The sequence below is a fragment of the Podarcis bocagei genome (assembly GCF_964188305.1).
Source record: "Podarcis bocagei genome assembly, chromosome: 11".
Taxonomy (NCBI): Eukaryota; Metazoa; Chordata; class Lepidosauria; order Squamata; family Lacertidae; genus Podarcis; species Podarcis bocagei.
This window is the reverse complement of record NC_138136.1, coordinates 46,969,675-47,258,032: the sequence shown is the minus strand read 5'-3', so window position 1 is coordinate 47,258,032 and position 288,358 is coordinate 46,969,675. Positions and strand designations below refer to the sequence as shown.

At 43.8% G+C, this 288,358-nt stretch overlaps 5 protein-coding genes and 1 long non-coding RNA gene across 17 annotated transcripts; 2 read left to right on the top strand and 4 right to left on the bottom strand.

Annotated features, from left to right (window-relative positions):
- The first annotated feature begins 42,423 nt into the window (after positions 1-42,423).
- On the top strand, positions 42,424-43,807 carry LOC308597939. The gene is made up of 2 exons (XR_014013296.1): positions 42,424-42,812; positions 43,071-43,807. It is a non-coding gene; the product is annotated as an uncharacterized lncRNA (long non-coding RNA).
- Positions 43,808-50,789: 6,982 nt separating this feature from the next.
- OSMR (oncostatin M receptor) lies at positions 50,790-97,109 on the top strand. 6 transcript variants are annotated; one of them, XM_081212728.1, is made up of 21 exons: positions 50,790-51,178; positions 56,444-56,561; positions 58,162-58,223; positions 64,661-64,703; positions 66,467-66,545; positions 67,437-67,642; positions 70,884-71,043; positions 73,193-73,447; positions 74,333-74,465; positions 75,620-75,768; positions 78,713-78,852; positions 81,036-81,201; positions 82,301-82,377; positions 84,047-84,269; positions 85,890-86,075; positions 87,567-87,668; positions 89,142-89,303; positions 91,130-91,297; positions 91,891-91,975; positions 94,009-94,057; positions 95,446-97,109. In XM_081212728.1, exons 5-21 carry the CDS (start codon positions 66,476-66,478, stop codon positions 95,878-95,880), a joined length of 2,766 nt encoding a protein of 921 aa, XP_081068854.1. In that variant the 5' UTR covers positions 50,790-51,178; positions 56,444-56,561; positions 58,162-58,223; positions 64,661-64,703; positions 66,467-66,475; the 3' UTR covers positions 95,881-97,109. The 6 variants fall into 6 exon arrangements, with proteins under 6 accessions (XP_081068854.1, XP_081068855.1, XP_081068856.1 ...); XM_081212729.1 differs by lacking the exon at positions 58,162-58,223; XM_081212730.1 differs by lacking the exon at positions 64,661-64,703.
- A 1,778-nt stretch (positions 97,110-98,887) lies between these two features.
- RICTOR (RPTOR independent companion of MTOR complex 2) lies at positions 98,888-161,751 on the bottom strand. 3 transcript variants are annotated; one of them, XM_081212619.1, is made up of 39 exons: positions 161,643-161,751; positions 161,369-161,416; positions 151,886-151,983; positions 147,498-147,562; positions 145,102-145,233; positions 144,282-144,345; positions 141,705-141,831; positions 141,144-141,313; positions 140,560-140,627; positions 140,081-140,148; positions 138,231-138,313; positions 137,197-137,284; positions 134,702-134,792; positions 134,530-134,596; positions 134,336-134,416; positions 132,475-132,575; positions 126,871-127,033; positions 126,425-126,526; positions 126,278-126,324; positions 124,793-124,928; positions 123,335-123,382; positions 122,571-122,773; positions 121,433-121,559; positions 120,705-120,869; positions 120,196-120,272; positions 120,013-120,091; positions 118,443-118,552; positions 117,766-117,853; positions 116,204-116,296; positions 115,135-115,241; positions 114,218-114,447; positions 111,124-112,153; positions 109,628-109,808; positions 108,678-108,762; positions 108,208-108,447; positions 107,749-107,907; positions 107,059-107,182; positions 105,064-105,202; positions 98,888-104,966 (listed from the first exon to the last, which is right to left on the bottom strand). In XM_081212619.1, the coding sequence occupies exons 1-39, from the start codon at positions 161,689-161,691 to the stop codon at positions 104,898-104,900; spliced, it is 5,202 nt and encodes a 1,733-aa protein (XP_081068745.1). In that variant the 5' UTR covers positions 161,692-161,751; the 3' UTR covers positions 98,888-104,897. The 3 variants fall into 3 exon arrangements, with proteins under 3 accessions (XP_081068745.1, XP_081068746.1, XP_081068747.1); XM_081212620.1 differs by having other exon boundaries at positions 122,571-122,770; XM_081212621.1 differs by lacking the exon at positions 123,335-123,382 and having other exon boundaries at positions 122,571-122,770.
- Positions 161,752-169,646: 7,895 nt separating this feature from the next.
- On the bottom strand, positions 169,647-219,109 carry FYB1 (FYN binding protein 1). Of its 3 annotated transcripts, none has more exons than XM_081212763.1 (19): positions 219,010-219,109; positions 205,645-206,776; positions 201,126-201,282; positions 197,124-197,161; positions 195,505-195,524; positions 194,054-194,100; positions 192,881-192,992; positions 191,534-191,690; positions 190,998-191,142; positions 190,307-190,329; positions 189,454-189,526; positions 187,485-187,628; positions 186,666-186,697; positions 185,030-185,099; positions 183,345-183,450; positions 179,360-179,522; positions 174,248-174,281; positions 172,868-172,902; positions 169,647-172,716 (listed from the first exon to the last, which is right to left on the bottom strand). In XM_081212763.1, exons 1-19 carry the CDS (start codon positions 219,010-219,012, stop codon positions 172,694-172,696), a joined length of 2,514 nt encoding a protein of 837 aa, XP_081068889.1. In that variant the 5' UTR covers positions 219,013-219,109; the 3' UTR covers positions 169,647-172,693. The 3 variants fall into 3 exon arrangements, with proteins under 3 accessions (XP_081068889.1, XP_081068890.1, XP_081068891.1); XM_081212764.1 differs by having other exon boundaries at positions 186,666-186,694; XM_081212765.1 differs by lacking the exon at positions 187,485-187,628.
- Positions 219,110-227,601: 8,492 nt separating this feature from the next.
- C9 (complement C9) lies at positions 227,602-245,869 on the bottom strand. The gene is made up of 12 exons (XM_081212939.1): positions 245,718-245,869; positions 244,324-244,414; positions 242,012-242,156; positions 241,026-241,173; positions 240,299-240,437; positions 235,575-235,799; positions 233,797-234,037; positions 232,723-232,848; positions 231,791-231,972; positions 230,446-230,674; positions 229,077-229,265; positions 227,602-227,761 (listed from the first exon to the last, which is right to left on the bottom strand). Exons 1-11 carry the CDS (start codon positions 245,792-245,794, stop codon positions 229,099-229,101), a joined length of 1,770 nt encoding a protein of 589 aa, XP_081069065.1. The 5' UTR covers positions 245,795-245,869; the 3' UTR covers positions 227,602-227,761; positions 229,077-229,098.
- Positions 245,870-250,302: 4,433 nt separating this feature from the next.
- DAB2 (DAB adaptor protein 2) lies at positions 250,303-287,482 on the bottom strand. Of its 3 annotated transcripts, none has more exons than XM_081212787.1 (15): positions 287,286-287,482; positions 268,466-268,656; positions 267,129-267,268; positions 266,080-266,178; positions 264,900-265,031; positions 263,614-263,697; positions 262,376-262,402; positions 262,159-262,206; positions 261,754-261,816; positions 259,940-260,590; positions 259,022-259,172; positions 255,571-256,221; positions 254,724-254,836; positions 253,677-253,751; positions 250,303-251,586 (listed from the first exon to the last, which is right to left on the bottom strand). In XM_081212787.1, the coding sequence occupies exons 2-14, from the start codon at positions 268,560-268,562 to the stop codon at positions 253,686-253,688; spliced, it is 2,322 nt and encodes a 773-aa protein (XP_081068913.1). In that variant the 5' UTR covers positions 268,563-268,656; positions 287,286-287,482; the 3' UTR covers positions 250,303-251,586; positions 253,677-253,685. The 3 variants fall into 3 exon arrangements, with proteins under 3 accessions (XP_081068913.1, XP_081068914.1, XP_081068915.1); XM_081212788.1 differs by having other exon boundaries at positions 255,688-256,221; positions 287,286-287,481; XM_081212789.1 differs by lacking the exon at positions 259,940-260,590 and having other exon boundaries at positions 287,286-287,476.
- Positions 287,483-288,358: the final 876 nt, after the last annotated feature.

The window sequence follows — 288,358 nt, the reverse complement described above, 5'->3', positions numbered from 1 at the left end:
GCTAACCTATTGGCCTCCAGATGATGTTGGAACCTGATAAAATCTCCTATCCATCCTGGCCATCATAGGAAATGCTGTAGTTTGTAGTCCATCACTGAGGCCCACAGGTGAGCCATGTTGGTCCACATGGGCAGGTAGCTGTTCTCCAGGGTTTGAGACAGGTGATGCTTGGATGTTGCTAGTCTTCCTTGCCTTGCCTCTTCTTCCCAACTCATCACGGGTAGCAGCATCCTTAGGGAATGCCCCTGAAAGAAGGAGCAGGCAGAGAGGCAGCCAACACAGCCAACACATTCCGGCAAGCATCGAAAATGTGTCTAGCTGTTCTATTAAATGTCGCAGCATTGAGTTGAGTGGGCAACAAGAGGCTGGAGTGGTGAGGACATGGTAACAAAGTGATGGGTATAGTGTGAGTTTGTGTGTCTTATGCCCTGCATCCCGGTAGCTTAGCCTGCTGCCCTCAAGTACAACAGAGGATGGTCTCCTGTTGCTAGTGTTGAAGCTTCAAGTGCCGCACATTGATATTTGAGGTAAGGGGGGTGGGAAAAAGAGAGAATCTTGCCCATTGCCAAAATGTCTTGAGCTGGCTTTGCACACTGAAAAGGTCAAAATAAAACTGGAGTTGTTATTAGGAATGTTGACATGCCCAACACACACAAATCTTGCCAACGTGCCAGCACAAAATCTTAAGGTGGCTGCTTTCTCTGCCAACTCCCACATTTGGCTATTTTCATACAACATTAAATCAGTGCCAAATTATCCTGTTTATACCCTAATAAGGACTTTGAAGGGAGGGCAGGCAAGCACCCCTTGGGAAAGTGCTGGTATTTTAAACAATATCAGTGCCTCCCCCCAGCAAACCGCCTGCTTTTGGAGCACCTCCAAGGCACCTTCTTGGCATTCAGCGACAAAACCTGGGCACCACCTTTGCTGGCTGGCTATAGTCCAGCTTTCCAAACCGTTCTTCCCTACTGAAAAAGAACAATCTTTAACTATTTGTGAAAACAGATTATAGCAAGCAGAAGAGCATAGAAGTTGCATGACTGGGTTCTACGAGTGTTCTTGCAACTTGGTGGCATTGATGGAATTAAACTGTGGAACTTGCTAGCACAAGATGTAGTGATGTAGAGAGATATCTGTGCCAAATGAGAGGTGACAATTTCCCTTTAAAAAGGGTCATGCTGAATAAACAGAAAATGTTTAGAGAGCTAAATTAAGGAATTATACATGTTTTCATTTGAAGACAGAGGCCAAGTTCTTCCTTATTTGATGGTAGATCTGTCTGTTGTATAACCCATTCAAAGGGCAAAGGGCAGGGGGATGATGAGGTTCTTGGAAGAATGGACCAGTATTCTCCAATGAAAATAGGGACACTGTATTCCATAACAACAACAACAACAATTTTATTATTTTTACCCTGCCCATCTGACTGGGTTGCCCCAGTCATTCTGGGGTGCTTCCTGCATATCTAAAAACATAACATATAAAAGCTATACATGGCTGCCTTCAGATTTCTTCTAAAGGTTGTATAGTTACTTATCTCCTTAGTTTGGGGGTTGCATAACTCCATACCCTCCAACATTTCTTTGATGAAAATAGGCACGTCTTAATGACACGGGTGGCTTGCTGATCAGAAGGTTGGTGGTTCGAATCCCTGCTATGGGGTAAGCTCCCGTTGTTCAGTCCTAGCTCCTGCCCACCTAGCAGTTTGAAAGCACATCAGTGCAAGTAGATAAATAGGTACCGCTCCGACGGGAAGGTAAATGGCATTTCTGTGCGCTTCTCTGGTTCGCCAGAAGTGGCTTAGTCATGCTGGCCACATGACCTGGAAGCAGTCTGCGGACAAATGCTGGCTCCCTCGGCCTATAGAGAGAGATGAGCGAGCAACCCCAGAGTCGTCCGCGACTGGACCTAATATCTTTACCTTTAAGGAAAAGCAGGATATTCTGGGATCAAATCAAAAACCAGGATGGCTTCTGTAAATCTGGGACTTTCCCTGGGAAAAAGGGACATGTGGAGGGTCTGAGTTTGGCAGTTATTTTCTGGGAATGGTTTAGACATGCTGTGTAGCCTTTAACTGTAGCACACAGAAATTAAGTGCATGAAAGGTTTCCTACCCAGCATAGGCAAAACTTGCTAAATGTTTGTGTTGGGCAGATATCAAAGGCAGCCCTAAAAACAATGGTTATCTGGAATGCTACAATTGTGTAAAGGGATTTGCATCAGCAGAAAACAATTCACATGTCTCCTCAAGAGTAAGGGCTGTTTTTAAGTTAATAACTAACTATGAAAGAATTGGCTTTGTGTTTAGCTGTTAATTTTTAATTAATCTCTTTTTCTTTGCCTCTCCAGGTTCTCTTCCGGCACTTTGGCTAATTATTAATAGACTTGGAAATGGTATTCTATCCATTAGGTGAATTCAGAGCCCTAACAAGAATTGTTAGCCTCATTGAATTTTGGGGTACACTCTTATTGCTTCCCCCCCTTCGGTATCTTAGCTCACTATTGCTGCTTTTGTGCATGATTTATTATTTTATCTGCTGCATTCTATTAGTTTTATTATTGGAAAACTTCATTGTGAACTGCTCTGGGAGTTATTTTGCTGAAGTGTGGTACACAAATAAACAAACCAATTTCCAGACTTGAGACAACTTGCTGTAATGGTAGTAGAAATCAAAGTTTTTGGGAGCACAGCACAGCGTGCAGCTTCGGCATCGCTCTGGGAGCTTGTGGGGCTGTGGGCGGGGAAAGCGGAGCTTCCCCCTCCCCCAGCCCTCAGAACGGGACCCAGAGCGATGCCGAAGCTGCGTGAAGCTTTGGCATCACTCTGGGAGCTTGCGGGGCTGGAGGAGGGGGAAGCCCCCTGCCAGCCTTCTAACCAAGTCAGGGGACAGCGGGAAAGGCGCGCTGCGCCACCTGCTGTCCCCCGAGTTTGCGGGGCTGGCGACGGGGAGGAGCAGGCTTCTCCCCCCCCCCGCCAGCCTTCTAACCAAGTCGGGGGACAGCGGGAAAGGCGCGCTGCCCCCTCGCCCCCTCCAGGGGGCACCTGGAGTTGAGGAGGTTCCCAACGTTGGAGAGACCCTGGAATATGCTTTTAAATACTTTTTGGACTATATTGAGGATTGTGGGGAGTGGGACTGTGGGGAATGGGCGGGTTTGATGAAGGGAGATGGAGACAATTTTGGCTTGGAATCCCCCAGAGGCCTACCCCTCAATGAGAAAGGAAAGAAACTAAGAAAGAGACCAACAAAAGACAAGGAAAAGGGCAAGTATAAACAAGAAGAAGAAGAATTGCAGAAGGGACATGGCAGAGACTTAAGGGCCTTGGACATAAGGCTTCCAGGTTGATGGACTAGATGGAATGGACAGTAAGGACTGACACGATCAAGACCAGGAAGAAGGGACGTTGGATGAAGATTGGAACAAAAATTATAAAGAAAATTTTCTATTTGGGGAATTGGCTAAAAATTAATGAATACTAGGGAAAATGTTGGAATGGAACTATATGACTTTAGCAGAAATGATATTAGGAGTAATGTATATTTGATAACTAAGATTCAAGCTTTAAGGTGTTTTAGGGTAAGATAAGGTTAAATTAATTAAGGTAATGTGAATAATAGAATATGGGGAAGGATGGAAAGGATTGGTTGAGTTAATTATTAGATTAAATTAGGTTAGGATAAATTTTTTAACAAAAATTGAGAAAGATGGAAAGAATTTGCTGAAATAACTAATTAAACTAGAATACAAAAAGGGAGGTGTGAGGAAGTCAATGAAACAAGCAAATGGAAGTTTTAGATATGTAATCTGGGATTTGTGTTGTTTTCTTTTTTCTTTTTATCTTTTTGCTGTATTGTTGTATTGGTTTTTGTGTTTTTTCCTTTTTTTCTTGTCTATTATAGTGTTGCTTTTTAATGTTTTTTTTCTTTTTATAATTCTGAAAACTACTAATAAATATTATTTTAAAAAAGAAAAAAGAAAGGCGCGCTGCTCCTCCCCGCTGTCCCCCGAGCTTGTGGGGCTGGCGGTGGGGCTCTCCTGAAGCCTGGAGAGCGAGAGGGGTCGGTGCGCACCGACTCCTCTCGCTCTCCAGGCTTCAGCGAAAGCCTGCATTCGCACCATAGGATGCACACACATTTCCCCTTCATTTTTGGAGGGGGAAAAGTGTGTCCTATAGGGCGAAAAATACGGTAATTCTCCTTCAATAGGGAACAATCTGTAAATTTTAAGTCAGTTTCCCAGTTTTCCTGGGAAGCATTAATGAGCACTCTTTGGGTTCAGTCAGTCAACCAGCTACAAATCCACTAACAGTTTCCTCATCCAGCCCAGATTTTACCAGCCTCTCCATTTTTACTCCTCTCTTTGCCTGAAAAATCAGGCCTATTCCATCACCTCTGCCAGACGCCTCCCCCAATGGTAATCTACTTGCATCCATTTCATCATGCTACCATCCCACGTAGTCACTGTAAAACTGTAAGGCATGGGACCTGACCTTGCTTTCTTTCCTCCTCCTCCTCCTCCCTCCCCATCCTTTTTTCCTTGTATGCCATGTCTTTTAGATGGTATCACGGGGCAAGCCTTACGACTAATGACTTTTATAGGTCGCTATGGGAGCCTTTTCAGCCAAAGAAAGCAATAAAAATGCTTTAAATGAATCTATCAGCAGTGTCACTGGAAAAGAGCATGAAGCAGATGAACGGAGTATGGAAAACAAGGCCTGTGAGGGAAAATTGAAGCATGTTTAGCTTCAATCTTCCCTGAGGAAAGAAGCCTGGGATGGGGTGAACATGACAACACTCTTCACATACCTGAAGGGCTGACACACTGAAGAGGATAAAGACTTAGGCTGTGTACACGCCATACATTTAAAACAAATGACTTCTCCAGAAGAATATTGAGAGCTGTCATGCCAGACAAGTCTCATCTTTCTTTTTTTGTTAAAGTCACAAGTTTGGTGGATCGGGGGAATGCTGTGGACATAGTGTATCTTGATTTCAGTCAGGCTTTTGACAAAGACACCCCTGATATTCTCTGTGCTCTGTAGCCCGATGGAATGTCTGCCATTAGGTGACAATTGTGCTTTGGCATGTTATTAATTAATGGCATATTGACTTCATTAAGTTGACTCCTCTGCCTCTGTAGTCAGAGGCAGGCCAAATTGCTCCTGAATACCAGCTGTTGGAAATGGCGGGAGAGGAGGGTGCTCCTGAGTTCAGATTCTGCTTGTAGATTTTCCAAAGGCATCAGGTTAACCACTGTGAGAACAGGACTAGATGGCTCTTATGCTCCTATGTCTGCAGTGATGTGTGTTTTATCTGTGGGTACTGGCTGGTTTTGCTATCCATTTTATGCTTTTATGTCCATATGCAACTTTATTGCTTTTACATTTTCGCTGATTCGAAGTGTGTCTGTTGCGGTGTGCATTTGACCTGCCACTCACCTATTAAACTAAGGCATACAGCTCTACACCCAAGCAAATATTATACTTGTATTTGCAGAAGCAAACCCTGAGCAAACTCGAGATGCACATGCCTGGATCTGAATATTCAACCTCCAGTGAACTCAGTTTCCTTAATGGCTGAATGATAACTTGGAAGTCAGAAGGTAAAAAAGACAGGGCTTTTAAAAAGAAAAAAAAAGCACATAACAAAAACTCATTTTTATTATCTTAGCAACAAAATCATGAACACATTGCAAACTGGATGTAAAAAGAACTTTAATCTCTAAAAGGAGTTTGTTTTTTTAAAAAACTGACACAATAACACCAATGGCTTCTCTTCTTGTACCGAAACCTTAATTGAACAATTTCATTCATCCTGAAAACTTACTTAAATATATATATATACAGTATATTGGTCGCAGTCCAAGTTGGAAGAAACCAGGCACAGATAATCCCTTTGATTTCAATGGGCTTAAGCGTGCTCAGTTCTGCATTGGATCGTGGCCACCATTCTCAACTGCACTTTGCCAGCTGCACTGTGCCAGAATCTCGTTCCTGACTTTGTTTTTGAAGGGAAGCTGCTGTTCATCAGCATGCCAGCTTGGCTGCATCTCATGTTTTGGAACAGAGAGCTGTTAACTGGGAGCACGTAATTTCAAGGGCACTCTTTTTTTCCAGAAAACTGGATCTGTAAAAAAAGATGTCTTTTATTCCCACTTACTGTGACTTAATAAAAAACCCCACCCCAAGCCATATTGCTATTTTTCTTAGTTTCGAACACAGAAAGAGTCCTGCTTGGTCAGATCAAATTGTTGTTGTTTTTTTAAAATATATTTATTAAATTTTCAAAAATTATACAACAAAGACAAAAAACAAAAAATACAAAAATTAACAACACGTATAATTTCATTCACTTATTTTCTTTTAACTTATTTCTCGGACCTCCTCATACCTCCCCTTTTTGTATTCCAATTCAAATTATTCAGTCAGCAAATCCTCACCCTTAATTTTCACTTAATTTTATACCTTTCTTTCTCCCCCCCCCCATTATCTTAATCATTACAGCTGATAACCACTTAAATTCTATCCAACATCAATTTAACATTCACTAATTTTGTAGTATTTCCCAAGATAGTCCTTAAATTTCTTCCAATCTTCTTCCGCCATCTCTCTTCCCTGGTTTCAGATTCTGCCAGCCATTTCTGCCAGTCCCATGTAGTCTATCACCTTCATCTGCCATTCTTCCAAGGTGGGTAGATCTTGTGTCTTCCAATACTTTGCAATAAGTATTCTTGCTGCCGTTGTTGCGTACATGAAAAATGTTCTGTCTTTCTTTGGCACCAATTGGCCAACCATGCCCAAGAGAAAGGCCTCTGGTTTCTTCAGAAAGGTATATTTAAATACCTTTTTCAGTTCATTATATATCTGTCAGGGGTTCAGGAGCAGAGACGCAGAGAAGGGAGGAGACAGAGAGCGAGGGGGAGGAATACGAAGGAAAGATGAGTGGGGATGACGAACCGAGATCGCCGAGCTTATCCAGTGAGTCCGAGGATTCCCAGAAGGGAGCGCCAGCGGTCAGAGCAAGGGGGGAAAGCAGGGGGACACCCCAGGAAGAAGGGTCCAGAGAGGAATCAGAGAGCAGCAGTTGGAGATCGGGACCCACGTACCCAGCCGGGAGCAGCGGGGAGAAAGGGGACCAGATATCGGGTTCCGGAGGCTTTCAGAAGGAGGGAGGGCATGAGTCAGGAGTAGTCACGCCCACCTCGGGGAGCGACGAAACGATCAAGAGGAAGGTTGAGAGTTGGGCGCGCGCGCCAAGTTCAAATATAGCGGAAGCTGGCGCAGTAAGCAGCCCAGAGAGTGAACCAGGTCCCAAAGCCCGCCGCAAGGAGGCGGAAGGGTCAGGGGGGTCCGCGTCAGAAGAGAGTAGGAAAAAGGAGACCCCGGGGGGCAGAAGGACCCAGAGACGGAGGGAAAGGCGCAGGAGGTGGAGCAAGGCTAGGGTATTAAGCTGGTGTGCTAGAGGCGGAGACTCAGACGGGTCTTCGCCGGTCTGACCTAGAAGAAGTAGGGCTGCATATTGCAGTTTGGAAATGGAAGCTGTAATCCAATAAAGACTCTTTTAACCTGAACGCTGGCTAACGTGGTCCTATGTGAGCTGGGACTGAGTGGCAGCCCTGACAGTAAGACCCGTCTCATTTAAGCTTCGGACACCTGATACCTCGCAGCGGAGGCAGAAGCAGCTAGAGGAGGAAATTGGTGTTTGGGAGCGAGCTCACAACGGTTGGCAGAGATGACGGAAGCAGAGAAAATTTCAGCGCTGCAACAGGCAGTGACCCAATTGAACGCGGAGGTACAGGCATCCAAGAAAAGGGAGGAGGATGCGGCAGCCGCCTACAGAGATCTCCACGCCAGGTTTGAAGCATTGGTTAAGCATGGGCAGCCAGGACCCAGACCGGAGGGGGTTGGGTTGGCACGGAGAGCAGGAGGGCTTGTGGCTCACTTCGATGGGAATTTACAACAGTACCCCAATTTTCGAGCAGACGTAATGTGCGCACTGCAACTGCTGGCGAAAGACTTTAGGGATGAGGAAGAGAAAGTGGGGTTTATACTATCCCATTTGCATGGGGATGCTAAAGCGTGGCTACGCAATTTGTGGAGGGATAAAGATCCGGCACTTCAGAATGCAGATGCCTTTATCAAAGCGATGGATGCGTGCTTTTTATCTACCATTGACGTGGATCTTGCCCGACGGGAGATTCATGGACTGAAACAAGGGAGGGCGAGCGTACGCCAGTATCACGCCCGCTTTTTTGCGCTAGTCAGTGCCTTGGAATGGGACCGGGATTCGCCCCCAGTCAGAGACCTATTCTGGGAGGGTTTGAGCAGTGCTGTTAAAGACGAAATTGCGAGGGGGGAGAGGCCCCGGAGCACGCAGGAGGTGGTCCAAAGGGCGCTGACTGTGGGGGTGAGGCTGGAAGAACGTCCATGGTGCAGAGACGAAGGACGTGGAGGGCGCGAAGCAGCGAGAAGTTTCTCTTTCGTTCCCAAGGACGCTACGCGTGCGCAATCTACACCTCCGCCAGGAGGGGGAGTGGAACCTATGGAGGTGGGAGGAGCCAGGGCTCAGTCAGCTACCAGAGCCCCTGCACCGGCAGCAGTCAAGACTAAACCTCCTAGAGGGACCAGGAAGTGTTATATATGCGACAGCTCTCAACACTTGGAGAAAGAGTGTCCCCAGAGGAGCTCCAAGCACACTGCAGCCTCCGCAACGGTGAAAGCGGCCACGCAACACAGCGAACACCAGCAGGGAAACGACGATGTCTGGCTGGAGACAGAGGCACTGGGGCCCAGCCAGACGCATCACTGAAGCAGTCCCCAGCGATCTTGCAACCCACAGACCCCCTCCCACCCAAACCAGTAGTGCAACTCACAGCATCTCTCCAGCTGCCCGATGGCGTCACTATCGAAGTCCCGCTTTCTGTGGATTCTGGAAGCAACGCAGACTTTATAGCACAGGATTTTGTGGAGCAGCACGCTATACAGCTATTACCGGCCACTCTGCCCCTGCAAGTCGTCACAGTGGATGGCAGAGAGTTGCTGGGGGGGCAGGTGGTGAAGCAAACGCCGCCAATGGTGATGCGCCTTGGCAACCACAGGGAAGTCATCAGTTTTAACGTCACACGACTGTCGGACACACCAATTGTGTTGGGCATGAGTTGGCTGGACAGGCACAGTCCGACACTGGCTTGGTACCAGCGACAGCTGATCTTCGGCTCCTCTTACTGCGCAGAACACTGCATCCTGCCCGGACAGGAGGGAGAAGAGGAGGAATCACAACTGCAGTTGGGAACGTTGCAAGCAGTCCCCCACAAATACGCAGACTTTCTGGAGGTCTTCTGCGAGAAGGAGGCAGACAAGTTACCACCGCACAGGCAATATGACTGCAAGATTGACCTCCTACCAGGGGCGACGCTACCGAAGGGGAGGCTGTATTCCATGTCTGAGGATGAACTACAGGAACTCAAACAGTTCATAGATCACAATTTGGAGCGCGGTTTCATCCGGGAGTCCAGGGCAGTAGGGGGCAGTCCTGTTTTCTTTGTGAAGAAGAAGGACACGCCCCAAAAGAGGCTGGTGGTGGATTTTCGCCTCTTGAACAAGATGACCAAGCCCTCTGATTTCCCCATGCCCAGGATTGACGACCTACTGGCGACGGTGCGCAAGGGACGCGTGTTTACCAAGTTGGACCTGCGAGGGGCGTACAATCTCATCCGCATGAGGGAGGGCGATGAGTGGAAGACAGCCATGTTCACGCCTCTGGGCACCTACGAGTACAGAGTGATGCCGTTCGGATTGCAAAACGGTTCTCACTGTTTTCAAGCTTTCATGCATCATGTGTTGGCGGGACTCCTCTACAAGAAGTGCGTCTGCTTTCTGGATGACATCCTGATATTCTCCGAGTCGCAGCAAGCGCATGACCAAGACGTTCGGGAGGTGCTGGAGAGGTTGCAGCAGCATAGACTGTACGCCAAACTGGAGAAGTGCCAGTTCGACACGACGGAGGTGGATTTCTTGGGTTACAAGTTGTCGGACAAGGGGCTAGCCATGGACAGCGCCAAGGTGCGAGCGGTGTTGGATTGGAAGAGCCCGCGCAACCGGAAGGAGGTCCAGCGGTTTGTCGGCTTCGCCAACTTCTATCGCAAGTTTATCAAAGGGTTCGCGATGCAGACGGCGGCTATTACGGACACGCTAAGCTCCAAGAAAAAGAAATTCGTCTGGACGGAGCAGGCAGAGCAGTCCTTTCAGGCACTCAAGCGTCTCTTCGCGTCAGAGGAGCAACTGCTGCATATCGACCCCAGCAGACCGATGCGGGTAGAGACAGACGCGTCCGATAGAGCAGTGGGAGCTGTCCTGCTGCAGAGGGACCCACAGGGGGTCTGGAGACCGGGAGCGTTCTACTCCAGAAAGCTCAGCAAGTCGGAGCAGAACTACACCATCTGGGACAGGGAGTTGCTTGCCATTCATGCAGCCTTCAAGGCGTGGAGGCACTTCCTGATCGGCGCCAAGCACACGGTGCAGGTCTGCACGGACCACAAGAATCTGGAGCACTGGCGCACGGCGAAGTTCCTGAACCAGAGGCAGATACGTTGGGCGGAGTTCTTTGCTGACTTCGATTTCCGAATAGAGTACGTCCCAGGCGACACCAACATCATGGCGGATGCACTGTCCCGAAAACCGCAATACCTCGAAGAGGCGACGCCAGCGGCAGCCATGCACATCTTCGCGCCAACAGCGTGGGCGTGCGCTTCAGCCACAGTTGACCTGGATGCGGTGCGGCGGGCGTTGCAGGACGACTCATTCGCGCAGGCGAAGATGGCCGAGGTGCACAAGGGCACGGCGAAGAGAGACGAGTTCCAGATACGGGACGGCTTGCTCTTACGTAAAGGGGCCATCTACGTGCCGGGAGATGAACTTCGCGCCAAGGTACTGCAGCAGTTGCACGACGCACCCACGGCCGGGCACTTTGGCACGGAAAAAACGGTGGAATTAGTCGCAAGGGACTTTTGGTGGCCCAGACTGAGAGGGGAAGTCGCGGACTACGTCGCGAGGTGCGACACCTGCCAGAGGGCCAAGCCGGTGCACAAACCACCAGCGGGACTGCTCGAACCGCTGCAAACGCCGTTTGAACCGTGGGAGAGGGTGGCCCTGGACTTTGTCACGGATCTACCCAGCTCGAGAGGCAAGACGGCTGTACTAGTGGTAGTGGACTTGTTCACCAAGATGGCACACTTCATACCGTGTGCGAAGGTGGCCACGGCAGAACAAACAGCCAAACTGTTCATAGATCACGTGTTCAAAGTGCACGGGCTGCCGCGGTCTATACTGTCCGACCGCGGTCGCCAGTTCATCTCGAATTTCTGGCAGAAGCTGATGGGCTTCCTGAACGTCAAAATCAACCTGACATCAGCGAGACACCCGCAGACCAACGGGCAAGCGGAGAGGGTCAATGCCATCATGCAGCAGTACCTGAGATGCTATGCCAATCAACAGCCTGCGACGTGGGTGGATTACCTGCCGCTCGCCGAGTTCGCCTACAACAACACGAAGCACGTGTCCACGGGGGTGACACCGTTCTTCGCCAACAATGGGAGGAATCCCAGAACCTTCCCGGGACTGGACAGAGTGGGGGAAGGGGAACCGCAGACGGCGGACGCTTTCGCGTCTGAGTTGCAGGAGGTCCACGATCAACTCCGACGGCAGCTGGAGCTAGCGAAGCGCGCATACAAGGTGCAAGCGGACAAGCACAGGCGGGTTGGCGAAGAGATCCGAGTGGGAGACTGGGTCTGGTTGGCAGCCCACGCAGTGCCGACCAGATCGTTAGCCAAAAAGAAGTTGGGGCACAAGCAACTCGGTCCATACCAAGTCGAAGCGCAGATCAACCCAGTAGCTTTCAGGCTGGTGCTCCCGGAGGGTTCCAGGATGCATCCGGTGTTCCACAGGTCGGTGCTCACTCCCTACAGGACACCTCACAGGTTCCAGGAACCAGGAACAGCACCGAGTCCGTCTCAGGAGCGGTCGGAGGCGGGAAGATTGCCACAGCAGGACCCCATCAACGAAGTCACGGAGATTTTGGACTCCAGATGGGGGGAAGACGGAGTGGAATACCTCCTAGCCAGAGAGGGCACCCGGGCTAGTGCTAATAGCTGGGTGCCAGACTACGCTTTGGAGGAACCCCTGCTCAAGGACGAGTTTCATGCCCTTTTCCCACACAGACCCATGCCAGCAGGCTTCTTCGACGACTGGTTGTTCACGCCCACACTTTCCTCCAGCACGTTCCATGGCTTCGACTCGGACGGGGAGCCCGCACAGCGCACACATTCCCCAGAGGGGTCACCGGAGGGTTCGGCGTCCGACACCTCGTATTGGTGGGACGATCGGCCAGAGGAGCAGTGGCGCCGGAGGTGGCTGGAGATGCCAGGTCAAGCGACCGACGCAGAGACTGACATGGACGTGTGCGGGGAGGATCTCGGTTTCGAGCACGGCGGCACTGAAATGGAGGCGGAGCAGCTCACCGTTGACGAACGCGAGGAGGAAGACTCGGAGGTCTTCAGTTGGCGGCCAGCAACGAGGAGCGAACTGTATCCGGCATTCACTCCTGTGATGATGGAGCACCCTGCAACCACCCTTGAAAGTGGGGAGGGGGGAAGGGGGGGCTTCGAGGGGGGGATGGATGTCAGGGGTTCAGGAGCAGAGACGCAGAGAAGGGAGGAGACAGAGAGCGAGGGGGAGGAATACGAAGGAAAGATGAGTGGGGATGACGAACCGAGATCGCCGAGCTTATCCAGTGAGTCCGAGGATTCCCAGAAGGGAGCGCCAGCGGTCAGAGCAAGGGGGGAAAGCAGGGGGACACCCCAGGAAGAAGGGTCCAGAGAGGAATCAGAGAGCAGCAGTTGGAGATCGGGACCCACGTACCCAGCCGGGAGCAGCGGGGAGAAAGGGGACCAGATATCGGGTTCCGGAGGCTTTCAGAAGGAGGGAGGGCATGAGTCAGGAGTAGTCACGCCCACCTCGGGGAGCGACGAAACGATCAAGAGGAAGGTTGAGAGTTGGGCGTGCGCGCCAAGTTCAAATATAGCGGAAGCTGGCGCAGTAAGCAGCCCAGAGAGTGAACCAGGTCCCAAAGCCCGCCGCAAGGAGGCGGAAGGGTCAGGGGGGTCCGCGTCAGAAGAGAGTAGGAAAAAGGAGACCCCGGGGGGCAGAAGGACCCAGAGACGGAGGGAAAGGCGCAGGAGGTGGAGCAAGGCTAGGGTATTAAGCTGGTGTGCTAGAGGCGGAGACTCAGACGGGTCTTCGCCGGTCTGACCTAGAAGAAGTAGGGCTGCATATTGCAGTTTGGAAATGGAAGCTGTAATCCAATAAAGACTCTTTTAACCTGAACGCTGGCTAACGTGGTCCTATGTGAGCTGGGACTGAGTGGCAGCCCTGACAATATCATTTCCCAGAAAGCCTTAATGGTCAGATCAAATTGAGCCTTCTCTTCTCACGATGGTCAAGCATATGCCTCTTGGAAACCCACGAGCAATAGCATTGACGATTGCCAGCTTTCTTACTTACCTTGGTGCTCTGCCTGATTTTCCCCCTGAGAAGCTCAGGAGTACTGTTGTAAATAAAAATTGCCCTTTTCCCTTATGGGGTATCCAAGAGCCCATATAGAGTCCTTACACAGGTTCCCTATTGGTAGGAGAAAATAACAGAGGCCAACCAGAGAATATTGAGAAGCAAAGCAGCTAGTAAGCTTGATCTTTATTGATCTGTTGCAATAGGGTGCTTCCCTCACCTGTAGGAGAGAGGAGGAACCCAGAAAAATGGCGCGCAAGGCCTTATAAAGACTTTTGAAATTGCCACCCTGTAGATCAAGACCACCCCCAGAAACATCATACATACATCACAGAAGGGGTGTAACCTAAGACCACCCCTCAGATACATCACACCTACATCACAGAAAAGGCGGTCTAAAACAGAAATTTGAATGTTGTTTTTCTCGTGTCGTTGTTTATCTCCTGTCTGGCAGGTTACTTGATTGGATTGCCTGTGGAGCCTGGCCATTTTTTTGTAGTGATAAATACTTAGTTCCTGGGCTAGGTCACAGGCTCACACCTTATTCATATCTTAATGTGCCCTTAAGACAGGATTTGTGAGGAAAGAGACAATGGGGAGGTTTCCCACTTTGACCTTGCAGAGAAAACATTGGCTCAGTTTAGGAATCAAAATGGTTCCAGGTTGGTCTTCCTGTGCTGATCTATGTACTTGCTTGGTTGGAACACTTATGAACATTACCATATATCTAAGACCATAAAATTCCTATCACAGTACCTAGGTAGTCCTACCACTTATGCTCACAGTACTCTTGGGAGGTAGGTCAGGTGGAGAAATAGCAAATGGTCCAAGATCACTGGATAAACTATGGCTGAACATGGGGTTGTACCCACATCTCTCTATTCTGAGCCCACCATTCCAGCCCAGGGAAAGGAATTTGTTTCAGTCGAAGGGCCAGTTCCTTTCTGGCCAACCTTTGGAGGTCCATGTGCCAGTGGCAGAGCAGGTGGAGCCAGAAGCGAAAGCGGACAGGGCAACAAACATAGATTTTACCAATGTACAATGTGTACAACAGACATCTCTCTCTACCCTCCATCGAAACAAGAGGCATTATCAGAGTTCAAGAACACATGCCAGCCAGGCAAAAACATTGTGTGTGTGTGGAAAGCGGAGCCAATGAGGGCATGGCCTAGGAAGAGTTCAAAGGGCCACATAGAAATGCCCAGAGGGCCATATTTCACCTCCATGCCCAAAGTTTCCCACCCTGGATCTAACCATTACACAACACTGGATATGGTATTCGGTGACAATGTTAACCTTATTCAGAGAAGACCCGTTGATCTCAGAGGTTCAGCTCTGTGACTAATGCTAAATATCAGTTTGAAGGTAAAGGACCCCTGGACAGTTAAATCCAGTCAAAGGGGACTATGGGGTTGTGGCGCTCATCTTGCTTCCAGGCTGAGGGAGCCGACATTTGTCCACAGACAGTTTTCTGGGTCATGTGGGCAGCATGACTAAATCGCTACTGGTGCACAGAGGACCATGACGAGTGCCAGAGCGCACAGAAACGCTGTTTACCTTCCCACCACAGCGGTGCCTATTTATCTACTTGCGCTGGTGTGCTTTCAAACTTCTAGGTTGCCAGGAGCTGGGACAGAGCAACGGGAGCTCACCCTGTTGAGGGGATTTGAACTGCCAACCTTCTGATCGGCAAGCACAAGAGGCTCAGTGGTTTAGACCACAGCGCCACCCACAATTTAACTGCAGCCTGGCACATATATATTTGCAGGTCAGACGCAGTTCCTGAAGCTTCCCCGTTTTTCCGTCCCATCAGAGTTCTGTCCCTCCTTATTTGTGCTGGCCTTGAAAATCCTCCTCCCCTCCCCTTTTTCTCTCCCATATGTGGAAGCTGACTACATGTGTGCCTTGGTGCTCAAGCAAATCTCCGTCTGATGTAGGTAGGACTTGTGGATGTTGGGGGAGTGTGGCGTCCCCACATAGCACAGAGAGCATTGTGTGAAACCGCATCCCCAAGCAGCACACTAGCTCTTAAAGAGGCTGCCCAATGATGATGACGTTGATAAATTTATTATCCACCCTTCAGCAGGTCCCATGGCTGGCTACAACAATGTAACATTCAGAATTAAGAGGGGCTTACAGTCACAGGAATTAGGTGTGCCCTCAAAGCACGCATCTCAGGTGTCAAAGGCCAGGGAAAATAGGTGTGAAAGCTGAAAGCTATATCGTAAAGAAGCCAGACAGAATCATACAGCAGCTGGGAATATAACTTTTACCTCTGTGATTTCTACCACCCATTCTGCTGTGCTCTGTTCCATGGCCACCCTGAAGCTTTCTTTTCACTTGGACAATCCATTCCACATCATCAAGAGATAACAACTTTTATTTCTTTTATTATTATTTGAGGAGGGTGTGTGTGTGTGTCATGCCCTGCTGATGATCTTTGCACAGGGCTTTGCTGACGCTCACAGACCTTGAAATCCATCTGGTTTTGCTTGATCAGCCAAGTCCTAAAGGGAGAAGATACTTTTTAAGTCCTCCACGCCACAAATATGCTGGTGACCGCTCAGAGAAGTGAAGACCAAAGGCTGTCCTTTGAAATGGAGTGGCTGAAAACCAGCTATGCAGCAGTCCTGTGATGGGTTCTCTGTGCCTTTTGAAAACAATGGGATTTAAGGATTTTAACTCGCTTGGCTAGAATTGAGAGAGGTTTATCTGAGATGATTGCAACTCTGGACAAAACTATATCACGGGGCAATGGAGAAGAACTGATGTAAAGAAAGACACTGTTGGGGCTTGGATTGCGTCCCCCTCTCCCTGAAAAAAGTTTCACAGAGCTCAACACCAATTCGAGAGCTGCCACATAACTCTCAAAAGGCACCAGAGGTGAGGCTGGGCTATCCACTTAGATGGGGCTAGGGGTGAGGCTGAGGAGGCTGCTGTTTCCTTCTCTCCACTGTATTCCAGTGCCACCACAGCAGGTACAAAAGGGGTGTGGCATTGAGGGAGTCAGGTGATGCCAGAGACCAATGGTGATTTGTGTAGTCTTATAAAGCTGCAAACTCTGGCCCACCTCTTCAGTTTGAGCAGCTTGTTCTTCGGATGTTGGCTGGCCTATCCACTTAGATGGGGCATTTAGCCATCGTGAATCTGGGTAGTGTTTTTAGATTGACTTTGAAGTTCTGCTAATATTATAAATTGTAAAGCTTGGGTGTCATGGCAGAAAGGTGGTTTACAAAAGCAACCAACCAAGCAACCAACAAATAATAGCAGTTGCTTCCAGATGACCTGTTTTTCAATCATTCATACTGATCTGCAGGGCCAGATTTAGGTTTGATGAGGCCCTAAGCTACTGAAGGTAATGGGGCCCTTTATATGTTCAGCTGTCCTTTGTCAGCAACAAATTGTCTCTGTTTTTTGTGTTGAATATATGCTATATGGTAATTTATGGACCTAATAGGTATCTAAAGCCATTTGCACATAACAAAATAGGAGCCTACACAACACAAAACACTGTTGCTGTATGTAAGTTTTATTTTATTTGTTTTTTATGTTATATTTTGGAAATGTACATCCAGGTTTTTTTCCCTTTAAATTTTTTTGGGGCCCCCAAGAGAGTGGTGTGCTAAGCTATAGCTTGTTTAGCTTATATGTAAATCCGGCACTGCTGATCTGTCTGCAGAAAGATAAGACAATTCTGCCTATTTTTTTTAGTGTTCATACCAATTTGTTTCCAGGGCAGTTAGGTGACACTGCATGAAGCATTATCACCCACTTCATACGGGAAGTAGAAGCCCTTAAAGATACCATACAATGGCTTTGTCTCATACTTTGGACTTGATTTGTGACCCACTTAAGAGATGGAGGAGAAATTCAATTCATTTTGCATTTAAAGGCAAGCCCTACCTAATTCGTACTTTACAAACAACATGTGAACTGAAACAGAGCCAGCTTTTGAATCTGGCACTCCTCCAAATCTTGCAATGTAGCTCTTCAACCACGTGCAAAAACACTGCATCTATAAAAGCATATATTAATGAAGATAACAAACATCATTATATATGGGGAAATTGCTTTGCAAGAATGTGCGTATTAGATAAAATTGCATATCAAAAATGTGTCTTATTAGGAGAAATTTGCACTTGAAAGGCTGGTGAATTTTGAGAAAGACTTTAAAAATTAAATAAAATTGCAAACTGATGTGGAAATAGGATTATAAAAATGAGAAACTGAGAGAAACCAAAAACTAACAAATTTTCCCATCCTTGGAAACTCTTTGAGACCATCAGGTCTAACAACATGGAATAGAGAAGCAAGCAAACTGGGATAGCTCAGTTGGCAGAGCATGAGACTCTTACTGTCAAGGTCATGGGCTTGAGCCCCATATTGGGCAAAAATGTTTCTGCATTGCAGGGGGTTGGACTAGATGACCCTTTTGGTTTCCCCAACTCTACAATTCTATGATACTACAGGAATGTTGGTTTAATTTGTACACTGCCATATTTCTACACTTACTCAGCTGGTAGTTAGAAGGATTCACCTGGAGGACTGTGGTTTTCTCTGTTGAGTTCCGCATGGCTTATATCTAATCTGTTTTTCTACTTTTTTATGTTTGCATTTTAAACAGCTGACTCCTTATACAGAGCCATTAGTCATTGGTGACATTGGCTTACCCACCTTCTAGTGTGTCAGGGTTATGACAATGATCTTCACCGAGACCTTAATCAGCACAGTGGCAGTGTAAAGAAAACAGAGGATAAGTCGTTGAGGCATTGCCACAGACATAAACAGCCAAGCTGTCTGGTAAAAACCTCATGTACTATGTTTGCTGAAAGAAACAAGGTCAAGCTCTCAAACCCAAGGGCAGGCGGGCATATTGAAGGCCAAAAATGGGCAATCTGGCAGTACATGAAAAAAGAACTGTGTAACCTTCTAGTTAGTTAGTTAGTTAGTTTATCTGAAGGAAAGGATTTATAACACACTCTTCATTGAGTATTTTGCATTCTGAAGCAGGGAACACTAAGTAATAATGAAAATATGCAGGAAAAGAGATGACAAGATGGAGAAGTTACCCAAAAAAATATATCAATAAAAAACAGGTCCAGTAAATAAGGAACAAATTAAGAGCTGCATTATAAAGATAACAAAGCTAAACTATGAGGAGAACAAATAGAATTATTGGTTTAACCAAATATGTGAGTAAAGAAAGTAGGATATTCAACCAACCAAACAACCAGATGGTCTTAGCAACAGTTCCCGCCCACGTGGACAGGATTTCTGCATTGCAGGGGGTTGGACTAGATGACCCTCGCGGTCCCTTCCAACCCTACAATTCTATGATTCTATCTCCCACCTTGGAGCAACTGGACACCACTCAGGCTCTTGCCGCAAATCTTTGCCTTACGCAACAAGCTACTTCAGCTGAGGGAAGGTAGCACACCTGGTAGCTGGACGTGACATGGGATTGGCCCTCTGGCATCATGTGACTCAGTCAGCCAAGAGGATTGTGGGTTGTTTGTGTCAGTGAGCCAACCCAATCCTTGTGTGGATCCTGCCACCAACCTTCACCCTTTGGGATGCGGGAAGCAAGGCTCCTGTACTTGATTGACAGCATCCCTGGATCAAGCACTCTGCAACATGTGCCATATTATAGTTTACAATGTTTCCTGTTAGGAAAGGAGAAGTGGAACGCGAGTGCTTGTAATAGGGCTGTGTATATATACTTTGCCGCTCCCCCCTCCCCCAATGAGCAGAACAATCAGATTTCTGCACCAAGGTAACCTAAACCTCTTAGCCATTGGCTGAGAAAATTTGATTTTTTTTAAAAAAAAACAGAAGCATTTTTACTTGGTATTGTAAGTGAGGATATTAATAGACAGGATAAAAACTATTTTTATATGCAATAACAGCAGCAAGAGTATTATTGGCCTAGAAATGGAAACAAGAAGAATTACCGACGAAAGAAGAATGGCAGATGAAATTAATGGACTATGCAGAAATAGATAAGATGACAGGAAAGATTCGAAACCTGCTGGACCAGAGATTCTCAGAGGACTAGAATAAATATGTGAATTATTTGAAAAGCAATTGTAATCAATAGATTACACTAGTAGGATTATAAGGAATATATGAAATATTGAAGGTTATGAAGAGAGTTATTAGTTAAGATAATTAAAAGTAATAGTGAAATTAAATGTAAATTAAGTGAAACAGATTGGGAAATTTTCAGATGTGATTGATGGAAGTCAAAAAAATTGTATAAGATATGAAATTGTGATAAATGATTGTTGAAAAGGATATGGTAAAAATTATATATGTGTGTGTGTGTGTGTGTGTGTGTGTGTGTGTGTGTGTGTGTACTAGAAAATTTGATTTTTTAAAAGAACAATTTAGCTATATGCAGAGCTTTTTTCCAGTTGGAACTCACAGGAGCTCAATTCTGGCACTTCTTGGGAGAACAAGGGAGGCGTTCAGTTTATGGTGAGTTTTGGCACCTCTTTTTCTAGAAATACAGCACTGTCTATATATTATTACGATGCGTTTTCAGCCTTGGGCTCCTGTGGAAGGAAGAGCAGGACAGGAGGAGCTTAATTTCTCAGGTGAATTGTACTTGAGGAAAGGTATCTCTGAGCATCCTGGCTTAGGCTAAGGTATGCAGGTCCACGACCATCATCTTCAAGGTCAGCAGCAGGAATCTGGTTCAGTTCCAATTAATCTAACTGATTATTTCATTTAGTTGCAGCTCTAATCTCAAGGAATGTAAATTCAGAACCTGTTAAACATTTTTGCTTAGGCTGCACAATTTATTTCACTTCAGAATACATAGAAGACCCCTCCAGACTGGTGTTTTATTGCAGGTATATTCTGCAACATGTCCCTAACACGATAATATTGCATTGGTGATGGATTTATTCCACTTTGTTAGTTTTCTGTGATGCTTCCTTTATGCTGCCACATGTTTGCTGTCCAGAGGGACTATAGCACAACAAAAGCCAGAGAAATAAAAGCCTGAACACTGGTGGTATAGAAAATTATGGGATTTCAGCATGAAGCTATGGGATAGGCACTGAAGCAGCATGACCAAAAACTTTAGCAGGTGCACAAAGTATTGAAAGTGGGCTTGTGTGTGACTGCCCCAATAGCATTAAGGGTGCAAATCATCATGAATGTTCAATAAAAGGGATGTCTACAAGTGCTACAGGTGCTATAGGGATGCGGGTGGCGCTGTGGGTTAAACCACAGAGCCTAGAACTTGCCGATCAGAAGGTTGGCGGTTCGAATCCCCACGACGGAGTGAGCTCCCGTTGCTTGGTCCCAGCTCCTGCCAACCTAGCAGTTTGAAAGCACGTCAAAGTGCAAGTAGATAAATAGGTACCACTCCAGCGGGAAGGTAAACAGCATTTCCGTGTGCTGCTCTGGTTCGCCAGAAGCGGCCTAGTCATGCTGGCCACATGACCCAGAAGCTGTACACCAGCTCCCTCGGCCAATAAAGCGAGATGAGCACCGCAACCCCAGAGTCAGCCATGACTGGACCTAATGTTCAGGGGTTCCTTTACCTTTACAGGTGCTAAAGATGGCAGGGAGCTATCAGTACACTGAAACTCTGCCCTATAACCCTCTTGGGAACTTGAATTTTAACACACACACACACACACACACACACACACACACACACACACACACTGCTCTCATAGACAAATATCCTTTGCAGCAAATTTAGATCCCTGGAACAATGAGAGGAAAGCAGGATGCTCTCAGGTACTCTCCACTAAGTACCAAGGGAGGGATTTGAAAGCTGAATCATATGGAAATACTCAGGTTCACTATCGTCTGGAATCCCCCCTCACCTCTGTTTACGTTGCATCTGCTATGTAATTGGCTGGCAGGCTGACTACTTAATTGTCTACTTTGTTATTGTTGGAATTAGCGCTGTGCCAAAATCTGTCATCCAGTTTCTCGGTAGGTTTCATCCTCAGTCTAAGACTCTTCCATTTTTCTGCCTCCTTCTTTGATGAATTTCTTTATAATTTCAGTGTGTGTGGGATTTCCTTTCATTTCATTTCTGATCTTAATCATAGCGAGGTGGCCATGGGTGGGGTTTCTTTCCCTGGAAATGTTTTTCCAGCTCTCTGTCCTGGTTCTGGTTCTGGTTCTGGGTCTAGGTCTGGGTCTCTCTCTCTCTCTCTCTCTCTCTCTGTGAAATCATAGGGGCAGAACTGAACCCCCACCGCACATCTTAACAAACCAGAGCTACAGCATTCTTTTCTCATTTCTTGCCCTGCTTAAGAACCTTCTTTATTATCTCTTTTTTAAAAAAGCCACCATTCCCTGAAAATTGCAAGAAGCATGTCCCTTTTTAAAAGGAGGAAATGGAAATGAGCTTCTCGTGAACTGGCCCTCGCAATGATCTCATTAATTTGCCTCCCCTCCTCCAAAGAAGCAGGAGGTCACGCAAGCAACAGCCGCCTTTAAAGGCTAATAACTTTGCTCCTTCTGGAACGTGAAATATGGGAAGTGCAGAATTGTTACTGGAAAGAGCAGTGAGACCTATTCCCATCGGTCACTGCTTCAGTGTGTGACATGCGAAATGTGTTTTTTTATTATTTAAAAAAGTCCCTAGTATAATAGATGTATGTATGGCTATTTCTCAGGCTTTTATAAAAAAAAAAAACTCTCAAGAATTTAGGGGTTTTCTTCTTCTTTAAAAAAATCTATTTCCAGGAAAACTTAGAAGAATCTGGCCAGAACATTATCCAAACATTTGCTGTTGTTTCTCTGCTTCCGTGCAGCTTGGGAAGGGAAGGAGTAGTGGGTTGAAGGAGATCTTAACCTCTGCCTCTGCTTTCTCCATGGAATTCCCCCCTTCTGGCTTTTACTCTATTGGCCTTTCTTAACAGTTCCAAAGCTTGCCTTTGTCATGTATCTGAAATCTGGATGCGGGGGGGGGGGGGGCTACTGGAAGATGGGTATTTGCAAGGAGAAAGTGTCAGATTTCTGAGCATGAGTTTCCTTTAAGAGTGTGTATCCCAAGAAATGGGATGCGGGTGGTGCTGTGGGTTAAACCACAGAGCCTAGGGCTTGCTGATTAGAAGGTTGGCAGTTTGAATCCCCGTGACGGGGTGAGCTCCCGTTGCTGGGTCTCTGCTCTTGCCAACCCAGCAGTTTGAAAGCAAGTACAAGTAGATAAATAGGTACCACTCCAGCGGGAAGGTAAACAGTGTTTCCATGCACTGCTCTGGTTCGCCAGAAGCAGCTTAGTTGTGCTGGCCATATGACCCGGAAGCTGTATGCCGGCTCCCTCGGCCAATAAAGTGAGATGAGCGCCACAACCCCAGAGTCGTCCACGACTGGACCTAATGGTCAGGGGTCCCTTTAACCTTTACTATCTCAAGAGATAAACAACTATACAATTTCTAGAACACACCTGAAGGCAGTCCTGTATTGGGAGTTTTTTAATGTTTGGTTTATTGTGTTTTTATGTTTTGGTGGAAGCATATAAATAATAAAAATATCATCAGCATCAGCATCATTTTTCTGCAGGGGTTGATCTCGACAGTTTTATGTTCTGGGTGTTGAATTTTGCACATTCATGGATGCTACACAGTGGAGACAACTATGCTTTGTATCCAGTGCTAGTCTAACTCAGAGTAGACCCATTTAAATTAACGCATCTAAGTTAGTCATGTTGGTTAATCTTAATGTGTTTATTTCTTTAAAAAAGTAAAATGTATCTTAATGGGTCTACCCTGAGTAGGACTAGCCCTGATTTATTTATTTCTTTCTTTCTTTCTTTCTTTCTTTCTTTCTTTCTTTCTTTCTTTCTTTCTTTCTTTCTTTCTTAACTGTTATAAATTGCCATTATGATTTTGCCCAAGCTGGCACACAATTAAAGTGCATAAGGCCAGTTTGCCTTTTTCTCTTCACATATATGTGATGGTTTTTCTTACCAAGTGTAATTATTTTGTTTGTCTCCTTTGCATTTTATTTTAAATAAAAAAAGATTTTGAAGACGTGCTTCCAACTATTCCAGAAGAAGTAGCTTTTTATGACATGAAAGCATTAGGATGTCTCCAAGGTACTGCAAATAAAATAATTTATGGTAAATGAAATTACCGCTGCTGGGAAAAAGACTTGCCTAATGTCAGTGTGCAGTGGGGGAAACCAAAGCAAGCCGGCTGATGGGGATGTGCTTATGGGTCAAACACACAGAAATGTGTATGAAGAATGCCAGGCCAAGGAATGGGGAATGTTTGCTGAAACAAGAGTGCTCTGTGTTGAGACATCAGTCTCTTTATTGGAGGTTGGTAAAAGGTCTTGGAATGTGTCTTTTCAGTTCACCACTGGGCTGTCCCATTTTTTAATGGCACATTGCTCAAAGTTGCTATGAATACGTAAAGTGTGTAAGTCACACAAAGAATATTACAGGGGTAATGTGCATTACTCCTAGACGTACTACCTGTTCCTTATCAGTGAACCTTATTTATTTGTGAGATGCACTCTAAAGGAAGGAGGAAGAAACTTGGGTGATCTTTCAGCTAAATTATACTCAGAGCAGACACACTGAAATCAATGGATCTACTTGATGACTTGCATTGGCTACTACCCCTTAAATTTAATACATTATAGGGACAGTAGATTCTAATAACTCACTGACAATGTTCTGAAGCATGCAATATAATCTTCTGACACATGCATTGTTGTCTTGCTGCAGCCTCCCTCAACTTAATTTAAGTCCCTCCTAGCACCAAAGCATGGGACATGGGTGGCGCTGTGGGTTAAACCACAGAGCCTAGGACTTGCCGATCAGAAGGTCGGCGGTTCGAATCACCGTGACGGGGTGAGCTCCTGTTGCTCGGTCCCTGCTCCTGCCAACCTAGCAGTTCGAAAGCATGTCAAAGTGCAAGTAGATAAATAGGTACTGCTCCGGCGGGAAGGTAAACGGCGTTTCCGTGCACTGCTCTGGTTCACCAGAAGCAGCTTAGTCATGCTAGCCACATGACCTGGAAGCTGTACGCCGGCTCCCTCGGCCAATAAAGCGAGATGAGCGCTGCAACCCCAGAGTCGGTCATGACTGGACCTAATGGTCAGGGGTCCCTTAACCTTTACCTAGCACCAAAGCAACATTTGCAGAATAACCAAAAGGGAGATTAGAATGCAGAAAGATAATAGTCTTGTTCAGGCATGCATAAAGGGGTGGCTGAGAATACCGTATTTTTCGCTCTATAACACGCAACCGACCATAACACGCAAGTAGTTTTTAGAGGAGGAAAATCCGTAGGCATGCCACCCATAGGCATTCCCTCCATAACACGCACAGACATTTCCCCTTACTTTCTAGGAGGAAAAAAGTGAGTGTTATGGTGCAAAAAATACGGTATGTGGCTAGATGCCAGCATGTGTGCTGACCATAGGCGCCTTCCCTTGAGGAACCAAATGCCCCCCACTGAACACCACAGTTTAGCAGCACATGGAGCACACTAGAAGAGGGGTTATGGAATGGAGTGCCCATCCACAGGCCAGAGGGTTGGTCTTTTAAGGCCCTGAAGTTCTCTATAAATTGGTGGAGCCTGCAAGTGGTAGCCGGGAGAAAGAGGCTTAAAGGTTTTATTTTTTTATTTATTTTACTTCATAAAATTTATATGCTGCTTGACCGCACCAAACAAGAAATTAAAATGATCAATAAACACAGTTATAAACAAGTTTATGCTGCGAACTCTAACCTCGCTGTTCTTGCAAACATGTGTTTTACTACTGAACTGTCATCTCTCCCCAATAAGCAACAGATAACAATGATTTTCATCATGACATTCTTGCTCACTTTCCTAGGGCATCTGGCTTTTCATAGTGGAAAGTTGGTTGGTGAGTAAGAGACAACTTTCCTCTCTTCTGGGAAGCCATTTCTCAACATTCATATTCCAAGAGTTGTCCCTATTGGTGCAAAAGGCCATCTTGAGATTGGCCTTTAAAAAGGATGATTGGGAGTCCATCCAGTACCCAAATTTGCACACAGTGTATGGGGGAGCCTGTTATTCTGTGTAATATAAATATTTGTAGAATTATACTTAAGTAATTATCCATGCAAGAGGGAAGATGTTTATGCACGCTGAAGCAAAGTTTGATAGCAGAGGCTGAGATTTCACCACTCCCAAGGGGACTTCATAGGAATGGAGATTTTATTCTAACCTCTGGCCCGCTCGCCCTGACATATGACTTTAATTTTCGAGGGAAATTGGCACTGCGGCATCTTGGTACTGGTAAGCAATCCATCATCCTCCGTAAATGTGGGTGTGACAGTTGAAAATGCTAGCCTTCTTAAAGCCATGGTACAAGACATCTTGGATCCAGCCCACAGGAACCACAAGCCTTGGAGAAAGTTTCACACAGGAACCTGCAGTGGGAAGATAGCTCCTGGGTCATTGCTCTCTCTAAATATCTCAAAACAGAACTCTTTGGAACGATAGTCTAGACTAAAGGACAGCATTGGCAGAAGATCAAACATGTGGCTTCGCTTCATGTCCCTGTTTAATGAAGTGAGTTCACAAAGGGCTTTCTCTCAGCCCCCTATTCTCTATCTCGCAATCTCATGACATTCTGTTTACTAGCTGCTATTTTCTTGTACCCATTCTCGATCAATAATGCCTGTTTGATCTTTCACACTATCTGAGCAATGGCTTAAAAAAAAAAAAATGTTAGCGTGAGTTCTGAAGATGCTAATTGCCATGTCCCAATTGCTTCTCCTAAGTCTTTAAAAGTGAAATGTGGGGTGTAGATTACCCTGGCTTAATGGTATATGAACGTGAATGTGCACACACACACACAGGGGCGCGGACTTATAAAAAATATTGGGGGGCCCCAGGAAAGCTCATGAATAATAAATAAGCTCATGAATATGCAGATAAAGTGGCGCCGCCTCCTTGTGAGCGAATAGGGGAGAGCGTGCTGCACCTATTAATCAGCTCCGAAGGAAATTGGGTGGAGCTTTTGCTTGGGAGGGAGGGCAGGAGGCATGCAGCCCGACCCTGTGCATTTTGGGCTGGGGGAGGGGCGGCGGTGGCGCTCTGCTGGAGGGGCGCCCGAGATTATTGGGGGGGCAGAGCCCCCCCAAACGAATTTTTGAGGGGGCTCGGGCCCCCTTAGGCCCCATGGAGTCGGCGCCTATGCACACACACACTCCAAAATGCTAGGACTCTGCTTTCCCTGCATTCAGTATTCAGATGTCATTCACCTTCCCAGGTGTTGGACCATCATCTGGAGGTAGCAATGGCCCAGATGAAGAGACTGAGACTGGATATTGAGAAGATGGAGTTGCTGAGGGTAGATGGGGCCATGTCCAGGAACTGAGGGGGGCGGTACTCCCCCTAAAGGAACAGATAGAAAACTTGGGAGTGTTCATGGATCCAATGTTGTTTCTTGAGGTCCTTTCACAGCTGATTTGCCAGCTGTGGTGCTTCCTGTTCACAGTAATCAATACTCTAGTACCATATTGGCCTGAATATAAGCCTCACTTTTCCCCCAAATTCTGATTGTTTAAAGTTAAAGTGTGGCTTATATCTGCCACCTTACAGTATGCAGCCAGAAGTACAGGGCAAACAGTACCAGGAGCGTGGCAAAGCGGCCCCTGCCTCATGTGCAGTCCCCCATAGCTGTGAGGAATGGAGGGGCTTATATTCAGGTATTTTTTCTTTTTTTCTCCCCCCCCCTCCAATTTTAAGGGTGCTGCTTATACTCGGGTGCAGCTTATATTCGGGCCAATACAGTAACTGCCCTGTTAGACTACTACATTACCCTACTGCAGCTTTTGCAGAATACAGCCACCAGAATGTTGTCTGATGCCTCACTGTAGAAACATGCAACATAAATTCTTCAGAAGCTGCACTGGCTACCAGGCATAACCCAAGGTACATTAGTGTAAGCCCTGAACTATTATCTATCAATTATTTATAAAGTAGTTATAAATGTAGACAGTGAATCTGAGTAACCGCTGACCAGAAATTATATATATACAGTATGTCTTAACAATTTTCTCAATCACATCGCACTACACCTTCTGTAAAATAATCACGCTTCGTCTCCAAATAAGTGAGATTTGTTACCAAGACACTCCTTCTGGCAACCTATTCAAGGCTTCCATTCCCCTAAAAGGTAAAGGAATTCTAAATTTCCAGTCTAAATTTACTCATTTCCTGTTTATCTGCATTTGCCCTCATGCCAACAATTGTCCTTTAATATAAGGAGGTTTTTTCCTCACTCTACTTGATGTTCCTACCATAGCTCTATTTAAGGAGACTGTGAGTGTCCACCTTCGGCTTACATTTTGCCAGACTAAACAATATTAAGTCTCCTCTTTTTATTCCGTCTGGACACTTTAAATGGTTTTCTGTGAGCCAGTTCGTTTGCCATCACCTTCCTGAAAATGGTTGACCACAGTTGTACACCCTGTCCCAATGTGGTCTTCCTAGTGTCTTTTACAAAACTTCCAGTGTTTACACTCCCTCTGCTTGGGCTGTTGTTCTTAATTCTCCACATATCATATGTCAAAATGTGCCATATTTGGTCTATATGAGGGGTAGCTAACCTCGTGCCCTTCAGATATTGAAATATCATCAGCTCCAACCAGCATAGCCTATGGTTAGGAATGAGGGAGATGTAGTTCAGTTCCATGTTGGCTATTCCTGGTCTATATATTCTAGGACTGAGGTAAAAAAAATGACTGAAATTAGAATTCCAGCTTATGGCGGGGTGTGGGCAAAAAGTCAGGACTCAAAACAGGAGGCCATTTTGGAATGAATTCACCACATGCTGTGTGTGTGTGTGTGTGTGTGTGTGTGTGTGTGTGTGACCATTGAAAAATGGCAATGGCCAGCGTGGTGTAGTGGTTAAGAGCGATAGATTCGTAATCTGGTGAACCGGGTTCGATTCCCTGCTCCTCCACATGCAGCTGCTGGGTGACCTTGGGCTAGTCACACTTCTTTGAAGTCTCTCAGCCCCATTCATCTCGCAGAGTGTTTGTTGTGGGGGAGGAAGGGAAAGGAGAATGTTAGCCACTTTGAGACTCCTGGAGTAGTGATAAAGCAGGATATCAAATCCAAACTCTTCTTCTTTGTCTTTGCTGCTGCTGCAGGCAGCTTTCCCTTCTCAGAGGCCCAATCACCATTTTCTTTCCTCACAAACCCTAGTAGACACAGCACAATTCCAGGCTATTAGGGCTATCCCCACTGGCGGCTACCATTGAAGACTAACACATTGGTATTGTGTTAAAGAGCTTTGAAAAGCAAGCACGTTCTCCATTAGATGCACGAATCTCATATGCGAACCTTTAAGCTGACCACATTTGTTATGAAGATTTTCTTCAACCTTCTCTACGTACAGCAAATTCATTTTCAAGTTCCAGTCATTTTGCAGCTTCTGTGGGAGTTACATTCTGGGGATTGTGCCTAAACCTGACATCACATGTAGTCAGAACAAATCCGGATTCACCCTGCATGAGCATCCCTACATTTCCAAAGCCAGCACACCAAGAAGGCCTTGCCCCCAATTATAGGAGCCAACTCCTAGGTACTGAGGTCTTTTTACCCCCCCCCCTTTAGCCCCCCCCCAGTGGATTGGCATTGTCATTCAAATGGTGTGTGGGTGCCATGTCTTGTGACTGATTATGTAGGGCAGGGCTTAGCTGCCCCTCTTCCACTATTTTATTCAAGTTGGCCCCCCTGCCCCCAATGCAAGGCAGATAGCTTTTAAGCTCTCCACCTTGCTTACCAGGCTTTGAGAGGGTCTTGAGAAATCTTGGAGAGCTCCACAAGGTCTTGCAAGAGCTTCCCAGAGCCCTAGAGACTCTCAAAACCCAATAAGCAATATGGAGAGCTTAAAAGCTCTCACCTCAAAGAGCTCTGAAGCTCTCCGCCTTGTGTGTGTTTAATGTGTGTGGTTGTAGCTGCACGTAATGTTGCGATTGTCAAGTTAATTGCATGAGAGTTGCAAGTCGACTGTCTTTACAAGGTGAGCTTCCCCAGCTTGATTTGGAATGAGCCTCACTCAACTATTCAAACTGATAGGATCTCAGTTGACTCCTTTAAGCTCAGCCTCATTCCTAGCTAAGCCTTTCCACACCCTCCCACAACACTGCCTTTTACCTATCTGCTGCCAGCAACACCTTCCAGCAGGGCATGTGTAGGGTTTGCAAGATTACAAATGATTCACAGAGACCGGATTAGAAGGAACAACCTTTGCTTGGCACTGTGCAGCTACCAACTGTATACAAAACTGAAACTGGTCAGATCTCCTTCGTTTCCTTCCCTTGCTTGGGACTCATTCCCTCATTTCCTCCATACAACCATTTCTAAATCACTTTAGTTTCTGCTCACATTACAGGGCATCTCTTGGGCTCCAAGAGATGATATATATCTCCATGGAAGATATAGTTTCATGGCTCCTAATATCTATATATGCAAGGGCTGCCAAAAACAATATCAAATGATTTCTAGTGTGTCTGCTAGGGATATCAGGAATAGTGGAAGCTACCTTTTCCAAGGTTCCTGGAGCTCAGGATGGTTGAAATAGTTGAAATAGTTTCTAGTGCCTAAGAGAAGCTTCAATAGGAATCCTCTTCCTCATAATTTCCACTACTATTTGGGTACAAAACAGTAGATGTGGGGAAAGTTCAGAGTGAGGTGAGCCCATTGCTACCTGGGACCTAAACGATCCCCCAAAGCCTTAAGGACCCCCCAAAGCCTTAAGGAGCAAACCCTTGAATTTGCCTTTCCAAAATCCACCCCCTCCCCTGCCTGATATATAATAGATGATTCATCATCTCCAACTGAAGTCAGGCATATTGCTGAAGTAAATTTATTATTTATCAATTACCAAAAAGAAAGAAGCAACTATTTACATGCCTTCTTTTGATATATCATGTGCAATTTAGTCTTCCACTGCCAACAGCCTGTGTGTGATAAATGGGTCCTCTTCCTTAGTATTAACAAGCCTCAATTATGTTTACACGATACAATTTGTCATGAGGCCATAAATGGTAAGGCTGGACTTAAGATTGATATTATTTGAGAAGCACACCAGGCAGTTTCCCCACCACCACATAATTCCACTTCAGTACAGCTCCACTCACACTTTCTCCACACACGTAACAATTCCTACATTAATTCCTCTATCCTGACTTTGAACTAAACATGTCCCTTGCGACACCTCAGCTGCATACAGAAGGCGTTTCCCCTCTCTGCCATTTTCCTTTTCTTTTATCACATTGTGGAGAATTCAGGACAGAGGCCTAAGAAAGGGAGCAAACGAGTGGCTAGGCCTGCAGCCCTCCAGATGTTGCTGGGTTGGCCAGCGGTCAGGGATGTTGGGAGTTGTTCAGAGATACCTGGAGGACCACAGGTTGGCCAATAGAGTGGACTTACATTGCTGCAGGCCAGTGAAGTCATTCCATATCTAGGTGACTGGTCTCACATTGCTTTGTTGGTGTATTTTTATTATATTTTATTATGTTTATTTTATTAGACTTATTTACCGCCCTTCATCATAAGCTCTCAGGGCAGCTCACGGAATAGTGTAATGCGAATAATGGATTAAATTGCACAGTGCTTGGTCTCATGCCTTGAGGAGCACAACCATCACATCTGGATGTTCTGAGAGAAAGGTGCCAGGATGGCGGAGTTCCTCTGATCGGGAGGAACTTGCCCCGTGGGAATTTGGGTCTGTACCGCCGCGGCGAAGGCGGAGACCCGTAAAAATCACAGGCGGGAGAAGCCTGTGAACGTGGGATTCGGCGGGCACCTTTTGCGCCTCCCCTACTCGCGGGGGATCCCGATTTCGGGGACCCGGAGCAACGTGGGGTGAGTAGCGCGGTGCTTCGAATCGTCTGCTTCTTCCACGGAGTGAAGCCGCATAGCTGTTGCCGGAGAGCACTGACCTTTTCCTGTGGACAATTTGACTCCAAAGTAATTACCCGTGAGTAGTGCTGATACGGGAGAATCGGATTTTAAACGTTTAATTTGGCATCGAAACGGGGAGGTTCAAAACAGGAAGTCCGCCTTCCCTATTTGTAAATAGACTGAGGCAAGGAGTCTGTAAGCTGAAGTCTTGGAAAGCCTTTTGTAAAAGATTAAAGTTCCATCGGTAAAGAGTATAAAACCCCCCTTGGAGGCAGGAGAAGAGGGGGGGGGGAGCTGTGGACTGAGTATGCCTGCAGGAGAGAGTAAAGAGAGTTAAAATACTGCCGCTCTGACCTTGGAAACGGGCTGCTAGTGGGCTGACGTTTTGGAATGTCCATTGACAGCACTTAGAACGTTCCTTGACAGCTAGCAGAATAAGAGAGATATATTGTTTCTACTGTCTTCGGCTGCTTCTAAAAAGGAGTAATAAAGTAACTGAAAACTGAAACTAACTTTGGATTGTACGAATTACGCTTCAAGTTGACATTCTTGACTATTATAAATAGAAACTGTTTCCCCCTAGTGGAAGTTTCTGAAATTGGTTACTTTATAAGAGCTGGGCTAGGGGAGTTTCCAGCTGCAAGATAAAAACTGTGTCACTGTGGGATTGACCTTAAGTGTTATGGCAAATGAAAAGGAAAGAGCAGATGAAATGTCAACAGAAGAGGCCTTAGTGGTAACATTATTGAAAATAAATGATTTGCTGGAACAGCTTCACAAGAAAACAGAAGTGATGAATGTGAAAGCGGATGCTGCAAATAATAAAATTGATTTAATTGTAGAAAGCTTAAATAATTTGGGACAAAAGGTGAACACCAACACAAAAACCACCCAGAAATTGACATAGGAATCTACTTTAATACGGCAAACTGCAGATGAAGTCAGGGAGAAAACCTTTGCTCCTGAATGTAAAACAACACAATTGGAGTGTGAGAGAGCCCCATACATTCAAAAGCAACTTGACGAATATAAGCTGACATTTGCTATGATGGAGCTGAAAGAAAAACAGATGAATTTGAGGATCAGAACCCCACCAGAACTGGGAAAGGAAAGTTTGATAGAGCTTCAGGAGGAGACAGGATCAACATCGGCTGAGAAAGAGAGACTTTTGGGGGTCAGTAGGACCGCCAAAAATGTGAATTTACTTAAGGGTAACTGTGAAGGACGTTGGTTTGAAGAGAAGGGGGATTGGGAAATATGGACAAATCTGAAGTTGTTATGGTTGGGCCGAGCTGTTGTGGTGGGGATGAGGGTTGCTGTGTTGCCAGGGATGTTGCTTTTGTGTCAAAAGGTGCAAGTTTTGGATGGGAGGGACTGTTTCAGGAGGTGGCAGAGGGATGTTCCTGGATTGGTCTGGCAGGGCAGGAAGCCTCGAGTAAAACTTAAGATATTGACAGATGCTAAAGAAGGAGGTGGACCTGCCCTGCCAGACACCTAAACTTTGTTGTGAATCATCTGCTTTTTGCTGGCTGAGAGAATGGCTGTCCTTTAAAAGCACTGAAGTGTTGGATAATGGCAGATGAAGTTGATGGACTAGACGGAATTGGCGGAAAAGACTGGCAAGATCCGAGACCAGGGAGAAGAGTCGGTGGAAGAAGACTGGGAAAAGTTTAAAGACTATTTATAGAAATATTGTAAAACTAATGAATGTTAAAGGATGTATTAAAGGAAAATAAGGTTAAAAGGTGTTAAGATAATTATAGGATAGATAACAGGGGAAGATGGTAAGGAATTGCTGAAATAATTAATAGAAGTGGAATACAAAAAGGGAGGTGTGAGGAGGCCATGGAAATATGGGAAAGAAAGATAAGATATTGGAAGCTTTTTCTTTTTTCTCTTCTTCTTTCTTTTGATGTGTTTTTAAAGTGTTTTTGTTTTGTTTTGTTAATTTTTATGTAGTGTTTTTGTATTATAATGTATTGTTTTTTTCTTTGTTTTCTTCTTTTGTAAGTGTTTAAATTGTTGTAAAAGTAATAAATATTATTATAAAAAAGAGAGAGAAAGGTGCCAGGTACACTGTGTTGCCATAGCAACACCCACAAGATTGAGTGTATCACTTGCTGAGTCATTCACCCTTCTATGTAGAGATGGGCACAATGATCTCTAGGACATCGCTTTCATTAAGTCCTGTTGCAAATCCTGATGCTGTTTGACTCTGAATCTGTGAAAGACAGGGGAAGAGGCTGTGGGTTTCATACAGCGGCATTAGCAAGCATGGTGATAGTCTTAGTGGATCTGTACATACGTATCTTCACTTCAAAGGCCAGAACTGTGAATAGCGGGTAGCGTTTAGCTTTCTCTCTTGTCTGGAGACAATAAACACTTTGTTACGTTGAACCGTGTGGGAGAAGAGTTTTACCCTTAACTGGGGACTCTGGAAGAAGCTGCCTGCTGGGAGTAGGAAACCTCTGAAAACTCTGCTGGGGCTCTGCTTACTCTGGTGATATATCACATTTCCACAAGTCACCAACATCCCCGTCCAAATATCTGAATTTAGGCCCCATCTACACTGCCCTCTGCAGTAGACTAGGTTAAGTTAATAACAGATACACAAAGAAGCTCTTGTCAATAAATTGTAGGGAGTGGGGTACATGGGGCCTATGAAGTTGTGCTGGTCTGAAGTGCATGATTACAGTGGTACCTCAGGTCAAGAACTTAATTCGTTCTGGAGGTCTGTTCTTAACCTGAAACTGTTCTTAACCTGAGGTTCCATTTAAATGGGGCCTCCCACTGCTGCCAAGCCGCCGCCATGCGATTTCTGTTCTCATCCTAAAGCAAAGTTCTTAACCCGAAGTTAATATTTCTGAGTTAGCGGAGTCTGTAACCTGAAGCATCTGTGTGTAACCTGAAGCGTCTGTAACCACTGTATACTGCTCCAGCCTCCTCCTCTCTCATTACACTAGAACTCATATGGAAATCCAACAAAGCTGAACGTTAGAAGATTCAAGATAGACAAAAGAAAGTACTTTTAATGCTGTGCATTAACTGTGGAGCTTGCTCTCACAGTTGGCCAGCAACTTGGATGGTTTTAAAAGAGGATGAGACAAATTGATGGAGGGCAAGGTTATAAATGGCTACTAGCCATGAATGGCTATGTTCTGTATCCACTGTCGGAGACAGGATGGTATTGCCCTTATGTCCCGCTAACAGGCTTCCCACATCTGGCTGGCCAGTGTGAGAACAGGATGTTGGACCAGATGGGCTACTGGCCTCATCTAGCAGAATTGTCTTAAGTTCTTACCAATGGGCTGTCTGGGAAAACACTGAATAGCTGGCCTGCTCCCATGTTAAACCTCTCTTGGCAACTCAGTACCTTACCCAAGCACTTTTGCTGGTTAGGCTGTATTTAGTTGAGGTTCTCCATGACAGGAAATGACAGTGCCCTTGTTTTTAAGATTATACTGTTTTGTACTTAAGATTATACCCTGCCATTTCGAGTTATAATTTAATTTGCATTAGGGTTCATGCCCTCCTTTTTAGGTTATGTTTAACCGTAAACTTCTAAGACAAGGTTGGCGCAGCATCTCTGAGTGATCAGCAAGGATTCTGACTCTTGTCTTTTCTTTTAAAAAAAGCAAAACAATGAGAAGGCTCCCCTTTTTTTTCTAAATTAGGCTACTGAGATTAACACAGCTGCTGGTGGTACTGAGAATTAGGAGTGCGTTTTTGTGTAAGTGAAAACAAATTCCTGGGCTCAGCATAGGCTCAAAGTCACGCTGTTAGTTAATTCTCCACAATCAATTTCATCGTCTTGCAATTTTTGCAATGAAAATAGAGAAGCTTTCTGTACGAAGAAAAGGAGACAAAAATTAAAATGAGCATAGAAATGCTCCATAAGGTTGAATATTGCCCCACTAATTGTCATTCCAGAGCATTATAAAAGTGACCATTTTTTCCATGAACTTATTCAAATTTCCAACACTGGCCCTTTTTTAATACGTTAATTGGATCATTATTACTGTGGTCCAAAGTCTGCCAAATCTGGAGTGTTGTTCTTTTTCCAGCTTCTGGCAAGGAAGATCATTGCAGCTGTTGGCAAATGTGCTATTGTTGCTAGATCTACACCTTAATATTCTTTGTTTCAGGTAGCATTAAACTTATTGTATCTTTGGTTCTGAAGGCCCCTCTCCTGATCTATGGACATATCTGTGAGGCTTTTATTTTGGGGACTGGCATAATGCAGTGTTCGCTTTCACACAGTGCCTTCAGGGCAAAGGGTCTCCATTGGGCTTACAAGCCCCCTCCTCAGGGACTTACTGGGTGGTCCAACAGTTATGACAGTGGACAGACTGGGAGGAATGCCAGCAGGACTTGCAAAGGTAGACTTGCGGCTGGTATCTTCTGTCCCCCACAATGCAGTGCTGTGTATACGACTGTACCAAATACCCACAAGATTAAAGGGTAGGCAACGTACTGATTTTCTAAGTCAGGATGAAAGGAGAACAAAAAGGAAGGAACCGTGGCAAGTTCTATTTATAAAAAAGGCAAGCAGATAAACAGAAACCATCTTCTGAAGACTATGACAGCCAGCAGGGTATAGTCTGAAGACGGTGGGTGTCAACTCCTTGCTGAAGCTAAGCAGGTCTGGGTCTGGTTAGGGATAAAGTCGCAAACAACAGCCATACCACAGAGGTGTATCAGACAACATTTCAGAGTTGTCTGTGTTCCACCTGGATATTGGTGGTCATTCTATGACCGGAATTTCAGCCTTTGCTTCCCTGCACAGGCTATCCATATAAAAATAATAAGCTGACCTCATAATATCATACATCTGAGGAAATAGGCTCTAGTCTATGAAAGGTATATGGCACTATACATTTAAAGCAGCTTCAACAGCCATGGTGTCTCCCTGGGAAGTAGTTTCTTAGGGGTGATGAGAGTTGCTAGGAAGACCCTATTTCCCTTAGCAGAGCTACAATTCTCAGAACTGTTTAAAGGTCAGTCCTTCTTCCCAGGGACCACTGGAAACTGTAGCTTTGTGGGGCAGGAATACCAGGAACTTGTAACAACTTTGGCACCCTTAACAAACAAAGCCGATTTCATTAAATGTATACTACAGGCGGTGCCCTAGTTGCAAACTGACTAATATGCCTCTGAAAATTCCTTCTAGAGCAGAACCTTGGATTTCAGTAAGGATTAATCAACTTTCTTTTTGCTTGAGCAGAGCAAAGCTAATAGCTAGAGAACCAGTTTTCCACTTGTGTACAGCTTGAATTTTGACTCCATATAGTCCCAAACATCATTTTAGACTCTTTGTAATAATCAAATATTATTATTATTGCCCCTCATACTTTTCTTGGCAGCCAGCTTCTTTCTATTTTTAAACATATCCCCTTTTAAAACATTTTGATTGCTGTTGAGTTCCATCAGGGCACACAGTATGGTTCAATACTTTTTGACCTCGTTGTTTTCTCAGCTTTACCTTTTTCCTTATGGCTTTGATGCTGAGAGTTCCTCTAGGGTCCTCTCTCTGTGTGTTTTTTAAGCACACAGAAAATGAGTTTATACGTTGTACATTTTGTCTCTTCTTTCATCTTTCCCTCTTTATCGGTCACTTCCCTTTTAAAACTGGCCTTTGACAAACCAGATTTTCATCGACATTGCACAGTTGTATGTGTGTACCTTCAAGACAGTGCCTTACAAGAGAACTTGTAAAACAACAACACCACACACCACACACACACATCTATTAAGCAACATATACTCCTTTCTCTCTTTCTGAAGAATCCAGAGTGGCATGAAGAGTTTCTTCCCTTCCTTCCATATTTATTCAGCAGAGCTAGTGCTCTGCTGAAGAAATATGCTAAAAAGCTAAAAAGCTAAAAAAGCCAATGCAATTCTGGGCTGCATCAATAGGAGTATAGCATCTAGATCAAGGGAAGTAATAGTGCCACTGTATTCTGCTCTGGTCAGACCTCACCTGGAGTACTGTGTCCAGTTCTGGGCACCACAGTTCAAGAAGGACACTGACAAACTGGAACGTGTCCAGAGGAGGGCAACCAAAATGGTCAAAGGCCTGGAAACGATGCCTTATGAGGAACGGCTAAGGGAGCTGGGCATGTTTAGCCTGGAGAAGAGGAGGTTAAGGGGTGATATGATAGCCATGTTCAAATATATAAAAGGATGGCATATAGAGGAGGGAGAAAGGTTGTTTTCTGCTGCTCCAGAGAAGCGGACATGGAGCAGTGGATCCAAACTACAAGAAAGAAGATTCCACCTAAACATTAGGAAGAACTTCCTGACAGTAAGAGCTGTTCGACAGTGGAATTTGCTGCCAAGGAGTGTGGTGGAGTCTCCTACTTTGGAGGTCTTTAAGCAGAGGCTTGACAACCATATGTCAGGAGTGCTCTGATGGTGTTTCCTGCTTGGCAGGGGGTTGGACTCGATGGCCCTTGTGGTCTATTTCAACTCTATGATTCTATGATTCTATGATTCTTATTCTTCCAACATTTGGCCGGTGAAAGAAGAATGCTGAAACTGATAATTACATTCCACATGCCTTTGTGAAACAATTTCATTAAAATGTCTTACTTATTTATTTTTTAAAAAATATTTCTATGACTGCTAAATCATAAAAATATATATCAAAGTGGTTTACAAGATTAAAAAAGATTAAAAACCACACAATAGCAAAGCGTTCAAAAGTTTAAAACAATTCAAAAGCTGAAAAGTTAAACACAAACATCAATAAACCACTGTTGGAAGGACGAGCTCTTAATTGCCTGCATAGGCCTGGCAGAACAGAAAAGTTTCCAGCATTTGAAAGTTGGCACAGAAGGCAGTACGATTAGTAGTAGAACAGCAGTAGAACAGATCAGCAGAAGAACAGATGGTTTGCATGCAAAGAGTTCAAAGGTCAGCCCTTGGCATCTCTGGATAGGGCTGACCCAAGGCATTTTGCTGCCTGAGGCAGACATGAAAATGGTGAACTCCCTGTGGGAATTGTAGTTTGTTAGGAGTGCTGTGTTAATAATAATAATAATAATAATAATAATAATAATAATAATAATAATAATAAATTATTTATATCGCACCCTCCCCAGCCGAAGCCAGGCTCAGAGCAGCTAACAACAGTAAAATGATACAACATTCTAAAATCAGTTCATTATAAAATCAGTTCAAATCAAATTAATGGCAACCATTGGGCTAGAGTTCTGTGAGGATTGCCAAAGGAGGGGGTCAGGCTGTGCCCTGGCCAAAGGCCTGGTGGAACAGCTCCGTCTTGCAGGCCCTGCGGAAAGATGTCAAGTCCCACAGGGCCCTAGTCTCTTGTGACAGAGTGTTCCACCAGATTGGAGCCACAGCCAAAAAAGCCCTGGCTCTGGTTGAGGCCAGCCTAACCTCTCTGTGGCCTGGGACCTCCAAGATGTTTTTGCTTGAAGACTGTAAGGTCCTCCGTGGGACATACCAGGAGAGGCGGTCCCGTAGGTATGAGGGTCCTAGGCCATATAGGGCTTTAAAGGTTAAAACCAGCACCTTAAACCTGATCCTGTACTCCACTGGGAGCCAGTGCAGCTGGTATAGCACTGGGTGAATGTGATCCCGCAGTGAGGATCCAGTAAGGAGTCTCACCACGGCATTCTGCACCCGCTGGAGTTTCTGGGTCAGTCTCAAGGGCAGCCCATGTACAGCCAGTTACAATAATCCAGTCTGGAGGTGACCGTCGCGTGGATCACAGTGGCTAGGTCAGGGCGAGAGAGGTAAGGAGCCAACTGCTTAGCTTAGCGGAGGTGTTGGTGCATGGATAGGCAATATCAGACTCAGGAACCAAATGCAGCCCTCAAGGGACTCAGACCAACCACCCTGTCTCCAGCCCTGCTTTGTACCCTCCTTGAGTGCCTTTGACTGAAAGATGTCTTTGGATGGTCTGAGACCTCAGGGAACTGTTGCCAGTCTTGGTAGATAGTATCAGGTTGGAAGGATTGATGATCTGACTGAGTAAAAAGCAGCTATTCTTGCAATGTAACATTCCCCTGTATCTATTTCCCCCACCCGATCAAGGAAACAATTTGACACAATATGGTTTCCGTTCCTGACTTTCATAAGTACTTTTCTTGAGAGTTCATGACCTCCCACTACCCACAGTGGGTTTTGGAGGGCCATATCAGACAGCTGTTTTACTTATTCTTTATCTGATCTCAATGCTTATCACTTCTTTCCAATCATATACTGTCACAATACATGAGAGATCTGTACCTGTTTGTTCTGTTATTGCTGTTCTTTATTATAGTGCAATTTGCAAATATTATTATTATTATTAATGCTGAAGTGAAATTAATATTTATTATGTTATTTGCTGTAGTGAATGATGGGTGAAATTTCTTTGTCTTCTTCTTGTTTAATTGGTGTAAAACTAATCTGTTTAAAAAAAACAAGAAGAAATTTAGCACAACATGGACAACTCTCCATAGCTCCTTCTTCTAAAGTGAACAATTAAGCACATCATTCACCAAGATGCACATTCTTGAACCAAGAAAATCCATTAGGGAAAGATCTTGTGTTGACTTTGCTAATAGAAATAAATTCAGGGGAAATATGTAAGGTTGGTGCATTGCCAACGCAAAGAAAAACCACCTTAAAACACTGCTAGATTACCCACCCCCAAATGCTTTGAGAAATCTCAAGTTTCATTTCCTCACAAATGAGCTCTGCCTTGTCCTGTTGAAGAGAAATCATGTGATCTGGGTGCAAGAGCGAAAATCTGCAAACAATTCCAAAGAATACAAGCTTTTCCCAAAATAGGACGTGCTGAAATGAAAAGCTTCCCCCCCAAATAATTCTTAAGGTATGTTACCTGTATGATATGACTCCAAATTTAGCAGGATTCAACGGCAGTTTTAAGGTCTGCAACCTTCCCATTCTCCTGAAGAATGTCACCAATCTTCCTTTAGTTTATCTGCAAAAATCTAGGGAAATTTTGACCGAGCAGAAAAAAAACTCCAAGTTCATCACATTTTTTTCTTTTAATTAAATTCAGCAGGTTTTCTGCATGTCCTCCATCCTCCAACAGTCCCCAGAGCTTCAACTCTAGTTGAAGAGAGAGTTGCATGGAGAGAGAGTGGAAGAGAGAGCTGGAGAGCAAGAAAAAACAGGCTTTTTAGAGGGTGCGCCTCACTTGCGCAATTTTTGCTTATGGTTGTGGGGTTCCAGAAATATAGCCTCCGTGTAATGGGGGACGACGACTCCTGTATATGAAGGGTATTGACAGCCAAGCATGTGGTGAGCATATGGGGTGGATGGCTGCCACAGGAACTGGCGTTCCAATTCATGTACTCATGGCAGGGTGTGGCCAAAGTTATGGATGGCTTAAAGGGGAAGGATGAGAAGATGGCATGAGTTGCGAGTGCAACTGTGTCAAGTCATGCAGACTGATCTTATTCACACTTAGGAATATAGGGACCTGTCTTGTATTGACCCAGGGCATTCGTCCATTTAGGGACGCGGGTGGCACTGTGGGTTAAACTGCAGAGCCTAAGGCTTGCTGATCAGAAGGTTGGCGGTTCGAATCCCCGCAACGGGGTGAGCTCCCGTTGCTCGGTCTCTGCTCCTGCCAACCTAGCAGTTCGAAAGCACGTCAAAGTGCAAGTAGATAAATAGGTACCGCTCTGGTGGCAAGGTAAACGGCGTTCCCGTGCGCTGCTCTAGTTCGCAAGAAGCGGCTTAGTCATGCTGGCCACATGACCTGGAAGTTGCACGCCGGCTCCCTCGGCCAATAAAGCGAGATGAGTGCTGCAACCCCAGAGTCGGTCACGACTGGACCTAATGGTCAGGGGTCCCTTTACCTTTACCTATGTTTGGGGTGGCAAGAAAGCTGATGTAGTGTACCTGAGATTTGTGAACTACACAATGAGCCCGGTTTGTCCAAACAAAGTTTTATTGGGCAAGTAGTTTTACAGCTCTAGCTGCCGTCCAAGACATTTTGCTACCTGAGGCAAAGGATGTTTCCCGCTTGCAAAGGCACTAACCACTCTGGCAGCTGAATTATATTCCAACACTTGAGAAAGGCCAGCTTGTTCCACCAAATCTGAAATCTAGGTGACACAGGACAGGTCATGTGACATGGACAGTTCAACAGAGGTGAATGGGCTGGGAAGCTTAGGAAGAACAACTGGGGTGAAGAGTTTTCTCCTCTGTTGCCTCCCCCCCCCCACACACACACCCAGCACCTGCCAGCTCAGCTGGCTGCCTCACTCTTCCTAATGCAGCAGTAGGAACATGTGGTCCTTCAGATGCTGTTGGACTCCAGTTCCCATCAGCCCCAGCCGTCATAGCCAGTGGTCAGGGATGGTGGAAGTTTTAGTCTAGCAACCAACAGAGCTCCACAGGTTCCCCATCCCTGCCCTGTTTTGCACTAAATCATGCAGCGGGCAGTGGTGGAAGCCAACCAACTGCCCCCTTCAAGTTCATCCTGAATAAGCAACAGGCTCTTCTTGTGGTGATAGGAAAGGGACTTGATTTCCTGGTTCCAGTCAACCAGTCTGGAAAAAAGCAAAAACACCCAGCTGCTGCTTTTCTAAATAACTTATAATTAGACTGCAAACTGTAGTCATTTGTTAGGTCCGGATTCAACAGATATGATTCATAGGGTTGTAGGGTTGTTCACAAAAGCAAAACAAACAAGGCAGGATGAAACCAGCATGACTGACAAAATACGTGGAGACTAGCCAACCCCATTTAGCTTGTGCACATTCACACTTAGCGTCTCCAGCTTAGTCAACTGGAAGCCAAATACTCCTTCATGGTACAGCAAGCAGCTCCAGTCCCACAAGCAGGGTGCACCATGGCTTGAAACTTGATGTGATGTGCCACAAGAGGAAGAGGGGACTCCCATTCTTCCAGGAGCAGGATTGCTGCCAGCCTAACCTGAGCCCATTGAAGGCTCTTTGAGAAACTCCAGAAGCAGCTGGAAAGAAACACTAGAGAGAGAGAAAGACTAGATCAGTGTTTCCCAACCTTTTTTGGGCAAAGGCACACTTGTTTCATGAAAAAAATCTCGAGGCACACCACCATTAGAAAATGTTTAAAAAATTAACTCTGTGCCTATATTGACTATATATAAAGTAACTCTCTTTAATAGGAATCAAATAAACACAAAGAAAGTATTTTATAATTACTTTATTATGAAATAGTAAGTAAACAGAAATATGAAAAATTATAAAATACTTTATTCAGTGCGCAACCTGGGCCTGTTTGGCTGAACACAAAGCTGATATTCTGGCTGGAATCGAAGAAAGACACACACGTAGCTCTTCGTCAACAGCTCTCAGTCTCTCTCTGTATTTAGTTTTTATAGCAAATGAAGGAAGAGTAAGCAGGCTGGGGTGGTTCCAGTTGTAGATAGGTAGCCGTGTTGGTCTGCCATAGTCAAAATAAAAAAAAATCCTTCCAGTAGCACCTTAAAGACCAACTAAGTTAGTTCTTGGTATGAGCTTTCGTGTGCATGCACACTTCTTCAGATACATGTGTATCTGAAGAAGTGTATCTGAAGAAGTGTGCATGCACATGAAAGCTCATACCAAGAACTAACTTAGTTGGTCTTTAAGGTGCTACTGGAAGGAATTTTTTTTATTCAGGCTGGGGTGGGTTAAGTAAGGGCTGAAAGTGCCTAGATGAAGTGGGGGAAGCTAGAGAGGAGGTACATTCTGATGTTTGAGGATAGACTAGGTTCTTTATGTGAATGATAGATGAGTTATTTGACAGATCGAACTGAGAGCAAGGTGTGGCTTGTGTAGCTGGGGTGGACATGAATGTTTGGGGTGCAAACCCCAGGCCGGCCAGGTCCGAGGGGGGGCAGGGAGAGACGGGCCTGCCTGCCTCTGCCTGCGCTGTGGTGTGTTTTGCCCCGACCGACGGATGGACCGACCTGCCAGCTGTCTCCGCAGTAGCAGCGCGGACTGGAGCTCCGTCATTCTCCCCGCCGGTGCCCGGGGAGGGGAGTGTGGGGCGGCCGCTGTGGAAGCGACGGCGTGCTCCTCCTCCTCCTCCTCCACTTGCCGGGCTAGAGCCAGCCGGCTAGCGCTCGCCCCTCCTTGCTCGAGCCGACCCCGCCGCCGGGGGCCTTCCCGTCCTCTCAGTGGCGCCGCCTCGCGTCCCTCGTCCGGGGGTTGGGAGGGGGCTGGGGGGGAGGAAGGGGGCGAGGGGGAGCAGCCGCCGCCACTCCTGAGGAGATTCTGAGGCGGTGGCGGGCGACGCGTGGCGGAAGAGGAGGGGTCCCGCCAGCCCCGCGTTTCTCTCTCTCTCTCCCTCACGGAAACCTTCCCCTCAGCTTCTGCCGCTTTTTCTCTTCTTTCCCTCTTCCTTTTTTTTTTTTTTTAAAAAAATGAAAAATCTTTCCTTTCTCTCTTTTCCAGCCCCCCCTCCCCTCTTCACGGAATTTCACTGCACTCGGGCGCCGCGGCGCGCAGGCGCACTGCTCGCTCCTCTTTCCGCGCAGGCGCCTTCTCTCGCTCTTTCGCCTCCTTTTCTTTCTGTCTCGATGGTCCGCCTACAAAGGAGCGAGGGAGGCGCCCGCCATGTTTGGATTTGCATCCAGCAGGAGATACCGCCGCCGCCCCGCCTCTCGCCGCCCGACTCGCCCGCCTCCCTCCCACGGCACACCAGGCAACGTCTCGCGGCACACTAGTGTGCCGCGGAACACCGGTTGGGAAACACTGGACTAGATCACATACATGCTGCATTCTCTAATCTCCTGCTTCATTGGTTTAAAATGGGTACTTTGTGGTGCTAACAAGTTTCCTAATGTGCCCCCAAGCCCAAAAAGATTGGGAACCCCAGATGCAGTTTCCAGCTTTTGGTTTTCTTCTTTTTTTCTCAGCCCAGAGGAGAGGGAGTTTCCTAACAGAGTTAGGCATCCTCAGAGCCCCACAGCTACCTCTTGACTTCAGAGGAAACATGGCGAGTCCCTAATCCCTGAGCAGGAGGCCTGAGCATTCTGCTCAGTGTGATGTAGTGGTTAAGAGCGGTGGACTCGTAATCTGGGGAACCGGGTTTGCTTCCCCGTTCCTCCACATGCAGCTGCTGGGTGACCTTGGGCTAGTCACACTTCTTTGAAGTCTCTCAGCCCCACTCACCTCACAGAGTGTTTGTTGTGGGGGAGGAAGGGAAAGGAGATTGTTAGCCGCTTCGAGACTCCTAGGGTAGTGATAAAGCAGGATATCAAATCCAAACTCTTCTTCTTCATCATCACATACCTTGTTTCCTGGCACTTTCCCCTACTCCCTGAAAACCTCTCACCCCAGGACTCCTCCAATTAGTTCCTCCTGCCTTTCTGGCTTCCCACCCGGTAATTAGATGAGGGCAACTCACAGTTTAGAGTGGCTTTTGCTTGGCTAGTTCCTTTCCTGTTTTGCTCCTCATTGTGGGAGGAGCTTCCAAGTTCCAGCCTTTCTAACAGAACTTCAACTCACCAGCTCTTTATGTTGCTGCAGGGGAGACCAGAATGCTACCTGCTGCTGACCATCACTTCCTGCCTGACCATGTTTAGTTCTGGCCAGGCTGGTCACAAGATGATGTGATGGCAGGCACCAGCTGGTACCACCTGGTAGTTTTATAATTATCTTATAATTATTAGCTGTTGGTGGAGTTGGTGGGTGTGCAAAACAGGAATATATAAATATTTTAAATGAATGAACAAATGCATGCATGCATTCTTGTATGTGATGTGTTAAAACCAAAAGATGTAAGTATTTTAAATGAATAAATGGATTCTTCTTTGGCATCTGCTTGAGGTTCACCTTACTTTTTCACTTTTTTGGGTGTTGACCCTCTCCCTTTTTTTACTGTCTCTGAATGGGAGCTAATAGTACATGTTGCATGAAACTGATATTCTAAAGTACTGAAGCTACCTATCTGTAAGAGGCCTTCAAATATTGTGGGTGAAGGGAAGTTCCCTTTAGGTTCACAGTTTGTTCCAAAATAGGATTTGTTATATGTAATTTGTAATAGTCCTGAAACAAGTTTGCTATTTCACTGGGAGTCAGCCCTAATTTATAGCATATGCTTCAATGTTGTTTGCACTCATGCCCTGCTAACAGGCTTCCCATAGGCACCTGTCTTGTTAGCTGCTGCAAAAACAGGCTAGGTAGGGCTGTGGTCTGATCTAGCAAGACTCTTCTTATGCTATTAAGTTTAATAATTAGATCCTGAAAAGGGATTGTAGCATTTAAGGAAAGTGAACCAGATAAGTACACCATAATGCTTTTCAACCATGAGAATTAATGGATTTGGGAAAGAAATGGACAGGTATGAGCTGCTGAAAGCCCATTTAAGTTGGACCAAACAGGCCGTGGTCGGATCCAGCAAAGCACTTTGTATATGGAGACTGAGCTTGTCAAAGTTCCTTTTGCTCTCCGCAGGAGCCATCTGAAAGAGGCCCATATAATTTCTTAAGTATCAGTTTATCACAGACTCTTCATTTGAAAAGGTCAGAACAGCTTATGTATCATTTCCAGATAAGCCCCCCTGCCTCCTGCCCAATACCCCTTCCTTCTGCGGGTACAAATAATATTGCCATGCTCAGCTTTCAACATATAGCAAGGGACTATGGTGTTGGAGGAGACTCTTGAGAGTCCCATGGACTGCAAGAAGATCAAACCTATCCATTCTGAAGGAAATCAGCCCTGAGTGCTCACTGGAAGGACAGATCGTGAAGCTGAGGCTCCAATACTTTGGCCACCTCATGAGAAGAGAAGACTCCCTGGAAAAGACCCTGATGTTGGGAAAGATGGAGGGCACAAGAAGAAGGGGACGACAGAGGACAAGATGGTTGGATAGTGTTCTCGAAACTACCAGCATGAGTTTGACCAAACTGCGGGAGGCAGTGGAAGACAGGAGTGCCTGGGGTGCTCTGGTCCATGGGGTCACGAAGAGTCGGACACGACTAAACGACTAAACAACAACATGAGACTCTGGGCTGGGAGCTGAAGAATCTTGGGGGCACAGGTGGTCGTTTCATCACTCCTTCCTGTTGAAGGTTGTGGCCCAGGGAGAGAGAGGAAAATCCTGGAGGTAATCCACTGGCTGCGCAGGTGGTGCCATCAGGAATTGGACACAGTACTCCAGGTGTGGTCTGACCAAGGCAGAATAGAGTGGTACCATGACTTCTCTTGAACTGGACACTATACTTCTGTTGATGCAGCCTAGAATAGCATAAGCTTTTTTTGCTGCTGCATCACACTGTTGACTCATGTTAAGCTTGTGGTCCACCAAGACCCCTAGATCCTTTTCACTTGTACTGCTAGTAAGCCATGTGCCCCAGCTCCAGCCCCACCCCATCTATGTGAATATGTTGCTGCACACGTAGGGTTCCTCCTCATGCTTGCCAAACACAGGGGTGTGTGGTCACAGGGGCTAGCAGGTGGAGCCTCGTTCCCCCTCTCAGTGCATAAACTTTGAACACTGCTAAGGAGAAAAGGGCTTGCCCAGTGCACAAAATGACGCAGAGAGATCGGTACTATTTACCTAATGATTTCATAAGGAATCTGGGAATGTGGAAAGGAGTGGAGATTAGTATATAGTATATAGTTGCAGTGGATAATAAAGGAGCAGTCCTATGCCAAACATACGTTCTGCCCACAGAATTCCTCCTCCGAAAATGCCACTGAAATCCTAGTTCCTCTCTTTCAAGAACATCTGGGTTTGGGCTCTTGTTGTTTACATGTTTGCCAGCCTTGCACTCTTATTCAAAACAAAACAAAACCAATATCTCCCCGTCCAAAACATTTCTCATTCCAACTTCTCTCCCCGCCCTCCCCTGTTAAATATCCTGTCTGGATTAATATCTGCGTGTGTTCTGAAAATATCCAGAAATCTTTCTGGGGTCATATGTGTTTTGTTCTTAAAGACTTCGGACTGCAACAGACACTTTAAACTCTTGCAGTTTGCAGGAGTACAGTACGGAATATGCATGTGAAGGTCGGCACTTTTAATATTGTTGAATGTTGGTGGAACGCCCATTTCATTGGAATCACAAAACCTTAATTGCTCCATCATGTTGCTGGATAGGAAGAGTCTATGGAAATTTACAGGAACGCGAATGGGACCAGTGACTGGGAAGGTTTAATGCATTGACCTACTGCGCCATCTAGCAGGAACTCAACAGACTTTTTTCCCTCCACTGGCCCTTGAGCAGATAACTCTGAACAAATCTGTGTGGTCTTGGCAGCAGCATCACAGCACAAGTATGTGAGTGCATTAAAGACTAAAGGCATGGAAATGATTCTCCTTGAGAGATACAAAGCAGAGCTCTTTTTGATGGAGACAAATACGGCAAAACATGCATGCATAAGCACCAACACCTCTTTTTCAACTAAAGCTTTTTTTCAGCCAAATCTGTACCACTTCAGAAGCTATGAGTATTGTAACCATCCTGGCATTGACAATCTCATTCCCTGTTAATTTCTCTGGTGCCTTTTTAACGCTTACGAACACCAGTTGCTGGGATCACAAGTGGGAGAGTGAGCAGGAGATGCTATTGTGTTCCTGTCCGGCTTTGTAGACTTCCTAGAGGATTGGGGTGGCGATAGAATGCTGGACTAGATGGGCTTGAGGTCTAATCTAGGATTAAGCCCCATTGCGCTTGAAACAATTGAACTCACAAGATATGGCAATGGCTACATGATTGCATTGCTTTACAATGAGAGTGGACAAATTCATACAGGAAAGGTTTACTGGATATGTTTAGCTGAGACATCCATGCTCAGAGGTAATGTACAGTGGTACCTCGGGTTAAGTACTTAATTCGTTCCGGAGGTCCGTTCTTAACCTGAAACTGTTCTTAACCTGAAGCACCACTTTAGCTAATGGGGCCTCCCGCTGCTGCCGCGCCGCCAGAGCACGATCATCCTGAAGCAAAGTTCTTAACCTGAAGCACTATTTCTGGGTTAGCGGAGTCTGTAACCTGAAGCATATGTAACCCGAGGTACCACTGTACTTCAGAATAACAAATTCAGGGGAGGAAACAATGAGTGAGGGCTCTTCTTTTTAAGCCCTCTTTCTGGACTTCCTGGAGGTATCCAGTTAGCCACTGTTGAGTAGAGGATGCTGGAGCAAACAAAGACACCTTGGTTTCATCCAGCAGGAGTCATGTTAGGTTCTCTGGGTCACCTGCTACTCTAGAATGCAACATCTGCTTAATATCCATGCTGTAAAATGGGGTTGGACTTCAGCCTTGTTGGATCATCGTTGTTGTCATTGTTGTTTACTAAAACCCCAAAATCTACCAATCTGAGCTCGCCGCAAGAGACATAACCGGGTGCACTCTGAGCACATTCTGAGCCCAGGGATTTATTTCCAAAACTGAACAGAATCCTTTTGCACAAAAATCCTAGTTAACTTTCTTCATTTCAGCAGCATGATTTTGGTGGGGAAAGTCATTTGTTTATTAAGCAATTGGCAGCCAGAAATGCTAGAAACAGGGTAGCCAACTTGGCGTCCTGCAGATGTAAAAGTTAAAGGGACCCCTGACCATTAGGTCCAGTCATGACCGACTCTGGGGTTGCGGCGCTCATCTCGCTTTATTGGCAATGGGAGCTGGGGTACAGCTTCCGGATCATGTGGCCAGCATGACTAAGCTGCTTCTGGCGAACCAGAGCAGTGCACGGAAACGCCGTTTACCTTCCCACCGGAGCGGTCCCTATTGATCTATTTGCACTTTGACGTGCTTTCGAACTGCTAGGTTGGCCGGAGCTGGGATGGAGCAATGGGAGCTCACCCTGTTGCGGGGATTCGAACCTCTGACCTTCTGATCGGCAAGCCCTAGGCTCTGTGGTTTAACCCACAGCACCACCCGCGTCCCGTCCTGCAGATGTAGTTGGATTATAACAACTGGAGGGCACGGCATTGGCTATCCTTGCCCAAGCTGATCATACCATAAATAATCCAAAGATTTCCCAGCAGATCACAATCTACTTTCTGCCTTCCCCTGCATTAATACACAGTAGAGAAGTGACTGTCTGTAAAACATTTGAAAGAGGACTGGGGGGATCTAATAACAGCAACAATTTTTCCTCCCCTGGATATCTGAGTCAACTCAGGCGGTGAAACAAGACTCTTAAAAATGACATCACTGTGTCAATTTCCCCCTCTCTTCCTAGGGACATGTAGAAACTCATACCCTATCCTATGACGTTATCCTGTTACGTGCTTTCCTGCCCATATTCTACTCTTAGTGTTTGGTTCTGCCCCTCCTCAATGGGTCAGGAGGAGAGCTGTCCACCACTGTAAGTGTTTAAAGTGCTCCTGATACATTTATCCACTTAAACATTCATTTGGAGCCAGAAACACAATCTGTTATTATTTTTTTAAGGAGAAGAAACTGTTCCCAGAAGCAGAAAGGAGTTAGCTTCAGGATATAGTGCTTAAACGTTTTCGGTATGTTGCTATGGTTCCTATTGTGTTGTTGTATTGTTATGAAATTATTCTTGTGATGGTTGATCTTGTGATGTATTCCTGTTTTCTTCGCTGTAAGCCACTTTTGAGCACCATCCTTTTTGTGGAAATGCAGCATACAAAGAAGACGCTGTAGACAAGGGAATGCCTTACCCCATGTGCTCTTGCTGCCCACTCCAAGGTCACATGTACAATATGTCATATGTGTGTGTATGCTCACTGGGTGACCTTGGGCCAGTCACCATCTCTTAGCCTAACCAGAATTACAAGGTTGTTGTGAGGATGAGAACCTCCTTGGAAGCTAAAAGTAGTACATAAATGTAATAAATAAACCACACACACGTGTATGTGTGTATATAGGTATATGTATATAGATATATGAATGTAAGGTAGTAAAAATATACCCAACTTTTAGAAAACATCTGAAGGAAGCCCTGTATGGGAAGTTTTATTGTTTGATGTTTTATTACGTTTTTATATATGCTGGAAGCCATCCAGAGTGGCTGGGGCAACCCAGCCAGATGGGCGGGTTATTGTTGTTGTTGTTGTTGTTGTTGTTGTTGTTGTTGCTGCTGTTGCTGTTAAGTTTATTTATATTGCACGTGTGAATGTGCCCAAACCAGACGTAGTTCTTGGGTTTCCCGTGCAATTTCTTGTTAGAAAAGCCGGCGGACGTCTGGGGGCGCAGAACAGGAGCGCGGCGCCCAGCCTTCCTTGTCACTTCCTGAAGGTGCCACATTCCTCCGTACTCGGTGTACGAGGGAACAGAAAAATCTCCCCAAAACCCACAGCAGCGGCGGCGAGCGAGGCTTTCGCAAGAGCGCAGAGTGCCAGACGCCGGTCAGCTTCCGTGGAAAAGACGTGCTTTCCCCGCAACTCGAGGATGATTGATTCACGCCAGGAAGGGCGGAGGAGGTCGGGCCAGGCTGCCCCCGCCGCGAGCGAAAGCGAACTCGGCGCAACTTCCCTCGCGATGCCGCTCTTTGCCTTAAAAGTACCCGAAAGCGAACTCTCTTGGCCGGCACCACAAAAACACCAGCTGCTACCTAACTTTGGTCGGGTCGCACCGTCCCGGTCGCTGTGCCATTTTCCTGATGGGAATTCTCCCTCCCCCCATCCCAGTTAAAGGTTTCGGGACGGGGGTGGGGCGCTGACTCCCACACCCTTTTCTCCCCGCCCCCTCCAAAGTTCCCCCGTGCGCATTGAAAGGGAGCGACACGCGGCGGCGGCAGCAGCGAAATCTCCTGGTTCCCCCATCTCTTCTCGACCCTCTAGCGGGGGTCCCACGGGCGACGTGAGTATCCCCACCTCCATTGCTGGGCCTCTTCGCGCCCTTCGTTTCTCTCCCCCCCCCCAACCCGGAATCTTGAAAACAAGAGTGTGTCACTCTCCTCCCCCCCCCCCCTCTCCCTGTCTGGCGATGCTCGTGAGCCAGGAGGGACAAAAATCGAGCGGGTCGTAGTTCTGAATGGTCACACAGCGTCAGGTTTATAGCTCAGAGCAGGTTATTGCGACGACCAACCAACACAGACAGCTTGGGGGGAAAGGATTAGACAAACTGTTGCTTGGACAAGATTTTGGCTTCACCCAGTTCTGTTGCCATGACCAGTGCCAACCTTACTGTATGCTTGTGAAACATGGACCACTTCTAAGCACCATCTCTAACTCCTCGAAAGATTCCATCAATGTCTCCGAAAATTTTTACACATGACTTGGGAAGACAGGCGAACTAATACCAGTGTACTGGAAGAAGCAAAGATCACCAGTATTAAAGCAATGATTCTTCAACATCAGCTTCGTTGGACTGGTTATGTTGTGCGGATGCCTGATTATCGTCTTCCAAAGCAATTACTCTATTCCGAACCTAAAAATGGAAAGCGTAATGCTGGTGGTCAACAGAAGAGGTTTAAAGACTGTCTCAAGGCAAATCTAAAAGTAGTATAAAGGTGAAGGTACCCCTGACCATTAGATCCAGTCGTGGCCGACTCTGGGGTTGTGCGCTCATCTCACTCTATAGGCTGAGGGAGCCGGCGTTTGTCCGCAGACAGCTTCCGGGTCATGTGGCCAGCATGACATAAACACCAACAATTGGGAAACACTGGCCTGTGAGCACTCCAATTGGAGAACAGCCTTTACCAAAGGTGTCATGGGCTTTGAAGACACTCGGACTCAGGAGGCAAGGGAGGAACATGCTAAGAGGAAGGCACGCTTGGCAAATCTACACCGTGATCAACTCCTGCCTGGAAACCAATGTCCTCACTGTGGAAGGACGTGTGGATCCAGAATTGGCCTCCACAGTCACTTACGGACTCATTGTTAAAACCATGTTTAAGGAAGACAATCTTACTCGTCTATGAGTGATCGCCAAAGAAAGAAGAAGACAACTTGAATAAAATATTTGGGGGGGAGGTAAGCCCCACCCTGCATAATCAATCACATGACCTGGCTTACACACGCCATTTGAATGGGAATTCCCCTCAACTTGGGAGGCATTCCCTCAAATATTTTATTGGGGACTGAAGGGACCTCTGCCTCTGAACTCTGAAGGAGTTAGCTTCATCAGAAGGTGGCGATTTTGGGTTGCTCTCTGTTCTTTAAAGCCTTGAAGGCAGGTACCTAACAGGTGGGAACCTTCCTAAGTCTTGTGCTGAGACAAAGTTGTCGTTGTTGCAGCAGGTTGTGTTATACTGAGTCCGGCCGTCGGTCTATGGTGTTTCAGTGGCCATATGTTTCCTGGAAGAGCACAGTAGGCCTCTTGTGGTCCTACGCCTCAGTGGCTGATGCTCAGGATGCAGGCTGCCTCTGAACCCACAGGTGATGCATAGCCATGATGATGATGCTTTTGTTTATGCCCCAGCCCACTTTGCGTTCTGAAGCCATCTGAGGTGGCAGCAGTTGAGGCAACTTGTGGTTAACAAATTCCAGAGTTTTAACTGTCCTATGCTTTTTCTTGCCAGCCTCTCGCCATTTGCCGAATGTGCTTTGTCAGAAATCTCACGTCAAGCAAGGCAGCAAAGTAGGGTGGCCTTTACTGGCGAAATAAGAGGCAGAAAAATGCAAGAAAATTCAGTTTTAATAGCTCGGATATCAAGAAACCATTTTCATGATTTCAAGTTACAAGAAAGGAGATTCTGAGGAAGAACTTTTCTTCCTCAGAGCTGTTCAATGGTCTCCCTCAGGAGGTTGTGGACTCCCCTTCCCTGGAAGTTTTAAAACAGAGGTTGGATGGCCATCTGTCATGGATGATCTAGCTGAGATTCCTGCATTTGACTAGATAGATGACTCTCATGGTCCCTTCCAACTCTACAGTTCTATGATTCTATATGAAGATTCGCTTGTCTCTATCCTCTTTCTCCACACCATGCAAATCGGCCATTTCCCATCTCCCTCTCCCCCTTACTTTCCTTTTCTCAACACTATAAAGCCAACAATGTAATGACATTTCCACTCAATAATCTTTTTTGTCATTTTCTGCACTTTCCCCCAGCACTACAGTGTCCTTTTTGAACGCACAGTGACCAGAACTGCCTGGCTTTCTGGGGGAATCCTCAACTCTTTCCCCCCAAAAAAACTTAAAAGTAGCTGAGGTGTCAGGTGTGTGTCTGGGGGCGGGGCGGGGATCCGATTTCATTAGAGTAATAAGTGCTGTGACTTTTTCTAGAATTCCCTACCCCCCAAAAGCTGCTATTTGTTCCAGTGGCAGAAAAAGATGGCTGCCTGTTCTGTTACTGTATTGTTCCCTCTTCCCCAGCCACCACCACCCAAAAGGCTAATAGCACTTTCAGAGAGAGGGCAAGATTCAGAACAAGTGGAATTGGTGGGAGTTGGTTACACATTCCTCCTGCAGTGCCAGTCAAAGCTTCCCTGCCCCAGCACAGCAGCTTTATTATTATTATTATTATTATTATTATTATTATTATTATTATTATTATACGGGACCGCCTCTCCTGGTATGTCCCACAGAGAAATTTACGGTCTGCAAATAAAAACACCCTAAAGATCCCAGGCCACAGAGAGGTTAGGTTGGCCTCAACTAGAGCCAGGGCTTTCTCAGCCGCGGCTCCAATCTGGTGGAACGCTCTGTCACAAGAGACTAGGGCCCTGCAGGACCTGACATCCTTCCGCAGGGCCTGCAAGACAGAGCTGTTCCACCAGGCCTTTTGTCAGGGCGCAGCCTGACCCCCTCCTCTGGCAATCTGCACAAAATTTTGCTTGATGGTTGCCATTAATTTGATTTTAATTTGGTTGCCATTAATTTGATTTTAATTTGATTTAATTGATTTTATAATGAATGTTTTAGAATGTTGGACTATTTTGATTGTTGTTAGCCACCCTGAGCCCAGCTTCGGCTGGGGAGGGCGGGATATAAATAAAATTTATTATTATTTATTATTAAAACTCAGGGGTCTAGGGTCTGATCATGTACCTCCTACGCCACATGACATGACTTAAATGTCCCAGAAGCCTCTGCTTCCAAACCTAGAATCACCACTGCACAAAATAGATCTGATTCAGCAGGGATCTTCTGCGTGAAGAGTGGGGACTCCCATTCTGCTGGATGGCGTTTGTAACCTACGGCTGAACTGCGATTTCTCAGAAGAGATTTCTCTGAGCCTTTGCCGATAATGCTCTGTTGATTTGGTTTTCTGCTGTCATGCAAAAGCTAACAGTTCCACAGAAGATTATGTGAACGGTCTCTGCCTTTTCGTGTGTGCCTTCGCTGCAGTTCAAGGTCCGACCACAACCCCCAACAATATGGGCTAGACCCAGCTAAGCTTTACTGGAGAGGAGACCCGTTGACCTTTTCTACCTTGGCTGTTGGAGGCGGTACGCCTCTGAATACCAGTTGCTAGGAGTCACAAGTGGGGAAGAGGTCTTTTTGGCAAGGAGGTTATATGATGTTTGTCAAGCAATCGGTACCCCATGCTTTCCAGTTCATTTTCTCATCGTTTTCCTTGTTGCAAAAAGACTGATTTTGAGGGGAAGTGGGATTGTGTTGCAAGAGCACCAAATCAACTTTAATTATGCAACCGAAATTTGCTGCTGCTGCTGTTTTATATACACCACCCTTTATCCAAAGATCACAGGACATTTCACAGTATAAAAACACAAAATGCATGACATAATAACAAGAGATGCACACACAAAACAATATTCCCCCAAGGCACATTTAAAAGGCCATAGATTGCTTGATCAGCCTAGGGCCTGGGTGAATGTTTTTGCTTGTGCCTAATGATATGTTTTGAAGGTGTCAGGCTAGCCTCACTGAGAGAATTCCACAAACAACATGACTGAATGCCATCCATGACTGCTGACTGACTGATGGAAGATGAACTTCCAACAATATGAGGAGCCACAGGTTCCTATCCTGAACTAGGGACACCTGGATTAAAAACTTGCATACAAGAAGCCTTTTGGTCCTGTTCCCTTCTCCAAATCTTTCCGTGTTATGTCAGTTATGATGCTTTCTGGGTGACCGGGAGCCATTTTGGTCTTCCTCAGATTGCCTACCTCACAAGGTTGTTGTGAGGATCAAATGAGGGTAGAGAAAGGCCATGGGCTCCTTGAAGAAAGGAAGGTGTAATGATGTACTGTATTTTTTGGCGTAGCGGTTATGTTCTGAAGCTATACATATTCGTACTCCGGGTCAAATTAGCTCAGTGATAGAGCACATGCTTTACATGCCAAAGGTTGCAAATTCAATCCCATACATCTCCAGGTAGTGTGGTGGAGTCTCCTACTTTGGAGGTCTTTAAGCAGAGGCTTGACAACCATATGTCAGGAGTGCTCTGATGGTGTTTCCTGCTTGGCAGGGGGTTGGACTCGATGGCCCTTGTGGTCTCTTCCAACTCTATGATTCTATGATCCTATGATTCTATGGATTAACAGAAAATTCCAGTCTGTGTCTGAAGCTCTAGAGACTCACTACCAGCCACTGTAGGCTAGGAGGCCTCAGCCTTTCTGTGCCTGGAAACACATTTGGAAATCTAAGAAACCGCTGTGGGGTACCCCAAAATATCCACTTCACAAAGCGACAAGTGGTGATGCTCAGATCTCTCCCCCAATTAAACAACAAAGGAAAACACCTATGCACCACACACAAAACAAATTAAGACAGAAAAAAAGCAGGGAGCCCCACCCAAAACAAGGTAACCCCTTTCAGCCAAAACACTCTATCCTTATTAAAATAAATAAATAAAATTCAGAGGAGTTTTGGGCAGGTGCCAAGAAGGACGTCTGAAAGCACCATAGTGACCACACTGTAGATAAGAGCGGTGGTCTGACTCCGTATAAGGCACCTCCCTACGTTACATCCCTCGGATCAAAGGAAGTACTGTGAAAAGGAAAAAGACATGCAAATAATCGATGGGCACTTTCGTTTGTGAAACGTCACATTTTCTTCCTCAGCAACTGCTTCTCTTTGCTGGGATCTCGCCGGCCCATTTACTCACTCCTTTGGCACCGTGCATACAATCTTCACGATAACAATAACTTGCAAGAACAACAAGAAAACATGAAGGATTTTAAAAAAACAAAAAAATTTTTTTACCCTGAATAGGAAGGAAAAGAAGAATGAAAAAACAGGAAGCTCAAAGCACGTTATGACCAGATAAGACAAAAAGATCATTTGAGAGAGTTATGCAAGACCGCTGCACAGAGAAAACCACGGGGACGAGGTATGTTGCCTTTTTGGTTTTTAATGTGCTTCTTTTCATTGTTTCAAGCAATGTTTTACTTTTGCAGCAAGGCCCTCACAGCAGGAGGGGTGTCAGCTTTCTTTCCATCCCATTTCCTTGACCTAAAGCCAGGGGTGGTCAGAAAGTAGTTCTGAATCTCCTGGCCTGTCTCCGAGTTGTTTACTTTAGATGGGGGAAGGATTTCTACCTCCCAGCAGCAAAAAAATGACTCCTCTCCCCTCTTGAATTAAGTTTGGGATATCCTAACATGATCTAAATGGCCCCTCTGGGGAAGGTGGGGAATATACTTGTGCCCCCAACGGTCTTTTTCTCTACCACTCCCTACCCTGTGGGGAGTAATAGCATGCTTGGGGAGGGAGACTTGGATCAGAATAACTGTTTGGGGAGAAGGGGCACCATCCTGATCAAAACAGAGTCCCACAGTTTGGGGGGGAGTTTGGGAGATCTGATCCCCTGCTTCACATCTGTATTGGACCTTGAGCTGTCCCTTGTATTCCTGCATTTATCTGATTGACTACTAAATCATCCTTGCTTTCCCTCTGCCACGCACCTGCTTTCTATTAAACAGCAAACAGAAATGCAGTATTAGTATACATTTTTCCCGGAGCTGGTATAAAATTGAAGGGAGAAGCCTTACCTGCTTGATTCCTGAATGTTTCCTGAATGTTTGATTCCTGAATGTTTGATTCCTGAATGTTTTCCCTGCTTCGAAATGCCCAGTGGGGAACCCAGGGGGAAAAAATTGCAGCTCTATCAGTCAGAGCTCAGAGAAGGAAGGAAGGAAGGAAGGAAGGAAGGAAGGAAGGAAGGAAGGAAGGAAGGAAGGAAGGAAGGAAGGAAGGAAGGAAGGAAGGAAGGAAAAGGTTCCATTGTATATGCTAATCCCATGCTGGGTAGGATCCCTAGCTTCTCTTAACTGTGCAATCTGAAGAATGGCTGGGAAAGATCTTTCCCTGGAGAACCACTGTGAGTGCAGACATCTGCAAGCTACTTGGACTGATGCCCTAACTTCATAAACTGTTCAGAACCATCTCCCAATTACTGAAGAGCAGCCTAAGCAGCCAGTTTGAGCAAGGGAATGATGGTGGGGAAGGAACTGCTCAGGGCCCAAGCATGAGTAAGGTGAAGGACACCGTTTGCTGGGTCTCAGAGATCTAACAGACCTGTAATCGCATCATCATGAGGTAAAACAGCGCTCACGTGAAGTTCGTGAGGCAGAAATGGTGGTTATCTTTTAGCCTTTCCTAAAGACTTATCTTTTTTTCTGCAGGCGTTTCATGACTCATGAGATTTTACCACACAGCTTTGTTTTGCTGATATTTTATTGGTATCTCTCTGTATCATTTATGATAAAATTCTGGCTTTAAAATTTATATAATCTACTGATTGATTCTTTATATTAGGCAGTGTGCAAAAATAAGTCATGCTCAGTGATACGTCTAGAAACCTATTTCCCCTTCTCTGTGCACCTATGGTTCTGATTTGGTAGAGTCAATAAGAAGTTCTGTTAGAGATGAACAAGAGAAGAATCTGTGTTTCTCTATATGAAACGATGTCTTAATAACTTCTGCATAGGCAGGATGAAGAGATAAACCTAAATGAGGGTGTTGATCCTTGGGATAGTTTGGGGCAGTGCTGCTAGTAGAAGTCATTTAGTTCTATTTGTATGGGCTATGGATTTGTGTCCACCCATCCTCACTCTGACTTTTCTTTTCTGTGTGTTTGTGTGTGTAAATATTTCTTTTTTTAGATTTTCCAATATATTTTAACATAATCAATACTAAATTAAAAAAAACCCCACATTTTATATTTTCTATACCCCCCCTTGACTTCCCCCAATTTCCCTTCCTGGTTTATCACACATTCATTTCTTCTGCCTATAATTCTATTTAACTTGTACATTGAAATTAAACTTGTACCTTATTAACATTTTCTTAACATTTTACCCTCATATTTGTAAAGAAAAGGAAGGTACCTTTTTTCATATGTGGTGGAATTGCAAAATAATTAGAAATTACTGGGATATGATTTATAATGAAATGAAAAAAAATGTTCAGGATAACTTTTGTTAAAAGACCAGAAGCATTTTTATTAGGTATTTTAGGTCAAGATCTACCAAAAGACAAGAAGAAATTATTTATGTATGTGACAACAGTGGCCAGAATCTTATTAGCTCAAAGATGGAAAAGTGAAGAAATACCACGAAAGAACAATGGCAAGAAAAGTTGATGGAATATGCTGAAATGGTGAAGTTAACTGACAGACTCAGAGATAAGGACAATAATGACTTTAAGAAAGATTGGGGACCTTTCATGATGTATATACAGAAACAATGTACTGAAATGAACTCAGGATTTGACTAAGACACTTACAATTGATAACTATAAATAGAAAAAAACAAATATGAGGGTTCACTTTGACTTTTCTGATCCATCCTGTCTTATTAACGTATGAAATTATTGATATATTTAATAATAAAAGAGCTGAAAATAAGGAAGAACCACCCCTGTCCTTAGCTGTCAAAACAAGGGTCTGTTTTAGAGCTGGCTGGCTTGCTTCTTATCCCTGGAAAATTCAACTCTGCTAGCTTCTTGCATTCTAGGAGAAAAGAATAAGAGGTTTCTCATCTCTGATAATACATCTACTAAAAATCTTGCAAACTTCCTGGGACCTTCTGCTCATTTTACTTCTTTCATATGACCATTCAGATGTTGCAAAAGTTGTAAACCTGCAGCCACAACTTGGTGCAAGAAGCTGGCAGAGCTGTGTGGAGATGGTAGGCTTGCCAGATGTTTGCCGCTTGCTGAGACTGGGATTTGCAGCACCTCTTGGGTGTGGGTTTCTCCAGATCTACTGGATCTGTGTACTGTTCCCCTAATTGGTAAACAGTAAGAGGTAGTTCTTCAGTAAAGAGCCTTCTGGCCCTGGGCTGACTCCACCCACTTAGGTTGGCCCTGAATCCCTCTGGGCATTAAGGGATATAAAAGGTTCTTTGTTTCGGCTCAGCCATATTTGAGCAGCATGGCTTCTGTGAGCTTCATCTTTCGCCCTGACTCTTTGATTTGTCTATTGCTCCCGATTCCTGCTGAGTCTCACTGCTTGCAGTTCCTGGCTCATCCTACTGTGCTGCCCACAGTCCAGCTGTAGCTTTCACCAGACACGCTTACTCAGTTTACCCACTGGTTCGCACTTTCAACTTGGTGACTGCCAGTCTGATGGAATTCCACATCCTGGTAAGGTAGGGGCTTAGAATTAATTTTGCATAAGTAGAAGAAACTGTGTTGATTGTGCTCATACTTAGGGATGCAAAGCAATGTGGCCTTAGAAAGAGTGTGCATGAATGTGTGTGTGTGTGTTATGGGATGATGATGATGATGATTGTTAAAAATATTACTCTAAACTTCTCTTTGCTGTATACAAATACAACAAAGTTAAAAATTTCATGTTAAAGCTTTTATATTATAAATAATATTTCAAATTCCCCTTGTTCATGGAAAAATCCGAGGGCTCCCTTGGACAAAAACAAAGACACCAACCAGGATAACTTGGAGCAAAACAGCAGCCTGTAGGCTTGGCCTTTATTGATCTGTTGCAACAGGGTGCTCCCCTCACTTGCAGGAGAGAGGAAAGACACAGAAAAAATGGTGTGCAAGGTCTTATAAAGACTTTTGAAATTCCCCTCCTGTAGATCAAGCCCACCCCCAGAAACATCATGCATACATCACAGAAAGGAGGGGTTGAGGGAGGAGTTGTGGTGGTAACCTGAGTGTCCTGTCACCTGGCTGGTTCCCCCTTTCCCCCTCCCCATGAGTACTTTCCAGGTGGCAGAGGGGAGTTTGCAGTTTCCTGCCCCCAGAGGGAAGAGCTGATTATTGTCCTTTGTTCCAGTCTGTGCTGAATCCACTCCCATATGCAAGTTCTTTGTGTCCTTGATGGTCTTCTGTCTAGGACCATCAGGTTTGGCATAGCAACTGGGCAGGGCTCCCGTGGATGTACTGGTATGCTGAAGGGATTATGGGTGCCCTGTATCAAACCTTCCCCATTTTGTAGTCCTTCCTTCATGGAGTAAAATAAAAGTGGAACAGTGAAAATCCGATGTATGGTTGATTTTCTATGAATTTATAACAGAAGTGTAGCGTATGTAGTGTGTGGGTGTGAGTGTGTGTGAAGTTTGTACAAACTGAATGATTGGCGGGGGGTTTCCTGCTACACCCTATACCCCCGTTCCCCTTCACCCATTTGTGATCTCAATATATTTTTTTACTTCTTCCGTCTTGTTATAATTTAATCATTGTTCAATTGATTCTTTTATTATTTCCTTGCTTACCCCTGCACGTTTTACACGTTATCTATTAATGTTCCAGTTCTAGAACCATATTTTTTCATATATTCCTTCACTCCCTCCCATCAATTTTGCCATTTCCACAAACTCACAGAGTTTACTTTGATGGTATTTTCAAAATACCAATGATGGTATTTTCTCCCCCTTCCTGTTCTTTGCGATCAGTATTCTGGCTGCTGCTGTTGCATAAAGGAATACATTTTTCTTATCTCTGGGAATGTCATTTGATATTAGGCCTAACAAAAAAACCTCTGGCTTTTTGGCAAACGAAATCTTGAATAATTTTTTCAGCTCCTCATATACATCTTTCCAAAATATCCTTACAATTTTACATCCCAACCATGTATGATAAAAGGTTCCCACCTCCCTCTTACATTTCCAGCATAAGTTTGACTGCTTTTTGTAAATCTTAGCCAATTTTTCCAGAGTAAGGTACCAGCGGTAAAACATTTTCATCATATTCTCTTTTATCGTATAACAGGCTGTGAAACTGATATCCACCTTCCACAACCTTTCCCAATTTTCCAGTTGGATTGTATGACCAAAATCCTTTGCCCACTTTATCATTACTTCTTTGGTTGTTTCATCCTTCAATTCCCACTCTAACAGCAAGTTATACATTTTAGAGATGGTCTTCTTTTTAGGTTGTATTCATTCACTTTGCAATTTTGACACTTTTTCTTCAAAGCCTTTCTTTTTATCCTGATTAAATCTATGAACTACTTGGTGATATTGCAACCAGCTATTGCAGTATCTGCTAATCTCCTCATAGGGTTTTAATCTTATCTCACCCTCTCCTTCCATTAGTAGTTGTTGATACGTGGGCCATACTGCTTCTGTGTTCCTTTTTTTCACAGCTATAACCTCCATGGGTGACACCCACCGCAGTATCTTTGGTTATGGGATGATTATTTGGGATTCTGGTGGAGTAACTTCTGTGCAAAAATGCCTGGGTGGGTCATATGACCACATTAACTTAGACTCCCACCCAGATGTTCCGATTCACACGACCCCTCGTTGTGCATTGGTAATGTGCATTGCTAGGGAATCAAAGGGACATGTGATACATACCCATGACTAGGGTATGACCAATACATTTTGGCACCTGAGGCAAACCCACAAAATGGTACCCCTGCATACACCAGGGAAGAAGGGGTGAGTGGCAATATACTGCAGGAAAAGAAAGACCTACATTGGGAACAAGGGAGTGAGTGAAGATCTACAGAGGGGACAGGGGTCGTGGTCAAATCAGCCTTAAAGGTAAAGGTACCCCTGACCATTAGGTCCAGTCGTGGCCAATTCTGGGGTTACGGCACTCATCTCGCTTTACTGGCCAAGGGAGCCGGCGTACAGCTTCCAGGTCATGTGGCCAGCATGACTAAGCCGCTTCTGGCGAACCAGAGCAGCCCACGGAAACGCCGTTTACCTTCCTGCCGGAGTGGTACCTATTTATCTACTTGCGCTTTGACGTGCTTTTGAACTGCTAGGTTGGCAAACATATTCACTATTTTTTCAGTGCATACCATAGCTCTCTATATTTACAGCACTTTGATGTTTCCCCAGATGTTGCAACAGTTAAGCAGCTTCCTTTATTACTATGCCCCTGCACTGATTTGCAATAATGCGATAAATGTTGCAATAAAATGAAACCGTGCATTTTAAACAAATGGGATGTAGCAGGGTTACAAAACCACACAGCTACATGTTTGATTAGTACACAGTCAGCCTCTGTCTATTTTACTGGTCAAGGGCATTATTAGGGCCAAGTCCTCAGGTCTTTTATGCTAACCCCAAGCCCCAATGCACCTTTCCATTCTCTTTTAAAAACTTTGCTTACAGCTGAGAACAATGAAAAGCACGACGCTGATGAAAGTCCAGCCAACCACCAGCTTAATTTGCCCAGAGGCATCTATAAATATAAGTTAGCACATACAAATGTGTACCAGAGCCCGCGGCAGCCTTTGATTAACTGTTGGGTAAGGCTGATTTGTAAGGGACGCGGGTGGCACTGTGGGTTAAACCACAGAGCCTAGGACTTGCCGATCAGAAGGTCGGCGGTTCGAATCCCCATGACGGGGTAAGCTCCCATTGCTCAGTCCCTGCTCCTGCCCACCTAGCAGTTTGAAAGCACATCAAAGTGCAAGTAGATAAATAGGTACCGCTCCGGCGGGAAGGTAAACAGCATTTCCATGCGCTGCTCTGGTTCGCCAGAAGCGGCTTAGTCATGCTGGCCAAGAGCTCAGGGTGCTGCATGCTGGTTTCTCCTAGTTTCAAAAACCTGTTGGGTGGGCCTGAGAGAGAGTGAGCACTATACAGTGGTACAGGGTTACATACGCTTCAGGTTACATATGCTTCAGGTTACAGACTCCGCTAACCCTGAAATAGTGCTTCAGGTTAAGAACTTTGCTTCAGGATGAGAACAGAAATCGTGCTCCGGTGGCGCAGCAGGAGGCCCCATTAGCTAAAGTGGTGCTTCAGGTTAAGAACAGTTTCAGGTTAAGTACGGACCTCCGGAACGAATTAAGTACTTAACCTGAGGTACCAATGTACATCTCACCTGAGTGGTAATTTGAAACCAAGTCTCCCTGGTCCTGGATCTCAAGTCTAGCTCAGGAGTGGGAAAATTGTGGCCCTCTTGACATTTCTGAACTACAACTCGCATCATACCTGACCATTGACCATGCTATTTGGGAGTCCAACTACAACTGGAGGGTGACAGGTTCCCCAGCAATGCTCTAGCCACTCTACCATACTATACCCTACCATAACATTTTGAATCCATAATCCTGGACACCATCTTCACGTTTTTTATTGTGAGAGCACAGGGACCATTTCAGTTGCCATGACCTTGCGTGATCTCTCACGGTGGTTCCCCCACTCCCCAAAAAGTGCTTTCCCAGTCATGATGCCCCAAAACACATGTTTTGGGGTTGCCATGGGAGATCACAGACCCCGAGAAAACACTTTCCCCATGGTGTGTGTGTGTGATCACACTGCAAAATCATGTGAGATCACAGCAACCCAAATGGCCCCTGTTCTTTCACGATAAAAAATGAGGTGTCCCAATTTTTCTGGGATGCTTGCCGGGTATTCCGTACTGTCTTATCATTTCCAGTACAGGCTGATGTTGGCAGATATTTCATTAACTTCCATCAGCACGACCAATTCAGAAGATGGGATGCTGTATCTTAATGTTGAACCTTACTTTGCTGGCTGACCATTCTTACTTGCATCCAATGGGTGATTTATATGCATGTGCTATTTGACACATCTGGCACTGAAACAAATAGATTTGGCTGCTCCTTCCTTGTCCTTACTGGAATCTATCACACAGCAGCCCATTAAACATTGAAATCTAGTGGAGCTCCAACATAATCTGCTATGCATTAAGTGCACGCATATGGGTTCGGTGGTTTACTTTTGTTTAAAGGGAAACAAAACATTGCAGAACAAATGCTCTGTATAGGCATTGCATCTTTGTTTCTGCATAGGAACCTTCCTTCCTCCACATTCTCTATGATGACTGATTTTTAGAAAAAGTATTTGATTGGCTTTTAGAACACTTGACATTCATTAGACATTCATAAAAACAAGAACAGTCACAGCAAAAACAAAACACTGCTGCATTACTGTGGAGTTATATCAGGGAAATATTTGCCAAATGCCAATTTAGGTCTGCAAACCGTTCTTGTTCTATCTGTGAAATGAATACTTATATTTTACTGAATTTTTTCAGGGGACAAGAAATTAAAACGGAAAGAAATTTTAAAAAGAAAAAGGTGCTTGAAACTGTGATACAATACGATAATGTGTATATAAACACAGTCGTACCTCCGCTTACATATCCTTCTGGATATGTAAACTTTGGGATGTGAATGTGGCAAACCCGGAAATATTTTTTCGGGTTTCACCATGTGCGCATGCGCAGAAGCGGTCCTCTGGTTAAGAATTCCTCGGGATGTGGCCAGACCTCCAGAACAGATCCTGTTTCCAACCGGAGGTAGCACTGTAATGCTATTATTCCAGCAAGTATGCATTTATTTAAAGGTAAAGGGACCCCATACCATTAGGTCCAGTCATGGCCGACTCTGGGGCTGAGGCGCTCATCTCGCTTTATTGGCCAAGGGAGCCAGCGTTCAGCTTCCGGGTCATGTGGCCAACATGACTAAGCCACTTCTGGCGAACCAGAGCAGCGCACGGAAATGCTGTTTACCTTCCCGCCGGAGTGGTACCTATTTATCTACTTGCATTTTGATGTGCTTTCAAACTGCTAGGTTGGCAGGAGCAGGGACCGAGCAATGGGAGCTCACCCCGTCGCGGGGATTCGAACCGCTGACCTTCTGATCAGCAAGTCCTAGGCTCTGTGGTTTAACCCACAGCGCCACCCACGTCCCGATACATTTATTTACAAGTCATTATAATTTTTACAAATGCATTCCAAGTCATCATCATATTTATCCATACACAATCTGTGTCTAAAAGCAATCCATTCATAGGCTGCAAGAGTTGTCCTATCTTCTATCCAATGATCAAAGGGGGCCAAAAGTATTATTTTCCCAGTGAATCAATACTGGTCTTTTGGCAGAAGTAAGGGCATGATGAGCCCATCTGTGCTAATGAGCTGTCAAACCCCATTTAACTGGTCAATATACACTTCATACGCTTTTCTCCCTAAAATGGGGGGCTATACAGTATTCCTGTAAATGCATTTTTATGCTCCTGTTTTTTGAACCAAAACTGTGTTACTAAACCCAGAGAATTCTGCTGCCTGACCATTCTGGCTGCATTCTGGTCTCTGTGTTAGTGCAGGACACATGAATTAGGTTGGGTTGCAGCTTAGCATAAAGGAGCAGTTTACCACATACAGTAAAGCAAGAAAAAGTTGGTTTTAACCTCAATTTAAAAAGAATGCACAACTAGATAAATACCACATTTATTTATTTTTTAAAAAGGCAGTATCAGATAATTTTATTCAGTGACTTTTATAGATAGAAAGTCCAGCTTGTTGGCATCCTTGGAGTTATATTATTATACATTCTGCATGGATGATAGTGAACTAAGGTTTCTCAACATGGCCGCTTCATCCTGTAATAATTTTTTAATTAGTTTTCAATTACAGTTGTGCCTCTGGCGTGATCCAGCAGTTGAGTCCTGTGCTTACAGTGGCCAGAGACTCCTTAAACAACTCCCTGGCAACGGATATTCTGGCTCCTAATTGAAAACTGTCTGAGGGGAAAGTCTCTTTCAGGGAGGCTTGACTGAGCAAATCAATTGCAGCGCTGCCCCGGTAAGGTGTGGCATTGCACCATATGATTGACAGGTGACATCACTTGATTGGTGGGTGCGCCTGGCTTAAAATAAAAATGGCCAGGCCAGTTTGGATCTCAAGATTAGCCCAGGGACTACCCTATTTCTGTCCAAGAGTATCAGACAGTGGTTAAGATCATTTTATTACATTGTTTGAAAATTAATTTGGGGTTGTTGAATGTGATTCCAAACAGAGGATTTACCCAAAAGAAATGTATTGCTTGTTTTTTTTCAGGTATAATCAATGGAGCATTTGGTGCTTCGGATGGTAGTTCTCTATGTACTATTGCATTCTGGCCTGTTTGAAAATCAAGGTATGTGTATGAATGCTTGTTTCCTTGAAAAGAAATAGTACATATATAGCAAGGCAACAATGTGTGTTTGAGTGTGTGTACCAACTGGGACTGGTAATTTCCTGCTTTTAAAAAGAAAACTGGTACTACTTACTTACGTGTATGTAGCATAGTACAGTGGTACCTTGGTTTAAGAACAGTCCGGTTTAAGAACAATTCAGTTTACAAACTCCGCAAAACCGGAAATAGTGTCCTGGTTTGAGAACTTTACCTCAGTCTAAGAACGGAAGCTGATCGGTGGAAGGGCACCGGTGGCGGGAGGCCTCATTAGGGAAAGTGCGCCTTGGTTTAAGAAAGGTTTCGGTTTAAGAACGGACTTCCGGAATGGATTAAGTACGTAAACGGAGGTACCACTGTATTCAATGGAGCACACTTCTGAGTAGACAAGTAAATAATTGCACTGTAAAGCATATTTTCAGGCCAAATGAAGTACATTTTCTAGGTATCTGTGCCCTTAAGTGCAGGGATTTTTAGTTATTTTACACAATGCAGAAGTACCAGGTTACAGTGGTACCTCGAGTTACGAACTTAATTCGTTCTGGAGGTCCGTTCTTAACCTGAAACTGTTCTTAACCTGAAGCACCACTTTAGCTAATGGGGCCTCCTGCTGCCGCCACGCCACAGGAGCATGATTTATGTTCTTATCCTGAAGCAAAGTTCTTAACCCAAGGTACTATTTCTGGGTTAGCAGAGTCTGTAACCTAAAGCATATTTAACCTGAAGCGTATGTAACCCGAGGTACCACTGTATATGCTACACCAGCGTTGATGGAACTGTTCTTGGGTAACTGTTACCCTAAAGATTGTTCAGCAGATCCTGAAGTGTCAGTGAGTCTTTTCTTTTCTCCCTTAGATCATAATCTGTTTCAACCTAGAAACCTTGAGATTTCCATGAACATTCGTCTTCAGCAGCTATCAGTGAAATGGGATGTTGGCAATGATTCTGAAGCATATTACTCTGAAACAGATCTTGTTTTTAATATCCAAGTCAATCGAACCGAAGAGAAGATTATTGACTTCCCAACTTTTCGTGAAATTCCCAGACCCTGGCCTCTCCAGGTATAGGTGGGAAAGGCCTAGAACTTTTGCCTGTCAATGTAGTTAATACTGAGCTAGATGGATCAATGGTCTGGCTCAGTTTAAGATGGCTTCCTATGTTCCTATGAAGATAAGCCACATACATATGTGTTCTCTTCTATGCAAGTTATTCAAAATACACTTACCAGGCTGCATTAGAAAAAGCAAAACATTTGAATATAGGCTGGGGAAAGTTATTGTTCTATGTTGAGTTGAAACCCAGGATTCTTAATGCCTGCCACAATAGTTAGCCAGTTCCTTAAACTGCTGTAAGTACCCAGAATTGTAAATGCAAAAGGGCTGAATCATAGAATTAAATACAGTAGCACCTTGGCTTACGTTAGGGTAACGTAAACTTCGGGTTGCAAAAGCGGCAAACCCAGAAGTGTTTCACCACACGTGCATGCTCAGAATAGGTTTACTGTCACGCACACATGCGCAGAAGCGGTCTACTGCTTCTCCTCCGTTTGCGAAAACCTCAGGTTCCGGCCGGACCTCCGGAACAGTTCCTGTTCGCAATCGGAGATACCACTGTAGTATCTTTTCTCTAGTCTTATTTTCTGGGATATGAAGGCATATTTATGAAAGAATTGCCTTCCTCATTTGCTCTTGAGGAACAACAAAGCTTTCACATTCAGGCAATGGCTGATTAATGTGCGTCCAAAAGACCCACATGTGCATTGCACTGAACCCAGAAGTGACCCGAAACTGTCAATCAACACAGCATGAAAAGGCTGTAATGGGGAGAGGAGTGTCATGGGGCAGGGAGCACTTTCACAAGCAGGGGTCAGCAACAGAACCCCCATTTGAAATTGCTATCAGCTGTGTACACTTTTCTTAAAACAAACAAACCAACAAACAAACCCCAGGTCTGTAAGGCATTGTCAATTTCTCCTTGGATTTTGTTAGCACATAATCAAGCATGGGCTGTAAGTTTTGTGAATAAAGTTGTTTAAAATAATCAAAATAATTCCGTATTTAAGCTAATGTTTAGTCCTTTTAAAAGTAGATCCCAGTGTTCAATAGTCCAGCAATAAATGGAATGCTGAGGTGTCAAGCAAATCTAGTGGATTTTGTTACAGAAATTTAAGGTATATTGAATACACTTAACACACACTTCAAGCTATCATTTAATCTGACAAAGTAGAAAGTATTATCTGCCTAACCTATCTAACTGAAAACAAGTGGAACATAAGAGATAAGTCATGTGGGTGGGTGGGTGTGACTAGATCTTTGACCGAGTTGCTAAACCGAGCTGATATTAGTGGAGGTAGCTTTCAACGTATTGGTCTTACGTAAGTTTTATTGAATGTCCAAAATTAGCGACTGCCTTAACTCGTATGTGAACGTTGCCAATTCCCAGGCACATTTTGCAAAAGTCAGAAAACTGAAAAGGCACCACTGATGTATGTTGACAGTCACCATGCATTTACCTGGAAGTCTGGAAATGATTCAGGCTTATTCGTTTAGTCCACGATCCAGTGTTATCTTTCACCAAAAGTGACTAACCAAGAAAAGCAAGGAAGCTCACTGAGTGACCTTGGGCCAGTCACTGCCTCTCAGCCTAATCTACCTCACAGGGTTGTTGTGGGAATTAAATGGGGCGGGGGGAGAAGACACGCTGAGCTCCATGGCGGCCAAAGGTGGGATATAAATTCAACAAATAAATAAATAAACTAGAAAGTCTTTCCGGATTGTTGTAGGGTGACCTGTTGAATAGTGTGGTCTGTGTCACATGGGGCTGCAGTGAGAGAGGGAGGAGTTGCCTGGAATTGAGCAGAGGATTCTTAAGCCAATGTTTAAGTTCAGTAGACACCCCCTCTCCCGGCACTGAAACCTCATGCAACACAGCCAAAAATGTTGCAGTAGGTCTCCCTGATCTCTTGGAGGGATGAGGCACAGTGGCTTCTGCACATAGCTGTCAACCGTTCCTTATTTGACGGGAAACTCCCTTATCCCAGCGCCGTGTCCTGCTGCTGTCCCGGATTGATGATATCCCGTACATTTCCCGGGTTTCAAAGGAAGCAGCTCCTTTCCATCTGTCCCTGCTGGCCAGGGAGGAGGGAGGCTCCAACTGTATTGCTTGGCTGCATTGCTCACTCAATAAGGAGTCTAGGAACGACTGGGGGGTGGAGCTTGCATGCCTTGTGCCGATCAAATTGGCCGCGTTGCCTGGGGACTCGCCTTTGCTCAGTGCTTCCCAGCAGAGAGGTGACGGTGGTTTTCCTTGCTGCATCCCCTTTGCCGGGTTGCTGCGCTGTGGGAACCATCACTTGAGGCTTCGTTTGGCTGCTGGCTGGGCTTTGTGCCTTTGGCTCAGAGGGGCTCAGAAGTTGAACATACCTGTGTTCAGAAAATCCCTTATTTTGGCTGCTGATCCCTTATTTTCGAGGCTGCTGGTCCTTGTTTTCAAATCTGTAAGTTGACAGCTATGCTTCTGCAGAGGACGAGGAGGAAGAATAAGGAATAAGGAAAGATCTGTTGTGCGAGCTTGAGTTCTGCTCATGCAACATTGAAAACAGCCCTTTGATTATTATTTTTAGAACGGTCACTCCTCCACATATACAGATGCCTGCACATTTCATAAGCTAAAGGGTATAATCTATAGAATTCTAGAGTTGGAAGGGACCATGAGGATCATCTAGTCCACGGTGGTCCAACTCATGGTTCAAGGGCCACACACAGCCCTCAATATCTTTTTGGGCAGCTCTTGGCAACATTTGATGTTCCCCCACAGGTAGATGAGGCACTGGGTTTGGGGAAGGCGGTGTGAGGGTTCTGACAGGGTCCTAGAGTGCTCCGGCATCTTAGTTAGTGCCTAGTTAGTGCTTTCCCAGCTTTGGGAAGGAGGTGGGAGGACTCTAGGACAATGCCAGAGCCTTGCACCTCCTTTCCAATCTCTTTGGGAAGGCAGCGCAAGGGCTGGGGGCTGGAGTGGGCTTTAAATATTGGCCTCACCGCCTTCCCTGTTGTGCAACCATGCATTGTCCAGCCTGTGGGTTCTGTGTCAAAGTACTCTTTTCAGACCCATTTGGTCTGAAAGGTTGGCCTGTCCTGATCTAGTCCAACCCCCTGCAGTGCAGGAATCTTGCACTCAACATGGGGCTCAAACCCACAACCATGAGATTAAGAGTCTCATGCTCTACTGATAGAGTTGTCCCTAATTATTCAACTAAGATATATATTGCCTCGCTGTTTTCTTTTTCAATTGCCTGCTTTTTAGGAGAATTATACAACCACTGTCAGTAAATCAAATAGACATCTGCAATGGAACTGGACTTCCGAAATACCCTTGGAGTGTGCAGCTCATGCAGTAAGGATCAGGAGCATGGTGAGGTTTTCTGAAGTTTGGAGCAACTGGAGCCCATGGAAGATAGCAGATGGTGAGCAAACATTGTCACCTTTAAGTATGAAAGAGCAAAATGCCCATTGGGGGAACTGTATTAGCACTGTTGAATGCAAGGACAGAGAGCCTATAGCCTGGCCGATAGCAAGGGCATTTTTGAAAGCAGTTGCTCCAAATATAAGGCATGCTTATTTACACATTTACACACACGTTTTGTTGAAGAACAGCGTTGCAGAATCTGAGGAAGCATGATTTTCGAAAGATTTTGGAAGAATTTTGAAAGAATTTTGTGCTTCATTTTTCATGTCCTTTTGGGAAGTGTTGATGTGTTCGATTTGCATTAAGAGCAAACAGAACCTATCTTATCTGCTTGCTCTCTTCCTTGCTTGCTTGATGATTTAATTTCTGTATTGCTCAATATACTGCAAATATCTCTAAGCTGTGTACAGAAAACTGAAGCAACAACAGCTAAAATGTAAAAATTACATACATTTGCATGTAAAAATGTTACATTAGTACAAAGTTACACACAAACACACACACATATATAATCCATATCAATTCATTTTCCTTCTGACACTGCTTCCATCCCTAGGACTAATTAGAGTCATTTCAAAATGTAGCTTTGGGATGAAAATACTCTATTTTTATAGAAACAGCAAAACCATAATGGCTCACAAATGCTGCCTCATCATTCTGTGTTCCCCTTTAAATTGAACAAAGATTTCGTTATCACATGCACTTTCTATTCATGGGATCAGTGGGTGTTTCTTCGCAAAATACTTATAAAAATAATTAAGTAGCAGGAAATACAGGAAATTGCAGACAGCTCAACTTATGCCAACTTTCACTCTTCTTTCAAAAACATCATCAAAACCCTTTTTTTCCATAACGCCTTTGACACAACTCCCTCATTCCAAAACAGCATGCCTAAGTTAGTATAACTAAAATGCATATATATTCTTCCTCTGCTTTCTTTTGGCTCCACATCCCTCCACTGCCTCCACAACACTAACGATAAAGTGGGAAACCCCCTGAGGCTTAGAAGTAACCTATTGTGTACTGTAGAGTACCAAGGCACTATTTAAATAACTATAGTGCACATGGCAACACTTTATTGCCTTTATATTTCTCTATTTTTTCCATTTATGAGTTGCTTCGCATAAGATATCTCAAAGCAATCTAAGAATGAAAACATCAACAACAAAAACAACCATTGCAGAAATTTCATATGTAAAGCTATTAAAGCCATTACGTTGTTGGCATCCATCTGTCTAGAGAAAGAATGGAATGCACAACTTGAGGTGAAATGAAACTGAATGTTACCTCCCCATGCGCAAGCCTAGGCAGTGAGTATAGAGGTCCTGGGTTGCCCAGACAATGACTCCCCCAAGCCTTGCTGATGTGGTCCAAAGGAAAGCAGAGCAAAACATTTGGCACCAGATTGACAGCAGGAGTTGCCAGAAGGAGGTGTACAAGGCGCCATCCAACCGTCTTAGGGACTCCACTCCCGATTTGTGTAGGAGAGGTCACTTCGATGCTGCTAATGCAAGCAAAACAATGGAGCAAAACAGGAGGCAGCAGTTACGAGTTTCTTGTCCCTGCAGCCACAGCAGGTGCCGTGATTCTCCAATCCAGTGGTTTTACTTCACCCACAGAGGTGCACTCCATTGTCTCCTGAGACTGATGGATGCCAATAACAACATGGGAGCAATTTCTTCTCCCCAACTCCCCAATAGATATCAAGGAAACTTCTGAGACAACTTTGAGATGAAACAACAACTTCCAGATGGTTTGTTGTTTGGTTTCTTACCGCAAAAAGCTCAGAGCCATGTAGAACTTTTAGGACTGTCCTATGTACTTAACAGCGTGAGCTTTCATAGAAAGAAGCCTTTGAGGTGGTGATGAAGTCACACACACAAATGTACAGTGAGTTCTAGTTACAGTGAATGAAACGTAATCCTATAATACTTCTTCAGAAGTAAGCCTCATTGTGTTCGTTGTGTTTATTCTCTGGTAGGAATTGTTGAATTGTTGCCCTGGAAACTATTTTTTTATTTTTAAATTAAAACTCTTAATTTACGGAGTGGGGCTGGAATGCCTCAAAGGGTGCCTGTTTCATTGTCACAATTATATGTACAAGCAAATCTCTCTCTCTCCCCCCCCCCCCCCGTTTCTTTGTTCAGGGCTGGATGTTGTAGACATTCGCTGGCATGTCTTATGGCCAGAGGGTAATAAGTTCGTTGAAATGGGTTCTGACGTCAAGTATTGCTGCATTGGGGCGGAAAATAAGAGTGTACCGAAATTTTATTTTGGTGATAAGCAGATGAACGTTGGACTGCAACGAAGAGTATTAGTTACTTTGAAAAATGTTACCCGTTCCAAGAGACTTGGCTACACTATCCAGTGTGATTCCGAAAGCGCATCTCTCTTTGTGACCAGTAAGCAGAAAATATTTGGTGTTTCCATTGAGGGAGGGGATTGTGTCTATCTGAGCAGCTTTTTATACTTCCTGGCCAGGTTCATGAAATTTTGTAACAGGAATATCTGAAGAGGAGCTCATGTCCTAAAGTAGGGGTGACGAACCTTCTTTCCTCCTGACCAGAGCTTCTCTTTATCCTCTGAGCAAGAGGCCTTATCACAGTTCAAGGGCACATTCTATCTCATAAGAGAACTTGAGGAGGACCACTGATGTGCCTGGCCTGAGGAGAGTCCTGTGGGCTAGATGAAGACCAGGGGGCAAGACACTTGATGTTCCTCACCCTCTTTCCAAAGGACTGCCTCCTTCCATTCTTCACACACCTCAAGATATGGAGAGGCCCTTCTCCATATCCTGATACATGTGGGTGGGTGCTAGGTTAAGTTGGGAGAATGAGAGAGTTGTTTATGTGGTCACACCTCAGTTTGTGCCCCATGTCTTGTTAAGTTCCTACATCTGGTGATGAGTTTTGTTCACACATGCTTTTTAATTCCCCATGTTTTTTCGGCCTGAATTGGGTGTTTTAATAATTTGCCATGCAGTTTTCAGCTTTAAAAATACTGCTGATGATTGTTCTGTTCTTTGGACATTAGTAGCCACCTTGAGTGAAAGTTTGCAAAGTAGAAAGATATGATATAAATTTTCCTAATAAATGAATATCCTGAAAGTCTCCATGACCGGCTCTATCAAAGGTGGCAAAAATATCAGATCAGATTGATTTGATCTGCAAAATTGGTAGCCCGTGAATGGTGTGCTCACAGCTGACCCTAAGAGTAATTGTTTTCAAAGGTGGTTGAAAGAATGAAATGAAAGAGAAAAACATTATAATCCAGTCTTGTTTCAACAGAGCAGCCTGATAAACCCAAAGACTTAGCCTGCAAAACAGAAGACATGATTAACTTAGAGTGTACCTGGCACCCTAGTGCTAAAAATACGGATGCTGAGTTGCTATGTCCAGCAAGCTTCACCTTGTCTGATGGGTAAGTGTTCTGAAACCCTGATCCTGACAGGAGAGTTCCTTAGGAAGTGACAACAGTTATGCCAGCCATCATAGTATACCTTTTTTTGAGGAAATGAGTTGTTGACGAAATGAATTACAGGGACAGAAAGTGTCCTGGAAGATGACCAGAGGGTTGGATCAAATGGATTATTTGCAAACAGAACTTAGGTAGAGGAAACACTTTACCTTTGTGGAGGGGCTAACAACAACAACAACAACAACAACAATCTTTTATTTATATCCCACCCTCCCCGGCCGAAGTCAGGCTCAGGGCGGGGCGGCTAACATCAAATATATAACATTAGTATAAAATCGAACAATAATTAAGTTACCTCCTAAAAACAGGTCAAAATCAAATTAAAGTCTAATTAGATGGCTTTCTGCAGTGTTATGGTTGGGAACAGTAAGTGCTGATCAGTAAGTGCTATAGCCCTCCAGATGATGTTAAGATACCATCCCCATCAGCCCTGACTATTGGTCACGCTGGAAACCTAGTTAGTGCTAACTAGGAATTTGTTGTGGAGGTGGTAGGGTGTGTCATTTTAGGGGGTGAAACTTAATTTTTGCAAACTTCTTAAGCGAGGGGACTTTAAAATATGTTTTTGAGTGTGAGGAATTCAACTCTGCTATTCTTTTTGTGATTGGACAACATTTAGCTTGGTAAGTCTACGTTTGAAGAAGCAGCACATAAACTGCTTTCGAAAAACCAAAGAATTTTAATTTTACCTTCTGAAAATGTCAAATAATGCTTAATAATAATAATAATAATAATAATAATAATAATAAACTGCAAGTACTTGGCAATCATTTTTAATGATTTCTATGCATTTTTACAGACATTTTACTTACCAAGCAAAACTAAATTATATTAATTCAACTAAAATATCTTTTGAAATATCAGGTAAAGTTACAACATTTCAGCTCCCCTCATTTTTGGAATTTGAAAGTTGAAAAATTCAACATGCCCTACTGGGGGTGGTGTGGGTGGTGGGTGGGAGAAATGTATGCATTTTTTTAAACCTTGATTTCCACTTCTATTATGGTCCAAATATTCTCTAATATTCTATTTCTGATGGAAGAACAATAAACTCTCTTTTCTTCCCCTCCGAAACGTCAATCACCATGTCTCGAAAGTTCTTCCAATGAAACGTATTGTAGCTCAACCGCTTCCCCATCCTGTTCATTCAAGATTGGCAAGCAAACCATATACAATTTAATACTGACATCCAGAAATTGCATTGGAGAGAAACTTATCAATCTTACTGTTGATGTAGCCCACAGAGGTAAGAGTTTATTTCCTCTATCAGTGTTACACTTTACCTACTACCACCATCTGAAAATAAAGAATAGGCTCCTGCATGTTGCAGCTGGGGCAAAACATAAAACAACAATTTAAGCTACACCCTGACATCCCCAAGTGGGTAAAACGAACTCTTAGGTGATCCAGTTCTTTTCCACAAAGATAATTCTGGGCAAGCTGAAATTCCAGATTGGTTGTTGTTGTTTTGTTGTTTAGTCGTTTAGTCGTGTCCGACTCTTCGTGACCCCATGGACCAGAGCACGCCAGGCACTCCTGTCTTCCATTGCCTCCCGCAGTTTGATCAGACTCATGTTTGTAGCTTCGAGAACACTGTCCAACCATCTTGTCCTCTGTCGTCCCCTTCTCCTTGTGCCCTCCATCTTTCCCAACATCAGGGTCTTTTCCAGGGAGTCTTCTCTTCTCATGAGGTGGCCAAAGTATTGGAGCCTCAGCTTCACGATCTGTCCTTCCAGTGAGCACTCAGGGCTGATTTCCGTAAGAATGGATAGGTTTGATCTTCTTGCAGTCCATGGGACTCTCAAGAGTCTCCTCCAGCATCATAATTCAAAAGCATCAATTCTTCGGCGATCAGCCTTCTTTATAGTCCAGCTCTCACTTCCATACATCACTACTGGGAAAACCATGGCTTTAACTATACGGACCTTTGTTGGCAAGGTGATGTCTCTGCTTTTTAATCCAGATTGGTAAATCTCAGCAAATGTCTCCCTTTTACCCTGTTCTGTTTGCTCCCAAGTGATAAGAGGATGATACTCCTACTGCTACCAATGGAAGCAGAAGAAGTAGGAACACAGAAAGCTGCCTTCTGCTGAGCACCAAGTCCATCTAGTTCAATATTGTCAATCCTGAAGAGCATTGGCTCCACAGGGTTTCAGAAGGGCTACTTGGAGATGCTGTGGGTTGAAGCTGGCAGTGGCGTAGCGTGGGTTGTCAGCACCCGGGGCAAGGCAAGTAATTTGCGCCCCCTAACCCGTGGATTTGCGCCCCCTAACCCTAACCCCCAGATGTTGCGCCCGGTCCCCCCCTGCACCCCCCACGCTACGCCACTGGAAGCTGGAATCTCCCGCATGCAGAGCAGGTGCTCTACCAGTGAGATAAGGCCAAGCTAAATGCTTGTGTTAATTTTAACCCATAAGATGGCGGTGCTTGCAATGCACTGAGTTGCCCCCTTGGTATTTCCCAGTTTCAATATGTGATCAAGATCCAGCTCCAAATTTCCTGCTGCTCTTTCCTTACAGGTTGGCTGCTATGAGAACAGGATCGTGCCATTGGCCTGATATGAGAACAGATGTGCCATTGACCTGATACACAACTTAATTGCCTCCAGAACTTAAACGGGGTGCAAAACAAGAACAATATGGAATTTCCCCCCAGTTGCCTGTAGGGTGAACTACATTTAGCTGCTGAATGAATAAAATAATAGTCAAGGCATATCATTTATATTAACAATGAATGTTGACATGACCTTCAGAAGGATCTATACTAGGTTATTGGTGGGGTGGGGTTTTGTTGTTGTTATAAGGGATGGTCCACCCAATATTATGCAAGGGAGATTAGCCGTAGATATGGATACTGAAAGCACCAGTTCCCCCCAGGCTTGATTTGGATTGAGACTGGCACCTCATGGACAAAAATAGCAAATAAATGCGCTGATCAATGCACATATCTCCTGCTCGCCCCCTCACCTTAGTTCTCCTGCTCTCTCTCATTTCTCCCTTCTCCCTCTTTGGTACTGCTATAGCTGTGAACCTGATGCCGGGGATGTTGGGAAACACAGCAGGACTTTTGGGAAAATTGGCTCAGTGCCCTGTTGACATTTGAGATAAGCAAGGGAGACCTTATTTTCTTCCCTTGTCCCGTCTCCTTAGCAAAAGCAGGTTGGTGCTGAGAGAGAGGGGGAATTAGTTGACTTTTTACTTTTCTTGAATTAAAAATTGTGCTGGAGAAGAAGTCTGTGTGCGGCATGTTTGTGTGTTGCAATGTTCAGCTTGGATTTGGGGCAAGCATTTTGAGCTACCAGAGTTTATAACTCGGCCTTTTATATTTCAACGATTTGTACAGTGGTACCTCGGGTTACATACGCTTCAGGTTACATACGCTTCAGGTTACAGACTCCGCTAACCCAGAAATAGTGCTTCAGGTTAAGAACTTTGCTTCAGGATGAGAACAGAAATCGTGCTGCGGCGGCGCGGCGGCAGCAGGAGGCCCCATTAGCTAAAGTGGTGCTTCAGGTTAAGAACAGTCTCAGGTTAAGTACGGACCTCTGGAATGAATTAAGTACTTAACCCAAGGTACCACTGTATAACAGCTCCATATTTCAAAGAAATATTGGAGCAGCTTACAACATTGTACAAATATCACAAGTAGATAACACAAAAAGCTATTATGATAGCACAGAACAATTTGATAAGCTATCCTTCTGAAAACAGTATCATAAAACTAAAACAATTAACATATTGGGACTATAATGGCTACTAGCTGAACCAAAATATAACTGAGACAAGAAGACCTTCCCACCAAGTATCTACTAGCATATATTTATTTATACGGTGCTTTTTTCTGGGGGGACACATACCCCTAAACATTTTATGAATCTCAGTTTGGCTTCATTGAGGGGCAGTATTTCAATGTGAGTAGGAAAATGAGAGTACCCCTAAACATTTTTTTTTTTTTAGAAAAAGACACTGTATTTATAAATAGCAGCAGTAGAACTCTCACTTCCTCTTATCTGAATTTATGTTCCAAGGCAGATTACAAACTGCAGCAGAGGCATCTCCAGTTTTTATCATGGTATTCTATGAAACTATCCTGAAATAATTCAGAGTTATTATTGCACATTTTTTTACTGTCCAAATTGACTGAATTGCTCTTACAGAAGTGTACATTTTTCTTTCTCCCTTTCAAACTAGTTCATCCTGCAGCCCCCTACAAACTCCGTGCAGGTTATACAAACGCTACTACCATCCAGTTACAATGGCAGATAAATGAAATAAGCGAAGCCCTGTCGCTGTTATGTGAAATTCATGGTGCTTCTCGTGATGGGGAACAGGTAAGAAGCAAACACGATTATCACAAAGAAAAGTGTGGTGGTCTTTTTCAGATTCATAACATTTGTGGCTTTCTTGTTAATTGCTCAACCTATAGTGATGGCGGAGAGCTTAGAAAACACTAGACGGCAATCTTTTGCATGATTGTTTTAAGAAGTATGGAAACTAGTGCTAAAGGAAAAGCTTACTTACAAAATGTACACTTTAAAAAAAGGTTCAGAGGCATACAAATTTTATGAAACGTGGTGTTGTTTTATTGTACATGGTTGTAAAAAGTACATGGTTGTAAAAAAAGAATATAACTTAAGTCCCCTGTCCACACATAAGCAGCTGTGGTTGGGAAAGCAAGAATTTGTAACAATGTATTGGTCAAGGTCCTACTCCCATCCATTTTACAGATTTGTTTTGGTTTTCTTTCTTTATATTTGTTATCCTTTAAATTTAACATTGACAGTGTTATGGTTCTTGCTGTATTCTGTGTGAAAACTCAATAAACACAATGGTAAAAAAAAAGAATAGACTGATTACTCTGCAAAAGCAAAGTACAGTGGTGCCTCGCAAGACGAAAAGAATCCGTTCTGTGATTCTCTTCGTCTAGCGGTTTTTTCGTCTTGCGAAGCAAGCCCATTGACGGATTAGCGGATTAGCGCTATTAGCGCTATTAGTGGCTTTTAGCGGCTTATCTGCTGATCGGATCAGCTGATAAGCGGATTAGCGGCTTAGAAAAAGGAGGGGGAAGGAAAAAAAACCAGCAGGAACTCGCAAGACAGTCGTCTTGCGAAGCAAGCCCATAGGAAATTCGTTTTGCGAAGCACCTCCAAAACGGAAAACTCTTTCGTCTAGCGAGTTTTCCGGTTTGCGAGGCATTCGTCTTGCGGGGCACCACTGTATTTTTTTTTAATGTGGCACAAAACTTTCAGCTCCTGAAGGGACCCCTGTGTGTCAAGATCTTATTCCACAGAACTGTGGCATATAGTGCTTACAAAGGAAAACACTTGTTCCCAAGTTTTTGGGAAGCCATGGTTTATGGCTTACAGCAAATGAGTTATTCTGCCACTTCTCCCCTGAACCAAAAGGGGAGATTTCGCCTCTTTTCTTTAAAATATAAAGCAGTAAAGAAACAAAATAAAATCACAGAATTGTAGAATTGGAAGGAACACCAAGTGTCATCTAATCAATGCAGGAATCTCAACCAAAACACCCATGATAGCCCATGAAATTTGATTTGCTGTGACTTCCAAATGTGCGGTTGGGCCTTGTTTCCCTTGAAACAAACCACAACCTGATGCCTAGCTATGTTATTGGCTTCCTGGTTGTTTGTTTCTCCTGAACTAGCCACAGTGGTCCTGCATTCTCACAAGAAGCCACAGTGGAGGAGGGGGATTGCTTGTGTTAGGGGAGGAGTGAAGTGGGAGTTATCTGCTTGTTCATTGTAAGCCATAAACTGTGGCTTACTGTGATCGGTGGTGTGACAGATGCCCATTGTGACCGGTAGGACAGAAATAGGTGGAGCCACAGTCAACGTCAAGCAAAGCCAACTAATTCTAGTTCTGCTCCCATCCTCCTCCCAACTTAGTTCCTCACTGGCAATGCTGAGCCAAAGGAAGAAGAAGCTGATAGCCAGGACTGGGTGCAAAAAAGAAGTCAGGCAGGTGTGGGCTGCCTGAGGACAAAGTGAGGTTGGTGGAGCAGTGCCTCATTTGCCCCAGTGGACCAGCCAACGCTGATTATGATGTGTGAATGAGACTACTATATTGAGCTGGGCTGGCTTCCATGTAATCATGGATGTGTTTATAGCATTCATTGTTAAAGCTGTGAGCACAAAAAGTTGGTACTTTCAACCAAAGCAAATAAGCACGCATCGTAACAAGTCTTCTATACCTTTAAAGACCCTGTGAAATATATAGATTGAACACCAACAGCAAAGCCATGTTCTAAACGAAGGTCCCACCCGTAGCCAGGTCTAGCTTAGGACTCCTTGCTGACCAGTGTTGGAGTGTGTGGTCTAACACGAAAGTCCTGGTTGAAACTTGATTCCTTTTGATATAGCCCAGTTCTGCATCTTGTTAGTTTCTAATGTGGATGGATGTATTGCATAACATGTTATTTTAAATGCAATTAAAGTTTTTTAACAATAGAAAGCTGTAGTTTGACCCTAAACATGTTTAATGTTCATGTTTTGCAGAAAATCGTTACAGTCCAGTACAGTAAAGATTCACATCCCCAAATTATCCTGGATGGGTTGCAGCCGTCTACAAACTACATGTTAAAAGTACGCTGTGGTGCTGCTAGACATTTTTGGAAATGGAGCAAATGGAGCGAAAGTAAAACTATCCCAACAAATGAAACTGGTAGGGATTTCATGTTGTGGGGAAGAAGTTTGGGGTGACCAGGTTTATAATCCTCTTCTGCAGGATGCTGTTTGCCCACATTTTACAAAAATTGTGGGGAAATGGTCAAAAGGGAACTTTTCACTTTTTGAATGTGCAAAATGAAAAATGGCAAAAGAATAAAGAACGTATGGAGTAGATGACCCACTCCTCCCCAATCTCCCCCTCTTCTTCTTCCTATGATGGGCATTGGGAAGACGATACAGTAAATTTATTTAATCTTCTACAGACCCACTTGTGTGGGTTAACTAACAAAGGAAAATAATGGCTGGTACCTGTTTTAAAACCATGGAGGCTAGCACATAAAGAGCCCTAGTAGCAGAGCTTAAATCCTATCGTTAGGCAAATTAAAGAAGCATAGGAATAGGTCATTTAACCTTCTTTTAATAATGTGTTCAGCTGCATGAAGCTGTTTTGCAGTGAAACAAGCCACACACTGAAGTAAGTTTAAAATATACTTATAGTCATGCATTGCCTTAAGCAGCCACAATAAGCAAATGCAGGCATGAACATTATTGGGTAGAAATATGTAGGGAGGGAGGGAGGGAGGGAGGGAGGGAGGGAGGGAGGGAGGGAGAGAGAGAGAGAGAGAGAGAGAGAGAGAGAGAGAGAGAGAGAGAGAGAACAGGAACAGGAAGCAAGCCTTACTTCCTCCCTTCCAGGAGAAGAGGGGATGTGACATCACTGAGCCTACTCTAGCAATTTAGAACTCTGTGATCCTTAACTCCTTCACATACTAACTAACATTGTTAGATTTGACTGCAAATCTTCCACATGGACCTCATAATGCAGCAGTGGCAGCAAGGATTTTTCTCTCCCTCTTCCTCCACTGGGACATCTAGAGTACTTGTAATAGTTCCAAGGTCCCAAGTCCATTGTTATAAGGTGTGTGTCTGAACCACACTCAAGTTTATTCCTGCACACACTACCAAGAGGTTTAGGATCTTTTGTTGGAGCTAGTGACAAAGAAGCCTTGTTCAGCTGTTTTCCCCACCTGGGTTTTATAATATGAGCTCCATTCCACAGTGTATAACCCTGTTTTATGTGCTTTGGTTTACAGCTCCATCAGGGCAACTGGATATTTGGAGAGACATTGACTCGTGTTTGGAGAACTGTAGCATAACGATATTTTGGAAGGTAAGTCTTTCTGGTCATGCAGCCAGTGATGATGAGAGATTTCACCCCTTCCACTGCTAATAACTAAAAACTGCAAGGCTTAGACTATTTTTTTAGATAAAGGATGTGGGTGACGCTGTGGTCTAAACCACAGAGCCTAGGGCTTGCTGATCAGAAGGTTGGCGGTTCGAATCCCCGCAACAGGGTGAGCTCCCGTTGTTTGGCCCCAGCTCCTGCCAACCTAGCAGTTCGAAAGCACGTCAAAGTGCAAGTAGATAAATAGGTACCACTCCGGAGGGAAGGTAAACGGCATTTCCATGCGCTGCTCTGGTTCACCAGAAGCGGCTTAGTCATGCTGGCCACATGACCCAGAAGCTATCTGCGGACAAACACCAGCTCCCTTGGCCAGTAAAGCGAGATGAGCGCCGCAACCCCAGAGTCGTCCGCAACTGGACTTAATGGTCACGGATCCCTTTACTTTTATCTTTACTTCACATATACATTGTGCATTACAAATCATCGTTCCATTACTGTTTGATTGTGTGAGGCTCCCTGGGAAATTACTAGTATATTTTTTAAGCAGTTTGTTAACTGGAGTGTTAGAAGAACCTTTGATCCTGACAAAATGTAGCTCCCTAACAAAAGGACAGGATAGGTAAGCTTGGCCAGGAGGCTTCACCAGTCTAAGCAAATCTTCTTACCCCCTAAGTGCTCTGCTGTCCATATATCCAGAATTCCACAATGGGAGCTTGGGTACCATCTCATTGGGGAGAGACAATAGCTTGGTGGGGCCCATGCTTTGCATGTGGAAGGTCCCAGGTTTAATCCCTGCCATTTCCAGTTAAAAGGATCCAGTAGCAGGGAATGAGAAAAATCTCTGCCTTCAGTCCTTGAAAACCAATGCTGGTCCTGGGCTAGTTGGATAAATAGGTTGACTCAGGCTGTGTACACTTGACCAGCTTTCAAGGCTTCGATGTCATTCCTTTTCTTAATTTGCATTGAATCTGGTTTAGCGGGGAAGCACATCAAAACACAGTAATTCATTAGGAACAATGCCCTTTAAAATCTTGTGCCCTTTTAAAATGTGGGGGTTTGGGGGGGGAGAAAAATTATTGGATTTTTATTTTGATTATATATTTTGTGGTTTTATATTTTGATTTTATTATGTGAACCGCCCTGAGACCTCCAGGTATAGGGCGGTATATATATTCAATAAAGAATAATAAAAATAACAGCAGGGTCGTTATGATAAGATCAATATGGATTCTGGTCAACGTTGTGTGAACACCAGTTTCCAAACCAGCAATGGGAACACACTGGGTGCAAAGTTACACAGGTGTGTGTACACAGCCTTGGAATTCCCTCCAACTTGAGCTGTTGGTTTCAAAGAACAGGATGGAACCATGTTCCCTGTTAATGGGCAGGGGTTTTATATGGACCGGTGTTTCCCCCCCCTTTCAAAAATAAAAAGACTCAAAAGCCATTATGCAAGAGAGTCGTCGTTCCAGAATCTGCCTGCCCAGTTGACTCACTGGTCTTGTCGTTTCATCCTGCATGCAGCTGTCAACTGGCAGCTTCTGATTTCTCAAGACAAAAATACCAAAAGAAAAACTGACATTTCTTACAAAGAATAATCAACAAAAGCAACTTGGTCCCGTTGTAGAAAAGGACATTGTTTTCCTCCCAATAGGCATCACCAGACTTCCATGCTCACGGAAGAATTGTAAAATATGAGATATTGTGGGAAAAGTTAGAGGAACCTACTGAGACACATCGCAGGGACATAAGCCCCACATTGAATAATTGCACCATTTCCCTTGGTAACTCATCTTACAAAATCAGCGTCTCGGCAAGGAACTCTGTGGACGCATCTCATCCTGCTGTGATTGTCATCTCGGCAGCTGAAGATGATGGTTTGTACAGCTAAACTTGTTCCAATATGTGGTTCTTCCTTTTGTCCCAATGAGATAATGTTATGCCTACCAGATCTGAGAAATGTACGAGAACCCCTGTACACCTAGAACTCCACCTTCTTTAATTTTCCTTTGTGGAACTGGCATGACTGTGCAAATACAGACATTGGGCTTCTGGCTGACTGAATGTCTTGGAGTTCACTCAAAAGTAGGTTTCTTAATCCTGTGCATTAAAATACTAAATCGTGTGTTTTTTCCTGCCACCCCATCCCAAGGAGATGGGTAACACCTCCTTGCTAAAAAAATCAATTTTGTATTATTTCTCTTCCATGTACACATGGGGTTGTAACAGATTTAGTGACTGGTTATGTGTGAGCCAAGCTGTGGTTTAGAGACGTTAATGAACCCAGCTTCCTCTTCACCTCATTCACTCCCTCTCATCTCTTGTCCTGAGTGGTTGAGAGGAAGAGTTTGAGAGGTCTTGTTTCCAAAGCACATAACATCCACAACCTGCTGTGTTGTCTGGAACCAAAACTGCACTCGGTGTCAATTGTGGTTAAATTTGAAGAAGCTATCTTCAGGAAAAAAAGGATCAAGTAGGTTTGCTTTAAACTAAGAGTCAGCAACATTTTTCTGTTGAGGACCACATTTCCTTTGAGGGCAATCTGTGCTGTAGTCACAAGTGAATAGGAGTGCCTCCCTACTTTCTTTCTGCTGCCCCCTTCTCTTTGCTACTCCTTTCTTCTTATTTTTTCACTTCCTAGTCAAATGCAGGAATTGGGCCAAAGCCTTAGGGCCATAGATTGTTCACCTGTGTTTTGACCTAACCATTGCTAATGTTAACCACGGTCTCTCTGGACAATATCATAAACCATGGGTAAAAGCAAGCAGCAGTGAAAGCTGTAGAAATTCGGCTCCTGGCCACACAGTAGTAGGAGAAAGGGATGAGCCCGTGACTCAATGCAGCTCATTCACATGCTATGTTTGACATTCAGATGTGGTCATTATCTTGTTATTTGGTCTAACCTGATGCAACAAATACCGTATTTTTCGCCCTATAGGGCGCACCGGCCCATAGGGCACACCTAGTTGGGGGGGGAATAAAGAAAAAAAATTATTTCCACCCCAGGCGTGGGGCTGGGGCGGGGGAAGCCCAAGCTTCCCCCGACCCCAGCCCCCAGAACAGGCTGCTATCCGCAAGCCTAGGGAGCCCAGCGGGAAGTCGCGCCGGGCTCCCAAGTGTTGCGGAGAGCTGCCCAAAGCCTGGGGCGAGCTCCGCTGCGCTCCCCAGGTTTCGGGCTGCAGGCTGCTGTCAGCAAGCCTTGGGAGCCCGGTGGGAACTCCCGCCGGACTCCCAAGGCTTGCGGATAGCTTCCTGAAGCCTGCATTCGCCCATATGACGCACATACATTTCCCCTTCATTTTTGGAGGGGGGAAGTGCATCCTATAGGGTACTTGCGGTACCCTACGGTACTTGCGTTTGCAGCTTTTGGCTCTCCATGTTGTGATATGCACCTTGCTTCCTTGAGTGTTCCAGGGGCAACAGTACAAAGTTCAGTGTCCTTTGGGTGAGATAGCACTCAAAGCTCTTAACTAATGCTACAATATACTGCTTTTTAGGAAACATGAATTGCAGCATGGAAGACACACAGAATAACACAGAACATGGCATTTATATTGCTTGGCAGTCTCAAAGCAGGTTTGATGGCTACGTCGTAGACTGGTGCAACAACCCAAAGTCCCATCTTTGTGACTTACAGTGGAAGAAGTTCGGCCCCAATGACTCCAGTGCTCTCATTACACATGGTAGGAACAGCATACCATTGTCACTGAATGACTAATTCTGGAGCTGAAGAGGAATTGAAACTTCTTATAACTTTGTTGCTCAAGAGCACAGTGGCAGTTCAGCTACGGCTGTGCTTGGAAGAAAGTGATTATCTGGATCCATTTTATTCTTGATCTTACTTGGGGACAGAATTGGACTTGCCTGGTTAGATGGATGACTTTCTCCAGGAGAAAGATGGGGGTACAGTGAGGAAGCTGTCAATTTTTATCAATAACTCAGTGGTGTGTGTGTATACATACATACACCAACTATTGACTGTAGTATTCCCTTGGATTGTCCCTATAGGTGGGGGGCAGATGGCTTGATAGGGATGGTTCCAGAGAGTAGCATTTGCCTCCTGGCAGTTTAACTACAGGGTGTTTCAGGGCATCATATTCTTCCCAATGCTATTTAACATCTGCTAGGGGAGTGGTCATAAGGTCTGGAGTAAAGTGTATTTTTCTGTAACATCTGAGTCAGGAGCATGTCCTGAACTGTTTCCTAGATGCAATAATAGGCTGGATGAGGGCTAGCTAATTGAACGCTGAGAAGACAGAGATCTTAAGGATTGGTGGTTCCCAGGTCCAAGAATTCAAATGTCTGCCTGTGCTGGATAAGGTTGCGTTCCTTCTGCTGGAGCAGATACATCGTTTGGGACAGGGCTTTTTTCCAGCCAAAACTTGCCAGAACTCTGTTCCAGCACCTCTCAGGTGGGTGCCATTGCCATTCTAAGAGAACAAGGGAGGTGTTCATGGTGAGTTTTGGCACCTCTTTTCCTAGAGAAATAGCACTGGTTTGGGAGCAAATCAATCATTATTAGAGGCCCAAGTGACCTGTGTGGCTTGCAGATCCTTAAAAACTAAGAGTAATGCAGGTGTAGTTTGATGAACCACTCAGTACTCCAGTTTCATATCTTGCACTAGCTGTAGCTTCTGAACTAAGTGAAAGGGAAACCCCACACAGAGTGCATTACAGTAAACTAAATGTGAGGTTTTTGATCCCTGGATCACCACGGGAGAAGCTATCCCTGTCCAGGATTGGGTGCAGCTGTTGTTTCATCCATATATCTGCATAAATTGTTTTTTAAGAGTATCAAAATATGGTTTAATTGTTCTTGGGGTTTGCTGAAATAATTTGATTGGTTCCAGAAGTTCTGTTTTTTGTGTTTTGATTTTGTCTTGTACGCTGCGCTTTGATGGCTTGATGCTATGACATGGTGCATACATTTATTGAATGATAATCTGTGAGACTGGATGTCTATTTATGTATATGAATGGGGGAATGTGAAAGACAGCTGAAGGGAGAATGGACACAAATTCCTCATGTGCAAAAACACATCCAGTTTCATCTCATTCCTATTCATTCCATTAATTAAATATCACATCCTTCAGTTGATAGCTTGCTCTGTTCAGTAAATGCAATCTGACTTCAATCTCTAATGAGATACTTACCTGAAATGTATTATGTTCTAGATGCTTTCGAATCTCATGTGAGATACACTTTCCGGGTGTATGGGACTATAGATGATAGAGCCCATTTACTGGAAAAGAAGACTAAATATCTTAACGAATCAGGTAAGCCAGTGGTGATGTTTGACTACATTGAAAATGATGTGCTGAACAAGTCTTCTGAAAACTAGTTCTAGAGCAGTGGTTTCCAGTAAGTACTGTGGACCCCCTGTTTTTTTCAGAAGTCAAGCAATGGACATGTTCCAGTGAGCATGGTGAGTTGTATCAACACTGCTTGCTGGACAGAAGATAGACATATCTGTCAGGTTTGTGTGTGGAGAATCCTGCTATTTGGCAAACAATGCCCCTGGTGTTGTAACCAAAATAGCTGCAGCTGTGTCCAAAGTGTGCCCATGGCCACATAGTTAGTAGGAGGCCACGGTCTCTGTAATTATTATAACAGGAGGCAAAGTCCAAAGGAGTTGGGTCACTCAGTAGAACACTTAAGCATGTGCTGAATCACATACTAATGAGTTTTTCTCAGAGTGTTTGTGGAAGCATCTTCTGCAGCTGGTTGTAGCCCATGCAAGTGCATGCTTCAGTGCATTTATTTATTGCCTTTGTTGTTGTTGTTAGTTGTTTAGTCATGTCCGACTCTTCGTGACCCTATGGACCAGAGCACGCCAGGCACTTCTGTCTTCCACTGCCTCACGCAGTTTGGTCAAACTCATGCTGGTAGCTTCGAGAACACTATCCAACCATCTTGTCCTATGTCGTCCCCTTCTCCTTGTGCCCTCCATCTTTCCCAACATCAGGGTCTTTTCCAGGGAGTCTTCTCTTCTCATGAGGTGGCCAAAGTATTGGAGCCTCAGCTTCACAATCTGTCCTTCCAGTGAGCACTCAGGGCTGATTTCCGTAAGAATGGAGAGGTTTGATCTTCTTGCAGTCCATGGGACTCTCAAGAGTCTCCTCCAGCACCATAATTCAAAAGCATCAGTTCTTTGGCAATCAGCCTTCTTTATGGTCCAGCTTTCACTTCCATACATCACTACTGGGAAAACCATGGCTTTAACTATACGGACCTTTGTTGGCAAGGTGATGTCTCTGCTTTTTAAGATGCTGTCTAGATTGCCTTTATTTATTGCCTTTATACCCTGTGTTTTCCCCATTGAACTCAAGTTAGTATGCAAGAGGCTATGTGCTACCCGCTCCCCAAAGAAACCCTGTTTAGTTTCAGCCAGGTTGCTACATGGTGTGCCTCCAGACCACTGTATGGTGCTGATGTTGTAAAACAACAGAGTTTCTTACCAGAAAGAAACTTGAAAAACAGGGTCTAGGTGAAAACCTGAGATTTGACCCTAAGTTGGGGTTTTTTAGAGTGTGTATGTCTTGGGAAACAGGGGTGAGATGACTATTCTGCACAGTTCTAAAGATAGTGAGGACTTCGGAGAAAAAGTTGGCTCAATTTCCTTGTTTCCTTTTAAACTGGTGATGTTCTCAAAATGCAAACTTAGAAATGGAAATCTGACCATGGAGCCAAGGTCAAAGATTAGCAGTCCAAGAAGCACATAACCATTTTATCAACCTCCTTTCTTCCAGACCCAGCTCACGAGCCTTATAATCTGGAAACACACACAGTGACTTCCCATTCATTTACCCTAACTTGGGAATTTGACCATCTCAATGAAACCCACCCAGGTTTTATCAGAGGTTACTATGTTTACGTGAAAAAGGAACATGGAAACTGCACATTACTTCCAGGTAATTGGTTCAACACCCAGAACACATGGGGGTGTTCAGGCAACACACCCATGTTTAAAACCAACAGGGGAGCTCTGTACCAAGTAGCCACTTCCCCATCATCATGTGTGGCCTCCCTCTGTGTCCACACATACAAGACCAACATGTTGAGAGGACTTCATGTATCCCAGCTGATTGCTCAGGGTGCCAGATCACATGGAAGGCTTTGTGTCAGTGTTCAAAACTCTCATTGTTCTAGGCACATTTTGTGACAGGGAATTTCATTAGCACAAGCAGATTCTGAGCTCTGGGTGCAGTACTGCACCGAAGATTTCAGACTGAAACTGCAGAGTGGAAGGAAAGGAGGACCTTTTTCTGCCTCCCCACTTCCAACTACTCTCTGAAGACTGAAGAAGAGACCCTCTTAAGAATATTGCGGGGGGGGGGGAGTGAGCAGGACTAGACCACGTGAAAAATGAGCATAATATTTTAGCTTCAGTTCATTAATTTTCAGCTTTGGATTCTTGTTATAAAAAAGCACGCCTAGACAGTCCGTTGTTGCACTCATAACCTAGGTTTAAGGTGCCATTTAGCTCCTAGCTTTCACAGTTTCTAACACTGCTTTGTGTGCACAGTTGTACACACCTCTTTCCCTGACAGCAGTGTTGCTAACACTTTTCTGGACAGTGAAGGGTCACGGTGAGTCCGGGGCTGCACACATGTGCTGACATGAATGTCAGATTAGCTCCTCTGGTGTGCCCATGTTGTGCCCTGATTCTGTATTTCTTTGATCTCACACCATTCAGGTAAACACCACTGTCAGGTGGGGGCAGTTGCACAGCGCTGCCCTACTACCATGCTCCCCCTTCTGCAAATGTTTACACCACATGCTCAGCTGCCAGGGTAGAGTTGACTTGGTTCATCGGGGAGGGGGGTACTCTGTGCAGTCCTACTCACATGACCCGGAAGCTGTACGCCGGCTCCCTCGGCCAGTAAAGTGAGATGAGTGCCGCAACCCCAGAGTCATCCGCGACTGGACCTAGCGGTGAGGGGTCCCTTTACCTTTTATGATGCTCGAATAGGGTGCGGCACATGATTACTACGTCAAATGTCATTTAGGAATAGGTAGAAGGGGGAAAATGTAGTTCTGCTATTGTACATCTCTTGGTTCTACCACCTGCCCCAGGTACAAAATTGTGTCTTGGTTCAGGGGTGGGGTGTGCATGGGCTTAGAACAAACAGGGCACCTCTGATCACACAGTCTCTTACAGTCCTGATTTTATCCACCTCCCTGATCAGTCTAATTTGGGGAGGGTGGAAGTCTTTTCACTGTTGCTGCTGTTAAACCATTGGGAGTTCAAAACACTTACTTATATACTGCAAACAATCTGGAGTTCTATCTCTGGATGCCAAACTATTTCCTATTTGCCCCTGAGTTGGCATGTATTTTTCTTCGACTGAGCTCTGTATTATGGATGCTTTTTATGGTTTCATACAGTGTCAGTGAAAGGGCCACCTCAGTTATAAATGATGCTGAAAGGCCAGATCCAGGTGACTGGTAGCTGAATAGGTGGCCCAACATCAGCAAAAAGCCTTGTGATTTTGCTTTGGATTTCTATCATATGCACACACAAATCCACATTTGTGTGGCTCTATATTATGGAGATAATGAGCTTGTGGCCACCCAGCTCCCATCCTGCAAGACCATTGGCCAGGTTTACTGGGGCTGATGTGAACTGGAGTCCAAAATACACAGACTCCTCTTTTCTTCTCTATTGGGTGGCTACAAGAGCTTGAATGAAGAAAGGAACTTGTTTACCTGCCATTGCCTTTGTTTTTGAATGCAGACCATCCAGTGCATTGCAACTATACCATTGAAGATCCAAATCTTAAGACTTTTACATTGAGGAACTTGGAGCCCAGCACACATTACGAGGTTGGAGTGAAAGCTTACAGTGTCGGCTCACAAGCTCTCCCTAAGAACTTCAGACAAGTATTGACACTCTCTGATGATGGTAAGTCTTAAAAGTCACTTAATTTATTAAAGCAGGGGTAACTAATGCGATGGCTTCCAGATGTTGTTCCCTGATCATTGGGCACATTGGCTGGAGGATTAAATGTTACTTGCATATTTTAACAAGGCATTTATGTGTATGGTAATTGTGAACCAGCTCGTACTTTGATGAATTCTGTCATTTATAATCAGCTGCTGTGTTTTGACAATGTGAAGTTGTCTTATATCGAGACATAGTGAGAGACAAGTTTGATGTGTCCTTAGTCACGAACCCTGCCCTGATATGGAAGACTGATTTGTCTACATTGGTGCCCTCAATATTTCACCTTTAAGAAACTCCCTCCATCTTGGACTCCCTTCTCTTTGAGTGTTTCTAACCATGGTATCTCTCCCATCTGCCTTCTTAAAGTCTATTGTATGTCAATTCCACATCTGGCATGCATATTACAGAACCACCCTTCTTATTTTCCTTGAATTTTATCTGGCCCTATTTTTTCCCCCTGCCACTGAAAACCAATCTAATGAAAACCAATAATGTTGGGTGATCTGGGTACTGCATCTGTTCCTAATACTGTTTATTTTTTTCTTCAACAGGAAATGGGTGGCTGCAGAACCTTCTGCCACTTGTGATTGTACCATCAGTGCTCCTACTTGCTGTGTGCATCTGGAAAAGTGAATGGTGAGTTTAGCACAATTCATTAAATTAATATTTTACATGTGAGGAGGGACCCTCGTCCAGTCAGGGTTTCTCCTCATGTGTAGGGGTGCCCCACATGTACAGTTCTTTCCAGTGAAGGTCCTGTGGCTTTGTAGCCCCCATGCCCCCCTCTGCATTTTCACTCAAAGTGTAGAGGGTGTTGGTTGTGTGCTCTCCCTTCTATCATACCATCTCTCTAATAGATGATTACAGTGGTACCTTGGGTTACATACGCTTCAGGTTACAGACTTCGCTAACCCAGAAATAGTACCTCGGGTTAAGAACTTTGCTTCAGAATGAGAACAGAAATCATGCTCTGGCGGCGCGGCGGCAGCAGGAGGCCCCATTAGCTAAAGTGGTGCTTCAGGTTAAGAACAGTTTCAGGTTAAGAACGGACCTCTGGAACGAATTAAGTACTTAACCCGAGGTACCACTGTATAATACTGCTGGTGCAGTGCCCTTCAGAAAAGAATGACCCAGTTGTGAGTGGATCAGTAAATGGGATAACAATGAAGTTAAAAACATAACACAGATGCTTATGTACATCAAACCGCTACAACCTCGCTTTCTTAAGTGATCCTTTCACCCTCTATGCATCATTCTCTTTTCTGTGTTTCCCACTGACCCCATTTGCGGTGTTGTATCTTGAAATGAATCTTTATTTGCATCAGCCATCGGCCATAGCAACAAAACAGCAGTGCAATATACAAAGAACAGAAATAAAACGTCGATTATATAAAACATACTTTAGGGTCTTGAATCAGTCAAATAGTGGACCTTATTCCAATTGCCCCAGCTAAAAAGCTTGCAACCTTTGCTGTCATCTGCTCCTCCTGATCTGCCAAGGGAAAGGACACTGTGGCAGTGGCTGGGTGACCCGGAGTGGACAATAAAAGAGGGGTAATAAACTCATTCCTCAAGTCTTTATAAAGAGTGCAAGCCAGAAGGCAGCACTGAATTGGTGGCGCATGCCCATCTCCACAGGGACAAAAGCGTTTTTCGTGGGGAATATGTAGGAATTGTCCCTCAAGTACAACCGAGGGCAATACATTCAATCTTGCGATTGAATTAATGTGTGCTGAATGGGACTTCTACCTGCTTGTGCAGCCCTTCTGCTCTTCCCTTCGTGGTGTGAATAAACAAACAAACCTAGAAGCTTCTGATTAATCATGGTTTCTTGTTTCAACCAAACTGGAAAACTAATTGCCAGCTTGTGTACAAGCCAGGGTTGGAGCCGGCTTGAGTTCCTGGCTTTTTCTAAAGCTGGTGTCAGACTGGTTGGAAGCAGAGAAATGGGGAGGGGGGAGGAACCAGCTGGGGAGCCACTAAGGGAAGATGGCTCAGAGCCTGGACAGCTGCAAACCATAGTTTCCTGGTTTAGATGAAATGGGAAACGATGGTTAATTAGAGGCTACCTGGTTAAACTGTGGCTGAAGCAAAGGGGCTATGTACATGCACAAAGGCTTTTCATATCTTGGCTTATTAAGTTATGAGATGATCATTGACTGTAAACATATATATGTGCATGGTTCAGAACTGTGGTCATGGCCCAGGAGTGGGAGAATTAACAGCTCCTGTAACCCTAACAGGGTAAGTCTTAAGTGCTGCTTCAAGGGTTGATGCCAGTTGTGGTGCAGCAGCAGTTATTTTCTGCCTGGCACCTGGGTGATGTTGGGCCAGCAATGGGGAAGGGGAGAACCACATTCACCACCTTGAGCTCTTTGGAGGAAAGGTGGGGCAATAACAAACTTGCTTAGGCTGCCCCTGATAAGCCAGGTAACTTCAGTTACCTACTCTGAGCAGAGCAAGGAGGCTAGCGCACAACGTACCTGGGCAGGTACATTTCTAACTTTGTGGACAAACATGCCAATTGCATTTGGCTGTTTCAGCTGATTCTCAGAAGACCACTGTGGATTTAGTTCTTTGACACGACAAATAACTTTATCACTGCTGTGTTTTAAGCAGCAAAATAAGTTGCCTTTCTTTTCTGATTTTCCCCTCCCTTTCTTTTCTAGTGTGAAGAATTCATTGGAAATCCCCCATCCTGATGAAGCTCTTTTAAAGGTAAGATAAAATCACTATCAAAATCTGATAGTAGAGGACTCTATAAACAGTGAGGCTGGCACAACTACTTTTAGGTGTGCAATGTGACTCTCTGACCATCGTGCCCCTAAATCTGTTCTGGGGTTTTCCCCCAACCCCCCAGAGCAGATTTAGAGCAGGGAGTTACATTGCACAGCTAAAAGTCATTGTGTTGGTGTTACCCTTCAGTTGGCTGCAAGCCCTAAGCTGGTCATGCTTTTAATTGAATTTTAATAATAATAATATTTTATTCTTTTTTCCATACATTTGTTACTCAACAATTATATTCCAATTCAACAAAACTAGTGACTCCCCCCTCACCCAACATTGATGTTTCTAGCCCAAATTACATACACTTGCATTTTAAGAAACACTTCAAACTCCACCCAGACCAACTATGGCAGACCAACACGGCTACCTATCTGCAATTCAAACTCCACGTATGGGAAATAACTTTTTATATAGACTAGAAAAGGTTTCCAGTGTTCTTTAAAAGATTCTAAAATCGTACATTTTGTCAGTGCCATCCATTTTGCCATCTCTGCATATTCCAAGATTTTCATCAACCATTCTTCCTTAATGGAAATCCAATGAGAGTTAAGTCATGTTAAGTCCCACTGATATCACATCCAGCTGGACTCAAACATGCCTAACTGTTCCGATTGTGTTGGGCAATAGTGTGTGGAGCTGTAGAAACAAATATGCTAGCCCAGTGTTCCTTTTGCCCTACATACTTCCCTGAACTCTGTTTTTCCAGGGTTCTAAAATGCACAAGAGGGACACGGGTGGTGCTGTGGGTTAAACCACAGAGCCTAGGACTTGCCGATCAGAAGGTCGGCGGTTCGAATTCTCACGACAGGGTGAGCTCCCGTTGCTCAGTCCCTGCTCCTGCCAACCTAGCAGTTCGAAAGCACGTCAAAGTACAAGTGGATAAATAGGTACCGCTCCAACGGGAAGGCAAACGGCGTTTCCGTGCGCTGCTCTGGTTCGCCAGAAGTGGCTTAGTCATGCCGGCCACGTGACCCGGAAGCTGTACGCTGGCTTCCTTGGCCAGTAAAGCAAGATGAGCACCGCAACCGCAGAGTTGTCCGTGACTGGACCTAATGGTCAGGGGTCCCTTTACCTTTACCTTTAAAATGCACAAGGAACCTCCTTGACTGCAGGAAGCTGCCTGAGCAAGTTGCTCTCTGTGAGTTGGAAGGTAATGAGAATGGAGGGGGAACAAATGTTTTAAATTCACGCTCGTCTACCACAGAAATGGAAGGAGTGGCTGGAGAACACTTTAGTCTGGATCCAGCCCATTCTTTTTTAGGGAGTGCTCTTTATCTTCAGCTTTATGAGTCTGGTTTTAATTTGTGTGCTTTCTGTAGATTCCACAGGTGAAGTCCGGACCCATGGAAATAAGCGAGACCCCTCCCAGCAAATTACAGCTGATAGGAACGTGTCAAGGTCCTGTCAGCAAGCAGCCTCCACTTCCAATTTTTGTGGAAAATTGGAGCTACTTTAAACTGCAAGGTTGCGAGACTCTACCATCACAAAAGGCAGCAAGCAAGAAACCCAACTTACCTTTGACATCTTACCAGCCGCTCGAGCGCTTTGGTTTTGGAAGCACCACTATCAGCCACCCACCAGGAACGAGTCAAGGTGATTTAGACTCTCTCTCTCAAACAGAAGTGCCTCTCAGTGTGGGTTCTGTTGAACCCAGCCAGCCACTGGTTTACAAACCCCAGCTGCCCCAAGAGTCCAAAGCAAGCACACCTGGATCCAATGATGAAATGGTGTGTTTAACTGCTATACACTGTTGAGCTCTGTACAGGAACTGCTTCTAGATCAATATCCTAGTCACTGAAGCCGGACAGGTGGATGCGGTTCAGTCCTGCTGGCCACATGACCCGGAAAGCTGCCTGTGGACAAACGCCGGCTCCCTTGGCCTGAAAGCGAGAGGAGCACTGCAACCCCATAGTCGCCTTTGACTGGACTTAACCGTCCAGGGGTCCTTTACCTTTTTTACCTAATGTGGAAACAAACAGAGGTGGTGATCCTTACAAACACTCCTCCTCATAGTGCAAATGGGGACAGCACATCTCGTTGGAAGAATTTGCAAAGTGCTCTTTCTTCTGCGTTAGGCTTGGTTCACACATTTAGGCCATGAACTTACGGTACGGCAGAGAGGGATTTGGTGGCGGTTACTCTTGTCGCACCCAGGCCCCTGCTGGCTCCTTTTGGTCAGTGTGGAAAGAAGCAACCTTTTCTTCATTCTCTCTTCCATTCCACCCTTCATTCCTACTGAGCACAAAGGCAGGGAAATTAAGCATGGTATGGCTTAATTTTCAATCTGGTATGGCTTTGGGGCGGATCCAGTTAGGGGAATGGGGAAGTTTTGGATCCTATGGATCCCAGGGCACTCTGTGTCAAGTCATTGTGTGGAGCTGGCTTGAGATTGTGGCTTTTTCTAAAGCTGGTGTCAAGGACTGGCTGAAGGCACAGGAATGGTGGGAGGAACCAGCTGGGGAGCCACTAAGGGAAGAAGGCTCGTATGTTCGTCCCCTCCTCCCTCCCAGTCCCTTTTCCTTTTGTGTTGTGTCTTTTATACAGAGAGCAGGGAATCCCTTTGCACTGATCTTTGTAAGCCAGTTTGGGAGTCTTTTGGGGGGTGGAAGAGCAGGGTAAAAATAAAATAATATTTTTTAAAGGTCTACCATTCTTAGGTCAGGATTTGCCTAATGAACCCCATCAGCAGAAGGCAAGGCCTCACACTTGCGCAACAGGGCTTTCCTCTGTGCTCCCCCTATATTGGCTTGGGGTGGTGGTGTTGTGAGACCCCCTAGAACATGCAATGGAGGTTGGAATGGGGATTGTTCCATCTGGTAAACTGACATGCTTGCACAGACAGAACATTCAACATAGCGCAACCTTGAATTCCACAAAAAGCATGCACATTTCTAAGGAATTCAGATGGAAATGCTTGCAACTTTTCAACAAGGCTGGTCCAGTCATGCTGTATGTTTCCCAATTAAATTCAGTCCAGAACCAAGTTGCGCCTTACTGGTTTCTTTGCATTTAAATAATACCATTTGGGATTCCTTTAAATGTTGACTGAGATTGCGGACTGTTCTACTGGAGCCGGCAGATCTTCAGATGCTTACCACTTGAGTGGCTTTTGAAACTCTTTGAGGACTCCTGAAGAGTTTCAAAAGCACTTTTCCATGTGCTGCAAGAAAATGCCCATAAAATTCAAGAGCGAAGTGACACTGAGTGGGCAATCTTTTGGTTCCTGAGGAGTCTAATAGGTAAAGGTAAAGGGACCCCACATCCCTAGGTCCATATAAATAAGTTAGTTTTATTTGTATCCCTCCCTCCCTGGCTGATACCGGGCTCAAGGCAGCTGACATCAAATCTATAACCATGATATAAAATCAAGCAATAATTAAATTGCCTCCTAAAAAACGAGTCAGGGTCAAATTAAAATCTAATTAGACGGCTTTCTGCAGGATTAGGGTTGGGAACAATCAATGCTCATCTAATTGGCTCCTCTCACCAGCTACTTTTCTTGCCCAAGTCGTATCCTTTCCAGGTGGCTTTTCATTTTGAAAGAAACAAAACAAAAATGCCTGCCCTTCCAGCTGTTGGAATGCTGCTCTCATTAGCCCCAGCCAGCCTGGGGACCAACGGTGTGGGATGATGGGAGTTACAACCTATCTCGAGGGCACCATGTTGACTAGTCTTGTTCTTCCAACCTCTATACCGCTGGAAGCTATTAGCACTAGGATCAGATAAAGAACTTTCATAGTACTGTCCATGCAGGTCCTGCTAACCGAAAATTCACCAATCTGCACTTAAAGAACCTTGCTATACACTCCACAGATTCACTTATCTGTACAGTCGACTTCCTTGCTTTTTTGTCTGCTTTGTGGGTCACCATTGGCCATTTTTGAACAGAAACCAAGGGGAAAGAGAGAGAGTGGGGACCAAGATCAGACAAATCAAAGAGAAGGAAAAGCACAAGAGGTCTGACAAAGTGAGCACAAGAGGTCTGACAAGCCTGCTATTTCCTTTGGCTATAGCGATTTCAGAAAGAAACCATGGAGAGGGAGTGGGGAGAGATCAAACAAATCCAGCATTAGAATATGAACACTCACCTAATGAACCATTTCCTGGAAATGCATTGTGCTTATAAGGCAGGAACTGCGAATATCTTCAGTTTTCTAATTCATTAACCCAGCTACAGCTGAAGTGGTCGTGGTTCAGGGGTAGTAGAGCATCTGGACCAATGTTCAACCCTTGGCAACTCCAGATAGGAAGAGGCCTTTGTCTGAGATCCCGAGCGGCTGCTGCCTGCCAGTGTGGGCAACACTGAACTAGATGGACCACTGGGTCTGACTCCCAGGTAAGTCAGCTTGTGTAGTATTAGGTTACAATGCCACCTAGTGGGCAAAAGGAAAACTCCAGGTCAGCTTTAAAACGAAACTAAAAATGAAGAGTGAAGGGAGAAAGCCACAGCGAATAAAAGGTCAAAAGACAAGACAAATGCTAAACATTAACAACTCTACTTGGTTGTTCAATGAAATTAGAATTACAAGGGGAGCAGGGACACAGACAGGACCTGCCACCCTCCACCACTTTCCTCCGCGCATTGGCAGGCAAACATCTGAATAGGGCTAATGTCTCAATTCAGTGGCAAACGTGAGTTGCAAAAATGAAAGGAATATTTATTTAAATTTGCAGTAAGGTGATTGGCTTGGTACCCAGCAGCACCAAACGGTGCAAAGGGGCTCGGAGATGGCGAAGCATCAGGCGTTTTACTTTAAGAGAGCAAGTTCAAAGTCCATTTTATTAACAATGCATCCCTTTGATAAGATAATGCTTCAGGAGGCTTTTAATGTTCATAGATGTGAACTGTACACACTGTACAAAACAAAACAAAACAAAAATCCAAAAAAGGAAAGAGAAACAAAAAAAAGGTCAAGAATCCAGATGGGCAGATCCAATTGGGGACAAAGCCTCTTCAAAATTATACACAGCTCAATGAAATATTCATACAGAAAATATATAAATACTTTTTCTTTCTTTCTATGTTACAGGTATACAATATAAATCAGATTTCAATGTCCATTCAGTGACCTACAAACAATATAACTTCCAAATATGTAGCAGCTTGTCAACTGAAAAAAAAAAGAGGAAATATGACCACATGGGGTGGAGACAATGAGCTTTGAAGTTTTTCATACACTCTTCTCACACTCCTCAGAATGATTAATTTACATAATCTCTAACATCACACATAGTTTGGGTTATTGGCAGCCACTATTCAAGCACATCTCCCCGCCCCCCACCCACAAATTACACCTACAAAATACTGCCCCTCCCCCTCAAAACTTCTTGCGTTTTGTGCTAATCTAACCTATGCAGTGGCAGAATGGCAAGTTCTCTCGCTCTTCTCTTTTTTTGGCATAAATTACATTTTTTTTTCAAATTAAATAGTGTCTATTTTATACAAGCAGGTCAAGCAAAAAAAGTGCAATTTCTGCATGCTGTGGCGTCGCTATCCAACTATTTTACAAAAGAAAAAAATCCAAATAAAAACCACATTCTTGACTGAATTAAAAAATGACAATTACATAGCAAATCTGGATGTTTGCGCTGAGAAGTCTAAAAAACGAAACAAAAAAAAACAAAGACAGGGCTATTGCCATTTCTAGAAAAGGAAAATTTCTAGTAGGGATTCTAACATGTTCCCATCACCACTAGCCAGCATTTAATAGTGAGGTACATTTAACTGGAAAACACACGCCCATCTGCACTGTCACATTTTTCTGCACAGGAGGGCAAGCGGAAGGGTATGGTAACAGGGATTGTTACAGAAGGCAATCTCAAAATAAGATTTTTTTTCCTATTAAAAGCAAAAAAAGAAAAAGGATCAATATGTTTAAGGCAATATTGAGCCAGAGTTAAGCCCTAAATTTAGAAGTGCCTCTCTTTGGGTCGGACCCCATGCCCTCTGAAACTTACATTCACTTCACAACTGGGGCATCAGCTTTGCAAAATCTTTATATAGAGAATGCTGCCAGAAACGCAAGCAGCTGAGCTGCCACCAAAATGCTTCCAGAATCTTATTTCTGCCTTATACTGCTATTCGAAGAGTTACTGAAGGACATTCTCTGCCGCCTGGCAAGTATTCTAGAATGTGTCGGAGAAAGCAAACTTCTGAACGTGTCGACCCATTTTCTAGAATACTGAAAATATTCTAGAGGAATGGAAACAGACGGTGCCTAATTAGCAGCAGCCCATATGGTGGATATAATGAACAAGGTCTTTTTAGGACTGTATGGGCCTTTTGACACACATCTGACAATAAGACTTGGATCTTTTGTGGACTGAGTTCAAAGATCTGAGCTTTCCTGCCTTCCCTTTGCCCCTTCAAAAAATATGATCCTGGGAGTTGGAGGGGCCTTTGGGACTAGAAGGGAGAGCCATTGGCAAATGGAGAGGGAATTGGCAGAAATCACCCTGCTTATGTGAGCAGAGGACCAACTCGGAATCCAAGCCTATATTGCAAGGGGCTAACACTTCTTTGTCTGATGATCAGAGCTCTTAAAGACATAGAGAATTAGTAACGGCTAAAGGTTTTCTATGCCTATCATATAATCAGGCTGCTGCCATATGTATTAATGGAGGTGTTGAACCTGAGGTACTCAGCTCTATCAGTCTGCGTCACAGCCAATATCTAATCCTTAACTTATCTGTCGTGGGGAAAACAAAATTCCTACAGAATTATATTTGGAATGCACTGAACAAAAGCAGAAAAAGGATGTCAATTCAAAGTGTTCTCTCAAATGCAGCTTTTTAGAATACTACATGCTCCCCTTTCCCTCTAAAAGACCTGGAGAAGTTTGGGATCTTTGTTTAAAATCCCTTCTGTCCAACTTTTACTGCAGTAAGTAGGGCAGGACAGTGTGTGTGCACGAGAGTGAGATAGATGCATCTAAACAAGTCCCCCATGCACTGTAAGGGTCCATTCTGAAGCACTTAGAATCTCCTTTGTGACGTACCTCACAAGGTCAGAAGGGGGATCATTAGCAGAAGGATTTCTACAGGGATCGGATGCACTGATCTCTCAGAAGTCACTGAGCCAAGCCCACAGTTCCCACCCCTCTGCAAAAGCAACAGTGGGACATAGTATGAGGGGTCCACACCACCCACATAATTCAAACTGTGATGCTGAGAGTTTCCCCAAGAGCCATCGTAGTTTCCTTTTCTGGGAACGTTTCCTATGGTTTTGGCTTGGTGCCCAATTCCTGTGCAGGAGCACCTAAGGCTACCCTGTAGAATTCATGATCCTCCAAGCCAAACGCAACCGACCAGGTATATACAGCCGCCCTCTGATTTTTCTGTATCTCTGAGACTCATGAGGTTGTCAAACAGCCGGCAGTTCACAATTCAGGGCTTTTGCATTTGGCTTGATGGATTAAAGGTCGTCCAAGTACACAACCGAATGAGATGCTACTGTGACTGGCCAAGGAGTACTCGATTCAAAACACAGCTTTTCAATGAAAACCCATTGTGTTACACTCCAGAATATATTCTGCCACATCAAATTAATTGACAAATTAAAGTAAACGCAAGGTATCATATATGAAACACTCAGTACTGACATTATTACATCCTCGACACTTACGGAAATATGTTTTCTTTCCTTAAATGTACTTGAAAAATTCACTTGATGTTACTTTGCAGTTTTCTTGGTGATGGTCAGGATGTCAGAAAGGTAGTGGTGGATTTTCTGGGTGTAGATGCTGCAATCCAAGTTTACTGTTTAATTTTCCCTATTCATTTTTCATGTCCCTTCTTTAAGAGCTGGGTTGGAAAGCCTAACCACCTGAACAATTTATTTTGTTAAATATAGATTTATTTATTTATTTTAAAAAAGCCTCAGCTACCTTTTGTCTTGGAAGCAGAAATGTAAACTAGAGTACATGAATTAACTCCAGCTGGAGTCAGCAATCTATAGGTCTTAATTACTCTATCCTAACTGAGGTAGTGTTCACTACTACTGTATTAGATCAGGGGTTTTTTTTTTGTCCTGTTTTAACCGTGAGTACTACACCACTCCTTTGGGGTTTACACCACTATTTGGTCTACTGTAGCTAGCATTTTGGTTTTGCAAAGGAGTTGTATTTAAGTCCAAACGATATATCTGTAAATACTGGCAGATAAGATTAATGGATTCCATGCGGTTAATAGGTAGACATTAATTCAGCTGAAGCCCCCCACCCAAATCTCCAAAGAGCTCTGATGAAAATGGGGGGGGGGGAACCTGACGGAAATAATTTTGCTGGGAACCCTCCATTTGCAAAGGCCTAAAAGGGTTCTACCAATTAAATTATAGTGAAGGCCACATGACTCAATGAAAGCAGTTTTAACAAGTAATACTAAAGGAAGGGGGAAATGGCCAACTCCTAGAAGGAACCTCCACTGCCACTCCAAACATTCCTCTACAGCTCAAGGAAAATAAGACGTCTGGTTAAAGGGTGGGGAGGTAACAACTGCCTCTACAGGCCCTCTGCTCCTTCCTGACGCCTTCCAGTTAACATCCAAAGGCAAAAAATGGGGGGAAACCTGGTAATGTATTCTTATTCCCACCACCAACCTCCCCCACCCTCCACTGCCATCATCGTATGTGAAAGAAAGTCTCAAAACCTCTACATGCCCCGCAACCCCAGCCAGTGTCGCATTCCTTGGAACCAAAGTCATCATCGAGTCAGAAGAAGTGAAAATGAGCACGCCACCAAGACAACTCCTGTTCCTTTAAAATTATTTGTTCCCCAATGGCAGGCTAGAATGGCAGTGTAGACAATGTAAGGAAAACACGGAAGCTAGAGATGAACTCTGAGCTCATCGAGCCAGGAGAAAGAGGCTTTGGCAAAATTAAGCTATAGTGCGATGGGGAAGATGCTCTCAGAGGAGCCACCGTGGTGAATGTGGGAGGGGAAGAAAAAAGAAGCGGATTCGGGTACTGTGTATCCAAAACTTCCAGAGGTCAAGAACTGCTCGTTCTTCCATCTGCCCTGTACAGGAAGGGCAAGGAGCCTAAGCGAAAGAAGGGCTCACGAGGAACTGCAAAAAGGAGCTTGAGAAAAAGATGTCGGCTGTAAGCACTTGCCAGTCTCCTACTAAGGAAAGCAGAACTCTTAGAGGTGGTTTGGCCTTTTAACTTTTGCAGTCTTCCCTGTGTTGTGGAGCAAAACCATTTTTTTGGAATGGCAGTGGAGGTAACCTAACCAAGAGTGGATTGCGTAATGAAAAATTCAAATATCCTTATATCCTTAACGTTCTATAACATGGAACAAAATCCTACCACAAAAAGAATTAGCACACTGATTAAGCTGCGGTAAGAAATATGCAAAACTGAGCTAATTACACCTTGATAAGCAAATCTTTGAATTTGTTTAATGGGGGGGGGGGAATGGATGGACATAATATGATTGCCAGTACAGTCCCGCTGTACTATTTTCATACACAAGAAATTACAGAGTAACCTCAATCCACTACAGTCAGTCTTTTGTAATGAAAGCGGTTGGGCATTTGTATGTACAGGTTTGCATATATCAAGTTATTTGATTCTAGGGGGGGCTTTCGGTCTGGGGACAAGATGCACGCGTTTCAAGTCTGCACTTCTAGAAATTTAGGAATCACACTAAGGGTGTGGGGAGAACTGACCTATATATTGTCACCATCATATCATCTGTGCAAAGGATCTGTGAAAGAACAATGGATTAAAGCATAGGAGTGTTCATTTCTGCATTGCACCTTTAAGGCTTTTCACTACCATTACTGGTATTATCTTGCAATTAACCTTTCACGTGTATAATCAAAGCTAAGTGGTAAGGAGAAAAATTAAAGACATGGAATGTGGTTCCCCCCCCCCCCTTGCCTCTTTCCTGATCAAAAGCAGCAATGGGTAGATATTTCCTAGTTTTTCTTGATAAAGTATGCACCCTTATTTGATGGAAGTCATGCTTGTTAAAAGGTTTACATTTAGACAATTTACATACTAGATGAGCATTAATGTAGAAAACCCGACCGAACAACATGCATTATTATATGTACAGGGAAATTCTGATCCCAGGGGTCTGAGAAGTGATTTGTTCTTTTTTAAAAAAATCAAACTGTAGTGAAGTTCCTTAACTGGTTCAGTTAACACATTACCACATGTAACTGCAACAAAACTAGACCGACTGCTAAGACAAATAAGGATTTTTGCTGTTTTAACAATAAAATAACTTAAGACTAACCCAAGTTACTAAGGATTCTCTTCCTCTCTCAGAGATCAGAAATTCTCCAAGTAGTGTTTCACAAAGATTAGGAAAAATATCACAGAAAGCCATCATTAATCCCCTGACGTCCACAGTTTGAGCAGCTCCATTGGTGACAATGGAGATAGAGCTTTAGATGCTCCGAGATCCAGGGTTTAAAAGGCATCACTCTCTGTCCTGAACGGAAGTAAAAAAAACCCAACCATGTACAACACGTCCCTGCACGCTGTCCTCTATTATTACGATGCTGCGTTTCAAAATAAGTGAAATGAAAACCTGTGCAAGTGTTCAGTGCTTCGTTCTCCTTGCATATCTTGGTAATTGCTACTTTCATTGTTTTAACAATTCCCATAGGGCTCAGATGGATGGATGGGAAAGCAAGTTCCATGGAGGAGAGGTTCTGTCACTTGTACCCAGAATGCTTCTCTTCTCTTCGCCCAGTCAATTAGACGTTATTATCCGAGGCTACCGACGACTTCATATTTAACCACACCACAAAAAGCAAGGGGTCAGGATTCAGCCGATGGGTTAGCTGTTTGCTGATTTGTTGCTAGTACGGCTTCTGCTTCTTCGTGCATCTGGAAGTAACGAGATAGAATGTTAGTAAATTAGCATAAAAGACAAAAGTTGTATTAGAAGCCTATCAAGAATTAGCTAGATTTCACTTTGACTCACTTGTAAAAACTGGACATCTTGAAAGAGCTCTTGTATGAACCTTCGGGATGGTAATCGAAATGTACAGTGCGCTAGCAAGTAGGACACTTCAGAGTAAAGGCATATGTCATCAAATGCTTGGGGAAACTTCTCTTTAATTCTAATCAGAAAGAAAAAGAAACCAATTCATGCACCATGATTTAACTGTTCCATCGAAACCTAATACCTTTAGGGAAGGAAGCTGAGGCAGCTATCTGATATTCCATGCAAATCGATGAAGACAAATCTCAGGACATAACAATCTGAATTCAAGTGAAAGAGGAACAAAAATACAGACTGAAAAGGCAACTATGGAACTGAAAAGGCTTAAACAAGTCTAATCCGAACCTCAAAGGGCATATGCTCACAATTACTGAAGCATGTAGAATCATAGAATCATAGAGTTGGAAGAGACCACAAGGGCCATCGAGTCCAACTCCCTGCCAAGCAGGAAACACCATCAGAGCACTCCTGACATATGGTTGTCAAGCCTCTGCTTAACAACCATATGTCAGGAGTGATATGTGATAGATATATCATATGTGATAGATGCAGGAAAATAGTTTTGCCAAGATGGTCATATCCCCATTACCAGATGTTGGATTCAACTGCTGCAGATGCTACACTGACATTGTTGTGTCAAAAGCAGATCTGATATGAACCGAACATGCCCACAACAATCTTACCACAGACAATGCATGAACCTGACATCTCACACTTGGGTGGTTATACAGCTACTGAAGGCATGACAGGTAAGTAATTTTATTAACTCTACAACCAAGTTCAGCAACCACCTTTGCTAAGAGATTGGCTGATGGGTCACGGTTTCAATGCCATCTCTCAAAGGAAGGCTTTGCCACAATTGTCAAGGCCTACAAACCCATCTACGATTCTAGGCTGGCAAATGGGATAGTCTCCACTCCCTCCACCCCAATCAGCATGAATGATTTCTAACATATTCTCATTGTGTCCTCTTTGGTAAGAGCTGATGATGCCAGAAGCTCACCCACATCCTTCCTCCCCACTCTTCCCAACTCCAAAGGATTAGTGAGGAGCCTGAGGGGCCTACATCTGTCAGTTTGCATTTCTTAGTGCAGAAAGTATTGATCTGATGTGTAGAGATCTTTCCTGTTCTAATTAATTCAAGATGGTTCTGGAAGCTTCTCTGTGTGAAAGAAACAAGCAGAAGGTTCCTGATGTTTGGGTTATTCCTTCAGAGAGGCTGAGTACAGCTGGCTTAAACTGGTCCTGTTATCTCTTTCAGTCAAGGTCATGATGACTATAATAGTAAGGCCAGAAGGAGCCTGGGTTTCACCTTCTCTCTCTCTCTTTCTCTCTTCCTTCTGGTGTGGTGTTCTGTACATAGTATGCTTAGTGTTAAGGTTTAGACTTATTATAAGTTACTGTAAGTTTAAGTTAAGTCTGCTGGAACTGGATTTCTTATGGATAGTGCCAATCCTGAAGGTATTGGATTTGTGACCATTTATGCTCATTTGCCTTCAGTAGCAGTAAAGCTACAATTGCCTCTGGTCTATTTTTTGGGAATCCTGCAACGTGTTTAAGTTTTTACTCTGCTAACTATCTTCTTCTTCTTCTTCTTTGGCGATCACTCGTAGCCGAGTAAGATTGTCTTCCATAAACACGCTTTTAACAATGAATCCGTAAGTGACTGTGGAGGCCAATTCTGGATCCACATGTCCTTCCACAGTGGGGACATTGGTTTCTGGGCAGGAGTTGATCATGGTGTGGATTTGCCAAGCGTGCCTTCCTCTTAGCATGTTTCTCCCTTGCGTCCTGAGTTCGAGTGTCTTCAAAGCCCATGACACCTTTGGTAAAGGCTGTTGGAATCGTCTCTGGATCAATACTGAGTAGAATTCCATGACAACATCTATCCCCCTTTCCTCTGCCTCCCTCATCCACAGCTGACAGACTATTTGCAGAAAGCTACAATTGTAGCGAGAAGAGAGTGCTACTTACGTCAAGAGACCTGTTTCATGTCCTTTAGTTCCTACTGAACTGCTCAAGTTGATCACTAATCGCAAGACTTCCTTTCTCAGTAGTATGCGGCATACAGGGGTATCATCTGGGATTGACTTTACACCTTGAGGGGGAAGGACATTTTTCAGAATCAAAATCACAGGCAGTTGCATGCGTATTCACTGAGATGTGCCACACATGCATTACAATGCCTGCCATTAGGCCAAGGACTCGCTCAGATGTTATTTCTTCTCCTCAAGACTACATATGGAGTCAACGTCTAGGGGCAAGAAACAACAAACACAGATTCTCCTAGTCTGGACCTTCCTTTCTACATGCAATAAAGGAGATAGGGGGAAAGAGAGGACAACATGAAGGAATTGTGTCAGCCCAAAACATCATGCACAGAGGTGTAGGGTGTGAGCATATGTTGGGGAAGGTGGAAAAATGCTGGCTGAATGGCCCTTAAGAGAGCACGCATCACCTTCAACTACTTGGCAGTTGTAATGTTAGGAAAAACCTAATAAAGGTTGCAGTCCTAAGTTGAGTTAGAGGAAGAGCATGCTCATGCAATACCCACATGCAAAATGTTCAGAATCAGGCTGCAAGTGCCTTAAAGAAAATATTTGACTTCTTACCAGAGGTAGGAAAACAGTCACATGTTGCTATGCTTATGACAAAACCACTTACCTATCACAATATCCGTACTCTTGGTGCTACTGGTTGAGCCATGAGATACAGCATCGCTGCATCCCGAAATCCCAGAAAACTTTGAGGAATGGGGGACCACATCCAAGTGATTGTGCATGGGCTTTCCACACCAGTCAGAATAAGGAATGTCTGAAAATTCTGAAAAAAACATACAGAGTGGTTTACAAAGAAGAAAAATACATAGCTTCATTTCAGCTGAGATAATTTAATGTAATATAAATTATAATTGTGAACCATAGCCATGTTAACTCCCGCAGAATATGACACCCTACATTAAATTTCAGTGTAGGTTTCTGGGTCTCAGGACTATGAAACATTCTGGAAAGTTATTTCATGATGCATGAGAAGCCCAAAACAGGTCTCCAAGCCTCCGTATCCTTGTATGTGAATAGGAGCAATGGGTAGACTTCTGACTGAAAGAGGCCCAGCTGTACTAACCAGTGTGACTATAGGAAGGATTCACTTTGTTTTGCTGGTAGCCCAAAATGTGCGTGCAGACACAATAAAGGCAATTCTCTTCCGTGTGCTCTTGGAGCCCCGTGTCTTCCATGCTTTCAAGGAACTGAGAAGCATCCGAGCGGCTAGTGTTCATTATCTCTGTAAGACTGATCTGCTGGCGAAGCATCTGGAAGGGACTCTTCACCATCTCGGAAGAACCACTCGGCACACCTGGAGAGGCTTCCAATTAAATGACAGAAAAAGAAATATAAATGATAAGTGTGGCAGAAGACCAGCTTTTGCCATTCAACCCTGTGTCTGACTTTTTGGGAATTATTTCGTTCTATAGAATTAGTCAGCGCTGCAAAAAAATAAATTGGCACTGGCAAAATTCCAAAAGGTACCCCACAGGCTCAAAAAAATGTGAAGACCCCACTGTAGAACAAAAGAGAGTGGAAAGGAAAAGGTACCTCCAGCATCTTGGGGAAAGACTTTAGCACCTCGTTCGTCAAGTGAAGGCATGGTCTTCTTCTGGAAATAAGGAGTTTCCTTTACCTGAAATATTTGAAGTGAAAAATTATACGGGTGAGTTTTTAGAAAAGCGAACAAGCCCTCTATTTTTGGTAAATAGTCATTCATTCAAGCATTTAATTTGAGTGCGAATTCACTACTCAGAGCAGCCTACATTAAAAAAATCCCCCATTTTCATAAAACATAGAAACGTGTAAAACCCAGTCATAAACACATTATCTGCCTCACAAAGGGAGGTCTCCTTATTAAGCGGGCAGGCTGATCTGATGATCTGGGAGAGAACAGTCCCAAAATTACCTGGACCTAAGTCATTTATAGGGCTTTAAGGATGATGACTAATGTTTTGATTTGGAAATAAATGGATAACCAGTAAATATGTGGATTTAGGCTTCAAATAAGGGTTTTAAAAAATAGTGCTAGAGTTGATCAAGTAAGTTAAGCAAATTACTCCATGCTAATCCCTTCTCTAAGTGTAGCTTCCAGAGGATATATTCATTAGAACAGGGGTGGCCAACCCCCAAGAGACTGAGATCTACTCACAGAGTTACAAACTGGCAGTGATCTACCCCCTTTTTTGGGAGTTCAGGTCAAAGAAAAGCCCCATTTTAGGGGTGCAGGGCACTGTTGTTCAGCTTTCTTTAGGGGAGCCAAAGTTGTTGAGCTTCTTTGGGGGGAGCCAGTGATCTACCACAGATGTCCAGTGATCTACTGGTAGTTCACGATCTACCTGTTGGACATGCCTGCATTAGAACAATGAATCTAAGATGCCAAATTCTCTCACATGAACATGAAGTGATTTCACATGAGGGAATATGTCATCTCAGATTCATTATTCTGATGTTGTTCTGCATGAAAATTTAGATCTGAATTTTACATACATTGTACATACCTGAAATATTTCATTGATATCAACTGGGAGAGCAAGCCCAATGTAATCATCTGAACTTCCGTAAGTAGCATTAGATACCATGGAACGAACAGAAGAAGAACGCTGCAGTGTGTTTTGGTTAATAGGGCTTAATAAATCCTCTTTATCTAAAGATGATGCATAACTTAAAGCTCTCATGAACCTGTAACAGCATCAAGGGAACCAAAGTCAGTATAACCTGAAAATCACAACTCTGCTCTGTAATAACACAGACAGCATTTTTAAAGTACGGCTAGTTTGGGTGAGTATACAGTTTGCCTTCTTATATATTATCTGTTTATTAATAATTGAAAGACATACTGTGAGAGCAACACATATACTGTTATGAATGGCTTTCCCAGCAGAAAGTATTTCTAAGAGGTAAATTTGTGTTCAGTTCCGGACTGGTATCACCTGTATTTTCTACACTTGTATTCCATTCTCATTCAGAAACTAACTTTGAAAATAGTTCAGATAATCTTTCCATTACTCTGAACCAAAAAAACCCCCACCTGATTATTAAAATTATTATTTTAGAGTTTTTCAATGCAACTGAGATTGTATGATAGGATTCAGCAGCCCTTCCTGAATTCAGACTGTGAATCAGTTGGTAGAGAATGAGACTCTTAATGTTAGGGTTGTGGGTTTGAGCCCTGCACTGGGAGTTTTTACGATAGGATCCAACAGCCCTGAGTTTGCTATTTTCCCTAAAGCCTAGTTGATCAGAGTGCTAGGAATGCCCTAGGAATTCACTGGTATAAGCCCTTGCCTGAAGTGGAAGGCCATGACTGATTGAAAACTGGAATTCTCATGCTGCTGGAGCTTTCTCTGAAGTTGAAACTGAATGGCTGTTTGCCTCTTAGGTGGTGGAAGCTATGGAAAACATATCAAAGGAAGCATCGGCTGTGAATGCAGCTCTCCTCTGGGTCACACCCAAAATTCCTGGCTACCGTATTTTTCGCTCTGTAAGACGCACTTTTCCCTCCTAAAAAGTAAGGGGAAATGTGCGTGCATCTTATGGAGCGAATGCGGGGGGGGGGGGGGAGGCAGGCAGGAAAAGCCCCCAAGAGCCGCACACAAGCTCCACGCGGCTCTTGCAGGCTTTTCCCCAGGAAAAGCCCGCAGGAGCCGCACGCTCCTTAAAGGGTGCACAGCTCCTGTGGGCTTTTGCGGGAGGTGGGGGAATTGCCATAGCAGTGCGTAGCCTCTCCTGGCCGGATCCATCCCACTCGCTGTCTTGACTTCTTTGCTCTTTGGGGCTGGGAGGGACCCGGGCTTCCCCCAGCAGCCCCGAAAAGCTCTGGGAGAAGCGGATTTTTTTTCTTCTTGATTTCCCCCTCTAAAAACTAGGTGCACCTTATTGTCCGGTGTGCCTTATGGAGCAAAAAATACGGTAATTCTTCTCTTGTTGAACAGCTGGAATCGTGAGAACATTACTTAGCTATGCCATGAAGAAAACTTGAGGAAGAAGTGCTTACCTGTTTGGTGTCAGTCGAGAGTCTAGACTACCAGACTTCATAGTAATTGTGTCTGTGAAGAGCACATCCTTTGCTGGAGATGCCAGAGCTTCCGAATGGGACAAAGAGGGGTGCATTCTTTGCTGCTGCAAGCGTTTGAGTGTTGCATACCCAAAGGCATCTCGCGAACTGGTGTAGCTGAAGTTATAGTCAGCCAGGCTTTTTATTGTGGCGAGTGAAGGAGCTTTAAGTGACTGTGCTCTCCGAGGAAGGGTGTGCGAGGACCCTGGCGGTACCAGGGAGACAGAATTTGATTTTGAGAGGGGGAGGTGGTTAGGCTGTGGGGTTGAGCACTGGATTGTTTTAACTGTCTTGGTACTCACCACAGTACTTAAACTCCCACTGTCCGTGTCTACGTTTGTAGTGTCCACTCCCACAGTCTCCCGCGAAGGGCTCGAACTCATTGAACTTATGCCACTCGTGGTGGTATCCGTATTGAAACTCAAGCTGCGGCTTTTGAAGTGAGTCTGCGTAGAAACCTCTCCTATCAGTCTTTCCCGGCTGGCATTTTCCCGGTGGTTTTCGTGGCCGAGGCTTTTGGGAAGCTTGAGGTCATTTTCGCCTATACTTGGAGTGCTATCTGCATCTTCGCTGTGTCTGCTCCCGACAAACGACGTCTCTAGTTTCAGAGTGTGGATTTTAGGCACCCGGAACATAGGGGTGAAGTCCTCGCCTCGTGCAAAATCCATGCTGCTGGAAGGCTCAGTTACTGTACGATTTCGCCTCAAACCCATCTTACTCTCTGAAGAAGATAGTTTGCCACCTTTAGGATCGCTGCTACTCCTATGTTTTTTATTAGGTAAGGTTAGAGAATTTAAAATGCGGTTCTTCACAAGCCTGCTTGAAGTGAAGAAGGGGAAGGGATTGCGATCCTTATCTTTCAAGGGTCCAGATCGGTCATAGAAATTCTGTTCTGCATCTTCAGATATATCTAGGAAAAACGTGCTGGTAGAGGTGCTGCCAACCCTGTCATCTTCCAAAATAAACATACCTGAAATTTAGATAAAAGCTTGCATTGTTAAAATATTATTGGTCTATAAATATTTGATAACTAAAACTAGCTCTGAAAAGTCTATGAAAGCCAACTGCATGTACATTTCTGAACTGTAATGGCTGAAGGCTATTTTAGGTAGGGGCTGTGTGCTTAGTATCCTTTTATGTGCCACTAAACGTTATATGTAAGATCAACAGAACCTGGCTTTTTTTAAAAAAAGAAATAAATAAAACAATGGTACTGAACACTTAATCACGTCTTGAGCAATCAAAATTTTCATGTTAGTGCTCTTAGTTTCTCCTTTTAACATGAATTCAGGGGTCTTCAGGAGCCAAACTATGCTTTTGGAAATGTAATTTCATACTGTAGTTGAGGAGTCAGTGTTTGTTCACGTCAACTCCCCTCTGTCCTAGTCAACATCGGCAACGATGTAGACCAGCAACAGCCGCAGGCTAAAATCAATTCTAAAATGAATGTGCCTCTCTTATATCAAGACATTACTTCACATTATCTAGCTGGTGATAGTATTTACTCTCCACACCTGACTTTTCTGATTAGCTCCAACGTATCCTGAGCCTGCTCTTTAACTATAATGTGATACTCAAATCATCCTAATAGATATTTTGATGTTTCCCGTTTTCCATCTTAAATCAGAGTTTCTAACTTTCAAGGAAGAATTTTCTCATGTCCAGTCTTTATCTTCAATTTATACTATCATCCTGGAGAAGAAATGGATCTAATTCTATGCAAAGGAAAAATAAAAAAAATCCTTCCAGTAGCACCTTAAAGACCAACTAAGTTAGTTCTTGGTTTGAGCTTTCGTGTGCATGCACACTTCTTCAGATACACACAGATACGCGTGTATCTGAAGAAGTGTGCATGCACACGAAAGCTCATACCAAGAACTAACTTAGTTGGTCTTTAAGGTGCTACTGGAAGGAATTTTTTTATTTTGATTATGGCAGACCAACACGGCTACCTATCTGTATATGCAAAGGAAATCAGTGTTTTAATTTTTCACTTACACCAGATAAAAGCATGATCTAAAATGATTACATTTATAGTATTTTCTACAGCATTTGAAGCTGAAACTAAAAAAGATTTTATAGAATCTCCAAGGGGGATTTACCCAGTGGTGTCTCTCTGTTGACGGAAGGCGCTTGGACCCAGCAGAGGCTTCTACCAGCAGGATATAGAGGGTGAGGTTTTTGCCAATTCTCCTTCCCCCAGCAGCTGCAATCTGCCCCAAAGGGTTGGGGGACTGTACAGTATAGTAGGGAGGGGAGTAAGTGGAAATTCCCTCCTTTCACTGATGAAAGCTTTCAGCTGAATCCAAGTGCCTCTGATCAGCAAAGTGACATTCTGGACACCCTATAGCACAACCATTTCTGAATTTATCAAAGGATACCTAGCCACGTTCTATAAACCTCGTCTTTATCCATTAAGCACACAGTGGACACTCGGGTTGCGAACGTCATCCGTGTGGGATGCACGTTCGCATCCCGCGTCTGCACACGCGTGGGTTGGGATTCGGTGCTTTTGCACATGCGCAAAGTGCGATTTAGCGCTTCTGCGCATGTGCGACCACCGAAACCCGGAAGTAACCCGTTCTGGTACTTCTGGGTTTCAGCGGTCTGCAACCCGAAAAAATGCAACCTGAAGCAGCTGTAGCCCGAGGTATGGATGTACATCATGCTCATGTAGGAATACAGAATACCTTCAGATTAGAAAGTTAATGCCTTCTCAAAATGGACAGGCAAAAGGAGATTCCAACTGAACATCAGGAAGAACTTTCTAACAGCAAGAGCTTTTCAACAGTGGAAGAGACTCTCTCATAAGGTTGTGGACTCTCCTTCCTTGGAGCTTTTTAAAGCAGAGGTTGGATGGCCATCTATCATGGATGCTTTAGTTGAGATTCCTGCATTGGAAATGGTTGGATTTGATGACCCCTGAGGTGCCTCCCAGCTCTACGATTCTATTGATTTCACTGGCCAGACCCATGATCTGCTTTTTCCCCAAAGGGAATTCACTAGCTGTGCTGGCACTGCTATGCATACTTACTTGACGGCGCAGATTCACTTTCACTGTTGTGCCTTGAACTGGTAGATTCAGAGTTCAAACTGAGCGTGCTGGGAATAGAGGAGAGTTCGTTGCAGAGTTGCTCCATGTCATCGGGGACGACTGGCCAAGGCTGCCTACGACTGTGTCTCACTGCATCCCAGTTGTGATGCTTGAGAATGTCACAACCTTGTTTTGTTTTGGCGATCAGGCCAAGCACATAGACACACGTCCTATGTTTATAAAACAGAAATCCAGTTCAAACAAATATGTATTTCACATTTAGGCCACCAAAACAATTCTCCAGCTTCTTTTCCCTCCCTTCAGGAAATGTTACTTGTGCTGCCTTAGAAATATGTGAAATGAAAAATACAAATCCTTTGTGTAAGCTGGCCTGCAACTCTGAGGTGCAATCTTGTACATGTCTACTCAGAAATAAGTCTCACTTAGTTCAAGGAGGCTTATTCCTAGATAAGGTTGCAGCCTTATTCTCTAAGGGGATGCAGAGTAGAACTAGGCATGTAACAGATATGAGTGTTATTTCATTCACTACATGCCTGTATTACTTAAAATTATTATCACTCAATACAGTAGGAGACATCCAGTTTTGTCCCCATCTTCTGTGTATGCTCCACAAATCATGACTGCAAAACACCCACACCCATAAATAAGGCTGCAAAACTAATGTCACATAGAAAATCTATTAACATAATAGTAAGTAGCAACTTGCTATTTTAATAGTAAGTCACCTGATTTTTTAAAAAAATAAAAAGGGTGTTGTGCCTTTCTTCATCTTAAAATTATATACCGTTTCTAAAGAATGAAGCAGCAGATGGCATAGAATCATTTTAAAGACTCCAGGGCAAAATAAAAATCCTATAAACCCTTTAAAAGTCAATTTCAAACCATGTTATACCTACCCTCTAATAGATAGGACTTCACAATGCTGGGCAAGTGCCAATATATCAGGGATGACATTTTCTTCTTGAAGCAAATTCAGACCCCAGTTTGAAGATCCAATATTACCCTGTAATGTAAATAATTTGTGATCAAATTTGCTATTGGCTGATACTGCTGATTAGAACTTGATGAACAAACTTAAGATATTTTGTATACAGTATAAGCTATAAATTTCTTTATACCTACAGCCGAGACTCTTTCACCCAATTCAAGCCTTTTCTTTAAAAATATTTAATAGTATAATAGCACCTTGTTACAGTCTACCTACTTTCCCAACTTCACAGAAATGACTTTAAATCTTTTATATTCCTTCCTCTCTCTCTCTCTCTCTCTCTCTCTCTCTCTCTCTCTCTCTCTCTCTCACACACACACACACACACACACACACACACAAAAATATGATCGTTAATTTGACTAGAAATATAGGGTTGGGTTGATATGTTCCCTTCCACATTGCAGAGTCTTTTGTCTTTAGATGCAATGCCCTCATGTACCTCACCTTCTACAATTTGAGAACTCTTTTGGATTAAAAGGGGGGCCAATTTTCAAGCGTATTTCTGCTTCATCTAGAGAGCTTGGTGTCCTCTGATTTAATCTGCTTTTGTTTCATCCTTTGGTGGGGAGTTGCTGCATGAGCTGCTGCTGCTGTAGCCAGCGTATAAGATGACCCCCAACTTTTGAGAAGATTTTCCTGGGTTAAAAAGTAGTCTTATACACCAGAAAATACAGTAATTCGTTCTTGAGACCTGTTCTTAACCTGAAACTGTTCTTAACCTAAGGTACCACTTTAGCTAATGGGGCCTCCCGCTGCCGCCACACGATTTCTGTTCTCATCCTGTAGCAAAGTTCTTAACCCGAGGTACTATTTCTGGTTTAGCGGAGTCTGTAACCTGAAGTGTCTGTAACCTGAGGCACCACTGTAATATGCAACATCAAAAAATCAAAAACACATCTTTGGGGGAACCATTATTGTTATTTTGGTTGCAGAAAAACACCATGGTGGATTTTTATTTTTATTTTTTTACTAACCAGAGCCCAGAGAGCTGCCTTCAGCTGCTTAATCCCTTCCCATTTATCCAGCATGGGGGAACGAACAGTGTAACTCAGGTCAGGAACAATACTCTAAAGAATAAAAAGATCAATCACAAAGTAGCTTCAATGTGAAGCTTAACATTCTTCAAATCTGCTGAATTGCTTTTCAAACTTACATAAATGCTAAGAGCAAAATACAAATAGGCTTAGTTTTTTTTAATATAAAAAAAATTGAAAACTAATGTTTCAAAAACCACCAACCATTTAAACAAGAGCACCAATGGTAAAACTAAAGGCAGATATACAGAACAACGATAACAGCTCTGGTCATTAAATAAGGCTTTTTTTATTTCAAGAAGAAATATTTAAAAATATAAACATGTAATTCAATTTCTATAAAAATAAGCCAGTATTCTTTTCTTCTTTCAATTCAAAATTGAGAAAACACAGCTCAGAATTGGATCACATAAGCTAAGAACAGCAGTATCTTGCACATTTCAGAACCAATCAGCTAGTCCTTAGCTAAAGCATCTCAGAATGAAGAAAGGAAGAAAAAAAAGCAAATCCATGCACAAGTTGTGTTCTGTAAAGTGCATTCCCTTCCAGCTGAAAACAGTTCAAGGAAAGCAGATGCCAAAAGTTTCTGACCTCTCAGCACAGCTGATATTGTGGCCCTGCCTCCCTTCTCTCTCTCTCTGCTGCAGCCTTATGGAATGGCTGCAGCTAGGCGACAGTTGGTAGAGGAAGATACCACCACCTACCAGTGTTTGACACCCTACCCCAGAAGTCAAGATTCATAGCCTAAAAATGCAGAAAGAAAGACTAAAAGGCAATAGGATCCTCAGGCAGACCAAAGCAGTTCCACTGAAGAAGGGCCCCTTTCATGATTCTTTGGGTCAATTCCCGTGGAATTACCAAAGAAGTACTTGGGGCAGCATCTAAGTCCACTTGGCCAACAAACCTCCCCCCCTTGCCCTCCCCCAATCTCCTTTAGAAGGTTCGTAGATCACAGAATTGTAGAGTTGGAAGGGACTATGAGGTTCATCTAGTCCAACTGCCTAAAATGCAGGAATCTTTTGCCCAATGTAGGACTTGAAGCCATGACCTTGGGGGAACCCCTAGCATACATTTTGGGGGTATGCAGGGAGGGGGACTCCTGCGGCACAAGTGAAAATCCTTGTGCTAGCAGGACATCTTACTCAGTGCTATCTTGGCTACAACCCTTGCTTTCTGTTCTGCAAGCGAAGTCTATACATCTCTCACTCACTATTCCCATTAGTGAAAAAGAGTCTTCTATGTGCTCCAGCTAAGTGAGAAAATTTAATCCATAGCCAAAGCAAGCTTATTTTATAGAACAAGGATGCATGCAAGGATTCATTCCTTTTCTGCAGTCTAAATAGAAAAAAACCCCAAGCCAAATTTCCCAATGAGGTTGTATATGCCACACAACCCTGAACCAGTAACATCCAAACAAATTGGAGGCGGGGACCAATTCCAAGAAGGCTGCAATGTATTTAATGTTACCTTGATTTTGAATCAGGTATATTAAATTTCCTCACCTGAGCTTCCAACAAATGGCAGCCTGTTTTGTGGTGTACCAGTTGTCCATAGAGGTGAACCGGCAGATAGACATGTGGCCGCTGTAATCTGCCAGAAAGAAAAATGGTCAGTTTGCATAGTAAACAATAGAAAGTGTCCTTTCATACTGTATCATTTTGTGGTACGCTGGTTTGACATCAACCGATAGGAAGTGCCTACAGAGGGTGGTGAATACAGCACAAGATATTATGGGCTGTCCCGTGAATCCGCTGGATGAAATAGTGGAAGAACGTTGCCTCAGGAGAGTGAGGAAAATTCTCAGGGATGATTCACACCCTGGCCGGCACTTTCTTGATCTCCTGCCCTCGGGCAGAAGATATAGAAGCATGATTAGTCGCACCAACAGAGTAAAGAAGAGCTTCTATCCGTGGACTGTTAGGCTGCTGAATGAAAAGATAACAACAGGGCAACTGACTTTCGGGTTTGGTGGGTGTGCGTCAGTAAACAAGGGGAATTAAGACTAAGAGAGCTGAGTGTGGGGTGCTCGTGTAATCTCACCGTATACAAGTTGTACAAGTGACAATAAAGTATTTCAATTTTTATTCCTTATGGCTATTTCAAAAACCAGTCACACAGTCATCTCATATGTAGCAATTGCTTTAGCAAACCAATCAAGATCATCTGCAACTTAGCTTACCTTTGGTTGCTCCGGCGAACATAGTTATCGCCATCAACAGGTTTGCGGTATGTGGTAAGTGCTTCATTGAGTTGCTCTTCTATCAAATCGACATACTTTAAGTTGTACTCCTAAGATGATGGGATACAGAGCTCATGAGAGAGAGAGAAATCTCCAGCAGATTTTTGTATTCATAATACTGTACTATGCGACATTGTGATCCAAATGAGAAAAACCTCCTTATTTTCATAATTCCAAGGGAACCACTGCAGGTTTTTGAAGTCAAATGTTTGATTAAAAAGGCAAAAGCTATTTTGGAATGAAAATATTTATTTACATGCCCAGTGGCTCGGCTACATAGAACAGGGCCTTTAGTGTTGTGGCACCAGTTCTCTGGAATTCCCTTCCTCCTACAACTGTGGGCTTTTGGTATATACAAAAAACCATTTTTCTTCACCTGATCTTTACTAGTTTTGTATTATTGTTAACTTGTCCATTAACAGAATTTTGAATATGTTTGGAGTTTTACTATGCTTTTATATGTTTTGTTGTTTCATGATCTTGGATATTTTGATGTTTAGCTAAACACTTTGCAAGAAATTAATTCACAATGCAGAGCCTTTTGTTCTAGAATAATGGTTGGCAAGACTGGGAAATGGCTGAAACCCTATTATCCCTATAACATTCTCTGCCTCTCATTTTTACAGAGTAACCTGTCTGATATAAATGGGGAAATTGTTTCTAACTTGTGAATTTCCTCTCCATAGCACTTCTGTACAGTTCTCTTCCATGATGGAGCAGATCTCTACCCCATTTAGTAAGTGAATACCATTCAAGTATCATTTCATATGTTGCCAAAGGATTTATTCACCTCTTCAAATTTTGGCTCAGAAAGCCTTTTTCAAAAAAGGTGAAACTACATGTTATGTTGAATCATTTCCAGCAGCCACATTTTCTAACCAAAGGCAGCTCTGGGTGAGAGCAAACTGGTGTGGACATTTCACTTCTGGGCAAAGATTAACCTTTCCTCCTTGCTGCTTTTTCTCTGTAAATCTGCCCCGTGTCCTTTTCCTCTAAAGCATCCCGAGTGCTTATCTTCAAATATACACCTGGAATCCTCCTTCCTGCAGCTTCTTAACTTAAACTCCCTGGGAGCTATTTCCTCCTAGATACAGAGCTGTATAAAGTACAGTTTGAACAAAAGTTATCCAAAGAGAATCTAATTCCAGTGGGAAAATCGGTTCTGGATCAGGCTTGTAAACCTCACTTTTCAGTTCTCATATGCCAGTAGTTCATACATAATGGGCCCAACAAAAGCAGGACTGTCAGATGCAATGAAGCTGAGCACTATGCCTAAATTCAGGAACCCTTAAAAACCCATCAGGTCCACAGACCTGAGAGCAATGCAAGTGGCTCTATCTCACCTTCTGAATGAAGAAACACAACTGGACCATGATTGGATGGGGCTAGCACATTCATTCTAGGGAAGTCTAAAGGGCTGGCTTTAGCCAAGCAAAGTCTCAGCATAACAAGGAGGGATGTATTTCAAGTTATGAATTTCACAGAGAGATTTGGATTTGTTTAAAAGTACCTTCTGCCATTTCTCCATTTGTTTTGTCACATAGCCCCGTTCGTTTAGATAGGAAAACCCTTTTGGGATTGACAGGAACCTGAAAAAGTACCATCATATACCATTTATAAACATGTTCACCGATTACAAAAATGCAAGTGAATTTGGTTTGTTCTCATGTGAAGCAACATATTTAGTGTTTACCTTAAGAGCAGAAGCAAGCCCTTGTCTCCAAGATGAGACAACGCTGGTTTCATCTGAATAAGAGCATGAAGATTTGCCTAAAAGAGAGAGCCAGGGAGAGGGAGGGCAATAAGGAATTAGCAGGAAATTTCAATATATACAATAATGGGGATGCCTTCCAATCCCTGGTGCTTCCCCCGCTTTGGTGGGAGCCAGTGCTGGGCTGGGGGATCCTTTAACTGCTGGGAGGGGAGCAGCAACTGCACACTCCTCAGCTGAGCAGTTAAAAGATGCAGAGGGAGGAACAAGCAATACCCACAGGAGGAAGTGGCTAGCAGAGGGACTCAGGAGCAGTGGTGGTTTCACCAGTGATATACTGCTGAGTGAGGTCGACATCACGGACCAGTCCTGGGTGATATATCGCCCAGGCCTAAGACCATTGCATGAGAAGTATGACATGCTTCTCAATAAACTGATACACAACAGTATTCACTCACGGTAACTTTAGGAATGGACGGCAGGATTCTCACCTTGTCTTCACATGCCTCATCGAGGATATCAAGTGCTTCAGAAGAAATGGCTTTATTCTTGTCATGGAGCTGGGTGACCAGTAACTCGATTCCCCAGTTGCTGAAGAACTCTACGTTGGCTCTCAGCAGTACTCGTAAGTGTTTTGTGGCATATAGCCTACAGCTCTACGAAGCAAGTAAACAAGCAAATCAACGGCAAGGGAAACACAGTAGAGAAAAGTAGATTTTGCACACAGAAAGCCAGATCCATGCTCTCTCCAAGCACTCAGCTTGAACATACACAATGTGGGAAGTGGTCAGGGGTATACACACAAGCACAACAACATCAATGAGAGGGCAGGTTCCACTTAAAATTTTCTCATAGCGGAAAAGTCTGAAGGAGGCTTTTAAGCATGTTCAGACCCTACCACTTAACACAAGAAGGTCAAGGTGGTGTGGCTGCACCTATACCTCTCTCTACTTTTAGCTCACACATATTGATGCAAAACACCTAGAGCTATTCATTTAATAAGCCATTAAAATTAAATGCAAATGATATACTGCCTTGAGATTATACTGAGGCTGAGAGAAAGCGACTGATCCAAAGTCACAAGCTCAGGGCTGAGATCAAAAACGTATTTACACCTAGGTCTCCCTAGGCCAACGTTCTATCTGTAACACCACCCTGTGAAAACGACCATTTAAATATAATCTTCAGAATGTAGGCATTTAGAGGAGTTGTCACTTACATCTGTAGATGCCGTTAGGATTTTGGAAAGAATGACTCTTGCTAATCCATCTCTGCTGTAGTCCAAACTAGAAACAGTCAGTTTGAGTAAGTGATCCTGGTTCTTCAAGGAGCAAAGATTAAGAAGACTGGAAAAAGATGGAAACATTTAATTGTAAATCTGTATGAGAATTGGACTAACTTTAAAAGTCCCTCCATTTTTCCTTCTCCACTATCAAATTTTAAACTAAGTTCTTCAGGCCAGGAATATTTCTTCCCCCTGCTAAAAAAGGTAAATGTAAAGGACCCCTGACAGTTAAGTCCAGTCACAGATGACTCTGGGGTTGTGGTGCTCATCTCGCTTTACAGGCCAAGGGAGCCGGCGTTTGTCTGCAGACAGTTTTTCTGGGTCATGTGGCCAGCATGACTAAGCCGCTTCTGGCACAACGGAGCACCAAAACCAGAGGAGTGCATGGGAATGCCATTTACCTTCCCGCTGGAGGGGTACCTATTTATCTACTTGCACTTTTTGGCCGTGCTTTCGAACTGCTATGTTGACAGGAGCTGGGACCGAGGAATGGGAGCTCACCCCGTAGCGGGGATTTGAACCGCTGACCTTCTGATAGGCAAGCCCAAGAGGCTCAGTGGTTTAGACCACAGCACCACCCGCGTCCCCCTGCTAAGTTACCCTAAAATCCCATGTAGTCCAATAGGATATAATTATTTCTATTGAAAGGAAGCTGGAGAGTTTTCTCCAGCTTTCAGCATAGAAAGCTTTCTTTTCCTGAAAAATGATAGCATGCTTGGTCTATAGATTAGTTAAAAACTATAAACAAATACAGACTTGGGGAAATGTTTTGCATATTATCTTTTAAAAATGTACTGTCACTTTCATAAAATCTAACTGCACACTTTTGAATCTAGTACTATTCTTAATCATGTAGATGAAATATAGATGTTTTGGATGAGCTCATTCAACTTTTAACAGTGTATGCAACTTAGTTCCTTTAGGAATCTATCTTTTTCTTTTTACAAAAAATGTAAAAATTAGGGTCAACTAACCACATCTAGTTATACAGAAATTTAAAGAACAATGAGAGAATTCATTTTAAAACTTCTAGGATCTGAGTAGTTCAAAAGATTCTGAAGATAATGCTTACCACTGAAACACATTACACTTTTCAAGCATTTTCACTCCGTGGGGTTGACAGGAGAGCGTACCAAAAAACAAGAAGTAGTGCTGACTAAGAGTGTTAAGTAACCCATTGTTTTGGAGGCTGCGTTCTGGTTTCAGTCCAGAAGAAGAATTGAGCCAGTGTACAATATCTTTCACTAACTCTTCGAGGTAACCATGTCCATCCTGCTTCAAAGAGAAAGGACAAAAAACTTCAGTTCCTTTGGCAGCATTTCCCTGCCTCATTGAAAAAAAGACACCCATTTACATTTCTTTGGGCACAAGAGAAAGAAAGCAACCATCAAACCGAAAAGCACCCGATAAATTAAAACCAGAAGAAAACCCTTCATTGTGAAAATGCTGCAGCATGTGTAAACTTTGAAATGTGGGGAGAATCTGCTGTGATACTGCCCTCAGATGATCTTGTCACAAGCTGAAAAGTCAATTCCCGTGGGGATTATGGCTGTCACAAGAGTAAATAAGCCTCAGGCAGTCCCAGGTTTTGTGAGAGCTTAACAGTGGCAGGTGACGAGTGAAGCAGCTCAAGAACAGGTTTTTACAAAAGTGAACATAACACCTTCTGGTCCTTTCCCTCTTCCACCAGCTTCTGAATTTTGTCAAACAAAAACAAAAGAAGAAAATAGACTAGGACGAACACCTTTAAATTGTTACCCTTTATGTGTCACAGAGAATTAGGAATGCAAGGCATTAGGCTACAGAAAGTTGAGATAATTTTAAGTCTGTATCTACCTTTTGTTGCACCTGCCTTCCTTCCTTCTTTCCTTCCTGTCTTCCTTCCTGAGGGGCAAAAGGGCATGTTGATTTGACCTCTGCATCATCCCCTCCCAGTATCCTGAAGCCTATCAGGCCAGCGTGTAAATTTCATAGGCAAAACTCTACAAATATGAAAGCTAGATTTTTTCATTAAGTGGTCTTTATCTACAATTAACTAATTATGCTTCCTAGAGTCCATGCTGCTTTGGTTTGTAGACAAAGGAATGTAGAGGAGACTTTGATTCCTGAATCCACTACTGCCTCTTATAATAGATCTCCTACAGTGCATAAGGGATGAATCAGGTGTCTTAATATTCCAGCTAGGGCAAGTCTCAGGATCTACAACCACCATTTTTCTTTGTAATGGGCTGCAATTTTATCCTCTGTGCTTTGTTTCCAGAGGTGTTGTTCAGCTGATAAGGCTTCCTTCAGTGAAATGAAGAGGGATGCAATTTTTGGCGATTACCTCTCCAACCTGTAGACACTTGCACCACTCATAAATCTGCTCCAGGGAACTGGGAGACCCTTCAGAGCAGATTTAGGGGGCACAGGGATCTGCAGGTGGAAAAGGAATTGTTGGAAATTGCTTCCTCTGCCACTCTGCTAATGTTAAACTTGACAATCAGCTGAACACCACTGTTGGATACACTTGTGTGTTCTGAATAATAAACTTAATTATCTGGTGTGTTCTGAACCAAAGGCATCTGTTCATCCTCTAGAGCAGGCATGTCCAACACCCAAGAGACTGCAATCTACTCCCACTATAAAAAAACTGGCAGTGATCTACCACTGGGTTGACCAAAGTTGTTGAGGTTTTTGGGGGGAACTGGCGATCGACCGGTTTGACATACCTGCTCTAGAGTTTAGGCAGCTAGGATAGGCAGAGCTTGGGAGCTGGCTGAGAAGTGACTTGGTAACCAACTAGATCTCTCTTCCCATAAAACTGAGAGATCTACTGCTTTGTTAACTGAGTTGCTTAAAATTAGCGATTCACTGGCCAATCAGGATGAGGGTAACCCATTAAATACGGCTTACCTAGTGATGTCCTGCGGTGCAAGGTTAAGGAGTAGGGTAAAGACTATGAAGAACTCCAGGGATATCAAGCCATTTTTATCTTATTAATGAATTGCTACAGTTTAGGGCTCTTACTAATGTGCTACATTCCCACCCCCGCAACTTTATATATCAATGGGATAAGCCATACATTTTTATAAACTCCATTCTTTTTCTAAGATTTTGACCAGCAAATACTCATATTTCCCAGCCTGAATTAAATGTTCCAATTGCACTTCCTTTAGACCTGGCAAACCTGGTCTAATGAATCTTCTAATATTTTTTAGAATATGCAATAAAGGTAATAACTCGCCAAAAGGTAATGCCAACAATACAAGAAGCTGCTAGTTGTTACTTAGAGCTAAACAAAATGAATCTTACCTCTTCAGATTCAAGGAGATACTCAGTTAACTGGCAACCTACAACTGTGAGCTGTTTGGCCTTTGCGTAATCCAGATCCAGGTTGGCATACAATTTGCTGCTGGGCTTGTAAAAATACATCAGTCGCCGTATAAATCTAACATTAAACAGACATATGAGGTGCTGAAAAGTCTGTTGCAAGCTTCAGGCAAATGTGTATACCACACTGTTTTATCTACGAGATGGCGAAGAGGCTTCATGTTTTCAAATGTTAGCACCTGTACTTAAATGCAAATGCTATTATAGGGTCATAGTGAAGTCAATACATTCTCTTCCCATACTAGCCTGCCTGCTCCCTGCTACTCGCTTATGTATTGCTTGTGATTGTACTGGCTTACTGATGGAAGAGCAGATTAGTTTCCTAATACAAAAAAACCCCAAGCAATATGCATTTATTAATTTATTTGCTCATTCATTCTATTAGCACGCTACCATTTAACTAAGTTCTATGTGCAATATATGGAAACATTAAAAATATATAGCTACAATTCAAAACTTTACACAATAAAACTTTAAAAGCAATTATAAAAATTCCAGTAGCCAAATCTAAAATCAGCTCATGCACAGAAGCTAAAACCAATATAAAACCAGTAACTGGGAAACTTGGTCCAAAGATGTAATGCACCAGAGAGATGTACCCAGTACAATTTTTTAAAACCTATGAAAACAAGAAGGGTCTTGACCTGGTGCTTAAAAGAAAAACACTGGTGTCAGGGAAGCAACTCTTGCTGAGGCAGTCAATAAATAGGGTGCCATCAGGAGAAAGGTCATATTCCTTGTAACCATCCATCTTACTCAATTAGGCAGGGGAAACTCGAGATCAGCATCCCTGTCCTTTCCCCCCAAGAGTTAATTCAATTCAGTGAATTTCCTTTTCTAATTCATAACACACAAAGGCCAGGTTATTCAAAACTGTAACTGGGGAAAAGACAGAAATGTAAAAGCCTTTTCAGGAAATGTGTCACATTTCTCAGCAAGTGATGGTAAAAAACATAAAGCAAATAATGAATGATTTCACCTTTGAAAAAACACACACAGCAAATAGAGGCCAGTGTGATGTAGTGGTTAGAGTGTCGGACGAAGACCTAGGAGACTGAGGGTCCTAGTCTTAAGTACAGCCACACCTTGGATCTCAAATGCCTTGGCTCCAAAACAAATTGGCCCCCAAACAATTGAAACCTGGAACTTTCTTTTGGAACCCGAAAATCTGACATGGGTTCTGCGGTTTCCAATTGGCTGCAGGCTCAGAAGCCACGCTTTGGTTTCCGAACATTTTGGAAGTTGAACGGACTTCCGGAACAGATTCTGTTCAACTTCCAAGGTACGACTGTACAGCCAATGTACCCCACAATTTACAAGTGTCAAGAACCCCCAGAAGCAGTTGTAGGAGGAAAAGCAAGCTGCCAAGGCAGAACGGAACTGCCCCCCTTTAGTAAATATGAATACCTGTTCCACTGTTCATCTTTGTTGAACTTTACGCTGATATTTGGCCACTGCAAAATAGATAAGAGAGTTTTGTAAGACTTGTATGTCACTTCCTTTCATTTCAATTTAATCTTCAGACGTTAATTAGGGAGCCATTTAACGGCTTACCTTTAGTATGGTCCCTATCAGATTCCAATTCCACTCAAGATTCTCTTTGTGATGAAGAACTTGGCTGTCTCTTAGATTAATTAACAGTGCTTCATCGGTATCCTTGAATAGCAGAAGGAAGAAGAGAAATCAAAGTTCAAACTGCTGCAACACTTGCATCAACATTAGAAAGTAATATACAAGTTTGCAGATTATTAAAATATATTGAACTGTAGACAGACCACCACCAAAATGTATGCCCACATTTTCTCTCTCTCTGCACTCAGAAGCCATGTCAGATTTCTAGTGCAACAGTTTCCCCACCCTATCTCCCCATGTAAGGTTTTCATTTAAACTCGTAATTCCTAGCAACTCTTATTTTGGAAATTCAGTTTAAATCAATGAAGATTATTTGCTGTTTACAAAAAAAATAAGGAAAATCACTGACATTGAAGTAAAATAGCTACCTTTAGAATAAAGATGTCTTTCTGCACACGATACTGATCCCTTCGCTGATGTGTTGACATGGCTTTCTGAACAATGTGATCTAGATGAAGGCTATAAGGTTTCGGTCCTCGTTTCTTCATTTCATGAAAGCGTTTTAGACAATTTAGTGCAGCGCTGGCCCGTCTACCAAGGGGGAAAGTTGACAGTCAAAATTTTCTATAAGATTACTGCCTTTAGTAAGGATCTGAAAGGATGTAAAATATAGTCAAACTGCATTTCCCAGAGATCTTTGTGCTAGAAGATGACTTCAAAGTCTAACAATGGCCTGAACAACACAGCCCCGCCCCCCTTTGCACCTGCCTGTCACAGCTCCAGGAAGAATGGTGGAGAGGCATCGACTTCCGGGTTGGTGCCTCCGGCAATGGGGAGTTCCTCTGATCAGCAGGAACTTGCCCCGTGGGAATTTGGGTCTGTACCGCCGCGGTGAAGGCGGAGACCCGTAAAAATCACAGGCGGGAGAAGCCTGTGAATGTGGGATTCGGCGGGCACCTTTTGCGCCTCCCCTACTCGCGGGGAAACCCGGTTTTGGGGATCCGGAGCGACATGGGGTGAGAGGCGCGGTGCTTCGAATCGTCTGCTTCTTCCACGGAGCGAAGCTGCATAGCTGTTGCCGGAGAGCATTGACTTTTTCCTGTGGACAATTTGACTTCAAAGTAATTACCCGTGAGTAGAGCTGAGACGGGAGAATTGGATTTTAAACGTTTAATTTGGCATCGAAACGGGGAGGTTCAAAACAGGAAGTCCGCCTTCCCTGCTTGTAAACAGACTGAGGCAAGGAGGCTCTAGGCTGAAGTCTTGGAAAGCCTTTTGTAAAAGCCCAAATTTCCATCGGTAAAGAGCACAAAACCCCCCTTGGAGGCAGGAGAAGAGGGGGGGAAGTTGTGGAGTGAGTATGCCTGCAGGAGAGTGAAAGGAGTAAAATAAAGCCGCTCTGACCCTGGAAACGGGCTGCCAGTAGGACTGACGTTTTGGAATGTTCATTGACAGCATTTAGAACGTTCCTTGACAGCTAGCAAAGGAAGAGAAATACATTGTTTCTATTGTCTCCGGCTGCCTCTAAAAAGGAGTAAAAAGTATCTGAAATCTGAAATTAACTTTGGATTGTATGAGTTGTGTTAAAAGGGGACATTGTTTCCCTCTAGTGGAAATCTCTGAAATTTATAAGAGCTGGGCTAGGGGGACTTCCAGCTGCAAGATAAGAACTGTGAGACTCTGAAATTGACCTTGAATTTCTCATGTGTTATGGTAAATGGAAAGGAAAAAAACAGGTGAAATGTCGACAGAAGAGGCCTTAGTGGTCGCTTTAGTGAAAATAAACGATTCGTTGGAACAGCTTCACAGGAAAATAGACAATCTGGGACAAAAGGTGAATACTAACACAGAAACCATTCAGAGATCGATACAGGAATTTACGTCGACACGGCAAACTGCGGATGAAGTCAGGGAGAAAACCCTTGCTGCTGAATGTAAAATAATACAACTGGAGTGTGAAAGAGCCCCATCCATTCAAAGGCAATTCGATGTGACATCTGTTATGATGGATCTTAAAGGAAAACAGAAGAATTTGAGGACCAGAGCCCTACCTGAATTGGGAAAGGAAAGCCTGACAGAGCTTCAGGAGGAGACTGGACTAACATCGGTTGAGAAAGAGAGGTTTTTGGGGGCCAGTATGACTGCCAAAAATGTGAATTTATTTAAGGGTAACTGTGAAGGACGTTGGATTGAAGAGAAGGGGGATTGGGAAATATGGACAAATCTGAAGTTGCTATTGTTGGGCCGAGTTGTTGTGGTGGGGATGAGGGTTGCTGTGATGCTGGGGATGTTGCTTTCGTTTCAAACAGTACAAGTTTTGGTTGGGTTGGATTGTATCAGGAGGTGGCAGAGGGATGTTTTTGGAGTTGTTTGGCAGGGCAGGAAGCCTCGAGTAAAACTTAAGATACTGACGGATGCTAAAGAAGGAGGTGGACCTGCCCTGCCAGACCCTTAAACTTTGTTGTGAATCATCTGCTCTTTGTTGGCTGAGAGAATGGTTGTCTCCTGGAAGTACAGAAGTGTTGGATAATGGCAGATGAAGTTGATGGACTAGATAGAATTGGCGGAAAAGACTGGCAAGATCTGAGACCAGGGAGAAGAGTCGGTGGAAGAAGACTGGGAAAAGTTTAAAGATTATTTATAGAAATATTGTAAAATTAATGAATGTTAGAAGAACGCTGGAATGAAGTTATATGGCTTCAGTAGAAATGTTATAAGGAATTAAGTATAAATAGATTAATAGAGTATTAAAGGAAAATAAGGTTAAAATGTGTTAAGATAATTATAGGATAGAAAACAGGGGAAGATGGATAGGAATTGGAATTAAGTATAAATAGATTAATTGAGCTTTAAAGGGAAAATATGGTTAGAATGTGTTAAGACAATTATAAGATAGAAAACAGAGGAAGATGGAAAGGAATTGCTGAAACAATTAACAGAAGTGGAATACAAAAAGGGAGGTGTGAGGAGGTCGAGGAAATAAGGGGAAGAGAGATAAGATGTTGAAATTGAAATTTTAAATGGTTTTTGTTTTCTTTTGTTTTGTCTTGTTTCTTTTATTATGTTTTTTTGTTCTTTTTATTATTATTATTATTATTATTATTATTATTATTATTATTATGTATTGTATTGTATGTTTTTTTCTTTTTTGGCTTTTTTGTAGTGTTGTGCTTAATTTGTTGGAAACTTATATATATATATATTAAAAAGAGAGGCATCCAGGAGCCAGTATGCTCTTGGTTGCATGACCAAGCCTCAAACATGGAAGGATGACCTTCTACAGAAACTAATCTGAGGCAGATATAAACTGAGCCTAAATTTGTTCCTTCCACTTGACTACTTAAACGGCTACTGTAAAAGTTTATCACAGGCATTCTGGAGCAAACCACAACTCATTCATTAAAGCGTAATCACTCCATTTCTGGGTTCATGATCACAGGCTTTAAAAAGAGGGGAAATTTAGAATTTGAACCTGACTAGAGATAACTTAGAACCATGAAAACCACTGAGAGGTTTGCTACTGATCTGAGCAAGATGCAAACTTTATTTCAACAGGGGAAAACAGTTGAAATCAGATTATTAACTGGATTAAATAGTGATTACACTCTGAACATTCTGTTACAAACAGATTAGGGATCCCACCCCCACACCCCAAGGTATATGATAAAATGAGCTTTCTCATGCAATTTGTATTTTACAAGACGTTACCTGATACTTGTCAGAATAACTATTCATTCAATTGTTCTTTATACAATTGTTCCAAATCAGTTATATTTTGGTACAGATTGATTAGGCCACGGTTTAAAGTGATTTTATGTAACCATGTCAGATGGCAGTAGTTCTTTTTTGTATTGATGGAGAAAAGGTTTTTTTTTAAAAAAATGGGGTCAACTGGGGAAACATTTAAATCAATTACATGAACACTGCAATAGATTCCTAATAGGTATTTTCTCAGTACGTATATTTAAATGGGAAAAACTTATGAAGATGTAAATGAGTGGTAAAGATGATAAAAAACACCAGATTAAATAGTCTTGAATATATCAAAACCTCCCTTACACTATGAATCACAATTCTTCCCCCCCCCCTCTCTCTCTCTATATATATATTTAAAAGGAAATAAAGATACCAAAGGGCTTACGAATTTACTGAACCAGTGCTGCTGGCATAATCACTCATTGCATGAATGGTTTTTGTGTAGGGTGTCCAATAAAATTTGTAAATGGCTTGTAATTTTGGCGGGTACAGGACATATTATAAACTGTACTGCGTTTCTGAGGACTTGCACATAAAGTCCAAATAGAAATATTAACACACTTGAAAACAAATGAAAACTTCAGAACAAGAAAACAAGAAAGTCGTGCTTATTGTTTTCATTTTAAACAAGCACAATCTGTCTTAATCAAGAGCTGTTTTGGCAAGACAAATATTCAGGTTTTACAGGAAGCAAAATCCCTGAGTAAATTCGTCAGCTAGAAATTTTGGGTACAATCCTAATTTAGAAATCAATGGTAGAGCTCCTCTAGTGATACAGGCATTGCAGCCTGAATTCCTGAATTCTTCAGATATCTGCTAAATGTTGATTTTTCTGGGAAACCTGACAAACGTCAAGTTTGCTTGTTTATTTCCAAGCCTAGGTCAACATACTTGGTAAGGAAGACCATGGGCCGAATCCAAAACTGCCCATACACAAGGAATGGACTTTCTCTTGTGCAACAAAACTTTCCCTTCCTCTCCTTTTCAGCAACCTATATGTCCCCTCAAATCTGTTCCTTAACAGAAGTCTGTGCATGTAACACTGGGCACCAAGCACTGGACCAGAGAACACCTCATGCAAAGCTAAACCATGGCTTAGTGCAAATGAACAAATGTGCATGATCCCAAAGTGTAGATTATGGCTGCAGTGCTCCTCTCAACCTAAGCATTACATCCAAACGTGGGCTTGTGGACTGTCTCCCCTGTACCACAAGCAGTAAACCATGGACGAACCCTAGGGTTGTATTCAACTAACTTTTACTTAGACCCACTGAAATGAATGGACCTAAACAGACCATGCCATTACTTTCAATGCACCTACTCTGAATTAATTTAATACTACCCCTGATTATAGCTTGTGGTTCATCAGGAGACCAAACCATTGCTTAAGCCATGGCTTAGCCCTGGGTAGGATAGCAGCAGCAAACTGGGGGAGGAGGTCATTGGCTGCAATCTTCACTCCAGGAACCTAAATGGTTGGCTTTGCATTACAGTGGTGCCCCGCAAGACGAATGCCTCGCAAGGCGGAAAACCCGCTAGACGAAAGGGTTTTCCGTTTTTGAGCTGCTTTGCAAGACGATTTCCCCTATGGGCTTGCTTTGCAAGACGAAAACGTCTTGCAAGTGTTCTGATTTTCCCCCGCTTTCCCCCCTTTTTCTAAGCTGCTAAGCCGCTAATAGCCTTTTAGCTGCTAATCCGCTAATCCTTTAATAGCCGCTAAGCCTTTAATAGCCGCTAAACCGCTAATAGCGCTAAACCGCTAATAGGGTTGCTTCACAAGACGAAAAAACCGCTAGACGAAGAGACTCGCAGAACAGATTAATTTCATCTTGCGAGGCACCACTGTACATGTAAACTAGGTCAATGAGATTAATTATCTGTAATACAGGGTGAAGAAAAATTCTTAATTTCCCCACTGTATGGAAGGTGGACTTTGTGTACATACGATGTACATATTAGATAGCTTAGTTTATTAGCCAAAAGAAGAAGAGAAACTTGTGTCCTTGTTTTCATGGCTTTTGTTTCTTCCTGCTCTTTGTCCTGTTTCTGCTGGGTTTTTTTATCTTGAAAGCCTTTCAGATATGGTACCCATTAATAAATGTTTTTACTATCATGCCCACTGCTCTGTATTCTTTGGATAATATGGCTTCTAATTTCAAATATATAAAATCACTAAAGCCATCCATTTAGATAAGTCGTAAGAAGAAGTGCAGCTATACTGAACTGGATATGCCAATTTAGGGTAACTTCAGCAGGTTACTAAAATGTATGCTTACTGTCTCTTCTCCTTTGCGATGTCAAAAGAAGCTGCCATGTTCATTAAAGTTGGTAAGCAGTGTAAGTGATGGCTATGACAATGAGGAAGAATGGTGTTTGCCTGAAAAAGAGAAGAAAAATCATAGATTTTCATTTTCAGTTACAGCCCAGGTCCCACCCAATGAAAAGCTATTTAACTTGAATGGTATACAAGCAGAACTCTGCCAAAAGGAAATCACTTTTCCTTTCTCTTTCCACTTCAGATAAAATTAAGCTAATGTAGATTTTTAAAAAGTAAATACTGAATTTGACATAAATTTTAAAACTTAAAAAATTGTCCAGTATCCCCTTAGAGACCAACTAAGTTTGTTCCAAACAACTGAATTTGACAACTGTAGAAAAAGCATTTGCTAACTGCTTGTATATGTTGCAGGCTTAGACAAGATTTCTAACAATTCTCTTGGAAAACCCACTTCCTTGAGATATTATCAGTTAGCAAACCGCATTAAAGGAGCCAACAAGCAGTGGATTCATGCATCTAATGAAGCTGAATGTAACCTATTTAATACAGCTTATGCTATAAAAATATTAATCTTTAGAGTCTTGCTTTTGCCGCAAAAGACTAATTCAGCTGCTTCTCTGGAGAATGACTTTTATAGCTGGAGCTCTTAATTCTAAAAGTACAAAATTAACAACCTGCAAAAATAATGAATGATGAACATGGAGCTTGTAAACCAATATGAGAGCTGACTGTGCTCTCTTGAGCCAGCATTAAATAGCCATCCAGGGATGGCCGGTAATGCACTGAAGAAAGCGAGGATCCATCAGTGAACTAGCCGAGTTTCCATAGCTGAGACAAGTCTACAGGAAACTTGACGGGGCAGGAGCCATGCTTACACAGTCCCTAGTCCTTCCGGTAGTTCTCAGCAAGGCAGCAGGATTTTGAATCATAGGAGCAGGAAGGAAGTGAATGATCCAGCTGCACAAATTTAAGATGGGGAACACCTGGATTGCCAGTAGTACATGTGAAACGGATCTAGGGGTTTTAGTAGACTACAAGCTTTACATGGGTCAATGGTGTGATGCAGCAGCCAAAGAAGCTAATGTTATTCTAGGCTGCAACAACAGAAGTGTAGTGTTGCAATCAAGAAAAGTCACAGAACCACTCTATCCTGCCTTGGTCAGATCACAGCTGGAGTTCTGTGTCCAGTTCTAAGCAACACAATTTAAGGAGGATATTGACAAGCTGAAATGTGTGCAGAGGAGGGCAACCAATATGATCAAGGGTCTGAAAACCAAGCCTTCTGAGGAACAGTGGAGGGAGTTGGGTATGTTTTGCCTGTTAAAGAGGAGACTCAGAGGAGATATGATAGCCATCTTCAAATATCTAAAGGGCTGTCACATGGAGGATAGAGCAAGCTTGTTTTCTCCTGCTCTGGTGGATAGGACCCAAACCAATGGATTCAAGTTAAAAGAAAGGAGATGAAATAATTTTCTCACAGTAAGAACTTGTTGACAGTGGAACAGACTCCCATGGTAAGCGGTGGACTCTTTAATTGGAGGTTTTTAAGCAAAGGATGGCCATCTGTCATGTATGATCTAGTTGATATTCCTGCATTTAAGGGGGTTTGACTAGATGACCCTTGGGGTACCTTCCAACTCAACAATTCTATGATCCTATGACCTTTTTATAACCTACTGCATCTTTTACTGGGGCAAGGACATGCTTTCAGGGAACCAGAGAATTCTTTGTATTGGGTAACTATACCTTCTTCCTTAAGTAAAATATTCCTTTTAAAATTATTTTGTTTTCTTCCATCCTTGGAAGATTCCCAAAGTAAAGAATTTAACCATCAGTACATGAAACAAAGTCTTCCTTACCATATGCAAAAGTTCCCCAAGTAAGATTGTTGCTCTGACGGATACATGGTCATCGCTGCTTGTGATTACTTCAACTAGACCCTGGAGTAAGTAAGAAGTGAAACTCTATTGTAACCATATCACTGTTTTGCTTTGCCCAGAACCTACTACAATAGAGTTAACTAATTGTCATTTAAATGAAAGTCTGAACGTACTTCTAAGAGTCCATTTCTAATGAAAGCAGAGAGAACCAGTGCCAAGTAGTTGTCCATGAGGTCAGGCCTAGATAAATGTGCAAAAGAAAATTGAGATCAACTTCATGTTCTCTTTCATATTATCTAAGTGAAGCAGGCAGAAATAACGTTAATGATTTTGATAACACAATACCTTGATCTGGCTCGGTGAGGTAATATAACTTTAGCTTCTGCAGCTACAAAACCATCAGAAAGTCTCCAACTATCTTGAAACCTGCTTGGATCTACAAGAAAGCCATCGAGTGAAAATTCTGAGTTTAATTAACAAAAGCAATGGAGTATGTCAGTACCATAATTCCTAGTCACCTTTCATTTTGATTTGGTATTATTATTTCACTCTCCTTGTCTCCTGCTTGTTCCTCTTGATTTCTATGCTATCGTGTGTGCTTTATAGCTACATAAGCTACCATTTAGTTAATCACATAATAAATGGTATCAGGTTTAAATTACAGTAGGCACTAATAGTCTCACATTTATCTCAGAAAGACATACAAGTCAGTGACATATGAAAGTACACAAGGTGGACCTATTCTAAAGGCAAGTAAAATGTACTTTTTCCACACTTTAATAAAACTTTACAGGTTTCAGAGCCAGAGAGTTGGAAGGAACCTCAAAGATTCTCTGTTAATGCAACATCCCTGATGAGAGACCATGTATATAAGGGATGATGTGGATTTCTTACATCCCTTCTAGCCCTGCCCCCTTTCCATTCCCCCCCCCTTAATGTTACCACGCGTAAAAAGCTGAATGCGCACAAGTTGCAGGCTTACTGTATAGGAACCACCTTATAACAGCCATTCTTGTGAATGCAAGAAAACTGAAGCCATATGTTTATGTACGCAAGTCATGTTGAAACCTTTTTATTTATGTTTAACAAATTAGTTTCATTACACCACATGCCTCATTCTTGACTACATTAGGGGTAAGTATTCAGATAAAAAGCATCTGTGGTGGCGGCAGGAATAAAGGGGGTTTAGTGAAATACCCAGAAAAAGCCCAGCTCTTAGCAGTACATCCTCCTAAGAGTGGAAAGGTGGTACAGGGAAGTGTGGGGACTGCCTGAGCATATCAGAGCAAAAGTGGGGACAGAGGCATGACACATTTAGCCTTGTTGCAAAACAAAATCTTAGCATTTGTCTGCACCACTGCCCTTTGCCACCTCTTATTTAACTTTGTTATACTTTTGTTTATGCTCTTATTTTTCTCTGCTGTTTGCACCATCTGCAGTTCACATGTGCAAGTGAACATTGCAGGAATCATTAATGGAGAGGGGGGGGGAGGGATGCCATGAAGGCCAAGCAGCAGATGAATTAATCAGTAAGCACTTCAAGCTGCTGCTTGGCTTTATGGCATCCCTTTTCCCCTTGTTTGCCAGCTACCGCCGAATTCTTCATGTGTACACATGACCTGCAGATGCACAAAAAGCAACAGAACAGTCACAATGTAAGAGAAGCCTGTTGGTGTCAAGGAGATAGACAGGGTGATAAAGCATACTTGCAGGGAGAAATCATGAGGACCCTTGCAAGGAAGTTTAAACCCTCTTTAACTTTAAATTTTCTGATAACTAAACCTGGAAGTGGAATCTTCATCGATAGAGGGAGTCCACAATATGCTATGGATGACATCTATATGAAGCTGTCAGTAGAAGATCTGGAGCACAGGGTCACCAATATGCTGATGACACACAGCTCTATTTCTCCACAACACCTGCATCAGCAGTAGTTGTTTAAGCCCAGAACCAGTGTCTGAATGCAACTGTGGACTGGCCGAGGAACAATAAACTGGGTGGGAGAGATGGGAAGATGGAGACTCAGTGAGTAGGACTGCTCCGTACGATAGGTCAACTGCCTGTTCTGAATGGAGGTGTACTCCCTCTGAAGGAGCAGGTACCCAGCCTGGGGGTACCCCTGGATACATCTTTATCATTAGACATCCAAGTGATATCTGTGTTTAGGAGTGTCTATTATAAGCTTCATCTGGCATGCCAGCTACAACTGTATATGGATTGGGATAGCCTGGCCAATGCAGTGGCAAACTTGAAGCTGGATTACTGCAATGTGCTCTATGTGGGGCTGCTCGTGGGTCTGGTCCAGAGGTACCAGAAAGTGAGGAAAGCAGCAGCTAGACTGTTGGTGGGGGCAGCTCTCTGACAGCATGCGGCACCTCTGCTAAAACTTGTAGCATATGGCAGCCTGTGCAACTGTTTAAGGTTGTGTTGAGTGAACAACCTGGATCCCGGATACTTTGAAGGACTACCTGAGCACATATAACCCAGCCCCAGCACTGAGATCATCTGGATTAGCACTGCCTTTTATCTGGAAGAGAATGGGGGTGTTTCAGAAGCCACTCAGGCTTCAACTATAAGTTAAGCATTTAGTGTTGCCAGACCCGTGCTGAGAAAGAGTATTCCATCAGAGATTTGACAAAAAATCCTTGTTGCTAAGTGGCAGACATATTTCTGCTGTTTACACAGAGAAGAAGCTTCTGGTTACTACAATTCTAAAGTAAGGTACTCATGACTAAGTCCAGCAATGAACTGCAGGACTCAAGTATGCAGAAGCCATTACAGGAATGGACTTGATAAGCTTTCCCAATGAATGAAGAGTAACATGCAAGTTCAATACTAACCTACACTGAGAAGTGCTTCTATAAATTCTTCTGTCACGATAGGAAGAGGAAGGCGAAATATATCATAAAGAACTTCAAGCAGTCCTCGCTATAAACATAAAAAGGAACGGAATTTTAAAAACCAGTAGAAATTTAATGAATTTGCACTGTGGTGTGAGGGGTGACTTTTGCTGATACCATTTTCCCCTACAGCTGTCTACTCCTCTTCCCATAGTGGCACAGAGGGCACAGAAGGAATAAGCAAAATAGTCTTCCATAGCACGAGTTGCATTCTACAGTTTGTCACAAATAATTTAACATTACAGACACATCCTAAGCTTCTGCCTTTTGGAAGAATGACCATAATAAAATAACATTGCTCATTCATACAGTTTTAGCATTTAATATCTTGTAGTGAGCAGTAAGGCTTGGTGCAAGTCACAGATGTCTAGTGAACACATTACAAATAATATGAGATGGCTAAGGGGTATATATAGATTCACTCTTTACTCTTCCAGCTGTTATCCCAACAGTATAAAAAACCCTCAACTCGTTTTGTTTGTTAACTCTCTTGCTCTAGAACCTATCTCGTGCTCTCATTTCATGATTATTTGGGTCAGATGATGCCACTACAGAGAGATCTGACCCATAGTCAGCTGTCACTCTCCTTCTGTCAGAGACCCTACCCTCTCTGCTCCAACACTGTAGCTTCAGGCAGCCATGAAGGATTAATCCCGACTCTCCTGCCCTTATTTCCAAGTGACTGTCTTCCTCAACTTACAGTTCCCCAACTCTGCTCATTCTTGAGAGAGGTTCTGTAGCCTCTGAGGGCTGCACCGGAACATTAGTAGCTTTGTGGCACTTTCAGCCACAGTTACTTCCAGCTGTCAGTTATGCCATGGAGTCAGAGGGCCAATGTGTGTGCACAACCTCCAATAATACAGATATATACACACAGAGTGATTTCTGAGAAAACAGAATTTGTACATCTGTCTACACGAAAAGAGCAAGCATACAAGCCCTCAGAATCCATCTTGTAGAAGTCAAACACATACCCTTATTTCCATATTAGGTATACACAGCACTCCAATGAGAGATTGGATCCCGGAATTTCCAGGCTTGCATAAACTAATAATGCCTAAAAACAAAATAAAATGCATAATTACATGACGGCAAACTCATGTGCAAACACCCAGTGGGAAACCTCTGCCACAGGATGAACAACAGACGGTTGGTCTAAAAATAACACAGCATAAACTTCACAGGATTTCTAGGACCATGAACAAATTGTGTTTCTTTTATCATGGAATCATCATCATAATATAGCTCAAAGAGAGCAACAGATTTGCTTTGCCAGGAAGCAACGAAATAAAATAAAATAATAATCTTGCCCATAGTGATGCTACCGAAAAATGGGAATCATACTAGATAATTATTGAAACTTAAGAATCCTGCAGGTTCAGATAAGGCGCTTCTCTACTCAAACACCCGGTTCTCAAGAGTGCAGCCAGATGATAGCCCCTGGTATTCAGAGGTTCACTGCCTCTGAACACGGAAACAACATTTGGATATCATGGCTAATAGTTGTTGATAGACCTAGAACTTCCAGGAATGCAGCTAACCCTTTTCCAAAGCCACCTAAGATAATGGTCACAACCACATCTTATGGCAATGAACTGCACAGCCGTGAGGTGAAGTACTTTATAAACCTCCACCACATCTCCCTTTGTTTTTGTCTTTTTGCCAACGACAAAGCTTTAGCCTCCCATCAGAACTTCTAAAGAAGTTATCTTTTGTGTCCAGACAATTTCAGAGTTGTGTTTGTCAGGAACGAAAGGCTTTTTTAAGGCCACCTCTGGGTTGTGGAATTCTCTCCCTAGAATTCATCTCTCACACCCCCCCCCCTGATGGCTTTGTGTTGCTGCAAAAACCTTCCTGTTAATGCTCTTGCAACAATTTATTTTGTTCTTATTTTATCAGCTACTTTGTCATGTTTTAGTTCTAAAAGATTGACAAGACAGCACTGATTCTGATACTTGTTCTTCCTCAGCAGTATTTTTTCTTCCGTATGTTTAGTAATTCTAGCTCCTCCTGAATCTTTTTTAAAAGTCGCAATACACTGCCTTTCAATCCAGCGATAAGAAGGCCAATTTCAGCAGCAAGTTGCATATACTGTCTGCTTCCCCAAATACTGGCTCATCCAAACTCCACAGCCTTCTGGGATTAGGCATGTGCTTACCAATGCAGGTGACTTTTCCATCGTGGTGCCTTATCTATGAAATGTTCTCTTTGGGGAGGCTTGTCTAGTGTCTAAATGGCCTTTTCATTCCCCTCCCCCCCGGGATATCTATTTTCATAGGCCTTTTAAATGTTAGCTGAAGTGGTTTTATTGTATCGGCTGTGTTTGTTACTTTTTCTCCCAATTCAGTATTGGTTGATTCAACTTTGCAGTTGCAGCTGTTTTATTTTAAAATTGACGTAAATATGTTTATTTCACTGCAAGCTGTCCTGATAACTTAATTGAGCTCAGGCAGGATGCACATTTTTAAAGCATTAACAGTTAAAAGAGCTCCAATTACCACATTTGATTTTTAAAAAGCAATCTTGGGTATGTGTGTTGTGACCAGATAATTCATTCATTTTTAATTTGTCAATCAGTTCTCAAACTTCACCTCTTGGTACATCTATTTGAAATGGTTGTTCAGAACAATTACAGCCACCCTCCACAAATGTGGTCCACGAAAAGCAGATCTTCCAATATTGTAAACCACCAATTTTCACGTGAGGCACACAAGAGTGTGCATACACACACACACACACACACACACACACCTCTCCAATAACATATACCTTTTTTCTACACTCCAAGTATGCCATCATTCTAAAGGTTAAACCAAGTTCTTACCTGCCCACGATCGAAATGCTGCAACAATTCCCATTTTACTAGCAGACAGCCGTGCTTCTCGGTCCTCCCTGCCATAAAAAACAATATTGAGAATAAATATCCATGTTAAACTGAGTCGTGTTTATTAAACACTCAAATTGGTATCTCTGATTTGTGACAATTTTTAAATTTTAAATTGTTAAATGTTAAGAATACAATATGGTATGGTATTGTAAAAATACAATATGAAAATTATGGGTTTCTTCCCCGCCCCCATTTTCTCTACTGAGGATTGTCAAAATGAAAATTGCCATGCATGGGACAGATGGCTTAATGGTACATGGAGTGCTCAATATTGGGGGGGCAGGGAATAGTATCACTCATGAAAGTGTGCCCTCAAAAGTCAGAGAATGGCTTGCAAAAGCCCTTGTCCAGGATAGAAAGTTCAAGTACTTGAATATCAGTGTTATCAAGTAGCAGCTAATGGAGACTGTACTTACTTCTGCTGTCCTTCTGCAGTATCTGGATTGTGCCTGTAGTGAAAGTCTGTGTAGGGCGCTAATATCCGCTGCAGTAAGGAAACAAAAGTTTGGAGTCATTCCCATTATCACCATACAATCTTTATAATTATCCACCATTTAAATGTTGAAAAAATACTATCTATTCCAACGTAAGTAGTTCTTTCTTAAGTGATATAGAAAATAGAATTTGCTTCTGACCTTAACAAAGATACATCCAGCAAAATTATCTATGAAGCAGAGTAAAGTGAAGACATCCAATTAGAACGACCTATTATTCCTTACCTTTTGAAATAGAATATATGCAGCATCTTTTTGCATGTTTGCAACTTTTACCTGTTGACAGACCTAGCAGAAAGTACTGCCAATCGAGGGCTTATTTTTAAGGGTGTGTTTAAAAAGAAAATATGGATAATACAGATCACCGGATTGAGGCAACAACCCAAAGCATGTCTGTTCAGTAAGTCCTACTGAATTCAGTGGGGCTTAATCCTAGTTAAGTGGGGTTTGGAATGCAACCTAAGTGTTGATACACTAAGACTGTATAAGAAAAAGAAAGTTCCTACCTCTAATTCTACATCTGCACGCACATACTGTCGAGTCTTTGGATGATTGAGAAGATGCAAGACGGTCGTTATAAGAGCTTCATTTATACGGCTTAACTGGCAGTCAATCACATTTTTCAAAATGGTACTTAGACCACCTCGAAGTGCAACTACTTCTGGATTCTGAATTGCTGAAAGAAGAGAATGATATTAACTGAACCAATTAACCGCATTTCTCATCTAATTTTATTTCTATGTTTATGTTCAGCTTCATACCAAGAAAATGTTCAGATTTCAGCTTAAAACCTTTTTTGTTTAAAGTCAAAATATATTTTAAATTCCTTTTCTTGGATGCTCAGGGGAAAAATTCATTATTTACTTATTTACTAATTAATGCCAAAATAGGCTTCTAATCCATTTATAAAAGATAGAAACCAATTGTACAACATTATTAAAATTCAAAATAATTAAAAATACACCATACTTAAAGCACACAATAAAACAAACCCATTAAAACACTGACATATAAATGTCCATAATTAAAATATGCAACAAAACTATAATACTTTTCAACTTTCTTACCTAGTTCACAGATAATTGCAATGCATGCTCGAACCATCCTGTCCCTCTCCTGAAGGCCGTCATTTCCAACAGCTATCAAGGAATTGGTAACCGAACTAGGAAATAATGAAGCATTCACAGTGATCATCTGCAAAGAAATGCAAAAAGAAATGGAGAGATGGGTTTGTCACGGCAACATTACAGTAGGATTACAGAAATACACTAATGGTTCTTCTATGTGTTTGTATCAAACTCTTTCTCCCACCTGCACGTTTGGGCTCAGTATTCTGCTCTTTTGCTTCCACATTCTTTTTAAACAGTTTCTTCGACAAATACATAAAGATGAACATGTACTGTAAAAGGTTAGACGCCATACTAAGATAAAGAATCTACTGCACGACCATGCAGAGTTCTCTTCAGGGCCTTCTGGTTCAATTTAACTAGGGAGCAGCAGATATGCACTCAAGGAGCTGTTTCTAATGCAAGGCTAAATGGTGTTCACCAAGAATGGCCTCTTCTGTGCTGAAGTGTTCACAGCAGATAAATTGTGGGGCAAAGCTGGAAACGAAACAGCAGCACAGGTCTCATGCATTTTCTTAGAAAAGCAAATAATCCCAGGGTCTCCATACCTCTATGCAGCCATTGTATTTGAGAAGGATCATGCAGATCCATACTGCCTCCGCATGACATCTGCACAATGGATGTCATGTTTGCATCAGGGCCTCCACACATACAGCACAATGTGCAAAAGCCTAATCCATGTAATTTATACACTACGAAAACAGAATATCAAGATTGCACCCACTAGACCTACATGTGTGGCCTCCTATGCAACCCCATTCAAGTGCATGAATGTCAGGCATCAGCAAGCGCACCAGAAGCAAGTCAAGGCAGGCATGATTCACCACCACACAGTGTTTCTCCCCCTCAAATACAACATCGGCTTAGGTCTCAGGGACCTCCAATACTTTTCAAAAGTAATGTGGGAAGTCCCCCAAAGGAAAACAAGAACCTTTTGGAGGAAAGTGGAGTAAGATATACATCATAAAAACAACTGTCCAAAAAGAGGAAGAGGCTGAGCACTGTATACTCCAATCACTGTTTCCCCACCTTTCTAAATTAGGGAAAGTTTTGTATAAGACAGGCATAGGCAAACTCAGCCCTCCAGATGTTTTGGGACTACAACTCCCATCATCCATAGCTAATAGGACCAGTGGTCAGGGATGATGGGAATTGTAGTCTCAAAACACCTGGAGGGCTGAGTTTGCCTATGCCTGGTGTAAGACATGTATATTGGCTTTGCTCTGGCAAAGAAATTTCCAGTTACTGCGGGAAATGTTGGAACAGCTACTATGATGCAATGGACTATGTGGCCCTTTATATAGTCTAGTTATAGGAACTCATCAAATTTCTTCCTTTCCTACTTATGACAGAATGGGAGGGAGGAATCTGCTTTATTTGCAAGTTGTCTTTCAACAATGAAAGATTTACAATATTTTTGAGAAACTCTTGCTTTGTAAATCATCATCTGATACCATGTAACAGGAAGCTCCTTCAGACTAGACTTCATAGGAAAAGCTACACCCTTCTCCCTCCAACAAGATAAATTTTCATTTAATTAATTTGTATTTTGTACCATTACACTAGAAACAGAGTAGCAATCTCTTTCACAAATACAAGAACTTATGTTCTTGCACTGAAGGCATGAACAAACTTATGCTCATCATGGGTGGCAGGAAAGTACAAACAAGTGACCACTTATTGTGGCTTGGATTCTTTTACTAACAAATTTTGTCTGTATTACACAACTGAAAAAGGAAGATTGCTTATTACAGTGGTACCTCGGGTTAAGTACTTAATTCGTTCCAGAGGTCCGTTCTTAACCTGAAACTGTACTTAACCTGAAGCACCACTTTAGCTAATGGGGCCTCCCACTGCCGCCTCGCTGCCAGAGCACGATTTCTGTTCTCATCCTGAAGCAAAGTTCTTAACCCGAGGTACTATTTCTGGGTTAGTGGAGTCTGTAACCTGAAGCATATGTAACCTGAAGCGTATGTAACCCGAGGTACCACTGTAGTTTGTTTATCATTTGGCATGCTAAAACTATAGCAGAAATAAAATCCCATCTTATGAAATACTTTTAAGTGATTTGGCTTATTGCTTCAAATTTACAACTTAATACCTACTGATAAAATACCTGTTAGTAGCTCTATACATAACTGCAGTGATTGAGTGTGAAAAGGAAATCAAATTGACAGAAGTAGTTTTGAATGTCATTATTTTGTCCTTGGTCTGAGGACTGATCTCCTTACCTGTATGGGAGAGCATACAGGGCTATACAACAGTGGGAAGAAGAGACAGTAAACTGCCCTACTCACAGGCAGTTTTCATGGAACTTATGGATACTAACTAGCTGTTGCATTTGTACACTCTGTTTCTATTTTTACAACTCTATTTGCAACACAGTTGCAATACTCCAGCCATTTCACACATTATAGCAACACGGTGTTTCCAACACTGCTTCTTCCACAGTCATACAGAATTTGGTTTTGGGTTATTCAGCAGAAAATTGCACTATGCTATTGTTTCCGAACATACCTTCCTGACTAAACGAAGTGCTTGTGTCCTTTCTACTTCATTACTCTGCTGTATGTCAATGCACCTAAAAGCATAAAAATGAGGAGGAAATACTTTAATTAGGGTTCAAGATGGCAGAATGTAGCGCATTTTAAAACAGCCGTGCATTTCCCAGATATATTCGTTTTTTTACTTTTGAACGTATAGCAGCAAGGTTCAAGTTATTGAGATGACTGGTGCAAAACAGTCCAGACAGCCACTTGCATCAAATGCCCTCAATTTACAATTCTGTGCAACCAGCTAAACCCAATGTAACAATATCTTTGAGGCAATCTTTCAATAAAACCAGGCTATGCAATCAATATTTAGAGATTAGTCATGTTTCTCCCATTTCCAATTTCAAAATAAGTTTATTTTGAAAAGTTGTGCATTTGGGATTGTAGCCAAGCAGTGTCACTCAGCTAGTGGTGAGGCTTCTATCAATGAACAGGGAGTAAAATAATTTTCAGTCGTTCTGTCTTCACCTTAAAGCCCCTTGCCTCTCCTAAAACTGTTCCAGAGAGCTGGGGAGCCCTCCAGAGCAATGCAGGGAGACACAGGAGGCTGCAGGGTGGGTGGGGAACTGCTAAATATTTCTTCTCTCCTCATTCCATCAAAGAAAGCCTGACCATCAGCTGAGTGACGCTGCTGCATACAACCCTGATTGTTTCACGTCACTCAAAGCAGGCATCGTAACAGGTTGCAATTTGCTCAAACGAAAAGGTTCAAAGAGTCATATAAACAGTGATTCATTATCCAAATCAGGAAAAAGATTTCAAATACAGTTTCAATTTATTATTACCTGGCTATCAAGTAATCCACTTTTAATTTTAACACCTTCTGCAGAATACTGGAGTCTCGGATAAGGTATCGAAGGGCTCGCAGCCCTGCCGCTCGCACCTCTTTTGCTTCATTCAGTAAAGCTAATCGCAAACTATGATACAAATGATAAGAAAATCACTCAGGCTTTAAATAATTAAGTGTGTCCCTTTTGCTAAAAACAGACTCGCTCTTCCTTTCTGCGAGACAGGAACAGATCCATGCTTAAGTACACAGCTATTCATGTTAGACATTTTACCACCCAAGATGTAAGCAAAACTCTCCACTGCTTCGCATTTTCTTCTCCTTGCTGAAAACAATATTAATAATGAAAGTAAGTTAAGACTGCCTGTTTCCATGAGGAGCATGTCCTCATTTTAAATAGTTACACAATTGTGAACACCTAGTTTTCAGCAGCTTAGTAATAAGTAATTTGGTTTCCACTTCAAAGCTGGTTGGACGCTCCCACCAATGCCAATTTGTAAAATCCAACCAACAGTGCAGAGAATATTAAACAATACTTACCATCTCAGCCTGTGATGTCATTATTTGGGCTAGGGTGTGTGGAATGTGTGTGGCCCAATACTTCCTGTTCTGAAGCTTCTTTGGTTAAAAAAAAAATCAGTGCTAAAGAGCTTATGCGTCTCAAAAGCTCAGCTGGATGGTCCCGCTTGCACAAACAGAGGCCAATTGTTCACCACTTTCAGGGTTAGGGAAGCTATTCTGATCACACTGCTTAGTGACAGACTGTTTTTTGCTTACCTCTGTAGCTATTTCAGGGAATTATCTGCCTTAGGCCCTTTGACTGTGGAATCCATTCTTTCTACGGCTGGCACACATTAACTGGATTTTTAGTTGAGAAGTTCAAAGACAGATAATAGCTCTAGCAATCTGTTAATGTAATGATTCTTTAATACCAATAATTAGATAGGAGGTGCTAGTTTCTCTTGTCTGGATTCATTTGCACTTTTAAAAAATTATAATTAAAGGTAGGGTAGGAACTGGATCCAGTCCACTAGCCACTTCCCTACCTATAGTAGAAATTAAAGAATTGCTAAAATATTAGGAATTATCGCAAGAATTATCACAAGCTGCTGCAATGTCACATCTTGTTTTAAATATCAGATTAGACTTCAAGTGAATGTCTACAACCCAAAAAATAAAATTAAAATAAAATCTGCACTCAGATTTGAAGTAGTGATTGGTAACAGGAAGCTGATCACACAGAAGTGATCCATAACTTTTTGGGTGGTTTCATTGCCCATGAAAGTAATATATCACTATATTTGTTTACAATACAGTCATACCTTGGTTCTTGAATGGCATCCATTCCAGAAGTCCATTTGACTTCCAAAAACGTTCAAAAAACAAGGTGCGGCTTCCGATTGGCTGCAGGAGCTTCCTGCACTCAATCGGAAGCTGTGTCGGATGTTTGGCTTCCCAAAAAAGTTCGCAAACTAGAACACTTACTTCCGGGTTTGCGGTGTTCGGGAGCCAAAACATTTGACTCACAAGGCGTTCGAGAACCAAGGTGCAACTGTACAGACAACAAGTGCTTAACTGCTATAGACAACAAGTGCTAAATTCTCACTGATTTTAATGGAGCAGGGTTATAGACTTATTCTGTACAAGTTCTGCTGAATTTAGCAGTAAATGAGATGTGGACTGCTGCCCATGCTAATGGTAAAATAAATAATATTTTCTGATACACAAACTTAGCAGAGAACAACATAGTATTGTGAATATCAAGATTCTTCACTGGATAAGAGATTTTTACAGACATTTTCCCCTACCACCACAAAAAACACCTTTCATATTTGTGCTTATTATATTACTTTAACACAATTTCACATGCAATAGTTTTAAGAAATCCTGCAGGTCTTTAGCTTACTTTGCAAAATCAGACTTTTCAGTTGATAAATTGTTCACAGATTTTCTACACGATGGACTGAGTAGAAAACCTGGCAAACAGCAGCCTGTCTGTGCCATCTGAGACAAGCTACCAGGCTCACACTAAGCATTTCTACAGGTCATCCCTATGAACAAAGACTGGGTAGAAAAAATGTTACTGGGTAGAAGTTAAGGAACAAAAAATGACAAAAGGGGCTCAGAGCCTAGACTAGTATCTCCTTCCTCCAACACAAGAACTGCTCATGGCTGAGATGTTTCTGGTCTTCAGCTTCTAATGAATTATCAGAATCAAGAACTCTGCAATGGATAGAGCACCTGCCACATACTCAGAACAATCTGTATCATGACCTCAACACATTGGCATCCAAAATGCTGTTTAACTTACAACTGAAACAACAGTCACAGAAACACTAGCATCATTCATCAATGGTCCAAATAATGCTCCAATATAAAAAGAGAGAGACTTACCATATGATGATGTTTTCATAAGTAAAACCTAGCTTTTCTTCAGTATGACCAGCATTACAAAGAAGCTGCAAGTAAAAAATGTGTATGTCAACTGGCCGGGTAAGGAGTTTTATAACAAGTCAAACACACTTTTCTCCACAGCTACTCAAAACTCTCCCTGGCTTTCCAGATCTTATAACCAAACTAAGCAATTATTTTCAAGGTATTGCTGAAAGAGAAAGATCTTATTGCATTTTAGCAAACCTTTATTTTTTTAAAAAAATAAGTACTTTAAATAAAATATGCTGATAATTCAAATGACTGGAATTAGTTTCATGACAATAGTTTCACATCTTTGTCCAATCTATTTCTGCGGCACTATTCATTTTGAAGTGCATGGAGCCAACCTCTGCCACTCTCGACATTTGCAAAAGTGCAAATTCACTGCTGCCGCGTTAGTTTATACATCTATAAATACAGGCTGCCAAGAGGATAAAGATTGCTTTATATGATTCAGCTGTTAAAAACACAGATAAGCAGGTCACCTTCTAACAGAAAGGTTTCCAGGTAAGTGGCAGAATATCTTAAAGGGATAGAAACTAGAAAAGTGAAATTCAAGTGAAAAGCATTTTTTTCAGCTCTGCAAAAAAACGGGTTGGGTTATACACCACTAAACAAACTTTAACTTGCAAGTACTCTTTAAGAAAACATTTTTTCATGGGGGGCCGGAATGTGACATCCTACTATAAACACTTGGAAAAGGAGAAGTGGGATGTTGGTTTACAACAGTGGGTGGCAGCGGGGGGGGGGGGGGACGGGACGTCTTCAGCCTGAGGGTTGAATTCTATAGTGCCAGTCGTGGGCAGGTCAGAGGGGAAAACGTGGGCAGAATAACAGATGTTAAGTCTTACCTTTCTATGGTAATCTACATTCCTGCCATATAAAAGTCAGAGGTTTCTACAGACACCCCTCCATCAAGGCAAGCCAGAGGCATTATCACAGTTCAATGACACATTCCTGCCAGGGAAATGCACTCATTGAAGGTGAGGCATCTGGCAAGGGGATGGGAGCATAAGACAGAGGAGAATCCCATGGGTTAAACAGAGGCCAGGAATGCCACCTTCCACCCCCAGGCACGAAGTTACCCATCTCTATAGTTTACAACCAGTAAATAACCAAAAAGGCAGTACAGTGGTGCCTCGCAAGACGAAAAGAATCCGTTCTGTGATTCTCTTCGTCTAGCGGTTTTTTCATCTTGCGAAGCAAGCCCATTGACGGATTAGCGCTATTAGCGGCTTTTAGCGGCTTATCTGCTGATCGGATCAGCTGATAAGCAGCTTAGCGGCTTAGAAAAAGGGGGGGAGGGGGAAAAAACCAGCAGGAACTCGCAAGACATTGTTGTCTTGCGAAGCAAGCCCATAGGAAATTCGTTTTGCGAAGCACCTCCAAAACGGAAAACTCTTTCGTCTAGCGAGTTTTCCGTCTTGCGAGGCATTCGTCTTGCGGGGAACCACTGTACGGTATCTTAAAAACCTATATGGTGAACTCACTGTTACTTATTGACAATGCTTAGCATGTACAACACATTCTGAGTAGTTGTTGGAAATACCAAAAATATTACTTTTAGTGTAGAGATATTTTTTTCTTTTCTATTTTCTTACATTTATATACCACCTTTATATTCCAGTGAGCTCAAGGTAGTGCATATGGTTCTCCCTCTCCCCATTTCATTCTCACAACAACCCTAGGAGGTAGATGAGGCTAAGAGATGGTGACTCGCCCAAGGTCACCCAGTGAGCTTCAGGGCTGAGTGGGGATTCGAACTCCCAAGTGCCAGTCCAACACTCTACCATTTCGCTACACTAATATTAAAGCTACATATTTTAAGTGTGAAAGCTTCCAGGATAGCACCTAGCCATGGTTCAAGCTACAGGGCTGAGTCATCGCATAAACAGTGGCTTACAGTTAGAACTATCAGGCGTTACTGCTGCTGCCACAGTGAAAGAAAAAGGAGAAAAGTTATCATTCCTTCCAACTGCACAGTTCCTGATCCCCTGCCAAACAGCAGAATAGCAAAACAGGGCCACCCACAGACAAGGTAACAGGTTTCTTAAAGGACTCAGCATGTGCACAGATTATTATTATTATTTTGCAAATAAAAAACTAAAACACAGCCACAAAGAAACCGAAAAAACCTTCCTGATGAAGGTGGTTTGTTGTGGTTTCCTTTTTCTAACAACAGGCATTTTTTGGGGGGGGGGGGGGAACCCTCTGCTTTTAATGTAAATTGCCTGGCCATCCATAAATAGAATACAATAAAGAATAAGGAATTAATGTATCCCCACCAGCACAAAAGTACACGAAATGACTCCCCCAAACTGCATGAGGAATTAGGGAAGCTTCCCATCTCCTCATTACACTTCACAGCATGGAAATGACCTCCAGCTTTCTACTATTACATCCATTTCCCCCCTCAAACACTTTTTTTTTCAAGAACTCAACTGCTTGCTAGGTATGTTGTCAAAATGAGCTAAAGCAATTCTACAAATATTATTTAAGTTCTGTTGGTCAGCAGTCAGCTATGCCTGTTACTTGATCCAGTGAAATCATGACAAGTGAGAGACACAAGTGTGTGACACTCACATGGTTTAGCGATCATATCACTAGTTCCCTCTGTCTTTCCCCTAAATAGAAGATTTAGTTATTGGGATATATGTCAAACCACTGCATCACGCAGAAACTCTAAAAAGCTAGTGGCCTGCATTCAGTGAAAGTGTCTGAGGAGATTACTGTTTAAAAGGATAAAACTTCAAACTTTTCCCTTTCCACTATTTAAATGTAATTTCCAAAAATGCAGCTAGCACAATTACACTTGAGTGCCAAACTTCAATATTTCTGGTCTTAATGTGGTGCACATTCTTTATTTAATTCCATTTATGAATCTCTTCCCATGAAACATCTCAAAGCATTAACAAGGCATATACAATACAGTCGTACCTTGGAAGTCGAATGGAATCCATTCTGGAAGTCCATTTGACTTCCAAAACGTTCGGAAACCAAACCATGGCTTCTGATTGGCTGCAGGAAGCAGCGCACGGAAACACTGTTTACCTTCCCGCTAGAGCGGTACCTATTTATCTACTTGCACTTTGACGTGCTTTCGAACTGCTAGGTTGGCAGGAGCAGGGACCGAGCAACGGGAGCTCACCCCATCACGGGGATTCGAACCGCCGACCTTCTGATCAGCAAGTCCTAGGCTTTGTGGTTTAACCCACAGCGCCACCCACGTCCCAACTATATATATATATGTGCAACTCAGATTCAGTGCAGGTACAGACTAGAATTAAAATGTCCACTTAAAAGGTTTGATGGAAAAGAAAGGACTTTGACAGGTATCAAAAAGGCAATAGAGACTGTACTCATTTGATATGTAATGGGAGGGAGTTCCAAAGGGTAGATGCCACCATGCTAAAGGTCCCATTCTGCCACTGTTACATGTGCCACATAATACTCATTAAGAAATTGATCTTTCAGTGTGGCAGTACTTACACTCTGAAACGCCCTGGCTACGGACATCAGGCAAGTACCTTCACTGTACAGTTTTCAGTGCCTGCTAAAAACATTTTTGCTTAGGCAAACCTACCCAGACATATAGAAGAATGTTTATGTATGTTTTAATCTTTTTTTAGCTTATTGCTGATTTTATTTTCTGAATGTTTTAAATAATTGTTTTTACTGCTACTTTTATTGTTTTATTCTCTTTGTAAAAAAACAAAACAAACCTCAAAGCAGTTTACAACCAATGAAATAAAATAAATAGATCTCAATGGCAGTTCATTTATACAATCTCTCTATCTAAAATAGTACTCCTAAGATCATGTACTTCTGATGTACTGTACATATCTTTCAATACACTTTTCTTTTGGTTCTTTCGTTACACATCTTACATATCCCTATTTCCATCTATATCCAAAATGACGAATATTTTTTCTGTCAAAGATACTTCAACCATTTCTTTCACGGCATAGAATTCTACTCAACTAAATTATAATCAGAGCAGACCTACTGAAATTTAAAAAGATAGTTCCATGACTTTTAATGGACCTTGTCAGAGTAAAATGTAGCTGAATACCACCCACTGCATTAAAGTTCTGGCTCAAGTTCCTGTAGCACAAAGCTTGTGATGACCAAGTAAGTAATATTCAGCAAAACATTAATGAACGGATACAGTGATTTTTAATCACTTTCCCTTCATCACTTTTATCATCCCATCGGTACATCATTCACTCACAAGTTTTCCATACCATGATTATTTTTTATTTGCCAACTGAATCAATTGATTTGGCATGATGCTAAAAAACAAAAAACAAACAAACCATAAATGCTTTAACTATTATAAAAATTCTTACCTTAGTAAAGTTATTCAAGTGGCCTAGCTTTCTCATATTTGAAACCCCTTGCAGTTTGGCCACATTTTGGAGAATCTCTCTCAAGTTATCAGAAGGGTCTACAAGAGAAAAAAGAGTATCAGTAGGCACAGATTAGAGAAGCAACAACTATACTACCTATCCTGTCTTTCTTTAATCAATTTCTGCTTCTAAGGAAGTTGTAAACATTTTGATAGCAGCAGGCTAATAGTTTAAAGACCAGGAGGGAAGCGAAGGCTGATTGAGATTTCTCTCTCAAAAAATACAGGTCTCTGTTTCCTGGCCCAAATGAGGACGTACCCAAACCTAATTTGCAGAAAAGTGTCTGGATCATACCCAAAGGGTGAATTCCAGCTAGAGCTCTCCAAAGCTGGAAGAACCACCATTTGGGCATTTACTAGCAATGTAATTGTAAGTAACAAACATGCACTACCCTATATGTTAAACAGGCTTCACTATTGAAAGTGTCAAATGAAGCTTTTTTCAATTTGGTTGAAAATTTCATGAAGCAGCCTAAGGTTCTGCTGAAGATTATACCTACTTAGTGAAGAATGCTGGGGTCTATTTTCTAACATATCTCAACATGCACCTTTGTGAATGTTTGGCGCCAGTTTTGGATTAGGGAGTTTATCCAACTTTAGGGGAGTTATTCTTTGTTTTATGAGTTTACACTGTTTTTTGCTTGAAAGGGGTCAAATTAAAATTCTACACAAACTTAAAAACTAAATAACTAGCTACTTTTCTTTTCTTTTCAACTACCCCTGGAATCAATTACTATGAAGCAGCACGTATTTTAGTGGAAGTATTCAGGGTGATATCCAACATTTGTCATACTCAGATCAGACTCATTAAAATCAACGGTCTTGTGTCAACTGGTTTTAGTAGTTCTACTATGAATATGCCTAAAGTTGGATATCACCTTCAGGAAGTGATGTAGCAAAAGCCATCAAATGCCACTACTGTAGTTGAAATTTCTTCAACAGCATACCAGAATACGGTGGTGGAGGAAATCATACTGTGGAGAAGGAATAGATTGTCACATTTCCCATTTGAGAAGCTTAGGATTACCAGGGGGGACCATTCTAGAGAACATTTCATCCAGTTTCAAGATCAAGTAGTACAAACCACAAGCACAAGATTAAAGAGAATAGTGTTGGCATATAAGTACCACTAACAGTTTGTTATAACCTTTAATTTCAAGGGTATATAATAGATGGGAACAAAATGCTTCCCTATAATTTAGCATCGCTGAAAATGTAATTTGACTGATTCCTATTCCTTTGTTTTGCGCTTTCAGCATAATATTGGTGACAGTGACCCTAGCTTTCAAAGCTTTGAGCTGTACAAGTGATTTTGTATTGCATCTCCAGTACCAAATCATAGTGTCTCAAAGATTTCTCTAGAATGTTTGATTTTATGAATTAAAAAAACAAGATACTTCCTCAATAAGGCTCCTGAAAAGAAAAGAAAAAACATTCTAACTTGGTCAATTGAGAATGTCAAGCAAAAACTAAGGATGTTCTCCTTCTCTGGGTAAGTAATAAACACTCTTGACACAAAAATCATTGGGGGAAAACCTTTCAAAGTGTATGTGGCATGTTATGGTGAGGTCTGGCATACCTCAGTAATGAAGTCTGCCCCCACAGCTTTTGCAGAAAAAGAAAAAAAAGAAAAACCAATCACAGCAAATTCATATCCCACCAGGAGCACATCCTGGAGAAAAACAAATTTCAGCTTGCATGTAAAAGCAAAGTGTTATTTTCCGATTCTAACCTGAAGAGAGAGGGCAAATCAAATTCATACAAGAATGTTAATGCTTGTACCTTGCTCCCTTTCGTTATCAAAGACTCATAACTAGAAAGGGCAGAGCACATACTTTCCACGCAGAAGGCCCCAAGACTGTTATTTCCAGTCAAAAGGGTCAAGCAAAAGGAAAGACTTTATCCGAAGACCCTGGAGAACCACTTGTCAATGAGAACTGTTGTGGCATCTGAGAGCTGATAGACAGGTAAAATGGCTATTTATCACTTCTTTAGTGATAATCATTAGCTGATGGGACTTAGAGTCCAAAAAACTCAGAAGGTTCCCTACCACTGCCCTAAACCACAGTGAAGAGTAGACTAACCACAGTTTTATGTCCTAAACAGCAGTTAGTTGAAAAAGGAAGTGAAAACTACTAATCTCCTCCTCATGACTGCAGCAGGATGGAGAGTGGAGCTCTTAAGCCTGAGGTCAGGGAAGATGGGAGTTGTAGTCCAACAACATCTGGGGATACAAGGCTAAGAAAGGCTGTTCCAATGATATCCTCTATACACATTTTTTTAAATAACCAAGGCACTATACATGCTTTTCAGTTACATTTTGCAACAAGTGCAGAACTTGTGGTTCTTGAAGCCATTTTCTCATAAACTAGAACTATTAAAGATATTAAATACAAATATATATATAAAAGAGCTTTCACATGCACAATAAACTTTTTTATTTTGCTGCAGTAGTACAACCTCCCCAGATTCCTATCAAATACTATCACTATTTTTCCATCCCACAATGCCCTCTTCTTCTTTCATTAATAAATTCCAATTATAGGTTGCTACTTTCTTGTATTCCAATATCTTCCAGACAGTGGTACAGTGCATGTGTGTAACATGTATCAATATGTATATGAGGATGTATATAGAAGAGAAAGAATGTGTATATTTAATTTTTAAAGCCTGTTATGAAATGGACCTGGATTCCTGGTTTCAGTTTGTGCTGAGCCAGGACTGGCCACTTCAACACACTTATGTGAGCAAATACTCCTGTGATTAATCATGGTCTCCAGCTGTAAACTGCTATTCACTCTTCCTTGTAATTCACATCCTGCTTTTTAAAATATATAATCTATTTCAGATTGCAAAGAATCCTGAAACATGCACTGCTTGTATTTCAAAAGTTACACAAAAAAGAATGCAGTTTTATTTTCAAAATTTTCTCCACAAGGTCTGAAAATCCAGAATCTTTCAACAACAACCAAAGTAAGAGTTACACAGTATTAAATATTTGTATGCCTGCTTAATCTCATTATCAGTCCTGCTATGCCACAAAAGTTACACAACTTAGAAGAAAACCAGAACAGGCCATTTATACTGTGTGAAAGCATTAAAGGTTGAGAGGTGGTGAGAAAAGGAGCTTGAAAAATATTTGGTATTGAGCAAAACCACTACTGTATCAATTAGGGAAATCACCATTTGAATTTTAAATAAGCTTTCAAGTTAAATATGCCTTAATTTTAAGAAAGGCGAAGCTTTATAAAATCGAGTTGGGAGTCAGAGTAGCACTTATCTGTAAACTCCTTCTGGTGGAATTCAAAATTACTTGGACATTTATGCTGAAATTCATATAAGTAGCACGTATCTAGTAATTAACAATGGATACTGATAAATAATAAGTCTATATTCCATTTATTATTTTACATCATTAATTCGGTTAAGTATGGAATTCAAGCTTCTAACATCTAAGAGAAAGAGCAGTGGAGATGCTAACCAATTGTTAGGGGGGTGTAGACTCCTTTCAAACTTCTCAAACTACTCTGGTGTGTATACTGAGGGCACGTGAAGAGAATTGGTGTTGCCTCTTCCAACAGACAACTCCCTCACAAAATAGGCAATTGCACACTTACCAGCTTAGCTATTAAGTGTTGTAACCCAATGGCGTAGATATTTATGGCATGCAATGGAGCCAAAAGTTCTAAGCCAGAAGTGGAGAACCATTTTCAGCTCTTCTGGGCAGTCTTTCAGATACTTGAGTCTAAATAGCTTAGGTCTTTAAACACTAATGTGAGCATCATGAATTAGGCCCAGAAACAAGCTGGCAACCAGTGCAGGTATTTTAAAACGGAGGTTATATGAATTCAAAATAGAACCCTGGCCATTAATCTGGCTGCTGCACTTTGGACCAGCTGAAGTTTCCCGATAGTCCTCAAGGGTAGTCTTATGTAGATCACATGGCAACAGACCAGTCTGGAAGTTACCAGAATGTGGAATACAATGGCCAAGGCATCTCTCTCCAAAATAAGCCACAGCTGGCGAACCAGCCAAAGCTGGAAATAAACACTGCTAGCTACCAAGCCTCCTTGAGCCTCTAGTGACAGCTTTGGATCCAAGAAAACCCTAAAACTACAGACCTGTTCCTTCCTCCCAGTGCAAACACAGCCAGAACATGAAGTCTTCCCGCTTCCTAGACTCAATAACTGAGAACACATCTCAGGATTCAGCTTCAATTTACTGGTGCACATCCAACTGTGTGCATGTATTCCATTGTAACACATTATATTCAAAGATTACTCTTTGAGCAGAGTAGTCAACTTGGAATAGAACTTTGGTTCAAATACCAAATCAGACATAATATTACCTTTTACCCACCTAGCTTACCTCAGAGGACTGTTGTGCAGATGAAATTAGACTACCCCAATGAGCTTTTTGTAGAAAGGACTGCCTACAAATATGAAGATTATTTTCTTTGGTAGCATTTAAATTCTCTGCCCTCAACAAGAGTAATCTTCATATCAGTGTTAAAAAATGTGAACTGTATAATGGAAAACACTTATTTTCAAATGCTGGCCAAAGACCCAGCAAAGCTGACATGTTGTTTGCTTCAGGTGAAAGGAGAAAATATGTCTTCTCTAATAAAGAATTTGAGAACCAATGCTACTAAATATGAAACTGAGATCAATAACACTTGAAATAGTCTCAGATATTCAAAATTATATCACTATAGTCATCAGTTCACATATTCTGGCTTGCTGAGAACATTCTCCAGGTTTCCCAACATGCACACAGGATTCCAGACGGTAGCAGACCACATAAAGTAAGATACACATCCCTATACACCCCAGTTTTCTGTGAGGCACAAAGAACTGGAAGGAAGAGAGATATTTCAGTCTGTTGTCAGAAAGAGATTCCAGGACTCTGAAGGCAACCACATTTGTAGAATCTCTCCCACAGTTCCTTTGGATTTTTGTTTCTAACAGGATATTTCACAACATAAAACAATAGTTCATTTGCAACATAGCATACTCTTAATGTAATCCATCATGAAAGTTCTGAACTTTGAGAGGCTTAAGAGGCATTCAACACACACTGCAACTAACAGGATTTTAGCCTATGATGCCAGACTGTATATATTCATGATTATATTTGGACAAGGTACCTTCTAATGTTCTGATGTGACAGATATCCAAGTGATCAAATTTATATACACAAACTGTGAAATCCTACATATTTCAGTATTAATCATCCATGTTCACATCAAGGATGTTGCTTGATAAATTCAACAAAACAAAAATATGATCTAGTGTTAACCATAAACCAAACTAAACCAATCCAAGACGTTAAATTAAAAAGTATACAATAACATGTGATTTATTAAATTAAATTAATGGTGGGGGACCTGTGGCACTCCATATCTGTAACCATCCTTAACAGCTGGCCATGCGGGCTGGAGCTGATGAGAGTTGGAGTCCAACAACATCTCAAGGGCCACAGATTTCCTACTTCTGAAACTTATTTCAGAAGTATCCATACCTAATCAAAATGTTTGGGTTCTATAATATCCTGCATATAGAGATTTATTTTTAAATTGTACAATTTCCCACTAATAACATTTTGAGGTTGAAATGTGTTGAAACCTTTGGTATCTCTTTATTACCAGGTTCATCTATGTTATTTATCATCTGTTGTATACAAATATGTATTTTGGTTCAGTATGTTTGTCTAATTAAAAAAAACATGTTATTTCAGCATTGATACAATTATCCATTTATACTGTGATGTTTTGCGCTTAAGAGCAGGGATCCTCAATTCTTCTAAAAACTGTTTAAGCTTTTGGGATGTTGAATAAAAATGGGCAGTTTGGAGCTTGCTTACACATTCAGTATTCAGAGCTGGTTATCCCAAACTTTCACTCTTGTCACTTTCAGCTCCTTTCCCCTTGACCAGGCATAGGCAAACTCGGCCCTCCAGTTGTTTTGGGACTACAATTCCCATCATCCCTGATCACTGGTCCTGTTAGCTAGGGATGATGGGAGTTGCAGTCCCAAAACTGTTGGAGGGCCGAGTTTGCCTATGCCTGCCCTTGACTATTTCTCAGTCATTCAAAAGTTACTGTGTTTCTTTCAAGCAGGGCTGGAAAACTTTTGATCCACCAAGACAATTGTAGCCCACCAGTCAGGCATGTCAGCTGACCAGGGGCTCAATAAACACTGATTGCTTGGGGACTTGGGAGACCACACTGCATTGGTCATGACTTGCATTCAGCTATGTGCGTCAACGTTATGCAGGAAATTGGAGATGACTTTTCACATGGCATGCAATAGTAGAAAGAAAATGTGCAAGGAACTCGCATCCTCTTTCCTGTTTTGGAGTCCCATCTAAAGAAGTTACTGAAAGGGGAGCCCATCCATGACTCCAGAATAAAGATGTTTATTCTCCTTTTGAGCAACAAAACCATAGAAGCATAGCAAAACGCACAAGTCACTTGCGGGTGCGCTACCACCATTTCCACAGCGTTAGTGTCGTAACTCAGTTCTATCCATCTACGAGAGCTACAAGTCGGCTATTGTTTACATGGATTACTTATCCAGAGATTAAGGAGAAGAGACAAGCCGAAAGCTTTTCATCCTGCCACGTGCCACTGAATCATTTTTAGCTTACTTCAACCTCTCATTCACCTCTTGAAAGTAAAAACAGATCAGAGGTTGGGAATGAGTTTAGGGGCTGTTATCCAAGGATCACTGAGCTGACTGTATAAACACAGGTAGTAGCAGAGTTCACTTTCAAATATCAAGGGACAACATTAATGCTAACTAGCCATAGGTTGGCTTTAGAAATGGTATGGCATCACAGGATCCTTAATAAATTCATCTATTTCCCAGGGGATGCATATTCAGGTTAATCTTCTCAAATGAGTTTGAAGAAATAGACAAGATAATAGAAATTTGTGAATTTCTACAATTCTCTATCACATATAGTTAAACTGATGTACCTATCTGTTTGTGGCAAGAGGAGATCTAACATAATATGGGAGCAAGCAAGCCTGCATGGGCATAAGCAAAACAAAAAGCCATTGATAAAAAAGGAATTCTTAGTGTCCCCGGAACTGGCAACTACAACATGCCGATGCCATGGGCTGAATTTCCTAATGCAACAAACCAAAATAACACAAAAACAATATTGAAGTGAAAGCTCAAAGACTGCCTTAGATGCTACTTGCATCTTAGGACCTTCATAAATAAATATGTAAATATGCATTTTCCCAGTAATGTAGAAAATGGGCACATAGTAACCAGCATAGCACAAAACAGTGTTGTTTTTTTTAAAATAAGCTTATTGGGCAAACACCAAACTGCAATGTAAGAACAAGCTTTTTAAAAACAATCTTCTTTTGAATTTCAACACTGAATTTTAACTCTTACAATTCTTCAACACCTATTTTCCAATTCACTGTAGTGCTAATTCAGATATTACCACAGCAGTACTGTACTCCGGTCTCACATCACTCTAGTTACGTTCAGATAGAGAAAACACATGAATCAAATGAATAGTGTGGTATCTTCCTACTGGGGGACTTCTGGGCTCCAGTGGGCCATGAATATAAAACTGAAACATTATAGATTTCAAAATGTGCTTTCATCCTGATGTTTACCACACACTATTTTGTCAGTTATTTCAATGCTACCTTATTTTCATGTGGAAAAGCACCAATTACATACTTCTATAAGTACCATACTCAGTCTACTTATATATGGTGTCATTACTACAAAGTTTCTATTTTGCAGTACAAATTATCTGGAATCCATAACATGCAGCACTCTTAATCCTTTTGAATATATCTACTCACTGTTTCATCAAAAACATAAACTTAATATTTTAACAGACTTTTGTTAAAATGCAGCAACGAAAAGTTTGTTGGTAATTGTTTTCTCTTTTCACAGTGCACTAACAGTTAATATACGCAGCATATTATGCTACACCTCTGTACAGTTTTCTTCTGTATATGCCTGTAATTGAAGTAAAAAAAAAAACACCTATGGGAAATATACAAAGCATCCAAATTGTTTTTCAAAAATTTCACTGTGATAAGAATTCTAGCTGCCACCTTGTCTTAAGAGCTATATTCAAGTATAATAGAAGTCAGCTTGCCTATAGGAACAGGCAGTCATGAGTTCAGCCCTAAGCATCTAAGTATCAGCCCTAAGTGATGGACTATTTCCAAGCAGATCACTGACAACACAGAATCAATCTGCAAGCAGAGTGTAGGAGAGAACCGGATTTGGAAAGACCACTGGAATTTACATACTGTTGGCTACATCAATGCCCAAGCTCTGAAAAGCTCAAACGCTGCTAACAGCCCCATCTGCAGCCAGCAGACGGGAAATAATGAACCTGCAGCACAGCAAGCTATAGAAAACAAGTCTAGGGGGTGGAGAGAGCAACATACCTGCCAATAATCCATCAGCTGCTTGTTGTTTTCCTGCTCCCCCTCTCCCCTTCCCCCATGTGTCAGGAAACAGCTCACCAGAGTGAGACTTCGCCATCTCCCCTTGTGACTTAAGATTTCTCTTCTTCCCATAACACATTAAGGGGGGGATTCCAGTGCTTGCCCGGTGGGCCCTGTGGTTTTCCGAAGCAGACTACTTGCTTTTCACTATTTCCTCAAATTCTCATTTCCACTCTCACGATTTGAACACAAAGTCAAATTATTTCTGCTAACAGAAACAGAACACCTCTCCTCCTCCTGGCCAAATTGATAAAAAACGAGGGTGAAAGCGAGAAACACAGGGCAACAACGGGAGCTGCTTTCTTCTCACAGTCACTCTCAGCCTCTCTAGTTAGAAAGAGAAGTGCAGCACTTAACCCTGCAATATACATTTTTTAAAAAGAGGAAAGTCCCATTGCAAGGAGAAAGAATCAGAGAATCATGGAAGGGACCCTGACAGCCTTCAAGTCCAACCTTGCATATGATGCTCCACAACCGTGCTTCAGCTAGCAGCCTATCATCCTGTTAATTACTATTATCTTAAATGAAAACAAGATCTAATAGCCCTTGCAGCCCATGCTTGCCAGGAAGACCCACAGGACAGAAGGGGGTTTCATTCCCAATCTAACACCCCCACCTGAGCTCCACGGGGCTTAAACCCCTAAATAAATGTGCATTGCCTTGGGCACGGGAGGAATGTTCGCATCCTGGAGCAAGTATTCTCCCGGCTCCGACCGGCTGCTGGGAGGAAGACATATCGCCCCCCTTATCTCAGGGGGGCCCCCACCCTGATGTCAGGAAAGGGCTCCCCTCTCCCCCCTGAGCCCCAGCCTCCATTCGCTCCCATTCTGAAAACACCCCCCAGAATGTGGAGTTTGTGGGGGGCGGGATGGAGGGAGGCGCTCGCCACCAGGGTGCCCACCCTGCTTTCCCCCCCTCCCGCTCCATTACCTCGGCTGAGATCGAGGGGAACGTTTTCCTCGCCGCTGTCGTTCCGGCCTGGGCGGTGGGGAAGAGGGGGAGGAAAGAAAACGAGATTCGGTCATTGATGGGAGGAGGAGGAGAGAAGAGGCTGAGCCCGGCGGCCGGAGGGAGCGGGATGCTGAGACCGGGGAGGGGGAGGCAGGAGCCGGGCACCGACCCACCCACCGCCCCGCCGTCGCCCCCCCCGAAGCGCAGGCCGAGCCCCCCCACCCACCCCACCCCTCCGGGGGTCCCTCCTCACCTCGAATGCGGAGGTGCCTCAGCGAGCGGGCGCGGAGACTCACCGCCATGTTGACGGCCCCGCAGCCACAACACCGGAAACCTCGCCCGATCTCGCGAGAGAGCGGAGGAAGCCGCCTCGCTCGGCTTGCCTAGTTACTGCCCGCGCGCGGGAGGCCGGGCCCGCGCGCTCTGGCTCAGGAAGGGAAGGGCGGGCGCCACGCTCCCGGTGCCAGGCAGCCCGTGAGGCCGTTGTTGAGGCGGGGGTGGCCCGCCGCCGCCGCCGCCTTTGTATTTTCCTCGGGGCAGGCAGCTGTGCCCCCCTCGGCTTGCTCCTGGTGGAAACCTATTTGCTGCGAGATTCCCGCTGATCCTGGCGCTCCCCCACCACAGATTCCCGTTTCCTTTTGGGAATGAGGCGCAGCGGAGACTGCGGTGTCTTTTGGATGCCTGGTTTATTTACACCAAGGTTTCCCAAAGTTGGGGGTTCCTGCTTTTGGGGGGGGACTACAGCTCCCATCATTCCTGGCGACTGGTTCTGCCGGCTAGGGATGATGGGAGTTGTAGTCTCGAAAACAGCTGGAGACCCAGCTTTGGGAAACCCTGATTTACACAACCTGAGACTGCGATGGAGGGGTGATGGGAGTTGTAGTCCAAAAACAGCTGGAGACCCAGCTTTGGGAAACCCAGAAACAGCTGGAGACCCAGCTTTGGGAAACCCAGAAACAGCTGGAGACCCAGCTTTGGGAAACCCAGAAACAGCTGGAGACCCAGCTTTGGGAAACCCGAGGCTGTGATGGAGGGGTTCACAGCATCAATGCCTTCCAAAAGTGGTTTTTTTGCCCCCCGATAGCTGCAGTCTTGGATTCAAACAGAAATCAAACATTGATCCTAAACTGTTGGTCTGACTTTTCCTACAGTTTGCTTCTTTCCTTCTAGGTCACATCGCTGTAACATAACCTTGAACTCTGGCTTTGCAGGCCCTCCAGGCGTCCCTATTTTCCAGGGACAGTCCTGCATTTACAGAAGCTGTCCTGGTTTCTGATTTGATCCTGGAATATCCCACTTTTCCTTAGGATGCCCCTATTTTCATCAGATAAATATTGGAGGGTATGGTAGGATGTCCCTATTTTCATCTCAGAAATGTTGGGTATGACCTTACCCTTCTAACTACTAACCCCTTATTTTTATTTTTATTTTTGCTTAATGACCCAGGCGATCACCCTGACATGGGAAGCTTGCCTGGTTTCTATTTTAGCACTTGCTAGTTCCAAGGGTCAGAAGGTTCTCCCTTACAGCCTACCTCCCCCAACAAAACTCATATTAAATGTCTGCTCTTGTTAGTTGTTTATGAACTGCCCTCTAAACATGTCTAAACAGCACTTTATGTTTTTAACTGTAAGCCACCTTGAGTCCCTGTCAGGGGAAAGGGTGGGGTATAAATAAATTAATTCTAATTTCTTGAGGCTATTTGCCGCTGTACGTTAAAATCAGCTTTATAAACGGTGCTGGAAAATGGTTTAAAAGCGATACACAATGAACCCCTAGGGCAGAGCTGTTTGGTACAAAAATGAACACCTAAAACCCACTTGAAAAAGCTCATCAAGACAAAAGGGGGGAAGAATGCCTTTCAGTTGTTTCAGGAAAGTACAGGTTGTGGGCATGTCATATCCCCCTACCAAGAATGCTCTTCCACGGTCCCACTGTACACTTGGCATCAAAAAACAGGCAGCGCCATGCATTTTTATCCAGGAACAAAAATGTTGGATTTAATACTATACTTCTGTTAAACATTGTTTTGCTTCTGCTAAGCCACCCAGGGAATATTTCTGGGCAGCTATATCAAATTAAGGAATGACGCAAATAAATTTCACCATGGCAGAAATGATAAAAGGAAAACAACAGCTCTTTGCTGTGAAAGGCCTTTACAAAAAATATTCAAGTGGGTGTGGTGCTTCTAATGCCTTCCCTGTGTCGGTTTCCCAGTGGCTTTAGGGCAGTGTGGGGTATGGCCTGGGGAGAGTTCTGAGGGCCAGAAAGAGAACGTCAAGGGCCACATTTAGCCCCTGGATTCCACATCCCTGCTGTAAACAGACGTTGGTGTTTGGCTGCAGACAGTGACTTCATGGTGAGGGAATAACACTCCGCTGCATCTCTGTATTTTGTGCTATTTATTTGAAGAGATGATTCCTATGACAGGCTTGAAGATCTAAATGGCCACTGCCCAACATATATGCAGGAATGATGTGCATATGACCCTCTCTCAGCCAAAGGATAAGTGAGTCAGAGGCGTAGGAAGGTCAGGTGATACCCGGTGCAGAAAATTTCTTGTCACACCCGTCCCCACACACATTTTTTTTATTTTCTTTGCCAGCAAAAATGGTTTTATGTTATTTCATATTTTCTTACAAAGGAATGTGGATTCTGAGCCTCTGAAAACAAGTAGATGACTATGGACAGATACAGTGGGTACCACAGGTTAAGTACTTAATTCCTTCCAGAGGTCCGTACTTAACCTGAAACTGCTCTTAACCTGAAGCACCACTTTAGCTAATGGGGCCTCCTGCTGCTGCCGTGCCACCGGAGCACAATTTCTGTTCTCATCCTGAAGCAAAGTTCTTAACATGAAGCAATATTTCTGGTTTAGCGGAGTCTGTAACCTGAAGCGTATGTAACCTGAAGCGTATGTAACCTGAGGTACCACTGTACTTAAATCTGCAAGATGGGTTGTGTTTTGGCTTGTGTTATTTTATTTATATTTATTGTTTATTTATTTAATAAAATTTATTTTTAAAGCCTGCAAAGTGGTTTACCAAAACAAAAAAACCACAGCAGTAAAAATCAAGAAAAATTAACAATCCTACTTTAAAACATACAAAAGCTAAAATATTCAGATTAAAATTACTTCAACTTCCTAAGCATCTAGGTATGTTTGCATAAAGAAGAATGCTTTTAGCAGGTGCCTGAAAAGAGTCTAGCAAAGGCACATTCTTTGTTGAAATTTCAGCCTTCACGACATAGGAAAACGGCCAAGTAAACAGCTATATTCGTGGAGGGTCAAGATATTAACTGACATGCATGAAATTTCATATGTAGCTATATAATCCCTAGTGCAGTAAGATAAGACCTTTGGAGCAGCCATTTTCATAATAATAATAATAATAATAATAATAATAATAATAATAATAATAATGAACCACCCTAAAGGTAAAGGGAGCCCTGACTGTTAAGTCTAGTCACGGACAACTCTGGGGTTATGGTGCTCATCTCACTTTACTGGCCAAGGGAGCCAGCGTTTGTCCACAGACAGTTTCCAGGTCATGTGGCCAGCATGACTCAGCTGCTACTGGTGGACCAGAGCAGTGCACAAAAATGCCGTTTACCTTCCCGCCGGAGTGGTACCTATTTATCTACTTGCATTTTGATGTGCTTTCAAACTGCTAGGTTGGCAGGAGCAGGAACCGAGCAATGGGAGCTCACCCCGTCATGGGGATTCGAACCGCTGACCTGATCAGCAAGCCCTAGGCTTGGTGGTTTAGACCACAGTGCCACCCACATCCCTATGAACCAACCTACTAGGGCAGTAATTGTTCCTTGATAATTTGTCACCCCCCCCCATGATGGCACCTGGGGCAACCCGCCCCCATTTTCCTATGCCCCTGAAAGGAGTAGAGTTTTTTTTTAATCCCCCTGTGGGAGTATCCACACTGGTAGTCTCTGGCTTCTTTGAATGTGTTCTCAAGGCACCACAGTCTAAGGGGACATTCATAAAATATGGATTAAATACTGGATCTGTGCCACCTGCAGGGGACCCATGACTAGGAGTGCAAGTAACAACCTGCATACAGCATTGCATCTTAAAACATTATCATACATGACAAATGGTTAGTCTGCTTCTAAAGGCCTTTTAAATTTACATTTTAAACGCTGTGTGAAGTGTAATGTGCCCTATGTGCTGTGCAAATAGCATTTTAAAAACCCCAGATGAAAGGCACTAAATTCAATTCACAACTTTTAACAAATAGTGTGTGCAGTTTCACACTTTATGGGGTGTGTGGTTTTACTCTGAAAAGTTACTGGTTTTTCTTTGAAAAAATGACTATCTGCTTCCTGTTGACACTCAGAATAATTGTGCCTGACTACAGTATTGAAACTGTTTCTCTACTTTCCAACACAGAGATTTAAGGCAGCTAAAATGCTTTTTTCTCACCCCAAGAGCTGGAAGTTGTTGGAAAAATATATCTCTGCTTATTCCACTTTTGCCTCTAGTAAAAAGGTTCCAAGGGCTTTAATATTGTTTCAGAAACTTGCAAAAATCTGTTTGGCCAGAGTGACACAGATCCATACTGATGTTACTTAAAAGGGGGAATTCCCCACCCCTGTCCCACCTCCCATGGAGAAAGCCTAATGCCTAGTTGTGCTTTACCATTGTTTTGATAGCTGTATCTGTCAATGAATTGAACACTGAATGAAAACTCATATCTGTCCCATAGGTCAGATGTGTTTTCTTTAAACTACATGCAAGCTTAGCCAATTCAACATTTGCTTGTTGCATTTGCAAAACTCAACAGGGGGTGGGGAGGAGACTTACCACTGTGGGCTTGCGATGTCACAAACCAAGCAGTGCAATCCATAGCCAGCTTCTACCCCAAACTCACATGACACTTGTCTGCAAATTGGACTCTGGGGAGAAATGCAGTGAATGCACTTCCACAGCAGCTTTGCTAAGTGTCTGCATGTTTAGACATGGTGTACAAAGTTGGACAAAGGAAATAAGTGGATCCAGCAATTTTTTTCTTAAAATTAGACCTGTTACCTGATTAGGGATTAAAGATTTCTTAAACATTTCTTAAAATGTTTAGGGGTACTGAAGAAAATCCCAATTTTATAGTTCAAATCAGGAAAAATAAATACAGTAGATGGACAAAAGTACAAGGATTCACAAAATGTTTAAGCACTGAGTGGATCCCTCATGGAAAGTAAAGCCTTTCTCCAACCCCACACAAGAAGGAGCCACTACAAAATAATGGAAAAGTTTAGTTTAAGACCATTGGTTTAGTCTTAACTTGCTTGTACCTTTCTCATTTCAGAAATATTGGTTTTATGCATATGCAAATTTAACTGTTAAATTAATATACAGCTTGTATAAATAATCCACTAACATTTCTTTAATCCCCAATCAGGTAACAGGTCTAATTTTCAAGCTTTCACAAAATCCATCTGGACTTCTCAACATCACCAAACATTATTGACTGAAACATATACCTGACCCATTTGATGCCACTGGTGCAGTTTGTGTAAACACATTTGTTTGCTTGTTTGTTTCATAACATTTATACACGGCTTGATTGTAAGAAACCTCAAAGAGGTTTGCAAAAAGGCAAGGAAAGCAACAAGAAAATCAAGAAAAAAAAATCATAGGCATACTTTAAAACATACAGAAGTTAAAATACTAAAACATTAAAATAACCTCAACTTTCTAAGCATCTGAATAGGCTTGCCTAAACAAAAATGTTTTTAGATCCCAAAAAGAGTACAGTGAAGGTGACTGCTCTATCTCAATAGGCAGGCAGTTCCAAATTTCAGGTGGTGCCACCCTAAATGATTTGAGTTCTTACAAATGATTTTGTTTCAGCAAGACTTGTTTGTCTACATCCTATCTTTAATTACGCATCCCGCTGGGTTTCCTGCAGCAATGTTAAGATAACTGATCTGTAATTTCCCAGATACCCTCTGGATCTCTTTTTTAAAAATTGTTGTTACACTTTCCAGGTCTCAAGTATGGGGACTGATCTTAAGAAAAAAACATAGGTAAAGGTAAAGGGACCCCTGACCATTAGGTCCAGTTGTGACCGACTCTGGGGTTGCGGCGCTCATCTTGCTTTACTGGCCGAGGGAGCCGGCGTACAGCTTCTGGGTCATGTGGCCAGCATGACTAAGCTGCTTCTGGTGAACCAGAGCAGCACACGGAAACGCCATTTACCTTCCCGCTGGAGCGGTACCTATTTATCTACTTGCACTTTGTGCTTTTGAACTGCTAGGTTGGCAGGAGAAGAAAAAACATACCAATACATGGTATGTATTTTTTCTATTGGATCAGAAAAAAAAATGGGTTAAAAACTCTCCGCTGGATGCCATCTAGACCTGTTGATTTGTCCATTTTTATCAACAAGACCTAGTCCTAGAACTTTGTCTCTTCCCACCACTATTTGCCTGCTTCTCAGACTCGCTTCCCATGGAAGTTAGTTCAGACACGGAGATCTGCCTTGTATCTTCCACTTTGAAAAAAAGATGGAAAGAATTCATTCACACAGAGCATAGTTAAACCATGCAGTTTGCTTCTGCTAGATGACCATTCTCTTGGATGGCTTGACAAAAGGATTGGAGCAATTCATGGAGGATAAGTGGCTACTAGCCATAATAGCTAATTTCTACTGCCATAGCCTCTGAATGCCAGTTGCTGGGTACCGCAAGTGGAGAGAATGCTTTTGAGGGTCCTGCTCAAATAATAATCCAATTAAAATAAAAACCTAAAATAAAAAGACCAAATTATCATCCAAATTATAAACATTAATTCTTTGAGACTTCCCATAGTCTGGACCTTGAAGCATATCTCCAAATCTCAATCCTGCCAGACTAGATGCGCCTTTGGCCCAATTCAGGAGGACTCTTCTCATGTTCTTATTGATCTATTAAAGTGTCGTTAGGCTGCTTGTTGACTGGTTTTCATTTAAAACCCTTTTCAACCTTGCAACGTACGGAAATACAGAAAATTGCAGGCACCAGAAAGCTCAGTGATATTAGCTGGTCTCAGGCGGTTTCACAGAGGGCGGGACCCTGTTGCATTCCCAGTGTTGTTGCTGAAAATGCAATGGGACCTTCATCATTACACGCTCACAACTGGGCTCAGAAATAACTCTGCTCTTTTTCAACTGTTTGGTAAAACCCCCAGAGTTAAACCAAACCCCTTTCCAAATCAAAGGAGAGATGATTTGGCGTGCTTCCTGCATCCTGGTGCACTTGCAGTCGGACGAGTATTAAAAACGTCCATAGCTAATGCAACAGGACTGGGCCCAATGAAACCGGGCCATTGAGGGATGAAGCCCGGGGAGAGGGTGGATGTGACCTGGGGAGGAACGTGAGTGGTGTGCAGAGGTAGGCTGCATTTGTCCCTCGGGGTCCGAGGTTCCCCTCCCCTGTGCTAAGGGCACAGCTCTTCCTTGTGTGGGTGCGAATGCTCCAGGCACCACCTTCAACTGTGCTCTGTCCAGGGTTCTGACAGGCTATGCCTGGACCAAGCTTGGCTCTGCTGCTGTCACATTTCCCTTGTGAGCCTCAAGCTGCGATGGAACAAGACAGCAATATCACTCCACATTCCCGGCCATGTTTCCATTTCCAAATAGTGCTTTCCTTTAGCGGGCAAGCCAGCCATACTTATTGAACATCTGTCTTCTACTTTTTCTTCTTCAGGATGGCTTTGCCAGATACAGTGGTACCTCGGGTTAAGTACTTAATTCGTCCCGGAGGTCGGTTCTTAACCTGAAACTGTTCTTAACCTGAAGCACCACTTTAGCTAATGGGGCCTCCCGCTGCCGCTGTGCCGCTGGAGCATGATTTCTGTTCTCATCCTGAAGCAAAGTTCTTAACCCAAGGTACTATTTCTGGGTTAGCGGAGTCTGTAACCTGAAGTGTATGTAACCTGAGGTACCACTGTATCCCAGAAGCAGCAATTGACAAATATGGCTAAACTATTGGAAAGCTTTTACTGTTTGACCCACTCTGCGGCTGTTTTGTTTTTAGTTATCTCTGTTTATCGCGATGTGGGGTTTTTCATTTCTGTGTCATAATTTTAATTGTGCAGCTTGTTGATATTATGTGTTGTGCCACACCATAGCATCTGGTGGTGTTAGAAATACGTTTCTAACACCACGGGTTAGAAATACGTTTCATAATCAAAACAAACGAATAAGATGCCTTAACTATGGGTGAGCTCGGAGTGAAGAAATGAACAAGGAGAATGCTGCCGTTTAGAAAATGCATAAAATCTTTAATGTTTCCCAAAGCATGAGAAAATGTAAAACAAAATCTATAGAGATTAAAAACACAAGATTAATATATATTAGCATAACAAGATGCTACTATAATTAAGTGATGGGTGCCAAGGCTGGAATCTCAGAACGCAGCATAAAATAAAGGATTGACAACAACATAAATTACATTCATGAATGTTCAATGAAAACACTCCACAGAAGTTTTGTTTTGTACCAAGCACAATAAGTTAATTTTAGAAAACATATTCCTTGGTTATCTGTGAGGGCGGCACATTTCCTCTGTCACTCTGAGTCAGCAAGGAGCTTCAGCGCATGTATCTCTACACTGAGAAACTGTGCATGCAGTTGTGTTCCGTGTGCGTTTGCGTGTTGTGTGGTTTCTCATCTGACCCAGATGCCAGTTCCGAACAGGTATTCCCAGTCCCATGAAAGGCAAAACGGTTTATCGGCTGTCGGTAGGGAATGATACCTGCTCCCTCCCTGTTCCCTTCTCTCCTGATCAGCATTAGTGCTAATTATGGCACCCACTTATGCATATGGATGCAAACGCATCCCTATCATCTTGCAAACTTTACTACTAAAAACCTGTAATTTCCGTTGTGCAAACTTTGACGTTCATTGTCACTCAAAGTAGTGTGGTCTTTGTCTGCTGAACAAGTATTGCTGCATGAGGAACCATTTGCGCCCAGTCTTTTCTGTCAACTAGCAAAGCCACAGGCATCTATGAGACTAATCTCTTATGATGGAGACTGAACTGTGTATGAAGTGTTTTCTCACATATTCCACAGCACTACTAGTATAAACAGTTCAAATAAACAATACAGTGCCCAGGTCCTTCCTCCATCTCACCCACCCCGCAAAGTGCATTAGAAGTTGAAAAAGCCAAAGGTCCATCTCAAAGTGTTCATTTATTGGGGAGGGAGAGGTAGATCAAAGCAAGTAAGAGGGCGTGAGGCCATGCAGACCTTCATAGAGGAATATTTGCATATTCTCCAACAATATTTAACAGAACAGCCCCTACTTTTCCACTACCTGTCTGTTCTTGTGGGAGGAGGTGAAAAAACTGTCTCTCTTATTTTGCCTTTTGGAGAGATATTGGGGATGTGTTTTAAGATTTGTATCAGTTTGAACTGCATTAAAATTCTTCAGGCTTTAGTCCCTATCTCCAGAGCCTAGAACGTCGGAGCATTTTATGTGTGTGATGCAAATTAATATGCATGCATGCAAAAAGCCATCACGCTGCTTTGTTTCATGCGACAAGACAGCTAGCAAGGCAAGAATGGGTGGGGGTTAAATGCACTCGAAGAGAACTTGTTGCAAGATTGTTCAGTACTTGTTGCAAACAAAACTATAATGGTCAGGATAACTTAGCTGGTACAGCGTGAGACTCTTAATCTCAGGATTGTGGGTTCAAGCCCCATGTTGGGCGATAGGTTCCTAGATTGCAAGGGATTGGACTAGATGGCACTCGTGATCCCTTCCAACTCTACAAGTCTATGATTCTATGGACAGTTTGCTAATGCAGCCTGCTTCTAAAGCCAGAACTTACTGTATTTTTCCGTGTATAACGCGCCCTGTGTATAAGACTCAAAAAAGACTATTTTGGGGGACTCAAAATGAAGAAAATGGGGGAAGATTGTCCAGAGCTGTTGAGCTTCTTTTTTGGGGGGGGGATTGCTAAGAATCACCTGCCTGAACAAGGTTTCCTATCACACGCAACGCAAAAGTCAGCAAATGTCTGACCGCTCGCCAGCGGCAGCCGCCTATCGCCCGCCCAATTGCCGCTGCAACAGCAAATCAAAAAAAGCCATTTCCACAGCCACCAATCACTCGCACTACCATCGTTGACAATCTCTGGCTTGCGGCACCAACCAATCACTCATCCCCCCTCAGCACTACCCGTGTATAAGACAAGCCCAATTTTTAAACATTGTTGTTGTTTAGTTGTTTAGTCTTGTCCGACTCTTCGTGATCCCATGGACCAGAGCATGCCAGGCGCTCCTGTCTTCCACTGCCTCCCGCAGCTTGGTCAAACTCATGTTAGTAGCTTCGAGATCACTGTCCAACCATCTCGTCCTCTGTCGCCCCCTTCTCCTTGTGCCCTCAATCTTTCCCAACATCAGTGTCTTTTCCAGGGAGTCTTCTCTTCTCATGAGGTGGCCAAAGTATTGGAGCCTCAGCTTCAGGACCTGTCCTTCCAGTGAGCACTCAGGGCTGATTTCCTTCAGAATGGAGAGGTTTGATCTTCTTGCAGTCCATGGGACTCTCAAGAGTCTCCTCCAGCACCATAATTCAAAAGCATCAATTCTTCGGCGATCAGCCTTTTTTATGGTCCAGCACTCACTTCCATACATCCCTACTGGGAAAACCATAGCTTTGACTATACGGACTTTTGTCGGCAAGGTAATGTCTCTGCTTTTTAAGATGCTGTCTAGGTTTGCCATCACTTTTCTCTTAAGAAACAGGCGTCTTTTAATTTTGTGACCGCTGTCATCATCTGCAGGGACATTACTTTCAAGTAAAAAAATCCTTGTCTTATACACGGAAAAGTACGGCACTGGTGAGCAAATGAACACAGTGTATAACTGATAGAGAAGAGCTGTAATAGGCCCAGGATGCTTCAGGTGTGAGAACAGGGTATAGCAAGTACACATAAGTGTGACTAATTTCATCTGTGAAATATTTTAGAAGTGTATGCTTTGAGGAAACAAACAAAATAAGTTTGCAAAATGAGAACTGGGTGGTTGCCTGAATAATTTAATATTCACCATACTGGTGGAAGAGGGAAGTGGTTTGGAGATTTGCTTCCTCAACCTGGTCGAGGAAAATAGTGACATGTCCCATCAACATTGCAATGCCTTCATTGTGAGACCTGCTTTACAGTTCAGAAGCTGGCGAGATAGCTTAACCAAATCGTTGTACCTATGCAGACAACAACCAATGTGAGGAATACATTTCACTCTTGCATCAACCACTTGGTGATTCAGAGCAGATGAAGCTCAGGTTGAAGGGAAATCCACAGCTAATCGTTGTCATATATGCAGCCTGCGGGGGGGGGGGGGAGGGGAAGAAATGTAAACGTAAATACAGTATGAAAAAGGCCTACCCTTGTTATAAAAAGAACACAACCAAAATAAAATACTTCTGTTTACTCAATCCCAAATCACTACAATTCTGCTGGACATGTGTAACGTACCCTCATCAGCGATATCATCATATATTTCTTCATCACTGTAAGTTTAGAAAGAAGAAAGAAAATCAATTGGTTTAGTTACTTTCACATATATTAGGAACAGAGGAAGCTGCCTTATAGAAAAGCATGGCCCATTTGACCATATTCCATGGAGAATGGACCATTTGACCACGGTCTATTCTCTCGTTGTTCCGTGGCTGAGCCTTGAGAAAACCTGGGCTTACCTGAATTGAAGCTCAGGTAAGCAAAGCCTCTCTTTTCTGGCTTTTCTGTGCATCTGATAAGATCCTATGCAGTGGGTAAGATCATATTTTCACAAGGCACAGCCATGGAAAAATGAGAAAAGCTCTCAGACCCGGGGGGAATTAATTGGTATGCAAAAGGATCAAAATGCAGGTCAAGTGGAAGTGTGAATAATAATAATAATAATAATAATAATAATAATAATAATAATAATAATAATTTGTACCCTGCCCATCTGACTGGGTTGCCCTAGCCACTCTGGGCAGCTTACAGCATGTATAAAAACATAGTAAAACATTAAACCTTAAAAGGACGAACCCTTAGAATCAGATCCCACTTACCATATTTTTCCGTGTATAACACGCCCCTGTGTATAACACGACAACTATTTAAGGGGACTCAAATTTATGAAAGTGGGGGAAGATAACCCCCGTGTATAAGACGACCCCCATTTTTAAACATTATTTTAGAGTATAAAATCTAGTCTTATGCACGGAAAAGTACAGTATATATTAAAAAGGTATTAATTTGTTTTAGAAACCATTTAAATGTTTTTAATATAAAGCAGAAGAAGAAGAAGAAGAAGAAGAAGAAGAAGAAGAAGAAGAAGAAGAAGAAGAAATTGGGCAACAGGTCAACAGGTGCAGGGCAAGACATACTGAATATGGAAATGTAGAATTGGAAGGGACCATGAGGGTCATCTAGTCCAAGCCTCCGCAATGCAAGAATCTTTTGCCCAACATGGGGCTGAAACCCACAACCTTGAGATTAGGAACCTCATGCTCTACCAACTGAGCTATTGCGTTGCATATGCTGTTCATTTCAATACAGGATAAATTCTGAGTGGATTTTACCCAATATATTATTGCCAATAAACAATGAACGTGATGATTAACACTATCCTTATATATAAAAAAACCAACAGGAAAAACACCTGGCTTTAAATTCTGAGAATTTCTTTTGTTTCTGTGAAATTTTCCAAAGGAACAACTTAGCAATATTCTATGGGAAAGTCTTCATTTACATAGGGTTGCCGGGGTGGTAGTGGGGTGGGCTTCCTTGTTTGGGAAGCAAAACCGTTTCACTAGCTTTGACCATACTGTATTATAAAAAGTTTCAAAATGAAAACATTGCACTTACTCATCCACTATGCAGCTTCTCCGGACATAACCATCTGTAAAATCAAATTATAGGTACATAGTTATCATCAGCTGAAGCTGATATCACTCTTCTGAGCTGAAAGAAAACCACGAGGCAGGAAGGTGAAAACGATAATGCAGAAAGGACATGTGCCTTCTAGGGATTCTACCCCTAGCCTGTGAAATGTGTTGACATTTAGCTGGAACCGACACCCTGCTATCTGAAAGGAAGATGGTAGGTACGTATTATAGGAGGTATAAAGCACTGGTTTGTGAAATAAAAATCAGCAAATAACTCAACACCACCCATTCAGAAGCTTGTTTCTGTATTTTACAAACGTTGTCCAGAGATCATGCAAAAGGCTGTTCTCAGTGATGGTTGCTGCCATTGGGACTGATAGGGTGGAAGGCAGGGAGGCCAACAGTAGGTGGCGCTAATGACAGGCATAGCCACCCCCTGGCAAGAGGCAAGCAGACCAAGGCTGGTGGGGCAGCAACCTGATGGACTAGCCTCGGCTGCATTTCGTAACTGACAACTTACCAGTCAGGGACTCACAATTCTACATGCTAGCAGCCTAAAGCCCCGGATACAGCCCTTCAAAGTGAAAAGGTGATGCTGCGCAATGATTCTCGTTGCAAAAAGGGACAGAAGATGCTCCTCTGTCCCCACAGCAATGCATTGCACTTTCTTTGACCTCTTTCTTTTGATGGTTTTGCAAACTTGGAAAGGAAAATGCATACTCAGTGCTGATCAGTGTACTGAAGACTCATGCATCTGTCTGCCAGAGCAAAAACTGTCTAGAGCAGGATAAGTTTGAATGGATGCGACAGACATTTTCAGAAATGTACATCAAGAGTATTCTATACCATCACCTATTGAGCTTGGAAACATTTTAACTTGCTATCATAAACCTTAATAAACACTGAGTAAATTTTTTAAAAAACCTCTTCTCCTCCCCAGTCTTTTGTTGCTCTGCAGGCTGCGTTCTTGTCATCCACAGCACTAGAATGATTTTTAAAAATGGGACAGGATTCTGTGCCCTGCAGCAAGGCTGCTTTCTCCTGTATGGAAGTGAGAATCAGCAATTGCACCGCTGTCACTGCTGTAGTACAAAAATAAAATCTGTCTGTCATGTTCCTGCTGTGCTAAGGGCCTTGGCAGAATTCCACGGCCCGCTTCCTTCAGAACTTTTCACTCAGAACTTCCTTCAGAGTGACTTTTCAAAGGACTATGCTTGACTTGCGCATTGCAGCCTTTGTGACTCAGTTTCCCATCTGGAAAAATAGGAATAATGAATGATACTGTACTTTCTTTCTTCCACAGCAGCAGTTGAAAACAGCAAGGCAAACATTCTGAACCTGATAATGGAACTCCCTTGGTGGCCTTTGAAACCTGAGTTCCTGTCATTCATTTCAAGACAGGAAGACTTCTCCTTAAAGAAGGGACAATACCACAACTTCAGGACAACTCCCTTGGGGAAATGAGCTCATAACGAATGTATTCTATTCCCCTTTCCGGTCTTGCATCAAGATAATCTCTGCCATTAGCAAGCCTTTCAGAGCAAATCATCGATTTTTAGTGTCAAGGCCGCACAAAATATATAAATCACATTGTGTTGTTTAGAGAGGGTGTCTTTCTTGAGTGTGAGCTGGCAAGTCCCTTAAAGACAACCCATGTTAGTTTGTTTTTGTGTGTGAAGTGGTTATTGCAATATTGTCACTACCCAAAGAAGCAAAAGCCACTGGGATGTTTGTGTTGTTTGAGGTTTGCATGAGTAATGCCTGCTTCCCACGCACATTAGCAAACCCTGAAATCCAGAACTCTACATACGGGTCTTTACAATGCAACAGAGTACCAAACATGGTGCAAGTTTCTTTCCAGGGGGTTATAAACTAGATTGTCATGGGGGAAGTATCCAAAAGAGCAGTTCCTTTTCATGAGGATTTTCCGCTTGTGCAACAGGACTTCCCCACCCTCTCCTCTCCCTATGCCCCCCTCCATCTGTTCCAAAGGGGACAGGCAGCCCACAGAACAAGGGGCATGCATGGGGAGAAGAGAGGGATGTGCAGTCAAATGTGCCCCAGTGGAACTACCGTATTTTTCGCTCTATTAGATGCACCGGACCATAAGACGCACCTAGTTTTTAGGGGAGGAAAACAAGAAATAAGAAAGCAACGCAAAGCATCCTGAGCTAAGAGGGAACGCTCCTCCATCTTCACTATCTTCACTCAGGAGGCTTTGCGGGGCTCCTGTTGCTCGGTCCCAGCTCCTGCCAACCTAGCAGTTCAAAGCACGTCAAAGTGCAAGTAGATAAATAGGTGCCGCTCCGGTGGGAAGGTAAATGGCGTTTCCGTGCGCTGCTCTGCTTGCCAGAAGCGGCTTAGTCATGCTGGCCACATGACCCGGAAGCTGTACGCCGGCTCCCTCGGCCAGTAAAGCGAGATGAGCGCCGCAACCCCAGAGTCGGTCACGACTGGACCTAATGGTCAGAGGTCCCTTTATCTTTTTAACTATCATGCCCCCCTCCAAAAAATCCTGAGAACTACAGTTTACTACTCATACCCCTACAGCTCTCAGCTGCCTTAAACCATGGTTCCCAGGATCCTTTGAGGGAAGCCACAACTGTTGGAAGTGGTATAAGGGTACATAAATAAGAATGTGTTATCAATAAATACCTAACGTTTTCTAACTTTCCAGCAAACCCTGTGCAAATATGTCTGAATGAGTGATCAATAAACAGCCCACAAGACCTCTTCTTCTCTCTCCCCCTCTCCTCAGTGAGAGTCTGGGTTGAGGAATGACAGGAATGTGGAATGGGGCTTGTGACCTTTCACTTTATCTGCCTACAAATGTCTTAGAAAGGGGGAAGAGGTAGCATTCCCCTGAGGACTCACAAAGGATGTCCGGTCGCTTCTGCCAACAACATGATATTTTGTGATGAAGGATAAGGAGATCCTCCCAGTGTCTTCCTGGGCAAAGATTCCTCTAATGCAGATTATAAAATAAAGGCAAATTTCCTTTATTTTTCTATATATCCAAGAAGAAACATTCAGGCACATTCAATTTCCATGCATATTATTGAGACTCTCTTCCTGCAATGCACAAACCCCACATTTATTTCCAAATGTGTATAATGAAACTGTGGCAATTCTCATAATTGCTGTAACCTAGATTTTTAATAATTTATATATATTTAAAATATTAGGTGCTGCTATTGGATTTTGCCCTTCTTTTCATTCCCCTCAAAGCAGATCAGCCATACGAGAGCAGAAAACTATTTAAACCCCCCCCCCCCCGCACAACCAGACATTCTTCGCATTTTTTTTGATAGTGAAACTAATGACAGATGATGTGGCTTGGCTATCTGCAGAACAACTGAGCAAACTCCACCCTCTCTCACAAGGCCTGAACATCTGCCTTGTCAGCTTCCACATAAATTGTCGGCAGCTGAGGGGGTTCGTTATTATTTCTGGTTTCGTATCCCACCCTTTCCAAGAGGCTCAGGGTAAAATGCAGCATTTGAAATCTTTAAAAAATAATAATAACCATAACCAATCCCCGAGCCATCGCTCAGCCAGTAAAATAGCTAGGAAATAAGGCTGCCATTTCCAGCTTTTTTGCCCGGCCCTATTGTTAGGCAGTGTGAAGTGCCTGCCTCAGGCCACAGATACTGGGAGATGGGGACATGATGGAGGGCAGAGCTGGGTGTGCAACATGTGGCTTGCCCTGTGAATCCTAAAATGCCCTCCAAGCCCGCTCCACCCAAATTTAACCAAGGATGTTGTCCTGTTACCCGTGTGTTGAAGTAAGACCCATCTTCTGTCTATGAAATTCTGAGGGAGGGGCCATTTTTTCCTTCCTCTTGGGTAGCAAAATGCCTTGGAGGCAGCTGTGCTTTGCTTGGGCCACACTAAGTAAAGGTAAAGGGACCCCTGACCATTAGGTCCAGTCGTGACCGACTCTGGGGTTGCGGCGCTCATCTCGCTTTATTGGCCGAGGGAGCTGGCGTACAGCTTCTGGGTCATGACTAAGCCGCTTCTGGCAAACGAGAGCAGTGCACAGAAACGCCATTTACCTTCCCGCCGGAGTGGTACCTATTTATCTACTTGTACTTTGACAAGCTTTCGAATTGCTAGGTTGGCAGAAGCTGGGACTGAGCAACGGGAGCTCACCCCGTCACGGGGATTCAAACTGCCGACCTTCTGATCGGAAAGTCGTAGGCTCTGTGGTTTAATCCACAGCGCCACCCGCATCCCTACATTGGACATTGACACTGGAGACCAAGCCTATTCTCTGCGCTTGGTGACGCCATCCATTGAGAATTAAGCATAAGCCTTTATCTGTAGTCCTGCTCCTTCTCACCTGCACACAGCATCGCTCATACAGTCATTTCTTAGAGACACTCAAACCTGACAAAATGTTGGAACCTGGCTTTTCTATGCACAAAGATGCTGGCAAACTGTCTTTATTGATAGTTTAGTTCTGGATGTGATCTAGCCAGCAACACAACTACCATTGCTAACACAATGATCAGATCAGAGCTATATTAAGGCTGGTTGCAGCCCTCTAGAATCCAATGGTTTTGCAGCCTTGCAGCCCAGAAAAAATCTCTCATTTGAGAAAGCTTATATTTGTCTCCTCTTGCTTGCTCCCTCAACTATAATGCACATGCATGACATATTAATTGTGCAGTTATTTATGCGCCCACTGAAACTATTAGCAGGTCACTTAGGCAACATGGTTTCACTCAAGGTGGACTGAGTAAAATCAACAGCACTAAAGTGCATTGAACAGTATTTTGTTGGTTTAATTTCAGAAGCTAGTGTGTTATTTAATTCTACAGTGAATTACTTGAACCTGCTTTCAAAGACATGCCCTGCATAGAAGAAAATATGCAGGATTTTTGCAAGGATATATTAAAAAATAATAGGGGAAATTAGAGTTCTGTTAGCAGTTGCTCAGAGTAAGTTCTATGACTAATCTGAACAAGATTTGGGGCAATCGCTTGTAATGTTTATCTAGATCCCAGTGTTCTGGGACACATAAAGAGCCTCTGCACCTTTTGCTATCTGTGGACCACAAAGCAGGTTGTCCTTATGTTTTGGTACTTACATTTCCCTTCTTCATTCCTGCACAGGACTTTAGTATCATCCACATTCTTTATAACCTCAACCGAATCTCCTGGCTTCACTTGTAAGTCTTTTGAGCCTCTCTTCTTAGCAGATGGTGCTCGGGATATGGTTGTAGTATACAGAACTCGGATATCACCTTCATACTGTGAAAATCAAAATAAAGGTTGATTGCACACAAAGAAAGCATTATGCACAAAGTTAAAACCACACTTTCTTCTTACAAACAAGAAGAGTTTGGATTTGATATCCCGCTTTATCACTACCCGAAGGAGTCTCAAAGTGGCTAACATTCTCCTTTCCCTTCCTCCCCCACAACAAACACTCTGTGAGGTGAGTGGGGCCAAGAGACTTCAGAGAAGTGTGACTAGCCCAAGGTCACCCAGCAGCTGCATGTGGAGGAACAGGGACGCGAACCCAGTTCACCAGATTACGAGTCCATCGCTCTTAACCACTACACCACACTGGCTCCCACAAGACACGTTCAAACTATGTTTTAAATCTCAAGGATACTGGGCTCATTGGCATTGTTGGTGTAGGTGAGCCAGAACAAAACCCGGTGGGCTGGCATGAAGTCTATAGAAATCTGATGCTCAAAGGACAGAACTGGGAAAGAAGACAAGATGTATACAACCTGGATGGCTTTAAGAGAGGATTACACAAATCCATGGTTGTTAATGCCCTTATGCCTGGTAGGAAGGGAAAGAATATGACTTCCATCCTCATTCACACAGCACCTGTCCCATCTTTGGGTCATAATGCTCTTAAAAGTGCAAGTGTTTAACAGTCACAAAATAGCAAGGGGTTTACCACATATTAAATAACATGTGGAACAGCTGGGGGGGTACAGAAAAGGGCAACCGAAATGAAAATGGAGATGGAGCAACACCTCAAGGTTTAGAACTTTTTAGCTTAGAGATATGGCAAAAGGGTGGAAAGTATGTATGGTGCCAAGAAAGTAGATGGAGATAATTTTTTTTCCTCCCCCCCCCCTTTTATGGTTCCAGAACTGGAATATTAATAGATAATGTGTAAAATGTACAGGGGGTAAGCAAGGAAATAATAAAAGAATCAAATGAATAATTATTAAATTACAACAATACAACAAGATGGAAGAAGTATATAAGAAAAAATTGAGATCACACATGGGTGAAGGGGAGTGGGGGTATAAGGGGATTTATAAAAATTTCTAATATAATATTTCTAATTGCTTTGCATTTATATACAGCAAAGGGAAGCCTATAGCAATTACCGTATTTTTTGCTCTATAAGACTCACTTTTTCCCTCCTAAAAAGTAAGGGGAAATGTGTGTGCATCTTATGGAGCGAATGCAGGCTGTGCAGCTATCCCAGAAGCCAGAAGACCAAGAGGGATTGCTGCTTTCACTGCGCAGCGATCCCTCTTGCTGTTCTGGCTTCTGAGATTCAGAATTATTATTTTTTTGTTTTCCTCCTCCAAAAACTAGGCGCGTCTTGTGGTCTGGTGCGTCTTATAGAGTGAGAAATACGGTAAGTATATTTTAATTTAGTCAACTATGTAATAGACTTATGTTACAAAACGAATATGGATTTTGAATTTGATGTTTGTAATTCTTTTTCGGTTTTGGAATGAAGTTTAAAAAAAGAAGAAGAAAGTGGATGGAGATAAGTTTCCCCCTTTTGTCTCATCGTAATAGAACTCAGGGAAATCCAACAAAGCTGAATGGTGAAGAGATTCAGGACAGGCAAAAGGAAATACTTCTTCACACAGTGCATAGTTAAGCTATGGAAACTCACTGCCAAAACAGGTAAGGATGACCACCAACTTAGCTGGTTTTAGAAAGGTATTAGACAAATTTATGGTAGATAAGGCTAGCAACATCCATGAATCATGATGGTTATGTACTGCCTCCAGGACCAGAGCAGACACACCGTGTCCCCATTTTCCAGGGACGCCCCTGATTTAGAGAAACTGTCCCGGTTTCTGATTTGATACTGGAATGTCCCACTTTTCCTTAGGATGTTTCTATTTTCACTGGAGAAATGTTGGACGGTATGGAGTTATCTAACCCCCCAAGCCGTCTGAAGGAAATCCTGTGTAGGGAAGTTTTCTTTAACGTTTAATGCTTTATTGTGCTTTTATATATGTTGGAAGCTGACTTTTAGAAGACATCTGAAGGCAGCCCTGTTTAGGGAGGTTTTTTAATGTTTGAAGCTTTAATCTTCTGTTGGGAGCTGCCCAGAGTGGCTGGGTGTGGCGTTTGCCCTCCTAGGTGACATCATGCTGGGTCATAAGGAAAGGGTTAAATGAGTGTGAAGTGATTGGCAAGTGGGAACCCAAGGGGAGGAGTTAGAGTTAGTGTTGTTAAGGAGTCAGTCGGGTGTTAGAGGAGAGAGAGGGAGGATAAGTCTGTGGGTTGGGATAGTTTGATGTGAGAGAATCTGTTAAGAGGAGTCAGATAGACAGTTGGGATAATCAGTTAGAAGTTATTAGGAAGGTATAGGCTGGTAAGGAAACTAAGAAAAATTATTGGAAACCATAAACTTGTTAATGCTTCTAAAATAAACTTGTTTATTTGGTTTAATGTTAACAACTGTCGGGACTCCGTGTGTACCTGAGAGAAATGGGTTGGTGGCAGCGAGGAAGCAATCACAGTGGTGCCACAGGGATCAATAGACAGTCAAACGTCCGGGGACCCTGTGTGATCGCCACACTGGGGAAACCCAGTAAGATGTGTGGCGTATAAATATTAACATTATTATTGTGGATGGGACGTCCCTATTTTCATCAGAGAAATGTTGGAGGGTATGCCAGAGGTGTTTTGTCTCTGGGATATCAGTTCCTGGGAGAGGGTTATTGCCCACTCACCCAGCTTGTGGAATCCCCTAGTTGGCTACTGTGGAAAGAGGAGGCTAAATCCAGTGAGGGTCTTCTATTGACCACACAATACAGTCCCACATGCATTGGATTTTACATAGGTATGCCCATTTTAGGTCCACAAGTGGTCACCCAATGAAAAGGTATGGCCTACAGGAATGCAAGGCCTACAGTTACGGATACCGTACCTGGTTTTGTTCACAGGAAGGTGCTACGTGAATGACATGCAACCATCTAAACAATACAGTTTGCACTTCCTCTGGATCCAGCCCTCAAATGCTCTCCTGAGACAACCAATAACTTCCCCTCGTAGTCATAATGAGCTTCATTGATAGTATTTAGAATGGGGAAGTGCACCACTTTCACACATTTTCCCCCAGGGGAAGTGAAGATAAATGCTCATTCTCCCAAACAGATTTTCATAAAAGCTTTCTTGTCATGGTGTAACATTTTAAATTAAAAATCTAGTCCACAAGGAAGTAAAACACACTGAGTTTGACGGGGTGCACACTGAATATTTATGGCCATAAGCTGATGGCAGAAGCTCAACCTTTTTAAATTCAGAAAGCCTCCTCATTTGACGTTGTTTTTGTTTTCATTGGATTTATTATACTAGCAGGTCCCAAAGCGGGTTACAGCAGTTTAAAATCCAGAATTTAAAAGAGTTAAAAATCCAGAATTTAAAGTCAGGATAAATGCTATATAAACAGGTCATCCGGATGAGGCCTTGGTTTTGTTGTTGTTTACTTTTTGTTGTTTACATACACCTCCGTATGCACCGCCCAGGCTTGCGCCCTGGGGAGGTCACTTTGGTGCACTTTGACTTCACCCCCAGAGGCGCAATTCCCTTGTCTATCAAGACAGGCAGCTGCCAAATTAATTTTAGGCAGGTGAGCTAAAACCTGGAATTTTTAAGTATTTTTTTTATTTGGTAAACCTCATTAGGGCCTGTAATGTGATTTGTGGCTGTGGCAATTTCACAAAATTGGACATGTCTCTCATTTTGATTGGTGTTTTATGCTGTTTTAGTGTTTTGCTTAGTTTTATTGCTCCAGTTTATGCCATTAGCTCCGCTGCCTTAAGAAACAATTTTAAGAAACCAAGGTCTTACTTTAAACTTCTTTCGGAACTCTTTCTCTTCTTTCTCCATCTTCTTGAGTTTCTGCGAATCACGGTCATCTGATTTGGCTCTCGCAATGCTCAGGGACTTTGCTATGCTAAAGCATCAGGTTGCAAAACAGAAGGAGGAGAAGAAGAAGAAAATTCAAGATCGTCAATATAAAGATTAGGTATGTTTTTATTTTACTGGTTGTCAATTAAAGCCTAGCCAAAGGACAAGCTAATTAATTAAATCATTAATTAACCTTTTGCTAATGACATGGTTAGGTTTTTTAAAAAAAATTAAACAACAAATGTGGCGGAGGATTTCATCAAGAATGCAGTATGCATGGAACAGATATTTAAATTTTCCCTCCCCTTCAAGGCAATTAGTATTACGGGCCAGGAACTTTCACTGACCCAACAGAAGGCGATTTTCTAATGATAAATCACAGCGAAGGGGCAGAGGGCATGTTTTACCAAGATCACAGTTTAATAATAATAAATTTTATTTCCCCCCTGACCGGAGCCGGGCTCAGTGCAGCTAAGATCATATAAATAACACCGTATACATAAAAACAGGCATCAATTAATCTTAAAATTAAATTTAATATGTAAAAGTACATCTTAAAATTAATTCAGACAAATTAAAATCTGGACAAATGGCAGTTATCAGGTTAAGATTGAGAGCGGTTAATACTTGCCAGTTTGTTTGTTTATTTCATAAAATTTACATACTGCACACCCTCAAAGTGCTTTCCAAAAAACTACAAGACAATAAAATCATCACTAAAAATCCACAACCACAATTTAAAGCGTACAAAAAAGGGTAAAACCACGATAGAATAAACTAAAGCAAATTAAAACTCATACAAACTTTCTAAGTGTCTGGGTTTGCAGAGCTGCAAAGAGAAGTTTCAATCTCTCCTCTTCACCCTAAGCTGTGTCTGGTATTTAAAGTTCTAGGACATGGGTAGGCAAACTAAGGCCCGGGGGCCAGATCCAGCCCAATTGCCTTCTAAATCTGGCCCGCCAACAGTCCAGGAATCAGCCTGTTTTTACATGAGTAGAATGTGTGCTTTTATTTAAAATACATCTCTGGGTTATTTGTGGGGCACAGGAATTTGTTCATTTCTTTTCTTTTTGAAATACAGTGGTGCCCCGCAAGACGAATGCCTCGCAAGACGGAAAACTCGCTAGACGAAAGAGTTTTCCGTTTTGGAGGTGCTTCGCAAAACGAATCTCCTATGGGCTTGCTTCGCAAGACGAAAATGTCTTGCGAGTTCCTGCGGGTTTTTTTTACTTTCCCCCCCTTTTTCTAATCTGCTAAGCCACTTATCACCTGATCCGATAAGCCGATAAGCCGCTAAGAGCCACTAAAAGCCGCTAATAGCGCTAATCCGTCAATAGGCTTGCTTCGCAAGATGAAAAAACCGCTAGACAAAGAGAATCACAGAACGGATTCTTTTCGTCTTGCGAGGCACCACTGTATAGTCCGGTCCCCCACACGGTCTGAGGGACAGTGGACCAGCCCCGTTGAAAAACTTTGCTGACCCGTTCTAGAAACCTGCACGATAGCTGTGAATCCTGTCACTTATGACACGTGTCGTGAAGCCCTTGAGTAAGAGCAAACAGATCAGCATCTCCCCATCCCTCAGTAGGCCATTGCCCATATCCTTGTTTTTTATGTTCACTCACCTAAGTTCTTTTGGCGGAGGAGGGAAATCAGTTGGCTCTACATCATCATAGACATCACTGTCTCCAGAATCTGAAATCAGAAAGTGGTGGGTTGTTTGTTTGATTTTTATAAAATGAAAATATATAATCATTACAACTCAGGCCCCAAATATTGTTGTTGTTGTTTAGTCGTTTAGTCGTGTCCGACTCTTTGTGACCCCATGGACTAGAGCACGCCAGGCCCTCCTGTCTTCCACTGCCTCCCGCAGCTTGGTCAAACTTTGGGATGGCGCCCAAAGCATTTTTTACAGCAGCCCCTAAGGTGTGGAACTCCTATTCATCACAGAGGTGCATCTGGCCAACTTCATTAGAGTTGTACCTCGGGTTACATACGCTTCAGGTTACAGACTCCACTAATCCAGAAATAGTACCTCGGGTTAAGAACTTTGCTTCAGGATGAGAACAGAAATCATGCTCCGGTGGCGCGGCAGCAGCAGGAGGCCCCATTAAGTGGCCCTTCGCATTAAGAACAATTTCAGGTTAAGAACGGACCTCCAGAACGAATTAAGTACTTAACCCGAGGTACCACTGTATACAGTTTTTGGCGAATGTTAAAGACTCACCTCTTTACCTTGTCCTTTGATACCTGTGATGAATATGTTTAAGGCTGCCCTATTTTGTGAATGTATTTTTTATTCTAAGTTTTTAAACTCTTTCAAGCAGTGTTTTAAATTGTTGTAATCAGCCCTAGGACTTTAGGAGGAAGGGCATTAACATTAACAACAACAACATTGATTAATAATAATGTTGCCTAATATAATGCATTTGTGTATGTTATCTCCCTCAATATATGCATTTTTAATTCATACTTCGGAATTGCTTGGGTGCAGAACTGCATTGCAAAGCTCAGGAGAATGCAAATTTCAAAGGATGGCCGTAGTTCAGTTTACATATCTGTCAGGGAACTGACATCGGAGCTAGAGGCGGAGGGAAGGCTCTCAAATGATGCTGGAGAAGGGTCCAGCAGGGAGAGAGGCAGCTCCACAGATGGGGAAGCAAATCAGCGCAACACCAGGGATATAGAGGGGCTGATGGGGGAATCGGCGAGAGGGCTCCAGGACTCTTCACTGGACACCAGCGGGGAGAGCACGGGTCCTCCACTACCCACGCCCACCCTGCGCAGAAGACTTCCGCGCAGAGAGAGTAGGAGGAGACTGGGTGTCAAACAACTTTTATGTTGGAAAAGATTTAAGAAACGCCCACTGACGGATTCTGCTAGCGACTGAGGCAGCCACGAAGTGAAGGGCTGCCCAGACTGAAAGGTTTAGCAAGGCAACAAAGCCTGGAGAGGTGGCAACTTACGCACGAGCAACCCATACACATTACAATATCATTTCGGAAAGTACGCTTTGGGTAGGTTTGTCTTCAAACTGATTCAAATGTTTCCTGCTTCCTTAGCAGCTAAGCCAAGGTTTGACTTGTTTTGTCATCCAAACATAGGATCATGGTTAATGATCCTAATCATAACCTGCAAGTTTGTCCTATACCACAACGTGTGTGAAACTGGCCTTTGTGTACAAGAAAGCTTCTGTTTGAGGATTATAGGAACTCAACCACAGCTTAATAATTGCTTCATATTTTTGATCTTATTACTTACCCTTTCCTATTTGCTTTGCTGAAGAAGTCCTGCTAGAAACAAACAATAACTTTCATTAAGCACTGCAATCAGATGATCTGTTCCTATCCCAGGATATAAATGATTATGGGATATGGCTGTGTACATCACAACAAAAGGAAGAATTGTTGAAGCCACTTTATCTTGGATAACAAAAACAAAGGGCGTGTGGGTGTGCTTTCCTTCACATATTCAACTGCAACTAATTTGTTGTCCCTTAAATATGTGAAATTACAAACTGTTTGTCATGGGTAAGACTAGATCACATCAACAAAATTGCCGGCAATGGAACAAAAGTTGGGCCATGACCTAGCTTTTCAGACATAGCTTCAGTCGAAGACATTTACGGTAGGTCCCTGAGGCAGAATCCAGAGAAATCCCCACTTTCCATTGATGATCATGCGTCATGCTCTACCAGGAAGTTTCTCTCTGCAGATCCCACTGAAATAAATAGGAGACACACAAAGCCAACAGATTTTGTTCCATGGGCCAGATCTGCCTACTTCCAACTCTGCCACCCGTAATGCCACCTGAGTTGGCCATCTTACCTCGCCTCATGGTGAAGCTGTTTCTGCAAACAGGTACCTGTGACTTAAGCTAAGAGGTATTCAAGGACAGAGCATGGCCCAACTTTGAAAAGGGATGTGGTGGTTTCATAGCTTTGGTTATCTGCCGTGTGGTACGATTATGTGGCTGGTTAGGCTGCTGTGAGAAGCTGTTAGTAGCGCATGATCAACACGTATATTAGCTATTAGTTTTAGTGAACCGGTTATTTTTCTTTCTTTCACAGCAGTCTCTTACGAGGAACCTCCATTATCTTCTGTCACATTGATTTTAGTTGCTGCTTCTCGTATACTTCTCTTGGGGAAATCTTTTCCCTTCAACAGATTCTTCAAAAGCCCACGGGGCCAGGAGTCACTCTTATCTTCACCATGTGGCACAGACCTTTGGAGTATGCACGCAATTATCACATTGCAGAATGAAACGCAAGGTATTTGAAATGACTTTGGGCTGGGGCATTGGATTCACATCAGCAGCAACAACAACAGCCCCCCAAAATAAAAAGGACCTTCAAGTCCATTCATACTTGCATTCTTTAGGACAGCCTTTGCCAATCGGGTGCTCTCTGACTGGTTTGGACTACAAATCCCATCAGTCCCAGCCAGTATGCCAGTGCTGGCTAGGACTGATGGGGAGTGTAGTCCCCAATGTCCAGAAACCACCAGGTTGGCAAAGGTTGCTTTAGGAGAACATCTCAGGGCACCACCACCATTTACACAGCACATACAACCACACCAGTATTTCCTGCGACAAACGTATTGTTATAAATTTAAATCCTAAACTCCCTAAATCCTAGAAATTGATAAAGGCTAGGATTTTTTATTGTTTGGGATATGGAGGGAGAATACAAGCTGCAGAGGAATTCCTGAGCTAGCTTATACAGAACAACCCGACTGAGCTAGGGCCATCAAAGAACAATAGAGGTCCATTTGCAATACAGGAGAACTCCTTCCCCTCACCTTGAGGTGTGAAGGATACAGGGGTTGCCAGGAAACTGTATGCTTGAGGTGACAGGAAAAGGGAGTCTGGGAGCAAGGGCTGATGGGAGGAAGGAGGAGGAAGAAGGGTGGTTGGCTGTGGGGTACAAGCACTGCTGTGGGGTACAAGCCCCTCTTGAAAGGAACATGCTGTAAGATCTGGAATTCCTCCTTGCAGACTGAAGGTGTAAATAAAGGTAAGGTAAAGGGACCCCTGACCATTAGGTCCAGTTGTGGCCGACTCTGGGGTTGCAGCGCTTATCTCGCTTTATTGGCCGAGGGAGCCGGCGTACAGCTTCCGGGTCATGTGGCCAGCAGGACTAAGCCGCTTCTGGCGAACCAGAGCAGCGCATGGAAACACCGTTTACCTTCCTGCCGGAGTGGTACCTATTTATCTACTTGCACTTTGATGTGCTTTCGAACTGCTAGATTGGCAGGAGTTGGGACTGAGCAATGGGAGCTCACCCCGTCGCGGGGATTCGAACCGCCGACCTTCTGATCGGCAAGTCCTAGGCTCTGTGGTTTAACCCACAGCGCCACCCTTCCCCTTTCGAAGGTGTAAATAGGCGAATAAATAATATTTATTAAAGCTACGACTGTCTCCACTGCGTCTCAGTTCTCCAGACCCTGGGTGAGTGCATGGAACCCCATGGGCTCTTTGTCACCACTCAGCAGAGAGAGGGGAGGCACCCGACTTTTGCAACAGCATGAAGTGTGAGCCTCATACAAACACAGCTGGACCAAGTTCTTAGTACATGGACCTCCTGATCTGCCCTGTGGCTCTAATCTGTGATCCCAGGATCAGAGCAATTCACCAGCATCAGTGTGGATTTCTACAGAGGGCGAAGATATAATGAATGGATAACTAGGGTCTAAAGAGTCAGATGTGCCATTGTTTGGATGCCACACAAACATCTGTCCATGCTTCAGATTCTGGCTTACTGGCTCCTGCTTGAGAATTAAAGAAGTTGAAAAAGGCTATGCCTTAATACAATCCATGTGAAGGAGATGAAAACAGTAAAGACTCATTAAAACAACACCCAAAGCAATTAATTCCATGGTAAAAACATTATCTCCACACCCTTCTAAGACACACTCCCTACCCAGCTGATACCATTTTATCATGCATTAATCGAGGGCTAATATTTTTATCATGAGATAATCTTTTAAACAAGAACGAAACAAGAATTCTCCATCTGCTTTTCATTATTTTGTTGGCTATTAATGCTTACCTTGTTTGTGCATCATCATCGCCCTCGATCCCATCATAAATGTCATCAGAGGGAGGAGGAGGAGGAGGGAATCCTGTTTGAAATTTTTAAAAAGGCAAAAGCAGAGTAGTATTATTATCACTACTACTTCGATTATTATTGTTTCAGTTTATGTCGCCTAATGCAAACTGTCTCTAGGCTACTTACCTCCAAAATGCACATAAAGTAAAATAAAACATTAATACTGAAATTATCAATAATCATAGCTGTCAACTTTTCCCTTTTCTTGTGAGGAATCCTATTCGGAATAAGGGAATTTCCCTTTAAAAAGGGAAAACATTGACAGCTATGTCAATAATAAGAACAACAATCCTCAACGGTATGTACTGCTTCTACTGAAAAAAAACCAGGAGATATTGTTTGCACTATTTCAATTACAGCTTCCTTCACCCCTGAGAATTGGCCATGCTGGCTGGTGCTGATGGGATTTGGAGTCCAACGACCTCTGGAGAGCTTGGCTTTTCCATGCTTGCTTTAGCAGGAGGACAAGCCTTTCTGGGTCATCTTGGTGCTGATGGGGGAGCGGGGATGGAGGGGAAGAGTCTCAGAAAGTTGTAGCTTTGATTTGCTAATCTTGAAAGTGGCATTGACCTTGGTGGTTACAGGATTGGTTTAGAAATGAATATTGAAGGAGGAAGTATGAAGGCTTGGGGACTGTTATTTTTCTTTGACTATATATGGCTTGTCTGCTGATTGCTGGTAGATATCACAAACCCTGGTCATACCCCAACTGATACCTTGAGAAGTAGCTAAAAGATGGGCCCCATGACCCACAAACCTCAAAATTTGGATAGATAGGAACAGCAGAACTTACCTCCTGCAGTACTTTGACTTCCACTTTGGCCATGAGAAAACAAAAGGAGGAGGGGAAATGGTTGAAGTTAAAGGAGAAGACAGTGCAATAAATAATGCAGTTCTTAACATACTTGCTTGGGAGTAAGCCCCATTGAACATGGTGGGACTTAAATCCAAAGAAGACACACACATATAGGAATGCACTGAAATGTCCATGTTTTTCCCCCACACCCAAATGTCTGCAATATTCTATAACCCACTTAAAGCCAGGTAATTGCCTAGAAAATGGCAAATGTGATTCAAACTGGTAATCCATGAATAAATAAATAAGGTAACAATTGCTTTGCTGGACCAGGCCTGTTGTCAGGGGTTGCCAATATGGTGTCCTCCAGCTCTTGCTGGGACTCGCACCATCCTTTCCATTTAGCTATGTGGACTGGGGCTGATTGGAGTTGTAGTCCAGAAATATATCGAGGGCTGAACTTAACTGTACAGGGGTCCTTTCCCTGTAGCTCCTTGCCCTACAGACCACTACTAATCTAAAAATAATGTAACAATAACTTCATTTTAAGAAATTACAATAAATGTTCACCTTACTAATGTTAAACAACCATTTCCTTATCACTTCCTGTTCTGATGAAAGGTGGGCTAGATTGCACTGCAAGCCACACTAGAACTGGACACAGGTGTGGCCATCCCTTTTGACATACCTGCTGACGCTATCCTGTTCCCCGACATCATCATACACTTCCTGGTCACTGTCTGGTTGCCTCAGTTGAATGTTGACAGAAGGCCGCGGCTTTCGCTTTAACGAATCATAGTCAATTTCCACCATGGTTGTTTTAATGTAGCCATCTAGAAAGCAAAAGCCCAACATATTTCATGACTAAGATGCAGCTGTTTTCTTTTAAACTTTATAACAAGACATCATAAGGGCTGCATTAAACACACACGCACACACACACACACACACACACACCCTTTAAAAATCACTGTGCAATATAGAATGGTATTCATTGCATGGTGTGCAATTTTTTTAAATCAAATTGCTGTACGTTTCTTTGTTGTGCAGGTTTCAAGTATTTTAATGAATATACTAATACGTCTTCAAGGGCCAAGAATTGTGGACTAGCGACATTTCAAATACTCCAAATGGTGAGTGAACCCAAATTTTCTGATCAGAATAAATTATTCTGATTAAACATATTAAAATAAGTTCTCTTAAATTTGCATAATTTATACCTACAGGAGCCTCTTGTCCTTCCCAGCCACTTCCCCTCTGGATTGTCAGTGATGCGGATGATTTCGATTTTATCTCCTTGCTTGAACGTCAGATCGTTCTTCCCTCCTTTGAAGTCTGTGCAAGCTCGGGCCTGGTGAATGACTTCAATGGGGCCCACGAGCTAAACAGAAGTAGGATAAGAAATGGGTGTAAATCAGCATTGCACATATGGTCAGGATTAATACTGTACAAGAGAAGGGGGAGAGAGAGAGAGAGGGAAACAGGCATGGACAAACCACAACAACTGACAAATTGGAGTCGGGACCTCGGGTGAGGAACGTTTTTCAGCCTGAGGGTTGCATTCCCTCACTGCCAACATTCTGGTTCCCATGTGTCCGTGGTGGGCAGGACCAGAATCAAATAGTGGGTATGGCCAGAGGCACAATGTGATTCTTACACACAATTCCAGATTTGATTCCAGATGCACAGAAGTCAGACGTGTTACAGGTAAGCAAGAGGCATTATCGCAATCACGTCTACTTGAGGGCACAAAGAAGTGTCAGTCAGGGAAACAAGATGTATCCTAAGGAGAACTGAGTCTTGATGCTAAGTAGAGAGGACTGGAGACCCACATTCAACCCCTGGACCTGCTATTCCCCATCACTGTTTCAGACATTTTTGCAATGGAATTATAAAGACACTGTGGTGTAAACCATAGAGCCTAGGACTTGCCGATCAGAAGGTCGGTGGTTCGAATCACCGTGATGGGGTGAGCTCCTGTTTCTCGGTCCCTGCTCCTGCCAACCTAGCAGTTCGAAAGCACATCAAAGTGCAAGTAGATAAATAGGTACCACTCCGGCGGGAAGGTAAACGGCGTTTCCGTGCGCTGCTCTGGTTCACCAGAAGCGTCTTAGTCATGCTGGCCACATGACCCGGAAGCTCCCTTGGCCTATAAAGCAAGATGAGTGCCGCAACCCCAGAGTCAGCCACGACTGGACCTAATGGTCCCTTTACCTTTACGCATTTTTGCAAAGCAATTTTCCCTAATAGAATGCATTTTTTAATGTTAATTTCACTAGTGCATGCATTTATATGCACTCTTTACTGTAGTATATAGATTTTTTTCACACATTAGTCTCCTGGAGAATTACACTGCAAGATTTAGAGAAGTGCAAATTTTGAAGGGAGGCTGTCTGTTTGCTTGCTGTTTCAGGAAGTGCGAATTAAATAGGTTCACCTGTTAATGTGAACTGAACTGAATTTATCCCCCATCTCTTCAAACAGAATAACTTTAACAATGCTAAAGGATAATGTATTTGTTTTCATTAAAGTTTTTTTTAAAAAAATAATAATTGCTAGTTTAAGCCTTACTTTGAACTTCTTCCTGATGTCCTGCTCTTTTTTCTCTTTCTCCTTTTGTTCTTTCTCTGATTTCTTCCTTTCTTCCTTCTCCTTTTTCCTTTCATCATCTCTAGATGTAGGTCTGCGAAATAAAAAGTGATTGATACTTAACTCAAGAAACAGCAGGGGACAAACATCTGGGTCTCTTTCACTTCTCTTGAAAGATGACCATATCAGGAGCCATGTGCTCAATGGTTGCTGTTGGGTTGGATCTAAGCTTAAAGGTAAAAGGTAAAGGGACCCCTGACCATTAGGTCCGGTCGTGACCGACTCTGGGGTTGCGGGACTTATCTCGCTTTATTAGCCAAGGGAGCCAGCGTACAGCTTCTGCGTCATGTGGCCAGCGTGACTAAGCCGCTTCTGGGAAACCAGAGCAGCGCACGGAAACGCTGTTTACCTTCCTGCCAGAGCTATTTATCTACTTGCACTTTGATGTGCTTCCGAATTGGTAGGTTGGCAGGAGCACAGACTGAGCAATGGGAGCTCACCCCATTGCGGGGATTCGAACCGCCGACCTTCTGATCGCTGTCCACAAATGGAAGAGCTCCTTCCATGTGCAGAAGGCCTTTGACCCAACCTTTAGAGCCTGCTGGAATCATAGAATGGTAGAGTTGGAAGGGACCATGAGGGTCACCTAGTCCACCAGCCCCTCTGAAATGCAGGAATCTTTTGCTCAACATAGGAAGATCAATTTTTTCTGGTGCCCTCCTTCACTGTTCCAGAGTGCCCACAAACCCTTAGGAGAAGAGTTTTAGAAGCTACAAGGGAGATAAAGCCAAAGCCACTTTTCCTCTTCCCTCTTCTGCTGCTGCAAGCAAAGTCTGGATCCAAGCCAATACCTTCTCAACCTAGCCCAGATGTTGCAGGACAGACGCTTCCATCATCCCTGATGGACGATATTGGCTGATGGGAACTGTGGTCAAAACATCTGATGGACAACATGTTGGCTAGCCCTGCCCTGGCCTAGAAGATGATAAAGTTGCAAATTCAGGTCTTGGATCTTTTGTCCACGGTTTTGCAATGGTGTCTGCCATTTACTCTCAGGTCCTCTTACTCTGTTTATGTTTTGTCTCTCTGTCACTTCAGTTGTGGGATCCCAAGAATCAGAGAACCGCCATATCTGCAGAGCTGCATATTTCTTACCTCATTTCGTTTATATCTTCATATGTCTCCCCTTCACTGTTGAGACTCTATAAAGAAAAAAGTGACAAGAAATGAATTAGAAAGGGGAAATTATAACGTAGTTCAAGTGCAACAATTTCTTTTTAAGACTAGTACTAGGACAGCAAATTGTATGTGGCATTTCATTATTTCAAACCCAATTTGTTGTATGAAATAAGGTCTTCTTTAGACCTTGACCATTCAGCTATTTAAGAATATCAAATATTGCCCAGACTAGCCATTTCCAGGTGTTCATTCTGGGTATAATGAACACATGAATGTCACTGAGTTGCATCTACTGCCACAACAACTTCTCACTCGCCCTGAGCCATTATTGCAGTCCTTTACATTCTCCTTTCAGCTAAGCCCTTCCAGAGATTACAAACAGAGCAAGGCCGTCAAGCACTTTGTAGACTGGGGTAGGGGGAACCTGTGGCCCTCCAAATGTTGCTGGACTACAAGTCCCATCATCTCCGGCCACGGGCAATGCTGGCTGTGGCTGATGGGAGTTGCTGTCCAGTAACATCTGAAGAACTACAGGTTCCTCAACCCTGTGGAAGACCACAACACATGTTCTGCGGCCCTTGCTTGGCTTATGAGTCACAAGTTGTGTACCCAAATTAAGATGTGTTGATCCAGTGACAAATGAATGTTCCCACAGCTTATTACTATTAATGATCACTTCTTTGATTTATAACCCACTGTGGCGTTTGCCCTCCTAGGTGGGTCATAAGGAAAGGGTTAAATGAGTGTGAAGTGATTGGCCAGTGGGAACCCAAGGGGAGGAGTTAGAGTCAGAGTTGGTGTTATTTGGAAGTTAGTTGGGAGTTGGAGAAGGAAGAGGGAGGATAAGTCTGTGGGTTGGTCTAGTTTTGATGTGAGAGTGAGTGAAACTGTTAGGAGGAGTCAGATAGACAGATGGGATGGGATAATCAATTAGAAGTTATTAGGAAGGTATAGGTCAGTAAAGAAACTAAGATTAAGAAACTGACAAGAAAAGTTATCTGAAACCATAACCTTGTTAATGCTTATAAAATAAACTTGCTTATTTGATTTTATGTTAACAACTGTCTAGACTCCGGGTGTACCCGAGAGAAACGGGTTGGTGGCAGCGGGGAAGTAATCACAGTGGTGGCACAGGGATCAATAGACTGTCAAACGTCCAGCGACCCTGTGTGATCGCCACACCCACCTTCGAACTTAAGGTCCCAGGGCGTGAAATATCCATATCAAAATAATTAAATAATGCAAAACATTAAAATATTAAAATCCAATGCAGATATCCAAATGAAACAATCTCTCTCCCTTTCCCCTCTTTCCACAGACACACCGGTAACAGAACCTCCCACGGCACACCTCAGCATTCATGAAAGTGGGTGTTAATGAAAGACAGTTGTGATGCATTTATCTATGTTGTGAATGGTGATACTGACCTCATCTGGATCCCCATTTCCTGAAGAATCAAAAGGCAAACATTGATTGTTAATTTTCTGTTGCAGGGAAGATTTTGTATATAATATAATCATATCCGTATATAATAAGAGGGTAGAAAGTCTATGGATTGCCCTCTAAACAAAAAGTGTTGGGCAAAGGACGGCGTTGCCTAGGACAAAGTTGGGTATTTTGACTTGCGAAAATTTTTGTCTAACTCAAATACAGATTATGCCATATATTTATAGTCCTCAGTATCTTTCCACATAAAACTAAATATATGGCATAATCTATATTTGATCAAAACTGAAATGAAATTGTAGCAGATGAATATACTTCATGCCAGCTGCTTATCAGCTACAACAGGCTTCCTCAACCTCGGCCCTCCAGATGTTTTGAGACTACAATTCTCATCATTCCTGATCACTGGTCCTGCTAGCTAGGGATCATGGGAGTTGTAGGCCAAAAACATCTGGAGGGCCATGGTTGAGGAAGCCTGTGCTATAGTATGCACCTCAAGCACCACAACTTGATTTTAATTCCCCCCCTCTGACTACATACTGAAAACCAACTATATATTATGTTATGTACTACATGCTATAAATACATGGCATAAGGTTTATATATACATGCTATATCATTCTAAATTATACTCTGTATAAATGCTATTTGTTTAACTTTCTCATTATCTGTATTTTATCAATACATTTATATCACTTTGACTGCTATTTTTTATTATTATTATTATTATTATTATTATTATTATTATTATTATTATTAGACTTTGGCAGCTATGGCTTCTTGCAAGGAATTCTAGGTACTGTAGTTGGGCAAGGTGTATGAATATTCAGGATTTTCTGTTGGGAGATCCCCAGCTCTTCCTCACAGAAATACAGTGTTATTAGGGTTACCTGGGAGGAGGGAGTAATGATCTAGGTTTATAGGACATTCAGATTCATAAGGCTGTATTGCAGCAGCCACCACCATCATCCTATATAGCAGCAGTGGGAAAATCAGGCCCACCTTGTGGCATTTGGGCCACAAGGTCGTTCAGGCCAGTTACGCCCACCTTCACTGCTCCTCATGTCACACATGACTGCCAATCAGTGGTGCCAGCAAAGCCCTGTGCCAATGTCTGTGTACTGGAGTTTGCCAGCGCCAACAACCAGCTGTTTATTGGCCCTTTGTGGGCTGTGGCTTTCTTCACATGGTTTAATTTCATGCCATGCAGGCCAAATTGGGTCACCTTACATCACCAGGGGATTGACAGGTGGGTGGGGGGTGGGGGAGATAAGTTATCCTTACATAGCCAAAATGGCACCACCCACGCACAAACAGGAGGTATTGGCCAGGAACCCCTAGGTTCTCAGAAGTACTAGGGAAAAAGCCTCTCCCAAAAACCAGTCTGATAAGGACTGAGCAGGGATGGAGGGCATGAAATACAGAATGGGCTGCCTGTAAGGGAGAGGCGGTAATGGAAAACAGTGGAAGGGGAGTGGAGTATAGTGGAAATGGGGGTGGCTGGCACCCGAACAGGAGCACTCCACATTCTAACGCTTTCTCGCAGTTCCCACTTACAAATTTTCTAATGCCCGTCTTAACAAAAATGGATTAGCCTTACCTCCAAACTCAACATCATCATAGCTTTCTTCATTGTCCCTATGAAAAGAAAAAGGTGAACATGTTCAAAGAGAAAAAAGATGCAACTGCAATTCCCGTAAAACTCTTTTGACTGAAAGCCAAGCCATCAGAGAAGGTTTATGAAGCCTATGGGCCGGATTCAGCTGGTTCAGTAGACAGAAGCTGGGACAAAAACACCCTCTAATGAAATTAGGTTTTCCCATTCCTCCATGCAATGAATTCTGCTCCATATTGATCCAGAGCAGACCCCAACGTATAGTTAGCAGAGTAAAAACATAAAACACGACGCAGGATTCCCAATAATAACTCAGAGGCAATTAACTTCATTCAGCAGGTTGTTTTTTTGTTTTACTACTGAAGGCAAATGAGCTTTACAGTCACAATCCAACATCTTCAGGATTGGTACAGTCCACAAGAAATCCAGCTGCAGCAGACTTAACTTAAATTTACAATAAGACTGAAACCTTAGCACTTAAGCATACTATGTACAGTGGTATCTTGGTACCCGAACAGCTTAGCTCCCAAACAAATTGGCTCCTGAACGTCGCAAACCCAGAAGTAAGTGTTCCGGTTTGCAAACATTTTTCAAAAGCCAAATATCCAATGCGGAAGCTCCTGCACCCAATCGGAAGCCACACCTTGGTTTTCAAACAGTTTCAGAAGTTGAACCAGCTCCCGGAACAGATTAAGATGCCACTGTACTGACCAGCACACCAGCAGGAGAAACAGAAAGTGAAACCAAGGCTTCTTCTGGCCTATTACTGTATTATAGTCAGCCTGACCTTGAGTGAAAGAGATAACAGAACCAGTTTGAACCAGCTGTTCAGTTTCTCTGCTTGTTTCTAGGCAAAATAGAAGCTTGCTTGTTAGCTAGAAACTTCTAGCTTGTACCAGCTTGTATCACATAGAGAAGCTTCCAGAACCTGCTTGAATTAATTAGAATAGGAAAGATCTCTGCACTTTAAACCAATACTTTCTATACCCAAAAATGCAAACCTGACATCCCCACAGATGTAGCCCCCACTGATCCCAAGGAGTCCTAAGTAAAGGAATACAGGCCTGCAGTCTTATTAAGTTTGAATCTGACACCTTTCCCTGGCAGGTTTTATTTTCTTTTTTTTCTAACGGGTGTAGCGACAGCAAGAAATCTGGAGATGATAGCAGAGATTGGGAAGGATTTCCACACATACAGCTGGATGCACCAAAGAGTGGTCTTGATGACATCTGGGGAGCCCTCAATGAAGACAACGGTCTCTTTCAGACATATACCATGTAATATATAATCTATAATATAATTTATTATTTCTACCCCGCCCATCTGGCTGGGTTTCCCCAGCCACTCTGGGTGGCTTTCAACAGAACATTAAAAACAAAATAAAACTTTAAACATTAAAAACTTCCCTAAACAGGGCTCCCTACAGATGTTTTCTAAAAGTTAGATACAGTGGTACCTCCACTGATGAACTTAATTCGTTCCGGAAGTCCGTTCTTACACTGAAAGCGTTCTTAAACCGAGGTGCGCTTTCCCCATTGAGTCTTCCCGCTACCGGTGCCCTTCCACCAGTTGGCTTCCATTCCTCTTCTGGGGCAAAGTTCACTATCCGGAACACCTACTTCCGGTTTTGCAGAGTGCGTTGCCCGAATCTTTCGTTAACAGGACTGTTCTTAGACTGAGGTACCACTGTAGTTGTTTTTTTCCTTGACATCTGATGGGAGGGCATTCCACAGAGCGGGCACCACTACCGAGAAGGCCCTCTTCTTGGTTCCCTGTAACCTCACTTCTCGCAGTGAGGGAACTGCCAGAAGACCCTTGGCACTGGGCCTCATACACTGAATCCATTGAGGCTGTGAGTCCAGGAAGATTTGCTCCCTGCCTTGCAGACCTGGCATGGGATGGCGTGGCCCGGACTGACTCCAGCTACAAAAGCTGAAATCGCTGAAAATATTCTTGGGCTGCGTTACCATTTATAGAGGGGTTTTTTGGGGGTGGAGGGGGTTGTTGCTGTTATTTATTTTATTTTTTGTATCTTTATTTAAGATTTTATCATAGTTTATGCAGAAATTGTTGTGTATTTCTTAATGTTTTATTTATGGTTTATGACTACTTTTGTTATGTTTGCATAACAAAAGATCTTTGCAATTATGTATTTTTCCATGTTGTAAGTCGCCTTGAGCATGGTTTGAACTGTGGAAAGACAGCATGGCAAATAAAATGATGTATGTATGTGCAGCTTTTCATGCGTTTTCAGAAATGTTCTGCAATGTCGTCACAGCCCTTCCTTTTTCTAATTTGCTATTGCAAAGGAAAAATCACCTGATCAGCAGCTATATATCACAGGACTTGCTTGCCACAAAGTATGCATATCTGCATTCTCAAGTAACTACCATTTCAGATCTTCCGTGCGTGAAGCAGGCCTGAGGATTATCAATAGAAAGCCAGGCACTAGATTGTGTCTCTCTCAGTCTCTCTCTCTCCCTTCAAATGCCTTCTCAAAACTCATATTTCCTGGCCGGATGTTCTGCTGCGACTGGAGAAAACTTTGGCCTCATAGACTTATCTTTGACCCTTACAGTGGTACCTTGGGTTACATACGCTTCAGGTTACATACGCTTCAGGTTACAGACTCCGCTAACCCAGAGATAGTGCTTCAGGTTAAGAACATTGCTTCAGGATGAGAACAGAAATTGGGCTCCAGCGGCGCGGCAGCTAAAGTGGTGCTTCAGGTTAAGAACAGTTTCAGGTTAAGTATGGACCTCTGGAACGAATTAAGTACTTAACCCGAGGTACCACTGTACTTAGAATACTGACTGAAAACATCTCACCATAGGGCCAAACTAGACAAAAATGGTGCCACTTTTATTTGATCATGTGTTTCTTCTAGAATCACATATTCACATATAAAGGAGAGGGGGTTGTAGTTCTTATTTTAACCAAAGGGAGACCTGCAATTAAATGTTGCAGTGTGAAGTGCTCTGGGCTGTTTTTTAAAGGTTTTTGCCTCCTAGTGTTCCCCCTCCCTAACCCCTTTCCCTTCTGCAAACCTTGGCATTATGCTGCTCATGCTCATCTTTCCCTTTTGTTTTCCAGTAGCCATGTTTTGGCTACAAAGCCATCATTACTCTGCACCTGACTCCATTGTTAGTATATTAACATGAAAAGTGATGTGAATGAGAGGGCAGGACACTTTCTCCTTCCTCTGTGCACTGTCCTCACTTGCCCAGTGAATTTATTTTTCTCCTGGCCTTGCTCACTGCCAGTAAGTTCAGGTGACAAACTATGGGGGAGATAAGGCAGAGAAATGTTTAGCTTTACATTTTCATGTGGGGGGGGGGAAGACACACACACCCATCTTTCGCATGAATAGGGGGGCTGCTTAAGCATCACTATAGAAGAGGGGAAAGAGGGTGATCATTTGCATAAAAATCACTTATCCCCATTTTTAGAAATTTAGTCACAAATACATTAGCTGGCTGAGGATGATGGGAGTTGTAGTCCAAGAACATCTGGGGTCCAGAGGTGGGTGATTAAAGAAATGTGGTGGCTACTGGCGCATTATGTCTAGTTTGGCTTTTGCATGGCCTCTAGGGTTCAAGGATATGCCGTTTACCTTCCCGCCGCAGCGGTACCTATTTATCTACTTGCACTGGTGTGCTTTCGAACTGCTAGGTTGGCAGGAGCTGGGACAGAGCAATGGGAGCTCACCCCGTCGCGGGGATTCGAACTGCCCACCTTCCGATCGGCAAGCCCAAGAGCGCCACCCGTGTCCCTTGACCGTGTCAAGGATAGCATCCTCATCACAAAGCAGCGAAAGAAAACAAGGGGCATGATGAGTGCCAAAGACAAGGTACTTCAGGATGACTGTACGGGGAAGACACTTCGATAGATGTGAGATCAGAAGCTCCCTCATTCCCTGTGAAATGAGAGCAGAATGTAACCTCCCCCCCCCACGCTGATTTCACTTTCATTTACACAGAGACATACCTGGGCTTGATGTTTCTTGGGGGAAGTACTGGAGCTTGTGCTGATGGATGGGAAGCTGACGGAGGAGGCGGCGGAGGTAGCTGGGTGGTGGTATGCAGGGTTGAAACAGGCAGTGGAAGTACAGGGGGTAAACCTGCCACATGGGGTTTGCTGGAGCCTGCAAGGGAAGAAAAAGTTATACAGTGGTACCTCGGGTTAAGAACTTTGCTTCAGGATGAGAACAGAAATCGTGCGGCGGCAGCGGGAGGCCCCATTAGCTAAAGTGGTACCTCAGGTTAAGAACAGTTTCAGGTTAAGAACGGACCTCCAGAACGAATTAAGTTCTTAACCCGAGGTACCACTGTAATATTTAAGGGGGAAATCACAGGGAGCTCCATTTTTATACACAGGAGGAACCCAGCATTGCAATTTGCATGAAGGATAGATAGGGAAGGTTGAATCTATCCATTTCAGTTTCTCTCGCTTTCTCTTTTTCTTCCAGTCGTCTTCTCATTCCCACAGCAATTTGCAATTTGATTTTAAAACAACAGCAGCTTACCATGGGAACTTTAGTAGGCACATGCTTGCACATCGGTGTTTCTTAAAAAATAAAAAAAGTTCCCAAATGGTGTTTCCTGCTTGGCAGGGGGTTGGACTCGATGGCCCTTGTGGTCTCTTCCAACTCTATGATTCTATGAAATTGCTTAATTGTAACAACATCCACTTCCTACTGCATCTGCAGAAGTTTCCTTTTTCTTGCATGCTACTTAAAACACAGACGCTTGTATTTTGTTGCCATCTTGCTAGATGTAGGTCTTTCAGTGCTGGTAACTGGCATCTGTTGCGCCTCTTATATATAAGTATGAGCGTGTGCCATAGAAAGAGCAATGATTTGGATCTCCCTGCATTTTTATTTTTTACTTTAATGCAGTTGTAGGGGACTTTGAATATAGCAAAGTGTGTTCTCCCTCATGGAGAGCACGTGTTGCGGTGGGGGCCGACAAGACACCTCACTGTTGATGGGTAAAAGAGTTTGGCCATCTTTAAGCAGGGGCGGGCTGTTACTGGGGAGATTTATATGTTGCCATTTATTGATTGACAGCCCTGTTTGCTAAATACACTGCATGCAGTGATGAGCTTCCTCTTTCGCTGCTTGCTTTGGATCACCCGCCCTCCCTCCCTAATGTTAGGCTGTTTGCTTGACCTGTCATGGGGTCGTCTGCTTTGGGGCAGGGGCCTGGTAGGAATTTTGTCCATTTGGCTGATTGGCTGGTGCCATTTGGTTTTTGCCTACTGCGTAGCAAATCGTCACAACTCGTAAGGTTGCAGTTAGGCATTGGTTTGGGAATTGGTTGGTGGAGGGGTATGGATTTGGCTGTGCCTGCCCCTCCAAAATGCTGCTGCTGCAAGGGTTTTCCATTAAAGGAACCCAGGGGCTCGCCATGCTTTTGTCCGAACCCCCTGGTAAGGGGCTAGGGCCATGCAAGAGCCCCTGGGAGCATTCTGGGGAGAGGTGAGGCATGGTTCCCAGTCCCGTCTCTCTCCCCAGGTGACTTACCCTTTCTGACTTTGCGGGGGGTGCGAATGTCAGAGCTGTCCCTGTGCGGGGTCAGTTAGTCGCTACCAATGCCTAAGCAACCACTCACATTGCTGTATTTTTAATAAAGTTGTGGCCAAAATTATGCCAAAAACCTTAAACAAAAATCAAGTGTCATTTTGTTCTTATTTGGGGTGTCTTGGGGACCTCAACGTGCAATGACATTCAACCCTTCCCTGTTCTTTTTCAGCTTGCTTCCCATAAGCTGTTGTCAGACCTGGTGTTTGGGATGGAGCACGGCAAAGACTATGTACAATATCAAGGTAAAACGAAAAGCAATCAAATCGTACATCAAGGAGGAAATGCCAAGGGACAGAGATAAGCTTTCCTTAAAACAGGACGAAAAGGAGACAGCGGAGAATTTAAAGTGCCAAAGATCCATACATAAGGGGTTTAGTAAGTGAGATTAGTATTTAGAGTGTGGTAAGACTAAGATGGAGAGCTGAGAGAAAGCAATAGAGATAAATAAGAGACAGGGGCAAGACAAACAGTGAAGTTAAAACAAGTTCAAACTTAATACATGACAACAGAAGAAGCAAGTGAAGAGCAGTCGTCTCACACAAAATCCACCCACTTTCCCCATCTTTTATTTAAATATATTTACTTGCAAAATTAATGTGCATACAAAGTTAACTCCAATCAATTAATAACTATAAACATATTTTTAAAAACTAATTCTTACAAATAGTTAATGGAAATTATTTAAATGCAGGAAGACTTAGTTCTAGCAATATTTTTTTAAAAAAAGAAGAATAGCAACCCAGCAATATATATATGCTACACATGTAGAAATACACTTATAAATAGATATTTAAATTATTCATAATTGCATGTATAAGTTGCTTTTTTTTCTTAACTCAAAAGTGACTTATACAGCACATGCATTAAAAGCAGCACAAAACTGTTATAATGGTGAAAACAAAAGTATGGCTATGCATCTTTCATGGTGATGGATGTTTAAAAATAATAATAGTGCCCATTTCCCCCCCTTCCTGGGGTGAATAGCATCCAGGAACGCACTTTTTGGTAAAGTGTATTTGTATGTTTCTCCTCAATAGACAAAAAGAACAAACTTTTAGAAATATTATAGAAAGCGATTCAACAGCAAGCCTAGCGAGTTATGTAATAAGTGTCCGAAAAAAGTAAAAATAAAATAAAACTAAGAACAAGTTGAAAGTGAAAGTTTAGGGAGGAACACAACAAGTTCCGTGCATTTAATTTGAGATAATGATGTAGCATGAAATAATAGGAAGCTTAAAGTGATAGTTAGCACAAGGAGTAGCTCGCATTTATACATCATTCAACAGGTGTTCCTGATTATGGAGGTGCAACAATGGGGGAATGTTAAACTGGCCAGCTTTCTACTTGCCATTCAGCTATCGCAGGCACAGGAGCTCTGTCCTGGTCTCAGTTCTAACATTGTGGTCACCTAGACTGCTGTAAGTCCGAAGCAGTAAAATGGGGGTTCACAAATTTGGAAAAGGCAGATGGTTGATCCTTCTGGAACTTCACCAGTTCAGAACATAGATGGGGGATGGCATTATTTAAATGTTTCCACACATCCAAAATCCCCTGTGGCAACCTTCCCTAAAATTCTATCTGATGTGCTAGTTTACTTTTGTTTTCAACATGAAGGAAGCTTTCTACATGAGAAAGCTTTGAGACTTTCCTGTTTTAATTCCAAACAGGGACAGGTTCAGAAAGGCTGTACAGTGGTACCTCGGGTTACATACGCTTCAGGTTACGGACTCCGCTAACCCAGAAATAGTATCTCGGGTTAAGAACTTTACCTCAGGATGAGAACAGAAGTCGCACGGTGGCAGCGTGGCAGCAGCAGGAGGCCCCATTAGCTAAAGTGGTGCTTCAGGTTAAGAACAGTTTCAGGTTAAGTACGGACCTCCAGAAGGAATTAAATACATAACCAGAGGTACCACTGTATACTGATTTCCCCTCTGCCCCCACCCTGCTGCCCCTTAGGATGAATGAACATAACTGGACTTTTCATCCCCATATATACTTCTAGCCTTCCTGCTGGTGGTCTAGGCTACATATTACACGCAGAGGCATACATGGGCATCCACAAGAGTGGGAGAGGGACAGTTATACCCTCCACCCCCACATGGACCAGAAGCCCCATTTTCCAGAGTTTTATGCGTTCGTAGAACCTGAGATATGAGACAAAATGTATGCACACTATTCTTCTCCATTTTTTGGTGAGAAACTAGGCAGTGTCCCCCACCTTTCACTGTTCTACTTAGCCTCTCTCCGCCTGGGAAAAAAATATATCATTGAATGTATATAACTTTTCCTCAAGACCGCTTTCTAATCAGGAAAAGCAATATCCAGAGTGATGATTTGGCACCAGAAAGTCAAAGGGGGTGTCGGCATAGAGTGAGCAGGTGCTTAACCATTTTCTCTTGTTACTGTTCCATCCTTCCAAATAGCCATGTCTAGCAGGGTCTCCTCCCTCACGAAGTTCCCAGTGCAGGCAAACACACATTAAGAAGGGAATTTCACAAGGTGGGAGAGTCCTTAGGGGCAGCTTGGAGTGGGAAAGGGCAAATGGGGAAAGGATAACACATTCCTCTCCCGATCAGCTCTGTGGATGCTGTTTCCCCTGTTTAAAAAGTGCAATCAGGGTAAAATTGCACCCATCTCTTTTACTACAATTCAAGCAGTATATGCATTTTGGTAAACAAATGAAATAAATATCTAGCGTGGCCCAGTCAAAAGCTCTAGGTAATCAACAGAGTGAGAGAATCAGTGACAATGGAACATTCCCTACTATGCAATAAAACACAATTCAGTACAAGATGTATTGGGGAAATATTTTTACACGGCACATTATTATTATTATTATTATGTCCCCACCACCACCAGCACAGATGAGCTTTTTTCCCACCTTGCATAAAACCAACAGCAAATAGGGGATGAATAACTCACTTTCTTCGGTGTATTTCCTGAATTTTTCAAGGTTCACCGTTGGAGGTCTGCTGGGTTTCTGCGGGGCCAGACCTAATTTGACTGGTGGAGGGATTGCCTTCCGTCTCGGCAAATTCTTGTCCTTCTCTTCTTTTTCAGAGTTACTATCCCAAGGTCCTGTTGTAGTCGCCCTGGGCAGACCAGTGAATTTAGGTGCTCCAGAAGTTGGCCCAGAATCCTCTTGAGAGACTTTGAAAATATTCTTGGCCACACTTGGCCTTGGTTCTTCATTGCTCGGCTGGCCGTAAGATTTTGGGAGGGCCGGAGACAGGTTGCTCTTGTCAGAGACATGTCTCAAGGCTACACCAGGGAAAGGGCTGGCTGTGGAATCCACCCCATTGTCTCTCTTTCCTTCGGCATCCTTGGCCATTAGAAATGAGTTGGGTTTGGGTTTGAGGCCTAGTGGGCTTGGAGAAGTCGGATTCAAGGAGGGGTATTTCTTGGGAGCCTCTTCATTGGGGACAGGATGTAGACCTGGTTTCTTCCCAAGGGCTGGCTTCAGAAAATGAGGTTTGGGGTCATTCTCCTGCGAGGCTGCGATTATTTTTTCTTTAAATCCAGCTGCCACTTGAGAGACAGGCTTTGTCTCGTTTCCTTGAGGTTCAGGTTTAAAATTCGACCTTGGTAGCCCTGGTGGCCTGAGTTCATTTTTTGGTGCTGTGGAACCAGGCAATCTGTTGTCAGGAGGCTTTGGGAACAATGGCTTGGATTCAGCTTTTAGTCCGTCAGTAGGTTTGGGACCCAAAGGCCTAGGAAATCCAGGTTTTTCATTCGTTTCCCTGTTAGCTGCCTGCGCCAGGGCAGCAACCTTGCTGGCCACTGCATTGCTCTTCAAATGGGGTGGCTTTGGGTCCTTGTCTGATGTGTCAGGAACAGAAGGTTTGGTGCCCAAAGGTGGTTTAAAAGATGGAGATTTGTGGATGTTGCTGGGTCTGGGAGGTGCAGCGGCATTTTCCAGGTGGTTAAATTTCTCAAATGCAGTCCTCGCCACCGACGGCGGCTGTCCTGCTGCTCTGCCTTGCCGGCTCTCAACCTCCCCGGCTGGGTTGTTGCTAAACTTTGCCATGATGGACTTCACATTCGTCTTGCCATCCTACAAATGCACAAAGAAGATTAAAAAAAAAAAAAAGATGAAGAAGCCGAGTGAGAAGTTCTTTGCAGCAACGTTCGCATATACTGTACTTGGAATGGGTTTCCTGGTCTGAGGCTTGTGAGGCTCCTGATTGGTTAGAGATATCTCAGCATTCAACTTCCTGTATGGCTAAAGATGTTCAACATTTTGCTACATACTCGTTGTGGTTAAAGTATTATTTCAAGGCGTTTGCTGCAGACAAGCAGTTTTGCTGACTGGATCTGGCCTTGCTATGTCTGCTGAAATTTCCCCCTTCCCAACGTATTTGCGGAACAAAGAAGTGATATTATGACCTAAAATGTATGTAGCAAGTGATACTGCTAAACCCAGCAGTTCTGTCCTCTCATAGTGCATGTGTTGTTGGCGTCCTTACAGCCTTGTGAGGTGAGTTCAAGCCTTCCTTACCTCACATTTCATGCTACCCACTAACATGAATCCTGCACACATGCTGATTGCAGCAGACAGGTTTTGACTTTCTTATGCTTGCAGGTTGTCACAAGCTGTAAACTGGCACTGTAGACTGAAGCATGAACCAGTCTAAGAAGCATGAAGTCAGAAACTTGAAAACTTGACATAAAAGCCCTGTGGGGCAATGAATGTGCAGGTCAGCATGTGCCACACACTCATCCCGTTTTGAAACACGAACCTGTCGATTTTCAAGACAGAGTGGTCCATGAAGGACTAGAGCAGTGTTTCCCAACCGGTGTTCCGCGGCACACTAGTGTGCCGCCAGACGTTGCCTGGTGTGCCGTGGGAGGGAGGCGGGCGAGTCGGGCGGCGAGACGCGGGGCGGCGGCGGCGAGCAGCGGCCGCCCAGCGCGGGGCTCTCGCCGTCTGCCTGCCTGGCTGCCTGCCTGACGCGCAACCCCCCGGCGCAGGCGCCCCGCTTGTTGACACGGGAGGGGAGGGGGGAGAGGAAACGCTGCTGGTGTCGCTGCTCCTCGGCGGCGGCTCCTCCTCTCAGCCCGCCCTGCCTATATTTGCACCAATCCCCGCCCACTAAAGCATTCGCGCCTCCCAATGGGAAGCCTTGCCGGGCGGCGGGTGCTGCTGCCTGAGAGTTCTGAAGCCACGCCCACTTTCCCAGAGACTGGCGGTTCTGAGGGATCCAGGGCAGGGCCGGCGCGCGCGCGCTTCTTGCTGCCCGGGCGCTTGCTCTAATCCCGCCTTCCCTGGGAGGGAGGGATGGCGGTGGCCGCGAGCGTCCGGGGTGGGGCGCGCGCTGGCTCTCCCTGGCGGCCCCCGTGCCTGGCGTTCTATCAGTGCGCCTCCTCTCTCTTTCCCCACCCATCCTCCACGTGCTGCGCTCTAACCCGGAGTTAGAAGCGAATTAGAACACGCCCCCCGTGTGTGGTGTGTTTTTTGTGCTGCTCCTCTTTTTTTAGGGCTTTTTGGCGGCTTTTGGGACGGCGTCGAGGGGTGGCCGCCTCAGCTGCCGCCGTCCCTCAGTCCCTCGCTCTGCTGCCTCCTCCCACCCCAGCAAGGGGGAGGGAAAAAACTTTCACTTTTGTGCGTCCCTCCCGGCGTGACGCTGCGCGCTGACGTCACGGGGCGGGGCTTTAATGGTGGTGTGCCGCGAGATTTTTTTCCGGTAAACAGGTGTGCCGTTGCCCAAAAACGTTTGGGAAACACTGGACTAGAGAATGTGCCAACTGAAGAGTTATCAAATCAGGCTGACCACATAAGGATGAGACATTAAGACCTGGGAGGTTTCTATTTATACCAGTCTAGAAATCATGTAAATGTTGGAACATGACAATGAATCATGGGCGATTTACTTTTGCCACAACCATTCACTTATTTATGAGAAAGTAAACAGGAGTTTGCGAGAGGGGAAGAAATCATTTCACTACTCCTTTCAATTCCACTATTAAAAATTTAAATCATTTAATTTATTCAGCTTAAATCATTTAATTAAATCATTTAATTTTTTACTCAGAGCACACGCATTGAAATTAATGAACATGGTTAGCTTAGGTCCATTAATCTCAACAGGTCCACTCTGAAACCTAGCTGAATGCTGCCCTTCTTTATCACAATTGCGCTCATTTTATTATTGTTTTGGAGCTAGTTCATTTATTTCCATAAATCCCATGCCACTGATGGGTGACCCAGGTAGGCTTCTGTTGCTTGTAACATTGGTGTTTTCTATCTGAACAGTCTCCTGTTCCTCAAAGGTATCAGACCTCTGAAATTTCAGACAGACTGAGGAAATGGTACTGGATTTATAGGAAATTTTAAAGTGACAAGAAGAGGAGTTACCAGGTGGTGGGCAGATGGATGTCTGTCTGTAAGCAGCAGCAAAGTACAGTACGGCAGAGCAGAGGAACTGAGTAGCAGACCAAACCTGCTCTACCTGTATATCTGTGAGCGAAAAAAGCCTACATTACAAACATGCTGTTAACCTCAAGGACTCCCTCATCCGAAGGGAGGAACACTGAACTCAACAGTGCTGCAATTGGACCTCCTCAACACTAGGGGAAGTGGGGAGCATGCAACAATCTATAGCTATGGTGTTAAGGGGCATTCTTGTTGCATTTTCATTTCTCACCTTGGAAACTGCTGGCATCCCTCCACCCATCACCATTGTCATCACCACCATAGCCAGCTCTGCCCTGCAACACTTTTACTGGCACTTTCTGACGCAATGCCTTTCCTACTTTAGGATTTCACATTACTTTCTGTTTTTATTTGCAGATTATGCCATCAGGTTTCCTGCATTGGAGAGGTGAGCACACCTGGATTGCACTGAGTGAGCGTCACCTTGGGAAAACCAACCTTCGTGATTATCTCCCTTGCCAGGTAAGTATAGCTATAGCTTTGTTTGCTAGATTATTATTCTGATTATAATTTTTTAAAATTCCATTTTAATCCTATCTTTAGTCCAAGGACTCAAGGTGGCATACATACTTATCCTCCTCCCTATTTTATCCTCACAGGGTTAGGCTGAGAGGCAGTGACTGGCAGTGAGCTTCATGGTTGAGTGAGGTCATAATCCGATACTCTAAGCACTGCACCACACTGGCTCTCGTTTGTAGTAAAAGTAGCAGCAGCTAGTACAGTGGTACCTCTGGTTACATACTTAATTCGTTCCAGAGGTCCGTTCTTAACCTGAAACTGTTCTTAACCTGAAGCACCACTTTAGCTAATGGGGCCTCCCGCTGCTGCCGCACCACCGGAGCACGATTTCTGTTCTCATCCTGAAGCAAAGTTCTTAACCTGAAGCACTATTTCTCGGTTAGCAGAGTCTGTAACCTGAAGCGTATGTAACCCGAGGTACCACTGTGCTGGGGGAGAATTCGGTTCGGTTTTACTTAATTCGCACTTCCCGAAGCAGTGCATGAACTGAAACACAGCCATCTTCAACATTTGCAGTTCTCTGAATTTTGCGATGCAGTTCTCCAACCAATCGAAATGCATGCAAAAATGCATATGTTGGGGGGGAAATACACATACAAATGCATGTATTAGTGAAAATAACATCAAATGCATTCTATTATGCAAAACTGCATACCCATATGTATATATTAAAAGAAATGCATACTCAAATACTGGTGAGTTTTCATGAAAAAAGCTTAAAAAAATGTCTCCGAACTGAGGCAGAGTGCTGAGCATGATATTTAAGTGGGAACAGAAGAAGGAACTGGTATGTGAATTCATGCGCCTTCAGAAACAAAGGCAAAGTCCGTGTGATTTCTGGAGCAAGAAAAGGCTGCAGTTCTTCATTTACAGTATTTATCATTTAGGGCTAGATCCTAGGATTATTTATTTATTTCATAATGTGTTGGTATTTTTAGAGCCACGAGTTAATTTTGAGCATTTCAGGGTGGTAGAGATATGTCCCCGCAGGACTGCTCAGCACACACACTGTTCCTGTTTAGCACACACACTGTTCCTGCAGTAGGGACAACCAAGGGAGGCCTGCAACAAAATGTTGCAGCATGGAATACTTCTGTTCAGGGTTCCTTGGAAGCAGAGCTTAGTAAAAGTATGATCCTCGAAGGCATTTAGCCTGTGCCCGTATCTCAGATGGGCTAAATCAATTCTGGCTGCTAGCAACGCAAGGCCCAACGCAGCTTTGAGGTGGGCAGCTGGTGTCCCACAAGGAAAGCCCCAAAATTTGCCTCAAAAAATTATCTTGTAGAACCTCTAGTTCAGATTTGAAGCCAATTCCCCATATCTCAGCCCCGTAGAGCATTTGGGTGATGTTTTTAGAAGCAAATATCTTAATAGCTGGGTTGATTAACTGTCTGCCCTTTGAATGGAAGAACCTATATAGTTGCCCAGTACAACTGCCAGATATTAGCTTAATTGCTTCCAGATGGGGCTCAATAATAATAATAATAATAATAATAATAATAATAATAATAATGATGATATCTGCATGCTCTTCATTCTTTTTCCAGTTATGAGAAATTTTGTCATTTCTACCACTATGTACAGATATCTTCTTAGATGTTTCCTTCCTGCTGTACTTTGCATGCCTTGACTTGCTTTACAGCTAAGACAACACACCATTGTCTTGCTACTGATAAACTTCAGTGCTGGGTTTTGCATATGGTTTCATTATTTGGCTATGATGGCCTGAAAAGAGAAATAAGAGCTGTTTGCCCTTGGATAAAACTAAGGTCCTTTTCTATCTGTGTGTATGATTCAGACAAATAGAATCAACAGATTACTAAAAAGCTACAGACCAAACACAAGACAGTTGGAGAGGAGTTCCCACGTTCAGTTTCCAAATAAGCCATTTCTTTGTAAAATAATCTAGGGACAAGATCATACAGAAGGGCACCCGCTTGGCAAAAGCTACCCTAGACCACTCCATTCTCCAAAGAATGCGAAGCTGTTGCAATACTTTCTGCCACCCTGAATCATTCTCTTTGTCCTTTACTAGTCAAATTAAGGCTTTTCACACACTGTTATTTCCCCTTCAAGCCCTACATCAGCTGACATGAAAGAGAGAGAGAAGAAAGGGCAAGGAAAGAGGAAGATGAAACATTAGCCAACACTGCCGAACTTCTCTCTCTTTTCTCAACCTCTGTTTTACTGTCACAGAAGGAGAACGTACAAAAATATTCAGTGTGTGCTAACAGTTGAGCAAGCCTTGCGGTTTCCTTGCCAGGAGGGCTAGGCGTACATTTATTTACAAACCAGCTAAAGTTCTGGAGCTAACACTTGTAAAGGACTCTCTACAAGTGTGTGATTTGGGCCTCCATCCTTCAAACTGGGATGTCCTAAGGCTATACTTCCTTGTAGCTTTCAGGGACAATTGGATGAAGCTTGGCTGAAGCACGTCTACTTTTGCCACCAGGTCTACTCACGAGACAATCCTTGGGGCACCGTGAGAGAAGGAAGAGGCAAGGAGTCCCAGACCAAAGAGCACAGTAACCATCAGCTCCTGGAGATGGCAGGAGAGAACTGTTGGGGCAACCTTCTCCTCACCTTGCCTTGAACTTCTTGAGATGTTTCTGTTACTGACTACAACAAACTGTATGAATGGAAAAGAGCTTGGCAAATGATAGTTGCCATTTTCTCCCACATAATAGGGGTCAAATTAAATGTGATATGTTTCTACAGCTCTGTATTTTTTCTTTGCTGAGGAGTAACTGAAGGGCCTAGATTAGGATTAGGAGTGTGGTATAGCTTGACCCTAGGAGATACCCAACAGAAGAAGTTAAATTTTTATTAGCATTCATTGGCTAAACTTTCAAAAGGCTGCACACTTAGGGACTGGCTTCCCCCTACCCACTTCCAGTCTCAAGCCCCCCTCCCTATTTTGTGCTACAACCAGGGCTAACCCTACTGTTAGGAAGGGGTGGGGAATCCAATTTGGCTCAAGGGCCACATTCTTTTCTGGCAACCTTCCAAGAGCCACATGCCAGTGGTGGGTGGGGTCAGAGACCAAAGTGAGGGGAGCAACAAATGTAAATCAGAGTTCAAGGAGGGTGTGAAGCAGGGCTGGCGAGTAATGTGGCCTGGGGGCAGGGCCAGCCCATCCATGAGGCAAATGGAAGCAGCTACCTCAGGCAGCGAAATGCTAGGGGCACCCATCCCAAGGAGTGAAAAACGGCAGAATCTTTAGTTACTGTCCATATATAAAGGTGGTTTATATACCTCCCAAGGGACGTGGGTGGTGCTGTGAGTTAAGCCTAGGGCTTGCCGATCAGAAGGTCGGCGGTTCGAATCCCCATGACAGGGTGAGCTCCCATTGCTCGGTCCCTGCTCCTGCCAACCTAGCAGTTTGAAAGCACGTCAAAGTGCAAGTAGATAAATAGGTACCACTTCAGTGGGAAGGTAAACAGTGTTTCCGTGTGCTGCTCTGGTTCATCAGAAGTGACTTAGTCATGCTGGCCACATGACCCAGAAGCTGTATGCTGGCTCTCTCGGCCTATAAAGCGAGATGAGCGCCGCAACCCCAGAGTCGGCCACGACTGGACCTAATGGTCAGGGGTCCCTTTACCTTATATACATCCCACCTTTTCTCTAACATGCTAACATTTTTTTTAACAAGGCACTCCCTGTCCCACCAAGGTAAAACTCAGAACTATGCTTTGTCTGAAAGAGCTTTCAGAAAATAGGCCTTGTTGCTGCAGGATAGGGATAGATGGATAGCAGGTACTAATGTGATATGATCACTCTCTTCTTTATTGCCTTTAATTTAGCTGGAAATCAAGATGTAAAAGAAATTGAGGAGAATAATATACAGGGAAACTTATGCAGTATTAACCAGTGTACATGAACTCTCCTCAGTCACGAATTAACCAGGTGGCCTTAGGTAAGTGATGATGGCCTTCACCTCAGTTCCCCATCTGTAATCTCCAGAGGAAACAGAGCTGGCCTGCATTGCTGAACAGTTGTAACGATTCTTGAGATTATGCATGTGCATTATTTTGATCACTCAAGGAAAAAAGTGCTACACAGATATTAAGTATTAGTACAATCCAGAGTCCTCCGCCTGACATATTGTTAAGAAGCCCATTCATTCCAGAACAAGGCTGTACCTTCTATTCCATCTTAAATTTGCATATGTAAAGCCTCTGTGCAGTTATTTGTGCAACACATTTGCCCATGGCCATGAATTCACACAGCTAATCCGCTTCCTGCTCTGAGCAAATGCAAAGTAGATTTAAACAAACTGCCTGAAGTATCACGTAAACCTCCAATGGGGCACTTCTATATCACATAAGCATTGTGGCTGAGTGGGAATTTGAACCCTGGTTTCACAAATCCTAGTCTGGCACTCTTAACCACTATGCCATACCGGTTTACAATGCAGAAGGTTGTGTGCAATGTTAGTCCTACTCAAGAGTACCCATTGAAATGAATGGACAGGACGGAAATTAGGTCCATTAGTTTCAACAGGTCAGCTCTGAGTACAATCGAGTTGGATACAACCTATTGAGTTGAATGTTTTAGGAGTCTATTCTACCCGATGATGCTATTGTAGTGCTACCTGCTTGATCTTCCTATTGGTTTAAGTGTTATCTTTCAACTTTAAACTTCAGTAAATATAAACAAAAAATGCCCCTTCCCATTAAAAAGGCATCTTTTCAAACGTGGTGACTCACAGGGATACATGGGTAATTTTGTCTCTGTGATTTCCTCTGCGATATGACCTCATGTTTACCTTTCAGGTTAAGGGACGAATCTGCATATGGTCAAGAATCCTTGGCAGTTTAAATATCCCAGACTATGCATGTGTATTTTGAGTGAAAATACTAATGTATTAATTTATTTAACAAAATGTATGTGCCCATTGATTGTAAGAAAAACTTTACGTGGTTTACAAAAATAATCTATTTTTTTATTTTATTTTTAGAGCAAGTACATATTTGAACACATATTTAAATATGCCTTCTAAAGTACCGCAAGCATTTAAATAGTATTTTAGAGAAAATATTCATTTAAATATGTATTTAAATATATGTATTTAAATAGATATTTAAATGCATATCTTTAGAGGAGACTTGCTTTAAATGTCATAGATTAATGAGGAAAGGGATCGGAATTGAATTAATGGAGTTTTAAAAAATGTGAAAGTAATTTTTCTTTTAAAGCAAAGTTTGTCAAAAATGTTTTCCAATACTCTTTCCCTGCCCTGACTGAAATAAATAAATAAATAAATAAATAAATAATAAATAAATAAATAAATAAATAAATAAATAAATGCAAAAGAGCTCGGAGATCCCATTAGTAGAGTGCAAAAGACATCAGCGCACACTCTCCTTTCACCTATAGAAAGCCTCACGTTTCAAAGTGCAATTTCGCCCTGAAAATTGCATGCATACGATTGCAAAATGCACGAGCACTTTTTGCATATTTGTCAGGAACCCAAGACTACCTCTCTGCTGAAACGCTTTCCCTCCTGCTTTGATCTTCTTGTGAAGCAAGGCTTAAAAACTTGCAGAGGAAGATGTCTAAACTGCACACACTGCAGAATATCAAAGCCCCCTTTACCTCTTAATTGCTCCCTGATGTGCAGATGATAGGCAGGAGGGGGCTCTGAGAACCTGATGAAACTCAACTGCAGGCTGCATCCAACCTGGAAGCAAGGGCTTCACCACACCTGAGATCGCCCTGGCTGTTCTTATCTGATGCTATTTCACTGTAAAAGCAGGATTGCTGCTGAAGTTCAAGGGCCAGTAGAGATCAAATACAAGAATTTTGGCAAGAAAGTCCTTATCAATAAATTTTTAAAAAAGTATTTCCCTACTTATCAAAGCTGGCTATTCTTGGGGATGGGTGAAGAACATAAATTGCAGTTTGATTCCATAAAAGAGATGTTCATGCATCTCCTACCTAATGTCCACAGGTGTACACACACCATAAGTTTAAAGCACATTTCTAGCACACTGGGAAGAAACATGGGAACTGTAGTTCACCACTTGCAGAACTATAATTCTCAGCATCCTTCACAGTGCCCAGGGTTTGGAGGAAGGGGTTGGGAATGTGCTTTGAATGTATGGTGCGTAAGCAGGCCACTTTGGGCATGAGCAAGATGGCTGCCCATGTTGCAATCCTTCCTACAATATACTGGTTCAGTGGTTGGCCGTTGGCCGTTCTCTATAATGCTCTGCTAAGCACAGACTTAGAGGGATGTGGGTGGCGCTGTGGGTTAAACCACAGAGCCTAGGACTTGCCGATCAGAAGGTCGGCGATTCGAATCCCCATGATGGGGTGAGCTCCTGTTGTTCGGTCCCAGCTCCTTGCCAAACTAGCAGTTCGGAAGCACGTCAAGTGCAAGTAGATAAATAGGTACCACTCCGGCGGGAAGGTAAACGGCGTTTCCGTGCATTGCTCTGGTTCGCCAGAAGCAGCTTAGTCATGCTGGCCACATGACCCGGAAGCTGTACACCGGCTCCCTTGGCCAATAAAGCGAGATGAACGCCGCAACCCCAGAGTCGGTCACGACTGGACCTAATGGTCAGGGTTCCCTTTACCTTGACCTTTAAGCACAGACTATGGTGGACACTGATAAGAGTCTCTCTCACACACTTAAGGACACACACACACACACACACAGAGGGAATCACTGCATGAAGTCACTGAATAAAGTTACATCACTCTTTCTCAACTCCCAGAGTTAGGTGGAAGAGGTACAGAGCTGATTAGGATCTTCAGGGGAAGGTCTGAAGACCGCAGGTCCACACACAATTTCTCGATCCAGTCAAAGCCTCAGCCCCAGAAAAGAACAATGCGTACATAAAACAGTACCGTACTGGAGACGGCTTTTATCTTATATTTACATTTGGTCTCATCGTACAAAACGACGGGCTGATTAATCATTTTATCTGCAAACCCCTTACGTCTGCTCTGTCAAGGGAAATCACATAAAAACTATACAGAGAAGTAATGCAAATGTTAGTCACGCCACTTTGCCACCAATTTTAAGGTATTTCTCTAATTGATATTCTTCAGTAACATATCACATTTCTAAGAATTATACTTAGATCTCATCTTTCCTCCATGGATATCAAAGGGTTGTAAAGTGGTACCTGGGGTTACAGACGCTTCAGGTTACAGACACTTCAGGTTACAGACTCCCCTAACTCAGAAATAGTACCTCGGTTAAGAATTTTGCTTCAGGATGAGAACAGAAATCGTGTGGTGGCGCCGCGGAAGCAGCAGGAGGCCCCATTAGCTAAAGTGGTACCTCAGGTTAAGAACAGTTTCAGGTTAAGAACGGACCTCCAGAACGAATTAAGTTCTTAACCCGAGGTACCACTGTAAATTGTTTCTCTGCCACCCCCTAGAATTCAGGGGTGCCCAAACTTTTTCCAAAGAGGGCAAGATTTGATGAAGTGAACATGTGAGAGGGCTGACCAAAGTTGTTGTGATTTTACCCTAGGGCATATACTGCAACGGGGGGCGGATTAAATCGATGGGGGGCGGGTGGAACCGGACTTTGGACATGCCTGCTCTAGATCATTTACCTCAGCACCAACCCTGGGAGGTGGGTTAGGCTGGAAGAGAGATCCTAGTCCACAATCACCCATACCCTCCAACATTCCTCAGGTGAAAATAGGGACATTTCTCACTCCCCTGCAACTGACCCTCCTCGACCTCCCAGTTTTGTCGTTCCAACCCCTGCAGAACATTTCCTTCACCACTACACCAGCACACACACCAGCCTGAGAAAATCTCTTAATCCCAATTTTATTTTATTTTATTATTTGGTAGATTTACATAAAGAAAAAAAAAAGCACACTAATACAGTGGTACCTCGGGTTACATACGCTTCAGGTTATATATGCTTCAGGTTACAGACTCCGCTAACCCAGAAATTTTACCTCGGGTTAAGAACTTTGCTTCAGGATGAGAACAGAAATCATGCTCCAGCAGCAGCAGCAGGAGGCCCCATTAGCTAAAGTGGTGCTTCAGGTTAAGAACAGTTTCAGGTTAAGTACGGACCTCCAGAACAAATTAAGTACTTAACCTGAGGTACCACTGTAAGTTCATTTTAGAAAGTGGCAAGATTAGATGCAGATGCACAAAGCATTTTTTTTAAAAAAAAAATCTAGACTCCTTGTACTTTGCTCTGCTCCCTCTTTCTTCCCACCCAGACCCTGTCCTCTCCCTGCACCTCGGGGCCAGTGCATCATATGAGGCCTCGGCAACCATAGCCTCTCCTCCTTCTTGCCTGCTCTCCAGCAGCTGCTATGAGATGCCCAAGGGAGGAGGCTGATAGCGGCAGCCATGGGGGGGCCAAGGAGAAGCAACAGGGTGCTTCCTCGCAGCTGCCACTGCTCAGGACATCTTCCGCCCTGAGCTCAGCAGTTGCAGCACTGGTGGGGGAAATTCCAGGATCGAATCAGAAGCTGGGAAGACTCTTGTAATTCCGAGACTGGCCCTGGAAAATAGGGACACTTGGAGGGTATGGATTGCCCCATGAGCTTCATGGTTAGGTAGGAATTTGAAGCTGGAACTCCATACTCTTAGCCCAACACTAACCCATGGGTAGCCTACGTCTTGCAGATGTTGTAGACTTTATCTCCCATCGTCCCTGACCATTGGCCATCCTGACTGGGGCTGATGGGAGTTCCAGTCCAGGACATTTGCGGGGCACATTTACCGCCCCTCCTCCAACCACAACACAACTCAGTTTTGTCTACAACTTGTGATCTATGGAGACGAGTGCAGCCCACCAGCTATGTATGCATGGTGGACCACCAGGCTCTTGAGAAAAGCATTTGTGCAGCCTGTCTCAAATTGCAGAAAGAAAAGAAAAGACATTGTCATAGGAACATAGGAAACTGCCATGCAGCAACTCTGACCATTGGTCCACCTAGGTCAGTATTTTCTACCCTGAATGGCCGCAGCTCTCCAGGGTTTCAGACAGCAGTCTCTGCCCACCATGCCTATAGATGCTGGACACTGTACCTGGGACCTTTTGAATGAAAAACATGCACTCTGCCACTGGGCCATGGACCTTCTGCAGGTGAGGCACCAGGGTGTGGCTGACGGACAGCATTTGGCTCAGTAGATCACAAGCTGCGTGCAGCCTAATCGGCTGGTCTTGCTGAAAGAGTTTCTTAGAATGCTACACAGCTGCCCTTTCAAAGATATGAAATGAAAACGCATGCATCTGCCACTCATGACCACTGCTGCAAAACAGTCTTAAAGCTGTCTTATCACTTTAGTTTTTAATAACTATTTCAGTGAAACCGATGAAAATTAGAAAAGTCTGCACTTACCATGACAACAAAGTTCTTTGTGGGATCACAAGCCTGCTGAAAAACGTAGTGTTAGAAGAGGAAATTTTTTCTTTGTCCTTTTGCCTGGAACGGTTAACACTTTGAAAATAGGAAGTGGGCTTGTTTTTTTCTTTTCTAATCCAGCCTTCGTAGGAAAAACCAAACAAGTGCAATCCTTAGTTTGCATATTTTGATCCAGCAACTAGCACGGCTTGTAGCAGTAACCTGAAAATGCCCTGTAGTGCTGGAGGCACAAAGGAACTGGGAAATAAATAAACAAATACAGTGGTACCTTGGGTTACATACGCTTCAGGTTACATACGCTTCAGGTTACAGACTCCGCTAATCCAGAAATATTACCTTGGGTTAAGAACTTTGCTTCAAGATGAGAACAGAAATCGTGCTCCAGCGGTGCAGCGGCAGCTGGAGGCTCCATTAGCTAAAGTGGTGCTTCAGGTTAAGAACAGTTTCAGGTTAAGAACGGACCTCCAGAACGAATTAAGTTCTTAACCCGAGGTACCACTGTAATAGTAATTATTTTATTTTATTTGTACCCTGTCCAATACACGAATAACTAGAAAATCTCCAGCACTATATTAATGCACACATTTCCCGTTTTCTTGGTTTTTTTTGTCTTGCTTTTCTAGGAGCTGCAACAGGATAGTTGATTTACCATACCATATTTTTCCGTGTATAACACCCCCCCCCCCGTGTATAAGACGACCCCTATTTTGGGGGACTCTAAATTTAGAAAACGGGGGGTAGGGGGGCCAGAGTTCTTGAGCTTTTTTGGGGGGATTACTAAAAATCATCTGCCCACTCGCCACCTGCAGCTGTCAATCAACAGCCGAACAGAGCAACTAATGAGGCAGAATGATGTGTGGACAGTCTGGCATTTGTGATTGCTCTCAGTTTCTCATTTTCCCAGGCTTACTGTAAGCTTGGTTCTCCACATTTTCACATCAATTTGCATTTTTTTTAATAAATAAAAATCTTACGAAAATTCATTCACATTTTAATGTACATTTCTCCTAATATACACATTTGTCTTTGCCTAATACAGTGGTACCTTGTGTTACGTACCACCCCCTTTACAAATGATTCAGGTTACTAACCCAGAAGTAGATGCCCCTTGTTGCGAACTTTGCCCCGGGATGCGAGCGGAAGTTGCGCTCTGGCAGCAGCAAGAGGCGCCATTAGTGAAAGCTCGCCTCATGTTATGAGTGGTTTCCGGTTACGAACGGACCTCCGGAACGGATTAAGTACGTAACACGAGGTACCACTGTATATACTTTTCTGCAAAGCAATTTCCTATAACACAATGCACCTTTTATGTTATTTTCACTAATCTATGCACACCAGTATATACATTTTTGTACACATTATTTGCACTGCAAAATTTGAAGAAGTGAAAATTTCGCATATTGTTTTGAAAAGTGGGAATCAGGTTGGTTTGCACTTAAATGTGAACTGACTCATTCCCCACCCCCACTCCCCATCCCTTGTATATGGTCCAGTATAAATTTACAATTAAGGTATGTCTCAGTCAGTTTTATTGCACATAGCCAAAGGCTGCCTCAATGTACACAGAATTATTTGACAATTAAAAGAAAATATACTGAATTGATAAAAAAAGACTTAAAACATTTATATTATTAAAACATTACGTACTCTAAACAAAACTATAAAAGTACCCCAATGTACAAATAAAAACATTTATCGCAAGAAGCAAGTTATCGCTTCTCGGCCCTTTGGCTAAGATCAAGTGTAGTATCTGTTCTTATCAGTTTAATTAGGGTATGATTATTTGTTGAGACATGCTACAGAGAACATCCACACACACAAAAACACCTTTCCAACACCCTTGTTGTTGTTTTTAAAATATTTTTTATTGCATTTTTTCCAGATAAAGATATACAGTCAGATATACAAAGAAACAAGAACAACAAGAAAAGAAAAGAAAGAAAGATGAATCATTTCAAAGCTTTTTTCAGTCTTCTACCGGACTTCCCCACATCTCCCTCACCGTGCATTCTTAACAATAAAAATATCAGCAAATTATAACCTTGTTTCATGCGTTTCTTTTGTACTTTCAGATAATTGCATTTTAAGTTTAAATTACTTAATTAATTTACTCTAAAGACAAATATAATGTTATTTTAAACATTTAAACATTAGTCCTTTCATTGATATTACTTAGTTTCATATATCATCCGCTCTCATTGCTGGAGCTAACCTTTCCAAATCATGCGAATTCTTATGATTCATATAACTTATAAAATTTTTGCAAATAGTCCTTAAATTTTTCCCAGTCCTCCTCCATTGCTTCTTCTCCCAAATCTCGGATCCTGGCAGTCATCTCGGCCAATTCAAAAACACCTTTCCAACACCTTTGGAGGATCCCAAAGACGTTTCTCTGCAAGAGCCCACTGGAATAAAAGAGGAGCAAGAGAACTCCCTTTAGGCCAGATATCGCAAGATAGTGATATTTCTTTTGAAGGTTTTTCTTTGCTGGAAAAGCAGTCCTAAAATGCTCCCCCCCCTGCAAAGTTGTTTCCAGCTTCAGTAGCATTTTGCTGTGCGGCACTGAAGGAAGGGGCAGGTATTGCTTGAAAAACACACATCCAACCAACATCCCCTCTCCCTGCAAAGCTTACCGTGATTTGGATTTCACTTCATATTTAGTCAAGATCTCTGGACTTCAAAGTGGAAATGCATCATATTTTGCATTCATTTCGGGGACTTCTAAGTGAGGTAAATCACGGCCTAACAGCTTGATTTGTATGCGTGCGGGTAAATACTGCAGATTTATCAGACAGCTACAGAAACGGGTCTATGTAGTGAGCCAGAGTCTGAATTCTGAGAGGAAAGCAGCAGCTGCTATTTTAGTTTAATATCAAAGGGAAAAGTTTTAGAAAGAAACATAACCACCTGAGTTTGCAAGCAATTCCAGGAAGAATGGTTGCTGAGTGACTGAGACGTTTTTTCTATGCTGGTTCGTTTTAAGATGAACAGATAAAGGTAAAAAAATAATAATGCCCTAGATTCTCAAAGATCATCTATTTGAGGCGTCTTCTGTTGTGGGAGTGGGGAACTTTGGGCCCTTCCGTTGTTGCTGAACTACAACCCACATCAGCCCTGGCAAGTCTGCCCGATTGCCAGGGATGATGGGAGTTGTAGTCCAGCAACATCTGGAGGGCCAGGGATTTTGTTTGCTTGTTTTGCTGAACAGTCTGTCCCCTTTCTGGGACTGGCCGCAGATGAGGTTAAGGCAAAATGGAAAGAGGATTGTAACTCAGCTGGTCCCATGCAAAAGGAAGGTCATATCTGCCTGCTGTCCATAGCTGTCAACTTACAGATCTGAAAATAAGGGACCAGGAGCCTCGAAAATAAGGGATCAGCAGCCAAAATAAGGGATCAACAATTACTTTGATAAAATACATATTTTGTTGCGTGCAAATGGCTTTAGATACCTATTAGGTCCTATAAATTACCATATAGCATATATCCAACACACAAAAAGCAACAATTTGTTGTTGACAAAGGACAGCTGGACATATAAAGAGCCACATTACCTTCAGTAGCTTATTTAAGGGACATCATCAATAAGGGACAGCAGCGGGACATGGCCCTGGGATAAGGGAGTGTCCCGCCAAATAAGGGACGCTTGACAGCTGTGCTGCTGTCCTGTCTGAAGCTTCCATTTTGGTCAGGAAGATGGATAACTGACAAAGCAGGGAGGAACACACTTGCTGTGAACTGAACACCCCCCGGAGCTCCTGCAAAGGTAATCTTGGGAGTAGGTGCTTTCTCCAACTGTTTGACACACACCTTGTAACAAAAGGGGCTTTCACTCCCATCTCTTCCCTGCAAGGTAAAGAGGCTGGGAGCCCCACACTTCCTCAATTAACAGACTTCATTAACAGACTTCCACTACCTCCCATTTAATTCCCTTGCCCCCCAGCTGCTAGATGGCTAAGAGCATGGGTAGGCAAACTAAGGTCTGGGGGCCGGATCTAGCCCAATTGCCTTCTAAATCCAGACCATGTTTTTACATGAGTAGAATGTGTGCTTTTATTTAAAATGCACCTCTGGGTTATTTGTGGGGCATAGGAATTGGTTCATATTTCCCCCCCAAAAAATATAGTCCGGCCCCCCACAAGGTTTGAGGGACAAGGGACCGGCCCCCTGCTGAAAAAGTTTGCTGACTCTTGGCTAAGAGCTTCAGACATTAAACTGAGGGTCGGGGCGTACTATTACCAAGCCCTCCGGTCTTGCTAGCAAAGGGACCAAAATCTGAATTTCCCGCTTACTTCCCCTTTAAGCTTGGGGCATGCAGAAGTGGTTATCCTTCCTTAGCAAAATACAGAGCCACCTTCAGAGTTTCTACTTCAAGACTTCTGTTGGAGGGATTCAAGGCAGAGGAAGTAAAAGAAACAAGAGGTTGCATTAAGATATAAATAAAGTCTTTAGCCCATAGTATCCAATTAGTCCATAGCAGCGGCGTAACGTGAGTTGTCAGCACCCGGGGCAACGCAAGTAATTTGCGCCCCCTAACCCGGGGCAAGGCACGTAATTTGCGCCCCCCCCTAACCCCTAACCTGCGAGTTGCCACTGGCGCTGCTGCCCAAACGACGCCGCTTGCCCGGAGGAGGAGGGGGGCAGAGAGGCGAGGAAAATGCAACGGCCCAGCAGCTGCAGCAGCGGCGGCGGAGGCGGGGCTGTGAGGAGGGGCTGCCTGGCGCATCCTCCGCGGCGAGCGCTGAGAGCCGCTGCCTGCCGGGCGCCTTCAGCCGGGCGCCGCGAGACATGCGGCTCTGCTACAGCCTGCGCCCGAGGCTCTTCGGCGACTCCGGAGGCAGCGAGCGCGCCCCCCCAGATGTTGCGCCCGGTGCAGCTTGCACCCCTTGCACCCCCCACACTACGCCACTGGTCCATAGTATCCTGATGGAGGAATGGGTGGATCTGTTAATTTTGGTTTCTCCCAGCTTCCCACCCTAACCTTAAGTTAGTTCTCGTTCTCTCTCTCTCTCTCTCTCTCTCTCTCTCTCTGTGTGTGTGTTTTAAGGGACCATGAAAGTTTATAAGCATTTTGCTGAACCAGAGCTTCTTGTTGAAGGCAGCTCCCCTTTCTCCTCCCTCTTCCTCCCCAGACCACAAATGCATCTCAGATACCTTCCCTGGCGTGTGTTGTTCTTTCTAAAAGCTTCTGCTTCCCCAATTTAGCTGTTCCAACATCTCCCCAGCCCCATTTTTCCAGTGGGTTCTTACTAAGCTATGGGTTAGAAGATCTAGGAAGAGGGGATCCAAATCAGTTTTATTTCCAGGGCTTGACACACCTTCATAAATCCCATTTATTCATTAATCTACACTTTAAAAAATGCGCACAAATCTTTGCTCTCAAAAATATGCAGTTCTTAGATGCATTTCTAGATGCGCACAGACTTTAAATGTATTCTGGTGTTTCTTTTGAGGTGAAGACTGGTGTCAAAACATTCAGAAAGTGTGACAGCTTAAGTCCAGATGCACATGTTAGTCTGGGAGGTTTGGATCAGATCATTTCTTAACAGAATTCACAAGATCACATTCCTCAAGTGTTCCCCTCTCTCTTTGACACCTGCTGTGAATGCACTATGGAGCAATAATCTCACAATGCATTGCACAAAGTTTAACACTATGCACAGTGCTGTGATGTATTTATTTATTGTCTGAAGGTTCTATGGGGGAATAGCTGGGGTAGCATCTTTCCACTGAGGAATGTGTGGTGACTCTGAAAGCTGGGAAAAGCTTATCTTATGGACAGGGTCTATGTTCCTTAAGCAATTGCTAGTCCTAGGGCAGGAAAAGATCTGCAACATATATATAATTAACACAGCTTTGCAGATAACACATTTTTCAAGGGCAGGTGGGATTGCCAAAGCCTTTTTTTCTGGGTGCATGTTCCCCCCCTTCCCACACTCTCTTTTTTTTGGCCAAGTGTAAATATCTGAATGTGCAGAAGTTAAATGTGTTACTAGTTACCTGTAATCGAATCAAATTAAATAAAGAGAGTTAATTTTTTCAGTGCCAGCCCCCTGTTTTTGGAGCACTGTTCCCACAGAATGGCACCTGATTTGACAAAATTCTTTGCCAAGCAAATACATTTTCATTTTTCCTGGCATTTGGACATGAATGCGATTTTGAAGCAATTTTGATTGTATCTGGTGGCTCGTGTTGCAAATGGAAAAGATGTTTTTAAAAACCAGTAATAGATTACTTCCGATAAACCCCATTAATGTTTGTTAACAGTTCTTAAGAAAGTATACATGCAAACAAGTGTTATTTCTGAATTCTTCAAATAAATATTACAAAGAACAAACAGCTAAACATGGGAGGATAATAAAATCTCTGATATCCAGTTTGATGTCCAAAACCTGCTCCTGAATACCTTAAGCTTAGGTTGTAGATAACGTCGTATTTGGCGGAAACCGAACTGCAGCAGAAAGGAAGCAGCACTCATTGTGATGAATACATATCACAATGAAAGTCACTGCCATCTTACATCCCTTCTCACTATAAGGCAGCTGCCTATGTTTGCATTTGTGCACCATCTGTAAAAATTTGCAAATCAAGCAGATTTTTTAAAAATCCTTAAGTCTTCTGTAGTGTTCTCTTTTCCAATGGAAGCCATATTTGCCTAGCACCACCTCTGGAACTCTGGAGAGTTGGAAGCCGGCAACAAAACAAACAAAACCCTGTCAATGTTGTGTTTTTCTTATAGGCAGCCAACTTTTAATTTAAATTCTAAGTCATTCAACACACTGACTCGTCCTAAGAGACCCACACCCTCACAAGTGTATTTGAAAAACAAAGTGCTACTTTGTTAAGAGAAAGAAGATGCCAGATTTTTAATCCCAGCTGGACAGTAATTCTGGTCACTGAGGCTTTTTTAAGGAAACAAAAGCCAAATAAAATAAGAAAGACATTCAACAAGCATGTCAGTGAGTGTGACTCATGTCCAACGTTTGATGTAGATGATGTTACAGTTTTCTTACAGAATGGGTTGCTTCCCCACCCTACTCCCCCCTCCCCAGTTTGCCCAATGTCAGCATTGTTCAGCTCAGTTGAACAATTCACAAACCCATTACTGTTAAATAACTTTGCAAATTTCAGTGGGATTTTTCAGGGACTTCATTGGTGGGAATGGTGTTTTAATGAGCTGCCGTCCGTATGGCACCAGGAAGTGGGCAGAAAACATCTTCCATGCTGGCAAAATGCCTGCCTAAACTTAGTGATGGGAAAAAGCACAGAAGTTGGATAAAAACGAAGCAATTGAAAGTTGGCTTTTGCTATGTTAAAACAGGGATAGTTAAGCTGTTGCCCTTCAAGAGGTTGCTGGACTCCAACTCCCATCACCTGCAGTCACCATGGCCAATGGTCAAGGGTGATGGGAGTTGTAGTCCGTCAACATCGGAAGAGCCATAGGTTCTCCATTCCTTCCTGACCTAAAACTTCTCTCCCAAACATCCTCCATTGCAATTTCTCATGCAGGCTGAGAGGTTCTTTCCCTGTTCGTAGATTCTTATTTCCTCTTCCTCCCAACAACGAACTATTTCAAAGGCCCAACTAGATAGCATCTTATATACCAATAGCAAATTTGTTCTTTGAGTGCCTGTCCTTATATGGCAAAAAAGGCACTGCTCACAAGAGAGGGAGGCAACAGGAGGGTTGAAAGAACCCCAAAGTTTGCAGAAGTTTGAGGAAGAAAACACTTCTCTTGCAGGGACACTTGGTTGGGACATGAGGTAGGACTTCTCTACTGCAGCACTCAGGTTATAGGACTTCTTCTCTAAAGAGCAGGAGTGGGGAACAGGACCGGGAATGCAATGTAGCCCCTCCAGAATGCTCAGTCTGGCCCATGGAACTCTCCCCAATGTTTTTGCCTTGCTGGAATGTATCCTTGCACTCTGGTAATGTCTCTTGCTTGGGCTGATGGAGGATAGAAAGCGGTGCGTGAGAGAGCACTAGAAACATAAAATTGGCATTTATTGCTGCACTCGTTTTTGCTTCTGACCACTCTCACCTCACCTATGTGGCCCTCAAAAGGTGTCCAGGAAAGGAATGTGGCTTTCAATCTGGAAAAGCTTCCCTCCCCCTACTAAAGAGGTTTGTCAGGCTTCCTTCCTTTTAAACGAGCTGTTCAGACTTCCACCTAGTACTTAGTCAGCAAAAAAGAATAATAATAACAATTAAATCCATTGTCTCTCCTTGGTGATTATGCTTCGCTGTTTTATTCTGTTCTCAGTTTTATGGTATTTTCATTGGTTTATGTTGCATTACTTTTGTGCTTGGATGTGAGCTGCTTGAGGGATCCTTTTGGGGCCCAAAAAGCAGAATATAAATTATTTTACAAATCTATCAAAGCCCTGCACTGAGCAACTTGGAGAAAGGGTGGCACATAAATTTAATACAAAAGTGTCAGCAATAATTAATACAAATGTATTGTACTGAGCCAATAATCAGCTGAAATTTATTTTCAACTCTTTTTTAAAAAAAAGGAAGGAAGGAAGGAAGGAAGGAAGGAAAGAAAGAAAGAAAGAAAGAACGAAAGAAAGAAAGAAAGAAAGAAAGAAAGAAAGAAAGAAAGAAAGAAAGAAAAATTAACACCAGGTTCCAAGATTTCCTGGCTTATCTTTCAAATCTCTTTGGCTGCTTGAACTTTGCTGTGGAGATCCAAGGGTCATTCCAGTTGTGTCGTGTTCCTATCAAACACCTGTGAAAAGACACACAGTCAGCTAGATCAACTAACCGGAGAATCTTCAGTGCAGAAGCGGCCGGTATAATGCACAGAGATCCCCTATGTTTGCAATGCCAAAGCAGGCTGGCAACTTCCAGATAACTTGAGATTGACACCATAGTCAAAATTCTGCACATGTAAGTTGCTGCAAAGGTCACATCCACTCCACACATTCAAAACACATTCAGTGCACGTTTAAAACACATGGCTTTCCCCAAAGAACCCCGGGAACTGTAGCTTGGTACGGGTGCTGGGAATTACGGCTCCACAAAGGGAAATCTATAGTTTCCAGAATTTTGGGGAAACCATGTGTGTTGAATGTGCTTTAAATGTACGGTTTCGATGCAACCTATGTAGTCAGTGGGCAAAACTTGTAAGGGCTCTTCATGTGCAGAGTGGATGGCTCCACCAGGGGATGCTGTTGGCTGCCATCCCTCTCTCCTGCACGTGGTATTTTATTTTTAAAAGCCTACATTGCATGATATCAGGTAAGGGGCAAGTGGCTTGGCTGAAATGGCTTTGAGAGTCAAATGTGAAGGCCTGGGAGGTTTCGCTAGAGGCTGGTTTAGGGCAGTGGTACCAGTTTCTCCGCAGGGACGCGGGTGGCGCTGCGGGTTAAACCACAGAGCCTAGGACTTGCCAATCAGAAGGTCGGCGGTTCGAATCCCCGCGACGGAGTGAGCTACCGTTGCTCGGTCCCTGCTCCTGCCAACCTAGCAGTTTGAAAGCACGTCAAAGTGCAAGCAGATAAATAGGTACCGCTCTGGCGGGAAGGTAAACGGCGTTTCTGTGCGCTGCTCTGGTTTGCCAGAAGTGGCTTAGTCATGCTGGCCAAATGACCTGGAAGCTGTACGCCAGCTCCCTCAGCCAATAAAGCGAGATGAGCACTGCAACCCCAGAGTCGGTCACGACCGGACCTAATGGTCGGGGTCCCTTTACCTTTTACCAATTTCTCCACGCTGGGCGCAGAGCTGAGGGCAGGGCGTTGCAACTATGGCCTTGCATGGAACTCTGCTGAAATGTGAAAGACCCAAGTCTGCCCCTGGCTTCATGAGGGAGGCCTATGGGCTCAGGGTACCCCACTCATGACCTAGAAGGTAATTTGCGGTCGCCCTGTAATAACCACAATAAAAAGTCAACATTGTGCTAACACAGATGTTCTGTCAACACAAGCATTTCTGCTTGTCCAGTGGAACAATCTTACCTCTCCTCTTGCGTACTGATCTGGGGGATTTTCCTGCCCTACCCAAGTTGGACTTCTATTTATTACACCCACTGAGTAACTACAAACCTGCTTGGCGTCTTTTACACCATTATTTAATGTCAGCAGCACAGTAGCCCAATTCCGAGTCAGCTCCTGCGCAGTCCTTGCCCCCACGAGCCTCAGGATTATTACACTGCCTTCTCCGAGTGCGTTCTCCTTGCACACAAGCCGACCAGGTAGACCAGCAGCTCCAGCCGCCATCGGTGCTAGTTGCGACTGAATTAAAGATTGGAGTGGAAAATATTTTGAGTCTTAACATCAAAACAAAAAACAAACAAACATACACTGCAATTACTTCGATATTGAAGTAACTGCCTTTGTGTCTGTAAGCCCAAATGGTCATCCAGGGTGCAATTTGGGATAGGGGTGTTTCTTAGGTGGATAAGGAATCTCTGCTTCCACAGAACAGCTACAAAGGTTGTCGTTTTAAGTGAAGATCTGGGCAGGAGAGGAATGCTTAACCCTTCCCACCACTTGTTCCTTTCCCTCACAACTCCTCCCCCAGGGCGCTTTTCTACCTGACACAATAGCCTATGCCTCTGGAACCCCAACTTCTCTGCTATAATAATAATAATATTTTATTCATACCCTGCCCTTCCCGGTTCAAAAACCGGGCTCAGGGCAGCTAACAACAAATTTAAAACACTTAATTGTAAAAGCAGCATAAAATACAGTATAAAAACATGAATAACAATAAAAGTCAAAAATCAATTTAGGGGAAATAAATAAATACACATTAGATAATCCCCAGGGCTAGCTGGCTGAATTGGTCCTACTTGGGCCAGCGAGGAGGCCAGGGGAGAATTAGCTGTGGGGTCTCAGAGCAGCTAATCTTCATAAAAGTGGAGGGGGAGGGAAGAGAAGGAAATTAAAGATCAGGCCTGATGGAAGAAGGTTAAATCCTGAAGGGCCCTAGTCTCATGGGACAGAGGATGGGACAGGTCGGAGGATAGTCTGACTTCCTTAGGGCCCGGGACCTCTAAACTATGGTTATTCATGGACCTTAAGGTCCTTTGTGGGGCATACCAGGAGAGGTGGTCCCGTAAATATGAGGGCCCTAAGCCTTGTGTACTAACCCTGCTGCTTTCCACCAGTTTTGTAGAGTTTCTTGGTTCCAGGTTTAGAGATGTGAAGGCCCAGAGAATATCTTGGTGAAAACTATATTCTTCATAACACCTGCTTTTCTATGCAAAGGGGGTTTTTTTTGCAGGAGTAGTAAACTATGCAATTCCACTACCCCACATCTTCAGTGGCATCGTCCAGGAACAATTCCATCACTGTTTGTATGAGCAGAGCCCTAGTGCAGGGTTAGGTGGGATAATGGCTTTATCTTCACAGCTCACTTGTCCTGAATAGAATATGGAAATGAACCCTCAATTCTTGATCTATTGCTGACCTGGTGAAAAAAACGCTGAGGGTATCTGGCAGGCTTCTCCCTTGAAGTAAGGGGTGCATCCGCATTCACACCTTCCATTCAACAGCATGACAGTGCCACCATTTTGACAGGGCTGGCATTTGCAAACACTATATTCAGCAACGTAGTCCTCCACAGCTCGGTCGAGATTCTGCCTCTTTACAGTGGAGTTGGGTAACGTCACTGGTATGAGAGTAGAAATTGGGTACGGCTGCAAAGAAATGCAAATACCTTAATCCAACTTGTTACAGCAGCGGTATTCTTTGGGCAAGCATGATCAAAGCTTCCCTGACATTTGTGATAGCCTCCTCTTAGCTACTCTGAGTTCTCTACCATGTGAGGAAAGGGTGTTCTCAGGTAAAACAGAGTCTTGGACAGAAAAAGTCCAATTCCTTCACAATATCCTAGCACGGAAAGCACCTAAAATTCCTCAGCTCTTATTTGCAGGTAAAAATTGTGCTTACCTTGGAAACACAACACGTGCCTATTCACCTGCCATGGTTCAGCAATAAATAAAGGTCATACATTTGAATGTATTTTTAATCTTTGTTGAAAGCCGCCCAGAGTGGCTGGGGAAACCCAGCCAGATGGGTGGGGTACAAATAATAAATTATTATTATTATTATTATTATTATTATTATTATTATTATTATTATTTCCACCTTCTACCTGCCTTGCCCCACCCTCTGGCCCTGGGTCTCCGCATAAGGAAGCTGTGCCTGGAGGAAGAACTGTGAGGGGAGAGACTCCATCAGGCAAGGCCTCCTTCCACCTGCCTTGCTCCACCCTCCAGTCTCGGCTTCTCATTTTGTATTGTATTATGTTGTGCACTGTGGTTTGCTGTTGCTTTATTGATTGGAGTTTAGAAATTACTTATTGTAACTGTTGAGTGGATTTCTGTTTAATTTTGAAATGCTGATATTTAATATTATTCTATATTGTTTTAATGAATGCTGAATGTTATTTTATTTGCATATTGTATATTGTATTATGCATATTGTCTTATTTATATGATGTTAGCCACTCTGAGCCTGGCTTTGACTGCTCTGAGCCGCTCTGAGCCTGGCTTTATTGTGGTCGAAAGCAGATGTTGCCACACACACACTCTTACATGTGCACCCAGCACATTGCACACAAACCAAGGCACTTGGTCACCAACTGCAGCAGATCCAAGATGAGGAGGAATGGCATTTATTACCCCTCCCTGCTCATAAAATAATAGATCTGAGGAGAAGGGAAGGGCAATGTGCATCCTCACCAGGCATGAGCCATGTCTGCTCTCCCACATACCAATATGCACATCAGTTTAGGAAGAAAACCCTCTTACTTCGTATTGTATCACTGTGGGAGCATCAGGGAGCGTCGCTGCCCACTGGACATAGTCTTCCACATCAACGACGCTGTGACCTCGCGACAGCTTTTCCTTCAGCCTAACCAGAACTTCAGTCTTCCCTCCATGAACGAGAGATATCACATTGTGGATAATTCCGCTGTTACTGGGGTTGTCCTCTGCAGAGGAAAGAAACAGGACAAGGATGGACCAAGGTCCCTCGGGATGTTGTCTCACCATCATTCTGACTTTCTTATGCAGACAAACACCTGGAAGGGCCCAGAGCAACAAACAAATCCCCCCCTTTTTGCCAAATTCATGACAACATATATGCTGTGGGACACTCAGATCTGTGCTACTGTGCAATCTCCTTTTTAAAATATCTTTTTTAAAAAAAGTATTTGATTAAATTTCCACAAATTTCACATTGTTTCACTACATTATAAATTTTTATTTGGTTTTATCGACTTCCCATCCCATTTTCCATGGTTTTTTTTTTTTATTCCACCCCTTTGCTGCGCCCTTTCTTCCCTCTTTTATATCATAACCATAATGCAATAAATAGTTCAAATCCTGCTCGTGAATTCATCATATTATAATATTTCTTTAATAATCCAAAAAAGGCTTTCATTGTTCCATAAAACTGTCATTGCTAAGTTCTCTTATTTTAGCTGTTAAATTTGCTGATTCAGCATAGTCCATCACTTTACTTACTCATCTTTTAAATTTCTTTTGGAATGGATGATGTAAAGATAAATGAGTTCTGAAAGTGCACCTCCTTGCCACAGGGCCACCTTTGCAACAGGGGCACATTTGCCATCGCCAGTGCCAGCTTGGATATGAAATTTTCAGAAGTGGGTGTGCCCAAATATATAGTCCCCTTTTTGTGTATTTTGAACATAAATCTTTAAATATATAGATATATTTACCATTTCTAATCTTGCTACTTTTGCAGTCTTTCCCTTTGTTGGTATGCTTGACTTCAAATGTGCCAGCTGTTAAACCAAAATCTGTATTGTAACCCAGGCAAGCTTTTATGTCTTCGACGGTGACTCCTGCAAAGAGTTAAAAACAGACATTCAATAAAAGATGGAAGGAGGGAAAGGCTCATTAACAAATTTCCTGAACCATGAAATTATATTCGGAAAGGCAATCAAGTTGTACCCATAAGAAAAAGCAGCAAAGACTTTTTAGTTTTCATTTATGGGTGATATCCAGTCATGTCATAATGACTATGGGTAAAGGTAAAGGGACTCCTGACCATTAGGTCCAGTTGTGGCCAACTCTGGGGTTGTGGCACTCATCTCACTTTATTGGCCGAGGGAGCTGGCATACAGCTTCCAGGTCATGTGGCCAGCATGACTAACCCGCTTCTGGCGAACCAGAGCAGCGCACGGAAACACCGTTTACCTTCCCGCCGGAGCGGTACCTATTTATCTACTTGCACTTTGACATGCTTTCGAACTGCTAGGTTGGCAGGAGCTGGGGCAGAGCAACGGGAGCTCACCCCATCACGGGGATTCGAACCGCCAGCCTTCTGATTGGCAAGTCCTAGGCTCTGTGGTTTAACCCACAGTGCCACCCGCGTCCCTGTCATAATGACTAATGCCACATTTTTTATGCTTTTCTCGCCTCCTGTCTTTATATTACATTAGTCACAATTTTGCAATTGAGGACTAGTCTAATATAAGAGTACGCATCACAGCTCTTGTGATGGAAATTCCAGCTGTGCTAATACATCAAAGGCAACACCAGCTGATTGGTTTGCTAGTTTCTCTACAAGCAGTGACTTTGCTTTAGGCTGCACAAACAGACCAAATAATCACTTATTGGTTTGGATTGTTCCTTTTGTGATAGTTTATTGCCATAGAAATTGGTTATGTAAAAGTATGTTTGCTAGTTTGGTTTTTTGGTCCATAGTTCAGTATTATTATCAGAGAGGGTAGCACCCAGCCTGAATTGGATTGGAGCATAGCCTCTGAAATTAATGAAACAGTTCCTACCTTCACTTTTCATTGTTTGGTTGTCCAGTACATACAGTAGTTCATATTTCCCACCAACCGTTCCCTTCTGTGCAAAATGAGTTCCGTGCATTTCCAAAAATTTAAAATATTCTCCCTTGTCATATGCACTGGGCAGATATTTTACATCTTCAAGGAATGTGTCGGTCAGGCGGACGTCACGCCTTCGCATTTGAAAGGTTCCCAGTTCGATGTTTCCTTTCACGTGAAAAAATGTTTGATGCTGTAATGCAGAACGACGGGGTTAACCTTCTGCCAGCGGGAAAACGAGAGGACCAGATGTTCTCCCATCTCTAGGGTGACAATGTGTCCAACATTATGGAGGGAAGTCTTCCTGTTTGATGGCATCCTCCCTTTGGAAAGGATCTCAAGCACTATTGTTCTGCAAGTGGGTTAACTTGTCGGGGGCTTGACTCCTTCTCAAAATTAAAACATGCAGTGCTCAATAAGGGTAGCATGTTAGAATGCTGCCCCAGAAGTCACACCTACCAACCATCCCTATTCGACTTTCCTCTTTAAAGCAGAACAGTTGAAGCTTCTACTGCCTCCCCATATAAACTGACCTGGACCCTGCAATCGCCATCAGAGGCCCTTCTTCATATGCCTCCTCGAGAGCAGGCCTTTTCTGTGGTGGCTCCCACTTGTGGAATGTTCTCCCCAGGGAGGGTCACCTGGTGCCTTCTTTACATATCTTTAGGTGCCAAGTGAAAACGTTCCTCTTCCCCCAGGCCTTTGGCCAATTAAAGAAACTATGGTCCTTTAAACTATGTGTGTATGGCATGGGTAGGCAAACTAAGGTCTGGGGAACAGATCCAGCCCAATCGCCTTCTCAATCCGGCCCACGGACAGTCCAGGTATCACTGTGTTTTTACATGAGTAGAATGTGTCCTTTTATTCAAAATGCATCTCAGGGTAATTCTCTGGGGCATAGGAATTCGTTCATTTTTTCCCTTCAAAATATAGTCTGGCCCCCCACAAGGTCTGAGGGACAGTTGACCGGACCCCTGCTGAAAAAAATTGCTGACCCCTGGTATGGGTTATTGTTTTCATTTCTTATTATGGTTTGTATTTTTATATTGTAAATCACCCTGTGATCTTTGGATGAAGGGTTGTATAGAAATTGAATATCGCCTGGTGAAGCTTCACTAGTGAATTTCCGCCTACTCTACAGTTATCAAAGGCCCAAAGTGGCAGGGAATTTGTTTTCATTAGACAATTTTGCTGAGGTTGTTCAGTTTCACATGTATCCCTTCAAAAAACCTGTTGATGTCATCTATATTTTGATTGTTTCATTGTGTCTCCTTTTTAAAGAAAGTCTGTTTTTATTGCTTTTTAAATAAATATTTTATACTGTTAAGGAAAACACACACAAACGTATCTTAAGCCGTATACAGTGGTACCTCAGTTTTTTAAAGTCTCAGTTGACGAACATTTCGGTTTTCAAACGTCATAAACCCGGAAGTAAATGCTTCAGTTTTCGAACACGCCTCAGAAGTTGAACATGCCATACAGCTTCTGCTGACTGAAAAATCCTGAGGCCTAGCTGTCGGTTATTGAGTTTTCGGTTTACGAACATTTCAGAACTTGAACGGTCTTCCGGAATGGATTACATTCAAAAACTGAGGTACCACTGTACAAGTTTTGCTAAATAAATAAATAAAACACTCCTAACAGCGTGCTAATATCAAGTCCCCCAAATAACACAGAAGGGTTCTCCATTTTGGGTTTGTTTATTTATTTGTTTGTTTAGGATAGCTTACCTTTCCTTTAGAATCCTTTAAGAATTTATGTAGAGTTTCATTGGAGGATGCATCTATGTTCATGCTCAAACTGAAGCCGGTGGATGTGCCATTTCCTACCTCTGTAGGCGTCAATTTGAGAGAAAAGCTAGAGTGAGCAGAACTATGCCTTTCGCTGAACATTTCCTTTACTGCCGACACCTGGTTCTCGTAGACTTCATTTCTAAATCTTTTGTCTCCTTTTGTCTTAGAAAGAGAAAAAAAATATATAGCAGGCAATTTAGTAGGCAATCTGCCTGGAATATATGCAGCCCAATGGAAGGAATGGTTTTCACTCTCTAACATTAGAAACTTAGAGCCAATAATTGAAAATGTACGGCAGCAGATTCAGGACAGAGAGAAAAGCGTATTAATTAAAATAAAGTGCATTCATTCATTCATTCATTCATTCATTCATTTTGTCCCCACATTTTCTCTGAAAGTTCATTCTATCTATCTATCATCTATCTATCTATCTATCTATCTATCTATCTATCTATCTATCTATCTATCTATCTATCATCTCTCTCTCTCTCTCTCTCTCTCTCTCTCTCTCTCTCTTTCTCTCTCTCTCTCTCTCATCTATCTATCTATCTATCTATCTATCTATCTATCTATCTATCTATCTATCTATCATCTATCATCTATCATCTATCATCTATCTATCTATTATTTCACACCAACTTTATTGCTTATTTGTTATTATTATTAATTTATTAATAGCTTTCTAAACCACTGTCTCAAGGCAGTTTGCACATTGAATAGTTAAAAACAGTTAAAAACACACTGAAAAGCCAAATACATTTAAAATGAGGCTTAAACCCTAACAATTGGACACTTGTTGTAATGACCCATTTATCCGGCTGCAAAAGCAAATATAAGCAAAGGCCAGCAGAGTGGGAGAGAAATGATAAATAAACAAACAATCAATTCCTGCCACTGGCAAGTTAAAAACAAGAGTTTTCAGTCTGTATGAGTTTTAACAAAATATTTAAAACTAAAATATATCTGTAGAATCATGGGCATCCCCCCAGTGGTGGAAAGAATAGGTTGGTTGCCCTCAGATCAGCCATAACCCCCTAGATTCCAGCATCTGTAATACCTGAGATATAATACAAAATGTGCCAAAAAACCTTTTAGCCATAGCAATGACTGACGTCTAGCTCATTGGACCAAAAGAAGACAAGAGCGAAACACCCATTGTCTAGAACTTCTTGATTCATTTTTAAACCTTTTATGCTGCTTTTCTGTGCTGGAGAAGCCTCACAGAAAACAATACACCTATCCAGAGCTTTAGTGTGGCAGTGATTGGCGATTAGGGTATCAGCTCAAAACACAAAAGAATTAATGATGTTTCAGAGGTCTCATTTCATGCGAAAGTGACCCTTCGGAGTTTTGATACCATTGCAGAGTTGTGTATGCAAGAGTGTGGTTATCACAGCCTTAGAGCTCGGCAAATTTGCTCCCGCCCCCTGGATGTGTTGCACAGCTCTTTCCCCCAGCTGTTCACATCAGCACAGCTTCATTAATGTCAGATTCATTTCTGTTTGTGTATGCACCAGGAGGGTGGCTGACAGGGCAGGGATGTCTTTACCTTAGGCAAAGGTGCTCACCCCTTTGTTTAAATTTAATTTCATAAAATGTACTGTCAGAGCTGCTTCCAGATCCGAGCTCACAGAGGATCACGCTAGCCAGCGTTCACTGTATAAAAGTCTTTATTGATTTACAGTTTCCATTTCCAAGCTGCAGCGCGCAACTCTACGTCTTATAAGCTAGACCGGCGAAGCTCCGTCTGAGTCCCCGCCTCCTGTACACCAACTTAATACCCTAGCCTTACTCCACCTTTTCCTCCTGACCGTTCTTCTCTGGGTCCCTCTGCCCCCCGTGGTCTCTTCCTTCCGGGACTCTTCTGACGCTGACCCCCCGGACCCTTCTGTCTCCTTGCGTTGGGCTTTAGGACCTGGCTCCCTTTCTGGGCTGCTTACTGTGCCGCCTTCCTGTGCATTTGAACTTGGCGCGCGCGCCCAACCTCCCACTTTCCGTTTGACCGTTTCTTCTCTCTCCGATGGAGGTGTGGCCACTCCTGACTCATGTCCTCCCCCCTGCGGCGAGCCGCCTGATCCCGATGCCTGGCGCCCTTCCTCCCCACTGCGCTCTGTTGGGGATGTTGGCCCCAATTTCCAACTGCTGCTCTCTGAACCCCCTTTTGTCCCTTCTTCCTGGGGTGTCCCCCTAAGCTCCCCCCTTGCTCTGGTCACTGGCGCTCCTTTCTGTGAATCTTCCGATTCACTGGAAAGACTCGGAGATCTCGGGTCGTCGTCATCGCTCATCTTTCCTTCGGACTCCTCCCCTTCACTCTCTGTTTCCTCCCTTGCCCTCGCCTCTGCTCCTGAACCCCTGACATCCATCCCCCCCTCGAAGCCCCCCTTCCCCCTCCCCTCCTTCAGGTGTGGGTGCTGGGTGCTCCATCGTCATGGGGGCGAATGCCGGACACAGTTCGCTTCCTGTGGCGGGCATCCAGCTGAAGACTTCCGGTTCTTCCTCCCTGCGTTCGTCGACGACGGTCACCTCCTCTTCCATCTCTGTGCCGCCGTGCTCGAACCCAAGATCCTCCCCGAACACATCCACGTCCATCTCTGCATCGGTCGCTCCCGGGTCCGTCGCTCGAACTGGACCCTCCAGCCACTTCCTGCGCCACTGCTCCTCTGGTCGATCATCCCACCAATACGAGGGTTCTGAGGCAGATCCCGAGGGTGACCCCTCCGGGGAACGCGTCTCCAGTGTCGGTTCCTCGTCTGAGTCGAACCCCCGGAACGTGCTGGCGGAAAGCGTGGGTGTGAAAAGCCAGTCGTCGAAAAACTCGGCTGGCATGGGCCTGTGCGGGAACAGGGCATGAAACTCTTCTTTGAGCAGAGGTTCCTCCAAAGCGTAGCCTGGCACCCAGCTGTTGGCACTGGCTGGGGTGCCCTCTCTGGCGAGAAGGTATTCTACCCCCTCTTCCCCCCATCTAGAGTCCAAAATCTCTGTGACCTCGTTGAGGGGCTCCTCCTGTGGTACTCCGCCCTGCTCGGTCCCCCTCCGGAGCGGACTCGGTGCCATTCCTGGCTCCTGAAATCTGTGAGGAGCCTTGTAGGGAGTGAGCACCAATCTGTGAAACACCAGATGCATCCTGGATCCCTCCGGAAGTGTGAGCCGGAAGGCCACCGGGTTGACCTGTGCCTCGACTTGGTAGGGCCCCAGTTGCTTATGCCCAAGCTTCTTCTTTGCCAACGATCTGGCCGGCACTGCGTGGGCTGCCAACCAGACCCAGTCTCCCACTTGGATCTCTTCGCCGACCCGCCTGTGTTTGTCCGCTTGCACCTTGTATGCATGCTTAGCTAACTCCAGCTGCCGCCTGCCACGCTGCCCCTGCAGGTCGTCACAGTGGATGGCAGGGAGCTGCTAGGGGGGCAGGTGGTGAAGCAAATGCCACCAATGGTGATGCAACTTGGAAATCACAGGGAAGTCATCAGTTTTAATGTCACCAGACTGTCGGACACGCCTATTGTCTTGGGCATGAGTTGGCTGGACAGACACAGTCCGACGTTGGCTTGGTACCAGCGGCAGCTGGTCTTCGGCTCATCATATTGCGCTGAACACTGCATTCTGCCCCGGCAGGAGGGAGAGGAGGAGGAGGCACAGCTGCAGCTGGGGACGCTGCAAGCAATCCCCCACAAATACGCAGGATTTTTGGAGGTTTTCTGCGAGAAGGAGACGGAGCTTACTGTCAGAGCTGCTTCCAGATCCGAGCTCACAGAGGATCACGCTAGCCAGCGTTCATTGTATAAAAGTCTTTATTGATTTACAGTTTCCATTTCCAAGCTGCAGCGCGCAACTCTACGTCTTATAAGCTAGACCGGTGAAGCTCCGTCTGAGTCCCCGCCTCCTGTACACCAACTTAATACCCTAGCCTTACTCCACCTTTTCCTCCTGACCGTTCTTCTCTGGGTCCCTCTGCCCCCCGTGGTCTCTTCCTTCCGGGACTCTTCTGACGCTGACCCCCCGGACCCTTCTGTCTCCTTGCGGCGGGCTTTAGGACCTGGCTCCCTTTCCGGGCTGCTTACTGTGCCGCCTTCCTGTGCATTTGAACTTGGCGCGCGCGCCCAACCTCCCACTTTCCGTTTGACCGTTTCTTCTCTCTCCGATGGAGGTGTGGCCACTCCTGACTCGTGCCCTCCCCCCTGCGGCGAGCCACCTGATCCCGATGCCTGGCGCCCTTCCTCCCCACTGCGCTCTGTTGGGGATGTTGGCCCCAATTTCCAACTGCTGCTCTCTGAACCCCCTTTTGTCCCTTCTTCCTGGGGTGTCCCCCTAAGCTCCCCCCTTGCTCTGGTCACTGGCGCTCCTTTCTGTGAATCTTCCGATTCACTGGAAAGACTCGGAGATCTCGGGTCGTCGTCATCGCTCATCTTCCCTTCGGACTCCTCCCCTTCACTCTCTGTTTCCTCCCTTGCCCTCGCCTCTGCTCCTGAACCCCTGACATGTACGTTTACCGTTTGATTGTGGAAAGCCTTAAAGCGGTTTACCAAAACAATAAAGCAACAATATTATTGGTAAACAACAACATTTTTTTAAAATAAAAACCTTGGCTGGAGACAAATTAGCAATGGCTTCAGGACTCCAGTGGAGTCAAATGCACACTCTACACTTTGCAGAAAGGGGCTTACATCATAATTGAGCACAGCAACGTTCCATGGCTTGCGATAGTATATTCCAGTATTCCCATCGCGGACTCTGTCACAGACGCCATTGTAAAACTCATTGTAAAATGGGCTTTCCTTCGGTTCCATGCCCAGAATGTTGACACTGCAACAAAATCACACAACAAACTAGGGTCTTCCAGGGTCTTGGTCACTTAAAACCTGCTATACCATTCAAATATACAGTTGCACCTTGGTTGACAAACGCCTTGCGACTTGAACGTTTTGACTCCCAAACGCCGCAAGCCCAGAAGTGACTGTTCCAGTTTGCAACCGTTCTTTGGAACCCAAATGCCCGACGTGGCTTCCAGTTGGCTTCAGGAGCTTCCTGCAGCCAATTGGAAGCCGTGCCTTGGTTTCTGAACATTTTGGAAGTTGAACGGACTTCTGGAGTGGATTCCGTTCAACTTCTGAGGTACAGCTGTAATTCATGCTTACTACAATGGAGGGCAAGCTAGCTATCATAGGGAGTGCTGGGCACGTCACATGGCATACAGAGACCTGCCCTCTAACAGAGCAGAATGGCCATGGTACTCATGAGGAACAGGCAAGGGACCTGCTGCCACTGCTCCTCATAATATAACAGTGTCCGCCACGAGAGGTAGGCATCTCAAATTGCCTAACGGTAGGGTCGGCCCTGCCAGTAGATTTGCTACATCTCCCATCATTCTCCCAAGAACTTCCCAGAACTTACCCACGGCCAGCTGTTCTTCCAACCTCTGATACATCAATTATACGGTCACGACAGGGTGCACGAGGATCACCTTCACAATTGTCTTCGTCGGAAAAGTCTCCACAATCATCTTCCGTATTACACACCAACCTTTTCTTTATACAGTGTCCTAAGTGTAGAAAGAGGAACTGTATCTCTAGCTGTAAGCAGTTCTTATTGCTCTCAGTCTTTTGGCTTGAACCAAACCTAGTTGGGTTTCCCCCAGTGCCACTGGGGGATTTTTTGACCATAAAGGAAATGAAAACCTGTTTTACCCTTTCGATGTTTAAAAAATTGTCACTGTGAAAATGTAGACATTAAACAAATACAACCACACACACATACGTATAATTGTCCTTTGAGGATGAGGGGTGGTATAGATGATGATGATGATGATGATAAAAGACAATATCTTGATTAGGAGTGACAACCAAACCAGCAAAAATGTACAATACCAATTCAGGAAACTATGAGCTAATTTTCATGTTACTTGATTCCAGGAAAAAACCCAACCTGTTTCTGGGAGTGAAGTGACAACATTTGGTGTAGTATACCAACATACAATTCTTTCCTGCTGTTTGCATGGGGGGTGGGGATCATTTGGGGTGGATTTGCTAAAATTTGAAAAATCAGTAAAAACATAAACTGTTGTGTGGCACCATGTCCTCTGGTGAGAATGAAAATTAGGGCAACATTGGCCAAAAAGCCACAATTACACAACACGCTAGGGGTGAGAGGAATGTTAGAAAACAGAAGAGAAGCACTGCATTACAATCAGGAAAACGAGCTCAACATTTCCAGGTGAAATACGCACCAGGTGAATGCGTATGAGAAGGGACTTCCGTAAGAGTATTTCAGAGAGCTGCTAAATCATGACAAGATGGTGCCTTGTAATGGGCAACTAATGATCTCCCGTATAATCCACCGTGGGAATCAGTTTCAAAGAATAATGCAAAAGAACTGCATACCATTTTCACACATGAAGTCATTGCCACAATCTGGTAGCTCTTCAGGGCAGGGGGTGTCTGGCTGGCAGAACTGTCTGTCTCCCAGAGCTTCAATACATGGCTTCCCTCCATATTGACCAAATCTCACAACGCTCCTCGAGCGATACTTTAGAAAAGAAAGGAAGAAGAATTACAGGTGCTCAAAAGGACTGGTGTGGCTGAGCAGCCATGAAATGATGTACCGGTACATTCTTTGCACACGCCAAATAACTTTGACGGAAACTAAGCGGGAGGTTGGGGGCGGATTATGCACAAAATTAAAAGGAGGCCTACTCATCACATCTCCATAATGGAGTCTCCATTCTTTGGTGCTTTGATCAAAAGGCATGCGTGGTTAGAAAATACCAATGACTACTTTTTCTACAATGCTAATGCCTGAAGACATTTTGCTGCTTAAAGCAAAGGACAAGATGGAACCTTGCCCCCATATTCACATTCAGAAGGCCACTACATTTCCGAGCACAATTCAAAGTGTTGGTGCTGACCTTTACAGCCCTAAACGACCGCGGCTCAGTATACCTGAAGGAGTGTCTCCACCCCCATTGTTCAGCCTGTACACTGAGGTCCAGCTCTGAAGGCCTTCTGGCAGTTCCCTCACTGCGAGAAGTGAGGTTACAGGGAACCAGGCAGAGGGCCTTCTTGGTGGTGGCGCCTGCCCTGTGGAACACCCTCCCATCATATGTCAAGGAAATAAACAACTACCTGACTTTTAGAAGACATCTGAAGGCAGCCCTGTTTAGGGAAGCTTTTAATGTTTGATATTTTATTGTGTTTTTAATATTCTGTTGAGAGCCGCCCAGAGTGGTTGGGGAAACCCAGCCAGATGGGTAGGGTAATAAAAAATAAAAAAAACAATAAAAAACAATAAAAATAAATTATTATTATTATTATTACTGGACTGGGAGTTGAATTTTACTTCAACAGTGGCAAAGGGACAGTGTCCTTTGGCACACTTGAAGGCAGCAGACCAGCTCAAGGAGCACAAGGCAAACTTCCCTACCACTACCTGTCACCCAGTATTTGCTGCCTGAGGTGGCTGCCTCACCTCGCCTAACGGTAGGGCTGTAGGAACATACAGACCGTTGTACACAGAAACCTTCTAAAAGTATAGTGCAGTGCACCAGTAGGTGGCACTCTTTATTCTACAATCCACCAAATATACGCTGACTACATTGCTGGATAATTTGAGGATAGGACTGGAACATCGGGTTTGGGAAAGGCGCATGCATCACAGAGTCTAACCCCTGTGTTGGAAGAATGGCAGACGAAGCTGATTGACTGTATGGGACTGGCAGAAATGACTGGCAGAATCCGTGACCAGGGAGAAGAGTCGGCAGAAGAAGATTGGAAAAAATTTAAGGACTATCTACAAAAAATATTGTAAAATTAAGGAATGTTGAATGATGTTGGATTGAATTTAAGGGGTTTCAAGCTGTAATTATGATAAAATGATTTTCTTTTTGTAAGTAAGAATTTAAAGCTACAACAATGCAAGAGGTCGAGATAAGGATTTGCTGTATAAACAACTCAAACTGGGTATACAAGAAGGGGAGGTACGAGGAGGTCGGGGAAACAAGTTACAAGAAAATAAGTTGTGAAATTTATGTGTTTTTAATATTTTTATGTTGGTTTTTTCTTTTTGTTTGTTAAAAATTGGAAACTTTAATAAATATCATTTTAAAAAAACCAACAGAGTCTAACCCCTGTGCTGAGGTAAAAATATCAACAGCCCTAATAATTTGTACTGTTGTTCCGATTCAGATTACGGATGGCGCCACTAAGTTCATTGTTATCCAGTGGCTTTACAAAGTCAGAAAACTAAACAAGCTACCCCCTGCCCCCCCCAAGTCATGAACATTTACTTTACTGTCAGGAGTTTGAAGTTACTGAGTCGCTTCTGGGTTGAAGTAAGCAGAGACATCACCAGTTATGATAGACCACAATATAAACTGGAGCTCCACAAGGTGTGCCATTGCCAGAGGTCCGAACAAATTCAAATTCATGGAGGATAAGGCTATCAATGGCAAGAACTAGTTGCCATTGCTACTGAATCCCAGGGGCTGGGAATTGCAGGCGGGGGAAGTGCTCTTGTGCTGGGGTGCTGCTTGAGGGTTTCCTGCAGGCATCTGAGTGGCCACTGTGAGAATAGGATGCCGGACTGGACGGGCCCCTGATCCTCAGGCTAATCTTACATTCTTATCCCTAAAACACATTGTTGTTGTTTCAAACAAAAGCCTCCTGGGCTAACTATCAGTCACAAACCCATGACTTACTCTTTCCTTCGCACATGCATTGCATGGTCCCCATTCGCTCCAGCGGCTCAGCAAGCAATCAATGGGCCTGATGTCCACTTCTCTTCGCTCTCTTAGTACAGAACAACAAGATGCTTTTATGCAGTACTATTCAGTAAACTAAAAATCAGAAGCAATGTTATTGGGGAAGGGGGGGAAATAGGCCCCATACTGGGAAAAGACATCACCAAACGAGAAGATAAAAGGGACATATATTTGCATATGCTGATTTTTATGGACACAGAGGCAAAGGCAGAAAAATTTACAGCCTATCTTGCTATAGTGGGGAAGCCTGCGACCATGAGGTGACTTGACTTGGTGCCTTCTCAGTTTGCTCTCCACGCACTCACCGCTGATGGAGAACTTTAAGGTCATTGTTCTCCTTTCTTATGATGCTTCTGTCTTTAAAACTAGACTGGGCAGTTGAAAATACAGGACTTTTTATCACCCCAAGAGCCATGTTCCTTCCTGGGAAACCTTACAGTGGATCTTCCTTTCATGTTTGAACTGGAAGTCACTCCCACTAAAGTCATTGGGGCTGATTACAATCTAAGCATATGCAGAACTGCAGTCTCATATACTACCTTGATGCTGAAATTGGAAATCATTCAGATTCGCTAACTTCAGGCTCCAAAGAATAATCAGAGCAAATTCTACATTTGCTGTGGGAAATGCGACACAGGTTTTATTTTATTTATGTATTCATTTTATTTTATTTTTTATTTTATTTTTTTAATATTTTATTAAGTTTTATCAATAGAAAAATTCAGAAAAATACAAAAACAGAAAAAAAACAAAATTACAAAATACAAAAATACAAACATTAAACACAAAAAAGAAGAAGAAAGAACACATATAAAAGAAAACAAAACTCCCTCTTTTTTTGATTTCTCATCTTTAGTTAACTTATTTTCCTGACTTCCTCACGCCTCCCTTTTTTGTATCCCTTTTAAAAATTAGTTCAGCAAATTCATATCCAATTTAGCTTATCTATTATCAATCCCATCTTACATTTTACCTTGTTGCTAGAACCCCTTCAGTTCATTTCAACGTCATCAGCATTCAAAAATTTTACAATGTTTCTATAAATAAATTTTAAATTTCCTCCAATCTTCTTCCACAAGCTCTTCTCCCTGGTCTCGGATTCTGCCAGTAATCTCCGCCATCTCCATGTAGTCTATTAGTTGCATTTGCCATTCTTCCAAGGTGGGTAACTCTTGTGTCTTCCAGTGCTTTGCAACAAGAATTCTTGCTGCTGCTGTAGCATACATAAAGAAAGTTCTATCCTTCTTTAACACCGATTGGCCAACTATGCCCAGGAGAAAAGCCTCTGGTTTCTTCAGGATATTTATGTATTCATTTTAAAGTCCACTTACCTTTTCCTCCCTGGTGAGACAAAGCCATTTGCTCCTAAGATGCACAGTGCCGCTATAAGAGGCAGAAAGGTTTTCATGGTGCTGCTGTCGACTGCGACACCAAAACCGTAGCACCCAAATGGGAAGCTTTTTGTCCTTTCCTTTTTGTTATTGATTAGCAGAAAAACAAACAAAAACCCCTGCCAAAAGGAGGCAGAGCCTGCTGCTGACTTTCGGGAAGCAGCCTGGAGTTTGTTGACAGGGAAGAATTTGGAAAATCAGCTGGTCTGGGCATTCCCCAGGCAGAGAGAAGGGTAGAAGAGAAAGCCCCGGCACCTGTCGTTCCTCTCTCCAATTCCACGCATTACACAATAGGGCAGTAGCTCAGGGTCAGAGTGTGTGCTTTGCATACAGAGGGTCCTGGGTTCAGTTCCTGGCATCTCCAGGTAGGGCTGGGAATTCCCTGCATCCGAAAACCTGCAGACCCACTGCCTGTAAGTCAGCCTGGACAATTTGGATCGGGGGGGGGCACTGATTTGCCTTGATGTAAGGCAGCCCCTTACGTTCTTATGCACAAAGTGGGAGGGGGGAGAACAAAGCAGCACTGTTTTATTGTAAAAGCAAAGCACATCAGGAACCTTTGCAAGAATGCGGAAAAAATGAACGCAGTAGGCACACCCAAAAACAAGTTAGACCACTTAACTGGAGCATTTCACAAGTTCCTAGTGCGGCACCAGGATTATCAGTTACCGTTAAGTGCTGACCACCCTGGGCACCCAAGACAAAAGAAGAAGAAGAAGAAGAAGAAGAAGAAGAAGAAGAAGAAGAAGAAGAAGAAGAGGAGGAGTTTGGATTTGATATCCCGCCTTTCACTCCCCTTCAGGAGTCTCAAAGCGGCTAACAATCTCCTTTCCCTTCCTCCCCCACAACAAACACTCTGTGAGGTGAGTGGGGCTGAGAGACTTCACAGAAGTGTGACTGGCCCAAGGTCACCCAGCAGCTGCATGTGGAGGAGCGGAGACGCGAACCCGGTTACCCAGATTACGTGACTACCGCTCTTAACCACTACACCACACTGGCACACAAGGAGAGGGTCTTCTATGAGCCAGCCCAAAACCTTTTGCTAGTTATAGTGGGGTAATAAAGCTGGGGGTGGGGGTGGGAATCACACCTGGCAATTGATGCACCCCTTTGGGTTCAGACAGTACATGGGGAGAAGAGCCTAGGAAGCGGTGGAGCTGTGGTCTAAACCACTGAGCCTCTTGGACTTGCCGATCAGAAGGTCAGCAGTTCAAATCCCTGCAACAGAGTGAACTCCCATTGCTCTGTCCCAGCTCTCACCAACCTAGCAGGTTGAAAGCACGCCAGTGCAAGTAGATAAATAGGTACCGCTGTGGCGGGAAGGTAAAAGGCATTTCCATGTGCTCTGGTTTCCATCACTGTGTTCCGTTGCACCAGAAGCAGTTTAGTCATACTGGCCACATGACCCAGAAAGCTGTCTGTGGACAAACGCTGGCCCCCCGTAGTCGCCTTTGACTGGACTTAACCATCCAGGGGTCCTTTAGCTTTAATACATGGGGAGAAGAGTCTAAAAAGCCTGGGATGCAAATTTTCACAGCCCTCTAGCTACCATGGAGGCTCACTTATCAAAAGTAATGTATTTAACTCTGGAAGTGTATGCTTGATTCTGACAGAAGTCAGTCTCCTAGAGCAAAATACATATCAGGAGGCTTAGTTTGGTCAGAATTGAGTACAGTGGTACCTCGGGTTACATACGCTTCAGCTTACAAACTCTGCTAACCCAGAAATATTACCCTGGGTTAAGAACTTTGCTTCAGGATGAGAACAGAAATCATGCTCTGGTGGCGTGACAGCAGCAGGAGGCCCCATTAGCCAAAGTGGTGTGTTATGATCAATCATTAGTAACAGGTTAAGAACAGTTTCAGGTTAAGAACGGACCTCTGGAACAAATTAAGTACTTAACCCAAGGTGCCACTGTATACACTTCCAGAGTTACACAAATACTGAAACCAGACATCAGAACATGCCACGGTTAGTGGAATATTCACCCCCCCCCAAGAGGGTGGGCAGGTTAGATTGGTGGGGCTTGTAGCATCACTGAGCAGGATCCATGCAGTTGCTTGATTCAAGAGGGAGTTGTATGTGGCACAGAGGCCAATGAAAACACATTTGAGATGCTATAAATCACGCTTCCTCAAACTCGGCCCTCCAGATGTTTTGAGACTACAATTCCCATCATCCCTGATCACTGGTCCGGCTAGCTAGGGATTATGGGAGTTGTAGGCCAAAAGCATCTGGAGGGCCAAGTCTGAGGAAGCCGGTCATAAATCCACCACAGAGTATCAGGCAGCAGAGATTAGTGTTAGTTCAAGGCACTGCAAGATCTGGCTTCCCTTCTGAGCCACTGTGCCATACCTGCATACTTCTGCAGGAATAGTTATGCAGTAATCTTAAACTTAACTTGGTTGTACAGAAGGTTTGACAAAGTCCCTTTTAAATATGCCCTTGTTTGGAGTAAGATTGTTTACTTTTCAGAGATACAGAGGGACATCCGATTCTTTAGCAATCACATCCAATCAAAAGAAAAATTAAACATTTACTAGCTGGTTGTTTGTGGCACTTACTTCATCCTGAACTCGGTAGCTGGGGAAGCAACTTCGAATAAATTTTTTTGTAGCTTAGAACGAAGCTTTTGAGGCAAAAAGGGCAACAGTGCAGGGTACATGCGTGAAAAAGAGAACCTTGTGATTCCCACAGCCATAGTGGGAAAGAACTTTGGCACAGTCGTGGGTTAAATCTGGTTTACACACACAAAAAAAATCAAAATGCCATTGCCAATGTCTCCAGTTGAAAGGATCAGGAGAGCCCAGTGAATTACTACCAGTCTGACAGCGCATAGGAAGCCATTTTCTACCCGGCTAGACTATTAAATCTATCCAACATTATATTATCTCCATTGACTGGTGGTAGCTGTCCATGGCTTCAGAGGGCAGCCCTTTCCCCCAAGGAGATGCCAGGGATCTTTGTATGCAAAGCTTGTGTGCTACCACCAAGCTGCCCTTTGTGTAAACCGACCTTTGCCAACCTGGTCCCCTCCAGTTGTTGCTGGACTACAATCTTGGTGCACATCACACAATAATATATTATTTATACCCCACCCATCTGGCTGAGTTTCCCCAGCCACTTTGGGTGTCTCCCAATCGAGTGTTAAAAACAATACAGCATTCAATATTAAAAACTTCCCTAAACAGGGCTGCCCTCAGATGTCTTTTAAAAATAGGATAGTTGCTTATTTCCTTGACATCTGATGGGCAGGCGTTCCACAGGGCGGGTGCGACTACCGAGAAGGCCCTCCGTCTGGTTCCCTGTAACCTCACTTCTTGCAATGAGGGAACTGCCAGGCGGCCCTTGGTGCTGGATCTCAGTATCCGGGCTAAACGATGGGGGTGGAGATGCTCCTTCAGGTATATAGGACTGAGGCCATTTAGGGCTTTAAAGGTCAGCACCAACACTTTGACAAGGATGTCAAAGCCAAATATTAACTGTTGTACCACCAGCTATGTTGCAAGCCTTTACCCCAAGTTTGAGGCATCAGCGAGAACCTAGCTGAGAGCCATATTTTCAATAGCAGCATACTGCTGTAATCAGTTAAGCCCGCATCCTGTGGACTGCATCCAATGTTCTTTGGACCCCAATAGTGGGGTAGGAGAGCTAAAAATAATGCCAATATATTTCACATCTGGCAACTAATGCGCTCCTTTGGTTTCAGATAGTACATGGGGAGACAAATCTAAAAAGCCTGGGACATAAATTTTCATGGCCCTCTAGCAGCTATGGTGACTCATTTACCAGAAGTAGTTTATTTAGTGTTACCTCTGTATATTTAATTCTGACCAAACTAAGCCTCCTGATGTATATTTTGCTCTAGGAGGCTTAGCAAACTGTCCCATCCATTCTTTAGCAACAGAGAGATGCAAGGAGCTTCCCCCATGAACGGCAGTGGCTGATGTAGGTGCACTCCCACCCCAACTGGGGAGGTGGCTAGTGGGGAGCACATACCCGCCAAACGTCCTGGGGAAAAAAGGACACCCCCTTTTTCTCACAAGATCACAAAGGCCATTTTTGGTGCCACACTCTTGCCCTGAAAAAGTGCTTTTTTGGGGGGGTGAGATCGCGGCACAGGTCACGTGACTCACCCGGGAGCGCATCCCAGAAGACGCATGTCCCAATTTTTGACACGGTGAAGTGGGGCGGCCATTTTGTGTTGTGGCTGACACCCACAATTTTTCAGAGTTCCAAATGTGCCCTGGTCCCAAAAAGTTGGCTTATGATTTGACATGCTGCACCCGCCTAAATTGCATACTGGCGCACTGAGGGAAGCAGTACTCTATCAATGTGGGTCTACATTCTAGGTGATTTAAGGACCCCAGGCTTTTATAAGCTTCTAGCTACAAATGCTTTTACACACCTGTTCAATGACTTAGACTCAGGCTACCCAAGTAAAACTACTATCATATGAAAACAAAGAGTCCTGCTTCTGGAAAACCACGTTAAAAGTTTTCACCGAACTCCCTAGAGGCAGAGGCCGCTTTTGAAATGAAGTTACATTTAATTGTCAGAGTATTTGACTACTTTTTACAATGTAACACAATCCAAAAATTCCTACATTTCCAGTCAGAGACAAATACATATAAATTGATAGCTTTGTTTCGCATTACAGGAAAAGTGCAGTAGAATATGTACAGAGCAGATTGCATAATTTACCGGCAGAACAGGTCACTACAGACAAAGTGTTTACTAGAAAGCAGATCTCTCATTATGCATTTATCTGGCCATTTAAACATGGATACCATTTTCAAGTTTGCACTGATAAACGCTGTAAAGGAGACACACACAATGCTCTTGCATCAGTTCTGCTCAGTTTGTTATTAAGCCCCTTGTTTTAATGCATTGTCACTCTGCATAGAGTTCTAGCTATACTAAACCTTGATTGCCATGATTGCAATTTTTGCTTGCTCCAAGTACAGTTGCTTTTCAATTTTTACAAGTGATAGTACATTCACAGGACCCACCCCCTTCTTTAAAGGACACCCATCTATTTCTGCATCCATCTTTTTTCAACCCTGGTTTGAAGAATCTTGCTAGAGGGTTAATAGTCAACACACTAGATGCATTAAAAAAAATAATCACTTCCAAGGTGTATCTCTCGACTATGACCACAGCCAGCCTGCATGGACATTAAGAGTCAGTCATTACACTTTTGGAACCTCCCCATTACAAGTCAAATATGGTTTTGAATGATCTTCATAACAATTCAAACATGCTTTCACTTTGACATTGCTGGAGGCAGAGAGGGTGTGAAATTGAGTTCTGTCCAGTTTTTAAAGCTTGCAGTTAAGGCTGGGAGACGTACAAGAGACCATTTTATGTTCTAGGTGACTCAGTGCTGCGAATTCATATCCCGGTTCTTTCCCCTTGTGTGGAGGTGAATACTAGTCTGTGCAGTTTCTCATCCTAGAAGGAAGTTCAGTAAAAGCCCCATTTACAGCCAAGGTTCATCCCAGCCTTGACAAAATGTGAAGTTGGCTGAAGGCCTAGGAGACACCACAGTGTTCAGTTAGTTAAATCCACTTGGGCTGAAGTTCGCCACCCAATTCCAGTTTGGTCTTTAGCAGATTCCTTCCTCGGCTTCCGATGGCTACAATCCAAGGACTCATTGCACCGTACTGCAATCCAAAAGTGGATGGCGAAGAATGAGGCAGATAATGCATGCAGAGTGAAGACAGTAACAGGGGAGGGTATCCAGTTATTCATCACATCCTTGCACCATGGCCAGTCCAGTTATTCCTCTGCTGGTTTGCAGTCATTCCTGGGTCAAGAGAACGAGAGGGAGATGGTTAGCACCACTGGGCTGAGCCACATGAAACTTGCTCTCTTGGGGTTTGCTATGTGGAACTACTGAAAAGTAATGGGTAAGAATGGGATTTGCAAATGGGAGTAGATACAGCAGCAGCAGCATGCAAAAAGTCAATCTTTACCATCACTTTTTTTTTGCTGGGGTGCTTTTGGACAATGTGGTTCGGAATATAGTAGTCCTGTAAATGGCTGGTATGAAGATAGCACTGAATGTTGTTATAACCGTAGTATGTAGGAAACTACTTAAGCAGCTGGACTGGTGACTGGGAGTGGTTGTTGAGACCATATAACACTGGTCCTGAAAGACCTACATTGGCTCCCAGTACGTTTCCAAGCACAATTCAAAGTGCTGTTGCTAACCTTTAAAGCCCTAAACGGCCTCGGCCCAGTATACCTGAAGGAGCGTCTCCACCCCCATCATTCTGCCCGGACACTGAGGTCCAGCGCCGAGGGCCTTCTGGCAGTTCCCTCACTGCGAGAAGTGAGGTTACAAGGAAGCAGGCAGAGGGCTTTCTCAGTAGTGGCGCCTGCTCTGCGGAACGCCCTCCCACCAGATGTCAAGGAAATAAACAACTATCTGACTTTTAGAAGACATCTGAAGGCAGCCCTGCTTAGGGAAGTTTTTTGATGTTTGATGTTTTATCATGTTTTTAATATTCTGTTGGGAGCCACCCAGATTGGCTGGGGAAACCCAGCCAGATGGGCAGGGTATAAATAAATTATTATTTAATAATAATAATAATAATAATAATAATAATAATAATAATAATAATAATAATAATAATTTTTAAAAAACAACCATTGGTCCAGATACTGCAGTATATTCTACATAGTCTGGCAGCTGCCCTCTAGGTTTCCAGGAAGGAATCTTTTCCAGGCCTACCTAAAGATGCTGGGGACTGAACCAAAGACCATTCACATGCGAACTAGATCTTCTGAGCTAATAGCCATCTCCTTACTTAGCACCATATCCCTACTGAGCAACATTAAGGACCAAAACTGGTGTCCATCCTGCTCTGGGCAAGGCTTACTCCCCACCAAAGCAGTATACATATTTTGTTCTGGGTGCTTCTTGATCCTTCACCAGCTGACCTGGCCTGCCTGCTACCACCATTTGTGGATGGCGTAACCATAGAATCATAGAATCATAGAGTTGGAAGAGACCACAAGGGCCATCGAGTCCAACCCCCTGCCAAGCAGGAAACACCATCAGAGCACTCCTGACATATGGTTGTCAAGCCTCTGCTTAAAGACCTCCAAAGTAGGAGACTCCACCACACTCCTTGGCAGCAAATTCCACTGTTGAACGGCTCTTACTGTCAGGAAGTTCTTCCTAATGTTTAGGTGGAATCTTCTTTCTTGTAGTTTGGATCCATTGCTCCGTGTCCGCTTCTCTGGAGCAGCAGAAAACAACCTTTCTCCCTCCTCTATGTGACATCCTTTTATATATTTGAACATGGCTATCATATCACCCCTTAACCTCCTCTTCTCCAGGCTAAACATGCCCAGCTCCCTTAGCCGTTCCTCATAAGGCATCGTTTCCAGGCCTTTGACCATTTGGGTGGCCCTCCTCTGGACACGTTCCAGTTTGTCAGTGTCCTTCTTGAACTGTGGTGCCCAGAACTGGACACAGTACTCCAGGTGAGGTCTGACTAGAGCAGAATACAAACCAAACCATAGCTCCATGCTCAGATGACCTCACAGCTGGTTTTCTACAATGCTTTGGGACTGCTCCTTAGTGCAGGACTCAACCACTAGAATGTCCATTGGTACAGCCAGAGTTGTGACTTTGGTAGCCTGTTCACATCTGTGTGCAATGTAAGGAGCTCACGGTCCCAACATTTATAAAGCCTTAAATGACACAACACCAATTGTGGTGGTTTGAATCCTGGTCTCCCAGATCCCAGCTCAAAACTCGAACTGCTAACCCACATTGACTCTCCACACAGTTGCCTCTTTTACCTCCTAGCATGACCCCAGTTTTGGCTTTTTTAGATCGTGTCAGGTTCAGGATCAACAGCCACCCCTCTAAGAGACACTTACCTATCAAGCTTACGCAAACGGGTTTCCAAAAGGATCACCAAATGGAGCAGAAGCCAGCTGGTGCGGCACGGCAGTCTAGAAAGAAGGAGGCTGCTTTATTTATGCACAATTTGGAAGTCTTTTTGCAGGCAAGTTGCAAATACTTGAATACCCTATGCTTGCCAGCTGTGTTGAGTTGGCAAATATCTTATTCGATCTAAGCTTCTCACATCCAGTAAGGTTGCAGCAGCTTGTTCAGAGGCAGTTCATGCTTCTTAAGTGAGAGTTGTGGTTGACGTCAACCCCCATCACCAGCTGCAATATCTAGAGTACAGATCTCTTGCAGGTGACAGGCGATGCAAGCAACAGTTCCGTTCAAGGCTCCTTCAGAAACTGGGTGTTGGGTATTGTGTTATTGTGTGTGTGTGTGTGTGTACACACACACACACACACACAGAGAGAGAGAGAGAGAGAGAGAGAGAGAGAGGTGGTGGTGGAGGAAAAAATGCACAGCGCTTCCAATATGGCACCATATACTATGGTGGTTTGGTCTTACAGCAAAGTGTTGCTCATGCCACTGAATTATGCAAACATACAACCCCTGCCAATTATTTTGGTCAAGGATCAGTGCAGTCTGCAGGCTGATAGCTAACAAGCATGTTGCTTGAGTGTGCCTTCCATTCTAACCACGGGTCGAAGGGTGCTTGATTATTCTTACATCTATCCTCTTTTTAAAAAAAGTATATATATATATGCATGGAGCCTTCAATGAATAAGCCATAGCGGTTGGTGTTAACACACTCTTATCTTTACAGATTGCCAGCTTTAAGCTACACTATAAACACTTTTGATCATGCTGTCATGTTCGAATAGCAAGAGCCAAGACAGATCATTTTACAGTTATCCTGCCACCTGCACTTGGGTTAACTGGGGACAGTGCCAGCTTTTGTTAGAAGGCAATAGGACCCCAGGGGTGCTTCAACTCTGGAGAAAGAAGTGGTCCATAATTTACAGCCAACAGAAGTACAGCCACACATACATAGAAGTGAAGTTTGCTCTGCCACTTACCGAGTTTAGCGATGGAACAGCGAAAGGGTCTGTCTTGAAAGGGTTTTCAAATAGGTCTTCAGCAGGCTTGGCAGTTGGCACAGTGTTTGGCCTGAGAACAGGATTTGGTGGCACTGCAATGCAGAACAGACTTATTTTTAAACCACCAGACACTGTAAGCCACCCATTTCACATAACACAGCAAACACAGCCACACTTGGCACCAAGTGCTGTGTTTTTCTGCTGAGGGCACACATTGCAGGTGGATCAGTGGACATCACCATTTAGTTTACACAGCCAATATGGAACCTGGGGGGGACGGACTGTGCCCACAGACACCTTCTCTGGGGGCCATCATCACCCTGAAATTAGTCACTGAAGCAAGCTTTCTACTTCAGTTGTGGTGTAGCATGGCACCCACAATTGTTCCTCCAGTTTTCAAATGTGCCCACGGGCCCAAAAAGAAGATGCTAACCATCTGCCCATCCCAGGTTAAAGCACACATCCACCTGCCCCAGAGACTACATAAAAATATGCAGCATGTCCACTGAAATACAGTGGAACCTTGGTTTTTGAGCACCTCGGAAGCCGAATGTTTTGGAAGCCAAATGCCGAAAACCCGGAACTAAGTGCTTCTGTTTTTGAAGGCGCCTCAGAAGCCAAACGGCTTCTGCTGCAAGTTTTTCAATTTTCTCAGTGGAAATTGCTGACAGCCCTTTGCGCCTCGGTTGTCAGATGTTTCAGAAGTAGAACGGTCTTCCAGAACGGATTACGTTCGACAACCGAGGTTCCACTGTATGCGTCTTCTGTGAGGGGGAGGAGAAAGGTCAGAACTTTAAGGTTCCCTCAAGGAATATAGCAGATTTACCACCAGTTTTTGTAGCCAGCCAGCTAGCTTCAAAGTCATCGTGGTCAGCCAACTCTTGAGGAACCCCCACTTTGTTACTGAAATAACTGGCAAAGGCTCCAGAAGCTTCCGACAGACCTTGTTGCTGCTGCTGCTCTGCCCTCCTCGCAGGCACGGCGGGCAGTTTCGCCAGCTGGAAGTCTTTGAACATGGCTTTTACATCCTTTATTTCCTTATCACCAAGCGGATCCAAAGCAGTGAAGGCGTCGCTTTCCTTCTTGGGCAACTCCTTCTGAGGTGCAGTTCTGGGAGGCAACTGAGGAGGGCTTCTAGCAGGCAACAGAGAGGGGCCTTGGGATGCGAGCGGAGGTGGGAATATGGCAGGCTGGAAAGGGTTCCCAGTGCTGGAGGGCTGGACCCACGCAGTAGGAGGAGGACCCCGTACAGGCTGACCCCAGAGATCAAGAGCTGGAGCCTGGATCGGGGCTCCCAAGGACAATGGTGGCTGACTCCAGCTGGGAGCTTGTGGAGCAGCGTCAAAGCCAGGAGGCTGAGGGAAGCTTGCTGGCTGAACACCCAAAACAGATCCAGGAAAGGCTGAAGAAGGCTGGTTGAAGATTGCAGGTTGGGGACCCCAGGCTGGTGTTGGAGAAGCAGTTGAGGGCAGGCCACCTGGGGAGAAAAAGCCCACACATCAATAAGTTATGCTGCTCTCTCATCAGGCAACTCCAAAAACACCTTAGTTGGGGGGAAAAGCACATTTCCAAGCACAATTCAAAGTGTTGGTGCTGACCTTTAAAGCCCTAAATGGCCTCAGCCTAATATACCTGAAGGAGCGTCTCCACCCCCATCGTTCAGCCCAGACACTGAGGTCCAGCTCCGAGGGCCTTCTCTTGGTTCCCTCCCTGAGAGAAGTGAGGCTACAGGGAACCAGGCAGAGGGCCTTCTTGGTGGTGGTGCCCACCCAGTGGAAGGCCATCCCATCAGATGTCAAGGCAATAAACAACTACATGACTTTCATAATACATCTGCAGGCAGCCCTGCTTTGTTGTTGTTTAGTCATGTCTGACTCTTCGTGACCCCATGGACCAGAGAAGGCCAGGCACTCCTGTCTTCCACTGCCTCCCGCAGTTTGGTCAAACTCATGTTCGTAGCTTCGAGAACACTGTCCAACCATCTCATCCTCTGTCGTCCCCTTCTCCTTGTGCCCTCCATCTTTCCCAACATCAGGGTCTTTTCCAGGGAGTCTTCTCTTCTCAAGAGGTAGCCAAAGTATTGGAGCCTCAGCTTCAGGATCTGAAGCTTAGGGAAGTTAAAAATGTTTGATGTTTTATTGTGTTTTTAATATTCTGTTGGGAGCCACCCAGAGTGTCTGGGAGACCCGGCCAGATGGGCAGGGTATAAGTAATTAATTATTATTATTATTGCACATACCAGCACAAGGTTTAAATCTATCTGTATTAAAGACTCAAGAGCCCCACTAGATCAGGGCATAGGCTTATCTAGGCCAGCATACTTCTCACAGTGGCGAATCAGATGCCCATGGGAAACCTGGGAGCAGCGCCTGAGCAGCTACAGTGTTCTCCCCACTTGAAATTCCCAGAAAACTGTATTCAAAAAGGTATAATGGCAAAACCCTTCCCCTGGTAATATTGGGTTTGCCACAACTTTTTTTGTCACAAGCCTTGCCAAGGTAAGTAGTTGAGGATCAAAGTCGTTTTTCCTGCAAGGAACACAGTCCCTCAGCTTCATTATTTCTCCATCCTAATAAAAAGACTAACGCCTCTTGATTATCACCATTTGGCAGGAGGAATTCAACTAGATGCCTGGAAACTTAGCCTTCCCAGGAAGACGTTTGAACACCCCAGAAGCAAATTAAGATGATGAATGCTCAACAACAACAAAAAAGATCTAATCTAACCTCTGCATAAACTTTGTGCATGCAAATCAGAACGAATGCTCAACCAACAGGTCATTCAGAGAAGCCACCTTACCACGGCAACATGGTTCCCAAACAGTTTATTCCTGCCCCCAAACAAGTTCCTTTGCTCAGTTAATCCTGGCTTACCTTAAAGACTAGTGCCAGCTCCACTACTAAAAACAAGCACCTGATGGAGGAACACACCTGCCTGGGATACACGTACAGGGAGGTGCAGAGGCTGCCCACCCCCTCCTCATATTAGCAGTGCAAGGCTAACAGTTTCAAATCTCCATTTAATTTAAACTTCTGTGCCTGGATTGATCTGTGCTGTTCATTTATGTGTGTGGGGGGGATGTAATGTGTTTACTTGAGGATCCTAATTATGAAGTTTTATTCTGGAATTATATATAGGGTTGCTATATTTCAAAAAGTAAAAACCAGAACACCCCCAAAATTGTATTTACATAAAAAACCACCATTTTTATTAATTTTTTCAAAAATAATAATAAAATAAGGACACAAAAATCAAACCACCATCTAACATTTATACTTCTAATTAAAAAATCCTACTATTTTACAAACCTTTTCAGGTTCTTTAAACCTCAATACTTCCTTCCACCCCCTTCTACTGGTTCTTTACATCTTACATCATTCTCTGCATTTTGTTATCATTTTTACCCACTTGTTACACCTTTGCATTCTCTAATTCCTTACTACTTACAAGTGCTTAATATAAACCTGCCAACGTATTAACTTGTTTACAGTATTTCTGCACATACACAATAAATTTTCCCATTCTTTTTTAAGCTTCTCATTGTCAGAATGTCTGGGTTTTGCCATCAGTTTTGCCATTTCTGCATAGCCTATAAGTTTTACTTGCCATTCTTCTATTGTTGGCAAAAATGAGCCAGTTTAGCCTAGCGGTTACTTCAGAGCAATCTTTGCAGGTTTTTTAAGGTAAATTTCGGTAATTCCCCCAGATGTCAATTCTGCCTTTGAAATCCCGGTAATGACTGGGAAAATCTGGACGTATGGCAGCCTTAATTATATACCACTTTGTGGAGGCTGTTATGCCCTGAAAAGACAGGCTAGAAATCTTTCCATAAAATATAGTGAGCTTACTGGTACTTCTACCCCCAAGTGTCTCTACAGGACTTAAATCATGCCCTAGAATTATGATAGTTTTTTTGTTTTTTAACCTTCAGAAATTCTACAACTCAGCTTATAAAGCGGATCACCTAAGAAGCTTAAACCATGGGTGGGGAAACCTATGGCCTGTTGAGTAAAGCCCTTCCCAATGTCTTACCGTCTTTCTGGATCTCACAATATGTGCCTTTGAACTGAACACAAAAAACCAGACTGCATAAGACAAGATACAGACATTAAATTGCTTTGCAACGAAGGTACACACAGATCCATCAACATGGCTTTCCAGATGTTGGGACTGCAACCCCACAAGCCATTGGCCACACTGACTGGTGCTCATGGGACTTGTAGCCCGAGAACAGGATTCCCCATCCCTGCCTCAAGGAAAGAACAGACTTTACTAACCTAGTACAGGCATGGGTGCTGCTACAGGAGCACTAGTGTTGAACAGGTCTAGAGGATTGGTCTGTGCAGGTGGAGGCGGCGCGGCAGTTGTCAGAGTGCTTGTTGCAGGAGCAAAGATGCCTGAGCCAAACAGGTCACTACTGGCTGAACCCTGGAAATGTGTTGGTGGGGAAGACACACCAGGCATAATGGTTATATATGTACAGGAAGTTAAACATTGCCCAGATTGCTATTACAAGCACTACAACCCCCCCCCCAAACTGTCCTATAGGCTGAATGGCTGAAGAGTCCTATAGTGTGCATCTAAGTTAAATCGATTCTTATTAAAGATGAGTGTGGGCTCCCATCTACAGCAGAGATGGAGAACCTGTAGGACGTTTTAGACTGCAGTACCCATCAGGCCCAGCCAGCATAGTCAACGGTCAGGGACAATGGGTTTTGTAGTCCAGCGACTTCTGGAGGGCAACAAGTTACCCACCTTTGGTCGACAATATTCTCTGTCAGTTCTGTACGGTAGCAACCAAGAAGGGCTGCAGCCAAATAGAGATATTTTATATTGCAAGGCCGATGCAACACCTCGACACCTTGTTACTGAACTACACCAATGATCTCCCCAAAACTTCATTCAACACATGCATTAGGAGTTTAAGCGTCTTACTTACCAGAGCTACAGAGACATGGCAGCATTAGGAGGAGAGAGGAAAGTTAGGATTAGAAAGAATGATTGATGTACACAGAAAGCCAAGCCACAGAGTTTAAGGTTTGCTATGGCTATGACCGACAGCTTATAAGAGGACCGAAGGCAAGCTAGTTCTCTGCCAGCAGAGGTTTTGTTGAGGAAGGGGGAGGGAAATCCCTTCACCTAGTCCAAGTAGGAAAACATGCATGTCACCACTCTGTGCATGCACCATTGTTCACCTTAACAGTCCTCCTTCCTCTTCCTGGCTTGGTGCTTTGGGGAGGTGGGCTAATCGTGATAGAGTCATGCGACATCAATTGGCCGTTGCTATCGGAGTCTAGCCGTAATCCATTTTGCACTGGTAATCCTTTGGAAGAGCTCTCCAGAAAGACATTTACTGGGGACGTGGCAGGGAAGCCGTTCTGTTCTCTCTCCGGCACCCCATTTGGAGTCCTCGTGGCTAGTTGGGCAGGCTTACTCTCAAGCAGCCACTGGCTGGCTGGCATTTCCTGCTTGCCAGTTCGGTTGGAGATCTGGTCAAACTCTTGCCCAAAGTAGTCTACATCCCCATTCATACCACCGCTCCCCATGGGGCTAGTCACAACACTTCCCATCTTCTGGCTGGGAGGCTTCAGAGAAGAATCAATTGGGGGCTGCGACAATCGGTCGGGTTGCGTGAAAGGGTCATCCCTGAAAGGGTCAGGATTTGGGGCGGGGAAGAAGCTGAGATTTGCAGAGAAAGCATTGTCAGGCAAGAAAGGTGGCTGCAGCTTGGACAGTGGTAGGGGAGGCGCGATGTCATTCAAGAAAATATCCTCCTCTTTGAGAGAAGTCGGAGGGGCCTCAATTTCAGAATTTAAATCCACTAACAGGATCTCTTTATCCTCCTCCTATTAGGTTTGAGAGAGAAGACTGATTAGCAGAAGAGACACTGTAGACAATGTGCAAGAGAGTCTCATGTGCTTATTAAAAATCACAGAGCAAGCAGAATGGCAATGGACTCCAGCAATTCTTAAAATAAGAAACCTGTGAACTACACACTCCCATGCCCTCACATTTGATAGGTAACCCTGTAGTGAATTTTGTGCACTTATTGGACAATCAACCAGGAGATTTGAAGATCAGGAGCATCAGTTCTGAAGTTGTGGTAAAGAGAGAATGTTTACACAATGCTGAGTGGAGTCTGGTCCATTAGGGAAAATGGAAACCACTAACCTCAGTCTGCTCTTGGCCAACTCCCATGGGCCTAACTTTGTATTTAGGTTCAGCCCAGGGGGTAGCCCCAGATATCAACTTTCTCCTCCTTGTGGATAGGACCCCTAATGCCATGGTGGCCTGTCTGGAAAAACCACAAGTACTTGCGCCCAAGAGTTGCAATCTTCCCAAAGGCATCTGACTAGGAAGCCTGAACATGGCGGCAATTGTGGTCACGTAAATCCAACCAGGATTCTCAGTGCTTCGTACTTCTCCTAGTTTCCTTCTCAACCCTTGCTCGGAATATCTTAGAGAAGCACATTGTACTTTTGCATATATTCCCTGTCCCAATGCATCCAGCTACATGTATGTAGGGATTTTAAAATACTGGTTCACAGCTTTGGTTCCGGTGGCAGTGTTCGAATCCCTGTATAGTGTATTTAGTATGGCTGAGCCAATCTCTAAAGCATATTCTCTTCCACTAAACTACGGTAACATGTATGGTGCCTTCCAGATACTCCCCACCAGTTGCAGTGAGCATGGCCAATAGTCAGGGATGATGGGAGTTGAAGGGCACCATTTTAGCTACCCCTCTACTAAGTCAATGCCATCCTGCCAACATGGCAATTCCTGATAGGTACAAATGGGCAATGGGCCCAATTTCATGCATCTTACTCTGGGGGGTGGGACTGTGTTCACATTTATATATAGAAAAGTTCAATCATATGGATAGGTAGTCAACTGCTCATCTGAAACCACCCCTAAGCATCCAAGACAGGCCAGTCCTTAGAAGATTTCTCCTACCATTAAGTCATTTTAAAAGCTATCAACAGTACAAATCCAAGTCTTTACTACTCACTGAGGGGCTGTTCAGGTCAGGAGGAGTAGACATGTCTCCAAACAGATCCATCTGCTCCACACCCTTTAAGAACAAAATAGACAGAAAATTAAAATCTATCATACACCTCAGCCTGCAAGGTCATTCGAGTCTAACCAAGAGCGTGCTTGGAAGCCCAAGTCTCTGTGGTCTACTTCTCTGTAGTAGTTCAGTTTGTTCAGTCAATCAACTGGCTGCTCATATGTGAAACCTCTCTAGGGACCTTGGGTGTGGTCTCAAAGCAGAAGAGGCCACTATTTTGTTGAAGTCAACCAGGGCTGGTCAGTGCCTGGGTGGGTGACTATCTGGAAACCACATGGATTCCTCACTGGTCCCATGACGGGGGGAGGGGGAGGCATGATACAGAAGAAAAAAGAAATCACATACCAGCTTTATTTTGTCGGCTCGTTCAGTAGCTGTTTCATCACTGCCATTCTGGAACAAAGGAGAGAGAATGTGGTTTTTTGGGTCTCTGCTACACAGATACTCAATAAGAATAAGCTTTCCCCCAATTTCACATTGCTTGTAAGCAGCAAATGTACTTAAAAGTCTAACAGGCAATTGCATTTGGTTTTTCAGGCCTAAAGATCAATTTGTTTCTTACCTCAACAGGTTTATTGGCCTCTTCGTTCTGAAAAAAAAGAAAAAAGACATCATGCCATCAACATTTATAGAAAAGCTTTATATGTTTGTCCATGTCTACACCGATGGGCAGCAGTTGTCCAAGGCCAATGTCTGCCCCATCACCTGCTACCTGAACTAGAGCATGCACAACTCATAGATGGGATCTGCTTGGTGCAAGGTATGTTCTTCACTATCAAGCTATGGTCCCTTCCCTTAAGGGAAGGGATATAATAAATAAATAAATAATAATAATAATAATAATAATAATAATAATAATAATAATATATTATTTGTACCCCGCCCATCTGGCTGGGTTTCCTCAGCCACTCTGGGCGGCTTCCAACAAAGATGAAAAATACACTAAAATGTCACATATTAAAAACTTCCCTGAACAGGGCTGCCTTCAGATGTCTTCTGAATGTCAGGTAGTTGTTTATCGCTTTGACATCTGATGGGAGGGCGTTCCACAGGGCAGGCGCCACTACCGAGAAGGCCCTCTGCCTGGTTCCCTGTAACTTGGCCTCTCGCAGTGAGGGAACCGCCAGAAGGCCCTCGGAGCTGGACCTCAGTGTCCGGGCAGAACGATGGGGGTGGAGACGCTCCTTCAGATATACTGGACCGAGGCCGTTTAGGGCTTTAAAGGTCAGCACCAACACTTTGAATTGTGCTCGGAAACGTACTGGGAGCCAATGTAGGTCTTTCAAGACCGGTGTTATGTGGTCTCGGCGGCCGCTCCCAGTCACCATATTACATGTTGGAACTGCTGAGATGCAACTCAGATTGCACTGCAGGCAACTCTGTCTGCATGGGAAGGAGCAGACTGAGGAACCTCCAAGCTTCCTAGTCTGTCCTTTAACCTGTGCTCAATTTCCTTCAGGCTAGACTGATACTTTTAGGGTTGTTGACCTTGTTTCCTACTTACTTTTTTACACCCTCACCCTGGAACAGATCTTCCAACCCAAATAGATGAATTCATTTTCCTTTTTACCCCATTACCTTGTTGACTGATCTTCTGTACTTGAAGAGTGGACTTATCTGGGAGTAAGTGGTATTGCCAAGTTTAGACAGGCTCCTTCCAGCTGTGTAGGATTTATCTTAGATCAACCAAGTTCATGGTTCAGTCACTGCCACTTTAGATCAATAGCAGGTTTCATTTATCTTAGGTATGGCTACTGAGCAGCCTATAAATCTGGAAAACTTAAAAACAGGCAGCATTACCTTTCGCTTGTCACCCTCTTCTTTTTTCTTCATGTTATAGATTACTTGGAATAGATCCTTCAGATCTACTACTAGAGGTTCAGCCTAGAAGAGAATAACAGGCAGTGAGTGAGTGAGTGAATGGACAGGACTTAGATTTCCACTTTGTGGCAGAATTCACAGTTCAGCTCATTTCCAAATGGAGTGGAATAGAATTCAAGGAACAGAATTAAAGGCCTATACTAGTGGCATTTTCTCCCAGTGTTCCAATTTCCTGCTGTGTTTAGAGTGCCCTAGATTTTACTTTCTTGGGTTCCATGATCACTGCAGATGGTGACAGCAGTCATGAAATTAAAAGATGCCTGCTTCTTGGGAGAAAAGCAATGACAAACCTAGACAGCATCTTAAAAAGCAGAGACATCACCTTGCCGACAAAGATCCATATAGTTAAAGCTGTGGTTTTCCCTGTAGTGATGTATGGAACTGAGAGCTGGACCATAAAAAAGGCTGATCACCAGAGAATTGATGCTTTTGAATTATGGTGCTAGAGGAGACTCTTGAGAGTCCCATGGACTGCAAGAAGATCAAACCTATCCATTCTGAAGGAAATCAGCCCTGAGTGCTCACTGGAAGGACAGATCCTGAAGCTGAGGCTCCAATTCTTTGGCCACCTCATGAGAAGACTCCCTGGAAAAGACCCTGGTGTTGGGAAAGATGGAGGGCACAAGGAGAAGGGGACGACAGAGGACGAGATGGTTGGATAGTGTTCTCGAAGCTACCAGCATGTGTTTGACCAAACTGTGGGAGGCAGTGGAAGACACGAGTGCCTGGCGTGCTCTGGTCCATGGGGTCACGAAGAGTCGGCCACGACTAAACAACAACAACAAATGCCCAAACAGGCTGAGAGTTGGTGATTGGCCCATGGCTACCCAATGAGCTTCATGACCAAGTGGGGATTTAAACCCTGGTCTACCAGGTCTTAGTCTCTAACCACTGCACCACACTGGTCTTGCTCAACATTTCTCCAACCCCTGCAACCTATTAAATATGTAGCAAATGCCAAGCCTCAGAGATAAGCAATTTAAGAGTACATCTAAGCTTCCAAGTTGGTGGCCAAAACACTTGTGGCAACCAATTCCCCAGTTTTAACCATACTCGGTGTGAAAATTTTGTCAATCCTGCAATTTAAGTAGAGAGCGACAGCTTCCATTTGCAATTTTCTACTGTGCAGCATTGAACATGCACCCAGAATGCTACTTAGAAGAGCAGCACATCAGCACCACTGGTCCCACGATGTAAAGTTTTACCTGCTGTGCTGTTTTGATGGCGAAGAACTGGTGCTGCCCTTCTCCTCCACAAACGTAGCCAAAGGCACGGTTGTCAGTCACATCCCGGGCTATAAAGGATATTTTGTTGACTGGATGCTCATGCTCAATAACCTGGAATCAAAGTGGATGACATGGTGCCAGACTTTAACTCTTGAAAATGTGTAAACCTTGCACTGGTGGTCTTGTAAGCCACCCTTTGCAGAGCATCCCCTGGCAGGTGCTGATTCTTCTGTTTGAAGATCTACAGTAGAGTTCACTACCCTTTTATGTAATTGGTCCCTCTGAACTGCTCTTACACAAGTCAAGAATCCTCCACCCCAAGTCCAAAGTCAACCATCTTCCAAGCCCATGATTCTAGTCCTGTTCTATGGGAGCACTGATATGAGAACGACTTGCTCATGTTTTATTGTCTTAAGTGTGCCCTGGAAATTTGACTTCCCCATAAAGACTGCTGCCAGTCCAGCTCACTTTTGTTTCAGCACTCCCCATTCAACAAAGCAGTCAGCATCAATAGAGCTCAAATATTTTAGGCTCTGTGTATGAGACGTGCACTGCATGTGCACGTGCTATGACCAGAAGCAACTCTGGACCGTACCTCAGCACTGGGAAGATTATAGCAATAGCACAGAGATTGTTAGGAGTAGTTACAGGTAGGTAGCTATGTTGGTCTGCCATAGTTGAAACAAAATAAAAAAATTCCTTCCAGTAGCACCTTAGAGACCAACTATGTTATTTATTGGTATGAGCTTTCTATCTGAAGAAGTGTGCATGCACATGAAAGAATGCCCCAATTAAAATTTTCACTTGGTGTTCATCAGCCAGAATTTCCTAGATAGGGCTGAAGTGACCTGTGAGATGAGTCAAGGTTTGCTAGAAAAGCTACAGCAGTCCCCACGTTAGAGGTTTGGCACTAGAGTTTGGTCCATTATGAAATACTTCACCTGGATGGGTAATTAACTAGATGGATAACTTAACTGGCCTGGGCCAGTTTCTGCATTTCTTTGAAATGTCTCTAATGGGAAAGCTGCTGTTTTAAGTTCAGCACATTTTTAGAAGTTTCTTCACCCCAACAAGTTTTAGGTTAGATTGGCACTTTTTTTTTATTAAGAGAATGGACAGTTTCTCCTAATGGGTTCAGCTTGGCCTTCTCAGAACTTACCCCTGTCTTCTCATCTATGACTTTGATCCCAGCAAGAGAGATGTTCACCCATACTTTCTGTTTGTGCTGTCCTTGAGAACGGGCTGCTACCGCCATTCCCTACAAATGGAACAGCAAAGACATTTTGGTATTCAAGACGTACTGTCAATATAAACTTATTGCAGCTTACTGCTATCACTTAGGGTAAGGGATGGAGAATCCATTTCCCTCCCAGATGTTGGACTCCAACTCTCCATTAGTCAACATGGCCACTGACCAGTGGATAACACAATCTTCATTTCAGCATATCTGAATTTCCCTATATCTGAGTTATGAAAATGCCAAGTCGAATACCAGCTATATACTGCTCCCCAGTTCCCTCACATTTTAGGATTTATTGCATGTTTGGGTGGGTGGGGGATTGTCTTGCAACATTTGTCTTGCGTTCCAGGTCTAAGTAAAACTTAGAAACTCAAAAGTGTTTGTTGACAAGCAGCCCCCAGGAATTACCACCACACCTAGAGGCTATTCAGAGGGTCATTCAGTACATGAAGGCATCATGTGTGGCCTTCAGACAACACTGTGGGAGGACAGTGTTATGAACAGTCATGTCTCAGAGGAATTTAACAGCACTGTTTCAATACATAAGCAAGAACTCATTTGTCTTAATGAAGTTGTTTTGCAGGAGGAAATAAACAAAATTCTGACATGAGGTGGTGACATTCCACCTAAGAAGCTAAATGGAACAAACCTGAGCCCCCAAACAGCATGCAAGTTCTATCTACAGCATAATGTTCTAGCAATGTTTCCACTTAACCTGAAATTTTCGACTTTGCCGCTATATATTGTTATCTGGATCAGCACTATAAGCAACCTGCAGTATGTGCTAGGACCCATTCTCCACTAGTTTAAGATACTTGAGGAAAGGTCCTATAATTGTCGTTGCTAAAATAGCTTCTAGGAACTGCAGTTTTGCAAGGATGCCATTAGTAATCCCTAGCCCCCATGAAACTACAATCACCATCTAGCACCTTTAAAAAACAAAGAGGCAGGAAATACGAGAGACTCACCTTCAGCTTCATCATTGAATCCTGACTCATCTTGTCTCCCCTTGCTTCTGGGACATCATCAATACCAATCAGTTTGGCCTTGTATCTTACACCATCACCTTGAAATCTGGCCAAGAGAAATTCTTCTGTCTTTTCCGGTCCTGAAAAACCAGTTTTATGGTCATGTGCTTTTGTTTGACCTGCACAGGCTATTAAAAAATCAGAACCTGCATCTCTGTTCATTCCTAACAATGCAATTTAATATAGTGGTATGTTTCACCATCAGCTATACCAACATTCAGTGTGTAACCACCGTTTCATCTCCACACTGGCAGTGGAATGCCCTTGGGTAAGAGTAGGGTCAACCCACTCACAAACATTTTAGGTATAAAGAGCCAGAGTTTGCGGCAGATTCCTTGCCCACTGTCTGCTTACTCACGGATCCATCTGTGACTGTGCAGTCCAAGGCAAAGCCCCTAGGTGGCAGCCTTCTGCCAAACTCCTGCTTGTCAGCTTATTTCAACGCTCTGGTTTATGACTCCTTTTAAACCAAAAACCAGTTGGGCAGGTGGGAGTCTCCACGATTTTGTTACTAACCACCCATCAAAAGGACTAATGATGGACGGGCTTTGTGACCGTAAGGTTGCAAGGTTGAGAACTAATTGACTAAATTGCCTGCCATCGAGTATTTACCACAGCAACTGCTGCTTGTTTTCAGCAACTCTTAATTATTGGCAACTCCTTAGGACAGAGGTCAGCAAACCTTTCCAGGAGGGGGCGGGTCCACTGTCCATCAGACCTTGTGGGGGGCTGGGCCCAACACCTCCTGAAAGCAACCCCTCCCGAAAGGCCCGGCCACCTATGCCACTCACGCCGCAGCCGCCGACACTGCCTAGTCTTCGGCGGTGTTGGCATCCTCTGTCTCAGCGGGGCACAGAGCCCATGCTGCTGGCCTGGGGGGCAGAGGCAGCCTCCATGTCGCTGCCACTTTCTTCCCGCTCAGCTGCTTCCTCCTGCTCGGCCGCTTCAGCGGGAAGGAAGGGGCGGCACCCAGAGGCGTCTGTGGCTTCTGAATCAGAAACCATGCCGGTGTCGCTGCCCACCCAGAGGCATCGCAGCTTTTAATTGGCTGCAGGAGCTTCCTGCAGCCAATCAGAACCCAGCCTGCGTCACGGAAGTCATTCCCCGCACGGCGAGGCCTCTGCACCGTGCCTGTTTAGCACCGGGACTGACCGCAAGGTTCGCGGACTGGATTAGCAAGCCCGGTGGGCCGTATCCAGCCCACGGGCCTTAGTTTGCCAACCTCTGCCTTAGGAGCTGGAGAGCTGTCCTGCCTCCTGGTGCCACTCCTGCCTTACCTTTCTTCTTCTCCTTTTTGAAAGGCTGTGTTTTCGGTGGTGCCTGTTGCTGGGCAGGCGGACTGTTTCCACTAGTTGCTTCCACTTCATTCGACATGGTGAGAGAGGCCAGTCTCAACTCCAGGAGCAAATGCAGCACTTGGTAACGTGACTGGAATCCAGCTAGCAGCGGACAGGCATACTACTCTGACCTTCAGGAGACAAAAATTGGGATTCAGTTCAGTGTTGCCACTGTGTTGCATTGAAGAGTTACAAAGAATAATTTTCAAGAAACAGGAATATAAAATGATACTTTATATCAGGACTATTTGTTCATTCAGCACAGCACTACCGCAGGCAGTCCTTATCTGTTACTTGAGCCTTTTGAACTGGAGTTGCACAGTGACTGAAACTGGACCTATTATACGCAAAACATATACATATATGCAACACATATACATTATTATTATTATTATTATTATTTTGCTTTTATGTATTTTTTCTGGAAGCCACCCAGTCAGAAGGGCAACGTATATATTTTTTTATTATTCTGTTCTCTGCTACTGAGCTTATGTTCCTTCAACAATAAGTTTAGGATGCAGTGAAGAATTACTCATGAAGACTTGATGTGATTCAGTTACAAGGATCCTGGCATGCTGTATAACGAACGCCTTCATTTTACAGAATGATGGTTGCATCCACGATATGGGTAGAAACCCATATCAGGCCCCATTCAGAGTTTACAGTAGTGCTAGAATTTAGATCAAGTGGGGACACCTGTTGAGGCTGGGAATGTGTGTACAATCTAGCCCCATCAATACTAAAGGACAAGGCACTTTAAGACCATCACACACGGACCAAGGACTCTTGCACACTCCCCGCCATCCTGCCGCTGGGTAAATAGAGGTTCTCAAAGGTATTTCTTATGAAACACATCCGCCAAACACTCCATTTGACTGTGGATCACAGTCTGCAGCCGATATGCTGAAGGGGGATACTCCAGACATTCTGCTGCACAAATGAAGCACGTGCCTTTGCCTAGTATTAGCTTGCATAGGAATGAACGTGGGTGGAATCAATGATGCCGGCCCTTCCATCTCCTGTTCGTTGCCATCTGTTAGCAGAATAACATCATGCTAACAGATTTGCTAGCAAGCAACTAACCTACTCAAGGCACAAACATTGCAAGCTATAATCCTGTCTTTCATTCACTTTTGAGACTCCGTTGGTTTTGAGGGGGCGGGGTGCTTTCTCCAAGTGAATTGATGACAGGGGTCTGTTGCAGAGGAGAGATCAAACAGCAGTAAACCAGTCACCAAGACACATGCTTCAAGTAGCTACTGAGGTTGCACATTCCTGCACATAGGGACCTCATTCTGGTTTGTGCAAGAGAGTTTATTAAGCTTCTCTAGGGCTCTTCAGAATGCTACCTTTAGCCTTTAGTTTAGGGAAACTTTGTAAGTTATGGTACACAAATGCAGCTGATCCCAATTCCTTAGAAGTCATGGACGGGGAATAATATTATGCAGTCCTGGGAGAGCTGCACCACTTTAAAACATGGAATGGTCATCGGCACACTCCTTGAAAACTCTTATCCCCTAGCTACCACCCCCACTGGTTTTTACACTATGGGAGTGTTATTTGAATGTGGTCGGTGGGTTGGGCTTTCAGTGGCACAGCACCAGAAAGGCGCCACCATATGACTAGTTCTACATGCATCGATCAGCTGCAAGCCTTTGGACATCTACAGTTTTCAGGCCAGAAAGGTCACTACTAGCTATGCAATGTCCATATGCACGAGACCTTGCCTTCATTCCTGTTGCAGGTATTTGGTTCAGCTTTGAAATGCCGGCTGATGTTGGCAGAGTTGCTTTTGCAGAGCTTGACCTCCTAGAAATTCTAGTTGAGGCTGTATTTCAAAGTATTTAGGACATGGGATGCTGGCATCATATGCCTGTTGTCTATTTTTGAGTAGCCCCGCTCCATAGACTTGAAGTTGCAATACAGCAAAACTGAATACAGCACTGCCTCAGTGGACCAGCGAGTCACTTGTTCAGCCATTTGTGGAAGATGTTTCAACAGATAACATACAGCCTCAAACAAGCCAAAGCTTTCACAAGTCACTTCAAGCCCTGCACCTTAAGATTCAAGCGTTACGGAGAATATCATTGTGTTTTTCTATGCAGTCTATTCTTACTGCACAGCGCTGGGAATCTGATGCAAGGCAAGTACCCAATCAACATAGCTATACTGAGTAAGGGACACAGTTGTTTTAAGCACCAGACAGCTGCATGCTCAGGTTAGGACAAGCAATGGCGGCAGCAGTGCCATCCACATGCTTTTGCACAGAGGTGGACCAATTCCAAGCCTAAGTGTGGGATTTGGAAGGGATTCTGGACTTGTCAGTATCTGTACAAGCCCCTCCTTGCTCCAGAATACCACAAAGGCTACACTTCCATCTGTCCCATAGTCTACTTCCCACAGCCCCCGTTTTAATCTAGAAAAACAGGCTTATTCAATTTGTTTTAAATCTTCAAGACGCACCGCCAGTTTTATAATTGGGTATGTTACGGCATTTTATTCTGTGTGCAATTTTTGTTGTATGCCACATGGATATTTTATATCAGGGAGCCGCCTATAAATATTTGTAGAAACAAATAAAATTAAATGAACAGCTTCGTTTATTTTCCTAGAAACCACTTTTCTCTTCAAGATGGAATGCTTACTTCTTGCTTGCTGTTCGTTATCACTCAACTGAAGCAAGCGGAATGCTGACCAGGTTGTTTAGGGGTACAAAGGTTGCCGTTTCGCAAAGTTAATATTTTAGTGATTGAGATTCCTTTGATACTCTTCAGCCAAGCAGATAGAGGCCAAGAAACACATTTTTCCTCCTAGATAGAGCTCTCAGGATCCTTTAATTTCAGTTGAAGGAACTCATTGCACCAGCAGGCACCATGAGATTAGGGGGGAATGGTCAGAGGCCAGGCAGCCTGAAGATCTGTGTTGAGGTGGCACAAATAAGGTCCACACCTTTGCACCCTTTTGCTTGGCCATGGCATCCAAGTCCCTCATCATCTTTGCAACTGAAATGTTGCAGGGATGTAAAACTACTACCTGTCTTAACACATTTGTAAATACTACAATTGCCAAGGTGAGAGAGCCTGGTTTTTTTTGTTTTTTTTAAAGGTGTGGCGGTATGGAGTTCACAAAATGGGCTTAAATCCACTTGGGATGTACCTTAACAGTGTTTTTTTAAAAAAATAATAATAATAAGCAGTTCTGCTTTGTGCCATGTGTTAACAGGGCACAAGGCAGAGGTTCAAAAGGTGATTTGACATCATGTGACCACTCCTTAGAATGTACCTGTACCTGAGCAAGTTCTCAATCCTGTTACTCTCCATTCTTCTATTAAGCACAAATTCTGATCTGTTGTCTCATGACCACATGCATGCCAACAGTTGTATGAATCAAGGAAAGAACATAGATGTTATTCAACTGGTTGCTTCTACATTTGGAGGAATAGCAGGGGAAGGGCCCCACAACTTTCTTCCTCCCCCGCAAGTGCTTCTTCAGCTACTGGTTGTAGTAAACACTACTGGGAGAAGCAGAAGGCTGCCAGCTACTTTCAGTAGGTTGCAGGGGGGCATCACATGGGTCCATGGCCTAGAACCGTAACATGTTCGAGATCAGTGTCTTGTGACTGTTTTCTTCTCAAAACAGATGCAGCTATGTTAAGCGTGCTCATTTAAAACATTGTCATCTGTTTAGCAGTTTTAAACGACTATAGATGCCTAGGTGATAACGTAACCAAAGTCAGTGTTTTGTCTAGTTCTACCCAACATCTCCCTCAAGGTCCTGAAGGATCTCCTCTTTTGAAGGCATGCCCACTGGCATTTGAGTAAATGCTCCTATGACTGGAGAAGCAGAATATAAGCAAGACTGATCTTCCAGGACAACATTTTGTAGATTCAGACTCCAAAGGTAGTCTTAAAGCCATGATTGCTAGGTCTGTATGTTTCCCTTCCCTTTTCTTGGTACAATTACAACCTGCAGGCCTGCTCATGTTTGCAGCCTGCATGCTCGCAGCTCACCCAGCACAATGCAAGCCTGTCACACTTTTTGAAGAGGCACAAGACTTTTCGGGAATCCCCCAATAAATCCCAAGCACAAATTGCTTTTGGGCTGCACCAGCGTTGGAAAATAAAGCCATGCAACATTTGCCTTGGCACTTCCTTTGGTGAGCAGATCAAGAAAATACACCAGCGCCAACCAATAGCTGAGTGCCAAAGTATGTTTTTCCAGTTTTATCTGGGCAGGTCAGTCAACAGCATTCAGATAGTTTCTTGCCAGTTTCCAGATGCAAAGCTATCCCAAGTCTAGGACAAGTAGGTTCCTATGTCCTAAGGAGCCTCTTTTGCCCGAGACACAGATGATCAATAGGTTTCAATACATTGGGATTTAGAGATGCGGTTATATACCAACCCCACATTTCTCAAAACCCTTTTGGAGAAAAGAGACAACCCTAATGTTCTTTCTCCAATGTTCTTTCTCCAATGTCTGGAAAAAACTGGATCCAGAAGGTGGCATTCCTGAAAGTGTTATTTATTCATTTTAGATGCATACCCCATAATTCAAACACTCAAAGAAGCTTAATACACAAGCACACAGAGGATCTTGCCAAATACAAAGTCAAGCCATGGACCTGCCTATACCAATACTGTGGTATCCTGAGATACCAGAGATTGAAATAGTGGCCTTTTCACATATGGAAATCATGTGCTCTGCCAAGAGATCCTTCACTGAAGAATGAGCAACTGAACCTTACAGGATGAAGATGCCTCGCCTCACCTCACCTCCATTCTATACCACTTTGAGCAAGCTGTAACTGCAGGGGCTTGTTTGCCCCTTTAAAGTCTGCACAAAGCTTAGTTTCCTATAGGGATGCTACCATGAAACACGACTTTACCCACAGCCTGGGGCTCAACAAAAAGCACTGTAGCTTTTGAAGGTAGAAGCTACCACCAAATCCCTCTTTTCTTTGGAAGAGGAAGGAGAGCAGCCCAATATTGCCCATAGCAGCTTCTTAAGAGAAAGTTGCTTGGGGGACGTAGAAGCTACTAGCTCACCCTACCCAACAGTCAGCCCTTAAAACCGCTCGGAGGAGTCTCAACACACAGCAAGGAATGTTATTTACACTATTCCTAATCCCAGCTACATATATTTTTTATTGTGTTTGGAGTAGGGCTGAAGCACCACGTTGCAAAACCATGCCCAAAGAGCTGTGTTTTTGTATGAAGCCTAGCCGAGTTGGATCTGCAGCACAATAGCACATTCATGTGCCTTGACCTGCTAGGACACTTACAAATACAAATTCTGCTGAAAACTCAGCCTTGAGTTGGGCAAACCCCCTTCACAGTGCGCAGCAGGAAAATACAGCAAGCTGCCAGTGGCAGAGGAAGAGCGGTATCTTCCATTGCCAGCTCAGCCCCATTCCTCTGCAGTCCCCTTTGCCTCTCACCAATGCTGCACAAGTGACCACAGATGCCAGTACAAACATGGAAGGAATGGAGCAAGAACAGTGAGTTGGAGAAAGGAAGCTTGGTGTAGGTCTGTAGTGAGTGCCAGGGATTAGACTGAGGCCTGTATTTGGCTTTAGGCTGGAGCTGGGAGTAGCTGATGTGATGCCCTCCAGATGCTGTGGACTACGACTCTGAGCATTGGCCAAACTGGCAGGGGTCAATGGAAGTTGTAGACTTCTGAAGGATGCCATGTTTGCTATTCCTGGGCCAGAGGCTCCACATAACTAGGCTGTATTAACCTTGCTACTGTTAGCAAAGCCACTTAAATAATGCAGGTGGTGTCCTGGGAGCCGGTGTGGTGTAGTGGTTAAGAGCAGTAGTCTCGTAATCTGGTGAACCAGGTTTGTGTCTCCGCTCCTTTGTTTGTTGTGGGGGAGGAAGGGAAAGGAGAATGTTAGCCGCTTTGAGACTCCTTCGGGTAGTGCTAAAGCAGGATATCAAATCCAAACTCTTCTTCAAGATAGAAAATAAATCCTGGTAACAATTGACTAAGCAAAGCCAGTGTATAATGAGAGAAGACACGAACAGTGGGCAGAAACTGCCAAGAGACTGCAGCAGGGCTATGCTGCTCTGGCTGCAAGTGCCCAACAATGCTAACCCCTGGCATCGGCCCATCATGCACACACAGCTTCTAGAAGAGCAGCCTTCTTTTTAGATGTACAGTGGTGCCTCGCAAGACGAAATTAATTCGTTCCACAAGTTTTTTCTTCTTGTGAGTTTTTCGTCTTGCGATGCACGGTTTCCCATAGGAATGCATTGAAAAATCAATTAATGCGTTCCTATGGAAACCGCCTTCAGACCAGGTCCGGGGACAGTCTGTCCCCCGACCTCTTCTGAAGGCTGGGGGGGGGACAAGGGCTTTTCTTCCCACCCCCAGCATTTTAAAAAACCCCGGGACAGCGGAGGACTTCTCCGCTGTCCGGGGCGATGTAAAAGCCCCTGGGAAGGCAGGCAGGGGGGACAAAGACTTTTGCCCCCCACCCGCCTTCAGAAGAGGTCCTGGACCTCTTCTGAAGGCGGGCAGGGGGCGAAAGTCTTTGCCCCCCCTGCCTGCCTTCCAAAGCCGTCCGGGACAGCGGAGAAACACGCTGCCTTTCTCCGCTCTCCCGGGAAGGCAGGCAGGGGGGAGCAAAGACTTTCGCCCCCCGTCCGCCTTCAGAAGAGGTCCAGGACCTCTTCTGAAGGCAGTCAGGGGGGGCGAAAGTCTTTGCTCCCCCCCCGCCTGCCTTCAAAAGCCGTCCGCGATAGCGGGAAGTGCTTCCCTGCTATCCCGGACTGCTTTTAAAATGCTGGCGGTGGGGAGAAAAGCCTTTCGGCCCCCGCCGGCCTTCCTGGACCTCTTCTGAAGGCCGGAGGGGGGGGAAGGCTTTGCTCCCCACCACCAGCATTTAAAAGAGGTCCCCGGAGATTTCCCTATGGGCTTTCTTCTTGCGAAGCAAGCCCATAGGGAAATTCGTCTTGCGAAGCGCCTCCAAAACAGAAAACCCTTTCGTCTTGCGGGTTTTCCGTCTTGCGAGGCATTCGTCTTGCAAGGTACCACTGTACTGTGTCAATAACATGCCAGCTGATTAAGTGTCCTTTATCCAAGCAACAGCCCTATGAACCACCTGCCCACTGCCTTCATATCAGTACTTGTTGTTTACCATCACAAGTTATGTTAGACAGATGGGAAAATGTCTTATGCAAGTTACCATCAGTGGTTTCCCCCACCACAGGTGATCAAACCCAAGGCGTTTCACTGCTAAATGTGAAGGACAGTGATGGGTTGTCCATTTGGGCAAATGGGGCACTGCCCACCAACCTCAGCCAGCCCCCACCTGCCTTCTTTCCTACCACAACCAGTCCAGGAGCTGGCCTTGACTTCCTCCTCCCAAGCCTCAATGTTGCCCTTGTAGAACTCTGTTGAGGAGAATGGGAGAAAACTAGAATCGCTGTGTCCGCCTGACATTGATTCTGGCTCTGCTTACTGTTGGGCTCCTTTGTCTTCTGATCAATGGATGCCAGCCACCACTGGTGAAGGACAAGATGCCCTTCCTCATTCTATGGATAGACTGGCAGTCCTTACCTTACCCTGAGCGATAGCAAGGAACAGCATCCTCCACCAGTGCAAGGTAGGCCATATGCCACACAATTCTCCCCCAAAACCTTGCCACAGCATCCCAGCCATCTTCTACCCAAGGACACTGCCTCACTGTGCCCAATGACTGTGCCGGCCCCCCAAATCCAGGCTTACAGCCTTCACCATACTTGCAGAAAACTGTAAGGGTCCCAGTGGAGTTGCCCTTCTCCTAGGCCTCACTTGTAATTCATGAAGTACTACAGGGTAGGAGGTTTTAAGTTCCAAGAACCAAAAGCACTTTCAGAGACACATCTGCTTTCCATACATTTATCCAGAACAGGATCTTAAAAATCTTTGTATTACTACATTTAAAGCATTAGAGACTTTTAAAAAGGTAAGAGATTAAGTGTTGCTATTTTGGATACTCGTGGATGGCAATTCCTTCCTACATGCAAGAAATGTACCTGAGATACCCAAGCTGGGTTTTTAAGTAACTACATATTACTAAAAGATGGCAAAGTGGGCGCAAGCAGGAGGGCAGTAAGCCACAATCTAAGGCAGCGGCTCTCAATCTGTGGGTCCCCAGATGTTGTTGGACTACAACTCCCATCATCCCTGAGCTCTGGCCTTGCTAGCTAGGGGTGATGGGAGTTGTAGTTCAGCATCATCTGGGGACCCACAGGTTGGGAAAGGCTGATCTAAGAAGTATGCTATCACCTTTTAAATAACCCATGCTATTCAGCTGGCTTTTACTTGGGACTTCCAAAGTTGACTTCTAGGGTACACAATTTCATAGAATCATAGAACTGTAGTGTGAGGGTCATCTGACTTGAAATGCATAGTTGACGGATGGCCATCCAACCTTTGCTTAAAAACCTCCAAGGAGAGTCCACCAACTTCAGAGGGAATTCCTTCCACTGTCAAACTGCTCTTACTGTCAGAACATTCTTCCTGGTGTTTAGTCAGAATCTCCTTCTTGCGATTTGAAGCCATTGGTTTGGGTCTTACCTTTCAGAGCAGGAGAAAACAAGCATGCTCCACCTGCCCTTGAGATATTTGAAGATGGCTATCACATCTCCTCTCAGTCTCCTCTTTTCCAAGCTAAACATTCTCAATTCTCTTAACAGTTCCTCAGGAGGCTTGGTTTCCAGACCCTCCTGTGCACATGTTCCAACTTGTCAATATCCTTCTTAAATTGTGGTGCCCAGAACTGGACACAGGCATGGTCTGACTAGGCAGAATAGCATGGGACTATTAGCAATTTTTTGCAGCTGTTGACTCATGTTAAGCTTGCACTCCACTAAGCCTCCTAGATCCTTTTCATGTGTACAGTGGTACCTCAGGTTACATACGCTTCAGGTTACATATGCTTCAGGTTACAGACTCCTCTAACCCAGAAATAGTGCTTCAGGTTAAGAACTTTGCTTCAGGATGAGAACACAAATTGTGCTCCGGCGGCGCAGCGGCAGCAGGAGACCCCATTAGCTAAAGTGGTGCTTCAGGTTAAGGACAGTTTCAGGTTAAGTACGGACTTCTGGAATGAATTAAGTACTTAACCTGAGGTACGACTGTACTGGGGAAAGACCTCTAAAAACAAGTATTTTCTGGATCTGCTCTACCCCTACTTTCTGAAGCCAGTTAGACTTTCCCTTCATCAAGCAGCAAGGAGAGACCTGCACTTTACTACCTATTAGAAAATAGGTTATTATTTGCCAACAAGCAAGGGGAAACTACATTTCTCCTTTACCCATCCCCACATAGGGTCTGGGCTTTAGTATTAAGATAGATTCATTGTACTTTACAAAGGAGCATTTTTTTCAACTGGCCTGCAATGTCCTGGAAACAGCAACTAAGGAGTATGATCCGGAATAGAAAGGAATAACTGCACCTCCCACTAGAGATAACACTGACAGTTTTATCCTTTGCTCAGCCATGTGCATGAATTCAGTATTACTTGGTTGCATTCCACTTGAGTAGAATATAGCACTAGCAATTATGTCAAGTATTTGCAAAGACAGCATTATCTATTGTGACTATTCTACCAAGTGTCATGGTATGCATAGGTCCAGGCAACACAAAGGGGGTGGACAGACATTCCTGAATCTACCTATCTCAAGGAGGAGAGGGAGGCAAGTTGCAAAGCTGATGCTGAAGACACAAGGCATTTTTGTACACTATTCCTGAATGCCGATTAATATACATCCTCTGAAAGAGTGGGTTCAAAGGATTCCCATTATTGGTACATAGAGTAAGTTCAATATACAAGCAGCTTCTTACTTTTTTGGGAGGGGATGGGGAGCTTAAATGAAACCTTCCTCCAAATTCCTATCCAAAAATTGATTTAATTTTTAGTTAGTATTTCCAGTATTTAATACTGAAAAACATTTGTTCTGACAGTAAGAGCTGTTCGACAGTGGAATTTGCTGCCAAGGAGTGTGGTGGAGTCTCCTTCTTTGGAGGTCTTTAAGCAGAGGCTTGACAACCATATGTCAGGAGTGCTCTGATGGTGTTTCCTGCTTGGCAGGGGGTTGGACTCGATGGCCCTTGTGGTCTCTTCCAACTCTATGATTCTATGAGTGCTTTCAAGTGTTTAGAAACACTTCATAATCTAGTTATAGCCATCCTGGAAGCCAGCCTTGACTAACCTGCTGCTCTCCACAAATTGTTTAGGAATCCTATGAGTTGGAGGCACCAGGTTGGGCACGCCTACCTTATTATCCCCTAAATTGCAGGTGGGGGAGACTTAGGCCAAAAGAGAACAGCTTTCCTAAGTCTACCTAGCAAGTTCCCAGAAGAGGCAAGATATCAGCCACATTATTCTGGATCCATAGCTCAGGATGGTATCCAGTCAAGTAATATCAGTAGACCCATTACATCAATGGACTTAAACATTCACTCATGGATAACTTAAGTTCATTTATTTCAATAGGTCTACTCCAAGTATGACTTAAGATATCATTGAAGGCAGTGCTCTATACCAGAGCCTCTCTCAACCTTGGGTCCCCAGATGTTGTTGGACCACAACTCCCATCATCCCTGACCACTGGTCCTGCTAGCTAGGGATGGTGTGAGTTGTAGTCCAATGACATCTGAGAAAGGCTGTTATACCAGCTTAGCTTTACTTTTAAGTGCTGTTTACTGCATTTTGATTTTTGTAAGGCGTGTTAGAATACATGTATTCTTAAAAAGCACTATATAACTGAATTACACTGTTTCCTCATGCAGCAGATGAGGTGATAAACCCGTGCCTGGGCAAGAGCTCAGTGACAAGAGCATCTGCTTTGCATGTAGAAGCTCCCAAATTCAACCCCTGACATCTCCAAACAGGGCTGGGAGGGAAAACTCTATGAAATCCTGAAGAGCCATTGCAAGTCAATATAGACAAGAATGGGCTAAATGAAACAATGGTTTGATTCTGTGCAAGGGCAGCTTCTTATGTTGAGAGCACCCCATGCTGTCAACATCTGTGGTACGGCGATTACACGGTGTCCACATAAAACCAGGATTACTCAGGCAACTTCTGCTCCCATCTTTGTTCCTTCTAGAAGTTAAAAGCCAAGACTGATCTAAAAAAGGTTTAGAAGGCACCTACCAAATTATGTCAAGTTTATCATTACCAAAGGCAACCTCCTTGCAGCACATAGATGTTATACCATTTTGACTGCCACAAACTTCCTCATCCCATAACTAAAGTTAATGCAAGTGATTCTCTAGAAGCCATGAGACTACAGCTAATGGGAATCCCCTGGGCAGAGGAAATTATTTTAGGTCTGTAGTGCACAGATACCATTTGTTCCAAATGCTTATTTTCTGGTAACTGTTCCTATTTTGCAAGATGTTAAGGGTTCCTTGACTATTAATGTTCTACACAACAACAACACACACACACACACACACACACACACACACACACACACACACACACACACCAGGAATGCCATCTTGCGGTGCATGCCTGTATGTATGTATGTATGTATGTAATAATAATAATAATAATAATAATAATAATAATAATAATAATTACTTATACCCCGCCTATCTGGCTGGGCCTCCCCAGCCACTCTGGGCGGCTTCCAGCAGAATATTAAAAACAATAAAACATCAAACATTAAAAACTTCCCTAAACAGGTCCAGGGGCATAGCTAGCTGCTCTGACACCCAGAGTGGTGGGGCAGGGTACCGCAGTGATCCATGCATGGGGGCACCACATGAGGGTGCCATGGCAATCTGCACATGGGGCGCCACACGGGGGCACTGTGGTGATCCACGCATGGGGGCACCACAGCGAGGCACCCACGGAGTCCGCCTGGCAGACGCAAGCCCCACACTGCTGTTTCGGGCAGCGGGGGTCCTGAGCCACTGCATGACTCCCAGGAGAGACGTGTGGCTCGGGTGTGCTACAGGCCAGGCGCCGCGGTAAGTGCTGCCCCCCTCAGTGTGTCATTTTGTCACCCCCCTCAAGGATGACACCCGGGGTGGGCCACACACACCCTGCACCCCCACCTACACCCCTGAACCGGACTGCCTTCAGATGTCTCCTAAAAGTCAAATACAGTGGTACCTCAGGTACTTAAGTCGTTCCGGAGGTCTGTTCTCAACCTAAAACTGTTCTTAACCTGAGGTACCACTTTAGCTAATGAGGCCTCTTGCTGTCACCGCACCTCCGGAGCACAATTTCTGTTCTCATCCTGAAGCAAAGTTCTTAACCTGAGGTAATATTTCTGGGTTAGCGGAGTCTGTAATCTGAAACGTATGTTACCCGAGGTACCACTGTAGTTATTTATTTCCTTGACATCTGGTGGGAGGCCGTTCCACAGGGTGGGTGCCACCACCAAGAAGGCCCCATTACATGGGTTAGGTGCTTCCCAGCCACTCACTTCAACAGCCTATTTAAATCCAACAGCATGGTGCAGCTTCTCTGTTGAAGACAACCAGATCCACTGAAGTTAGGTTTATGGGTACATTTTGCAACACTCCTTGCTTCAGGAACCAGGGCAGGATGATCTAGGGCACAGTACAGGGATAAAGAACAGAGGGTGCAAAGGGCAGCTTTCAGCACTGCACTGTAAATGGGGCCTCAGCTGGACAATTTCAGACTCTGGATTGGAATGGTCTTCCTGGGGGACCTCTCTGTAGAGGGCATTGCAAGCTACATCACAATATAATTAGAAGTCAGCCCTGAAACTGATGCCCATTTTGTGGTCCTCCTGCTCATTGTGGGAGGGGCCCCGGTCATGGGTACTTGCCTATATTTGATCTGAAATATTGGCAGGGAAACATGGATGATGTACATGCTCAACAATGCTACAGGTGGGCCATTATCTTCCTTTTGTGCGCTAGAAGAGGCTGAATTAACACCCGGCTATATATTACATGCAGACCTGTACAACTAAACCCAGATGCTGCTGTTCTAGGTTGCTTCACACTTATCACACTGTTTAGTCATCCCATAGCAGTTTCACAAAACTACACTTGGCAAGGTCTGTTGCAACTGGCACAGCTCTGGATTTTGCACTCAGTTGCAGCTGCCTGTAAAAAAGGTTTTTAACTTGAGGCCTAGAATCCCACCAAACCCAGAGGAATTCCGATCACGCTACCATGAGAATTACTTGGGTGACTGGGAGTCATCTCTCATTGAAAGATGCCAATGGTTTCTAACAGTTTTAAGGCACTTCTGTGAACTGGTTCTCAGGTCGCTAGACACTAAGGCGGCTTAAGCACCCACACATTTAAAGCACATGGCGGCGGCGTCCCCCCCCCAAGAATCCTGGGGAGTTTACCTCTCACAGCACTACAATTCCCAGCACCCTTAAACTACACTTCCCAGATTTCTTTGGAGAAGTCATGTTCTTTAAGTGTGCACAGCTTAAGTCAAGCATCCCAGTCAAAATCATGGGACAGACATTCTTGGAAGTACAGCTGCCTAGAGTCTTTTAGCAAGTAAAAAACTCCAGTGGAAGAGAGTCAACTCGTTTCATTAAAAAGGGCTAAACAGTTGTGACAGCGTTGGCTGCAAAAACCACCCTGACACCAAGAAATCTTTCCTCTGTTGTAAGAACACTAAGAACTAGCCAACCACTTAGATGAATCCCATTTGGGTCACCTCCCACGTCCTGCTTTCACTTCCATGGGGTGATTATGCGGCCAGCGCTTCCTATCAAGTGTTCCACATTTTTAGCTGTCATATCCAACAACATCAGTGACAGAGTAACACAAAGCTTCTAGGTTATATATGGAGAAAGCTCAGCAATCAGGGAGTTCAACAGTATATAGCCATGTATTTCCCTTAATAAAATGGTCCCCCTGGAAAAAAAATGTTTAGGGTTAACTGGTAGTAGTAAAGTCTGTTTATAACACATGAGCTTAGAACTACAATATATATTTACAGCAGTAGGAAAGAGACCAGGAGGTTAACCAATGTTCAGTCTGCTGTCCAGGTACTAACTGCTGCTAAACTTCCAAGTTTGTTGCTATCTCTTCCAATGGCTCTTCATCTTTTAGACCACAACCCTTCAAACAGAGGACTGTCTCAAAAGGAGGACCTATGCCTACCCTAACTGGGACTATTCTCCCCAGCCCTCAATAGCTGCAAGCCCAGCTATGGCAAGTTAATGGGGGGAAAACATAAGGATTATGCAGCAAGAGCCAGGGAATATACCCTGGGTGGTTTCCAGATTGGGGTGAGCAGCTATGTTTAGAACGCCATAACGAAGTTTGACCAAATTGAAGGATTTGCTTGTATTAATCCAGAAGGAATGCATCACTGGAATTCTGCTATGCCTTTGTCACATGGCCTGCTATGTCAGCGCCAGAAAGTTCTTGCTTTTGGCCTTGAATCAAATAATGCAAGGTCTATTCATTGCTGGCATGTGGGCCCCAGAATTATAACATTGTTGTGTGAACCAAATGCATTACAGAATTTGCAATCTCAGGATGATTGTGGCAGTAGCCAATCAAGAGTATACAGTATTAGCAGCAGCCAAGCAACAGTGTATTAACACCCCTGTAAGTTAACTGCTCTGCAACTGCAAGTGGAATTTGTAGGTACTGCGGTTAGCTTTCATTTCAACGATTATCCTGCCAAGCAAGAGGAACTGGCGGGACTTAGTAGCCAGCTTCAACATAACAGATCTAATTGGTGCATTCTCTCGCACACAGTTCCTTGCAAAGACCACTTCTTTGTCCACCAGACAGCTTTACAGAACATCTGAGGTTATCAGCTGGTGCATCCTGGAGCATACAGCAAAACATACATGCGTTTCCTTCCAAGTCAGGGTAAGCAGTACCATCCTTTGGTTGAGACCTATGCTTCAATAGCTCCCCCCATTTTATTACTCAGTTGCATTCTGAACTGCTGAGTGAGCAGTGATGGATAGTTGACTGCCAATGTTTTGTCCTTAGCTGGCCCTGTTACATGGTTAGTAGTAAAGTTCTGAAGTTCAAGTTTTCTGAAATATTTAAAGAGGAGCAGCACAAGGCCTACACAGCACACTATCTGCTACCTTCTCCCATCAAGTAACACTATTTCTGCAGAGCTTCTTGTCAAGTTTGCATTAATATGGGGCAGTTCAATACTTTCCGGGAAGTCGTCTCAGCCCAACGCAAGTTTCTGTTCCTCCTCCCCACCCTTAATCCAAGCTGCCATCCCATCAAAACCCTCATTTCCAGTTAAGGCAACTTCTCAGAAGGATTAGGGGCATCATGCCACGTTACAGAGGTCCCCTTACTTCCATAAAACGAGATTTCTGCCAAAGGCAACTTCTGCCTCAGCCATCTGAAATAATTCCATTAGAACACTGCTGAGTGACATGCCCCACTTGGAACAAACAACCTCAAGCAAGGATTATTCGAGAACATTTAATTAGGGGCTCTTTTCCTACTCAGGGAGCACCAATCTAGCCAACCAGTCAGCGAATTCTACACCACCACCCCCAGTGGCTAGGGTAATGAACATGCATACTACCAGGTTAAAAACCTCATGCTTTCGGAAGGTGTCTGTTGATTAATGCATATGCTTCCAACATCCACACATACATTTAATAAGAGCTGGGGTGTTTTTTTCCAAGCAGATATTGGCCTGGTGATGAACTCTGCTTATCCCAGATGCACAGAGTGTGATAAGATAACTCATTAGGTTAAGCATTCCCATTTGACATTTCATCTCCTTGCTGTGGCCGAAGGAATGACTAGGCATTTCCCCGCCTTAAAGAATGCTGTGACTCCACAAGATCTCATATGGCTCCTCGAAAGGGGCAGCTGATTAATAAAATGGCTTTGCCTTATCTGCCACAGAAATTTTAAGCCCACCCCTAAGCTTAAAGGGGTAATAAAAATTCTGGATTTCAGTCAAGTTGGACTCCTAGATCAGAGGCTTGCTTGCAAGTTCTACAGTCCTGTTAAGACATTATGTTTATTAACCACAGTTAAGCATTACACCTGCAGAGAGAAAGGTCTAGGCATTCTCACTTTTTCTGCTTGCAAGGCAGGTTTTTTAAAATTTATTTAAAAAGCCTCCATGATAAGAGTTTGACCTGTTTGCTATCTAAGAATGATACAGCAGAAAAGGAACAGGGATTGGGAGGGAGGAGGAAAAAAGCAAGTCACAGTAGCTTTGCCTGAAATGCTTCTACCTCTGCATCTGCAAACTTTACTTTCATTCAAACAAGCAGGTGTATAGCAAAAAAAAGGGCAGTTCAGCCAATTAGTTACACTAGAAATAGAACATGAAACCCTCCTTTCAGCCCATCTACACTTGATCCCATTAACAGAAGCCATGGCTTTTGGCTATTTGGTGATTAGCCTACCACACCTCTCCTCCTTACACCTGTGAATACAACTCACCTGCTCCTCATCTTCCATTAGTTTCTTTTCTGCAGAAACATGCATTTCTATTTTAGGGTAATAATTGTTTGGCGGCACCACCACCCTGCTTCAAACAAAGTGCTGGAAAGATGTCTACATGCCGATACTGAGGGCATTCCATCAAGGGCTTTCTGGGGCCAACAATTTTATTTCTTTAAAGCACATTGATCCTGCTCTTTAGTCAAAGGTCAAGCTTATGACACTCCCTCTCCCTGCTTACAAAAGGAAAAGGGATTGGGAGGAAGGAAACCAACTATGGCACTAGAAAGATTTCAAGGAAAAACTGCCAAAAGTCACTAGTCTATCAGCAAAGCAGATGGGGAAGTCTGGCAGATCCACCTTGTATAGCCTGACTGAATGACTGCTGATCAAGTTGAAGGAACTCAGTGAAGCAAACTGATATAAATAAGGGTTTTGAGACTGCATGCTTCTAGAGTTGCCATGTTTTACTGGTCTTGTGCCTCAAGTCAGTCAAGGCTTTGGACATGAAAGGTGAGGTTTCCTGGTAAGGAACTAAGCTTGTGTATGCTCTGCTGTTCCTGGAGGCCAAGAAAGTGGCAAGCCTTTCTTCATACACAAGACATGAACCTGTTGGCCACATTAATCCTACGTTCTTCAGATACTTTTCAATATCTCCCTCCCCACAACCATAGTTGACAAGAATCAACCCCTTTCCCCTGAAACTACAATGGCTTCAAGTATTTCATTCAGCTTTCCAGAGTGCTGTAAATGTTGTTTTTTTCCCCGCTGTACATATTTTCTTGCCCTACAAATTCTCTTCCAGATGCATGTGTATTAAATCCAATATTTTATTCCTCTAGGAAATTATTTTTCCTCGTACCTCTGGGAGAGGGAGAGAAGAAAGGCAACACAATCCCCGAACTCCAGAGGTTTTAAAAATGTTAACTTGCCTTTCCAAACCACCCTATACCAACAAACTCCTGGGATAAGCCCTTGGGCGAGCTGTTAAGTCACACACTAAACCACCCATTCAGCCAGGGTTTGGGGACTTATTACTTTCTATAGTTTCCCCACATGCTTTTAAATGGACCACTGTTTCCACCTGGGCAAGGAAGAAGTTACAGGAGCATTTGACACCTGGGAAGGTGCCCTACTCTAGGGAAAGCTGCCACGTTTAGGACACAAGCCAGGGATCACAAAAACCATTACCCATGACATTTTCCAGGGCCCAGTTCAAGCCTAACCAATCAGTGAAGCACTGCAGATGCAAACAAGAGATAGCCAGGATGGGACAACAGATGCACTCTAGCTCCACTCATCCCTGAATAGTGCTGTGCAGACTGGAGGATACCCCTGTGCCAACTGAATAGCAATGTCTCAAGGGATGCTTCCTCCGACTTTCCGCGGCTTAACTGCTCCCTTATTTTATTCAGCTTGCTCAAATCAAGCTCTCCAGCACGACCATTTCAATGGCAAGATTTATTGTTTTGTATACATTTGCCTGCCTTGACCTAGCCCCCTTCCAAAGCTTGTTTATTTTCCTAGGATTCCGCTCTCCCCGCACCCCTTCCTAAGAAATGCCGGGAGTCCTGGTCTCTTAAAGGGGTAGCTGAGGCAGGGACATTATCCTCAAGCAGGATTGCTACATTTACACTACAGGCAAAACACCACATTTAGAGCTGGCTACTTTGTCGCCTTCCCCACTCATTCCATTACTCCACCATACAATTGCGGCAAGATTAAACTCAATAATAGTAGTAGTAGTAGTAATAATAATAGTAACGATAATAGTAATAATAATAATAATAATAATAGCAGCTTCCAGCACTCTTGGCTGCAAGGTGATTTTTTTTAGAAAAAGCAAGCTAAGGAAACACTGTAGTTATTTTACAGAAAGCAACCCAGCATTAGAGAGTGGAAAGCAAATTCCCAATTCAAGAGGCCAAAATATAGCCATTGTTTCCTGCCTCCCAAGTCTGGCAAGGCCACCTGGAGACCTTCGGAGGCGCAGCTGCCTTGGGGACCGACCGAGACCCAGCGTGTATGTAGGGTATTCTTTTTGCGCGTGTACGCTTGCGTGTGCGTGTGAACCCTGCTCAGAACAGGCCCCCTCGAGCCGACAGCAGCCACCCCTCGGAGGCTCCCCGGCTGCCTGGCGGGGAGGCAGCTCGTCCGGTCGATCCCGGAGCTCCGCCGGTCTCGTCGTGCCTCCCTGGGAGGTGGGGAAGGCAAAACGCGGACATGTCACTCGGACGACTCCGAGAAGCCGCTGTCGTGGCTGCAAACAGACGCTGCAAACCGGAGCCTCCCTCCCTCCCTCCCTCCCTGCCTGCCTGCCTGCCTGCCTGCCTGGCTCCCCTGCCGAAAGCGCGTTCCTTACCAGCCTCAGCGCCGCGCCTCTCCCCACATGATCCCGCCACGGGAAGCCGGCAAGCGCCCTGACGCAGCGGCGGCTCCGCTTAAATATTGAGCCCCGCGCGAGCCTTCGGCGGCCTGAGCCACTCACAGCGAGAGAGATGGTTTTAATCAGCTGCTGGCAGCTGAGCACTGCCCAGGAATGCGCGCCGATGTTTTTGCTGCCTCGGCTCGGGCGACTCCCCCTCAACGTGTCTTGCGCTCCCAAACTTAACTCCTTCCGTCCCGGAGAGGCAGGAGATGGGGGGGGGGACAGTCCAGCGCCGCGCGCGCCGGAGGGGTCAGTGGTTAGAGGCAGTGCCGGATTTACGTATAAGCTAAACAAGCTATAGCTTAAGGCCCCACACTCTTGCCCCCCCCAAAAAAGGAAAAAAAAACCCCTGGATGTACATTTCCAACATATACGATGAAAAAAACCACAAATAAAATAAAAGCTACATACAACAACAGTGTTTTGTGTTGTGTAGGCTCCTATGATGTCAGTAATGGGCCCCGCCTGCTAGCCTGCTCCCTAAAATATCACTGGTTTGCTCATTTCTATATATAGGGTGCCTACATTCTGCATGTGCAAATGGCTTTAGATACCTATTAGGTCCATAAAATACCATATAGCATATATTGAACACAGAAAACAGCGACAATTTGTTGTTGACAAAGGACAGCTGGACATATAAGGGCCCCATTACCTGCAGTAGCTTAGGGCCTCATCAAACCTAAATCCGGCCCTGGCTGGAGGGATCAGTGGTTAGAGCAAGCAGGGAGCTGGCAGGGGAAGAAGGGTTTGGCAGAGTTTAGGATCTGGATGTTATGAATGGGACAAATTCATAGGAGCCCAGGGAGCTGCCCAAACCGAGTCCCCAATGGCACAGCAATAAAACTGCCAGCAGGTTTGCAAAACTAAACAGGGTCCATCCAGTTTGGTTTCAGATTGGATGGGTGGGGCGTGGGTTGAGAGTCTTGCATTGCACAGGGCTGGACTAGATGACCCCTCGTGGTCCCTTCAACTCTACATTTCTATGATTCTAAGTATTGCCCATC

Bases quoted from the DNA above. Each gene is read 5' to 3' on its own strand.
- OSMR (XM_081212727.1), top strand. From the start codon at position 66,476: ATGGAGCATTTGGTGCTTCGGATGGTAGTTCTCTATGTACTATTGCAT. The intron at 75,769-78,712 runs GTAAGAGTTTAT...CTTTCAAACTAG, and splicing joins TGTTGATGTAGCCCACAGAG to TTCATCCTGCAGCCCCCTAC. The intron at 89,304-91,129 runs GTAATTGGTTCA...TTTTGAATGCAG, and splicing joins AAACTGCACATTACTTCCAG to ACCATCCAGTGCATTGCAAC.
- RICTOR (XM_081212619.1), bottom strand. From the start codon at position 161,691: ATGGCGGTGAGTCTCCGCGCCCGCTCGCTGAGGCACCTCCGCATTCGA. The intron at 145,234-147,497 runs GTAAGTCTCTCT...TTTGTATCATAG, and splicing joins TATGAAAACATCATCATATG to TTTGCGATTAGCTTTACTGA. The intron at 126,527-126,870 runs GTAGCTATTTTA...CTGCTATTCAAG, and splicing joins AAGACATCTTTATTCTAAAG to GATACCGATGAAGCACTGTT.
- FYB1 (XM_081212763.1), bottom strand. The intron at 191,143-191,533 runs GTAGGTATAAAT...TTTGCTTTCTAG, and splicing joins GGGAAGGACAAGAGGCTCCT to ATGGCTACATTAAAACAACC. The intron at 187,629-189,453 runs GTAAGCATTAAT...CATACTCCAAAG, and splicing joins GATGATGATGCACAAACAAG to GTCTGTGCCACATGGTGAAG.
- C9 (XM_081212939.1), bottom strand. From the start codon at position 245,794: ATGAAAACCTTTCTGCCTCTTATAGCGGCACTGTGCATCTTAGGAGCA. The intron at 240,438-241,025 runs GTAAGTTCTGGG...ATTTTGTTGCAG, and splicing joins GGAAGAACAGCTGGCCGTGG to TGTCAACATTCTGGGCATGG. The intron at 229,266-230,445 runs GTCAGCAATAGA...TCTTTAATTCAG, and splicing joins CTCAGCGTTTTTTTCACCAG to TCGCAACTAGCACCGATGGC.
- DAB2 (XM_081212787.1), bottom strand. From the start codon at position 268,562: ATGTCGAATGAAGTGGAAGCAACTAGTGGAAACAGTCCGCCTGCCCAG. The intron at 262,207-262,375 runs GTAAGAAACAAA...CCTTTGTTCCAG, and splicing joins AGGCCAATAAACCTGTTGAG to AATGGCAGTGATGAAACAGC. The intron at 253,752-254,723 runs GTAAGTGGCAGA...CCTTCTTTCTAG, and splicing joins CTGTTCCATCGCTAAACTCG to ACTGCCGTGCCGCACCAGCT.